The 288358-nt window shown below is 38.5% G+C and overlaps 2 protein-coding genes and 1 pseudogene across 6 annotated transcripts; 2 read left to right on the top strand and 1 right to left on the bottom strand.

Annotated features, from left to right (window-relative positions):
* Positions 1-18202: 18202 nt before the first annotated feature.
* On the top strand, positions 18203-47445 carry FAM221A (family with sequence similarity 221 member A). 5 transcript variants are annotated; one of them, XM_004461359.4, is made up of 7 exons: positions 18204-18350; positions 22168-22341; positions 26066-26256; positions 28300-28506; positions 38637-38744; positions 41100-41182; positions 46460-47445. In XM_004461359.4, exons 1-7 carry the CDS (start codon positions 18286-18288, stop codon positions 46526-46528), a joined length of 897 nt encoding a protein of 298 aa, XP_004461416.1. In that variant the 5' UTR covers positions 18204-18285; the 3' UTR covers positions 46529-47445. The 5 variants fall into 5 exon arrangements, with proteins under 5 accessions (XP_071071219.1, XP_004461416.1, XP_023445400.1 ...); XM_023589631.3 differs by lacking the exon at positions 18204-18350 and adding an exon at positions 19057-19325; XM_071215118.1 differs by lacking the exon at positions 22168-22341 and having other exon boundaries at positions 18203-18350.
* A 21847-nt stretch (positions 47446-69292) lies between these two features.
* Positions 69293-199578, top strand: STK31 (serine/threonine kinase 31). The gene is made up of 24 exons (XM_058296877.2): positions 69293-69402; positions 70941-70987; positions 71072-71124; positions 87476-87574; positions 106071-106145; positions 107568-107726; positions 111593-111951; positions 113036-113210; positions 135306-135421; positions 136722-136881; positions 138556-138678; positions 140330-140509; positions 141988-142104; positions 143017-143136; positions 144137-144268; positions 145662-145763; positions 147043-147123; positions 150965-151090; positions 159322-159447; positions 159611-159697; positions 160365-160514; positions 162785-162907; positions 176671-176739; positions 198592-199578. The coding sequence occupies exons 1-24, from the start codon at positions 69353-69355 to the stop codon at positions 198820-198822; spliced, it is 3060 nt and encodes a 1019-aa protein (XP_058152860.1). The 5' UTR covers positions 69293-69352; the 3' UTR covers positions 198823-199578.
* A 57726-nt stretch (positions 199579-257304) lies between these two features.
* LOC101416304 (transcription initiation factor TFIID subunit 9B pseudogene) lies at positions 257305-258045 on the bottom strand (annotated as a pseudogene).
* Positions 258046-288358: the final 30313 nt, after the last annotated feature.

The raw sequence follows: 288358 nt of genomic DNA, 5'->3' as shown, positions 1-288358 counted from the left end.
ATCTGTGTTTCTTTTTGTTGTGTCATCTTGTTGTGTCAGGTCTCCGTGTGTGTGGCACCATTCCTGGGCAGGCTGCACTTTCTTTCGCGCTGGGCGGCTCTCCTTATGGGGCGCACTCCTTGCATGTGGGGCTCCCCTACGCGGGGTACACCGCTGCGTGGCAGGGCACTCCCTGTGCACATCAGCACTGTGCATGGGCCATCTGCACACGGGTCAAGGAGGCCCGGGGTTTGAACCGCGGACCTCCCATGTGGTAGGCGGATGCCCTAACCACTGGACCAAGTCTGCTTCCCCCTTCTTATTTCTTTCTGGATATGTTTTTCACACATTTCCCTTTTGGTTACCATAGGGCTAAAATTTACCTTCCTAAGTATATTACAATCATAATTGATTTGATACCAACTTGACTTTAATTGCACACACATACACTGTCCTTAAACACCTCTGTTCCCACAACATTTTTGTACTTGTTACAAATTGTATCTTTGTATGTCATGTGTCCAAATCATATATTTACCATTACTTTATATGCATTTGTATTTTAGCACCTGTAAGAAGTAAGAAGTATGGTTCCATACCAAGAAATACAATATAATAATAATAGTACTGGCATTTATAACTAGCCATAAGGTAACCTTTACCCATGGTCTTCATTTCTTTATATTGTTTTGAACCACTGTCTAGTGTCGTTTCCTTTCAGTCGGAAGAAATCCCTTAGCATTGCTTGTAGAGCAGGTGTAGTTGTGATGAACTTCCTCAGCTTTTGTGTATCCTGGAATGTTTTCATCTGTCCCTCATTCTTTAAAAAAATTATTTATTTCTCTCCCCTCCTCCCAACCCCAGTTGTCTGTTCTCTGTGTCCATTTGCTGTGTGTTCTTCTTTTTGTACACTTCTGTTGTTGCCAGTGGCACAGGAATCTGTGTTTCTTTTTGTTGTTGTTGTTGTTGCATCATCTTGCTGCATCAGCTCTCCATGTGTGCAGCACCATTCCTGGGCAGGCTGCACTTTCTTTCGTGCTGGGTGGCTCTCCTTACGGGGTGCACTCCTTGCGCGTGGGGCTCCCCTACGAGGGACACCCCTGCGTGGCAGGGCACTCCTCACGTGCATCAGCACTGTGCATGGGCCAGCTCCACATGGGTCAAGGAGGCCCAGGGTTTGAACCGCGGACCTCCATGTGGTAGGTTGACGCCCTATCCCCTGGACCAACTCCACTTCTCTGTCCCTCATTTTTTAATGAAAGTGTTTCTAGATATCAAATTCTTGTTTGGCAATTGTTTTGTCTCAACACTTTAAGCACTTCAACTTAATGCCTTCTTGCCTTAATGGTTTCTGATGAGAAATCACTCAATCAATTGGTACTTCCTCATACATAATATGTTGCTTTTCTCTTGCAGCTTTCAGAACTCCGTCCTTGTCGCTTGCATTTGATAGTTTGGTCAGTATGTGTTAATGTGAATTTCTGTTCATGTTTATCCTGTTTGGTGCTCTCTGGGCTTCTTGTATGTGTATATTCATGTTTTTTTGTGAAGTTCAGGAATTTTTTCATTCTTTCTTATAATATTCCTTCTGCTCTTTTCTATCTTTTCCTTAGGAACTTCTATAATGTGTATAGTGGTTTGCTCGATGGTATCCTAGAAGTCTCTTAGGTTTTTTTGCTTTTTAGATTCATTTTTCTTTTTGCCCCTCAGCCTGACTCATTTCAATCATCTTGTCTTGTAATTCACTGATTCTTTCTTTTTCCAGCTCTACTCTGCTATCGAAACCCTACTGGGAATTTTTCATTTAAGTTATTGCGATCTTCAATTCTAGTAGTTCTCTTTGGATCCTTATTAAAATTTCTGTCATTTTATTGAGATTTTTATACTGCTTATTCATTGTTTTTCTGATATCTTTCTTTCTTTCTCTGTACTTTGCTTCATTTCCTTGAGTATATTGAGGCTCATTTTTTAAAAAGTCTGTATCTGATATGTTCACAGTGTGGTCTTCTTCCTTGATGTCTTCTGTATTTTTATTCTTTTCCTTTGGATGGACCAACATTTCCTGTTTCTTTCTTTTCCTTGTAACCTTTTGTTTCAGACTCAGTTTTTAAAAATATTAACTCTGGGATTTATTCCCTCAAATGTCTGTTTCTCCAATTTGTATCCAGGTAGTGATATGACAGACATCTCTATATATTTTTAAGATTTATTTTATTATTTATTTCTCTCCCCACCTCCCCTATTGTCTGCTTTCTGTGTCCATTCACTGTATTTTTGTGTGTCCGCTTGCATTCTTGGCAGCACTGGGAATCTGTGTCTCTTTTTGTTGCATCATCTTGCTGTGTCAGCTCTCCGTGTGTGTGGCACCACTCCTGGGCAGGCTATGCTTTTCTCGCATGGATCAGCTCAATGTGGGGTGCACTCTTTGCATGTGGGGCTCCCCTATGTGGGGGACACCCCTCCGTGGCACGGCACTCCTTGCGCTCAGCAGCGCTGCACATGGGCCAGCTCACCACACTGGCCAGGAGGCCCTGGGTTTGAACCCTGGACCTCCCATATGGTAGGGGACGCTATCGGTTGAACCATGTCCACTTCCCCAGATACTTTCTTGAGTGTCAGGAGCTAAAAACCCCAGCAGACCTAAATAAAAAACACCTTTCATTGTGTTTGTCAATTGGGTTTGCACTGCCTCCTTCAGAGTTCATTCCTTATATGTGGAAGTTCAACTCAAGATGAATGCGAAGTACAGGGTCCAGGCGGTCTTCTCTGAACCTGTGTCTTGTCCTGTGCGCGTGCTTGCTGCTGGCCTTAGGAGTTCCCTATTACCCTGTTTACAGGAGCTTGAGTGCCCCCTCTACTTCCCAGCACACAGAACCTCTCCCTCTCCCATGTGCTCTACTGCAGGACTTACCGCAAGCAAGCCTTTTCCTCACCCTGCCCTACTCTATTGTCTCTTACAAAGCTTTCTCTGTCTCAAGCTCTTATTGCCTGGAGGGCAAATACTGAGAGGGGGCCTGCCAGAAATGAGTTTCTCAGTTCAGTCTTTCCCAACCTGAGCTAAGTCAGAGACCCACAAAAGCAGCATCAGCCCTCTGGAAACTGCCTTGGGGAGTGGATGAGCCAGGCATCAGGAAGCATACCAAGAGCTTCCTGCCTCCCCAAAGTTGTGTTTTCTTGACTTAGTACCTGCCCAGCAAATGTCGCCCTTCAACTGTTCTCTGCAGCTCTGAGGAAGCACACTGTCTTTAGGTCTGTGCTGCCACCTTTGTCCAGACCAGCAGCCCGGGCAATCTGAAGGAGCTAATTAAAAGCAGTAATGGATTGACAAACCCCTCTCCTCCTTCCATTGCCAGATACTGGGGAATTGGTTTTTTATGTCTGTCCCTGGCATGAACAATTGCTGCCAAGGGCTGGACCCCACTGCTGCCTGCTGTGAGGGTGGGGGATAGGCAACTGTAATCACCATGCTGAAAGAGCCATTCACTGAAATTTACCAGCTTCTTCCTCCCACTTTTCCCTGGATGCTGCACAGCGCTCTACTGAACTCTGAAGTTTTGAGACAGTTGATTCAGACAGTTCCTGCCAGTTTAATAGTTGTCCTGTTGGAGGGACTGATTCCTGGAGATTCCTACTCCAGTTTCTTCATACAATTCCCTGTCCTTCATTTTCGAAGGCTAATTTTGCTGGATATAGAAGTCTAGGTTTGGTGTTTTTTTTTCTTTCAACACTTTATTTCATTCTACTCTGTTCTTGCTTGCATGATTTCTGGTTAGAAGGCTGATGTAATTCCTCTCCTTGTTTCTGGATAGGCAATCTTTTTATTCTTTGGCTTCTTTCAAGATTATTCCTTTGTCTTGCAGTTAAAATATGATATGCCTAAGTACTATTTTGTGTGTGTGTGTGTGTGTGTTTTCTGCTTGGTGTTCTCTGGGTTTCTTAGATCTGTGGTTTTGTGACTGTGGTAAGTTGAATATGTCCCCCAATTTAGACATATTCTTGATCTCATTCTATGTCCCTGTTGGTGTGACCCATTGTAAATAGGGTGGGTCTTAGCCAGTTACTGGAAATTGCAGAAGCTATAAAGGAGAGAACATCACCAAGTGACATGTAGCAGAATTGCAAACCAAGTAACCCCATGGACTATGGCAAAAAAAGCATCAGAATGCTACTGACCACTGAAGGAAACAAACCCTCTAGCCTCTGAAACCATGAGGCAATAAATTCCTGTTGTTGAACCAACCATTGTGTGGTATTGTCATAATAGCTCTGGCAAACTAAGACAGTGTATTACATTAATTTGGGGAAATTATCAGCTGTTATTACTTCAAATAGTTCTCTTTTTTTCCTTTTCTCTTTCTTCTATCATATTCTATTACACATATAGCTCTTCCCATTGTTCATAGTTCTTGGATAGTCTTTCTTTTTCCTTATTTTTTCTTTACATTTCAGTTTCCAATGTTTCCACTGTCATACCTTAAGGCTCACTGATTCTTTTCTTAGTCATGTTCAGTCTACTGTTGAGCCCATTAAAGGCATTCTTCCTTTCTGTTAAAGTGTTTATTATTTCCAGCATTTCCTTTTGATTCTTTCTTATAGTTTCCATCTGTCTGGTTACATTATCTTTCTATTCTTGCATGTTGTACACTTTTTCCATTATCCCCCTTAGCATATTAATCATAGTTATCTGGGGGCTAATGTTTGGGGGAGGGGTCCCAATTGTTTGCTGTTCTGATTACCCAACCCATCAATTCCCTGGAGAGGACGCAGTGCTAAGGCCCCTTGAGAATATCTGAGGCTTTTCCTTGATCTCGGATATAGCCATTTGATATGGTTATGAATTCCAAAATAGATATTTGGTTATGTTTGTAATCTGGTCTGTACCTGGGTGTGATCGAGTTATGATTGGGGCTTTGTGATTGGGCCATGTCATTATGGCATTGCGTCTCCACCCCTTGGCAGGTGGGGACTCACAGATGAAAGGCATGGCAAAGAACAGAGTTGAGGGTTCTTAATGTTGGAGTTTTGATGTCGGAGTTTGATGCTGAAGTCTTAAGCTGGCGCCCTGGGAAGTAAACTCACAGAGGAGAGAGAAGCAAGCCCCAGGATTAGAGGAACTGAGCCAGGAGAAGAACACAGAGGAACAGAGATGGCTTCTTAGATACAGCGCAAGCCCTGGGGAGAGAGACAGAGCCATTCATCTGATAGTCTACAGCTGACCTTGTGGAGAAAACAGAGGAGCTGAGCCCAGAGGAACCCAGGAAGCCTGAACCCTCACAGACATCAGCAGCCATCTTGCTCCAACACATGGAAATAGACTTTGCTGAGGGAAGTGACTTACGCTTTATGGCCTGGTATTTGTAAGCTCCTACCCCAATTAAATACCCTTTATAAAAACCAACCAATTTCTGGTATTCTACATCAGTACCCCTTTGGCTGACTAATACACCTGACATCAAGGAAAATTCTCAGTTTCTTCTCGTCACTCCGTGGTGCTGGTGGTGTGGGGTGGTCTTTCTCTCAGAGGATTCCAGGTAGGGTTTCATGGTCATGTGTTTCATGACCATAGTTTTCTGCCGGATCTCAGATTTGTCTTTTCATTTGCTAAACTAGCCTGCCTCAACCCCCCTTCAGAGGGCTTATACCCTTATTCTTAAGGGGACGCTGAAGGATGCTGGTCATTCTTCTGTATTACTTCCTACTGGATAGGGTCAGGAGGCCCTACCTGACAAGGTGTGAAACCGTCCTGCTACTCTGTCGCAGTTGGGGGAAGATGAATCTGGCACCATGGGTGGAGCTGGATGAAATCCCCATGTGGCTAACAAGTTGTTGATTCTGGAAGAAACAAACTGAATTAGAATCTTGAAGATATAGGGTCCCACTAAAGGATACAGGACCACAAGAGTAGGAAAGGCCAGGTGCCTCTAAAGGTTGTATCTTTCCAAATTTGGTGGGCTTTATTTTGCAGTGTTAAATGCTGCTTAGGACAGTTTCAGAGAGAATTACATAAAGAAAACATACCTTTTAAAAGAAAAGACATGTTCCTCCCTGTGCTGCTGTTAGCATGTTAAGTGCCCTGGATTTTGCAGCACCACAGCAGTGAGATAGTCCATTTGCTGTCTTAGAGCTTCCAAGGCATGGCTAGTCTGTTTTATGCTGTTAGTTAGCTCTAGGGAGTGATTGTAATAGATAACGGGTTTGGTGTAAAATTGCCAATCCCTGTTTTCCATGGTGGTGGTTATGCCTAAGACAGCTAAGAGGGGGATGAGAAGAGACATTTCCCTTTTAGTTATTGTATAGGGAGAAACTACAGGAAATGAAAACAGACAAGGTTTCTAAAGGGGTATGTGCCTTGCCCTCCCCCTAGCAATATGTGTTTGGGCTAGAGTTAGAGGCAACAGCTGGCTTTGACACAAACACTACCTAGCCTTGTCTCTTGCAGAGGTATTTCAGGCCATCCAATGACTGGTGCTTGTACATCCCATTCCGGTGCTTCTGGTGAGCTGGGACTTCAAGTGCACCCAGCTGACAATTCCTTTAACTTTAATAGCTGTGGTAATGATCAGAACCACAGAGTAAGGTTCCTTCCATTTAGGCTTCAATTGTGAGTGAGGCTTGTTCTCCTGCCAGGTTTTGGTCAGAACCTGGTTTCTAGGTCCCCGGTGAGGAAAGGTTACCCATAGACCATCTTGAAGGGGCTAGGCTGAAGTGGGTCCTAGCCACCTTGTTTGCTGTTTCCCTTCTGGTGGGAAAACACTTAGGCCTGGCAGGATGGCATGTGGGTCTGTCAGTCCTCCCCAGGGTATGAATGGGACGGGTTCTGGAATAAAGGCTAGGAAGGAGACCTAGGCTAAGCACGTTCATTAACTACTTAGAAAATGAAGTTTACCAGGACATTTAACACGTTTAATATCCCTCTGCATATGATCTGGAATAGAAAAGATATCATGACAATCATCAGGCATATAGGTACAGTACTTAATACTAATCAATTCACTAACAATGCATAAGTTTCTCTTTGAGCTGCAATTAATATATCTAAGCTCCAGGTTTGCAATGCCATACACGTTATCTCTCCATGGGAGCAGGCCATGCCAATTGTGTTTAAGTTCTACTCACATCACTCTGGTAATCGTTGTTCCATTTGGTATGCCCTTCCACAACCAGCATGCTGCACACCATTGACCCTAGAGAGAAGATAGGAAGGTGGACGCCAGTATTTCACCAGCTGCTACAAAGCACACCTTGGCACTATGAAACAGAGCCCTTCTGTGGGCAATGTCCATTGTATATCTGGCCATATCGAGTCATCGCTGACTGCTGAAAGAGTCTGAAACTGCAATGTACTCTCCATCCACCTCAGGAGTATAACCAGAGATGCAGTAGATAATAGTTGATAACCAGAGATGTAGTAGATTTCACCCCTTAAACAGCTGGCTTATTAAGGACTCATCACCACAGGGCCACACCCTGGGCCCTAAGGCCACAGCAACAATATAAGGCACAACAAAATATAACTAAGAAAGTTACAAAACCAATGCTGATGAACACAACCCATTGCCAAGTGGATCCCAGATGTTCCCATTCACACTTTTACAGGGTCATCTGCCATGTATTGTATGTTTAGGACCTTGTGGTCCATTTCTTGCAAGGCTGAATACACAGATTTTTTTATTATCAGGTATAGATATACAACACTGAACATATATGAGAGCACTTGTGCCCCCCGTGCGGTTGTAATTAAATCTAAAACCATCTATTTTGTAGAACCACCTTTTGCATTTGTGTGGTTTCATCCATCATTAAAGTTAATGCATGTTCAGATTGATTGAATGCCTGTGCAGATACTTCAGGCCCTTGGACCTTTGCTTTGTTCACTGCCCAACCCCATGTTGTCACCCTATCACATAGGGGCTGCTTCCAAATCTGAAAGAGAATCAGAGGTTAGCATGATATCATCAATATAATGAAATAGATGAAGAGAGGATTTATGCATCCAAGTAGGGAGGTCCTGTGCAATCAAACCATGACATGTGGTTGGGCTGTGAATACACCCTTGAGGAAGCACCACTGGCATCTTTCCCACTTAGAGGCAAATTGTTCTTGACTCTCTGGTGCAATATCTACAGAGAAAAAAGCATTAGCCAAATCCACCACATAATGATATTGTCCTAACACATGTGATCGCTGATCCATGATCTCAGTCAGTGATGGGGCTGCTGCATGTAAAGGTGGAGTCACTTTATTCAGTTCACAGTAATCTACTTTCATGCGCTGCATTCCGTCAAGTTTCCGGACAGGTCACACGGGGGAGTTAAAAGGACTGTGGTTTGGCTGTATAATTCCTGCTTGACCCAATAAGGCAACAGTTTGGCTTATTTCATCATGTCCTCTGGTAGATGGCATTGCCTCGCAGTGACTACATGCGGAGGGCAGGGATGGACGACTGGAGAATGGTGCAGAGGCCCACACAACCACACGTCCCCGCAAGCGGAACTCTCCTTGTGTGGTTGCAAGAGTCAGTCCAGGAAGAAGGCCCATACCTAGAATATACTCTGGAATTGCAGAAATGTACCCTGAACAGGCCCGTGGGGGCAATTGTCCAATGCCTAACACCACAGAAGTTTACCACACTCGGATCGACTGTACCCCATAACTGTCAATCCACGACAGGTGTCCCCAAGGTGGTCTGGATTGCTGTAAGCCAAAGTGCAATCAGCCTTCTGTATCCACTAGGGCCAAAATTCTTTGCACATTACGGGAAGACCAATAAATTGCTAACTCTGTATGCTGCCTCTGGTCTTCCAACCCCCTAATCGGGTTCCTTGGCCCACTTGTCAGTCTTCATAAACGTCATCCTCTGGTTCTGCCCATAAAACATCTTGTAAACGGAGAGGAGGCCTGTTTAGTGGAGGCAAGGTTCTGTGTACTGCTGTTCCGATGCCAGCTCCTTCCGAGGGCTGGTAGTGTTGTAGAATTTGAGAGAAGTTCAATTATTTGAGTATAGAGAGGTCAGGACTCAGGAATGATTTTGAGAAGGAAAAATGGTTTATTGACGGCCGGCGGGACTCGGGAGCTTTCTGTTTGAATCCCGAGCCCTGAACAAGATTTTCAAACATCTTTTATACAGAGAGGAAAGGCCAAATGATCCCTTTGTTTCAGTTCTCAATAGGCTTCAATTAGCATATATATCTTCCACATTTTAGGTAAGCTTTTAGCATGGGCTCCAGATATTCTAGATAAGCTTTTAGCATATTTGGTTTTTGCATTTCCCCTAAATACTTAAAGTTTATAGCCCTTGCATTGTTAAACTGTTTCCTGGGACTGGAGCCGCTGCCACTGTCCCTAAGGGCAGGACTGCAGCCTCTTACCGTTCCACACCCACAAGTCAAACAACTTAGTTATCTCTGAAGAGACAAAGAGCCTCCCACCCATAGCCCACATCAGTAGCACCTCTTTCAGCTGCTGATCTATCTTATCTGGAGCCACACAGGCAGCAAGGAGGTCTGCCCACATCTGCTGTCCAGACACTTTCAGCCCCCAGGGACTTGGGCCCCCTGGCCCGAGTGGGGCCCATCCCTTGCCCCCGCATATGCCCCGCTCCTTGTGCTGCTCGAGAAGGGAGAGGGGCCTTTTGGCGTATGGGCTTTACTCCAGGTCCCACTTTCTGAGCTCCACACCTCCTTGTGGGGCTAGCTAGGGTCGTGGTTACTTCATAGATGTTATGATCCACCTATAGGGCTAAGAAGGCTGCTAAGGAACCAACCGAAAGTGCTTGGAGGAGCTGTGGCCAGAATCAAGTCCTTCATACGGGTGGGAAAGAGTTCACTGTCTGGGCCTGTATAATTTGCCTGGAACATCATTTGGTGCATTCCCATCACACACACAATCTGAACCAGGTCCATATAAGTGGCCCGTTCACTTACAGTCTCAGGGAGCTCCCCGGCATTGTGCCACATCACTTGACACAGTCATCCGCCGGTTTATAAGGGAGTAATCACCCTATAGGTTAAGCTGTCAGCACAACTGAATACACTGCTGCAACGAAGGGTGGGCGGTGATAGAGCTCAACTGCTGCATCTCACCAACTAGACAGGGAGATGCTGTCAGCGCCGTTATCCCAAAGGCAACCAAGCGGGTACAGCCTCAGGCTACGCCTGACCAAACTGCTTAGCCAGATCGCTCAGCCCTTCAGGAGTATGTGGCGGATACGTAGTTTGTTGGACCTGGGGAGCCCCCGCCGCTTCTCTGTCCAGTGCAAGTGGTGGATTATGCTCAATGGATAACTAAAAGAAGGCATTGAACAGGGCTGTAATCCATAGTTTAGACTCACCAATATCTGTTTCTCCTGACTGGCTCGCCACATATATGTTGCTGAATTTCCTCTAGGTTCTTGGCTATGTTACATAAAAGAACATGCTGGTTTAGTTAGACCAGTAGTTTATTAAGGAAATGAGAGAAGAGAATAGAATGGGAGAAAATAACAGATTATGGGTTCCCAGGTATACTTGCATGCTGTCCAGGTAGAAAGAGGAAAAAAAAAAAGGTCGATTTAACTGCTGCACCCTTTGAGAATATCTGGGGCTTTTCCTTGATCCCAGATATCAAGGACAATTCTTGTGGGTTCTTTCAGCTACTTTCTGTTGGGAGGGGGCGTCTTTCTCACAGAGGATATCCAGGGGGGATTGCTGAGATCAGCTCAGCGATAGGTTTACTCCAAGGGAAGGTAATGCAGAACTCTACAAAATAAAAGGATAGAGAGAGAGACTCAAAGAGAGGAGATAAAGATGGGACCAATGGACTCACAGCTTTTGGAACTGAGAGCCTCAAAACCTAGTTTCCACCTCCTATTTATTGCAAACTACCAAGCAGCTGTTTGCTATTCGAACTGCAACATCATCTACAATAACAGGGAACAACTGCAACATCTAAAAACTGCAACGTCTACAATAGAACAGGTGTAACATATACAATAAGGAATGGGTAAGCCAGTTTCCCACAACATGGGATTCCATGGCCATGTGTTTCACAGCCACTGTTTTTTCTGCCAGGTCCCAGATTCATCTTTTCATTCCCTAAACAAGTCTGCCTCACTGTCAGTCAGAGAAGAGCCGGAAGCCAGAAGTCAGTAGGAACTGAAAGAGCAGGCGAAAGGAGAGATCACCATGTGATGGGAGGCAGAGATGCAAGCCAAAGAATCTTAAGAACTGTGGCATGCCAGCACCAGAATACTACAGAATTTGTGGGAAAAGCAAGATCTTGCTGATACCTTTTCTTTGGACTTCTAGTCTTCCAAACCAAGAGCCAATAAAATCCAGTTATTCAGCCATTGTGTGGTATTTGTCATAGGAGTGCGGCAAGTTGATACAAAGGTATTGAATTTTATTAACTCTGTATGCATCTATTGAAATGATGATATGGGTTTTCTTCTCTATTCTGCTAGTGTGCTGAATTGTGTTCATTGATTTTCAAACATTAAGCTAACCTTCGTTTCTGAGATAAACCCAACTCAGTTGTAATATATTTTTGTTTTTATATATTACTGGATTGAATTTGCTCCTGTTTTGTTTTAGGGTTTTAAAAAAAAAATCTATATGCATGAGAAAAATTGTTCTGTTATTGAGGTAGGGAAAGAGGTAGGAAAAGGGAGATAACTTGATGACAGAAGAGGAGCAATGGAAAAATTACCATCAGAAAATACCTAACTGCAGGGGAGAAACACCTGCCCAAGGCCTTGTGCATCTGCCCAAGGAAGAGGGAGGAGGAAAAAGCCTTAAACCTTTATAAGACGACTCTCCAAAGCACATTAGGTGTGACTCGTGTGACTCAGAGGAGCACACCCGCACTCCAGTCTTGAGTGTGTACTTTCACTTTACATTAAATTCTCTTGCTCCTATGTGACTAGCCCTTGAATTATTTCTTGCGACTGTGTCAAGAACCCTCTACCCTTACCATTGACATCATTTTTCTTACTTATATGGTTTTCTTAAGTTTTTGTAGTGGATTTATTCTGGTCTCACGAAACAACCTGAGAAGTATTCCCTCTCTGTTCTCTTTAAGAGTATGTGTAGAATTCATCTTATTTCTTCCTTAATTTGGAAGACACTGCTAGTGAAGCAATATGTCATGGAGATTTCTTTCGGGGAATTATTTAATTATGGGTTCACATTCTTTAATAGCCATAGGACTATTTAGATTTTCTTTTGTGTGTGTGTGTTAGTTTTGGTGAGTTTTTTCTCTAAATTTGACTTGTTCATCTAAAGTTTTAAGTTTATTGGCATAGAGTTGTTCAAACTATGCTTATTGTCTTTTTAACATCTACTGTACAATTTGTAACATGTTTCCTTTCATTTTTTTTTAGTTTTTGCTTTGCTTTTCTATTCTTCTAAGATAACAGGTTCCTTATTTCCATATCAGAACTCACTGGAATTGCCTTTAACACCCATATTTCTACTAACAGTCTCTTCAAGGCAATCTGGGCATTTTCTAGCACATACCTCAAAATTCTTCCAGTGTCTACTTGTTACCCAAAAATTCAGAAGCCACTTCCATGTTTTTTGGTATTTGTTACAGCAGCTCCCCACTTACCAATACCAAAATCTATATTCATTTCTTAGAGCTGATATAAGAAATTGTCACAAACTGGGTGGCTTCAAACAAGAGAAACGTATTCTTTCACAGTTTTGGAGACTAGAAGTCTGAAATCAAGGTGTTGACAGTCATCCTACTCCTGGACCTTCTAGAGGATGATCCCTCCTTTGCCTCTTTAGCTTCTGGTAGTCTCAGGCATTCCTTGACTTTTCTGTGTCTCTGTTTCCAAATTTCCCTCTTCTTATAAGGGCACCAGTCATAATGAATGAGGGGCCACCCTAATTTACTATGATCTCATCTTAAATAACTATATTTGAAAAGACCCTATTTCTAAATAAGGTCACATTCTTAGATTCTGGGGGTTAGGACTTGAACAACACACAATACCGTGTAAGGTAATATATTCACAGCTTCAGGGATGAGGACCTGCCCATCTTGGGAGACGTTATTCAGCTTACCACTGAGGGTAAATCCAGTTCCTGCTCCTCCTGGATTTAGTGGATTTTCTACTTCCAGCTTCTCCTGGCTGGAAGTAGAAATCCTCTTTTTCAAACCTGCCAGTCTTTTTGAAACTGTGCATTTTTTCTCATGCTTTAGATTCTTTCAAAAGTAATATTTACATATTACATATAACTACATATTTCATAGTCTCCATTTAATAAAATTATATTTCATAGAGTTCTCAGTGGTTTGAACCTTCTGTTTGTTGTGGGTACTGATATTCTTTATGACAGGTTGTTTCTTATTATTGTTTTTTTTTTTAAAGATTTATTTATTTCTCTCCTCTTCCCCCCACCCCAGTTGTCTGTTCTCTGTGTCTGTTTGCTGCGTCTCCTTTGTCCGCTTCTGTTGTTGTCAGCAGCACGGGAATCTGTGTTTCTTTTGGTTGCATCATCTTGCTGTATCAGTTCTCTGTGTGTGCAGTGCCATTCCTAGGCAGGCTGCACTTTCTTTTGTGCTGGGCGGCTCTCCTTATGGGGCGCGCTCCTTGCGCGTGGGGCTCCCCAGCACGGGGACACCCCTGTGTGGCAGGGCACTCCTCGCGCGCATCAGCACTGCGCATGGGCCAGCTCCACACGGGTCAAGGAGGCCCGGGGTTTGAACCTTGGATCTCCCATGTGGTAGACGGACGCCCTAACCACTGGGCCAAGACCGCCGCCCTTATTATTGTTTTGTAATTTTGGATTATGAGCTCAGTGGGGCTTTTGTAGTGGGCCTATGTTGAGGGTATCTCCTTGATAGCAATTTCGGGTTTGCAATCTGCTAGGTGTGATGGGGTTTTATTAGCCCAGGGCTGATTTTCATTTTTCACCTTGGAAATGACAAGATCAGGGAGTTGTTGTAAATTTAAACCATATGAAGGAAGGATCATGTTTATAAAATGTAAGGGTAGACTTTCCCCCCCAATCTGTGGTCTAGGCTTAGACAAACCAGCTTTCATTTATTTATTTTTACTTTTTTTATTAGAAAAGTTGTAGGATTACAGAAAAATCATGAGGAAAGTACAGAGTTCTATATGCCTCACTCACATACACAATTTTTCTATTAATAGTTTGCATTAGTGTGGTACTTTTGTTATAATTGTTGGAATGATATTATTATGATTATACTATTAACTGTAGTCCATAGTTTACATTAGGGTTCACTGTTTGTATTTTACAGTTCTATGTTTGTTTATTTTATTCTGATAACATATATACAACTTTCAAATAGGCGATTCAGTGGTGTTAATTGCATTCACAATGTTGTGTTAGCATCACTACTATACATTACTAAAACTTTTCCATCACCAAACAGAAATTTTGTAACAATTTAACATTAATTCCCCTCTCCCTATCTCTACCCTAGCCGCTGGTAACCTGTATTCTAGTTTCTGACTCTATTAATTTACATATTCTAATTATTTCATATGAGTGAGGTAATACAATATTTGCCCTTTTGTATCTGGCTTATTTCACTCATTATGTCTTAAACGGTCACCATGTAGCATATACCAGACCTTCATTCCTTTTTACAGCTGAAAATTATTCCATTGTGTATATATATCACATTTTGTTTATCCACTCATCTGTTGATGGACACTTGGGTTGCTTTAAACTAGCTTTCTTATTTCATCTTCTGTTGCCAAATTGTAAGAAATCACCATATTAGCATTATTTTCCTGGTTCATATTATGAAAAATTTCAACCATACATTAAAGTTTATAGTATAAACTTTATTTTATATATATATATATATATAGTCCTATATTCAGCAACAATTAACCCATTTGTTGCTTGACATCAGGACTCCCGACCCCTGAATACTTCAGCACACATCTTCTGAGTATAGAACATTCAAGGATGCGAGTCTAGTAAGAGACCCTCTTCACATTAAGTGGGGACCCTGTGGCAAACTAGGATAGCAAGCAAAGATGTTAAGCAGTTAATTGGGTGGCCTGAGGAAGACCCTGTAGGTTGGCTTACCAAACACACATTTCTAAACCTCTTTTTGCTCACTTTCATTATAGAGTTTGGAAAACCTAAGTACTGTACTTGTTTTCCTAGCCTCCTTTATACCTAAGAGTGGCCATGTAACACAGCATAATCAATGACACATGACTGAAAAATCTCTTGTGGGGGGGTCTTAGTTTGCTAGGGCTGCTATAACAAATACCACACAGTAGCTGGCTCTAACATGTTATATAAAATAAAATGGCTGCCTGCATTGGGCATTGCTGGGAGAAGATCACTTTTAGAGAAGGGTTTTCCCAGAAGACAAAAACAATTGACCTATAGGGATTTTCTGGAAAAATGGAACTTACCCTACAGGGTTGCTGATAAGCAACACATGGTGATAAAACCAGTTTCAGTCCAATAGAGATAGTTTATTAGACTGGACAAGCCTGCTATACTAATCAATGTATATCTGCTCTGCATTTTGCAAGACCCCTTATGAAAACGTAACCAATGTCAGCCAACCAGAACATTTTCTCATTTGCTTCCACATTTACCCTATATGAACTTCTCTTTCCACTCCCTTGGCAGAGCTCCCCTATACTTCCTCAGTGGGATGCTGCCCCATTCATGAATCACGAGATAAAGCTGTGAAATCCTAAGTTGCATGAAAAGTTTTTCTTTTATTAGATACCAGGAATTTCTTGTCTCATGGTTTGGAAGGTTAGAAGTCCAAAATCAAGGTCTTATCAGACCATGCTTTCTCCTGGAGTTTGTATCTTTCTGGTGCTGGTTTGCTGCAATTTTTGAGGTTCCTTGGCTTGCATCTCTCCTTCCATCACATGGTGATTTACCTCCAGTCTTCTCCTGTGGCTTTCTCCAACTGAGTGCATCTGAATTTCCTGGGCCTTATAAGGATTAAGGCCCACTCTGATTCAATATGGCCTCATCTAAATAGGATCTTTGAAAATCCAATTCACAAATGAGTCCACACCTTAACCAATGATAATGTCTTCAAAGGTCCTATTTACAAATGGGTTGACACCCACAGATACCGATTAAGACTTGAACATGTCTTTCTAGGAAAACTGATGTTCATTCTCCTTTTTCCCTTTCTCCTTTCTTGAATTATATAAGATTTTTGGAGCTATGATGCTCTTAGAACCTCGGGGAAAATTCCTTGAACCAATGCCAGCAACCACCTATCCCCACACTTAAGAGTCACAAAAAATAAACTTACATTTAATTAAGCCACTGTTAGTTGGATTATTCTGTTGTTTATAGAAGAAAGCATTCCTAACATACACTGCAAAATGCCGATAATACATATAAGGTTTTAAGAGAACTAAATAGGTTTGTAAAATGCCTAACACTTGCCTAGACAATATTTATGTCTTTGTTTACCTTACTTCCTAGATCTATTTGGCTACTTTTTGGGAGGAATTATAGTTCCATTATACCTTTTTATTAAAGCATGAGTCAGAACCACACACAATATTCCAATTAGCAAAAGTATCAGTTTTATTTGAGGTTAGGATAACATTTTCTGCTTTGCTCTATATGCTACCATTTGTCATGCACAATATTTTTGTTGACTGCATTGGCCAGAAGAGATTATTGCTCCAATATCTTGCTGGAAGAGTTTGCAATTAGTCTAAGCCTATTTAAATTATTTTCCGTTAGATTCCTTAAAATTGTGCTGGCCTACACAGATATTTTTCTGCCACTTTTCCATAGGTCACATAGCTGGTACTTTCTATTTATCTTTGTTTCTTTAGCTTCTGCCTGAAAGCAGGGCTAGCCACACATAGATAAAAAATGGCAGCAGCAGCCACCAATGGGTGATTTGAGGGAGATGGCCTCTCTCCAGAAATATCAACTCCATTTCAGGATCACTCATATATCTGACTTTTGAAAGTTTTTAACCTTAAAAAGTCTTTACAAAATACTTATATGCCTGGGAGGCTTCAAACCTTATTAGCTAATGGTTATGTTATGAATTGACACTTTGATGGAGAATAATTAAGAAAAAGTAGAGAGGAAGTTAAAGTGGGAAGGGGAGTGCCTGAGCAGGAGGACCAACTTTAGAAGAGAAAAGGGAGGTGTGGAGGGGGTGAGAGGCACCTAAACAATTTGTCAACCTAATAGTTTGCTTTTTGAACCTGAAATAATCAGGAAAGTATTTTTCAAATAAAGTATAAAGTTCAGTATAAAGTCTACTGAAGTTCATAGAATTAGTTTTCTTATTGTTTGCTGATGCTCCTTCCCAGGTAATTTATAGTGGGCACTTATCCTGATGGCCAGGGAGCCTCACTGTTTAACGACTCCCTTAGTCATGATGGATTTTCCACCTCTTTTCCTAAACCAAATTATGGCCAAATTATCATGGAAATTCAATTTTGAAATAGATTTTGTGGAGAATCTGTCTAAAGCCTTAAAGTCTAATGAAATTGTTTGTGTTTGTTTCCCCTTAAATATGTTATTCTCTTCCTTTGAAGAACATGATGCTGTGTGACACACCTAGACGCAGAAACCCAGGACTGTGAATTTTATATCAGCCTTTAAAACCGCAAATTTGAAAACGTGGCTGGCGATTATGGGGAGGCGGGCTCCAAACTAATCAGAACCTTCTCATAAAACACAGTTCAAGAGATGGACTAAGTGAAAAGCGCTCTGCAAATAATTCATTTCCTCTGCTTCCATATTACATGCAACGCATTGTACTCACTTGTCACTACTTTACAAGGAGACTTACAGCTCAGGGAAAAGGAAAGACAACAGAGGCAAGGTCTGTGGAGGGCGACAAGCAGTAGCACCCCGTACGAGTCGGGGCTGTGCTTTGGGGACAAAGGGTTCTCCTGTCGGTGCCTGGGCTGACTGGTAGAAGCGCGCGCGCCCCGCGCCGTCACCGCCTGCCGCCGCCCAGTATTCCGGGCGGGCCAATTGGGAGGCGGCGGGAGGAGGCGCGGTCGGGCCAGGAGGGGGAGCGGCCCCAGAGAGGCGGCGCGATGCGGACGGGCGGAGGCGGGGCCTCGGGGTGGAGGCGGGGCCCAGAAGGGAGGCGGGGCCCAGAAGGGAGGCGGGGTCTCGGGGGAGGAGGTGCGGCCCAGAAGGGAGGCGAGGTGCCCCGGCAGTAAAGAGGCGCGGCCTGGGCGGGAGGAGGGCGTCCAGCGCGCGGGGAGGAGCGGGCGGCAGGGGCGACAGGGTCGGGGCAGGGCGCTGCTCGCGCTGGGGGGCGGGCTCAGGCGCGGCGGTGCGGGAGCCGTGTGCCTCCCGGCGGGCCATGGAGCGGCTGACGTTACCTGCCGGCGGGGCAGCGGCAGTCGACGAGTACCTGGAGTACCGGAGGTGAGGCTGCGGTGGTTCCGGGCCTGCATCCCGCGCCCCGGCGGCTCCCGGCGGCTGGGCCGCCTCGCCATGGCCTGGTCCCTGTCCCCGGTGGTTGTGGGGGGACTGGTGGCGCTGACAGGGGACCCGGCGGACGAGGGCTGGAGCTCGCGGAATCCGCTCTCGGGCTCTTGGTAGAAGCTTAAGATTAATTTTACGTTTCGTCTCTGTAGTTAAATATTGCAGGGACACTTAGTTTTATTCAATAATAAGTCTTATTCGAAGCCATATAAGAAGTCCCTCCCCCTTCCACGATGGAGTATCAGCTCTAGATTTATGCAAAGGGATAATTATTTTTTTCTAAATGGCTATTTAAGGCTTACACGTGGAATGCTCAGCGCCCACGAAAGTTTGCTAGTTAATAAAGTAATAGGATACGTTGTGAACTCTCCAACGTTTTCCAAACCCCGAGGTGCTGCTTTCAGGAAAACGACGCCAACAGGTGTAGTTTCCCGTGGCTCTGGGGACACGCCACTCCTGAAACTGGAAAGGTAGCTTCCCCTTTGCCGGCTTTGGGCACAGTTTATCGCCCTGGGCCTGAGCCCTGACAAAGATTGATTCACCTGAGGCGACTTATTTTCTTTTTCGATCTCTTAAGAGAGGTTTTTCAAAGTTCAGAAACTGGGCTAATGGGAATTAGTGGAGAGGGAGTGCCCGAGCGTGCTGGGCTGAGAGCGGGAGGATGTGTGTGCACAGGCGGGAGGTGGGACAGTCTCGCTTTCCGCCTGGAAAACCACAGCAAGAGGGGCGGCGCTGCTTAGACTTGGCTGTCCCGCCGGGCGGACGGGCTCCCCAGCTGGCTGCCCTCCCTCTGACTGCCCGCCGGTGTAGTTTTGGGAAACAGCCAGAACTGCCTGGAAATTGTGAGCCGGAAAAGGGAGGCGTGAGTGTGAACAGCTTCACAGATTATACCGTCCACTGTTCAGGTGGATCCAGGTAACCCGGAAGTACAGGGCCGGGGAACAGCTTCCACCCAGCCCTCACTCTGGGAGAACCTTTCTTTTAGACTCCAGGTTTTTTTTTTTTTTTCCTGGGCCCTGGTGGTGATTGATAACTTAGATATTTAGATTTGTGAATTGTGACCTTCTGTTATAGTCTCTTGTCTGTCAGGGACAATGTTAGCTGAGGGGCTGGGGGAGGGGGTGGGGAGGTATTTTTGCAGGCATAAATAACATGGAATTTTACTATGAAAGAGATGGTCAGGTTTTTTACTGACATCAGGATTTGGAAAAGGTGAGGGAAAATAGGGCTCGAGTGCCAGATATGAAAGGACGGGTAAAGTTTCAGAAGGGCGAGCCTAGGGGGAAAACAATCTTCCTTTCCTCAGTGTCTGTCCTGATTTGGTCTTGCCTGTGTACTTCGGTGGGAGGCACTTGGGCCGGGAAGGTGCTCAAAAGTGTCCCAAGCATGGGGGTGGGGAGTAGGCATCGCCTGGCAGCTAGTTAGAAATGCAGACTCTGGCCCACCCAGGACTGATTAATCTGAATCTGCAGTTTAACAAGATCCCTAGGGGATTCTGTAATCACAATAGAGTTTGTGCTGCACTGATTTAGAACAACACAAATGTGGTATCATCTTTCTTTAAAGATTTATCTTGGATTCTTGGTAGAAATAAAGTGAAATAGTCTAAAACATCTCAGAATAAAATGCCCTTTGGTATTTACTATTGTGTGTCTATATTGTTTAGGTAAGGAAGAAGGTTGTCATGATTTCGTAGTTTCTGAATTTGATTTTATTTTCTCTCTCAGCTAAAGGCTTAGATGTATGAAAAAAAAGTATGGATTGCACAAAACATTAAGTATTATCCTGAAAATGAAATATTTTTGACCTTTAAAGACGAATATTTTCAAGGAGAAATTTCTTCAATTTTGAATAACTTCTTTTGTTTCCTTTCTTCCAGGGAGGTCAACTCTTAATTTTTTTTTTCATAGAAATAATTGTGGCTTAATTTTTTTCCCATAAAGTTTTGGGTTCTACTGGAAATTTAAAAAATGGTGAAACTGACTACCAACACACAGATGTGGGTTTGGGCTTGTTCAGACTCAAGAATGTTTTTAGGTCCCTGGGTTTGGGGTCGGGTGTGAGCATTACTTGTGTTGGCTGCTGCATTGCTATTTCTTTGTAGGCTTTTTTTAGCATGTTTTTTTAAATTTCAAGATAGGTCAATATACTTTAATGTACAAAAACTTCATTGATATGGATTCAGATGCCATATTGCAACTAACCTTTAAAAAACTGCTTGTCCTCCGGTTTTGGGTGTAGCAAAGAAGAATATCACAATATCTGAAAAGGCTCTTAAAACACTTTCTTTTCAAACTATATATCTCTATGAGGCCAGATATTCTTCATATACTTGAGCCAAAATAACATTACAATAGTTTGAATGCTGAAGCAAAAATGAAAGTACAGCAGTCCTCTATTAAGGCAGACATGAAAAAGATTTGCAACAATATAAAACAATGCCACCTTTAAAACTAAATTATTTTTGTTTTGAAAAAATAATTTTCCTACAAATGCTATTTGTTAACATGTAAAATATATATTATTTTTTCAATAAATTAATAAATAAGAATTTGTCTTGATTTCTAATAAGGTAATGTCCTGAGCATGGCGAGGAGCTAAGTAAAATGTCACCCCCTCCGCTTCCCAAATGATCGGGATAGTCAGGTCAAAGGAAGAGAGGGGAGGTCTTTCATAATGCATGTCTGTGTGCAGATGGGGAAGGCACTTGAGCGGCAGCAGGACTTCTAAAGAATGCAGTGGTATAGGATTTACTGATTTGTCACCAGGTGACAGCCAGTTCCCAAGGCTTGCCATGTAACTATTTGGGAAGGGAATGTTGCTGCGACTGGAAGGGGAAAGAACTGGAAGGGATGGGGGAGAAAAACAGAAAGTCATATATGCCACAGGTAAATATTGATAGATATGCCCCATCAGTAAAAGCTCTTTGGGGTAACCAGATCCTGAGATCAAACAGCTTGAGAATTATTGCCTTATAGTATATTTCTTATAGCACTTGGTATTGTTAATATTTTTGGTATTATTTTTAAATTGAGGAAAATGTTAGAACTTTTAGCATTTTAGGCTCTAGCTTTTTATGAGAAGGATGAGCATGTGAGCCTCAAAATCAAAAGAGAAATCGAAATGAACAGCCATAATTCTTTGCCATATTCCGTTGGTAAATACCCCATCAGTAAAATAAGATGTTCTGCATTGATATATTTTTTTAAAGATTTATTTCTCTCCCTCTCCCCCCCTGCCATTGTCTGCTCTCTGTGTCCATTCGCTGTGTGTTCTTCTGTGTCCCCTTGCATTCTTGTCAGCAGCACTAGGAATCTGTGTTTCTTTTTTGTTGCGTCATCTTGCTGCGTCAGTTCTCCGTGTGTGTGATGCTACTCCTGGGCAGGCTGTGCTTTTTTCATGCGGGGTGGCTCTCCTTGCAGGACTCACTCTTTGCGCATGGGGCTTCCCTATGTGGGGGACATCCCTGCATGGCATGGCACTCCTTGTGTGCATCAGCGCTGCGTGTGGGCCAGCTCACCACACGGGTCAGGAGGCCCTGGACCTCCTATATGGTAAGTGGACGCTCTATCAGTTGAGCCAAATCCGCTTTCTAATCTTCTTTCATATGTGAATCAATAATTTCATTACCTTTGTTTGTAATTTGGCCATTAACATGTGCTTAAAGTAAAAGATGAAAGTTGAATCAGCCTTTTTTAGTTTAGTATTTTTAATCTGGAAAATAAATAATGCTTATGGAAAGTATTTTTTGTTGTAGAATTGTTGGTGAGGATGATGGAGGGAGACTTTTTACCCCTGAAGAATATGAAGAATATAAAAGAAAAGTTTTGCCTATACGCTTACAGAATAGATTATATGTGAGCTGGCGATCACCAGCTGGAATGGACTGTAAACTTGTGGGCCCAGAGACCCTGTGTTTTTGTACACATAGGTAAGATATTTATTGCTAAGTTTTCTTATGACTAGAAACTTTTAAATTATACCAAGAGAGTAGATGTAGCTCAAGTGGTTGAGTGCCTACTTCCTCTGTCTGAGGTCCTGGGTTTGATCCCCCAAACCTAAAAACAAACAAAAAAACAACTGTCATTGGGAAGCAGATGTAACTCAGTGGTTGAGGACCTGCTTCCCAGGTACAGGGTCCTGGGTTCAGTTCTCAGTACCTCCTGAAAAAACCCCAAAAAAACAAAAAACCCATACCAGAGTATATCTTCCTTCAGTAATAGCTCTATTTGTGATGATGATTGGAAACATTTAGAGATAGGCCTTTAATATACTAGCAATTATGTAAAGGTTTTTGTTTTACTATAATGTAAAAATTTCTGTCACATCATTTTAGGACTCATCATGGAGGCTATTGCCTTAAGCAACTCTTCTCTTGCCATTGGTTAAAAAAAAAAAAGTCAGTGGTGCCCCTGGTGGCTTTGCCAGGGGTCCTTGAGGTAGGCGAGGGAGCAGAATCTACCTCTATGCCCACTGGGCAAGGCAGAAGACAGAGCCTCAGACTGCAGGACTGCTTTAACAGTGGCATGAGTTGACCACTGTTCTTATGCTACCCCATCACAAATAGAAGCATTTCTCCTCAAATTTATTAATATTCCTTTATGTTTAAGAAACAGATGAGTGGATTCCTTGCTTTAAATATCAGAAACACAGGCCCACTGCTTTTTATTGCAAGTGGTCATGTTCCAAGAAAAGCACATGAAGGACACGTGCGTACATAAATTTCCATTCGTTGGTTTGTGTTGCTTATATGCGAGGCTTGCGTTTTGCAGGTGCTCTTTTGAATACCACTGCTGCCACAGGTCAACAGTTGTAAAGCTCACAATGACCAAGTTGGTTCATGGAAAAGTCACTGACCCTTTTATATGTTTTCAGGTAGCAACAATGTTTTCAGGAACTATTGAAGGGGACCGTTTCCTTCTGAAAGCCTATATCAGTTTCTGGTGCTCTTTTTCAAGAGACTCCTTGTTCAGTTGCCATTTATAAACTTGAAATTCTCCTAAGGTTGTTAGGCAATTGCTAGGATGAGTGATGTATATAGGTTGACTTTAAACTCAAGTTAGCTAAAAACACTGCTAAAACACTAGAGGAATGGAGGGTGAGGGATGTGTTGACATCTTTCAGAATTTAAGAAGAGTTTGATAAATTAATGGTCGTTTTATAACTTACTCTCATATGAATTTAGTGCCAGTTTCTTATCTATGTTTAATTTTTACAGCATGTAATTGATCCTCAAAGTTGACCCAATTCAACTTTTATCAATTAATCGTTATTTAGTGAACCATTAATCAGTGAGCTCTCTTTCCAGTCTTCTTCCATTAGAAAAGTGATACATGCTAATAAGGAAAATTGGAAATATATAAAAAAGTAGAAAGATGACTTACCAGCTGAGTGAGTCTTCTTAAAAGCCAGTTGATTTTAATATATTTGCAAATTTTTTGTGTAGTTTATTTAGTTGTTGATTATGTATGTGTATATAGAGTATTGAAGCTTTTTTCATGACAATCACAGAAACATATTTCCATATTGCTATGTAGGAATCATAAACAATTAAGAAAATTTAATACCTGTCCAACACTCCAGTTAGTCCAGTTGTGTTCAGCATGTGTTCCCAGGAGCTGTCAGGGAGCCTCGGGAGCCCAAGCAGCAGGCCAGGTTGAAGAGCAGGTTAGGGGAAGGGGGAATTTCAATTTCTACTCTTTCTCTTTCTTTACTCATTTCTCCTTTTATCTATTTTATATATTATGGTTCTATAAAATATTTTATTTGAAAAAAGGGTTTGCAAACTGTTGTCTTAGTAATTTACTTATCCATTCTCTTATTAGCACTTTATTTTTGTATAAATATTTGCTATTTTAGTACTATTGATAATACTATTTTTATGCACAAAGTTTTTTCCTAAACATAGAATTATTTCCTTAGAGTATATTCCTTAAATATGAACTTTCTAGATCAAAGGATGGAAGTTTCTTAAAACATTGAGTATTTTCTTTTTTTTTTTTTTTTTGCTACACTCTTGTCAGCAGTGTGAATTACACAGACGTTTTAAAAAATATACTTTTTGTTAGAGCAGTAATTCTAATATTCTAAGTTATAATTCTAGGTTTACAGAAAAGTCATGTGCGAAGTACAGAGTTCCCATAAACCCTACCCTCCACACACATTTTTCCCTATTATTGACATTTTGCATTAATGTGGTGCCTTCTGTTATAATGATAAACAAATATTATAACTATAATAACTATAATCTGTAGTTTACAATAGGGCTTACTTTTTAGTGTTGAAATGCTGTATGGATTTTCAACATTTTTATTTTGGTAATATATGTACAACCTAAATTTCCCATTTTAACTACTTTCAAATATACAGTTCACTGGCGCTAATCGTGTTCACAGTGTTGTGCTGTCATAAGCAACATCCATTATCAAGACTTTTCTATCATCCTGAACAGAAACTCTATACCAATTGATCATTAACTCCCCATTCCCCACTCTACCTCTTCCCCCGGTAACCTCTATTCTAGTTTCTTACTTTATTAATTTACATATCCTAATTATTTCATATAAATGAGATCACACAATATTTGTCCTTTTGTGTCCAGCTTATTTCACTCAACATGATGTCTTCAAGGTTCATCCATGTTGTCACATGTAGTATATTAGAACTTCATTCCTTTTTAAGTCTGAATAATATTCCATCGTTTGTATATACCACATTTTGTTTATCCATTCAATGGTTGATGGACACTTGGGTTGCTTACACCTTTTGGCAATTGTGAATAAAGCTGCTATGAACATTGGTGTGCAACTATCTGTTTGAGTTCCTGCTTGCTGGGTTAAATGGTAATTCTATACTTAAGTTTCTGAGGAACCAGCAGTTTTCCATAGCTACTGCACCATTTTACATTCCCAACAATGGACGAGTATTTTTATTTTTCCTTTCTAACACCTGTTATTTTCTGAAATATGTATAGTTTTAAAAAACTTTGCTCTTTTTTGCTAAGTGAAAAATGGTTTTCTCATTATTACTTCAATTTGCATTTCTTAGATTAATATCGAGAATAATAAACTTACTTGTATTTAACTGAGTATCACCTTATGAGAAAGAAGTGGGTTATTTTAAAAAATAGTGCTTTAACAGTGTTGGCTTTTAATAAGTGTTGATTTATTTTGAAGTTAAAAATTAAATTATAGATTGTATTATTACATGTTTATTGAACTTTTCCATTTTCAATAACAAACCTATGAAAAAAATTTAAGTAATGCTCTTTGATAAAAAGAATTTTTAAAAGAATGTTTTGTTTTAAAAAAAACCCATGTTTTTCATACTCCTGAGTTGTACTTCTATTTTAAAGAATCTGTAGTGCTAAGTATTTTAAGGAAATGATATATTTAATTGTATAATGCTGTGAAAATTCCTCTTAACTAACTAAAAATAAATATATAAAAGAATGAAGATTTTTTCTGATCAAAACAATGAAGCTGACAGAAATACTGCATATAGGTGGGCTTCTTTTTGTCTTACTAAAAAGAACAATAAAACAATAAAAAAGAATCACATTTGGTTTTGAGAACTCATATTTGTATTAAGGCAATAGAAATTGTAATTTTTGGCAATCCCTGCCTTATGTGTATATTTCTTTTTTTTTTTTTTAGGTATAAACAACATAAAACTGACTTTGAAACGATTCCACAGCAGCGGCCCATTCCTCTGCCTTGCCAAGTGACTGGCTGCTTGTGTAGGGGCTATCTTTATGTCCCTTTGAATGGTTCGCAGACCATACGCTGCAGGTGCAAGCACTTTGCTGATCAGCACAGTGCTGCACCTGGCTTTATATGCAATGCATGTGAGTTGCAATATTAACAAACACACAGGCACAGGCTTTTTTCTTCTTTATTTAATATTTAATATTCCTTCGTACCAGTTTGAGTCAGTTATAGAGTCAATATTAAAATAAAAATTCAATGGATAGTCTAAAGCTTAATTTTTTTTTTTTGAAAAACACAGTTATTCGTATTCCATGCAATTGTAACCTCAAATCGCATATAATTCAAATAATGTTAATAAAAGTAATAGATTTGGAATAAACTAAACTCTATATAAACATTTTTAAAAAGTATTTTATAGGTGGAAAAAATTTAAGACTTGATGGTAGATAATGTTTTGCCTAAAAATAGGCTAATAAGACAAGCAAAATGTATCATGAGAATTTTAACACTTTATATATTTTAGCACCCTCACCTCTACACAGGCAATCCCAACTCCCATCCTATATGCCCTGTTGTTTGATCATTATTTTGAAAACTTTGTGAAATAGGTAGCATATTAGTCTGATAGTTTTTCTTCAGAAGATAGTCATTCCTGTGTTTTCTAGTTCTTTGAGTTGAGAACTTGTGATGAAATATGTAATAACACTTTTTTTTGGACATTAACTGGCTTTTAATGCCCTTGACATTGGTGCAGCAGAGCTGGGGACTTGCACAACCAATTACCAGAAGGAGCCCAGGAGCTGGAACCCTGTTTGAGAACATTTGCCCTTTAATTTTCATTTAAAATCAGTTTCTTTAAATACTTTAGTTACAGGTTCTGAATAGTGCAGACAGAATAGTAGATGCTGCAGGCAGTTAGTATTGGCTTCCATCCTCTTTCCTCCCCTCACCCACCCCCATCCCCAGGCCCTGCTTCTTAGCTCAAGATACAAGTGGACATTTTGCATTAAATAAATGACCCCTTGGTGTCAAGTGTCAGCAGCTTCAGGCCTGGACATAATAGGATACAAAGCAAAGAAGCCACTAGCTTTTCCTGACAGAATTGGAGCATTTAACTATCCTCCAAGGAATTCCGATGATTGTGCGGAGACCCAATGGGCGGTACCTTAGAGATGATATCAACCACTTCAGCACTGTGTGTAATAAGATACTTTGAATGACAGTGGCAAGAATAAATGTGCTCACTGGTTAAGTATGGATGTAGTTGGATGAAAGTTCTTACATAAACTTGCTTCCCATAGATAATTGTCAGAAGTGTGAGTGGGTCAAGATTTTGTCAGTAAATTCTCTATTCTGGCCCTCTTTCTCATATGACTTAAACAACTTTATGTAATTCACATAACTATAATTTACTCATTTAAAATGCACAATTTAATAACTTTTAATATATTCACAGGATTGTACAACCAGTACCACAATTTTAGACCATTTTATCACCCCAAAAATGAAACCCCATACCCATTAGCAGTCACTCCTAATTCTTCTCTCCTCCAGCCCCTCCTACCACAATCAACTTTCTGTCTCTGTGGATTTGCCTATTCTGGACATCTCATATAAGTGGAATCTTACAATATGTCATTTTTTGTGACTCTCTTTTTTCACTTAGCATAATGTTCTCAAGATTTATCCATGTTGTAGCATGTATCAGTACTTCTACCCTTTTTATTGATGAACAGTTTTCCATTGCATGATTTCTCCCTCTATGGGTTTGCCTTCCAGTATGGCTTCTTTGAGGACTTAATCCATGGGGAGGACCCGCATGGAGGTTTTCACTTTGTCTCTTGTCCTGGTCCTTCCTGTGCCTGCCATACCTGCTTCTAAAGCAGTATTTGAGGAATGGGCCTACATTTCCAAGAGTCTGTCCAGTGTTTAGCCCACCTTCTCTTTAGTCCTAGTTGTTTTTCCAAAATATTTCTTTCTGCTACTTGGCCCCTTTATCACTTTAAAGTCCTTCAGAGGTGAGAGTGGTGGCTAGGAGTGAGTATAGGGTCTGGAGGTAAGAGTTATATAGGACAGGGCATGAGTGACCCTTCAGGTGACTTTGGCCAAGCTAGTAACTCTTTAGGGCAGACAGCTCTGTATCTGTATTTTTAAAAAGTTAACTCTGTATCCTGATTCAGGTTCCAAGTGCTCAGGGTTCCATAGTTGCTTTACTTGTGCTTGTGGTCAGCCTGCATATGCCCATGAGACAGTAGTGGAAACTAAGCAAGAAAGACTGGCTCAGGGAAAACCAGTGGGACAAGATGTTCCTTATGCAGCAATGGGAGGATTAACTGGCTTCAGCTCACTGGCAGAAGGCTACATGCGATTAGACGACAGTGGAATTGGTAAGTGACCATATGTGAAATGAGAGCTTGTCATACTGTTTTTGTATGCTAACAATGTTGCAGGCTTATATTTGTTTAGCACTTTATATGTTTAATGTTTACTCAGAAAACATTTTTTTCGTTTGATTTTTATTTAAAAAAAGGTATTTATAGTATTAAGTACTATTATATATGTATATACTATAATATATTGTCATTATAAAAGATTGAGAAAACATAAGGGAAAAGATAACTCTTACCCCAAAACTTCTACCCAATCTCAGCCCACAACGCCATTGTAATAGCTGAATAATACTTCTTATATATGATGCAATACAGTTTATCTGTTAAACTATTGTATGCAATTGTTGCTATTAGTAACCATCTCACTTTGTTATCATATGGATGTATGTTCATGTATCTATATGCAGGTGGGTATGTACACATGTAATCATACCCATACATGCATATATATGCAAATGTGTACATATGTCTGTACATGCACGTGTGCATACATATATCTGCTTACATCTTTTAAGTAATGTAGGGGAAAGTTTCATAGGATATATCTCAAATGATTGAAAGTAGCTGAATCCTTTGGAGTGTTGAGTGGGAATGGGGAGAGGAATATATTCCCTATTGACTTTTAATGTTTTTACAAGTATGTATTACTTTTATTTTTTGTTAGTATTACATAAATATATATGAATTTTTTTTATTGTAAAAGATTATAGGGATAAAGTATAAGACCTCTTAAAACATTTTTTCCTACCCCAAAGGATAATTTGCTCTCATCAATTGATATGTGTTTTTTCCTTTTTTAACATAAATTTTTATTGTGTATGTATTTACTTAGAAAAATTTTGAAGACCTATTCTGTCAGGACACATAAGTCTACATTTAAAAAATATTTTACTGTGATAACATATATAATTTAAGATTTGTCATTTTAACCATTTTTAAGTGTACAATTCAGTGGCATTAATTATATTCCCAATGTTGTGCTGCTATCACCACATCCATTACCAAAACTTTTTCATTACCCCAAATAGAAAATCTATTCCCATTAAGCAATAAGTCTCATTCTTCCCTTCCCCCTGGGCCCTGGTAACCTCTAATCTACTTTCCATCTCTATGAATTTACTATTCTAGATATTTCATGTAAGTAGAATCATACAATATTTGTCCTTTTGTGTCTGGTTTATTTCATTAGCTTCTTTTTTTTTTTTTTTTTTTTTTTTTTGAGGTACTGGAGCCAGGGATTGAACCTGAACCTGGGACCTCATATGTGGGAAGCTGGTGCTCAACCACTAAGCTACATCGACTCCCCTGAGTTGGTTTTTTCCATTTGTTTGCTTGTTGTTGTTGTTTTTAGGAGGCATCAGAAACTGAACCTTGCACCTCCCATGTGGGAAGCAGGCATTCAACTGCTTGAGCCATATCCGCTCCAATTTTTAAAAATAATTCCCCTAAAGAACACTTCCTTTATTAACAAAAGTAATTGTCAGCAGTTTCTTTTTTAAACCTCTGAAAATATTTTAAAGCTATTCTAAAATTTAAATTCCTATTTTAAAAAATTAAGCTAAAAATTCTTGCCATGTTGCTGGCATACCATTGCTGTCTCTGTGGTTTTCGAGCTCTGTGAGAAGAGCCTGTCCATAAGCTTCATACATTTTAACAATCTGTTCCAGTTCTTTTATGAAGAGCAATTTTTAGCATTCCCTGGTATATATCCAGGTCAGCCAGCTGGAAGAGTTCCCACTTCAGATTGAGGTCATATTTCACAGAGGCTGGAGATAAACCAAGCCAGGAATTTCTGCAGTGTGATATGGATTTGCAGGTACCAGAAGGGACTGATTTTTTTCTGTTTGTTGTGACTGGAACGGGACAGGAGGGGGTCGATCATATCGAGGTGCACTCGGTGCACAGGGATGCCTGTGCTGAGCCTTCTTATTTATGTGATCTACATAATAGTCTCCAAATTCTGATGACTAAACTTGCCAGATAAATGAAGGTATGAGATTCTGTAACAGAAGCAACTTCTCCTTCTTCACCTGTTTCCCCTGCACCTCTGCTGGCTTGGCACTTCGTTTTTGATTTTCTTTTGGGACAGCATCATTCTAGATGAAGCCCGAGGCTGAGCCAAGCAAGCTCCCTATAGCTCCCCACTGAATCCTGGCCGTCGGGCGTCGGCCCAAGGTCTCTTCTCTCCCAAGGAGCTGCTGCCACCACCACCTCTCCACCTCCCGGGTTGCCACAGGGATAGCACTGAATAGGCCAGCTGCCACTCAGCCACATATCAGCTCCTTTCTGGGCATCCTGTGAGGAAAGACCAGGCAAGCCGGGCCAGGACTATGGTCCACCATGGCTGCCAAATCACCGCTACCGCTACTGCTACTGCTGCCACCGCTGCCTACATCCATGAACTTTCGTCATAACGTTTTCACAGTTTTTATATGGTGTGAGATATCTTTCTTTCACTTGTAGCCATCCAGTTTTCCAGGATGATTTGGTAAAGAGATTATTCATTCCCCATTGATTGGTCTTGTGGAAAATCAATTATTTGGTTCTGGAAAGATGGATTTGTTTCCAGACTACTTCATTCTTTTTTAACTGCTGTGTAGTATTCTACATTAAAGATGTATTAGTTTAACTTTCATTTTTCATGGTGTTTAGGTTGTATTTCCCTTTCTTTTTGGACCATTATAAACAGTCCTGCCAAGAAAATCCTTCAACTTGCCTCCTTATATCCTTAGTGAATTTGTCTCTAAGGTACATATAGAGCAGTGGAATTATTAGTATTTTAGTTTGCTAAAAGGTGCTGTAAACAATATGCCAGAAATAGGTTGGATTTCATAATAGGAATTTATTAGGTTAAAAGCTTATAGTTCTCAAAAAAAAAAATTAAATAAAAATAAAAAAGCTTACAATTCTGAGGCTGTGATAGTATCCAAATCAAGGCATCATCAGGGGATCCTTTTCTAGAGCTGCGAGCTGACAAATGGCAGCCTTGCTTATCTCTCTCCTCTCCCCGGGGCCTTATTGCTTTCAGCTTCTGGCTAAAGTGGCTTCTCAGCTTCTGGTTCGTAGGTCCTTCTCTCTTAGCTTGTAGGTTCTTTTCTGTCTCTGCAGTTTTCTTTTTGCATCTACGGCTTTTTATTTCTCTATTTCAGGGGTTCTTAACCTGGGGTCGATGGACCCCCAAGGGGTATGTGGAAATATTTCAGGGGGTCTGTGAACTTGAATTGAAAATTCAAAAAAACATTGGCTAGTCATGAAACTATCTGCTGCTACATTGTGAGAAGGGGTCTGTGGTTTTCACCTGACTGGCAAAGGGGTCTATGGAACAAAAAAGGATAAACCCTGCTGTATTTATAGAAGGATAGCCAGTAAGAGGATTAAGACCCACCCTGGGTCATGCCCTACTGAAGTGATCTAATCAAAGGAAGGTCCCTTAAGGAATCTAATCAAAAGATCCCATCTACAATAGCTTTATACACAAAGGAATGGATTAGCTTTATAACAGGATTTTCTGGGGGCTACTAAAACTTCAAACTGCCACAGTTGGGTTGAAGTATGTGCACATTTAAAGTTTTAGTACATTTTGCCTAATTGCCCTCCCCAAATACTTTACTCGTTTATACCCCTTTCAGTTTGTTTTAGTTTACCTGTTTCGTCACATTTATGCTAATCCTTTATATAACCAAACTATTTTTTTTGCCAATCTGATGTATGAAAAATGTTATCATTGTTTCAAAGTTTGCCCGATTTCCCTGGTTATTATTGCGATGAGGGTCTTTACAGGGTCTTTACATGTTTATTGTCATTTCTCCTTCTGTGCATTGCCTGTCCATACCCTTTGTCCTTCCTTCCCTTCCCTCTTCCCTTTTCTTCCCTCTTTCTTTCTTCCTTTCCTTTCCTTTTTCCTTCTTTCCTTCCTTCCTTCTTTCTTCTTTCTTTTCTTTCAATTTATTTTATCTATTTCTCCCCACTCCCTTGTTGTTTGCACTTGCTGTGTCTGTTTGTTTTCCTTGTTTCTTTACGAGGCTCTGGGAACCAAACCTAGGACCTCTGAAATGGAGGGAGGCTCCTAATTGCTTAAGCCACCTCAACGCCTTGTTTTGTTCTCTCATTATGTTTTTCTTCTTGTGTCTCTTGTTGCATTATCTTGTCACATCCGCTCGCCATGCTTGCATGTCGCATCAACTTGCTGTCTTGCTTGTCCTCATTAGGAGGCACTGGGAACCTCTGCTCCCTGCTTTTTTGTGGCTCTCATTATGTTTGCTTTTTTCTTCTTGTGTCTCTTGTTGTGTCATCTTGTCATGCCTACCTGTCATGCCAACTCACCGTCTCCTTTAGGAGGCCCTGGAAAGTCTTTTATATACTCTGCATACTAACCCTTTGTTATTTATTTTAGAGATATTTTCTCCCAATTTTTTACTTGTCTTTTAATCTTTTTTTTTTTTTTAACAAGTTTTAAAGTTTGGAAACTGGCCTTCCCTGCTACAATTTTATAAGTATATTCTCCTTCATTTTCTTTTATTATTTTTAATATATGTTTTTAATTAGAGAACTTGTGAACTTACCAAACAATCATGCATAATGTGCAGAATTCCCATATATTACCCTCCACCATACCTTACATTGTTGTGAAACATTTGTTACAGATTATGAAAGAACATCATCAAACTATTACCACTAACTGTAGTTCATAGCTTACATTTGGTATATTTTTTCATACATCCTCTTTATTAAAACATGTATTAGTATTATAAATTTGTTATTCATGGAGAACACTCTTATATTTGTACTGTTACTCATAGGTCATCTTCTACCACATGGTTCACTGTGTTATACAGTCCATACCTTGTACAGTCTATCCAAAGTGTACACTCAGTGGCTCTCACTTTTATCGCAGAGTTGTACAGTCATCACCTAAGTAAATTTTTGAATGTTTTCTTTAGTCCAAAAGAAAAAAATAACATACCCCCTTATTTATGACCCTTAGCATTGATGAAGTACCTTCCTTGATATTGGTGGAAGAATATTAACAATATTGCTGTTAACTATAGTCCTTGATTTACATTAATTGTATTTTTCCCATGTATCACTATATTCTTACCACCTTTAATAGTGACGTACACTTTTAGTTCATAAAAAAACATTGTTGTTTTTTCTATTAAGCACAATCCTTATCCACCTCTGGGTTCACTATGTGATTCAGTTCCTAGCATATACATTTTATGTCCCTGAATTTCTCCTTTCAGCCACAATCCCATTTATAAACCATCTGTATTAGTTATACTCACTATAATGAGTTAACCATCAACTCTATCCATTTTCACACTTTTATAGTCAAGCTGATTAAAAATTCTACATACATTAAGTATCAGTACCCCTTCTCAACCTGTAGCAGTTGATATTATTTTTGAATTCCAAAAAGAAAGCTTATGCTTGTAAACTAATTATTCCTCTGGGTGTGATAGCCTTTGATTGTATTAGATTCAGCTGAGATGTCTTTAAGTTATCTTAAGATTTGGGCTTTGATTAGACCATGTCAGTGTAGAATGTAACTCAGTTTGAGCCCTCACCCCCTTCGTGGGCTATAAATGGACACTGAATCAAGGAGACACACACAAGTAGATACACAGGATAAGATTATACAGAGGAAGAGAGAGACCGCTCCATAGACTTGGCAGAGGCCCTGGGAAGAGAGATGAGTCATTCGCCTAGTGGTTTACAGCTGACATTGTGACTTGACCAGTGCAGCTGAACCTGGAAGGAAAGAGGCTTGGGAAGACAGACGAGCCTTGTGCCAGCCTACAACTGAGATTGGAAGAAGCTGGACCCATGGAATCTTAAGGGGGAGAGGAAGGCTGAACCCTAGCTGATGTCGCCTGCCATCTTGCTTCAACACGTGGCAACAGAGTTTGATAAGGAAGTACACCTGAGTTGGATTCTTTAAGGCCTTATAACTATAAGCTTTTACCCCAAATACATACCCTTTATAAAAGCTAACAGATTTCTGGTGTATTGCATCAGCATCCCTTTGGCTGAGTAATACACAGCCCTCTTCCTATCTGCTGTTAACCTACACTTAGGTTTAACTCCATGTGTTTAGTTCATATTAGTGACATCATATAATATTTGTCCTTTTGTGTCTGGCTTATTTCTCTATTTTAATACTTAAATGTTTTGTTTTTATGTTTTGCTTTTTCATATATCTAGAATTTATTTTTTGTGAAAGTATGTGGTGTATGTATTTAACTTCAGTTTTGTTCAAATCGATGGCCAATTGTTCAAACATCAGTCTTTCCGAAATGATTTGAAATCTCACCATTATCATATTCTTTCCTATTATCTATTTTGTGCCATTGGCCTATTTGTCTGTATGGTGCCAGTAGTACACAGTTTTAATTATAGCTTCATAGTGTGTTTTGATATCTGGTATAGTAACTTCCTCCTCTTTGTTTTCTTTTTCAAACATTGGCTTGATATTTTTGTGCATTTTATCTCTAGTAATTTTACAACTAGCCTCTTAAACTCCATCAACTAATCTTTTTGTGATTCTCATGAACAAATGATTATTTTGGGTTCATGCAATGGTTACAGAAAACCAAATTAACGTGGCAAAAGATGACGATGATGATGATGCATTGTTCCAACTCCTTTACATATGCCATTTAATCCTCACAACAACTGTTAGGTAGGTATGGTTATCCCATTTTACAGATGAGGAAAATCAGCACAGAGAAGGAAAGCAACTTGCCCTACATTATTCAACTAGTAAGTGGTAGGGTTGGGTTCAACCCAGAGATTGTTCTGGGCTGCTTGGTTTATTGTTGTCATTTCTGTGCAATTACCATATTGTTTTCATTAGTATAACTTTATAATAAATTACTCTTTGTAAATTTATTTTGTTACTTCAGAGTTTTTCTGATGTATAAATTCTTTCAAAACTTGGCATCATTGTGTGTGGTTGCAAAAACATTCTGTGATTGTAATTGAGATCACATTGAATGTGTAATAAAGGAAGGATTGATATTTTTATAGAATTGACACTTCATTTATTTGCCCTCTTTTAAGTTGAGTTCTGAAGTTATCTTCATAAGAGCTCTGCATGACTCTTTTTTTTTTTTTTTTTTTTTTTTTTGAGGTACTGGGATCGGGGATTGAACCAGGGATCTCATGTGTGGGAGGCTGGTGCTCAACCATGGAGCCACATTGGCTCCTCTATGTTGGCTCCCTCATCTGTTTGGTTGTTGTTTGCTCATTTTCTATAGGGAGTACTGGGAACCAAACCAGGGACCTCCCTTGTGGGAGGCAGGTACTCAACTGCTTGAGCCACATCAGTTCCCTTCCTAAGTTTTAGTTATTTCATCTTATTTTTTGGTAACCTTCATACATGAGATTTTTTTCTTCCATTATATATCTTAACTGGTTATTTGTTTATAGAAAAGCAGCTATTTTATGCTGTTTTTTAAACTTTTTATTGTAGAAATATATATATATACACAAACAACTCAAATTTCCCATTTTAGCCACTTTCAAGTAAGTGCAATTCAGTAATATTGATTATATTCACAATATTGTGCTACCATCACCAATATCCATTACTCTAATTTTTCATCATATGCTGCTGTTATCTTTAATCTCAGTATTTAACAATTTTTCAGTTGAATTTTTTAAAAAATTTAAAAGCTTTTTTTATCCCCCACCAAGGTGGCTCCCTTGTCTGTCTGCTCATTGTCCGCTCATCTTCCTAAGGAGGCACTGGGATCCCCATGTAGGAGGCAAGTGCCCAACTGCTTGAGCCACTTCCACTCATGGCTTGTTGTGGCTGTTGTGGCACGTCTTCTTTAGGAAGGTGCTGGGACGCAAACCTGGGACCTCCGTGTGGGAGGCAGGCGCCTAATTGCTTGAACCACATCAGTTGAATTTTGCGAATAAATTTTTTTTAAGATTTATTTTATTTAGTCCTCTCCCCTTCCCCCCTGTTGTCTGCTGCGTCCATTTGCTGTATGTTCTTCTGTGTCCGCTGGCATTATCCTGTGGCACTGGGAAACTGCATCTCTTTTTTGTTGCATCATCTTGTTGTGTCAGCTCTCCATGTGTACAGTGCCACTCTTGGGTGGGCTGTGCTTTTTTCACGCAGGGTAGCTCTTGTGGGGCACACTCTTTGCACATGTGGGGCCCCTACATAGGGACGCTTGTGTGGCATGGCACTCCTCACGTGCGGCAGCAGCACTGCACGTGGGCCAGCTCACCACACAGGTCAGGAGGCCCCGGGGATCGAACCCTGGACCCTCCATATGGTAGATGGATGCTCTGTCAGTTGAGCTACGTCCGCTTCCCCTGCAAATACTTCTTAAAACATTTGCATTAGTATGGTACCTTTGTTAAAAATTGATGAAAGAATATTATTATAATTGCTATAGTCTATAGTTTACATTAGGAGTCACTCTACATTGTATAGTTCTATGGTTGTTTTTTTTTTTCTGGTAACACATATAGACTACCTAAAATTTCCCATTTTATCCACTTTCAGATATACAATTCAGTGGTGTTCATTACATTCACAGTGTTGTGCCACCATTACCAAAACGTTTCCATCACCCCAAACAGAAACTCCATAACAATTAAGCATTAACTCCCCATTCCCCACTACTACCTGGCCACTGGTTACCTAATTCTACTTTCTAACTCTATGAATTTGCATATTCTGTTTTTGCAAATAATTTAATTGGAAGAGTCTAGCTTTATTGTGGAACCATTCAGCAAAATGCAACTTAGAAGTCTGATTTTATCTTAGAGTTTAAATAAACTTGTTAATATGTGTTTGATGAAAATTATAAAAAATACTGAGAAAAAATTATGAAGCCATCTTGTAAGATTAAATGATTTAAACCTAGCATCACACATTTTTGCATTTTTGAGGCAAATTGCAGAAATAAAATAAACCAATATGTTGTTTATCGTTAATTTATAATGGGGCTAAAATTATATCCAACTTGTGAGGTCCAGCTAATGATATAAAACTTATTCTTTTGATAAATATGTGTGTATGTTTCAAACACTGGTATGGGAATATCAAACTTTGTTGTTTGGCTTTTGGGAATAATTAATTTAAAATATTAAGTAATTTAAAAAATATGTTCTTAATAAGAATGCAGCAAATGAAAAATGTATAAACAGCTAAAAATAATGGATCTGGCTATTAGGATATACTTTAATGTTTTTAAAAAATATAATTGGGAGAAAATACTAACCATTTTATACAAAACAAGATAAAGATTGATTTTAATTAGATTAGAATATGTAGTTCATGAAATTACTTGTTAAATAGTTTTAACTACTTATTTTATAGTACATACAGAATTTGAAAGAAATCACCTCACATATTTATCTGCTGTTTTAGCTAATTATCTTGAAAAATGTGTTGATCCCTGAAAATATTCTCAAATGAATAGGAATAACTGAGCAACTGTCCCATAGTATTCACATTATAAGATAAGACTTAGTTAAACCAAACAGGATTCAGAGTTAATTTCCTCCCCTCTACCTGTGGTATGGGGTGGCCATGGGGGATGTGGGCGGTGGTGATTTGTAAAGAAGATAGAGCAATTATAGATTTTCTCTGCAGCTTCCTTTTTGGTATAAAAGCCAATGTATTAGCAGTTGGTCTTTGTAGTTTATGGTTTAGAGTTGTGGATGCACCCTCATTCATTTGAAGGAATTTTTTTCCTTTATTTTTCATACTTTTGGGTGTTTTTTAGATAGTTTCCTAGTAAGCAAAGAGTAAAAATACATCCTACCCTCTTCAATTAGAGGTTCCTTATCTCGTATACTACTTTTGATGGTTACGTGACTATATTAAGTTTTGTATATCTTTTCTGATGTATAGTTACATTCGTGCATAATATATTTTTCTGTGAAAAAGTATGAGACATGTACTGAGAAATTAAAAAATACTTTTAACCTTTTGCTTTTATATGGCAAATTAAATTCCAAGTAAGAATTTCTCTTTTGCAAAATGGATTTTTCTAATAATTCTGCTGAGGTTCTAATGTATTTCATATTAGAAATAATAATTTGATAGTATCCTTACAAATAGAGATTGAATTTCAATGCTTCATATGTTTTGTTCTCAGGTACACCTTCAGTTGAATTTTTAGACTCTCCAGTTACAGCCATGGACCACCCATTCCTAAAAGCATTTCAGGCATCACCTAGTTCTTCTCAAGCAAAACTAACAGATGGTAATGAACTTAAACTGAGGAAATATTTTTGAATATAGAAAATAAGAATATGGCACTTTGATTCATTTTTCTAGGCATCTCTCTTCCCTTCCAATATCACCTCAATTTGATTTCAAGTGAATCATGATCATTTTACTTTTGTATTTATTTTATATTGGCCAGGAACTAAAAAAAAGTAAGCAACTTCATTTTGTATTGGGGAAAAATAACTAAATTTGAGAATTATGACTGTAGGGCCTGGATTTTAAATTCCTTTTGGGTTCTGCCAAACAGCATGCAATCTGGTATAGTCAAAAGTCAGCAAGATTTGATTATTTATTACGAGCGCACAGACTTCAGTTTTCAGCAGTAGTACTCTGTTTCCTTTACTGAAACAAAAAGAGTGAAAACTTTCAAGGCGTTTGTGTGACTTATTAGGTATTTAATATTTAAAAAATATTTTAAAATTATAATTGATTTTTATTTGCATTTTTATTTATCCTGACTTTTTTTCACAAGGGATTTTATTTTGTAAGGCTACTTACAAAAACAAGATACAATGAAGTAATTAGAAAATATAGATAGAAGTAAGTAATCAAAACTAAGAAAGAGGACACAATTGTGCCACCCTTCAGGGTTGCTATAATTGCTGCATTAAGGTTCAGTTTTGATGGAGTGTAGTCAAGGCACAAAAGAAGGTGTTATCAGGTTAATTTTCATTATTAAAAAGGAGGAAGCATGAGTTCCTCAGTGTTAATGAAAGTTATACCAATGCTGGATTTTTTTTAGGAGGTGCCAGGGATTGAACCTGGAATCTCATACATGGGAAGCAGGCACTCAACCACTGAGCTACATCTGCCCCCAGTGAGAGTTGCTATTTTTCGTTTGTTTGTTTTTTTAGGAAGTACCAGGGATTGAACCAGGGACCTTGTACATGGGGAGCAGGTGCTCAACCATTTGAGCTACATCTATTCCCACATTGCTGGATTTTAAAGAAGTTTGTATAGTGACCCTCAGTGATGCAGTGGCCAGTGTCCTCAAAACCTTTTCCCTCCCAGCAAATGCAGAATATGGTTGGCTCATTTCTGATAACCACCTTTGATAAAGCCAAATGCACCTCAATAAAGGAGAGCCTGCCTTTGTTTAAATGGCACAATATGATCCAGGGATAGACCCCAAATTTCTGAAACAATGTATGGATAGCACATCTTCTAAGCAATTTTTCTTATTTTATCTTTAACAACAATGCTTTTATTAGAGATAGTTGACAGTATGATTATACTTTGTAGTGATTGTGTGGAGTTCAATGATTTTGTGTTGCTGGCTGAGAATTAATCCATATGCTTTAGAAACAGAACAGGTGGTGAGGTTGATAATCTGTTTTGGAAATGAAGAGATCCAACCAAGACGTTCATCTACAAAGAAGGTGAACATTTCCTTCCACAGAAGTGGGCTCTTGGAGTACATACAAAGAAAACCAGATTTCTCCTCCTGAAGCAATTTTAAATTCCTTCCAGCCCATAAACTATTGCTTGTTTGGTTTTATAAAGCCAATATCATAAAAAGTGGCTAAAATGATTTTAGTTTTGAAAAATTTCAAAGCAGGTAATATCATCATTTATGGTTGTCTATACAAAGCCTCAATAATTACTTTTGTGCATTATCTGATACAGAGTAACATGGATTTCTAGTTTATATATACAATAAAAGTAGTTGATGGGAAACGGACTTTGGCCCAGTGGTTAGGGCGTCCGTCTACCATATGGGAGGTCCGCGGTTCAAACCCCGGGCCTCCTTGACCCGTGTGGAGCTGGCCATGCGCAGTGCTGATGCGCGCAAGGAGTGCCGTGCCACGCAAGGGTGTCCCCCGCGTGGGGGAGCCCCACGCGCAAGGAGTGCCTCCGTGAGGAGAGCCGCCCAGCGTGAAAAGAAAGAGCAGCCTGCCCAGGAATGGCGCCGCCCACACTTCCTGTGCCGCTGACGACAACAGAAGCGGACAAAGAAACAAGACGCAGCAAATAGACACCAAGAACAAACAACCAGGGGAGGGGGGGAAATTAAATAAATAAATAAATCTTTAAAAAAAAAAAAAAAAAGTAGTTGAACAAAACTAAATATACCCTTATATGAAATAGCCATATGGTGTTATTTAATATGAACCAATTGAATATTTGGAGAATGTTTGCCAATGAAAATTATCTTTGTCTTATACTATTGTTTCTAAAAAAGAATTAGGTAATAGGACCAATTATCCATTGAGGCCATTTCTGATTTAAAAAATAAAACATCATCTGGTAGGGGGAAAGTTTTTTCTGTTTTTTATTGCAGGGGAATTCATAACTACATATATTACTTGGGTGTTTTTTTCCTTATTAGTAGGTACAAGTACTCAAGTTTCTTCCTTAAGGAGAGCTGAAGAGGATGATATGGCTTTCTTTGAAAGACGATACCAGGAAAGGGTAGGTCTTTGAGGAAATCCGCTTCTGTTAAGGATTTTTTTGCAACAAAGACAATGTAGAATGATTATATATTGATTGTGATTGGTAAGAATAATTTATAGTCTTTACTTATAGCTGGTGCTGGACCTTGAGGCTTGTTTGCAACAATTCAGACAAAAACAGAACTAATGAATAATATATATAATACACTGGTTAATACATAAGGTGATATAGATTGACTAAATATACAAATAAATATGTCAATAATAAACAACCATTGGCAGATTTGTGAATTATATGTATTTTAAATTCTTACTATATAGTGTTTTTTTTTCTAGGGGTTTTTTTAGGTACTTACAGACTTTAGGTACATATAGACTATAGTTAAAGTTACCTAGTTGCCTAAATAAGAAAGCAAATAAATAAATAATAGCAAAAGAAACTGAACAGTAAATAGAAATATATTTTAACAATTTCCAGGGCTCAGTAACCACAGTATTGATGTGTTCACTGTTTTCAGAAATGATATTTATAGTCTGATACTAACGTTGGTGTTATACTCAACTTTGTATTTTTCCCAGTATGTAGTGCAGTTTCTTGTACATAATAAGTTTCCCATAGATATTTGTGGAAAATTGAAAACGATTAACACAAATATGGTTGATGTTCATGTCATGCATGCCAAATAACTTGTGCTTTTGCGTGATGGCGAGTTCATGCCTAAGGAGGGCTCCTTTCATATTATTTGAAGTTCCATGGCAGTATTCACGTTTTAGAGTTTTGTTTTTGTTTTTGCTAGATGAAAGAATATTGGTTTGATGAGGTCTGGGGGATGGTATTCCAGCCATCTGGCATATTCCCCAAAGTGCTTTCCTAAGAAAATGCTTTTTGGGCATTTATTATCTCTCTAACTAGGTAATAAGCTTCATGAAAGTAAAGACACTCTTCACTTTTTGTTGTATCCTCTGTGATTCTTAGATGAAAGTTAAGTAACTGTTGAGTTACTGAAGGTATGGAAAAGGAGATTATTAAATAAATTCCAAGAGTAGAGGAAGTGAGTAGGAGACAAATTAGCATGGTTGCCCTGATGAGTTTTGAAGTAGAGTGGGTGAGCCTGGGATGTGATTTAAGGCAGTAATATCTAACAGAACTTTCTGTAATGGTGGAAATGTTCTGTATATGTGCTGTAGCCATTTGCCATAGGTGAATATTTAAGTTTACATTTAAAGAAATTAAGATTAACAATTATTTCCTTAGTCACACTAGGCATATTTCAAGTTCTCAGTAGTAACATAAGGCTAGTGTCTATCTTATTGGACAGCTATCTTCTAAACATTTCTATATTTGGAGGAAGTTCTTTTGGAATGCTCTTGTGTAAGGGATGTCAGGGAATGAGGTAGAATGGTCAGAGTGATGAAAGAAAAGGCAAAAACTGCCTCCTCATCAAGGATCAAGGATAATTTAATCAAATCAATCCCCATTCCTGAAACATGGTCATTCACAGCTGAATTTTAATTTTTCCTCACAGATTTATGGCAAACTGTGTTCCACCTCTCTCCCTTTCTCCCTCCCTCCTCCAGAAGCCTGGGTAGTATAGACTGTCTTGAAAACATGCCAGTGGAGTTTATTAGTGGAAAGAGAATGGAAGGAGTTCTTATCTGTGAATATTTTGGCAGGACATCCCTGGTTATTTTAGTTTGCCAAAGGGCAGCCGATGCAAAGTACCAGAAATCTGTTGGCTTTTATAATGGAGAATTATTTGTGGTAAAAGCTTACAGTTCCAAGGCCATGAAAAGGCCAACTCAGGGCACCGTAGGATATGCTTCCTCTCCAAAGTCAGCTGCCACATGTTGAAGTAAGAAGGCGGGCAATGTTTGCCCAGTCTCTGCCTTCCTTTCCGGGCTTCCTCTCTCAGGCTCAGCCCTTCTGCTTTCTTCCCTGTTTCAGCTGCAAACTGGCATAGGGCTTGTCTCTCTTCAGGCCTCCTCTTATCATTGTAGGCTGGTCCACTGTCTTCCCAAGTTCAGCTGTGAGCTATCAGGCATATAGCAGGGCTAGTCTCCTCTTAGGCTGCTCTGTAGGCCCAGTCTCTTACAGGCTCTGTACTTAAGCAGTCTTCTCTCTCACACTGCAGAATCAGATATGACAGTTTCCTTTTTTTTTTTTTTTTCCTGTCTCTGTCCGTGTGAGTCCATTTATATCAGACTCAGCAGAGGGGTGTCGACTCAACCTGTAGTCATGCCTCCCTGATGTAGTCCAATCCAAAGCCCTAAAGTGATCTTATCAAGTGATCTAATCAAAGCCCCCTCAGCTGAATTTAATGCATTCAAAGATTGTCAATCCAGGAGAGTAGATTAGTTTGCAAACATAATCTTTCTCTTTTTTGGCATTCATAAAGTAATCTCAGACCATCCAGATGGTTTACTATAAATAAACCTGAAATTTATGGATTTATGAGATGTAGCTTATAAATTCTCCAGCCTATGATTAATGGAGTGTGAAAACCCAAAAGCCCCAAATCTAAACGACCTCCTCAGAGCTGATATGTACCATATACATTATTAGTCCTTGTCTGTTACTCCAAAACGAAGGTGTGGACCACTGAGGGAAAAGGAACAAGTTGGAAGCTGTATCTGGTTCCTGGGGTTCAGGACCCCTCTGGAGAGGAATGCTGCATCTGTGTCTGTTTCTTTGTCTATATCCTTTGCTAATCATTAGCAACATTTGGTGTGGGCAAGAATCTAGTATGAGCCTACCATGAATCTGCATTGATAATACAAGTCTTTGTGGTCACATTGTTTACCAACTAATTTTTTGTATTAAGAGTTGCTTCTTTTTTTAATACCAGATCAAATTATTTTCTTCAAATTGTGGGTGATTCTTGGTATCATTTCCCCAAGAAAAAATAATTTTATTCAGCAAACAGTTATAAAAGGTCTACTAAGTGCAAGGCACTGTGTTAGTGCTAGGAAATTTAAAAATTTAAAAATGAAGAAAATGAAGGTGTTTATCATTAGCCATAGGAATCTAGATTAATGTATTTGCTAAGTTCTATTTCCAATGCATAAATACTGTTTTTGTTTTTGTTTGTTGTTTAGCATCTTTACTTCTTTTTTTTTTTTAATGCTACTCCAATTCTAGCACTTTACCTTAAATGTGAGGGGAAAGGGAACTAGCATTTATGGAGTGCTTATTAAGTGCCTAGATCTTAGGCACCTTGAGGACAACCCTGAGGAATAGCTATTACTATTACCTTTTTTTAAAAGATTCATTTCTTTACCCTCCTCAGTCCCCCCATTCTCTGCTCTCTGTCCATTTGCTGTGTGTTCTTCAGTGTCTGCTTGTATTCTCATTAGGCGGCTCCGGGAACTGATCCTGGGACATCCCGGAGTGGGAGGGAGGCGATTACTCTCTTGCGCTACCTCAACTCCCTGTTCTGCTGTGTCTTCTTATTTTCCCTCCTCTGTGTGTCTTGTTGCATCATCTTGCTGCGCCAGCTCTCAATGTCAGCTGGCACTCTTGCGCGGGGTGGCTTTCCCACTCTGGTTGGTGTTTTAGCCAAAGGGTGCTGATGTAAAATACCAGAAATCGGTTGGTTTTTATACAGGGTATTTATTTGGGGTAGGAGCTTATAGATACCAGGCCATAAAGCATAAATTCCTTCCCTCACCAAAGTCTGTTTTCACATGTTGGAGCAAGATGGCTGCTGACGGCTGTGAGGGTTAGGCTTTCTGAGTTTCTCCTTTCCTGGGGATGGCTTCTCTTTCCTCTGTGTGCTTCCTTCCTGGGGTTCCAGCTTAATATTTCAGCATCAAACTTCAACATCAAAACTCCAACATTAAGAACCCTCAACTCTGTCCTTTGCCATGCCTTTTATCTGTGAGTCCCCACCTGCCAAGGGGTGAGGACTCAATGCCCTAATGACGTGGCCCAATTAAAGCCCTAATGATAATCATGCCCAGGTACAGACCAGAATACAAACATAATCCAGTATCTATTTTTGGAATTCATTAACTATATCAAACTGCTACAGGTGGCATCCCCACACAGGGTGGCGCTCCTGCATGGGGAGGTATTCCCCCATGGGCCTGTACTCCACGTGGGCCAGCTCGCTGCATGGGCCAGCTTGCCCTCACCAGGAAGCCCTGGGCTTCAAACCCTGGACCTCCTGTACGGTAGACGGGAGCCCAATTGGTTGAGCCACGCCCGTTTCCCTGACCTTTTTAAAAGTATGAAAATGGTTGGTTCAACAACTTGCCCAAATGGTTAATAAATAGTAGAGGTTGGATTCAAAGCCTAGTCATTGAACTCCAAAGTCTTGACCTTAGCATACATAGTCTGTTCTTTGGAGGTCCTTCAGGTGACCTGCTAACTAATACAGGATGCAAGAGTGATATGAGTATATGTTTTCTGAATGAGGTTCCCAACTGACACAAAGAGGAGAGAGATGGGAGAAATGAGGAAGAGACAGAGGTGGGACTAATCTGATTTTATTAGTGGAAATTTATTATTTGCCATTTGATGGGATTGGGTAAATTGGTTTTACTGGGTTCCTTGATATTATTTCCTGTCACCTTAGAAGGAAGGAGAATCTATCCATCCGCCATACCCCTTGTTTTCTTTCCCTTTCTTTCCCATCACTCTAGGGAGTGATGCTGCCTCTGGGAATTTGTGTGCATGTGAGTGGTAGAAAGTAAGAGGCAGGTGGGCTTTTTGTACACTGGGATTTTTTTCAGATGGGAAGCGTCTATATGTGTCTAAAAAATTAGAAGGCCACTGCTTAGTGTATGTGTGCTTATTCTTGGCTTCAACTGCAAAGAAGAGGGACGAGGCTTTTAGGAGGATACCTGTGGGATATAGAAACTAGAATTATAGGAAACCATCCTTAAAGCAGTCCATATTCCAGAGATTTTCCAGCCAGATTAGTCATGTTCTATAATCCTATAGTGAAATGTGCTTAGACTGGATATAAGGTTAGTTGTTTAATCATTTTTCTCTAAATTTTAGTGTCAATTGAAATTAATTTCTTCATTTTTCCCTAAAGCAATATTCATTTATATGTTATTTTTCTTAAAACTTTTCTGTTAAGTTGAAATCAAACCAAATTTAAAATACGTAATGTATTCCTTTAGCACTCAGATTTTGGCTTTAATATTTAACAGCTTAATATTTACATTAACTGCTAAATAACTGCGAACTTGCTATGATACATAAGACATGAATCTAAAAAAGATATGTGTAACTTTTTTTCCTTAGGAAATGTTTTATAAATTCTTAATCAATATTTTAAATTTATAGGCAAAAATGGAAAAGACTGCTAAGAAGAAAGGAAAAGCACCACTGCCGTCAGCTACAAAACCTTCCTGAAAATTACTGGGGAAATTAAAGTCATCATCCAAATATATCCTTTACATGTTTATTTAAATGTAATAATATAGTTTATTTTCTTTCAGTTTACTTTTTTACTGTTTAAACTGTCTTTTTTGTATGCTTCCTTAATTTATTTAAATGAGTGAAAATACATTACTTGTGTCAAAATTCATGATTTATTGCTTTGTATTTTTTTTCTCATAACAAATGAGGTTATTTTCATATGATTCAAATGCTGAAATACTGTGAATATTTTTTGTCTATCATAATTAGTTTTTTCAGGCTATTTTAAAAATTAAAGATTTGTTCCTGCCAATACATATTAACCAAGGCTTGTAGTTCATTCAGGATTTTGAATAAATATAGAAGAGCCACTTTGTCATTCAAAATAGTAAGTTAGGGAAGCGGACTTGGCCCAGTGGCTAGGGCATCCGTCTACCACATCGGAGGTCAGCGGTTCAAACCCCAGGCCTCCTTGACCTGTGTGGAACTGGCCCATGTGCAGTGCTGATGCATGCAAGGAGTGCCGTGCCACGCAGGGGTGTCCCCCGCGTAGGGGAGCCCCACGCACTAGGAGTGCACCCTGTAAGGAGAGCTGCCCAGAGCACAAGAAAATGCAGCCTGCCCAAGAATGGTGCCGCACACACGGAGCGCTGACACAGCAAGATGACGCAACAAAAAGAAACACAGATTCCCGGTGCTGCCGATAAGGATAGAAGTGGTCACAGAAGAACACACAGCGAGTGGACACAGAGAGCAGACAAGTCGGGGCAGGGGGGTAGGGGAGAGAAATAAGTAGAAAATAAATCTTAAAAAAAAACACAAAATATTAAGAATCTTTAATTTTCTTTTCAAATATTTTAATGTGATTTATGTTTTTAAATAAAAACTATGATAAAAACATGATCATTTTATTAATATTGTGTTATTGTCTTAGTTTGCCACAGGGCTGCTGATGCAAAGTATCAGAAATGTGTTGGCTTTTATAATGGGGATTTTATGCAGGAGTAAAAGTTTCTAGTTCTTCTGAGGCTGTGAAATGTCCAAATCAAGGCATCAGCAGAGATGCTTTCTCAGAGGTCCTGCCATGTAGGTAAGATGGTGGCTGATCTCTGCAGTGGTCCCTGCCTGCCCCTCCAGAATCTACCCATCTCCCGATCTCAGCTATGGGCAGCAAGGCAGTGGGCTTGTCTCTTACCAGGCCTCCTCTCTTTCTCACCTGCTCCGCTTTCTTCCCAAGTTGAGTTGTGAGCTATCAGGCATATGGCTCGTCTCTTCAACCTTGAGCTACACCATGGGCCCAGCCTCTTGGGGTCTTTGTGCTTACACTTTGGCTTTTAGGGATCTTCAAGTTCTCCTTTCACATTGCAGGGTCAAAAATAACAAAGCCCCCTTTTCCTATGTGTGTGTCTCTCTTTCTGTCTCCATTTATATCAATTCCAGTAAGAGTGCAGAGACTCAACCTGAGTCATGCCTTACTGTGTAGTAAAATCAAAAGGGTCTCATCCCAACAGTGATGGATTAGTTCAAAAACATAATCTTGCTTTTTTTGATATTCATAAAAGAAATTAAAGCTGTCACAGTTATCTACTGATTTTTAAGTTCTGTTGGTAATTATGCATTGTATATAACCAGTCTAGACACCTCTTGCGTGCCATTTCAAGTCCTCTTGTCCCGTCTCTTACTCTGTTATTGCTGTGAAACACGTCCAAGCAGGCTTCAGACAACGTCAAATGGGAGCCACTTGATCACACCTTGCCTTGGGCCCATGTCACAGCTCTCTTCTTTTTTTCCTCAGGGATCCTGACACCATGACTTGAAATATCCACGTGAACCCCTCTGTATCATACATACATACATAGATGTGCAGCCCCAAGGTGTAGGGAACTGAAGACTTTGGGGAAACCCTTCGCCATTAGGGGATAGAAGCCGATGAATACACACTCCCTCTTCCATCTGCTGGGAAAAGAATTCTGAGATGGATTTCATAAGTGTCCTAGAAAACCCTGTGGGATTGAGCACCAGTCACGCATAGCAGTGATTAACTCAATTATACATCCTTTGTTATCTTGCTCTTTTTCCCTGTTCCACTCTGCATTAGTCAGCATTCTCTAAGGAAATAGAACAGACAAAATATATCTATAATATTAAGAGATTTTATAAAATTGTCTCATGAAACTGTGAGGATTCACTGGTCCAAATTCCATAGGGTAGGCTGCAAGCTGGGAACTCCAATGAAGGTTTTTGCTGTTCTCTGGGAGAAGCTGGATAGCTGAAATAGATATGGAAATTCTATTTTTTGACTGCTGAAACCATAACTTCTCCTTTTAAGGCTTTCATCTGATTGGATGAGACAACTTTCATTGCTGAAAGCAATCTCCTCAGTTGATTGTGGATGTAATCAGCCACAGATGCAATGAACTTACTGATGATGTAAGCTCCATGAAATGTCCTCACAGTAACAAATAGGCTAGTGCTTGCTTGACATAACAACTGGGCACTATTACCTAGCCAAGTTGACACCTGAACCTAACCATCACAGTCTACCCCTTGTCAACTTGGCAGCCACACACATCACCTTAATCATACTTAACCTCTAAATGAAAAGAATGACAAATAAAGACAAAAAAAAAAAAAAAGAATGACATAGTTTTGCCTAAAAATTCTCAACTGTCCTGTGTACAACTGGAAATGCACTAAATCTTGCCAAAATAGGGTACAAGTCCTTATGTAATATTCACTCTTAAACCTGATATCCTATAACAAATACTTAGACATGAAACTAATACAATTTATGAAAAGGGGATAAGATAGGGAAGAAAACAAAGATATTTGTTTTGTGTACATGTACAAACATTTAAAACAAAAGAAATCTTCATTACAGTCCTTGTTTGTCACTGGTCCTGTGGTTGTAGTTTGTATTTATCACTACCTTCTTCCACTACCCATCTCATGTTCCTTTACCCTCAGCAGGCACCTCAGCTGATCCTGGTTTTTTGCCTGGTGGGGTGACCCAAACTTTCATTCCTGAAGTTTCTGGGCCATCAGTAGTCCTGCCTGGATTAGGTTGTTGCAGTTTTCCTTTGATATTAATCACAGGGCATGGCAGTACTAGGAGATGCCCTAGGGCAGGGGTTCTTAACCTTTTTGTTCCACGGGCTCCTTTGCCATTCAGGGGAAAATCATGGACCCTTTACTAAGTCTACACTATAGTGTGTATTATTTAATAAATATATCACACCTGCACCAACATGTCCCCATAAGAATGATATTTTTAAAAAAACTTAAATTGAAGCTCATGGACCACTTTTTAAAAACCCCTACCCTAAGGGATCTCCTGTATTCCAGGCAAACACTTCTTCACCTCCATTGTGTAGTTGCAATCCTATTTCTCCTTGATGGTAAGGATCAATCACCCCAGCCATTACAGTAATTTCCCTTCTCTGCTTCTCAGGCATGAGGAGCCCAAAGTAGCCAAGTGGCTCTCTTAACTTCAAGTTCCATGGAATCATTGTTGTGTCTCATGGTGGAAGCACTTCTCCTTTGGAAGACCTGTAGACCAGCAGCACTTAAGATTGCAGGGTTAGGAAGCAAAAATTTTTCCAGTAGATCACTGGGGTAATAGTGAGTGGTACCCCTTCCATTTCCACCATTTGGTTCCTGGACCCATGAATCCTGACTATAGAAGAAACAGCACCATAGAGTGGACACTGATTTAGAGCATACACAGCCTCCTGGAGAAAATTGCCCCAGCCCTACAAGGTATTGCCACCTTGTTGGCCCCATAATTGAGTCTTCAAAAGGCCATTCCACTGTTCTATCAATCCAGCTGCTTCAGGATGATGGGAAACATGTTAAGACCAGTGAATTCCATGAATATGAGCCCATACCCACACTTCATTTGCATGAAGTGAATTCCTTAATCAGAAGCAATTCTGTGTGGAATAATAGGATGATGGAGAACACATTCTGTAAGTCCATAGATGGTAGTTTTGGAAGAAACATTGCATGCAGAGAAGGCAAACCCATATCTAGAGTATGTGTCTATTCCTGTTAGAACAAATTACTGACCTTTCCATGAAGGAAGTGGTCCAGTGTAGTCAACCTGCCACCAACTTATGCAGGCTGATTACCTTGGGGAATGGTGCCATATTGGGGACTGAGTGTAGGTCTCTGCTCTAGCCAGGTTGGGGTTGGTGAGGGGAAGTCCATGCTTCTGAGCCCATGTAGAACTTCTATACCTACCACCATGGCCACTTTTTTCTTGAGTCCATTGAGTAATGACAGAAGTGGTTGGGTAAAGAGGTTGACTTATCCACAGAATGAGTTATCCACTTAGTTACTAAAATCTTTCTCTGAAGTCACCCTCTGGTGAACGTTCATGTGGGACACAAATACTTCATGTTTCTTTGCTCACTCAGATCTATCCACATGCCTCTTCTCCAGACCTCTTTGTCACCAATTTTCCAATCATGTTTCTTCCAAGTCCTCGGCCATCCAGTCAGACCTTTGGTGACAACCCATGAATCTGTGTACAGACATGCCTCCAACCATTACTTCTTTCAAGCAAAATGAACAATCAGAAGCACTGCTAGAAGTTCTGCCCACTGGGAGAATTTACTGTCACTACTGTCCTTCAGGGATATCCCAGAAAGAGGTTGTAGTGCTGCAGCTGTCCACTTTCAGGTGGAACTTCCATATCGTGCAGAACCATCTGTAAACCAGGCCTGAGTTTTCCTCAGTCAACTGATGATAAGGAACTCACCAAGAAGCTGTGGGCTGCAGAAGAAAAGGTAATGTGGCAGGAGTGGGGGCCATGGGTATTTGGGTCATTTCCTCATGTAATTTGTGCCCTGAGGACCCACTTGAGCCCTAGCTTGTATATACCATTTCCATTTTATGATTTCCATTTATGATGAAGTGTTGCTGTACACACCCAGCTTTATAGCTTGGTGGGCCAGAAATCCAACTCATGATAGGCAACTCAGTTTTCATGGTAACTTGATGGCCCATGGTTAAGCCTGTGGTCTTTACTGAGCCCTAGTAGCAGGCCAGAAGCTGCTTCTCAAAAGGAGAGCATTATCTGTAGAGTATTGCAGGGCTTTGCTCCAAAACTCTAAGGGTCTGCATTACAATTCTATAGGGGCCTGCCGGAGGTTCCAGATAGCATCTCTATTTGCCACTGACACTTCAGCATCATTGGATCTGCTAGATCATATGGCTCAAGTGGTAGTGCAACTTGCACAGCAGTCTGGCCCTGCTGCAGAGCCTCCTCTTGTTCAGGTCCCCATTCAAAACTAGCAGCTTTCTGGTCATTCAGTAAATGGGCCAGAGTAGCACACCCAAATAAGGAATGTGTTGTCTCTAAAATCCAAAGAGGGCAACTAAGCATTGTGCCTCTTTTTTGGTTGTAGGAAGGGCCAGATCCAACAGTTTATCCTTCAGTTTAGTAAGGATAACTTGACCTGCCCTATGCCACTGGACACCTGGAAACTTCACTGAAGTGAAAGTCCCCTGTATTTTTCATTTTCAAAAAACTTTATTGAATATATCACTCATACATATACATACATAAATGTATTAGTCAGCCAAAGGGGTGCTGATGCCAAATACCAGAAATGGATTTGTTTCTATAAAGGGTATTTATTTGGGGTAGGAGCTTCCAGATACCAGGCCATAAAGCATAAGTTATTTCCCTCATCAAAGTTTATTTCCACGTTGTGGAGTAAGATGGCTGGCAATGTCTGCCAGAGTTTCTCTCTTTCCAGGTCTTGCTTCTCTCTGTGCTCAGTGCCTCTTTTCTCTATAAGGTCAGCTGTAGACTATCAGGTGAATGGTTCTGTCTCTCTCCCCAGGGTTTCTGCTGTGTCTAAGGAGCTGTCTCTAATCCTCTGTGTTCTTTTCCTGGCTCAGGTCCTCTCTTCCAGGGCTTGCTTCTCTTTCCTCTGTGTGCTTACTTCCTGGGGCTCCAGCTTAAGACTCCAGCCTCAAACTCCAAATCAAAACTCCAACATCAAAATGCCTCCATCTCTGTCCCTTGCCATACCTTTTATCTGTGAGTCCCCACCCCTTGGTGGGTGGGGCCTCAACACCCTACTGACATCATGCAATCAAAGTCCTAATCATAATTTAATCGTTCCCAGGTACATACCAGTTTACAAACATAATCCAATATCTATTTTTGGAATTCATAACTATATCAAACTGCTACAATAAACAATAAGTGTATAGTAATCGTTGTGAATTTACAAAACAAACATACATAACATCATGCAGGGCTCCCACAGCTCACCCTACCACCAATACTTTGCATTGTTATGAAACATTTTAAATTAATGATTAAAGAGCATCCTCAAAATATTACTACTAACTAAAGTATCTTACATTTGGTGTATTTTCCCCCCAACTCACCCTATTAACATTTATACAAGAACATATATAAACAAACAGTAAGTGTGTAGTAGAAGTTGTGAACTTACAAAGCAAACATGAGTAACATCATACAGGGGCCCCATACATCACCCCACCACCAACACTTTGCATTATTGTGAGACATTTTTTATAAATTATGAAAGAATATTGTAAAACTCTTACCACCAACTATAGTCCTTATCTTATAACTGGTGTAATTCTCCCCCAACCAACCCTATTATTATTTGTTAAATATATTTTTATGACTGAAATTCTAATCTTAGAAAACAGTCAGGCACATGTGCAGAATTCCCATACAATGTCCCTCTATCAACATACCACACCATGGTGGAACATTTGTTACAGATTATGAGACTATTTCCAGGTCCATAGTGTACATTTGGCACATTTTTTCTATACTGTCTGTATTAGTCAGCCAAAGGGGTACTGATGCAAAATACCAGAAATTGGTTGGTTTTTATAAAGAGTATTTATTTGGAGTAGGAGCTTCCAGATACCAGTCCATAAAGCGTAAGTTACTTTCCTCACCAAAGTCTATTTTCACATGTTGGAGCAAGATGTCTGCTGATGTCTGTGAGGGTTCAGGCTTTCTGGGTTCCTCTGGGCTCAGCTTCTCTGTTTTCTCCACAAGGCAGCTGTAGACTATGAGGCTCTCTAGACTTTGCCTGTCTTCACAAGGTCAGCTGTAGACTTATCAGGTGTACAGATCTGTCTCTCTCCCTGGGTTTTCTGCCGTGTCTAAGAAGCCATTTCTATTCCTCTGTGTTCTTCTCTTGGCTCAGGCCCTTTCTTCCCAGGGTTTCAGCTCAAGACTCCAGCATCAAATTCCAAATCAAAACTCCAACATCAAAATGCCTCCCACTCTGTCCCTGCCATACATTTTATCTGTGAGTCCCCGACTCAGGTGGGGACTCAAAGCCCTAATGACATGGCCCAATCAAAGCCCTAATCATAACTTAATCACACCCAGGTACAAACCAGATTACAAACATAATCCATTATCTATTTTTGGAATTCATAACTATGTCACACTGCTACATTCCCCCATTATCAATACAGTACATCTTTGGCATAGATGCATGAATACTACATTATTACTGTTAACCACAGTCCATTGGTCACTCCAGTTGTATTTTTCCCATGCTCCTTCACATTCCTACCATCCTGCAATAGTGATGAACATCTGCTCTAGCTCACAAAGGACACTTTTGCATCTGTACCATCAACCACAATTCTCATCCACCTCTCGGTTTACTGTGTTATTAAGTCCCTAGATTATTCTCTAGCTTTCTTTCAATTAGATTACTAGACTACTCTTTTCAGCCACATTCTGATTTATAAACCAGGTGTTACTCACTAATAATATATTACCATCAACTCTACACATTTCCACACTTTTACAGAAAAGTTAATTAAAACTTCTACATACATTAAATATCAGTAGGCCATCTCAGTCGTCCTCTTATCTCCTTTAAGAATCCATTGCCTACCACCTGGTCTTGAAAATGTTTTCCTACATTTTCTTCTAGAAGCTTTATGGTTCTTGCTTTTATATTTAGGAGACTTTTGTTCATTTTGAGTTAATTTTTGTATAAGATGTGAGATATGGATCCTCTTTCCTTTTGGTTATGGATTTCCTGTTCTTCCAGCACCACTTGTTGAATGGACTATTCTGCCCAAGCTGGGTGGATTTGACAGGCTTGTCAAAAATCATTTGACCATAGATGTGAGGGTCTGTTTCTGAACCATCAGTTCGGTTCCATTGGTACGTGTCTGTCTTTATGCCAGTACCATGCTGATTTTAACACTGCAGCTAGGTAATACGATTTAAAGTCTGGAAGTGAGAGTCCTCCAACTTTGCATTTACTTTTTAAGATGTTTCTGGCTATTCAGGACCCCTACCATTCCAAATAAATTTGATAATTATGTTTTCCATTTATTTAAAAAATGCTGGTGGAATTTTTAGCAGGATTGCATTGAATCTGTGTATCAATTTGAGTAGAATTGACATCTTAATGATATTTAGTCTTTCAATCCATGAACATGGAATGTTCTTCCAATTATTTAGGCCTTTTTTGATTTCTTTTAACAATGAGTTGTAGTTTTCTTAATACATGTGCCTTACATTGTTGGTTAAGTTTACTCCTGAATATTTGGATTTTATCTATCATATTATATTTTCACCACTCTTTTTGACACTTTTAGTTACTTTTATTGATATAATCTTCAGTTCTAGACTCTCTTCCACATCTCTCACTCCTGCCTTTTCTTTTCAGGCTGTAGCACAGCCTTTGGTATTTCCTGCAAAGCTGCTCTCTTGGTTACCAACTCTCTCAGTTTCAGCTTATCTGTGAATATTCTAAATTCACCCTCATTTAAAAAAAAAATTATGTCTGCTCTCTGTGTCCATTCGCTGTGTGTTCTTCTGTGACCGCTTCTATCCTTATCAGTGGCACCGGAAATCCGTGTTTCTTTTTGTTCTGTCATCTTGCTGTGTCAGCTCTTCCTGTGTGTGGTGCCATTCTTGGGCAGGCTGCATTTTCTTGCACACTGGGTAGCTTTCCTTATGGAGCGCACTCCTTGCGCATGGGACTCCTGTACGTGGGGGACACCCCTGCGTGGCAAGGCAGTCCTTGCGTGCATCAGCACTGCTTATGGGCCAGCTCCATAAAGGTCAAGGAGGCAGACACCCTATCCATGTGGTAAGCAGACGCCCTATCCATTGGGCCAAGTCCACTTCCCCCTTCAGGGATTCTTGTCCCTCTAATTGAGAACTCAGCAGGACTCCCCAGGATGGGAGTTTAATATTTTCTTGTTTATTGTGTGGGTCTGCATCCGCTGAGATAACATAGTATGACAAGATGAACACACATAGTCCATAGAAGCCTGTCCCAGGTGTGCCCTATCCTGTATACATCCCACATCACCTAATACCTTACATCAGTATCCCTCCCCTGCCATATTTGGCAAATAAACAATCCCGACACTGAAGTTTTAACCACAGATCTGCAAATTCCCAGAGTTCCCTGAACCTCCTCCTAGTTCCATGGATCGTCCAACCCAACCTGCCCTGCCCTACTCCCATCACAGACCAGCACCACAGAACCCAATCACATCACTGCACCACTGTCATGCCCATCAAGTGCCTAACCACACCTTTCCACCTTATCATAGATTTTGCCCATATGGGCATCAGCTCTCCACCCTCTACTCCCTTTATGTCACCTCTAAACCTATCTTCTAGACTCTAGCTCTGTGAGTCTGCTCAGCTTGCTTAAGTCATATCAGTGAGATCATGTAATATTTGTCCTTCAGTGCCTGGCTTACTTCATTCAAAATAAGGTCTTCAAGATTCATCCATGTTATCCCTTGTGTTAATACTGCATTCCTTCTTACAGCTGATAATATTCCATTGTATGCATATACCACAGTTTGCTTATCCATTCATCTGTTGATGGGCATTTGGGTTGCTTCCAACTTTTGGCAATAGTGAATAATGCCTCTGTGAATATTGGTATGCATATATCTGTTCGTTTCCCTGCTTTCAATTCTTCTGGGTATTTACTCAGCAGTGGGATTGCTGGATCATATGGCATTTCTATAGCTAGCTTCCTGAGGAACTGCCAAACTGTCCTCCACATTGGTGGCACCATTCTACATTCCTACCAGCAGTGGATAAGTTTCCTCTTTCCTCTGCATTCTCTCCAGCACTTGTAGTCCTCTGTTTCTTTAATAGCCACCAGTGTAATAGGTATAAGATGATACCTCATTGTAGTTTTGATTTTTGTTTCCCTAATAGCTAGTGACGTTGAGCATCTTTTCATGTGCCTTTAACCATTTGTATTTCTTCTTTGGAGAAGTGTCATTTCAAATCTCTTGCCCATTAAAAATATTTTTTTGGATTTATTTTTTTTTAATGGTCTCTTTTTTTTTTTAAAGATACACATAGATCACAAAAAATGTTACATTAAAAAATATGAGGTTCCCATATAGTCCTCCCACCCCCCACTCCTCCCACATCAACAACCTCTTTCATCATTGTGGCACATTCATTGCATTTGGAAATACATTTTGGAGCACTGCTGCACCGCATGGATTATAGTTTACATTGTAGTTTATATTCTCCCTCAGTCCATTCAGTGGTTATGGCAGGATATATAATGTCCAGTATCTGTCTCTACAATATAATTTAGGACAATTCCAAGTCCAGAAAATTCCCCCACATCACATTTCTTCTTCCTTCTCCCTGCCCTCAGCAACTACTGTGGCCACTGTCTCCACATCAATGATATAATTTCTTCCATTGCTAGAGTCACAACAGTTCTATAGTAGAATACCAGTAAGTCCATTCTAAACCATATTTTATTCCTCCATCCTGTGGACCCTGGGATGGCAATGTCCACTCCATCTCTAAATCAAGAAGGGGTTTAGATCCCTATGGCTGATGGATGTGATTCTCCTGCTTGCAATTGTAGGCACCCTCAGTTCCCTGGTCTGGTGGTTGACTATCTTTATCTCACTGTTAGCTGACCCGGGTAAGTCTAATGAACTGGAGAGTTGGTGTTGCAAATGTGCTGAGGCTCAGCACCCAGTTGGCACATGGCTAGTCCAGAGAGTTAAGTCTCCTGAGTATACACCGACCCCAGGACCAACCACAGGTTCAGTAAAAGTGACAGTAGAGGCATATGTAGAAAGGTCATATCTGAGTCCAACTCCATCACACTCAGGAACACCAATTCCAAAGTAGGACCCACCAACAAGGCACTGAACTCCAGAGCCATCTGCCATGACCGTAGAACCTGTGTGTCTCTGTAGTCCTCAGGAGCACTAGTACCTGGGGCTGTATCTACTTTGGCTGTCTTTGGGATCCTGCTGAGGTGTTCATAAGCATAACCCCTCTGATGACCTCCCAACTAATTTTGAAATCTCTTAGCCATATTAACTGATTTGTGTTTACCATTTCCCCCTTTTATTCAAGATCTTTTTCTAGTTGCATCACTAGCTGGTGATTGGTAGTAATCCCTTGGTGCCAGGATGCTCATCCCTGGGAGTCATGTCCACACTGGGGGCGTATGCTGAGTTTGGCTTAGTGAATGGCCACATTTGAGCAACATGGAGGCTCTCAGGAGGTAATTCTTAGGCACCCTGCAGCTCTAGGCCTAGTTGAAATTTCAAACACACAGGCTCATAAGCATAGTTATCAGTATCAAGGGCTCATCATTGGACCATCCTTCTTCACTGGTCTTTGCAGTTACACTTGGGGGGGATTGTTGCTGTTCCATTGCGGAATGTGACAGAGCTCCCTTGGCTAGGAACTCAGTACTCCTTCAGTTGTCACTGTAACTCTACATACTATGATAATACCCAACGAATATCCAAACATTTTTATGTACCCTATATACATACCCTGGAGAACTCCTTCCCAATCATGTGTCCCCCATCAATAACACCCCACACCAGTGTTCCTCCCCTGCCTTGGTTGAACCCCTCTGTGATCCAAAACTTCTTCAAAAATCAAGCCTAATATATTGCCAAATTCAATTAGTAGGAAAATGAAATAGTAATGATTGGATTAAAGATTAGAAATAGAATATATACTAATTTAGAAAAACTAAAATAAAGTAAAAAATAAATTGGGCCATTAAAAAAATAAATATCATAAAACTTTGTTTTTGATGTTTTACCTTTCATCATTGTAATAGGTGTTGCCCTGTATGTACAGTGGCAAGGCAATCTCTTTCATTCCTTCTTCAGTGTCAACATCCTTTTTTTAAAAAAAATTTTAATTTCATCTTCAAAAAAGTTTTAGATCATGGTAAATTCACATATACAATGTAGGGGACTCCCATATATCCAATATCAAACTCTTTTCCCCCTTGCCCAGCAATGATCTTTTTTATATGTTCATGTTATATTTGCTACAGCTGATGCACAGATATTGAAACATAGCTACTAACCATGATTCCAGTTTGGTTTACATTAAGGTTTATATTTTAGACTATAGTTTTCTAAATTTTTAGGTACATTATGGTTTACATTATGGTTTACATTTTAGACTATGCCCTTTTATAAATTTTTGGTGAAATTTAACATGTCCTATATCCATCATTGCACAGTCTTGTGGAACACATCCATTGCCCCCCAGTTACCCCTGCTTCCATCTATTCTATTTTTCTCTCCCACTCTCCTCAGGGCCCACGGTGACAACCAAGCCTCACTGCTTGAAGGACAAGATTCATAGATACTTGCAACAATGCTGAGGACTTGACACACTAGACTGTCCTCCCCCATTGGAAGCCACCAATGATCTTGAGAGACACCCTTCCCTTTGTTTGAGATTAGGTGCCCCCAGGATGGGTGTACACCTTTCCACTCATTGTATGGGTCTTCACCCAATGATGTAACACACTATGACAAGATGAGTACTCACACACTCCCTAGAAGCCTGCCCCTGTGCCAGATGCCCCCGTTAAGCACCTTAAACAAGTAACCCTTCCTTATTATATTTTCTAAAGACTTTTCTCAACATTAGAGTTTCAACCACATACCCGACAATCTCCCATGTTCCTCTACACCCCCAACCCTCCTCCCAATTCCTTGGAACATCTGACCCATTCTCACAACCCTAGCCCTCCTGAAGCCTACAAAACCCCACCCAATAGTATCCCTATGCCCTCATCTTATCTCTTCCTTGCACAACTAGTTACCTCCACTTAATCATAGATTTTGCCTGTGTAGGCATCAGCTTACAACCTTCCCCTATCTGCCAGTTTCCTGTAAAACTACCATCCAGTCTCTAGCTCTCTGAGACAGATTGATTTGCTTAATTCATATCAGAGAGGTCATGTAGTATTTGTCCTTCAATGCCTGGCTTGCTTCACTCAACATAAGGTCCTTGAGATTCATCCATGTTACTCCATGTGTTAGTACTGTATTCCTTCTTACAGCTGAGTAGTATTCCATTATATGTATAAACCACATTTTGTTTATCCATTCATCTGTTGATGGGCATTTGGATTGATTCCAACTTTTTGCAATAGTGAATAATGCTGCTATGCACATTGATGTGTATATATCGGTTTGTGTCCTTGTTTTCAGTTCTTCTGGATATAAACCCAGCAGTGGAATTGCTGGCTCATACGGCAAATCTATAGTTAGTTTTTTGTTTTTTTTTTAAAGATTTATTTTTATTTATTTAATTCCCCTCCCCTCCCCCCGTTGTCTGTTTTCTGTGTCTTTTTGCTGCGTCTTGTTTCTTAGTCCGCTTCTGTTGTCGTCAGCGGCACGGGAAGTGTGGGCAGCGCCATTCCTCGGCAGGCTGCTCCCTCCTTCGCGCTGGGCGGCTCTCCTTATGGGTGCACTCCTTGCGCGTGGGGCTCCCCTACGCGGGGGACACCCCTGTGTGGCACGGCACTCCTTGCGCGCATCAGCACTGTGCATGGGCCAGCTCCACACGGGTCAAGGAGGCCCGGGGCTTGAACCGCGGACCTCCCATGTGGTAGACGGACGCCCTAACCACTGGGCCAAAGTCCGTTTCCCAGAACTCTTGATTCTATTCCATTGGTCAGTATGTCTATCCTTGTGCCAATACCATGCAGTTTTGACCACTGTAGCTTCGTGTATGTTTTAAAGTCAGGTAGTGTGATTTCTCCAATTTATTTTTTCTTTTTCAGTATGTCTTTGGCTGTTCAAGGTCCCTTGCCCTTCCAAATAAATTTTACAGTTTGCTTTTCCAATTCAGTAAAAAATGTTGTAATTTTTATTGGGATTGCATTAAATCTGTAAGTCAATTTGAGTAGGACAGACATCTTAATGATGTTTAGTTTTCCAATCCATGAACAGGGAATATTCTTCCATTTATTTAGGTCTTTCATTTCCTTTAAAAATGTTGTGTAGTTTTCTGTGTACAAGTCCTTTACATCTTTAGTTAAGTTTATTCCTTGGTATTTTATACTTTTAGTTGCTATTATTGTAAATGGAATTTTTTTCTTGATTTCCCCCTCAGTTAACTTATTATTGGTGAATGGAAATGCTACTGATTTTTGCATGTTGATCTTATATCCTACCACTTTACTAAACTCATTTTTCAGGTCTAGCAGCTTTGTTGTAGATTTATCAAGGCTTTCTATGTATAGGATCATATCATGTGCAAATAGTGAAACTTTTACCTCTTCCTTTTCAATTTGGATGCCTGTTATATCTTTTTCTTGCCTAAGTGCTTGAGCAAGGACTTCTAACACAGTGTTAAATAAGAGAGGTGATGTGGGCATCCTTATCTTGTTCCAAATCTTAGAGGGAAAGCTTTTAGCATTTCACCATTGACTATGATGTTACCTGTGGGTTTTTCATGTTAAGGAAGTTTCCTTCTATTCCTTTGTTTTGAAGTGTTTTTATCAGGAAATGGTGCTGTATTTTGTCAAATCCTTTTTCTGCATCAATAGAGATGATCATGTTATTTTTCTCTTTTGTTCTGTTAATGTGGTGTATTACATTGATTGATTTTCTTATGTTGAACCATCCTTGGATACCAGGGATGAAACCCACTTGGTCATGATGTATAATTCATTTGATGTGTTGTTGGATATGGTTAGCAAGTATTTTGTTGAGGATTTTGGCATTTAGGCTCATTAGTGTGATTAGTCTGTAGTTTTCCTTTCTTGTGGCATGTATATGTGGCTTTGGTATTAGAGAGATCTTGGCATCATGAGTTAGGCAATGTTCCTTCCACCTCTATTTTTTGGAAGAGTTTAAGCAGAATTGGTTTTAGTTCCTTCCATAATAATTGGTAGAATTCACTTGTGAAGCCATCTGGTCCTGGGCTCTTCATAGCTGGGAGGTTTTCGATGCCTCATTCAATCTCATTACTTGCAATTTGTCCATTGAGTTGATCAATATCTTCTTTCCTCAATGTAGGCTGCTTGTGTGTTTCTAGAAATTTGTCCATTTCATCTAAGTTATCCACTGTGTTGGTATACAATTTTCCAAAGATTCCTCTTATGATACTCTTTATTTCTGTGGGAAGAGTGGTGACACCCCCTTTCTTGATTCTTATTTTGTGTGTTTACATCTTTTCTCTTTTTCCTTTGTTAGTCTAGCTCAAAGTTTGTCATTTTTTAAAATCTTCTCAAAGAATGAGCTTTTAATTTTGTTAATTTTTTCTAGAGCTTTCTTATTTTCAACTTCATTTAGCTTTGCTCTAATATTTGTTATTTCCTTTTTTCTACTTGCTATGGGGTTAGTTGTTCTTTTTCTAATTCCTCCAGATATGCAGATAGGTCTTTGATTTTAGAACTCTTCTTTTTTATTATAGGCATTTATGGCTATAAGTTTCCCTCCTGGTACTGGTTTTGCTGCAACCATAAGTTTTGTTACATAGTGTTGTCATTATCATTCATTTCAAGGTAGTACTGATTTCTTTTGCAATTTCCTCCTTGTCCCACTGATTGTCTAAGAGTGTACAGTTTAACTTCCATATCTTTGTGCTTAATCTACTTCTCTGCCCTTTACTGATTGTCAGCTTTATTCCATTGTGGTCAGAGAAATTACTTAGTATAATTTCAAATTCAAATTCTTTCTGAATTCACTGAGAGCTCTTCTGTGGCCTAGTATGTGGTCTATCTTGGAGAATGATCCATGTGCACACAAGAAGAGTGTATATCCTGCTGTATTTGGGTGTAATGTTCTGTATATGTCTCTTAGGTCTTCATCCTCTAATGTATTATTCAAGGTCTCTGTTTCTTTATTGATCCTCTGTTGAGAAGTTCTGTTTATTGGTGACAATGATGTATTCAAGTCCCCCATTGTAATTGTGGAGGCATCTATTTTTCCACTTAAGTTTCTCCAATGTTTGCCTCATGTATTTTGAGGCACCCTGGTTAGGTGCATAAATGTTTGTGATGGTTCTTTTTTCTTGATAGATTACTCCTTTTATTAAAATATGGTGTCCTTTTTTGTCTCTTATAATAGTTTTGCATTTAAAGCCTATTTTATCCAATATTAGTATAGCTATGCCAGCCCTTTTTTAGTTATTATTTGCATGTAAAATCATTTTTCAACTATCTGCTTTGAACCTTCTTGCATCTGTGTGTCTAAAGTGAGTTTCTTGTAGACAGCATATAGATGGGTCATATTTTCTTATCCATTCTGCCGATCTGTGTGTCTTGAGTGGAGAGTTTAATCCATTAACATTCAATGTCATTATCGTCAAGGCATTGTTTACATTAACCATATTTTCTATAGATTTATATATGTCTATGTTGTTTTTATTTCTCTTTTTAGTTTTTAGTTATTCTTACCATTAATCTTCCTTCCTACACTCTCTGCCAATCCTCCCCCTTCTGTTATTTTCCTTTTAACCTGCGGAACTCCCTTTAGTATTTCTTGAAGGTCAGGTTTCTTGTTAACAAACTGTCTTAATTTCTCTTTATCTGTTAATATTTTGAACTCTCCTTCATTTTTGAATACCAGCTTTGCTGGGTACAGAATTCTTGGCTGATAGTTTTTTCTTTTAGCACCTTAAGTATGTCATACCACTGTGGTCTTGCTTCCATGGTTTCAGATGAGAATTGGCATTTAATCTTATCAAGCTTCACTTGTACGTGTATCTTTTTTCTCTTGCTGCTTTCAATATTCTCTCTTGGTCTTGAGCATTGGACAATTTAATAAGTATATGTCTTGGGGAAAGTCTGTTAGGATTTCTGCTGTTTGGAATGTGCTGCACTTCCTGGACATGTATGTCCATGTCCCTCAAGAGAGTTGGGACATTTTTAGCCATTATCTTCTCCAACTCCTTCTGCCCTCTTTCCATTCTCTTCTCCCTCTCGGATGCCTATGTGTATGTTTGTGTGTTTTATGTTGTCATTCAAATCCCTGAGCCCATGCTGGATTTTTAAAATCTTTTTATCTATCTGTTATACTATCTGTCTAATTTCAGATGTACTGTCTTTAATGTAACTGATTCTTTCATTCAAATCTGCTATGTGTTTCCACTCTATTTTTTATTTCTTAAATTGTGCCACTCATCACCATCAGATCTGTTATATTTTCATGTATGTTTGCAATTTCTTCAGTATGTTCCTCCAGTGTCTTAATATCCTTTATCTCTTCCTTCACTTCACTAAATTGATTCATGATATTTGTTTGGGCATCCTTGATTAGTTGTTCCATGTTCTGCATCTCCTGTTTTCTTAGTTTGTTCATTAGACTGGACCATGTCTTCATGTTTCTTAATATGGCTTGTAATTTTTTGTTGGTGTCTAGGCATCTGTTTATCTTAATAGGCTTATTTGGTTGGTTAACCTCTACTTTTGGACTTTATTTGTGTGTGTGTGTAGGGTAATTTTCCTTTTTGACAATTATTTCCTCTCATTCTATATCCTAGTAATTTCTGTGTTCCCTCGAGAAAAAATTTAGGGCCAGAGAAAAGGAAAGAGATAAGAAGATAAAAAGAATAATAGTGATAAAAATAAAAATGTGGAAGAGGAACCATAAAAGAGCTAGGAAAATAAAAAAAACAATACAAGTAAAATATCATTTAAAAAAAGGAATAAGAATAAAAAAGGTGGAATAGAAAAAAATGAAACAAGAAACAAAATAAACAATAAAATACAATGAATGAAAAGGCTGGAAAGATGAAAAGAGAAGGAAAAAGAAAAAAGAAAAAAGAGAGAGAAAAGGAAAAAAATGAAGACCAAACAAGAAGAGGTGGAATGAAATAAAAGCAACAGAAGACAGGGGATAGGAAAATGAAGGGAAAAAAGGAAATAAAGTAGGTAGAAAAAAAAAAAAAGGAAAAATAGGAAACAAAGAAAGGGAAAAGGCAACAAACAAGAAACAAAACAACAACAAAAAATACAACCCAGGAAAAAGAGCCTTCTGAGACCCCTAGGGAAGTTCTCAGGCTGTTGGTGCTTACCAATCACTCTGTAACCTTCCCTCCACATTAATTTATTTAGTTAATAAAATGAAGAAGAGAAAAGGAGGAGGAGGAGGAGAGGGAAGGGGAGGGGGAGGAGGAGGAGGGGGAGGAGGAAGGAGAAAAAGAACCAATAAAAAAATAACAGATCCAAAGAAACCTAAAATTAAAAAAAACCTCAGTCAATACATTCCCTGGTGTTGGCTGGGTGCCTGATAACCCAGTGGGTTACTCTCTGAGTTCCTTCTCTTGGGAGGTACCAGGAATCAAACCAGGGACCTTTTATATACAAAGTAGGAATTCCTACACTGAACTACATTCCCTCCACAGGTGAAGTAGGCTTCTGAAAGCTTTTCTGGTTCTTCCTACCCCCTTTCCCTCAGTCACCTTGGGTTTCTAACAGTTTGCCTGAGCTGGGCTTGGTAGGTGCCTGTGTCTGTCCCTTCACTGACCTAGTTTCTCTCTCTCCCAGGGCAGGTGGGTGTGACAGCCTGCCTGATCAGAACCCCCTCTCCTTTCCCTGGGGCCACTTCAGTGCTGACTGGGGTCCCCTTTGAGATGCAAAGAGGGCTAAGCTGTCCAAACTCACCAAAAAGAAACCACTCTGCACCTTCTGCCAGACCCCTCTTCTTCCCAGGTAATGCCCCTCCCACTCAGTCGGTTGCAGTGAGCCAGGTGTTTTACCAAGGCTATTTGCCTTGAGGGTGGGGTATATGGTATGTGTGCCGTTTCCAGTCCCAGGGACGTTTCTAGTCACAGGGATGAGTAACTCATGGTTTTCCTTTGGACTCTTTATCTCTTTGTCCTGCTCACTCCTGGATGATGCGCAGCACTTTCCTGTTCTGTAGAACCCCAGAGCAGCTCCCTGGGAGAGGACTTTGCCCTTTCTTGGTTGCTTTTTGTAAGACAGTTGAGCTTTGCCTACCTACTTTGAGGCCATCTTCTTGGAAGTCTCGACTATTTTTATTACTACTTTGTCAGCTGTTCATTGTGGTAGCCACACCAACATTGTCTTAGGTGATTAAATGATGCCATTTGGCTTCTGTCACTTTGAGTGCCTATCATACCCAATATGTTTAAGGATCCCAGTTTAGTGACAGCATTTCCCATGATAATATCTGAACCACAGAGAAGAGCAACCACAGAACTCTTCAGGGAAGATGCAGTTAGTCTCACAAATTTATTCCTCACAGTTCTAGTGAAAGGTGTGTCCTCTGGACATTCCTGGGGTGGGTGAGCATTCTTAAATGATAGATCCACTCTAGCATTCCAGTCTCTCTAAGTCTTTGGATCCCCTCATCTATATTATACCATGGCAGTTCTTACATTTTGACCTCAGGTAATGTTAATCATCTTTTGGTCCATGTTTTAGCCAGTCACCCAAAGAAACTGTTAGAACACTTTTTAACCTCTCAGGCTACGACACTGAATCCAGAATCTCAGCTTAGAGGGCCCATATCAATAAATTCAACCTGATCAAACTTTATATTCCTTCCACCATTATTCCATACTCTTAATATCCATTGCCACACATATTCCCCTGATTTCTATCTATATAAATTGGAAAATTCATGCAGTTTTTTTGGAGTGTAGTGTAATTCCTCATGGGGCATGCTTTGTACTTCGCCTTTGGGGACTTGTTTTGACTTTAGTTATAGGTCTGGAAGAGAAAAGGGGTGGTGGGGGTGGGTAAGGAGAAGCATTCGAAGTGTTTTGCAAACCAATTACTTCAGGGCATTCCATTGCAGTTTTCATCTTGTGAAACAGGATTAGTCTCTTCTGGTGGAGGTTGGATGACAGATTCCATAGGGCATACTGGAAATTGGGAAACTACACGACAGATTAGATGTCAGGAAGCTGTTTCCTCAGGGCAAGCTGGAGGTTAGGTGGCTGTTTCCTCAGGGCAGACCATTACTGTTTTATCTAGCAAAGACACAGCAGATTTTAGTGTTTCCCCGTTCCCACTGCCATCACTATGGACTCATATATTCCCATTCCAATTTTCAGGGGTCCATTCCTTTCCAATCAATGTCCACACTTTAACAGCCAACACCCTGCAAGGTAGAGAACTTTCCATTGTAACTGTTACTTGCACAATTAAACTTTGGGTTTTGTTTTCAGATATCTCATGTTTGTGGTTACACAAAACAAAATTTTCATTCAGGGCACATAGAAACTAGCATATCCTTCAGGCAGTAGTGCTTACATTGCAAATTTAAAACCTGTAGGTTATCCCTTTCTTTTATAACTGTATCCAGTGTATTTAGGAACAACCAGCCAACATCATTATACTTTTTAACCCCATATAACTCTCTTAAGGTGTTAAAACACTCTCATCCAGAGCCTTGCATCTTATAAGCATGTGAATAGCCATATTCAGTGGTGATATTTTGTGATTTCTATTGCCAACTCATGTCACAGACTATCAGTGGCATCTTGATTATAGTCTTCAGTGCCTATGAATCTAATCAAAGTAGCAAGACAATTGCAAAAACTCCACAACCAATTCAGAAATTAGTGGAAAGAAAGCAAATAGATCAATGTAATAGAATAGAGAATCCAGAAATAGACATGCAATATATAAGGTCAGTTGATCTTTGACAACAGTGCAAAGGTAATTCTGTGGAGAAAAGATACTGTTTTCAAGAAATGGTGCTGGAAAAATTGGATATGCATGTACAAAAAAAAAAGAAGTTGATACATGCCTTGCACCTTATATAAAAGCTAATTAAAAAAGATTTATAGACCTAAATGTAAAGACTAAACTTGCGAAACTTTTAGAAGAAAATATAGGAGAGAAATTTTGTGAACTGAGTTAACCAGAGATTTCTTAGATAAGACACAAAAGCATGATCCATGAAAGAATAGATAAATTGGACTTCATAAAAATTAAAACTTCTATTCTTTGAATACTCTATTTAGAGAATGAGGGGACAAGAGCAAACTGGGAGAAAATATTTGCAACTCTGAAGGAGTTATATCCACAATATATAAAGAATTTTTGAAACTCATAAGAAAACCAATAATCCAGAAAAATATGGGAAATGTTTTGAAAAGACACTTCACCAAAGAAGATATATGGACAGAAAATAAACATAAGAAAAGTCATTCAACATTATTAGTCAGTAGGGAAATGCAAATTAAAGCCACAAGATATCAGTACATACACGTCTAAAATTAAACATACAGACCATACCAAATGATGGCAAGGGTATGGAGGAATGAAGACTCTCGAACATGGCTGGTGGAAATATAAAAAGGCCACAAATACTTGGTAAAACTTTTGGCAGTTCCTTAAATAGTTAAATATACATCTAGTATACAACCCAGCGATTCCACTCCTAAGTATTTACTGAAAAGAAATGAAAGCTTATGTCCATGCAAGGCTAGTGCATGACGTTCATAACAGCTTCACTTGAAATAATTCCAAACTGGAAACAACCCAAATGCCAATTAAAGGTAGATAAAATGTGGTATATGCATACAATGGAACAATACTAGCAAAAAACCCCACAATTTGCTATTGATACATGTGACAAAATGGATGAATCCCAAAATAATTATGCCGAGTGAAGGAAGTTAGGCAACCCCCAACCACAGAAGTACATACTGCACGATTCTCTTAATATCAAATTTTAGAAAATGCAAACTCATGGATAGCGACAGAATACAGACCAGTGGTTACTGTAGGGGGTGTGGTGCGGGTGAGCCAGGTATACAAAGGAGCATTAGGAAACATTTCAGGGTGACAGATATGTTTATCTTTTGTAGGATGACATCACCACTGTATACATTAGCTCTTATCAAACTGTTCACTTTAAATGTGGGCAATTTTTTTTTGGCGATAATTTCCTTTTTGTTCTGCAATATTTGCCACAAAGTGTAATATCTGCATATAGCTGGACAGCTAAGATACATTAATTTCCCGCCCCTCCCCCACCATCGTGAAAAAGTTATGATGCTAGAGATAGATGGTGATGCTAGAGTTGGGTTGGGAAATGGTTGTAACGCTACTAATTTTCTGAAACACCCGATCATTTACGGAAAGTCTTTTTATTCATTCCATGTTGTAAAAGAAGGTTGGAGTTCTTCTCAGTTGGCTGCTTTACAATTTAAGTCAAAGTGAACAAATTAGCTAAGACCGTGAAATCTACTCTGCTGCCTTAAGCCATCTTTGGAAGCCCTGTAAAAGGAATGAACCCACCAAGGTAGAGGGGATCCAAGTCTCCAGGAGCCGAGAGCGCAGCCTCCGTGCACTGCTTCACGCCCCGCCCCGCCCCGCGCAACTCGCGTCGCCACGTGAGCTCGGGTATTGGCCCCCGCCAAACCCTGGTGATGGCGCAGGGACTTGTGCGCAAGCGCAGCGTGGGACACTATCGACCCGAAACGCCGAGGCCCTCGCGGTAAGACTCTGCACGTGCGCGACAGCAAGTTGAGGTCGAGCGCGGTGGCGGGCAGAGGCTTGAGGGCCCAGCATGTGGGGCCGGGGTCGCTTCTCTAGAGCGTCTGTGGCGGAAAGTGTGAGGTCAGTAGTAGTGTGATTGGTAACTGCGATGGTGGCTGCTTCAAATGGCCGACTTTTCATCGCTGGTTAAGGTGTAGGTCACGAAGTACCGGGCGAGGCCCATTACCTGGCCTTCTTGCGTCCTTAAGCTTTCCGCCGCTGCCGAGGCTGATAGGCTTCCGGAGTTTTGAGCGTGGTGCTCGGAGGTGAAACCGGCTTGTAGATAACAAGGGTCTGAGTGTTACCTGCCAAGACAGGAACACACAGGCCCAACCTGAAGTGGAGTTCTTCTTCCTCTTCCTCTCTCGCAAATTTGGGTGCCATTTAACTTAAAAAGCCCCTCATTAAACGTGTCAAGGAAGTAACTCCTTGTACCCACTCAGTAATTACAAATTCCTGTCATGAAGTGGAGTTTTGGAGCAATAGGAAGGGCCATTTGGTAATCCAGGCTTGCAGAAAGTGGGTACAGCATCAGTTCTTTAATCATCATTGCATCAATGTTATTTTTCTCCATTTTGAATTAAGATTTCCAAACTAATCTATTCTAGAAATAGCTTCTTAGAGGGGTGTGGAAGGATTTCCAAAATAAATATTTTCTTTTTACTAAATTTAAGACTTAATGGCTTCCAGAGAAATATATTGTCACCCTGAACAGATTCCAAACTCAGTTTTACAAGCTTTTTGTTCAACTCACTTTAAAAATTCTTTTTAATTTATTTTTTGACCCGTATAAGTAGAAGAGTTCCTGTTTTCAACATGTTTTGGTGTTAAATGCATTTTAAAAGAATATTTTTAAGTTGCAGTAATATCAGAAGACTGAAGTTTTATGAACGTTTTGGTTCTGTGACATAGTTAATAACTTCTCTTTCTGTAGTGAGAGCATTTGAGTGCTTAGAAAACGTTTAAAGGTCTATGTTTTCACTTTACTCCACAGAATTAACATTTTTTGAGTATTTGTATTAAGAACAAAATTATGAAGTAACTGACCTCTTTTGAAATATTTTTCAGTTGGTACATTTGTAATTATTATTATTTAATGAAAATTATTTTTGAAATTCAGTTAATTTTGGTGTCTTTAATCCCAGGATATCTTCAAAAAGTAGTAACCACTGTGCCTTTGGAATAAAATTAGTTACCAATATGAAGTATATGTTCTATTTTTGTAGTATTTCTCTGTTTAAATTGTGGACATCCTACTCTTGTTTGGGAAGACATCAATTTTTTAAAAACAATGTGTACATTGTTCTGAAGTATTAGTTTATATAAGTAATCAAAATGTGCTGAGCTATATCCAGTGTAAATGTGTAAAAATTTGGCTAAAGAGATAATTTTAATGGTAGAGATTATATATGATGAAATTGCAAACTATAATATACTCAATAAAATGAATAAAATAATGATAGAAAAAGCATCTTTGACGGTTTTAACATCGAGTTTGAGTTTTGGTAACTTTATTCAGAACAAAACATACTTGTAAGAATTTTAACATTACATGGCTTAGTTTTTATTCACTGTTATTGGACCGATTATTATAACCTAATTCAAGGTTATTGTTCTAGTTTTTCAGGAATTGTGAAAATGGATGAAGATGAACATTACAATAAAGGTACGGAGGACATTATTTTAGTGTGTAAGAGCTAGATGATATTGATTAATTTCTAATGTTCTTTGCATTGTCTTTTGGCTTTAGTTGAAGATGTGGTTGGAAGTCATGTAGAGGATGCAGTAACGTTTTGGGCACAGGTAAATAGCAGCCTGATTGATTTTTTCCTCCCGTCCCTCACTGATCCATGTCTTTCCCAACAAAAGCAAAAATTAAAATTCCAGGAATGTATTTATATTGTCATTCTCAATTCTAATTTTTATCAAACCTTTTTTTGCAAATTTAGAAGACAGCTGCAGCTGGGACTATACCTGAATTATGAGTAGTATGTTTATAACACACCAAGTGAAAAAAAAAATCAGTAATGTAATGATTGTGATTTCAGAATTACCCTCAGTAATTTAGGCTGCATAAATTGCTGGAGTCTGAGAGACTGTTATATTTGTGACGTGATGGCCCCATCTAGGGGACATTTATAAGATTGTTTCTTGAAAGATTTAAGTTTACATCTACCATTTTTTCTATTAGCTTAATTTTTTTCCTGTTTTTTTTTTTTTTAATATTTTAAACTTTTTATTTAGAAATAATTTCAAACTTATAGGACAGCTGCAAAAGTAATACAAACCCCATACAAATAAATCCAGCATACCACAACCCTCCCAGATACCCAGATATACCATTTTAATGTTTTGCCACCTTTGTCTGTTCTTCCTCCCTTCCTCCCCCTCTCTGTTTATGATTTGAACGTTTGCGAGCAGGTTTTGCACATCATACTCCTTGAACACATACTTCCAAACAAGGATCTTCACTTATGTAATCGCCTTAAAAATGTAGTTATCAAGTTCAAGAAATTTAACATTGATAGAAGGCTTGCATTCTACATTACAGTTTTTCTTATGTCTCAATAATGTCCTTTTTTAAAGTATTATTTTTTGACTAGAGAAGTTGTAGGTTTACAGAAAAGTCATGTAAAAAATAAAACATTCTCATATACCCCCCATTGTTGACACTTTGCGTTAGTGTGGTACCTTTGTTACAACTGATGAAAGACTATTAAAATAGCACTATTAACTATAGTCCATAGTTTACATTAGGTGCGTTTTTTGCCATATACCACCCTATTATTAACACCTTGTGTTAGTGTCATACATTTGTTTTAATTCATAAAGAATGTTCTTGTACTTGTACTATTACCTCTAGTCTATTGTTTACAAAAGGTTCACTGTGTTTTACAGTCCCATGGTTTATCTTCTAATTTTCATTCTAGTGATAAACACAAACTAAAACTTCTCCTTTCAACCACATTTACATGCATAATTCAGCGCTGTTAATTACAGTCACTATACTGTGCTACCATCACCACTATCCATTTCTGAACCTTTGCAATCAACCTAAATAGAAATTCTCCCCATTCTCTGTCTCCTAATCTATCCTCTGGTGACCTATATTCTAGATTCTAACTCTGTGAGTTTGCTTATTATAATTGGTTCCTATCAGTGAAATCTCACTGATTGTCCTTTTGTGTCTGGCTTCACATACAGTAAAGTCCTCAAGGTTCACCCATGTCACATGCATCAGGACTTCATTCCTTTTTACAGTTGAATGATAATTCCAACCTGTGTATATACCATATTTTGTTTTTCCATTCATCAGTTGCTGGACACTTGTGTTATCTCCATTTTTTGGCAATTGTGAGTAATGCCGCTGTGAACATTGGTGTACAAATATGTGTTCGAGTCCCTGCTTTCAGTCCTTCTGGGTATTTACCTAGTAGTGGGATTGCCTGGTCATATGGTAATTCTGTATTTTGCTTCCTAACTGCTAAACTGTGGCTGCCCCATTTTACATTCCCACCAGCAATGAATGAGTGTTTTTTTATTTCTCCACATTTGTGATTTTTAGCTTTTTTAGTAGTAGCCATTCTAGTGGGTATGAAATAATATCTCATTATGGTTTTGATTTGCTTTTCCCTAAAAGCTAGTGATGTTGAACATCTGTTCATGTGATATTTGCCATTTGTATATCCTCCTTGGAGAAATACCTATTTAAGTCTTTTGCCCATTTTTGAATTGGGTTGTCTTTTTATTGTTGAGTTGTAGGATTTCTTTATGTATTATGGATATTAAACCGTTATCAGATCTATGGTTTCTAAATATATTTTTTAAAGTTATAAAAATATTTTATATGTTTATTCTTTTAGCAAATCAATTTTATTGATACATATTAATAAAGCATAAACCCATCCAAAGTGTACAATCAGTGGTGTTTGGGATACTCACATAGTTATGCATTCATCACTTCAGTTGTTAGTAGAGCATTTTCATTATTCCAATAATAATAAGAAAAAACAAAAAAAACCCCAGACAAATAAGAGAAAACTGCATTGCCTCTCAGTCTTTCTAAGCTTCTTCTGACATACATAGCTACTAATCTGTCTAGATTATTTGTATTTATATTTTGTTAAAACAGTCTTATATGTGCAGTATTACCCATATTCGTATTTCACATCAGTTTTCCCTATGCTGTATGTTTTTAGCTTTCCTTCTAGTTATATGCATGTTCTTAGACATTCCCTTTCATCCTGTCATATAATATCCCTGCTAGTTAAAAACACATGATGTGCTCTCACCATTTCCATTCATTTCCAAAGATTTACAAACAACCTTTTTTAACAATTCTGCACAGATTAACTCTCAGCTTTCCATTCTCTACTCTCATTCTATTTTTTGGAGACCTATATTCTAATTATTAACTCCTTGAGTACACACAATATATTTAGTTCATAATAGTGCAGCCATATGGTATTTGTCCTTTTGTGTCTGGTTTGTTTCACTCAACATGTTGTCCTCCAGGTTCATCCATGTTGTCCTATGCTTCACGACTTCATTTCTTCTAGCTGTGTAATACTCCATCATGTGCATACACCACAATTGTTCATTTGTCGGTTGATGGACACCTGGGCTGTCTTCTTCTTTGCTATGAATATGAACTACGGTTTACAAATGTCTGTTCATGTCACTGCTCTCAGTTCTTCTGGTTATATTCCTAGTAGTAGTATTTCTCAATCACATGGCAAGTGTATATTCAACTTGCTTAGGAACTGCCAAACAGTCCTCCATAGTGGCTGTACCATTCTACATTCCCACCAACAGTGAATAAGCATTCCTATCTCCACATCCTCTCCAAAACTTTTTTCCCAGCTTTTTAATAGTGGCCTTTCTCATAGATGTGAAATGATATCTGATTGTAGTTTTGATTTGCATTTCCCTAATGTTGAACAATTTTTCATATATTTTTTTTTTGCCATTTTTATTTCTTCTTTGGACAATTATATATTCAAGTCTTTTGCTCATTTTTTAATCAGGTAGTTGTCTTTTTATTGAGTTGTAGTATCTTTTTTTCTTTTAGAAGGTACCAGGGATTAAATAGGGCCTTTGTATGTAGAAAGCAGGCACTCAACCACTGAGCTACAATTGCTCCCCAGTATCTTTTTTTTTTAATCATGTACCAGGGCTGGGGATTGAGCCCAGGACCTTGTATATGGGAAGCCAGTGCACAACCAGAGAGTCTTGTTGGCCCCTATAAGCCAAGTTTCCTTTTGTTTGTTTCTCTGTCTTTTTTCAGAAGGCACTGGGAAACAAACCCAGGACCTCCCACATGAGAGGCAGGCACTCAACTGTGTGAGCCACATGCGCTCCCTCCCCTTCTCATTTCTTATTTATTTGCTACTTCTCTCTGTTTTTCTTTGATGGTCTAGCTAAGGGTTCGTCAATTTCGTTGATCTTCTCAAAGACAACTTTTGTTGATTCTATTGTATTTTTATTCTCAATTTCATTTAATTCTGCTCTGATCTTTACTATTTTTTCCCTTTGGCTTGGTTTGGGATTAGTTTGCTGTTATTTTCTAGTTCCTTCATGAGCATGGTTAGATCTTCACTTTAGCTCTTATTTCTTTTTAATGTAATCATTGAGAGCTGTAAATTTCTCCTTCCATACTGCCTTTGTAGTATCTTATAGAAAGTTTATTTTTTTAAATTAATCCCCCCCCCAGTTGTCTGCTCTCTGTGTCCATTTGCTGTGTGTTCTTCTGTGACTGCTTCTGTCCTTATCAGCGGCACCGGGAATCTGTGTTTCTATTTGGTGCGTCTTCAGCTCTCCCTGTGTGTGTCGCCATTCTTGGGCAGGCTGCACTTTCTTTTGCACTGGGTGGCTCTCCTTACAGGGTGAACGCCTTGCACGTGGGGCTGCCCTATGCGGGGGACACCCCTGTGTGGCAGGGCACTCCTTGTGTGTGCATCAGCACTGAGCATGGGCCAGCTCCACATGGGTCAAGGAGGCCCGGGGTTTGAACCACGGACCTCCCATGTGGTAGGTGGATGCCCTATCCATTGGGCCAAGTCTGCTTCCCTCATAGAAAGTTTTGATATGTTGTGTTCATATTTTCATTCATCTCAAGATATTTACTAAATTCTCTTGCAGTTTCTTCTTTGACCCACTTATTATTTAAGATTGTGTTTGTTTAATGTCCATATATTTATGAAATTTACCTTTTGCTGTCCATTATTGATTTCCAGCTTCATTCTGTTATGATCAGAGAATGTGTCTTATATAAATTCAGTCTTTTTAAATTTGTTGAGACCTGTCTTGTGACCCCACATATGGCCTATCCTGGAGAAGAATCCATGAGTCCTTGAAAAGAATGTATAGCCTATTGTTTTGGGGTGTAATGCTCTATAAATATCTGTTAGGTCTAGTTTATCATATTATTCAAGCTCTCTGTTTATCTCTGTTCAGATGTCCTCTCCAATGCTGAGAACAGTGTATTGAAGTCTTCAACTGTTATTGTAGAGACATCTATTTCCCCCTTCAGTTTTGCCAGTATGTTCCTCATGTATACTGGGACACCTAGGTTAGGTGTCCATAAAAATTGTGTGTGTGTGTGTATTTTTTAGGAGGTACTGAAGATTGAACTCAGGACCTCATATGTACATGGGAAGCAGGCACGCAACCACTAAGCTATATTACTCCCAAATGAGAGTTGTGTTTTTCGTTTGTTTATTTGTTTTTAGGAGGTATTGGGGATCGAACCTGGGACCTCATACATAGGAAGTAGGTGCTCAACCACTTGAGCTACATCCACCCCCCTGTAAATATTTATTATAGTTATTTCTCTTTGGTACTTGCCCCTTTTATTAAGATGTAATGACCTTCTTGATCCCTTATAGCAGTTTTGAATTTAAAATCTATTTTGTCTGATATTAGTCTTGCTGCTCCAGCTCTTATTTATTTAACAAATCTGTTTTATTGATATATATTAATAAAGCACACAGTTCATCCAAAGTGTACAATTAGTGGTATTTGGTATAATCACTTATTTGTGCATTCATCACTTAAATCATTAATAAAGCATTTTCCTTATTTCAATAATATAAACAAAGACCAGACAAACAAAATATTCCTCACCTCTCAATCTCTGTTTCCCCTGCTTTACATAGCTGCTATTTCTGACTATTCTTACACAATTATTTATTAAGCAGTTTTTATTGAGATAAATTCACATACTATATGCTCTATCCAAACTGTATAATCAATGGCTTTTTTTTTAAGCTGTTAAAAAGTCCTTTATTATAAAATTGTTGAATAAAATAGAAAAATAGAAAGAAATAACAAATTTTAGAAGAGTGCAAGATCAGGTTAAATTTAATATAATCAATTGTAAAAAATAGCATAGCTATAAACATTTATAAATATAAGTAATAATTCATATATATAAATTGATTATAACAGAATTCTAATTTTTATATTTCAGCTGTATTAGACATGATAATCTCTAAGAATGAAAGAAATTATTGGTTTAGTTATTTAATTTTCATTTAGGCCATAATTTTTTCTAGATAATCAAATTCCTATTTGGGAATTCTTCACATCTTATTAGAAGGAATTACAGCAAAGAACAGTTTGCCAACTCATAATTTTGTAAGGTGGAAAATCTAGTTCAACAGTAGTCATACTAAATCATTATTGATCCAGTTAGATCATTTTAAAGAGTATGACTAATAAAGGGTTAAAGAAAAATGAAGTCTTCAAAATACCTCTTCTCCAGTCCTCCTCAATTAAAAGCAAGTGTTTTGTATGAAAAAAATTACAGAATAATGAATACAGGAACGATTTGCCAGTGCACTAATTATTATTCATATAATATTGTTATTTTACATTTAACTAGCTCTTTTTTGTTTATTCTTTTCGTGGAATGTCATTTTCCAACCTTTCACTTTCAACATTGTTTCCTTACATCTGAGGTGAGTCTCTTGTAGATAGCATATAGATCATTCCTAATTTTTTATCCATTCTATGAGTCTGTGTCTTTTGATTGGTGAGTTCAAACCATTAACTTTTTAAAATTTCTCTCCCCTTCCTCCTCCCTCTCCCCCAGTTGTCTGTTCTCTGTGTCTATTTGCTGCATATTCTTCTTTGTCCGCTTCTGTTGTCAGCAGCACGGGAATCTGTATCTCTGTTTGTTGCATCATCTTGCTGTGTCAGCTCTCTGTGTGTGCTGCGCCATTCCTGGGCAGGCTGAACTTTCTTTCATGCTGGGTGGCTCTCCTTATGGCTACCCTACGTGGGGACACCCCCGCGTGGCAGGGCACTCCTTGTGTGCATCAGCACTGTGCGTGGGCCAGCTCCCACGGGTCAAGGAGGCCCGGGGTTTGAACTGCAGACTTCCCATGTGGTGGACGGACTCCCTAACCACTTGGCCAATTCTTCTTCCCCAAACCATTAACTTTCGATGTTATTACTGTAAAGGCATTACTTACTTCATCCATTTTATCCTTTGGCTTTCTGTTGTCATATCAAATGTCTTCTGTCATTTTACCCTTCTTTATAATCTTCATTTCTACAATCTTCTCCAAGTCTCTTACCCTTTCTTTTTTTAAAAGATTTACTTACTCACTTTGTTTTTCTTTATTTATCCCTTTACCCATCAGATGGTTTTCTTGTCTGTCCGTTCATTGTTTGCTTGCCTTCTCCAGGAGGTACTGGAAACCAAGCCCAGGATTGCCCACATGAGAGCGAGTGTCCAACTGCCTGAGCCACATCTGCTCCTTATAGGCTGCAGTGTCTGCTGCCTTGTGGCTTGCATCTAGTTTGTGGCAGGGGTGGCATCTAGTTCATTGCAGTGTCTAACTCATTGCAGTGGGGGTGCTATCTGCTCATCTTCTTTAAGGAGGCACCGGGACCTGAGCCTGGGACCTCCCATATGGTGGGCGGGCACCCAACTGGTGAGCCACATCCACTTCCCTTATTCTTAATTTTTCCTTTTAGGCAGCAGCACTCCCTTTAGTATCTCCTTCCGCTTTCTTTGTGTGTAGTTTGCTGGTTTTTTCCCCTAATTTCCCTAGGAATGCATTTATGTCTTTGATTTTTGCACTTCATTAATATAAGCATTTATAGCTACAAACAAGACTACCTTTGCTTCATCCCATCAGTTTTGATATGTTGTGTTCTCATTTTCATTTATCTCAAGATATTTACTGATGCTCCTTGTAATTTCTTCATGGATCCATTGATTCTTTAAAGTGTGTTATTTAACTTCCGTATATTTGTGACTTTCTAGTTCTCTGCCTTTTATTGATTTCCATATTCATTCCATTGTGGTTAGAGAAGATAGTTTGTATAGTTTCAGTCTTTTTAAATTTTTGAGACTTGTTCTGCCAACCAACTTGTGGTCTCTCCTAAAGAATGATCCATTTGCACTTGAGAAGAATGTATAACTTGCTGTTTTGGGGTCTAGTGTTCTATTTATATCTGTTGAATCTAGTTCATTTATCCTATTATTCAAATTCTCTGTTTCCTTATTGATCTTCTGTCTTTATGTTTTACTTATTGATGAGACTGGTGTATTGAAGTCTCCAGCTATTATTGTAGATGTGTTTATTTCTCCCTTGATTTTTTTTTTTTTTTGAGGTGCTGGGATTTGAACACGAGACTGTGTATGTGGGAAGCTGGCTCAACCACTGAGCCACATCAGCTCCATTGAATTGGCTTTTTTTTGTTTGTTTATCTTTTCTTTATTTTCCTTTCCAGGAGGCACTGGGAACCAAACCCCGGGACTCCCCATGTGGGAAGCATGTGCTCAACTGTTGAGCCACATCTGCTCCCCTCCCTTCAGCTTTGCTAGTGTTTGCCCTATATATTTTGGGGCACATAGTTAGATACATAAATAATTATGGTTGTTAATTCTTCTTGGTTGACTGACCCTTTTATTAATATTTAGTGCTTTCTTTGTGTCTTGTAACAGCTTTTGACTTAAAATCTTTTTGTCTGATATTAATATATCTGGCTATCCCAGCACTTTTTTGGTTACCATTTGCAGGGTATGTCTTTTTCCTTCCTTTCACTTTCAACCTCTTTGTGTCTTTGGATCAAAGGTGATTCTCTTGTAAACAACATGTAGTTGAATTGTGCTTTTTTATCCACTCTGCCGATTTGTCTTTTTTTTTTTTTATTAAGCAAATATTTATTTATAAGGGGAGTGAGCAATAAAATAGATTAGACAAATATAGCATTTCTTAACTCTTTTTTTTTTATTTTTTATATTCCCACAATGGAATTTTTTTTTTTTATTGACTTTGTAATAATATTACATTAAAAATATATATGTGAGGTCCCATTCAACCCCACCCCCCCACCCCCCCTCTCTCCCCCCAACAACACTCGTTCCCATCATCATGACACATCCATTGGATTTGGTAAGTACATCTTTGGGCACCTCTGCACCTCATAGACAATGGTTCACATCATGGCCCATACTCTCCTCCATTCCATCCAGTGGGCCCTGTGAGGATTTACAATGTCCGGTGATTACCTCTGAAGCACCATCCAGGGCAGCTCCATGTCCCAAAGACACCTCCACCTCTCATCTCTTCCTGCCTTTCCCCATGCCCATCGTCCACCATGTCCACTTTTCCCAATCCAATGCCACCTCTTCTATGTGGACATTGGATTGGTTGTGTCCATTGCACCTCTATGTCAAGAGGAGGCTCAGATTCCACTTGGATGCTGGATGCAATCCTCCCATTTTCAGTTGTAATCACTCTAGGCTCCATGGTGTGGTGGTTGTCCTTCTTCAACTCCATCTTAGCTGAATGTGGTAAGTCCAATAGATCAGATTGTAGGTGCTGGAGTCTGTTGAGGCTCAGGACCTGGCTATCACATTGTCAGTCCAGAGATTCAAATCCCCTAAATATATCTTAAACCCCAACATTAACTGCACCTCCAGCACATTAGCATGAAAGTCTTATGAAGGGAGATCCCATCTGAGTCCAGATTCATCACACATAAACACCAGCTCCAAAGAAGGGCCATCTGACATGGCAGTGAACCCTATCTGCCATGACCGTAGAACCCGTGGGTCCCTTTAGCCCTCAAAGGAACCAATATCTGGGGGTTGTATGTGCTTTATCTGTCTCTCTGACTCTGCTCAGTTGTGCATGAGGGCAATCCTTCTGCCAGCCTCCAGACTCTTTTTTAGAAACTCGTAGCCATATAAACTCATTTCTCCTTTTCATTTCCCCCTTACTTTAGGTCAAACAGCATTTTAAAGTCATGATATTTTATGTAGACGTGGATATTCTGCTGATCCGCATTGAACCTTCCATATAAGGTCATTTTCCAGTTGCATCATCAGTTGGTAGTTGATAGTGGTCCCTCGTTGCCAGGGAGGCTCATCCCCGGGTGTCATGTCCCACGCTGGGGGGAAGGCATTGCATTTACATGCTGAGTTTGGCTTCGAGACTGGCCACATTTGAGTAACATGAAGGCTGACAGGAGGAAATTCCCAGGCACAATGTTGCTCTAGGCCTTGTTCTTATTTTAGGTTTATCAGCTCACAAGCATAGTCATTAGCATCAGGGGCTCACTGTTGAACCCTCACTCCCTCCCGGTCCCTGCCACTGTACCTGGGAGACTGTCGCTGCTCCCCTAGGGACCACGACAGAGCACCACTGGCCAGGAACCCAGTACCCCCCCTACTGTGGTTTTTAATTGTTGCCACTATGAGTATATCCAAACATTACCATGCACCCTGGACATATGTTCTGTACAGCTCCCTGTCAGCCATATATCACCTGTCATTGGTATCCCATACCAGTATTCCTCCATTGCCATTGTTGAAACACTCTGTGATCCAGAACTCCCCGAAATTTGAAGCCCAATATAATGTCATGGTCCCTTACTAGGGAATGGCATATAGCGATGGGTTTAAAGGGTAGATAAAGAACTTGGATAAAGTTAGATAAAGAACTTAGATAAAGAATGTTGACTTGAAAAAATTCCACATCCTATCTTTTTCTTCCCCCCCCCCCTAATTATTCAGCTTTTCTTCACAGGAGTCCTAGACCACAGCAATGTATATATATAATATACAGCACTCCCACACATCCACCAGAAAACCTTTTCCCTTCCACAGTGATACTCTTACGCCCTATTCATATCATATTTACTCGATTTGTCTTTTGATTGGAGAGTTTAATCCATTAATGTTCTTTGTTGTTACTTCAGTCATTGTCCTTTGGTTTTTATGTCATATATTGTTTGTGTATATATATATATATTTTTAAAGATTTATTTATTTCTCTCCCCTTCCCCCCCACCCTGGTTGTCTGTTCTCTGTGTCTATTTGCTGCGTCTTCCTATGTCATATATTTTTTGTCTCTTTTTTTCTTTTTTGTTGTCTCCTTTTGTGTATAGTTAATCTTTTGTGATGTATCTGACTTATCCCTTTCTCATTTCTATTTCTGTATATTTTAAAAATTCTTTGTGGTTAACCAGTGGTTTATATTACATTACCTGTATCTATAACCTAATAATTTGAGAAGATACCATCTTAGTCTCAATAGTATGCATGTTTTCTGCTTCCATATCCCTCTGTTTCTCCACTTTATGTTGATTTTTCTCCCACATTATCTCTTTATACTTTGCATGTCCATTATCAGGAAATATGACTTTTTCTTGTTCAATTGTATTTTGACTCTTAGGGAATTAAAGAGTGGAATTATATATTGAGAATACAGTACTACTGAGTTTTACATTTACCTTTTTAGTTACCTTTACTAAAGATCTTCACTTCATTCTACTCCTAACCTCTTTCTCCTGTATTTTTATTTTTACATTCAACCTGAAGAACTACCTTTAGGAATTCTTGTAGGGTGGCTTTTTTATTAACAAACTCTCTGTTTCTGTATATCTGTGAATTTTATAATATCTCCCTCATTTTGAAGGATAGTTTGACAGAAAGGAATTTTTTACTGGAAGTTTTTCTCTTTCAGTATCTTAAATATATGCCTTCTTGCCTCCATGGTTTCTGATGAGAAATTGGCACTTAGTGTTGAGGATCCCTTCTATGTGACGAATTGCTTTTCTCTCGCTCCTTTCAGAATTCTGTGTTTACTTTTGGCCTTTGACATTCTGATTAGTATTTTTTGGAGCAGGTCTGTTACTGTTTATTCTGTTTGGAGTATGTTGGGCTTCTTTGACATGTGTTTTTATGTCTTTCATTAGAGTTGGGAAAATTTTGGCCATTAAATATTTTTTCTCTCCCCTTTCCCTTCCGTTTTCCTTCTGGGACCTACATGATGCATATGTTTGCATGCTACATGCTGTTATTCATGTCCCTGAGATTCTGCTGAGTTTTTTCTATCATTTTCTCTATCTGTTCTTGTGACTGTATAAATTTGATTGTCTTGTCTTCTAGATCATGGATTCTTTCTTTTGCCTGTTCAAATCTGTTGATGCATACCTCTATTGTATTTTTAATCTCCATTATTGTGCCTTTTATCCCCATAATTTCTGTTATGGTTTTTTTTTAAACTTTCAAATTTCTCCTTATGCTCATACATTGTCTTCTTAACATCCTTTAGCTCTATATCCACCATTAGTTCATTTCTATCCATATTTTCCTTTATCTCCTTGAATTGATTTAGGTGGTTTGTTTGAAGTTCTGTGATTGGTTGTTCCAAATTCTGTTGTCTCCTGTGAAGTTTTAACTGAACCATATCTTCCTCTTCTTAATATGGCTTGTAATTATTTGCTGATGTTTGGGCATATGATTATTTTGATGTATTAACCATGAAGGTCTGTTTCTCCCTCTTGTCTAGGGTTTTAGTGTTGGCTGGCTTTGTGTTAAGGCTTTGTGAGAGTTTGAAGCGTTTTTAAAAATAAAATAAAAAAAAAAGATTTATTTATTTACTTATTTCTCTCCCCTTCTCCCCACTCCCCCGGTTGTCTGTTCTCTGTGTCTATTTGCTTTGTCTTCTTTGTCTGCTTTTGTTGTTGTCAGCAGCACGGGAATCTGTATTTCTTTTTGTTGCGTCATCTTGTTGTGTCAGTTCTCCATGTGTGCGGCACCATTCCTGGGCAGGCTGTACTTTGTTTCGCGCTGGGTGGCTCTCCTTATGGGGCGCGCTTCTTGCGCGTGGGGCTCCCCAGCACGGGGACACCCCAGTGTGGCAGGGCACTCCTCGCGCGCATCAGCACTGCGCATGGGCCAGCTCCACACGGGTCACGGAGGCCCGGGGTTTGAACCGCAGACCTCCCATGTGGTAGGCGGACGCCCTAACCACTGGCCCAAGTCCGCCGCCTGAAGCTTTTTGATTGAATCCCAGAAATGACCATGTTCTTGGAGTTAATCTATTCCTGTGGGTTTGGAAACCTTTGATTGAATTTAATTCCTTTGGGGGCCTTTAATTGGAGTACTTCAGTGACAAAGGGTGGGTCTGGGCCCTTTTCCTGGAATCCTATATAAATGGGGGAAGCATGAAGAGACAGAACGAGCTGCTGTTTTTACCTTGCCATGTGAGAGAGGACTCCAAGATTGCTTACAGCTGCAGAAAGAGAAACCACGGGAGGCTGAGAGATAGGTCAGAGGCTGGAAATAGCAGAGCAACTGAAGCAAAGCAAAGAAGGCTGGGAGTTGAGCCATATACCTGATTGCTCACAGCTGAACTGGGGAAAAAGTGAGCTTGGAGGAGACAGCAGGGACTGGCTGCCATTTTGCCTTGCCATGTGGCAGGAGTCCAGTATTGCCAGCAGCTGACCTTTGGTGAGCCAGCATCTCTGATGATGCCTTGATTTGGATGTTTTCACAGCCTTGAAATTGTAAGATTTTACCCTACTAAATTTCCATTATAAAGGTCAACCCATTTCTGGTATTTTGCATTGACAGACTCTTCTTTGACACTTGTTCCAACTTAATCTCAACCTTTAGAATATCCTGTGTTTAACTGTACAAATTTTCTCAGCTCTTCTTCATTTGTTTCTTGCCCTGGATATGCACTACACTTTTTAAGATTACCCTTTTGTCTGTCCTTGTATCATCTCCAGGAGAAAGCTTCCTTTCTTCTCTCCATTCTCTGTGAATCTTCATCTGTTCTGCTTGTTTTTGTCTAGAATTTTCTCCTTAACTCCTATGATTTGCTTAAGTTTTCTCTCTCATTCACTGTCCCTTTTTCCTTAGACTCTTCTGTTTTGGGAGCTGTCCTGTCTTACAGCAGTCCAAATCCCTGCTCCCTCCTCTCCCCAATACATTTGTGAGGCTTTTTTGCTTCTGGTTTCTTCCCCATTAAGTTATCCTGCCCTGTGGAGCCAGATGGATTCAATCCAGAAAGTTCCATTTTGTGTTTAGGTGGTCTCCAAACAGAGATTGGATTCAGTGTGTGCACCTCTTGCCAACAGTTATGCCATTGTCTCTTTTTACCCTAGGGACACTTTGGTATGTGGCATTCCTCAGCAGCTTGTGTTCCACCTTGGGTCTCTGTAGATTTGTGTCACTATGACTGGATATGTGTGTGATTCTAACTTGCTGCTTTGAGTCGCTCTCTTGCCTGCATTTGTGGCAGGAGGGACCGATGCCGTGCTGCCTCTTTGACTCTCAAGCTTTGTGGATCAAGTGAGGGGTGGAGCTCCAGACTGGTGGGTCTGAGATGCAAATCTCTTATCTGATTTTGGTGTTTTATTTTATTTTTCTTTGATTTAGTGTTTATGGCATCCTTCCACAGTCTCTGTCTTACTCCAGAGTACAAGCAAGTGGGATTTGTCCTTTTGTTAGTTGATTCTGAGGGTAGAATATTTCCGGGGATGTCTTACATCCCCAGGTTGATGATGTAATAACTCTTATATGTTCTTGTTTTATGCCCATTTTCTCTATTAATAGCAACTCTGTCACAGTGTTCCAGATTGGGTGATAAATTATATGTTTTAAGATCATTATTTATTATCTTGAATAAGATTTGAATAAGATTTTCTAGACCAGTGCTGTTGCATAGAAATATAATATGTGTCATATAAATAATTTAAAGTTATTTTCTACTTAATGAAAGTAGAAAAAAGTAGAAAGATACAGATGAGATTAATGTTAAGAATATATTTTAATTCAATATATTCAAAATATTATAATTTCAGTATGCAATCAGCATAAAAATATTAACAAGATATTTTACTTCTTTTTTTCACACTGTCTTTGAAATACAGTGTGTACTTTAGACCTACAGCACATATCAAACCAGACTTGCTGCATTTCAAGTTTGGCAATTTTATTGGTCAGCACAGAGCACAGCTCTTGACTTTGATTTTGATTCATATGTGAAGTTGTTGATTGAATTTATAGCTATGATTTAAACCAAGAGTTGGTAAACTATTTCTGTAAAGGGTCAGATGTAAAGGACTTTGTGGGCTGTATGTTCCCTTTGCAAGTACTCAACTCTGGAAACTCTGCATTGTGTGTGGAAAAGCAGTCATGGATAATACTTTTTCACAATTTCTTTTTAATCATTATAGATAATCTTGTTCTTTCTAGCCTACCTGAAGATTTTGTTGGTATATTTTTAGAATATATATATAACTTTTTACTTTGAAATGATTTTAGACTTATAGTTACAAAATTAGAACAGAGGATTTCCATGTATTCTTCAGCCAGTTTCCCTTAATGCTAACATCTTTTTTTTTTTTTTTTTTTTTTATTTTATTTTTTTTAATTTTTTTATTTTTTATTGACTTTGTAATAATATTACATTAAAAATATATATGTGAGGTCCCATTCAACCCCACCCCTCCACCCCCCCTCTCCCCCCCCCCCAACAACACTCGTTCCCATCATCATGACACATCCATTGGATTTGGTAAGTACATCTTTGGGCACCTCTGCACCTCATATACATTGGTTCACATCATGGCCCATACTCTCCTCTATTCCATCATGTAGGCCCTGTGAGGATTTACAATGTCCGGTGATTACCTCTGATTAATGCTAACATCTTATATAACCATCCACAGTTACCAAAATCAGGAAATTAACATTGGCACAGTGCTTTTGACTAAATGTAATCGGATTTCATTAGGTTTTTCATTGTCTTTTTTTTTCTGTTTCAGGATCCTAAATTGTTCCAGCTTAGAACATTAGTAGGTCCTCCAGGGTTGGCTCTTGTGTCCTTTAAACATGCCCCCATTCTTTTTTTGAGCAGTTCTTTACTGTCCGTTACCACGAGTTGTTCCAGGATCATCTTTCATTTCTGTATCCCAATCTTGGAATCAACAAGTCTCTAAGGAATTCTGGTTATTTTTATTGGAGAATGGTGTTTAGGAACCACTGTCTATGTACAAAGTGTACTTACTGCTACGGGAGTGTCATTGCTTCTAGTCCCTCTTAGCCGACAGAGCTAGAAAATATATGTATGTAACCCATACGTATCCACTTGTAAATTTACGACTTTTTGTCTCTGTTTCTTTGTCTCTCTATACATAAATGTATGTATTCACACATGCACACACATACACACACACACTGAATTCGTACCAATAACTTCCAATTCTAATCTAATACCACAAGGCTCATTCTAGCCTGCCTGCTTGCTATTGTCCCTTCTCCCCCTCCCTCCTTCCCTTTATTATGACAGTGAGAAACTATGCTCTTATTATCTACAGTATATTAACTTTTTTGTTAAATCCTAATATATGCTTAAAGTAGTTTCAAGATTGCTAACACTTTCCCCAGTGGGAAACAGATTTACTAACTAGATTAAAGTATTTATGTACAGAGGAATATACATATTTGGTAGTGTTTTTACATGTTTCCTTTTAAATTTACACAACAAATATGGGAGGAGGCCCATATCAGTTAACCAAAATATACCACTTATTTTAGTTTCTTGGAATTTGTTCTATGGTAAAATCTAGAGATAATTACTGTTTAAAGTTACTTCTCCATATGACTTAATAATATTTTGTGTCTTGGTTCAAATTTTAAGTAAGTTGAATTCATTGGGAAGTAACCTTTTATAGCCTATATAGAACTCATTTGAATTATGAAAGAATATTGACATGAGAACTTGACTTAGTTTCTAATATTCCAATATCTTTTATGTATTATACTTGATTGTATAACCCTGTCAAATAATATTTCACTGAATTTTAATTTTATACTGTATCTTTTCTTCCTTAGAGTATCAGTAGAAATAAAGATATTATGAAGATTGGATGCTCACTTTCTGAAGTTTGTCCCCATGCCAACTCAGTTTTTGGGAATCTTGATCCAAAAAAGGTGAGTTATATATTTTTTCATGTAATTATGCCCAGCCCTCCTGTTAGCGTTATTCTTTGTGTGGGAATATCACATTTCCATATGTCTTAAATTTAATAGATTTTTAAACTTCTAGTATATTTGAAAGTTAGAGGCATATTTTTAATATTTTATAAATGGCAGTTTTAGTAAATCTATTCATTCAAAATTATTGTCTGCTATGTAATAGACACATGTGTTAAGCATTGCATATAGAATGGTAAACAAAATAGTTAGAATCCTTGTATCAATCAAATTTCTATGTATCTATCTGTGTATCAATCAAATTTCTGAATACTGGAGTATTGGCTGTATACATCATGCTTCTTGACCACTTCTTACTGCCATGTACTTTTCCTATGAACAAGGATATTCACTTATGTAAGCACCTTAAGTGCTGCTATCAAGTTAAAGAAATATAACACTGACATAAAGCTTACAGTCTAGATTCCAATTTTTCGTATGTCCTAAAAATATCCTTTTGAGCCTTTTTTTCCTCCCTTACTACATCCTATCCAGGATCATTGTTTTAGTTTGTTAAAGGCTGCTAAGCAATATACCAGAAATGGGTAGGCTTTTGAATGGGAATTTATTAACTTATGAGCTTACAGTTCTGAGGCTGTGAAAATGTCCAAATCCAGGCATCATCAGAGATGCTTTCTTCCTGAGTTGCAGTTGTGCGTGATCAGGCATGTAGGGGCATCTGCTCCTCTCTCCCCTCTCCTCTGGGCCATTCAGCTTCTGGCTGAAGTGACTTCCCCTTAGCTTCTGGGTTTCTCTTTTTTCTGCATCTGTGATTTTTTATTCCTTCATTTATAAAGGACTCCAGTAAGAGGATTAAGATCCATCCTTGGTCACACAATCTAATCAAAGGCTCTTAATTGAAATGATTTAATAAAAAATTTCCACCTATAATAGGTTTACATGCACAGGAATGGATTAGCTTTAAGAACAGGATTTTCTGGGGTCCACAAAAGCTTCAGACTGCCACATTCATGTATTGCATTTCATTGCTATTGTCTCTATAGTTGCTCCTTCTTTTTTTATTGTGCGAACATATATACAACATAAACTTTCCCGTCTTAACCACTCCCAAGCATACCTGTCGGGGATTACTCACATTCACAATGTAAGGTGTACCTTATCACCTTCCATTTCTAAACCTTTCCTATCTCCCCATATAGAAACTCTAAACCCATTATGCGTTAAATCCCCATTTCCACTCCCTCCAAGCCCCTAGAAACCTGTATTCTCATTCTGTTGCTATGAGCTTGCATATTCTTTGATATTTTCTTTGTGGTTACCATGGCGCATAAATTTATCATTTTATATCTGTAATAATTTCATTTGCTTTGATACCAACTTAACTTTTAACACTCTACACAAACTATATTCCTATACCTCTTTGTCCCTCCCCACTTTATATAGTTCTTTTCACCAAATACATGTTTATACATTATGAATCCAAAACCACTTATTTATCAATGTTTTATGCATTTGCCCTTTAGATACTGTAGGAAGTATAAGGTGGAGTTACAAATAAAAAATACAGTAGTACCGGTATTTATATTTGCCCAAATCATTGTCTTTACCAGACATGTTTATTTCTTCATGTCGCTTCAGTCCGTTATCTAGTGACTTTTCTTTCCAACTTGCAGAGCTCCCATTAGCTTCTCTTGTGGAGCCTGTCTAGTGTGACAAACTCTCTTTGTTTTTTTTATCTGGGAATGTCTTAAGCCCACTTTCATTTTGAAAGACAGTTTTGCTGGATATAGAATTCTTGGCTGGCAGGTTTTTGCATTCAGCACTCTAAAAGTGTCATCCCTCTGCCTTTTTGTCTCCATGATTTCCAAAGAGAAATCAAAACTAATCTTATTGCGGCTCCATTGTACATGACTTGTTGCTTTTCCCTGTGGCTTTCAGAATGTTCTCTTTATCTTTGGCATCTGGCTGTTTGATTATAATATGCCATAGCATGGGTCTATTTGGGTTTATCCTGTTTGGAGTTTGTTCAGTGTTTTGGATATATATATTCATGTCATTTGTTATATTTAGGAAAGTTTTCAACCATTATTTCTTTGAATGTTTTCTCTGTCCCTTTTACTCTTCTTTTGGGACTCCAACAATGCCTATATTGGTATACTTGATGGTATCCTACATGTTCCTCAGGATACTCTGTTCACTTTTCGTTCTTCTTTCTGCTACTCAGACTGAGTTCAGTTGTCTGTCTTCAAGTTCACTGATTATTTCTTTTTTTTTGCCAGCTCCTATCTGCTGTTGAACCTCTTTAGAGAATTTCAATTTTCTTCAACTGTGATCCTTAGCTCTCTTTGATTTCTTTTTATAGTTTCCATCTCTCTTGTGTTCATTTCTTGTTTTACTGATTTCCTTTAGCTTTTTGTCAATGTTTTCCTTTTGCTCTTTGTGTATGTGTAGGACCATTTTAAAAAAGTCTTTGGTATGTCCCAGGTGCAGCCTTCCTTGCTGATGGTTTATAATGCTGGTATCTCCTTTGCCTGGGTCATGGCTTCCTGTTTCTTTGTATGCTTTGTAATATTTTGCTGAAGCCTGGGCATTTTGTTAACACTGTAATTTGTACTCTGAGATATCTGTTTGTATCCAGCTAAGTGTTAATGACAGAGCATTCCTAGAATGCCAGGGGGGAAAAAAAAAGAAAAAAAAAAAGAAAATGCCTCTTTGAGTCCTTGCAGATTGACCTGTGAGAGTTCTCTCCCTCAGGGCTTTTCATACAGTGAGCATAGAGAACAGCTCCAGGTCAAAACGTAGAGGACTCCATGATCCTTTCTGTGCATGGGTCTTATCTTTGGCATGCACATTTGTTCATCAGAATTTCCCTGTTTATACTTACTCGGTTGCCCCTCTCCCCTCAGGAGCAGTTTCCTAATGGTCCAGGTACTGTACTATATGCCCTACAGCCAGCAATCCCTTCCCCCAGGCAGCAACAACTTCACTTCTCTCTCACATTCTGTAGGAGAGCTCTGTTAACTACGTTCAACATGCAGGGTGAGTTCTGGTACAGTAAGCCTGTCATGAGTATTCTGATTCAGTCCCTCAGGCTGCCACTAGTCAGATTGTATAAGACATCCATGATCCCAGTGTGTGCATGAGGGTTATTATGCCATTCCCTCTGGAATTGGAAACAGGGAGCCAGGCCCCACACCAGGCTGGGGAGGAGATAGGGAAGGGGTCAGCCAGGGCACCATGAGATCCTATTGCTTTTTCTTTATTTGGTGCTTGTCCTATTTCTACAAATATTTGAGTGTTCTTGGAACTTTGAGAAAGATGTTTCCACCAGTTTTTCCTGCTTGTTCAAAGCTTCTGTTGGGGGATGGAGCCCTAAAATATCTTACTCTATCATCTTGATCTGGACAGAGCTTCTCCTGTTTTCTTTTCCCTGTAAGAAGCTTTATTTATTTATTTTTAACCTTTCATGGTTTACCTCCAGTAAAGTTTTGTTTTATGATATAAAGGTTTCATTAAATTTTTTTTTTGTATGGATATCCAGTTATGGCAGCACATAGAAAAGACTGAATTCTAGAGGCACCTTTGTTTTATGTCAAGTAACTGTATGTGAGTGTTGATCATCTTTTTCAGAATAATAACTGTCTGTAATCTTGGCTACATCAATTTTTCTTCCAAGAATATACTTTTTGGGCAATCTTATAAGTGCATGTAAGTTCAGACATATTCTTTGTAGCATTATTTATAATAGGCAAAACTGGAGATTAACTAAATGTCCTTCATTTAGTAGTAGTAGTTAAAATACCTAGAATTTATTGATTCTTACCTTTTGCCAGACAATGTTCTAAGCACTTTACATTTTACTAATTTCTTTAATCCTCATAACAATGTTATGAGGCAGATGTTATTATTGCGTACTTTTCTTTTGGAAATTGAGGCACAGCTAGGGTAACTTTGTGAAAGTTACCAGCAGTTACCAGCCTATGGTGAAGCAAGTATTCAAACTCAGGCCTCACAGAGTCTGCCTCCTTAACATTTACCCTATATTGGTGTACTTAATAAATTATAGTTGACTAGCCTTTTTTTTAGGGCAGGTACTAGGGTGAAGCAAAAACAACATTTAAAGAGGCATTCAGTCCTACACTCATGCAAGTGTAGGGTTGGTACATGAGAGTGATGTCTCCTTAATTTTGTACCCTGGGTACCTCTTGCCTCACCTTACTCCTGAACGCGACTATTTGAATGTGTGAAGTAAGTGTATGTATGCTGTCACGGAATGTGGTGCAAAACAGTATATGAAAAATGAGCCCATATGTGTAAATAAAAAAGAAAGTATATATGTATATTTTAGTATATACTTAAAATTGATAGAAGTGTAAAATTATTTCCAGGAGTTGCATGTTGAAGGGAGTTGGGAAGAATGTCTTACTCTTGACCTCTTTTGGTATGCTTTGAATTTTTTTTGAAACAAATTTTATTGATACATATTAATAAAGCATACATTTTATCTAAAGTGTACAAACAGTGGTATTTGGTATAATCATATAGTTGTGTATTCATCATTTCAATCATTATTAGAGCATTTTCATTATTTCAACAACAATAATAATAAAATAACAGACAAAAACTCATCACCTCTCAATCTTTCTATGCATCCCCTGGTGAACATAGCTGCTATTTCTGGCTATTATTTTTTTTTATTTGCTTATTTATTTTAAAGCTTTTTTATTGAGATATATTCACATACCATACATTCTATCCAAAGTATATAATCAATGGCTTTTAATATAATCACAATGTTGTACATTCACCACCACAAAAAATTAAAACAGTTTCATTACTCCAAAAGGAAAAAGTTGGGAGGTCCGTGGTTCAAACCCTGGGCCCTGTTGACCCATGTGAAGCTGGCCCATGCGCAGTACTGATGTGCGCAAGGAGTGCCCTGCCATGCAGGGGTGTCCCTGCGTCGGGGAGCCCCATGCACAAGGAGTGCGCCCTGTAAGGAGAGCCGCCCAGTGCAAAAGAAAGTGCAGCCTGCCCAGGAATGGCGCCGCATACAGAGAGCTGACACAACAAGACAACGCAACAAAAAGATACACAGGTTCCCGTGCCGCTGACAACAACAGAAGCGGACAAAGAAGACGACGCAGCAAATAGACACAGAGAACAGACAACTGGGAGGGGTGGTGGTGGGAATAAATAAATAAATCTTAAAAAGAAACCAAAAAAAAAAAAAAAGGAAAAAGTCCACATGCTTAGTAGTCACCTTTCAATCCTTTGATCCTTCCCCAGCTCTACATAACCACTAATCTAATGTTATAAATTTATATTTACATTTTATATAAATGGAATCATGCAATATGTAGTACTTTGTGTCTGGTTTATTTCACTTAGCATAATTTTTTTGTCTAACATTTTGTGATGTGAACATAATTTCATTTTCAAAGAAAAAGTCTTATATCTGCAATGTTACCTATCATATTTCACATGAGGTTTTACTATATGCTCTACAATCCTATATTACGTTTTCACACTTTCCTTTTAGTAATTTACATGACCTTAGACTTTTCCTTTCTTTTGTTTTTTAAAGATTCCTTCCTTCCTTCCTTTCTCCCCTCCCCCCCACCCCGCCGTTATCTGCCCTCTGTGTCCATTCGCTTTATGTTCTTCTGTGACTGCTTCTGTCCTTATCAGAGGCACTGGGAATCTGTGTTTCTTTTTTTATTGTTGTGTTATCTTGTTGTGTCAGCTCTCTGCGTGTGTGGTGCCCTTCTTGGTCATGCTGCACTTTCTTTCGCGCTGGGCGGCTCTCCTTATGGGGTGCACTCCTTGCGTGCAGGGCTCCCCTACGCGGGGAACACCCCTGTGTGGCAGGGCACTCCTTGCACGCATCAGCACTGCGCGTGGACCAGCTCCACACGGGTCAAGGAGGCCTGGGGTTTGAACTGTGGACCTCCCATGTGGTAGACAGATGCCCTAACCACTGGGCCAAGTCTGCTTCCTGGTTCATATCTTAGACTGTACACTTTTCTAAATTTTTAGTTACATTATGGTTTACATTTTAGACTATAAACTTCTATAAACTTTTGGTGAAATTTGACATGACTTATATCCATCATTGCACAATCTCATGGAGCAGTTCCAATGCCCCTCGGTTACCCCCTCTTCCATCCTGTTCTTCTCTCCTGCTCCTCTCAGGGCCCACAGTGACAACCAAGCTTCACTGCTTGAAGGACAAGATTCATAGATACTTACAATAGTGCTGAGGGCTTGACACTGTAGTCTGTCCTCCCTCATTGGGAGCCACCCATGCTCTTGAGAGACACCCTCTCCTCAGTTTGAGAACACCAGGCCTCCCCAGAATGGGGGTTCAACATTTTCCCACTCAATGTATGATTCTCAGCCCACTGATATAAAACACTATGACAAGATGAGCACTCACTCCCTAGAAGCCTGCCTCAGGTGCACCCTGTGCCAGGTGCCCCCTGTCAAACACCTTAAACAAGTAACCCTTCCTTATTTTCTGAAGAGTTTTCTCAACTTTATAGTTTCAGCCACATACCTGACAATCTCCCATGTTCACCTGCGCCCCCAAACCCTCCCCCCAATTCCATGGACCATCTAACCCATCCCCCCCACCCTAACCCCACTCAAGCCTGCAAAGCCCCACCCAGTAGTATCCCTATCCCCTCCATATTATCCCTTCAGTGAACAACTACTTATCTCTATTGTAGATTTCCCTCATTTAGGCAACAGCTCATAATCTTCCTCTATCCCCTATTTCCTGTATCTAGCTCTCTGAGACAGCTTGATTTGTTTAGTTCATATCAGAGAAGTCATGTAGTATTTGTCCTTCAATGCCTGGCTTGCTTCAGTCAACATAAGGTCCTCAAGATTCATCCATGTTATCCCATGTGTTAGTACTGTATTTTTTCTTAAAGGTGAGTAGTATTGCATTGTATGTATAAACCACATTTGTTTATCCATTCCTCTGTTGATGGGCATTTGGGTTGATTCCAGCTTTTGGCAATGGTGAATAATGCCACTATGAACATTGGTGTGCATTTATCAGTTCATGTCCTTGTTTTCAGTTCTTCTGGGTGTATACCCTGCAGTGGAATTGCTGGGTCATATGGCAAATCTATAGCTAGTTTTTTGAGGAACCACCAAAATGTCCTCCAGAATGGCTGGATCCTTCTACATTCTTCCACCAGTGGGTGAGGGTTCCCATTGCTCCACATCCTCTCCAACACTTGCAGTCCTCTTTTTTTTTATTTAATAGCCGCCAGTCTAATGGGTATAAGATGGTAGTATCTCATTGTAGTTTTGATTTGCCATCCCCTAATAGCTAGTGATGTTGATCATCTTTTCATGTGCTTTTTAGCCATTTTTATTTCTTCTTTGGAGAAGCGTCTGTTCAAATCTCTTGCCCATTTTTTAAATGGGTTGTTTGTCTTTTTATTCTGGGATATAGGATTTCTTTATATATGCTGAATATTAGGCTCCTACCAGATATATGGTTATCAAATATTTTCTCTCATTGGGTAGGCTGTCTTTTCATTTTCTTGATAAACTTCTCTGAGGTGCAAAAGGCTTAATTTTGAGGAGGTCTCATTTATTTATTATTTCTTTCACTGCTCGTCCTTTGGGTGTGAAGTTCATAAAGCCATTTCCCATTACAGGGTCCTGTAGATGCTTCCGTAAATTGCTTTCCAAGGTCTTTATGGTCTTGGCTCTTATATTTAGATCTTTGGTCCATCTTGAGTTGATTTTTGGGTAAGGTGTGAAATGGTAATCCTCTCTCATTCTTTTGTATAAGGATATCCAGTTCTCCAAGCCCCATTTGTTGAAGAGGCCATTCTGTCCCAGTTGAGTGGGCTTTGTGGCCCTGTTGAATGTCATTTCACTGTAAATGTGAGGATCTGTATCTGAACTCTCAGTTCAGTTCCATTAGTCATTGTGTCTGTTCTTGTGCCAGTACCATGCTCTTTGGACTGCTATAGCTTTGTAGTATGTTTTAAAGTCAGGTAGTGTGATTCCTCTGATTTCATTTTTCTTTTTCAATATTTTTTGGCTATTCTGGGCCTCTCTGCCTTCCAAATTTCAGATTTAGTTTTTCCATTTCAGTAAAGAAAGCTGTTTTTTTTTTTTTTTTAAATTGGGATTGCATTAAATCTGTAGATCAGTTTCGGTAATAACAGACTTTTTAATGATATTTAGTCTTCCTATCCATGAACAGGGAATATTCTTCCATTTATTTAAGTCCTCTTAGATTTCCCTTAACAGTGCTGTGTAGTTTTCTGTGTATAAGTCTTTTACATCTTTAGTTAAATTTATTCCTAGGTATTTGATTTTTTAATTTAATATTGTAAATGGTAATTTTTTTCTAGATTTCCTCCTTGGATTGCTCATTATTGGTGTACAGAAATGCTACCGATTTTTGCACATTGATCCTATAACTTGCGACTTTATTGAACTGATTTATAAGCTGTAGAAGATTTGTTGTAGATTTCTCAGGGCTTTCTATTTATTGGACCATATCATCTGCAAATAGTGAAATTTTGACTTCTTCCTTCCCAATTTGGATGCCTTTTATATCTGTTTCTTGCCTCAGTGCTCGAGCAAGTACTTCTAACACAATGTTAAATAGGAGTGGTGATAGTGGGCATCCTTGTCTCGTTCCTGATCTTAGAGGCAAGGATTTTAGGATTTCACCATTGTAAATGATATTAGTGCTGGGTTTTTCATATATACCTTTGATCATGTTCAGAATGTTTCCTTCTATTCCTGTCTTTTGCAGCATTTTTATCAGGAAAGGGAGCTGTATTTTGTCAAATGCTTTTTCTGCATATATAGATATAATGATGTGATTTTTTTTCTTTGATCTGTTTATGTGGTGTATTACATTGATTTTCTTATGTTCAACCATCTTTGCATACCAGGGATGAAACCCATTTGGTCATGGTTTATAATTCATTTGATGTGTTGTTGAATATGGTTAGCAAGTATTTTGTTGAGGATTTTAGCATCTAGGTTCCTCAGAGTTTGGTCTGTAATTTTCCTTTCTTGTGTTTTCTTTGTTTGGCTTTGGTATTATGGTAATGTTGGCATTATAGAATGAGTTAGGCAATGTTCCTTCTGTTTCGATTTTTTGGAAGAGTTTAAGCAAGATTGGTGTTAGTTCTTTCTGTAATGTTTGATAGAATTCACCTGTGAATCCTTCTGGCCCAGGGCTCTTCTTAGTTGGTTGGTTTTTCATGACTGTTTTTATCTCTTGTGATTGATTTGTTGAGATCATCAGTTTCTTCTTCATCAATGTAGGCTGCTTATATGTTTCTAGGAATTTCTCCGTTTCCTGTAAATTGTCCTCCTTCTTGGCATGTGGTTTTTCAAAGTATCCTCTTATGATAGTCTTCATTTTTATGGGGTTGATGGTGGTATCCCTTTTCTCATTTCTTATTTTGTGTATTTGCATCTTCTCTTTTTTTTCTTTATTGGTATAGCTAAGGATTTAAGTTTTATTCATCTTCTCAAAGAACCAGCTCTTCGTTTTATTTTTTCTAGTGCTTTCTTATTTTCTTTTTCATTTAATTCTGTTCTGATCTTTGTTCTTTCTTTTTCCTTTGGGGTTGGTTTGTTGTTTTTTTACTAATTCTTCCATGTGTTCAGTTAGGTCTTCGATTTTAGTTCTTCTTTTTTGATGTATGAATTTATGGCTATGAATTTCCCTCTCAGTACAGCTTTTGCTGCATCCCATAAGTTTTCATAGGTTGTATTGTCATTTCATTAATTTCAAGGTAGTTACTGATTTCTTTTGAGATTTTCTCCTTGACCCACAGTTTGTCTAAGAGTGTGTTGCTTAACTTCCTTATCTTGGTGCCTAATCTGAGTGTGATGGTTAGGCTATTGTGTCAACTTGGTCAGGTAATTGTGCCCAGTTGTTTGGTCAAGGAAGCACTGGGCTAACTGTAATATGACTGCATTTATGGACTTTAGTCACCATTGTCTTTACTGCAGTGGTAAATCATAGATAGCTGGTTATAATTATATCAGTCAGGGAGATTGCCATCAGCAGTGAGTCGTGCTTAACCCAATCAGTTGAATCCCTTAAAAGGGGAAGTGATTCCAGCATTAAGAGAGAATTTCCCAGCTTGTCTTTAGACAGCCAACATCTCCCAGAACTTATCAAGAATCTTTATTGGACTTTCATTGGAGCTCCTGGTTGCAGTCTGCCTGCAGAACCTGGACTTGTGCATCCCCGTGGCTGCATGAGAGACTCTGATAAATCTCTATCGACAGATATCCCTTGTTGATTCTGTTTCCCTAGAGAACCCTGACTAATACACTGGGTCTGGCCCTTGCAGATTTCTAGCTTCATTCCACTGTGGTCAGAGAAATTATTTTGTATGATTTCAATCTTTCTGAATTCATTGTGACTTTCTCTGTGACCTAGTATGTGGTCTGTCTTGGAGAATGATCCATGTGATCCATGTGTACTTGAGAAGGATGCATATCCTGCTGTATTTGGGTGTAGTATTCTGTGTATGTCTACTAGATCCAGATATTCTAATATATTATTCAAAGTCTTTGTTTCTTTATTGATTGTCTGTTGAGATGTTTTGTCTAATGGTGATAAATGGTGTACTAAAGTCCCCCACTCTAATTGTAGAGGCATCTATTCCTTCACTTAGTTTTTCCAGTGTTTGCCTCACATATTTGAGGCACCCTGGTTAGATGCATAAAAGTTTATGATTGTTCTTTCTTCTTGAAAGATTACCTCTTTTACTAATATGTAGTGTTCATCTTTGTCTCTCAAAATAATTTTGCATTTAAAGTCTATTTTGTCTGATATTAGTATAGCTACTCCTGCCCTTTTTTTTGGTTATTGTTTGCTTGTAAGATTGTTTTCCAGCCATTCACTTTCAATCTCCTTGAATCCCTCAGTCTAATATGGGTTTCTTGTAGACAGCATATAGATAGGTCATATTTCCTTATCCATTCTGCCAATCTCTGTCTCTTGAAGGGTGAGTTTAATCCGTTAACATTCAGTGTTATTACTTTTGAGGAATTACTTACATTAGCCATATTTTCTTTGGATTTGTGTATGTCATGTTGTTTTTATTTCTCTTTTTGTCTGTTTAATTGTTCTTACACTCTCCTCCAACTCTTGTCTTTCCTGTTTTTTTCTTTCTTCCCACAGAACTCCCTTTAGCATTTTTTGAAGGGCAGGTTTCTTATTGACTTACTCTCTTAGCTTCTGTTTATCTGTGAATATATTGAACTCTCTGTTATATTTGAATTCTAGCTTTGCCAGATAGAGTATTTTTGGCTGGAAATTTTTTCTTTTAGTGCCTCCATGGTTTCAGATGAGAAGTCAGCATTCAATCTTATTGCACTTCCCTTGTATGTGATGGTTCTTTTTTCTCTTGTTGCCTTCATTATTTTCTCTTTGTCTTGTAAATTGGGCAATTTGAGAAGTATATGTCTTGTGGTAAGTCTTTTGGGATTTATACTGCTTTAGATGCTCTGCATTTCCTGGACATGTACATCTGTGTCCTTCAATATGTTTGGGAAATTTTCAGTCATTATTTCCTCCAACACCCCTTCTGTCCCCTTTCCTTTCTCTTCTGGGAAGCTTATAATATGTATGCTTTTGTGTTTTGTGTTCAAATCCCTAAGTCCCTGCTAGATTTTTTCTGTCTTTTTCTCTATCAATTCTATAATCTCTTTGATTTCAGATGTACTGTCTTCCACATCACTAATTCTTTTCTCTGCTTCTAATCTGCTGGTATTTGCTGAGAGTGTATTTTTGATTTCTTGGATTGTGCCATTCATTACCATCGTATCTGCTATCTTTTTTAGTGTGTTCACAATTTTTTCAGTATGCTCTCCAAGTGTTTTCCTAATTTTTAAAAAATTTATTTCTCTCCCCATTCCCCCAACCCCCATGTGGCAGGTCTCTGTGTCCACTCACTGTGTGTTCTTTTGTAACCACTTCTGTCCTTATCAGTGGCACGGGGAATTTGTATTTCTTTTTGTTGCACCATCTTGTTGTGTCAGCTCTCTGTGTGTGCGGCGCCATTCTTGACCAGGCTGCACTTTCTTTTGCGCTGGGTGGCTCTCCTTATGGGGTGCACTCTTTGTGCGTGGGGCTCCCCTACGTGGGGGACACCCCTGCGTGGCATGGCACATCTTGCACACATCAGCACTGCACATGGGTCACCTCCACACAGGACAAGGAGACCTGGGGTTTGAACCACAGACCTCCCATGTGGTAAGTGGATGCCCTATCCATTGGGCCAAGTCCACTTCTCCCCTTAATTTTTTTAATCTCTTCCTTCACTTCATTGAGTTGGCCCATGATATTTTTTGAAGAGCTTTGATTAGTTGCTTGATTTTCTGCTCCTCTTCCTGGTTTTTAATTAGTTCATTGGATTGGGCCATGTCTTCCTGATTGTTGGTTTGGTTTGTAATTTTTTGTTGTTGTCTGGTCATCGTTTTATCTTGGTGAGTTTGTTCAACTGATTATCTTCTCCCTGTAGTCTCAGGTTTTTTATTTGCTGCTTTTATGTGTGTGTTAATTTTTTTCTTTGACACTTTGTTGTTCTTATTCTATTACCTTGTTGTTGTCTAAGTTACCTTGAAGAGAAAAGATTAGGGCCAGGGAAAGCAAAAAAGGTAAGAAAAGAAAAAGTATAATAGTAGTATTGATAGTAAATGTTAGTAGAAGAACTGTATAAGACCTAGGAGAATAAATATTAAACTCATGTAGGCAGTGTAGAGTTATAGGAATAAGAAAGTGGAGTACCTACAGTGAAATGGGGAACTGAATATGGAGAAGAATATAGTATGAATTAAAAGGCTGGGAAATGGACTTAGCCCAGTGGTTAGGGCATCCGTCTACCACATGGGAGGTCCGTAGTTCAAACCCTGGGCCTCCTTGACCCATGTGGAGCTGGCCCATGCGCAGTGCTGATGTGTGCAAGGAGTGCCGTGCCATGTAGGGGTGTCCTCGCGCTGGGGAGCCCCGTGAGCAAGGAGTGTGCTCTGTAAGGAGAGCCGCCCAGTGTGAAAGAAAGTGCAGCCTGCCCAGAAATGGTGCCGCATACACGGAGAGCTGACACAGCAAGATGATGCAACAAACAGAGATAGATACAGATTCCTGTGCTGCTAACAGCAAGAGAAGCGGACAAAGAAGACGCAGCAAATAGACACAGAGAACAGACAACCAGGGTGGGAGGGAGAAGGGGAGAGAAATAAATAAATCTTTAAAAAAAAAAAAAGGCTAGCATGATCAGGAGAGAGGGAAAGAGAAAAGAAAGGACAATAACAAAAGAGTCAATGAAAGAAAATAGAATAAAAGTGTTAAAAATAAAAAGCCCCCGGAAAAATTGGGGGTGAACGAATAGAGGGAATGTAAGAGCAACAACAGAAAGTGGAATGCAGAAAGATGTAGGAAGGAAAAGAGATAGTGTTGGTAGCCAAAATCAGTACACACAGAAAAGAGGAGGTTGAGGATGAGGAACACAGCAAACAATAAACAATCAGGCAGCACCTAATTGATAAAAGGAAAAAAAAAAAAAAGAAAGAAAGAAAAAAAAGAGGTGGGAGGATAAAGAAGAAGGAAAACAAGATAATAAGAAAAAAACATAAGCCCTCAAACAAGGATCAAAGTATCAGGTAATATCCCAGTGGGTCACTACTTTAAGAGGGGCTGTGAACTGAACCAGAGACCTTGCACATTCAAGGCTGAAACTCTTCCCTTGAACCAAACCCTTCTTCAGGGTCAACCTGCTCATTGAAAATAAAGTCCCCTGAAAGGGGGACTCTTTGCAGGATAGACTCTTTGCAATTGAATCAATTGATTAGGAATCTGTCCTTCCCCCTTTCTCCCTTTCTCACTTCCCTCTCTCTCAGGGCAGCAGGAAGCCCGTGTGAGAGCTCCCCTCTGTAATTCAAATGGGGACTTGATGAACCAAATCAGCACGGAAAATAATGATTCTCAGTCTCCCTGAGAGAGAGCACCCACACCTTGCTGAGAATCCTAAATATGCTCTTAGAAGCCTGCACCTCCTACTGTCTCCTTCTGTTAGGTGGGTTGTACAGGATTAGTTAATTGCCTGACTCCACCTTCTCCCAGAAGTAACCCACAGAGGTTAGGTAAATCAGGCTTCCTCAGCAGATTCGCCTCTCCCCTCTTCCTGGTTTCTCTTCAAGCCAGCTGGTATGCTCCTCAAAGCCCAAAAAGGGGGGTCCAGACAAATGAAACCACACTCATAACACTCCTCTCCACCCTTCACCAGAATCCTCCCACTCTCGGAGTTTTTCTCCTCCAGCTGTGTGATGGGTGAGGTTCAGGGACAGCCGAGGCTACTTGCCTGGGGGAGGGGTAGAAACCCATGGTTTTACCTTGAGCTATCACTCTTCTTGTTGCGCTTTCTCCAGATTGATGTCCAGCAGCCTCCTGCTTTGTGGGTTCCCAAAACAGCTCACACAGGCAGGATTTTGTCCCCACTCAGCCTTTTTTGGTAGGAGCGATGATATTGGTGCTCTTACTCTGATGATATTGGGCCATCTTGTCCTGCCTCCAATGTGTTTTTAATTTCATTTTTTGCACCTTTCATTCCCGTAAGATATGCTATTTTTCTATGTATGCTTTCAAATTCTTTTTATTCATCCAGTATCTTAATATCCTTAATCTCTTTAGCCATCTCATTGAATTTATTAAGGAGATTTGTTTGAACATCTATGATTAGTTGTCTCAACTCCTTTGTCATCTGAAGGCTTATCTTGTTCCTTTAACTGGGCCATAGCTTCCTCTTTCTTGGTATGGATTGTAATTTTTTGTTTGTTGACATCTTTTTTTTTTATTCGTTTTTTAAAAAAATATTACATTAAAAAAATATGAGGTCCCATTCAACCCCACCGCCCCCACCCCCCACTCCCCCCACAGCAGCACTCTCTCCCATCATCATGACACATCCATTGCACCTGGTAAGTACATCTCTGGGCATCGCTGCACCCCATAGTCAATGGTCCACATCATAGCCCACACTCTCCCACGTTCCATCCAGTGGGCCCTGGGGGATCTACAATGTCCCGTAGTTGTCCGTGAAGCACCACCCAGGACAACTCCAAGTCCCGAAAACACCTCCGCATCTCATCTCTTCCTCCCATTCCCCGCACCCAGCAGCCACCATGGCCATCCTTCCCACACCAATGCCACATTTTCTCTGTGGACATTGGATTGGTTGTGTCCATTGCACATCTATGTCAAGTGGGGGCTTAGATTCCACATGGATACTAGATGCAATCCTCCTGCTTTCAGTTGTAGGCACTCTAGGCTCCATGGTGTGGTGGTTGACCTTCTTCAACTCCATGTTAGCTGAGTGGAGTAAGTCCAATAAATCAGAGTGTAGGAGCTGAAGTCTGTTGAGGCTCAGTACCTGTATCATATTGTCAGTCCAGAGATTCAAATCCCCTAAATATATCTTAAACCCCAGCACCAACTACAATTCCACTAAAGTAGCATGAAAGTCTTGTGAAAAGAGATCCCATCTGAGTCCAGTTCCATCACGCAGAAACACCAGCTCCAAAGAAGCTGACATGGCAGTGAACCCCATCTGCCATGACCATGGAACCTGTGGGTCTCTTTATCCCTCAAAAGAACCAATACCTGGGGTTGTATCTACTTTATCTGTCTCTTAGACTCTGCTCAGTTGTGCATAAGGGCAATCCTTCTGACAACCTCCAGACTCTTTTTTAGAGACTTGTAGCCATATAAACTCATTTCTGCTTTCCATTTCCCCCTTACATTAGGTCAAACAGCATTTTAAAGTCATGTTATTATATGTAGACAGGGATATTCTACTGATCCGCATTGAACATTTATTTTTATTTATTTATTTTTTTTAAAGATTTATTTATTTTTATTTAATTTCCCCCCCTCCCCTGGTTGTCTGTTCTTGGTGTCTGTTTGCTGCGTCTTGTTTCTTTGTCCGCTTCTGTTGTCGTCAGCGGCACAGGAAGTGTGGGCGGCGCCATTCCTGGGCAGGCTGCTCTTTCTTTTCACGCTGGGTGGCTCTCCTCACGGGCGCACTCCTTGCGCGTGGGGCTGCCCCACGCGGGGGACACCCTTGCGTGGCACGACACTCCTTGCGTGCATCAGCACTGCGCATGGCCAGCTCCACACGGGTCAAGGAGGCCCGGGGTTTGAACCGCGGACCTCCCATATGGTAGACGGACGCCCTAACCACTGGGCCAAAGTCCGTTTCCCCGCATTGAACATTTAATTCAAGGTCATTTTCTAGTTGAATCTTCAGCTGGTATTTGGTAGTGATCCCTTGGTGCCAGGGAGGCTCATCCCCGGGTGTCATGTCCCACGCTGGGGGGAATGCACTGCATCTACATGCTGAGTTTGACTTCAAGACTGGCCACATTTGAGTAACATGAAGGCTGTCAGGAGGAAACTCCCAGGTACAATGCTGCTCTAGGCCTTTTTCTTATTGCAGGCGTATAGACTCACAAGCATAGTCATTAGTATCAGGAGCCCACTGTTGACCCTCATTCCTTCCTGGTTCTTACCGTTGCACCTGGGGGACTGCCGTAGCTCCCCTAGGGACCACGACAGAGCCCCCCTGGCCAGGAACCCAGAACCCCCCCAGCTGTTGTTTTTAATTGTTTCCACTATGAGCATATCTAAGCATTACCATGCACCCTGGACATATGCCCTGTATAACTCCCTGTCAACCATATATAGCCTGTCAATATGTTTGTTGGCATCTTGACATCTGGCTTACTAGATTCTGTGTGCAGTTTCTCTCTTTAGTCTACGGCTTTCTTGCCCTTTCTCCCTTGCTGGTTGTGTAGTAGGAGCCAAGGATGTAGTTGGAGCTGTTAAGCTGTGGAGGCTCAAGCTGCCCATATTGCCCAAGGGCCAGATGAAGCGTCTCCTTTCTCCTTTGCCAGGGGTTGGGACAGAACCACAGCCATGTGTAATAATCCAAGTGGTGCAGGCCTAGACTGTAGTTTCCCTGAGAGACTGATGAAGCTTCATGCCCCTTCCTCCCCTGCCTGGGGCAGGGATGAGCTGCAGGTGTAGGCAGCAGTCTATGTCATGTGGATCCAAAATGACTGCAGTTAGCCCTGATAACTTTCCGACTCTAGTCTGTGCCTGCTGAATATACCTGCAATTACTCGGAGAGGCTGGTGCAGGGGCTGTCAGCCTCCTCCCTGGTAGAGTTGGGGCTGAAACCTAGGCTAGGGCTGCAGTCCAATTTGGGTGAAAGAAGCTGGTCTCTACCATCACTGTGATTTTCAGTCAGCCTGGCATCCCCTCATGTCAGGGGCGAAGTCAAAATGACAGCTACCAGCCCTCCTCTGACCCGGAAAGGCCCAAACCTCAGCCATTCCTAGGATTATGCTCCAGCCAGCCAAACCCACCAATCAATAGCTAAAGTTGGCTGTCAACTGTCTCTCCATCCCATGTTTTTGTAAAACAGAGCTTCCGACTCTAGCCACAGAATTGCTCTGAAGTGACTTGTGCCACTGGAGTAGAATAATCACCAGTGTGGCCTGTATTTCCTGAAGAGATGAGTGCAGGTCCCCCCAGGTTCTTCCCTGCCGGAGGTGAGACTGGGGCTTTGGCTAGAGCTGAAGTCTGATCTGGATGGAAAGAAGCCATTCCCCACCATCACTGTGATTTTCAGTCTGCCCTGCTTTCCCTCATGTCAAGGATGGAGTTAAAATGGTGGCTACCTGCCTCTTTCTGACTTGGACAGGTTCAAATTTTAGCTGCTCTTGGGATTATATGTTAGCCAGCCACGCTTACTAATCAGTAGCTGAAGTTGGTGTCCAACCATGTCCTCCCCGTTTTTGGAAGTGGAGCCTCCAATTCCAGCAGTGGAATAGCTCCCGAGGAGGTTTGTGCCGCCAGTGGAGGATGGGCACTGGCCTCCAGGACATGGAGTGCTCTACTCATGAATCTTCCTTCCCTTCAGATGGGCATTCTCCTCCTTACATTCTTTCAAGGATGTTGCAGGATGCTCTTTTGGTCTCCTGGAACCCCCAGACAGGTGCTTTAGGTAGCTCTGGGTGTTTGCTAACTGCCCTGTAGGACGAGCCGACTCTAGGAGCTCCTTACTCTGCCGCCATCTTACTGGTTGTCCTTGTGTGTATCTTTTTTAAAGTTTTTTCCCTTCTTTCTATCTTTTTTTTTTTTGAACAGACAAAATAGTGTAATGGGCTCTGAAGTCAGATTCACTTGACTGAGTTCGAATCTTGGTTCTGCTTCTAGCTTATGGGTTTGGGCATATAATGGTGAAAATATGGTACCTGCTTCATAGGGTTGTTGTGAGCATTAAATAAGTTATTTTATATAAAGTGCTTATTGACACATATAGTAAGTACTTAATGCTAACCATTATTCTGATCTACATAGCATGCTTCATTTCATTAAAATACTAATACTTTTGCTTTTTTTTTTTTCTCTTTGTAGGTTTATGGTGGATTATTTTCTGAAGATAAATGTTGGTACAGGTGCAAAGTACTGAAAATCATCAATGATGAAAAGGCAGGAAACTAGTGTTCTTTTGCCTTGTGGAATACATTTTCTGGTCCCAAAACTTGATACTTATTTTGTCCTTTATTGCCTATTCATAGTAGTAATAAGATCTGGTTCAGTGAACTTGAAAATTACTTAAAACATACTGTTCCCCCTAGTCAACACAATATAATTAATTGCTTTAAAAATTCAGATTCAGGAATAGTCTTTTCTTCTGAATATACATTGTAATATAATCACCCTAGTTGGTCCAAGAATAAATTAAATAATTTATGGATTATCTTTGGTGACTTGTTAGTTTTTTGTAGTTCTGAAAAATGTTTGGTTCTTACTAATAAGTAATTTTTAAAAGTTCATTCCATTAAAATTAGTAAGTAGGGAAAGAACATTTAATTGATTCTGATTTTAATTTAGTCGATATGAATATTGTTAATAATGAAGATTGGTTTGCCATGTTCTTATGCCTGGGTTAAATGTGATGAATTATCTTTGTATTTGGCTATTTTGTTTCTTACTTGTGAACTTGTGGGAGATACTAAAGAGAATATGGAGATATAGGATTTTGAATAACACTTTGGTAGCAGATGTGCATTGCAGACTGTTAAAAGCATCTCTGTAGACTGTCTTGTAGTGTTTTTTTCTATGTCTGCTTTCCTGGATAAAATATTTTATATTTTATAATTTATATTTTATCATAGTATGTTTATGCTATAAGTATTTTTCTTGGTGTAATAAGGAAAAACAGTTTGAGTATTGCTCTGAACAATCTAGTTTTTTTTTTAATATCATGACTTAATCTTTTATCTTAGTGAAATAGACCTTTCTAATAGAACTATTCCTTATAATTTGACAACTTGAGATGCAGTATTCTATTTGTTTTTGGGTCAGCATTAGCTTTTTTGAGTTAAGGGGCAAGACGACTTTTGACTTTGTAATAAACTGTTTTATATATTTATATTTCTTAAAATAGATATTGGAGTTGGAGAAATGGGTGAATTTGAGTTGTTTTCAAGGTCTGTTAGTTAGAATGGGTTCAATTTTGTCAAAGGAAGTTTGCTAATTTTGCCTCTTTTTTAGATGTTGTTTCCAACTTTAACTTGAGTGTTGATGGATTTTAACATTAGGAGAGATAGGAGAGGGCCATAAGTTTCATGGGTTCATGCTTATTTAATTTACCAATTATTAAAGAAAATCCATAATGAGAAATGGTACTAATGGAATTTGACTATTTCCAAATTATTATCTCATAGACTGTAGTCTTTCTTTGTTTTGAGGGTATTGTTAGAGCTCTGTTTCTGAATGCATTTTGTCATTTTGAGGAAAATGCCATCTTGATTTACAGATAATTAACAGAAAGCAGCAAATTGGTGGTTTCTTTGAATATATTTAATCTAAGTTCAATATTAGTATTTGCCTTTCATCTTTTTCCAGTGTCTGGTGAGATACATTGACTATGGAAATACCGAAATTTTAAATCGCTCTGATATAGTTGAGATTCCTTTGGATCTGCAGTTTTCCAGTGTTGCTAAAAAGTACAGACTTTGGGGACTACAAATTCCTTCTGGCCAGGAAGTTACCCAGTTTGATCAGGCAAGTTACAGAATTTAAATATTTTTATTAATGAAAGTAAAACTATGAGCTTGACACAAAAGTTACTCCTTTTATTTAATTTAAAGTCTATATATGAATATGAATCATAGGATAATTCAAAAGATGTTACCTAATATATTTGTGTTCATATTTGCTAGGAGAGGTTCTGGAACAAATAAGGGTGATATATATTTAGTGAATAGATTGAGATAGTTTCTTCTAATGTGAAAGCTAAAAAGGAGAGTTTCTTTTATGATAGAGAAAACAGTGAATACAATTATTCTATTTTCTTTTGCTTTTGGGAAATATTTATTAAATGAAAGCTCCAGTCATAAATAATCACAAATTCCGAATTAGTGGAGTTGTAATTAATTGGATTTAATAATTTTGCTAGAGACTCACACTGTTTAATGTAGTAATTGGCAGTGACGTCCTTTTAATCTAGATTCTAGTTTATATTCATTTCCATTAAAGTTTGGGTTAACCTAACCCTGGAAAAATCCTGTTAAATCTACTGTGCAATAATGATAGTTCTTTTGGTGGGTGGTAATGCTGTAACTGTTATGTTGTTATATTGTAACTGGACTGGTAGTTGCTTTACTTAGAAGCTCTAGGTAACTAATGTGCAAAATTATTTAATCAGTGTTATAAGGAACAGTAAATTCAGAAACTCTGCATTTGCCTCTTATTTTTGAGAATCTTGTAGGTGTGTTACAGGTCTTGTAGGATTCATTTTGTCTCTATAAGCTATTTATAAGAAACATTTCTATATACTGAACTCAGATTTTTACATGTAAGCATAGTTTATGTATGATTGTAAAACTACAATTAAAAAAATAGCGTAATTTCTTTATTGTTATTTTCCCACCACAACCATGAATACCACGAGGGTCCAGTCTTCATTCCTTATCCCCTTTCAGTGCCTTACCCTTCCAGCTTTGCCTCTTGGGGTGGGGGAGACGTCAGGACCAGGTTCGTACCCACGTGGGCTGCAGCCCTTCCGTGGTGTACTCCAGTGAACATTGTGGAATCTGAGCTCAGCTTCTGGAGCTGCAGACATTCTCCTGGCCTTGGTTTCCCTGTTAGCAAGCCTGTGATTAGGGATGGCAGGGAAAACATCCCTTGCCCAGGGAAACTCATAAGTTGTACCAGAAGAGAAACCAACTTAGGATGAGGCTGTCACGTTCCAAGGGTGCTGGCCCACGTGTCGAAGATGCTCTTGTTGAGTGGCATGCCCTGAAAGAGGGCACCTAGATTCCAGAGCAGCCCTGGGGGCATATGGGTTTCTGAGGCCACTCCTGCGTAGGACTGGCTTGGTTGTGGCTCAGCACTCAGGGCCGGAGAAGGGTGGTAGTGGACTAAGGGCCTTACCACATTGTGGATATAGATGGGAAGTAGGAGGTGGGCAGCTGCCTCGAAAGCCTCTCAGTATAATGCGTGTCTTTCTAAATTTTAGGCCTTAAAAATTTATAAAGCTTGTGTTTTTGTTAACTTTAAGTACCTTGTCAGTTTGGGCTGTGGATTAAAAAAATATTTTTTACCTTTTTTTCTATGTATTTAGGGATGGTTAGTGAACCTTTAGCATATATAATTTGAATCTCTTCCTCTGTTCCTTCAGATACCTCTTTTTCAGCCCAGGGGTTTTTAACCTGGGTTAAATTGTATCACAGTGTAATCGTTTTCTTTATATGTATTTTATTTTATTTTTTAAAAAAGATTTATTTATTTATTTTATTTCCCCCCCTCCCCTGGTTGTCTGTTCTTGGTGTCTATTTGCTGCGTCTTGTTTCTTTGTCCGCTTCTGTTGTCGTCAGCGGCACGGGAAGTGTGGGCGGCGCCATTCCTGGGCAGGCTGCTCTTTCTTTTCACGCTGGGCGGCTTTCCTCACGGGCGCACACCTTGCGCGTGGGGCTCCCCCACGCGGGGGACACCCTTGTGTGGCACGGCACTCCTTGCGCGCATCAGCACTGCGCATGGCCAGCTCCACACGGGTCAAGGAGGCCCGGGGTTTGAACCGCGGACCTCCCATATGGTAGACGGACACCCTAACCACTGGGCCAAAGTCCGTTTCCCTATATGTATTTTATTTTCTGTATTTAAACACACTATTCTTAGAAGGAGTCCAAAAGATTATCAAGACTGACAAAGGAACCCATGACACAAAGAACCTTACATAGATCTCACGTCTACCCTCTCTATTGCCATATAGTTAAAAAAAGAGATAGAAAACAGAAAATAATTTCTCCCTACCAATATTATTTCATTTCTTCTCTTTTTAATGTAGCCAACTTGCATTTTCTAGTTTTTATTAGTAGTTTGATCTTTATACTATTGATATGATTTGCTTTTGTTAGTCACATTCATCTAGTAGTAATCTAGCTGAAATTAAAGCTTTTTCCTCTAAGAGAGATATTGTCCATTGAGTTAATATACCATCATTATTCCAAGGAAGATATGAACCAGTAAATTTGAACTTTATGTGTTATGAATAATGATCATTTTCACTGATAGTACAAGATGAAATAAAGAAAGGAACTTAGGGAAATCTGAGAATAGAAGAATACTTTTCAAATTAGACCATATCAAAGTAATTTTAGGAATTACAGTTTTCTAGAGCACTAGTTAAGCTCTTATTAAAATTAAGTTCCCAGGGAGCGGATATAGCCCAGTGGTTGAGCACCTGCCTTCCATGTTATGAGGTCCTGGGTTCAATTCCTTGTACCGCCTTAAAAAAATTAAGTTCCACAATACCTTTCAAACCCAAATATGTTTTTTTTTTTTTTTTTTTTTTTAAAGATTTATTTATTTATTTAATTCCCCCCCCCTCCCCTGGTTGTCTGTTCTTGGTGTCTGTTTGCTGCGTCTTGTTTCTTTGTCCGCTTCTGTTGTCGTCAGCGGCACGGGAAGTGTGGGCGGCGCCATTCCTGGGCAGGCTGCTCTTTTCACGCTGGGCGGCTCTCCTCACGGGCGCACTCCTTTGCGCGTGGGGCTCCCGCACGCGGGGGACACCCTTGCGTGGCACGGCACTCCTTGCGCGCATCAGCACTGCGCATGGCCAGCTCCACACGGGTCAAGGAGGCCCGGGGTTTGAACCGCGGACCTCCCATGTGGTAGACGGACGCCCTAACCACTGGGCCAAAGTCCGTTTCCCCCAAATATGTTTTGAGTATATCTTTGCTCAGTGCTGTGCTTGGAAAATCATGACTTAAAAAGTTAGAAAGCAACTAATTTCTCATATGGCTTCTCATATGCCAGTTGTGCAAGTATCCTCCTCATCAAACATAATTCTATTTGAGAATTTTGAGTTTAGGAATTTCTAATAATGCACATCACTTAATTTCAGTTTGCTGATGTTTTGTGCTTATGCTTTGAGTTCCCAATTTTGCTTCTGATTTTGCTTTACTTTAAAACCATACTACCTGGTTTTGTCTTAAAAATATTCTCAAAGTTTTGTTGAAATTGAGCACCTTTTCTATATATAAGAAATTAATTCTTATGCCCTTGAAGCTCCTCAGTCACCGTTGTATTTAGTTGGGTCCAAAATGGTCTTTACAAGCACAGTCTGCTGGATTTAAAGATTTTATATTGCGATATTTAATTAGTACACATTTAAAAATTTATAAATATGGCTACCTATACAGGTGTTAGCTGTACTTCTGGTAAGGAAACTTTTACAAGTGTGTAATTGGAATACATTCAGACAGATGCGAAAGGATATTTGCATATAGACAACAGCAAGATAAGGCTACTTTTATGGAGATTTCAGCATGAAGAAATATCCTTGCAAAAAAAATGCATGGAAGTAAAGTAATGAAGAAAACTTTGTCAGTGTAGTTGATTTATGTCTTTTCTCCTGTCTTTCATAGGGCAGAACCTTTTTGGGGAGCTTGATTTTTGAAAAGGAAATAAAAATGAGAATTAAAGCAACCTATCAAGATGGAACAGTTATTGCTCAGGCTGAGTATGGCAGTGTGGATATAGGGGAAGAGGTGGCTAAGAATGGATTTGCAGAAAAATGCAAACTGGCTTCCAGTACTGATGTCTGTGAAGAAAAAAAATCAGATCCTGGTCAGCTTGCCCTCAGGAACCTCAAAAGTCCCATTCCCTCGTGGGGGCACAGATCAAACCAGTCAACCTTTAACAGGCCAAAGGGGCGCTTAAGTGGGAGGCTGACTCTTGACTTGAAGAATGAAACTAATGCAGGAAATCATGTGACATTTCCAAAGTAAGATTGTGGTGAAGTTTTTAGTTTTAACTAATTTCTGATTCATGGTAGAGGTCTTTGTCTCAGTAGATGTTAAGGTTTATACTTTTTAGTCCTTAACTGAGTAATTTTGAGGGATTATACTGATTTATTCTTTGTATTTTTCTCAAACATGCATTTCTCCCTAGCAGGAGTATTTTCAGTAAAACCATTTTGAAAGAAAAATCATTCCTAAATTATTTAAAATTCATGTTTTTTAAAAACTGTTTCATTTTGAAATAAGCATTTAGTTGCATACAATTATTTAATGTATATAATTTTAAATATATTTTTCATTTAAAAATTTTATTGAAGTATATCATTCCTATATGAAGATACATAATCATGCCAGCTCTTATAAACATCAAAAATTAAAATCTCCTAAATTTTGAATTATTCAGGCAGAATCAGAATTTTAAATATTCTTTGAAGTTTTTCCTGTGCGTAAGAATATTTTTAATGAGCTTTTTTAATGCGTTTTCTTTTTAACAGAATGGCTGTTCTTATGAAAACTTATTTTAATGGAATTTGATTATTCTAAAAGAAGTTCACTTTTTAGATTATTTTGAATTATTAACATGAAATAGAAAGCCAGATTTAATGTTTAGATGAAACAAAACATTCACATACTTCTGTATTTTAAGCCATGTCATGATACCATGTCTTGGGTGACATAGCTGTTTTTTGGGATCTTAACAGTGCTTTAGGAACCAAACTGCAAAACAGGGTGGGTGGGGGTGAGTGGGTGGGGAAGAGGGATGGGAAGAAACTTATACAGAAATTTGTTTTTACTGTATTTGTTGGCGTTAGTAGTGCTATGAGGAAGTAGGAATGTATTTTTTTTTAAGAGAGGCATTGTTTTTGAAGGATGACTTCAATTATAAAATCTGGTTTGCATTAAATTATTTATTAATGTTGAACTAGATCAAGGTTTTAGATTAGTTTTGAAAATTAACTCTAAGATATATTGTAGTATAAAAAACCCAAGATAATTTAGTTTAGATATCTGATCTCTGTCAGCCTTACACAGGTTGTTTTTAAAAATGAGTAAATTTGTTTTTAATAGGGAAAGTTTGGCTGTTGGTGACTTTAATTTAGGGTCTAATGTCAGCCTGGCAAAAATTAAGCAGGACCAGAAACTGATTGAAGAGAATGAAAAGCTTAAAACAGAGAAGGAAGTTCTTCTTGAAAATTATAAAGCATTAGAATTGAAAATAGAACAGACTGCCCAGGAGCTGCAGGTATGTGTAATTGTGTAAGGTAAAGAATGCCCAATTGGGAAATTTCTTGACTCACTTGCTCTTATTTTTTTGTTTATTTAATTTTCTGTCACTCTTCCCTTACCCCCTTTTCTATTCCCCTGCTTATATTTATTTATAGATACTTAAAAAAAAAACTAAACTACTCGGTTTTAGATTTCATTGGTGGTTTGTAAGATTTGTTGTTTACATTTTCTTTTTTTTAACCTTTGACTTTGGAAATCTTCAAACATTCAGAAAAGGAGAGGGTATTGAATGAGTAACTATGTATCCATCACCCAATTTTTACAATTATCAAATATGTGGCCAATTTTTTATTTTCTCAGTTATTTTAAAACAAATCTCATTTATAATATTTCACAGTAAATAGCTTAGTATGTATCTCTAATAGAAAAGGATTTGTCAGTGTTCCTATGTCCCATATTATCCCGTGAATGTTCCTTTGCGGTTTACAGTTGGTCTTCAAATCAGGATCCCATTTAGGCCCATACAGTGCATTTTGGTTGATTTATCTCTCAAGTTGGTTTATCTCTTGAGTCACAGTATCTGCATCTTTGTATTGCTTAATAGATTTCCTTATCTCCATGTATTTCCTTTTATGGTAATTAGAGCTCATGCTTTTCTCAGGTTCGGGTTTTTTTTTTTTCAATAATGCAGTATAGATGGTATTGTCAGAAGACAATATCTCAGTCTCTCTTTGTGATTTTTAAGACTGATTTCAGGTGTTATTAGTTGGACTCATACATTATAAAGTTTTCATGAACCTTGGTAGCAGCCATTGATGATTTGATATTGATTTTAGAAGCCACTGATGATTGTTATCTATAACTTTTTTCATCGGGCTGTATTTATTAGCTGGAAATTTTTAATTATCTGGTCACAATTAAGTATGGTTTGTTCAGAAATGCAGGATAAATGTTTGACTCTTACCCTTTATGTAACGATTTTTAGAATAATAAGTTTATTCCCAAAATTATCCAGCCATTGGCCAGAGAGGGTTATTATTTTTTCTCCTTAAGTATCGTTATGAACTAATGCATTTTAAATATATTGAAAGTGTTTTAACCCACTGCAGCCATTATTATTATTATTATTATTATTATTATTAGAACAAATCAATTTTATTGCTCCATTATTTTTTTTGATGCTCAGATAATCCCATTTTGACCTTTGGCAGCTCTTTAAGTTGACTACTGTGTTTTTTTTTTTTTTTCTTTTCTCCCTACTGTGTCTGTTGGTATAATAGCTTATCTGCTTTCTGGTATAACAGGATGTTATATGCTCATCTTGCACATTTTCTGTTCTGGTCCTTGGAGACTAGCATCTGGGTGCTAGGCATGTACATAGATACTAATTAAGTCATTGCTTTTAGGCTTATAGAATTTCTAGTAGAGTAAGGAAATATAGTTTTATTTTTCTAATAGTATTTTATTGAGGTATAATTTACATGCAGTAAAAATGCATAAATCTTGTGTGAAGCTCAATAAATTTTGACAAATGTGTACACTCTTTTAACCATTATCCTTATCAAGATTGGGATGACATACAGGATTGGATTGTAAAATTAGATTTACATAAATCAAAGATCTTACCCAGTGTCAAGTATTGCCAATAATTTCAAGGATACATGCACTCAAGGGTGGACCCCAGGTTCTGTCTTCCCACACTGGGCATTGTATTAGCCAAAGGGGTGCTGATACAAAATACTAGAAATTGGTTGGTTTTTATAAAGAGTATTTATTTGGTTAGGAGCTTACAGATACCAGACCATAAAGCATAAGTTGCTTCCCTCACCAAAGTCTATTTTCACGTGTTGGAGCAATATGGCTGCCAACGTCTGAGAGGGTTCAGGCTTCCTGGGTTCCTCTGGGTTCAGCTCCTCTGTTTTTTCCACAAGATCAGCTGTAAATTATCGGGGAAACAGCTGTTTCTCTCCCTGGGGTTCCAGCTTCCGCATCAAACTCCAACAGCAAAACTCCAACGTTAAAAGTCCTTAACTCTATCCTTTCCCACGCCTTTTATCTGTGAGTCCCCACCCACCAAAGGGTGGAACTCAATGCCCTACTGGCATGAGAGGTTTACATAATTTACTTAATCAAGTAAACCTATGAATCCAATATAATCTAATATGCCTAGAGGAACAGATCAGTTTACACAAATATAATCCAATTTTCTTTTTGGAATTCGTGAATAATATTAAACTGCTACAGACATGTACCTCTGGTTCAGAATAATAGATGAAGTGTCCATGAAGTTTTCAGGATTCCACACACTCCATTTTTTTTTTTTTTTTAAGATTTTATTTTATTTATTTCTTCTTTTTTTTTAAATTTTTTTATTTATTGACTTTGTAATAATATTACATTAAAAATATATATGTGAGGTCCCATTCAACCCCACCCCCCCACCCCCCCTCTCCCCCCCCAACAACACTCGTTCCCATCATCATGACACATCCATTGGATTTGGTAAGTACATCTTTGGGCACCTCTGCACCTCATAGACAATGGTCCACATCATGGCCCATACTCTCCTCCATTCCATCCAGTGGGCCCTGTGAGGATTTACGATGTCCGGTGATTACCTCTGAGGCGCCATCCAGGGCAGCTCCATGTCCCAAATACGCCTCCACCTCTCATCTCTTCCTGCCTTTCCCCATACCCATCGTCCACCATGTCCACTTTTCCCAATCCAATGCCACCTCTTCTATGTGGACATTGGATTGGTTGTGTCCATTGCACCTCTATGTCAAGAGGAGGCTCAGATTCCACATGGATGCTGGCTGCCATCCTCCCATTTTCAGTTGTAATCACTCTAGGCTCCATGGTGTGCACACACTCCATTTTTGAAGCATCTCCATTTTATAGTCCACAGAGTTTTGTAGCTCTTGTGATGTTCTCCAGAGTACACTGTCATGAATCCATAAATACTGGGTTCTTTTCACTGTAAGTAATCCTTTAGTCAGGGATATCCTGCTAAGGGCATTTCAGAGATAAGGTCTCTTCCTTTTAGCTAATAATCTGTTATACCTACAGGTCTAGTTGACAAGGAGAATAGATTAGTCACCTGTCTTTTATTCTTTTGCTTAGGAGACTATTCCCCTTCCCCATTCTGCTAAGTGAGTAAATGGATTACAGGCCATCCTGCTTTGTGTCTCAAAGATATAGAACATTTCCTTTAGCCCTAGAAATTTTTTTGATATTCCTTTCCACCCAGTCCTACCTATCCTCCCGTCCCCCTGGGGAAGTACTATTCTGATTTATTTATTTTAGTTTTCCTTGAACTGTATTTCATATAAATGGAATCATACAATATATACTCTTGTGTCTGACTTTATTGGCTTAACATAATGTCTGTGACATTTACCTGTGTTTTACATATTAGTAGTTCTTTTTTATTGCTGAATGGTATTTCATATATCTTCTTTTATTTAGGTCTTTGGTCTTTTTCATTTATGTTTTATAGTTTTAAACATATAGATCTTGTATAAGTTTTGTTAGATTTCTACCTAAATATTTCATTATTTAGAAGTATTAAAAATGTTTTTTTTCCCCCCAATTTTGGTTTCCATTTTTGTTTATAGATCTTGTATTTTGTTACCTTGCCAAACTCACTTAAGCTTAAGAGTTTCTTTGCATATTCCTTGGGATTTTCTATGTTATTAGTCATGTTATCTGCAAATGGGAATAACTGTATTTTTTCTTTTCACCCTGCCTCTTACTTCTTTTATTCTGCTTTATTTCAATAACTAGGATTCCCAGTCCAATGATCCTTCAAGTTAAGGTCTGTCTGCAGAATGTCCCATCTGTACTTGGAAGAAAGTGTGTAATCTGCTCTTATTCACTAGTGTTCTATAAAGATCAATTATATTCTGTTGGTTGATGGGATTTTTAGTGTGTTACATCCTTGCTGACTTTTTTTTTTTTTTTTTTTTTAAAGATTTATTTATTTCTCTCCCCTTTCCCTCCACCTCCCTGCCCCGGTTGTCTGTTCTCTGTGTCTGTTTACTGTGTTGTCGTCTTTGTCCACTTCTGTTGCTGTCAGCAGCATGAGAATTTGTGTTTCTTTTTGTTGCGTCATCTTGTTGTGTCAGCTCTCCATGTGTGCAGCGCCATTCTTGGGCAGGCTGCACTTTTTTTTCGCGCTGGGCGGCTCTCCTTATGGGGCACATTCCTTGTGCGTGGGGCTCCCCTATGTGGGGGACACCCGTGTGTGGCACGGCACTCCTTGTGCACATCAGCACTGCTCATGGGCCAGCTCCACACGGGTCAAGGAGGCCTGGGATTTGAACTGCGGACCTCCCATGTGGTAGACGGACGCCCTAACCACTGGGCCAAGTCTGCTTCCCCTTGCTGACTTTTTGTTTAGTGGTTCCGTTAGTTTTTGAGAGAGTGTTGTTGAACTGTCCGATTTGTTTATTTCACCTTTAAATTCTGTCAGTTTTTGCATCATATATTTTATAGCTCTGTTGCTTAGTGCATATACATTTAAAATTCTTAACATATTCTTGGTAAATTGACCCTTTTATTATTATGTGATGTACTTTTTTGTTCCTGAAAATTTTCCATTCTTTTACTTTTTTTTTTTTTAAGGTTTATTTATTTATTCCCCACCCCCTTTGTGGCTTGCTTGCTTGCTCTCTGCTCTCTGTGTACGTTTGCTGCGTGTTCTTCTGTGTCTGCTTATCTCCCTTTGTTGCATCATCTTTCTGCTCCAGCTTTCCTTGGGCATGGACCACCAACTCTCTACAGGTACGGGCCATCATCACTCTGTGGGCATGGGCCAGCTTGCCTTCACAAGGAGGCCCTGGGACACAAACCCAGGGCCTCCCATATGGTAGACAGGAGCCCAGTGGATTGAGCCACAGCCGCTTCCCTCCATTCTTTTACTTTTAACTTACCTATATTGTTATGTTTGAAATAGTTTACTTGTAGACAGTGCTCAGATGGGCAATATTGTTGTTAAAAATCCATTCTCACATATCTGCCTTTTAATTGGTGGTTTGTTTTTTTTTTTGAGTTACCGGAGACAGGGATTGAACCTGGAACCTCATGTGGGAAACCAGGGTTCAACCACTGAGCCACATCAGCTCCTTAATTGGTGTTTTTAAACTATTTGCATTTAATGTAATTATTTTATGTTTTTGTTTTATTATTTGTTTTTGTCTCTGCTCTTTACTATTTCTTGTCTTCATTTTGGTTATTTGAACTTCTTTTTAGTATTTCATTTTAATTTATTAATTTAATTTATCAATTTATCTATTGTGTTTTTGACTATCTTTTTGTTATATTTTTAATGATTGCTCTAATTACAATATACAAGCATACAAGCATACCTTTTCACAGTATACTTAGTCAATATTTTACTGTTTCATAAAAAATGTAGGAATGTTTCCACCATATAGATTTTTAAATTCCTTCCTCACAGTGCATCTATATACATTGAAAAGCCCATCTGACATTGATACTGTTTTGTAAATATTATTTCCTAGTTGTTTGTTCCTAGTATGTAGACATATAATTGATATCTTTGTTGACCTGTAACTATGACCTTGTTATATTCATTTATTTCTAGTACTTTTCAGAAACCTTAATGAAATTTTACCTCTTTTCCAAATTTTTGCCTTTTGTATGTATATTTTTATTGCCAGTGCACTGTCTAGGATCTTCAATACAGTGCTGAGTAGAAGTGGTAGAAATGGACTTCCTTGCCTTAATTCTAGTCTTAGGGGAATTTCAACAATGATGTTAGCTGTAGGTGTTTTTGAAATAATTTTTTTTGTGGTAATATATATTATATAAAATTTTCCACTTTAACCATTTTTACATATACAATTACAAGGCATTGATTCCATTCACATTGATATACAGTCATCACCATTACCTAGCTTCAAAATTTTTATAACCCAAAACAAAAACACTGTACCCATTACGCAGTAACTTTCTGTTTACCCATCTCCTTAGCCTCTAGTAACCTCTAATCTACTTTCTGTCTTTATGAATTTACAAGGTTTAGATATTTTATAAAGTAGAGTCATACAACATTTGTTTTTTGTGTCTGGCTTATTTTACTTAGCATAATTGTCTTAGTTTGCCCATCTGCTATGACAAATACCACAAAATGGGTTGACTGAAACAATAGGAATTTATTGTCTCTTAGTTTTAGAGGCTGGAATGCTTGCTTTTTCCTGGGTTCGGTAGTGTTTTGGTGCAGGATTGCTACAATACTTGGGGTTCCTTGGCTTAAATTTCTGCCTTATATCACATATCCATTTCCTTTCCTTTCTCCCTGCTCTTGTGGTTTCTGATGATATCCAGCTTCTGGCTTTTTCCTGTGGCTTTGTCTTTATAAGGCCTCCAGTAATTCAGAAAAAGGCCCACTGTCTTTCAGTTGTACCACACCTTAACTAAATGTACCATCTTTAAGAGATCCTATTTATCGTGGGTTCATATGCACAGGAATGTGGATTGAGACTAAGAACATGTCTTTGCCTTTGCTACAGAAATATTACAATCTTGTTAATTATAGTCTTTAAGTTAATTAGTTGTATTTGTAAAGGCAAAGAAGGTATTATATCAATGCTTAAGATGAAAAACAAGAATATGGGATTTAGTTTTATTCGATATGAATGAGATCAAGCATTTTAATTTTCTTTATTAACATGGAGACCTTGGTCATATCATTTAATTAATCTGGGCTCATTTATTCATATTTTAGAGAAACAATTGTTTACTTTTAGGATTAAATAAAATAAATATGCCTGGACAGGATTTTTTGAAGTTGGGAAAAAAAAGACTAAGAAATGCCTAAATTGGGGTACATAATGCTGTTTACCTTACTAATATTTTCAAGGTTTATTTATGTCATAACATCTGTGAGAACTTTGTTTCTTTTTCTGGTTGAATAATAGTCCATTATAAGTATATACCCCCTTTTTTGTGTCCATTCATTTCTTGATGGACACTTGGGTTGTTTCCATCTTGGGGCTATTGTGAATAATTCTGCAGACATTGGTATACAATTACCTGTTTTAGTCCCTGATTCCAGGGTGTATACCTAGAAGTAGAATTGCTGGGTCATATGGTAATTCTGTGTTTAACTTTTTGAAGAACTATCAAACTGTTTCCCATCAGCAACGCATGAGAGTTCCAGTTTCTCTACGTTCTCACCGATGTTTATTTTCCTTAAAAATTTTTTTTTTTTTTAGTATAGCCATCTTATTTAGTATGAAGTATTGGTACCAGGACCAGGGATTTAACAATTGAACCAGGGACCTTGTATGTGGGAAGCTAGGGCTTGACTACTGAGCCACGTTGGCTTCCCTGAGTTGGCTTTTTTCATTTGTTTGATTATTGTTTGTTTGTTTTTTTGTTTTTAGAAGGCACCGGGGACCTGCCATGTAGGGAGCAGGTGCTCAAACTCTCGAGCCACATCCACCACCACCCCTGCCCAGTTTTGATTTGCATTTCTCTAATGACTAATGTTAAGCATCTTTTCATGTGCTTTTTCGGATAAATATCTATTCAAGTCCTTGGGCCACTTTTTAATTGGATTGTTTGACTTTTATTGTTGAATTTTAGAAGTTTTTTATATATTCTCTATCCGTCCTTATCACATATATGATTCACAAATATATTCTCCCATTTTCTAGGCTGTCTTTTCACTCTCTTGATGGTGACCTTTGAGGCACAAATGCTTTTAATTTTAATGATGTTCAATTCATATCTTGTTGCTCATGGTTTTGGTATCATACTTTAGAAACCATTGCCAAATTCAAGGTTTTGAATATAAAAAACACCACTGGGATGCTGATATGGTTTACATTGAATCTTTGTATTGCTTTGGGGACTATTTTCATCTTGACTATATTAAATCTTCCAGCCCATGAATATGGGCTGTCTCTCTGTTTAAGTCTTCTTTAATTTCTTTTAGCAATGTTTTTGTAGTTTTCAGTGTAGAAGACTTTCACCTCCTTGGCTAAATTTATACCTAGGTATTTTATTGCTTTTGATGCTTTTGTAAAATGAATTGTTAATTTCCTTTCCATATTGTTCATTTCTAGTGTTTAAAAATACACCTGATTTTTATGTGTTGATTTCGTATCTGCAGCTTTGCAGAATTCATTTATTAGCCCTAACATTTTTTTGTGGAATCCTTAGGGTTTTCTTTATATAAGGTATATCATCTGCAAATATTTTACTTCTTTTCTTTCCAAATTGCATGCCTTTTATTTCTTTCTCTTGCTTAATTGCTCTGGTTAGAACTTCCAATATTATGTTGAATAGAAGTGGTGAGAGCAGAGTGACATTATCAACATGGTGATGTAAGGTATACCTTGGAAAAGTCTTCCCTCAGAATCAACTAATAAAAGGACAAATCCTACTTGCTAAAACTCTGGAGGGTGACAGAAACTGGAGAAGTGCTGCAAAAGTCCTGAATTGAAGAAAAAGAAGAGTAATCTCCAAGAGCAGGTAGGAGATTTTCTTCTTGGAGCCACCAGTCTGGACCCCTCCCCTTCCTCAGTCCTGTGAAACTTGGGAGTCCTGCAGAAGCAGTGTGGCCTGGTCCCTCCTTCCCTGTATGCAGCATATAGAGCCACTCACACAAGTGGAATCCCATTCATATGCACGCACAGGGATCCAAGTCTGCAGAGGTTGGAGCACAAGCTGCTGAGGAGTACCACACACAGAAGGGCCCATAGGGAAAAATAGAGACTGTGGGAGAACTGTTGGTAAGAGGTGTGCTCACTCAATCCAGTCACTGTTTAATAAATCACTTAAACATAAACTTTTCTGGATTTACTTACCTTTCAAGCATATAGGTCCCTGGATGCGGGGTGTGGATAACCTAATTGGAAGAAACCCAGAGGCAGAAAATCTGCACAGAAAAAAAAAAGGGAGAGGACTGAGATGCTGAAAGACAGGACAGATCCCAGATTTGAGAAGTGTAAGGAATGAGGCACTGAGTGAGGGGGAGAATTTAAACAAGTCATGGGAGTAGGACAAATAATTGTGCACAAAAACCACACTGAACAGATCAAGAATTCTGGAGAAGGAACAGAGGAAAGGAAGCTTTCTCTTGGAGGTAAAACAGTTGCACAACACTGCAGTCTTAAAAATTGCAATGCATATTCAGAGCAAGAAACAAGTGAAGAAAAGCTGAGAAAATATCTAAACAGTTAAGCATGGGCTGCTCTAGAAGTCCAGAATAAGTTGGATAAAGCATTAAAGAGGAGGCTTAACACAAAGTCAACCAACAATAAAATCCTAGACAAGAGGGAGAAATGGACTTCAGAATGAATACATCAAAATAACCCACATGGAAGGTCCTGGATTTGGTTCCTGGTGGCTCCTAACGAAAACAAACAACGAGAGGACAGTGAACAAAAACAATGAGCAGATGAGCAAAAATGACAAGCAGACAATGAGTAAAGTACAAGCAAACAACAAACAAAGCAACAAGTAAAAAAACGAGCAAGTGGACAAGGGAGCCAACTCGGGAACTGATGTGGCCCAGCGGTTGAGCACTGGCCTCGCATATGAGGTTTCAGGTTCAATATACAGTCCTGGTACCTCAAAAAAAAAAATCAGATGCCCAAACATCAGCAGAAAATTACAAGCCATACTAAGGAACAGGAATGTATGGCTCTGTCAAGGAAAGAAAACATCACAGGAGAGACAGAATTTGGAACAACTAGTCAAAGAAGTTCAATCAAACCTCCTAAATCAATTCAAGGAAATAAAGGAAAGATGGATCAAAATGATCTAATGGTGGATATAGAGCTAAGGATAATAAGAAGACAATGTGTGAGCGTAAAGAGGAATTTGAAAGTTTAAAAAGAAGCATAACGGGGAGTAGATGTGGTTCAAGTAATTGGGTGCCTACCTACAACATTGGAGGTCCCAGGTTAGTTCCCAGTACCTCCTAAAGAAGACCAACAGGCACTGCAATGAGCAGATGCTACAGTCAGAGGATGCTGCAACCAGCAGGTGCTGCAATGAACAGGTGCTGCAACCGCTGCAGCCAGGAGATGATGTAACCAGCAGGGTGTGGAAGTGGCTTAAGCAGTTGGGCACTTGCCTCCCACAGGGAGGTCCTGGGTTGGTTGCTGGTACCTCCTAAAGAAGAGCAGGCAATGAGCAGAAGAAGGAGCCATCTTGGGGTGGGGGATTAAAAAAAAAGAAGCATAACAGAAACAGAGGGGATGAAAGGCACAATAATGGAGATTAAAAATACAACAGAGACATGCATCAGCAGATTTGAACAAGCAAAAAAAGAATCAGTGATCTAAAAGACAAGACAATCAATTTTATACAGTCAAAAGAACAGAGGAAAAAAATAGAAAAAATTCAGCAGAATCTCAGGGACTTGAATAATAGCATGAAGCATGCAAACATATGCATCATGCATGTCCCAGAAGGAGAAGAGAAGGGAAAGGAGGCAGAAAGAATATTTAAGGAAAGAGTGGCCAAGGATTTCCAAATGCTTATGAAAGACATTAATACATATAACCAAGAAGTGCAACGTATCCCAAAGAGAATAAATCTGAATAGACCTCTTCTGAGACAGATCCTGTTCAGAATATCACATGCTAAAGATAGAAATCTCAGAGCAGCAAGAGAATAGCAGTCCATCACGTACAAGGGATGTTCAGTAAGAATTCGTTTGGATTTCTCATCAGAAACCATGGAGACAAGAAGGCAGTGGTATGACGCATTTAAGATACTGAAACAGAAAAACTGCCAGCCAAGAATTATTTATCTGGCAAAATTATCCTACAATAATGAAGGTGAGTTTAAAATATTCACAGATAAACAGAAACTAAGAGTTCATAAGAATCAGTTCTGCAGGAAACACTAAAGGGAGTTCTGTAGTATGTTTGTATTTATACTTTGTAAAAACAGTCTTATATATGCAATATCACACATACTAGAGAAAAGGAAACAGAATAGCAGCTATGTATTTGAAGGGGAAGCATAGATAGATTGGAGGTGATGAGTTTTGTTTGTTTATTATTTTTGGAATAATGAAAATGCTCTAACAACAATTGAAGTGATAAATGCACAAATATGTGATCATACTGAATACCATTGATTGTACACTTTGGATGGATTTATGCTTTATTAACATGTATCAATAAAATTGATTTGTCTAAAAAATGAGATGGTCAAAATATTAAAATTGAAATATATTTTGGAAAAGCTCAGTTTCAATAAATTCACGAAATTAATATTCAAACAAACAAACAAATAAATAAAGGGAATTCTGCAGCCAAGAGAGAAAAGACTGGACAGAGAGACTTGAAAGTGAGTGTAGAAATGAAGAATATCAGAAAAAGTAACCACAAGGATAAAAAGACAAAAATAAGATATGACATATGAAAGCAAAAAGATAAAATGGTTGAAGTAGGTAATGCCTATATAGTACTACCATCAAATGTTAATAGATTAAACTCCCCAATCAAAAGACACAGGCTGACAAAATGGACAAAAAAAAAATGAGCCATCCATATGTTCTCCACAAGAGACTAACCTTAGACCCAAGGATACAAATAAGCTGAAAGTAAAAGGTTGGAAAAAGATATTTCATGTAAACAGTAACCAAAAAGAGCAAGAGTGGCTGTACAATATCAGACAAAACATACTTTAAGTGCAAAAAGTTTATAGGAGATGCAGAAGGCCATTATGTATTAATAAATAAAAATGGTGACCCACCAAGAAGAAATAATATCTGTGCAGCTAACCAGAGTTCCCAAAATTTCTGGCAAAATGGAAGGGAGAAATAGATATCACTACAGTAATAGTTGGAGACTTCAATATACTACTCACATTAATAGAACTAAATAGAGGATCAACAAGGAAACAGAGAACTTTACCAGTATGATAAATGAGCTAAACCTAACAGTTATATAAACATTGTACCCCAAATCTGCAGGTTATACATTCTTCTGAAGTACAGATGGATCTTTTTCCAGGTTGGACCACATGTTGGGTCAGAAAACAGGTCTCAATAAATTGAAAAAGACTGAAATTATACAAAGCACCTTCTCTGATCTATGGAATGAAGCTGGAAATCAGTATTAGGCAGGAAAGGGGAAAATTCACCAGTATAATGAGGCTAAACAACACACTTGAGCAGTCAGTGCCTTAAAGAAGAACTGGCTAAAAAAATTAGTATCTTGAGATGAGGGAAAATAAGAACACAGCTTATCAAAACTTATGGGGGCTATAGGATGATATAGGGCCGAAGCTGGCCTCATTCTAGCTGCACCACTGTGTTGAGGTGGAGTAAGATGAGGCCTGTGGCTCTGGCTCAAGTGTCAGCAGGGGCAGCAGTTAGACAGCAGTTGAAGCATGCTGCGATAGCTGCCTGCCATTATCACAAGCCACTGCCGCCATATCAGGAACATTTTCCAGTTCCAGTCTATCATCCAGCCCCTAGCCAGACTTTTTGCAATACAGCTGATTGAAGAGGAACAAATTAGGCTAGCTCAAAGAATAGGCCTTATAAAGCCTAAAGGCATTTATGAACCTGGAATAGATGTATCAGAAAAAATATACAGGAGGATGTGATCTGTATGATGGACTGTTTTTTTTTTAAGCAAATTAATTTTATTGGTACATATTAATAGAGCATACAATTCATTCACAGTGTACAGTGGTGTTTGGTATACTCACATAGTTGATTGAAGTGGTGAATGGACTTTATTTAGGGGACCCCATTCGATTTCTGCTGTGCATGCACGTCTGTCACCTGGACTGTATAGATTACTGGTTGATGAGACCTTCACGTGTTCCTCCTGCATGGAACCAGTTGATGCAGCATTGCTTTTGTCCTGGAGACTAACTGAGCCAGGGTCTCTCGTCTGACATTTCAGGTGAACCATCATTTTTGGTGGCTTTGATCTTTTGTTAGTGAGCCCAAAGAGCCGGGGTTTAGGAAGTAAGATCATGCACAGAATATTCTAAAAATTACTGAGCACTGCAGATGCTGAGGGTAAGTATGTGATATTTTAGAATTAGGGGGGAAAGTAGGATGGTATTTTTAGGTAAATACTTAACCCAGTATTTAAAAAATATAACTGTATTTAGATCTTGTTACTGCTCCACTACATAAAAATTGTGTAAATGGTTAGAGCAGCTGTATTGTTTAAAATGTGTCTGTTGAAGATTTAATTAGGAAAAAGGTAGTGGTTATTTTTTTTTTAAATGAAACAACTCTTCTCTCCCCTACCCCAATTATTTTCTGAAGTTATTGGCATTTGGGTCAAGGTTTTTTAAAAAACTACATTTTATAACACTAACACACAAAAAAAGTAGTTTTAAGCTTATTTGCACAGTTCTTTTTTTTCCCATTGGAAATGAAATCTTTTGTCTTAGGTATTTTAAAATAGTGTATTATCATCATTGGGCCTGGCTGTATGTTTGAAGACCAGTTTATTTATAACCTATTTAAAGTGCTTTATTCTGTTTAAAATTAGGAAATGCAGAATTCAAAGTGATCTCCTAACTAGTAAAGTGAAATACTTTATCCCTATTCTATGAAAAGTAAGTTAAGGTGTCAAGAAACCAATAGTAGTAAAGTGGAGTTTAAATTACCCTTTCCTATGTGTTTTATCTGTTTATTTTGGTTGTTAATATATTGATAATTAAAAGTCAAAGTAAATTTTAAATGTTAAGATTTCTGATTTATTAGCTTGAATTACGTCACCATGTAATGTAAAAATTATAGTGGTGTGTGGTAAAACTTAGAGAGGAAAATTGTTGCTCATTTGTAACAATTTTGATTTATTCTTTTCCCAATGTCTTCCCTCCCTCTTGTTTTGACCCATAGCAAAAGGATGGCTGCACCTCTCATTACCATAGTACTGAGGTTACTGAAGTTATAAAACACATCTCAATCTCTGTTTCTTGGAAAGGTATCTGTTAAGTTCTGGTAGCTGACTGAAAGACAAATGTATTAGTACATAGGCAAAGAGAATTAAGATCAGCGTATTTCATATTTTGCACACAAATTCAGAGTTTGTATAACCACATGACTTCATAATAGTTGTGATCTCAACAAAGAAGGAATTCTAGGACCTTTATCTTTTTCTTGGAGTTAATGTAAGAATACTCTGAAACTCTTACCTTTTGAAGTATTTTTTGATAGAGATGGTCTAGTAAAGATGTAGTAGTAATATTTTATCTATTTAGCATGTGTTTATTTTTCCTTATGTTCTCTCAAAGATAACTTATTTGTTCAGCTCAGTGATACTACAGCTGGAAAAAAAGCATTTGTTTGCAAAATGAGAAGCAGTCTTAACCTAACAAAGAAATCAGAAATGTATCTTTTTGATTATTTTATATTGAGTTGAATATTTGACTCAACACTTTTCTACATACAAAATACAAATATCTTGAAGGTTCTTCATAACTGCATTATAAATACTTCCTAAAGACCTGGCTTTTGACTGTAGTATCATATGTTGGTTAATTTCTTTATGAGCTTCATAATGGAATGACTTAAAGATGAAATTGAGAAAAGTTGAAAGAAATTAGATATTCATGTTGTTAAATTGTTACATATCTTGCTTAAGTTTTGTTCATTAATTTCTATCCATGCAATTACATTAAGCAAATTTAGATGAAAAAAAAAACTCCTGGGATATAGCAAGGGCAGTGCTGAGAGGAAAGTTTGTAGCCCTAAATGCCTATATTAAAAGGAAAGAAAGAGGGAGTGGATATAGCTCAGTGGTTGAGTGCCTACTTTGCCTGTATGATGACCTGGGTTCAATCTCCAGAACTTCTAAAAAAAAAAAAAAGGAAAAAAGCTAAAAATCAGTAACCCAGCTGAACACCTGGAAGAGCTAGCAAAACAACAGCAAACTATGGCAAGTGGACTTGGCCCAGTGGTTAGGGCATCTGTCTACCACATGGGAGGGCCACGGTTCAAACCCCAGGCCTCCTTGACCTGTGTGGAGCTGGCCCATGCGCAGTGCTGATGTGTGCAAGGAGTGCCGTGCCACGCAGGAGTGTCCCCCACATAGGGGAGCCCCACGCGCAAGGAGTGTGCCCTGTAAAGAGAACTGCCCAGCGCAAAAAAGTTCAGCCTGCCCAAGAATGGTGTCACACACATGGAGAGCTGACGCAACAGAAAGAAACAGATTCCCGTGCTGCTCACAACAACAGAAGTGGACAAAAGAAGAACATGCAGCAAATGAACATAGAGAACAGACAACTGGGGCAGGGAGTGCGGAAGGGGAGAGAAACAAAAAATAAATCTTAAAAAAAAAAAGAACAAACTAATTCCAAAGCAAAGAGAAGGAAAGAAGAAAAGAGTAAGGTTGAAATAAATGAAATTGAGAACAGCAACAACAAAATAGAACAAATCAACAGCTGATTCTTTGAGAAGATCAATGAAATTGACAAACCCTTGGGTAGACTAACAAAGAAAAAGGGAAGGTGCAAATGCATTAGGAATAAGAGTAGGTGCATTACTACAATGTCATGGAAATTAAAAAAAAAGCGTCTTAAGAGGATATTATGGGGAAGCGGACTTGGCCCAGTGGTTAGGGCATCGTCCACCACATGGGAGGTCTGCGGTTCAAACCCTGGGCCTTGACCCGTGTGGAGCTGGCCCATGCGCAGTGCTGATGTGCGCAAGGAGTGCCGTGCCACACGGGGGTGTCCCCCGCGTAGGGGAGCCCCACGCGCAAGGAGTGCGCCCCGTAAGGAGAGCCGCCCAGCGCGAAAATGCATCCTGCCCAGGAATGGCACCACACACACAGCTGACACAACAAGATGATGCAACAGAAAGAAACACAGATTCTCATGCTGCTGACAACAACAGAAGTGGACAAAGACGACAACACAGTAAACAGACACAGAGAACAGACAACCGGGGCAGGGAGGTGGAGGGAAAGGGGAGAGAAATAAATAAAGTAAATCTTTAAAAAAAAGAAAAGAGGATATTATGAAAAACTGTATGCCTACAACTTAGCCTGGATGAAATGCACAAATTTCTAGAATTGCATGAACAACCTACATTGACTATGGAAGAAATACAGGACTTCAGCAAACCAATCATAAATGAGGATATTGAATCGGCATCAAAAATTTCCCTTACCAAAAATTCCAGGACCAGATGGATTCACAGGTATATTCTGCTAAAACATTTTGAGAAGAATTAATACTAGTCCTTTTCAAACTCTTCTAAGACTGAAGAGCAAGGAAAATTATCTCCCTCATTTTTGAAGGACAGTTCTACTGGTTAAAAATTTTTTGGCTGCAGCACTCACTTCAGGGTCTCTTATAAATCTGATCTTTTGGTAAAATAATCTTAGTTTTGTCTGTGAAGACTTTAAAATCATCCTCATTTTTGAAGGACAGGTGCTGAATAGAGAATTCTTGGCTGGCAGTTTTTCTCTTTCAGTACCTTAAGTATATCATACCACTGCCTTCTCTGCCTCCATGGTTTCTGATGAAAAATTGGTGCTTAGCCTTGTTGGGCATCCTTGTATGTTATGAACCACTTTTCTGTTCCTGCTTTCAGGATTTTTTTCTTTACCTTCGGTATTTGATATTCAGATTAGTATGTGTCTCGGAGAAGGTCTATTAGAGTTTATTCTGTTTGAAGTACATTGGGCTTCTTGAACATTGTCTTAGTTTGCCATAGTGCTGCCGATGCAAAGTACCAGAAATAGGTTGGCATTTAAAAGGAGAATTTTATTTGGGGTAAACGCTTAGCATTCAGAGGCTGCGAAATGTCCAAATCAAGGCACCGTCAGAGATACTTTTTACCAAAATCAGCTACTGGTGATCCTGGCATCCTGACACGTGGCGAGGCAAGATAGTGGCTGATCCCTGCCAAGATCCCTGTCTTCCCTTCCAGAATCTACCATCTCTGGGAGCTCGGCCGTGGGTGATCAGGCATATGGCTCATCTCTTCTGCCTTGAGCTGCTCCATGGGCCCAGCCTCTTGGGGGCTTCCTTCTTCAGCCACAGCTGCTAGTATCCTCAAGTCCTCGCTCAGATAGAAGGGTCAAAAATGGCAGCTCCCTTTCTCTGTGTCTTCTTTCTTCCTGTGTTTCCATTTTTATAAGACTTCAGTAAGAGAGCAGAGACCCAACCTGAGTCATACCTTACTGATATTCAATCAGAAGGGAAGGGGTGCACCTAGGGCATACCTCTGTGGAATATGTATGTATTCATATGGTCATGGGGTGTTGGTAGATGGAGACCCACAGAATAACCAAGAGAATATTGAATTACCATCCTGGGGAGTCCTGCTACATTCTCTCATAGAGTGGCAAGAATCTCTAGAGTACACGGGCAGTGCCTAGTAAAGGAGGACAGACCAGTATTCCAGGCCCTTGATATTGATGCTTGTACTTATGAACCCTGTTCCTATGAAATTGAAACTTAGCCTAGTAATATATATTGCCTAAGAGTTACTTTCTGACAGCCTCGTTGTAGAAATATGGCCTCTCTCTAAGCCAAACTCAGCATATAAGTTCACTACCTTCCTCCTGACATGGACATGACTCCTGGGGATGACCCTCCTTGGTACTGAGGAATTATTACCAAACGCCAACTAGTGGTGCATTTGAAAAAAGTCCTAGATCAAAAGGGGGAAATATTAAATGCAGATGAGTTTTTATGGCTTAGAGATTTTAAAGTGAGTCAGGACATTATTCCAGAGGTTATACTTTAGGCATATCTCAGGAGGATCTCACTGACTGCCACAGTAAATAGTGCCTCAAACAGTGCCTCAAAAGACATATAGACACTATAGACAGGGCAGACAATCCTAGGAACTTGGCACCCTGTTGGTGGGCTTTACCTTGGAATTATGTGATAATCTATCTCCCCAATGTATCAGAATTAGACTCATTTATAATTTTCTTACATGGTTTTTCTGCCCCATTTATTTTAACTTGTAATTAGCACTATACCCATTAAATATACGTCTCAGAGACTTAAATCTTTGGTCTGTTCTTTGGACTTGCCCAGGATAGCTAACAAAATGATGATGATGGGCAATGCCCATCCTTCAAAACAGTATCTACAACTGCAAACAAGACAGTTCCATCCACCTGCCCCTTGGAATCTAAATTCACTCTCATTGGAAACAGAGCAGGCATTGCTATCCTGAAATCCCCAAGATTGAGGCATGAAAAAACATAAGGGGGAATGCAAATCTGGACTTACTATACTAGTAATGGAATTTGTAACACTGATATAAAGACAGTGGTCACCAGAGGTTCTGAGGTGAAGGAGGGGAATAATAGGTGTAACATGGGGCATTTTTGGGACATTGAAGTTGTTCTACATGGTATTGCAATGATAGATACAAGCTGTTACACATTTTTGTCAAAGCCTATAAAATTGTGCGGCACAAAGTATAAACCGTAATGTAAACTATAGACCATGCTTAGTTGCAAATGCTTCAATATGTGCTCCTCATTTGTAATAAATGTACAACTCTAGTGAAAAGTGTTTTTAATGGGGAGAAGTGTGGGAGAGGGATGGAGTGGGGTATATGGAAATTCGCTATATTTTTGATGTAACATTTATGTAATCCAAAGCTCCTTTAAAAGTAATTATTTTTAATAAAAAACAATGTTATTGGAAACTGGAGGAAAAGTAATCCTTGTTATAAAATGGCAGAAAAATTGAAGTTACTGTGTTCTGATGTGAATTGATGGAGGCAGATTTTGTAAATAATAAGCTTAAAACACTTAAGAGGGGAGTGGATGTGGCTCAAGTAGTTGAGCTCCCATCTTCCACATGGGAGTTCCCGGTTTCAATTCCTGGTGCCTCCTGAAAAAACAAAAACAACAAGCAAAACAAAACAAAACAAAACAAAAAACAACCCAGGGAAGCCAGTGTAGCTCAGTGGTTGAGTGCTGGTTTCCCACATACAAGGTCCTGGGTTCAATCCCTAGCCCTTGGTACCTCAAAACAAACAAACCAAAAAACCAACCACTTAAAAAAACCATACAATCTAGTTAAGTGATCTAATCAAAGTCCCTTAACTGAATCTGATGCAATCACAGGGTCTCACATCCACAGAAATGGATTAGTTAAAAATCATCTTTTTTTTTTAATCACCAAATTTAAACTGTCAAAAACAGGTATATTTATGTCTTGCATAAGATTGGGGAAGTTTTTGGCATTATTTCCCAAATATTCTTTCTGCCCTTTTTTCCTGCTCTTCTCCTTTTGGAACTCCATGACATGTATGTTTGTGTTTCATGCTGTCCTCAAATCTGACAGGGATGCTGGTCAGTTTTTCCTATTCTTTTGTCTATTTTTAATTTTGACTGTATGATTTCAATTGTTCTGTCTTCTAGTTTGCAGATTCTTTCTCTGCCTGTTCAAACTTGTGTTTTATGTCTCTACTATATTTTAATGCCTACTATTTAGTGTCTTTAATCATCATGCTTTGTTAGGTTTCTTGTTATATTTTCAGATTCTTGTTTAGCTCACACAGTATCTTCTTAATATACTTTTTTTCTTCATGCATCTTTTCCTTTCATCTCCTTGAATTTATTTAGGATATTTGTTTGAACTTCTTTGATTAGTTCTAAATTATGTGTCTGCCCTGAAGTTTTAATTTGTTTCCTTGACTAAGCCATATCTTCTTCTATCTTAGTATGGTTTATAAGCTTTTGCTGATATTTGGGCATCTGATTATTTTGATATGATAATTATGAAAATTAGTTTCTCCCTCTTGTCCAGGGTTTTATTGATTATGGACTCTGTGTTAAGGCTCTGCCTTGATGCTTGGTCCAACTTATTCTTGACCTTTAGAATAGACTGTTTTAATTGTTCAGGTTTTCTCAGTCTTCCTCATCAATTTTTTGCCCTGGATATATGCTGCAATTTTTAAGATTGTAGTTTTTTTACAATTGTTTCGCCTTCAGGAGAAAACTTCCTTTCCTCTTTTCTTTCCCTGGGTACTTGAGCTGTTCTGTTTGTTTTTTGTGTACAATTATCTGCCCTACTTCTATGATTTGTTTCACTTCTCTCCCTCATTCTGAGTCCCTTTTTCCTTTCACTTTTCAAATGTGGGATCTGTCTGGTCTTAACAGCTGTTCAGTCCTCCCATGCCCCCTTTATTGTTTTTCTCTGAGGCTTTTGTGCATCTGATTAGTGTGTCCCACCCCTGGGAGTGGTCTTTATTTTCCCTTGGGGTACTTTGGTTTTTGACACTCCTGCCACTTATATTCTGCCCTACGTCTCTGCAGGTTTGGGTTCCTGTGCCTGGATATGTGTGTGGTTCTAACTTGCTGCCAGGAGATGTTCTGTGGTCTGCATCTTTGTGAGGACAGGCGTGGTCTGGGCTGCCTCTGTGCAACTCGCAAGTTGTGGGAAACCAAATGAGAGAAAGGGGTCTTGTGTGGGTCTGGAATGCAATTCTCCTGCCTGATTTTGGTGTTTCTTTTCTTTTTCTTTGATTTAGCATGTGTGGAATCACTCCAGTCTCCATCATATTCCAGAGATCCAAACAAGTGGGATTTGTCCTTTTATTAGTTGGTTCTGAGGGCAGTCTTTTCCAGGGGATGTCTTACATGCCATGTGATGACCCCACTCCCTTTTACTTTTATCTGTCTCTTTTTAAGCAGCATTAGTTGTGTCTAGGTATTTTCAGTTTTTTATTCTCTTGTCTTTTATTGGATGTTTAATTTATTTTCCCTTAATGTAACTGTTGTTATGGCTGGGGGCTTAAGCCTGCCATCCTTTCTATTTGTCTGTTTGATTTTTTATCTCTTTTATAAACTGTGCTTATTATTCATCATCTGATTTCTAGCTTTTTAAAAATAAGTGAATTAATAAGTCCAAGACATTTGATAAAAAAATCTGAGTGCAAAATTCTTTTAGATTTAAATAACTCTTTCCCTAATACTCTCCCTGCCCCCTGCCCTAATGGCTTTCTCTTGTCTATTTGTTCGTTGTTTTTGCTCTATTTTTTTTTTCTTAGGAGGCCTGGGAAACTGAACCCAGGACCTCCCATGTAGGAGGCAGGAACTCAGCCAATTGAGCCATATCCACTCCCTGCTCATTTGTTTTTTGCTCGATATGTGCTCCTTTTCTCATTGTTTGTCTTCTTTAAGAGGCACCAGGAACCAAACCTGGGACCTCTCATGTGGGAGGTGGGTGCTCAACTGCTTGAACCACATCTGCTCCCTCTCTCTCAGTATTTTATATTTCTCGTTTAAGTTCATTAACAACTTTTACTAACAGATTGCTTTATGGAGTCTTCAAAGCATTCAATATAGTTTTCAAAGTTACACTCTTTATTTTCCCACTCCTATTTCTTAAATTTATTTAATTTTTGAGTAATTTCATGAACCATAATTTATGTAGACAGGTTTAGGAAGAAACATAACTAATTCTTCATTATCATGCTACTCAGCAAAAAGGGAATGAGCATATCTAAACATATCCTATTACCAAACATTTAGTTTTCTTTAGACTTTTTTTTTCTGTAGGAGTAGAAAATATGACGACTGGAGAGCATGTTGTTTAAATATTGAATGAAATTTTGACCTTTATGTAATAGCTCATTCATAGCATAATTGAATAAAATTGCCAGGTTTTTGTATATATTACTGGTTCTATACATTATTTTGGATAATCATGGTGAACTTGTATTTGGGATACCACTCAGAAGCAGGGAGTTTAATTTACCTTGGGTCAGGGAAATGGTATTTCTGTTTCTTTTGTAGTGCAGAATGACCTGCGTCTCCTTCAGAAAACACACTGTCGTTAATGATTATTTGAGGACTGTGATGTTACGGGATCCTTTATTTCTTTTTTAAAAAATATAAGTATAAACGTTATGTGAAATTTTGTTTCTATTTGGCTTTTTGTTAGGATGAAATATGAAAGCATAATCTGTGTGATGACATAGGACTGGAACAAATTATCTTTTTCAGATCCTAACTAACAGGGAAATCAATGTTTGTTATTCTGTGGCCTGTTTTTTTAAAATCTTCAGAGTTTTGTCTAATTATGTCTAACGTCATCTAAATAATAGCAGAAATAGTTTCCTGACTGGGTCTCACTAGAATGTGCTTGTTTGTTTCAGCAAGAGAAAGCAACTACCATGGATTTGACTAAAAGTTTAGAAAGTACTCTCAAGACTCGTGTAGGTACGAGAATAAAAAATCTGGCTGCTAAGGTTGAAATATTGAAAGAAGTTAGGTATGTAGGAGAATATTTTTAAAAAGTATAATTAAAAATAATTGCTTATTAGTTGATATTTTGTTTAATTTGTATTCCCACCATTTTCGCATTGAAAATTTTTTTTGTGTCATTGAAATTTAATCTTTGTGTTTTTATTAATTTAAAATAAGAAACTAAAAATAGTTATTTCTGAAACAAATTTTATAGTGTTTTCAGTGTTCTGTTACTACTTGGAAGCTATAGTGTTCTAGGATCATTTGAAAGTGTTCTAGGGTCATTTTGAAGGTGAAATTAAAAAAACAACAGTACAACTTCTAAGTGGTAGTATAATGGGGAATTACCATGTCCATTTTGTTTCTCTTGGGGTGATTTTCAGGATTAGACTGAAACTAAAGATTTTCAATATAATTACTTCATTATATTTTGTATAAAGAATGAATGTGTTATTTGGAAAGTGGTTCTCATAAAGTCAGAAGAAAAGAAATTGATTACCAAGTCATGTACAGAGTTTATTTAATACTTTCTCAAAGTCTCTATTTGAATTATTTAGATATCTTGCTTTATTGTTGGTTGGGCTAATTTGTCATCCTTTTCTACTGTAAGTATAAAATAACTCTTAAAACAGTCAAATTTTCTTTTTGTGCTATACACAGAACCCAGACTAGTAATTCATTTTTTCATGTACTTGGAAACATTGAAAGGTATTTCCCTGAATGAATCTTGTATATTAGTCTTTTGTCTTATGCAAATTTATATTCTCTAGTATAAATATATCAATTACAGTTTCTTAAGAGTTTAATTTGGCCCCTCCAGAGCCTAATAAACTTTTAGGACACTACCAGAAATCAAGTGGCTACATTGGCAAAGCTTTGAGTAAGACTTTGGACCAAAATTATCCCATGTATTTTAATCCATGTTTGAGGAAAGAATGTGCTCTTAGAATGGCAGTGGTCTCCTTGGAAGCTAAAAAACAGAATATGGATGGGTCTTGTTGGTTTTTCTAGTTAGTATGACTTTTGGTTGCAAATACGGTTTTCTTGTTAGAGTGTTAAGGACTATGAACCTAAATTTTTTTACAAAGTACTTATAAATCTTATTGTAGACCAGAAATTTAAGGTCCACTTGATGTTGTTTAAAAATTTGCAGGCTTTTTTGGTTGTTCTTTTATATAAAGTTTTAAAATGTATCTTTTCATACCTGATGTTGTAAATAGTAACTTTAGATCATAACATTTTAAGTGTAAACTTTTCTGACATAAATTTTCAAATTTTTCCTGTATTTGTCTTTTTCTTTTTGCTGTTTTTATCTTTTTAAATAGGTGTATGAACATCAGTGTTCGTTTTGGAGATGATCTTTCAGAAGCTGTACAAATGCTGGATGAAGAGTGCTTTACTACCCCAACTTCATTGAATGAACTAGATACAATTTGGGCAGATTACAGTCTTGCTCAGGAGAAGATTCAAACGTGTCAAAATGTGGTGGGTTGAGGAATTTTCCCTATTATAGTTTTCATCTGTGGAATATAGGGAGATATTGATTGTCTTTTGAGAAAGTAGGGGAATTACAGATACTGTAATGATACCCTTTTTGCATGAAATCGTTAATTTTTTATATTATTTTAAACTTATATCATTTAATTCCTTTACTGCCTTCTAAGAAAGGTAGGATAGATAAATGGAGATTGTAGATAAAGGATGGACAAAATCTTTTCTCCTTTTGCATGAGAATTTGATTTCTGGTAGCTCCTTAGCTCTGTTCCTTTGGTAATCTGGGAGGGAAAATGAAGCTGCCATTTTTTTTTCTGTCTTTATTTTTTTAATATTACATAAAAAAAATATGAGGTCCTCATATATCCCCCACCCCCCTCACTCCACTCCTCTTCCCCTAACAACAATCTCCTCCATCATCATGAGACATTCATTGCATTTGGTGAATACATCTCTGAGCACCGCTGCACCTCATGGTCAATGGTCCACATCATAGCCCACACTCTCCCACAGTCCACCCAGTGGGCCATGGGAGGACATACAGTGTCTGGAAACTGTCCCTGCAGCACCACCCAGGACAACTCCAAGTCCTGAAAACGCCCCCACATCTCATCTCTTCCTCCCACTCCCTACCCCCAGCAGCCACCATGGCCATGTTCTCCACACCAATGCCACATTTTCTTCGATTACTAATCACAGTAGTTCATGATTAGAATATCAGTAAGTCCACTCTAATCCATACTCTATTCCTCCATCCTGTGGACTTTGGAATGGTTGTGTTCACTCCACATCTATATCAAGAGGGGGCTTATTTATTTCCCTTATTGTGCTTCATTTGGACTTTAGAATTGTAACTTTTGCTTATGTATTTTGTACAGTTCCTTGACATGGTTGTCATGTGTTTGTTTCTTTTTAAGAAATAAGTCAATTTTACTAGAGGTTCTTTAGTTTTTTAGTTATGAAATACCCTAATTGAGCCTAAGTAAGAAAGAATATCCTACAGTTCAAGCTTTTAAGTGTATGCGTAAGACATTATTATTGGTGGTAGAGGCACAAATGTGTTTAAGCCATAATCCTATCTCTATCTTTTTTGGTTGCTGGATGAATTTATAAGTAGATAATTTCAGTGTAGTGTGGAAAGTACTATAATAGAGATAATGCATAAGGTTCTTGAATATCTCACATCTAGGTATTTCCAAACACAGCACTTTGGGAGAATTGGAGTTCTTATCCTGGTGGAGTTTAACTGAATCTGCAAGGATGAGTAGAGAAGAAGAAGGAGTTGAAGTTGGGATGGAAGTAGGAGAAAGGCAGTGTATAATTAATAATAGGAAGTTGTTTATTTTCACAGGAGAAACAACAATTTCATTGTTAAAGAAATAATGGGGAATAAGTAATAAAACAGAAAAAAGAAGTAATGTGGAAAAAAAGATTAGTAGAGCAGAATTGTTGAACTCAAATGTTCTTATTTTTAATTAAGAGAAAGGAAGCTGCATCATTTGTTGATCTAAGAAGAGAGATGCTTGTTCTAAATGATACTATTTTGGAGAATGTAATGTTGAACTTTACTTATTTTAGGAGATCATGTTTTTTTCATCATATAGGTCAATGTATAAAAAACACCTGATGTATTAATGATGGAAATTCTTTCTCTCCTTTCTCCAGAATGAAGGGAATATTTTGATTGCCAAAAGAAATGAAGTGCAACAGAAGCTGTACACAGCAGTAGAAGTTTTTATTCTGGAAGTTGATGAGTTAGCTCTTAATAAACGTTTGAGAACATTAAAGGTTGAAATTTTAAAATGTGTTAAGTATAATCTAAAAATAGAAGCTTAGCCGCAGCAAATAGACACCAAGAACAGACAACCAGGGGAGGGGGGGAAATTAAATAAATAAATAAATCTTTTAAAAAAAAAAAAAAAAAAAAAAAAGAAGCTTAGTATTTGACAGGTGAAATTAGCCTTTTTTTCTTGAGGCTTCCTGCAAGAAAAAAATTAGTGATAGCACTAATAGCTACAAAAGTTTGTTTTTTCATCTTTGCTGTATTCTAATCTTTTTAACAGGATTAAAATATTATATTAATATACTTAATGTGTTTATTTATATGGATGTATTTATTCTGAAAATAAGGTAAAATGGCCAGATACACCAGGCTTTCTAGACATGCATTAATTGGGGAAACTCATGAAAATAGGAGCAGTAGCAGGCATATGAGACTTTGTGGCTCATTGCATTCTAGCAGAAAATCTAGTAAGGCCACAAGTCCGAGTTAGGAAGAAGAACCCTGATCCTTGAGTTATAGGGCTTTTTAAAAAATATATTTTTAAAATTAATTTTTTAATTTTTAATTTAATTTAATTTTTTACCTTTTTTCCCCCAAAGTATACAATCAGTGATATTTGGTATAATCACATTGTGGTGCATAAAATTAAATCATTATTAGAGCATTTTCATTATTCTAATAATAGTAAAAAGACAAAAACTCATCACTGCTCAGTCTCTCTGTGCTTCCCCTTCTGTACATAGCTGCTATTCTGTTTCTGTCTCTTTAGTTTATTTGAATTTATATTTTGTATAGATGGTGCAAGCAATATGTAGTGCTTTGTGTCTAGTTTCTTTTCCCTCTTTTTTTTTACCCTTTCTGGAAGATTAATAATATACTGTCCATAGTGTGTGAGAAGACACAAGCTATGAATAAGGACATGCCCTTTGACAGCACTACCCACTGTTGCTTTCCTGCCCAATATGAGGGAGAAAGAAAAGCATATGAAGAAAGCTCTTTCCCACAGAAATCTGTTTATGATAGAGATCTCTGACTTGCAGTGGCTATATTCGGTGCTAAGAACCAACCATCCTCTGTCTTTTCAAGGGTTTTTCAGAGTGTCGGTGATAAAATTTCTGGGCCCTATAAATTTTCCTCTTGCCTCTATACCTTTTATAGGGATTGATCCTGGAGAGAGCCAGGAGGCTGTATTGATTTCTTATCTTTTTTCTTCTAGTCTTTTTATTTTGCTTTTAAATACCCATGAATGTTCGGTGTCTTTTCTTAGTTGAATTATGTTGTATATTTTGGTGTGTAGTTTGTTTATACTTACCAGTAAGTCTTGAGAACTTCCATGTCAAGATAAACAGTAGTGATTCTTATTTAAAATTAGGGAAAAGAGGATAATTTCTACTTAATTAAAAACTTAAATATATAAAGCTTTTTACTTACAACCTTAATTTAATTAACATACTTTCACTTCTTTAGTTCAAATAAAGTATTCCTAAGGTATGTTTATGTTGTTTTCATCTATAATAATTCTAAGTTTTATTTATAAATTTTCAAGGATGGGGACTCACCTAACTGCTTTTGTGTCTTTTGGATCCTCACAAAATGCTTGAATGATAATATGTAGTTAATAAACGTTTTCGGAAATGGAACTATATCTCTCTGCAGGATTTGTCCGCCTCCTTAGAAACAGTGTATGGACAGGCCGAAGAAGGGACAGATTCTGAAGAAATACTTAAGAAATTTCATGAGTGGAAGTGTGGTAAAAGAGAGGAATTCCATAATGTTAGAAGTGAAACAGAGACTTCTCTACAGCGTCTTGTAGGATGGTTCCACAGCACCTTAAAGGTAATAAGAGCTTTGTCCAGTGGTACTTATAGCTGTTTTCCTTTTTTGGTTTCCAAATGTAATTTATTTATTTTCTTAGAGAGAGCGAGGGAGAGCAAGAGAGCATGCATGCATGGGCATGGGTTTGGGATGGGGGAGTGAGTGATTTACATTTCTATTTTTTAGGACATATATGAAAACAACCTTAGTCAGACTGTAGGTATTAGATAATATCACTGGAGTTTATTATTACTGTAGTGCATGTTTTACAGAAATAATATAGAGATAAGGTTGTAAGTGTATATACATCTGGTTTAGAGAGTAGTAGAGTATTCATGTTTATTTTGGTTTCTTTTTCAGTTATAGATACATAAATTAAAATTCAGTGGCAAAAACTATAAACAAAAAAATCCAGTGGCTAATTCTTAAAATATTTCATTAATTCTTTGACAGTGTTTAAGTCTTTTAAGTTTTAGATATCTTAAAGACATTAAAATATATAAAATAAATGGTAACATTAGTCTTAGTTGATATTATATATTAGAAAAGATGTTTTTTATATCATTCTTTTTAGTTCTTGTTTATTATGAATAAAACACCATGCAATTTTCCAAAAGACTTGGGGGCATTTGGTTTTGCATAATGTATTCAGTACCCTAATTGAATTTTGACCTAATTTTGTTGTTGATTCTTTGTTCTTCCACCAGCTTTATAACTTACTCAGTTGCTGATTATATTATGTTATAAAACTGCGTTACTGATCATACTTTTGTTTCTTTTCAGGTTAATTATCAAGTTGTGGCTACTTTTCCTTTTCTGTCCATTTCCATGTCTATCTCCTTTATCCAGATTCTCATAACCCCAAGCTTGAATCTGAAATCAAAGTGACTGTTTGTGACCCTTATGTTCTATGTCTTGTATTTCGGGTCTCTGATTTTATTTAATACCTTATAAAATCTATTTCCTGATAGAAAATACCCTTGTTTTTCCTAATGAGATGGAAGCCATTCTGGATTTACTCTTTAATTTTATTCCCCACATTCCTAAATACTAGGTCAATCAGTAAACACTAGAAATAATCATATCCCTTCCTTGTTCAAGAGCTAAAATTGTCTTTCTACCACCTATCAGATCTAAACTTGCTTCCTGAGCATTCATATTCTTTACCAGCTTTATTATTCTCAAAAAAACACAGCTTTTTGGTCTCATACCTGTTTTTTTCTCATATTTTTCCTCTCAATTGTCCTTTTATGTCTCTTAAGCATGAATTACTTTTCAAAATATGTGTTTTCTTTAGATGTGTGCTATATGTAAATCACTTCTTTTCAGGTGTGTAAGTTTTATGGAGGTAGGTACTTTATCTTTCTCCTGTATCCTTATTTCCTCCACATTTCCCAGTAAATAGACTAATGCTCTGCTCCCAGCTTTAAAGGATACGTTGCATGTAAATTTAAGTAATTGTGATACTTCGTTTTTTTTTTTTTTTTTTTGTAAATAAGGTGTTTGATCTAACTGGGGAAGATTCACTGACTTCTGAAGACACAATTGATAATGTTGATGAAATCCTAGAGAAGGCTGAGTCAAGTGTCTGCAAAGAGCTGGAGATATCTCTGATTGTGAGTATTTATCTTCTTTATTGTTGCTTCCTTTGAAGCAATATGGTTTTTCTTGCTAGTTAGAAAATATTGACTGATCTTAGCATTCCTCTTAAAGGCCTTTTTGAAATAGTAACTCTGTCAAGTTACAATGCAATTCTTACTCTTCCATTTTGATTGTAATAGGATATTTCACACTAAAAAATACTTGATGTTTAATTCTAAGGAAACACCTTTCAGTCCTTAAACTGAGTTTATGAAAACTTAAAATCTAGGAGTGGTCTGAAAGTGAACACCTAAGTCTGATTAGTATAGTCCCCTTTCTCTATTATCTATATCCTGTACTGCTGTGTCAAGTTAAAAGTTAGGGTAGTTTGTCAAAGAGTATTTTGTAATGTTAACATTGTTCATTGGAACTCTGTCCCAATTTATTCAGGCTGCTTTTCAAATTCTCACTGGTTATGTTTTTCATTTTACTTGTTTCTTTTTACTTTTTGCAATTTTATTCATATTGACACTTAGAAAATACATTATGCACTACTATATTTCCCTATTTGTTAAATATTCCCAATTTAGATGTTTTAGTCAGATTTGACTGTAGAAGTGGTTACTAATAGATGTTTTCTAAAAATAATTTTAATTGTTGAAGTTTTATTTATTGTTTTGTTCTTATATTTAACACATTAGTATCCCTGATTTCCTTTAACCCTTTACTCTAGACATCTTCAAGAATGGAAGTAAAATTTCCCATATGAACATCCTTGACAACAGTCTTTCTTCTGTCTAGGAAAAGATTTGTGCTTAAGAGCTAATTTGAACTGGATAGAGAAATTTGTCAAAGGCATCATCTCTGAAGTTTATCTGTTGTTATTGAAGGCTTAGGTATTTTGGATAAGCTTTTATGTATAAGTCCATGTATGTGATTTCGTTTAGGAGCAAGGTGATGCAGACAAGGAGATCATTTTAAATATGCATAGTCAAGTACTGCAAAAGATTCGTTCAGAGGAAAGGCTGATTGCCACAGTACTATCCAAGTACAAGGACAGTGTTAAGGTTGGGTTACGCTTTCTCTTATTGGTTTTATGGATTGATGTTTTGCATTTTTTATTGCATTAACTTTCTCAAGTAGTTTAATACCCGGAATGTAGGTAACTTATTTATTATTGCTAGGAAAACAGTATAGCTGTTGTTAGTGATTTGTGGTTAAATTGACCAATTAGTAGAGATGTTGATATAAGTATATTGAGTTTTATGAGTAATCTGAAATTCTTTGATATTCTTAAGTACTTTAAAACATAACCTTTTTTTCTTTCTACAAGGTAACTGTAGAAAATTCCCTTTATTAGTCTAATCCCTTAGCCTAAGAGTTAGTTACTATTATTTAAGTATTTCCTTTTTGAATGATTTTATGTATACATATATATTACATGTGTTGCACTGTTTTGTAAACTACTTAAAATATTTTCTTCACTTAATGGTATAAAATGAACATTTTCCCATATGATTCTTCTATAATATAATGTCATTTGGAGTGGCTAAATCGCCATCCTTGCATGGCTGCACACATAATTTAACCTTTCATCTGGTTGGATGTTAAGGTCACTTCCAATTTTTTTCTATCATAAATAGAATTTATGTAATGTTTGTACATAATTTTTTATGTGTATTTCATCAGGATAGATTCCAGATTTGTAATTGCTCAGTTAAAAGGAATGAACATTCTTAAAACTTGATACATATTGTGAAACTGCTTTTGGCAAGATAATTTCAATTTACATTCTCACTAACAATTCCTATTTACATCCCTACCACTATACTTCTGAGCTTGAATTATTTATTTTATCTTTGTTACTTTGACTGCTGGAGCTGTTACTCTTCTATACAATAACTGGATAATTAAGAAATCAGTTTGAAGAATTTGTAGAATCAGTATTTTAATCTGAACTCAGTAGATATTAGTTGAATCATAATAGAGAAATAACAAATGATCAGGAAGTGACTCTTCAGTATTGTTGCCTGATGTGTTTGAAACTACAGTGACTCTTTCTCTCAGTTTAAGAAGCAGATTACTGAATGGTTAAATAAGAGCCCCAGTGTGGATCACTTGCTGACCATTAAGAAGACCCTGAAAGGCTTAAAGGCTCAACTGAGATGGAAATTGGTTGAAAAGAATAATTTGGAAGAAGTAAGGAAATAGTTGCTTATTACTGAGTCCTCTGTATCCCTTACTTGGGTTCTTCTTTGTAAAAGTAAGCATGAATACACTTTCCGCCCTCCCCCTGCCCCACCTGAGGTACTGGGCCCAGGGATTGAACCCAGGACCTCATATGTGGGAAGTTGGCACTCAACCACTGAGCTATACCAGTTCCCCAAATATGATTTTAAAAATAAGAGAACCATTATTCATTCATTTTATATACTTTATCTTTTTATGTGTTTGTAAATAAACTTGTGATTACATTAATAGTGTAAACATTTTCCTGTGTTATTAAATTTTCTTTAAAATAATTTTAAATGGCATTCTTGGGTTTTTAGTAATATGGGCATGTTAGAATAATTTCTAAAACTCTTTTGGCCTGGATTATTATATTTATTATAATATAAGCCTGTAACATACAAGATGATGGAGTGATGGCCCCCAAAGGTAGAATTTTGTCATACTGTATTTTTAAGACCGTGTGCCTTTTGTTAACTCTCTTTTTATGGCTGGACATAATTTTTTCTTACATGTTTTAAGTTGTTTTTATTTGATATTAGAACTGGATGAATTAGGACTCTGTAATCTGGACTAACTTCCTTCCTTAGACTTGAAAGTTACTAAACTGGCAATTTCATGTGTTCCTCTGAGGATTCAATTTAAATACAAAAGGGAGCTATGTCTTAATTCAACTTGAATTATCTCCCTTCTTCAGTTAGTGAGCTAGACAGTTAAGATGAGAATCCCACCAAAAATCACTTAAGTGGGATGGGATAGTGATTGCTCCAGAACTAATTTAATAACTTAAGGTTTTTCCAGTTTTATCTTACTCTGGGCTGTGGGGAATTGGGTCTTTTTTAGTTTAACTTTTCAACTTTGGTGAAATGTATCTGACTTTTAAGTATATGTACCTTTTAAGGCAGCTTACCTATTGTCATTGGAATTTTAGGAAGTCTTGGTGATATCTACAGTGCCTTTCCTTTAGTAGACATGCCACACATTTACTTTTTTTTTTTAACCAAATCTCATGTAGAAAACAATTTCAGGGAATTTAATTATCTTCTTGTTTCTATTCTTCCATTTACTTTATGATGGCGGTTGGTCATCTTTATCTTGGAGAAAATCTATTGGAAAAGCTAATGCAGTTGATATTGTGTCTTTATTTTTATAATTCCTTTTTGTAGGTTTTGGGAAAGTCAGTGTTAGAATAACTAATCTATATTAATTCAACAAGTGTTATGAGGATATATTATATGCTGGGTACTGAGCATACATAGACGTCAGACAGAACAATTTGCTAGAGAAGTTGCATAAATTCTTACTAGGAAATTTTGTTTGAGTTTAATAAGCTTATAAAATCATTTTTTCTTTCTGATTAAAGTCTGATGATCATGATGGATCTGAAATTGAGAAAATGAAACAAGAAATAACTGAGTTGCGCAATAGCGTCTTTAAGGAAATTTATCATGAGCAGGAGGAATATGTAAGTATTTTATTCTTTGAAGTTTTGAATTACTTTTTATTCTATAAATTGAATTCAGTACCAATTTTATAAAGTAGACTATAATCACAAGGCTAGAGATGTTATACTGGCATAGTAATAGCTATATGAATTTAGAAATTAATCTCTGATGACAAAATAATTCATGACCATTGTACTAAATTTTGAAATTATAGAAAGAAATTATAGGAGAAAAAACATCACCTCTAACTTTCCTTCTCAATGGTAACAGCGTAATTGCTTTTGACGTACTTCCTTTTAATCTTTCTGCTTGTATTTAGAAAAATTGAGATTATAGCACAAATACACTTTTACATATTGCTTTTTTCTGTTTAATATTCTGTTTAATATTCCTTTATCAAGTCCTAGATAAATATCATTTTAGGATAATGCTACAATGAAAATATTAATGGGGCATGATAAATTAAAGACTATAACAAAATAAAATGCCTGGTTTTTGGGGGAAGTTCTATCTTAAGTCTTCATTTTGCCATGAAGTTTGTGACCTTGGAAGAATCAGTTAGTGTATTTTCTCTCTAAAATTGGAAAGAATATTATATTTTATGTCCTGGGAATGTTATCGGAAAGATTTTAGTTAAAAAACAGTACTTTGCAAATAAAAATTCTATGAAAATATGAATTTTAGGTGTTTGGATTTAACAAATTCATCTATGTGTAACTTATTATTTACCTATGAACCCTGGATAAAATACTTATCTCCCAGTGATGTAACAAGTTCCTAGAAGGCTTGTTTAATAAACAGGTAATAAATGACTTTTCTTTTGCAAGGACCCTTAATTTTTACTTTACCATAAAGTAACTCTTACAGAGCTATATACTTATTTTTGTCTCAAGGTTTTGTATGATTTATTTCATCCTAAATGGAGTAACAGCCAATAAACGGCTGCTGTGTTCTTAGTATTTCAGAAACAATGACAGTTTTATGATTCAAATTGTTATGTATTATCACACTTTATCATTTTACTTTGGAAGTAAGCTATAGACCTTAGCTTTAAGCATGATTTTGTGTTTATATACATATGCAAAGCTAAAGTTGGAAATTAAGTTTTTTCTGTTAAGGTGGTAGTTTTGATCCTCGCAGTCACTTGAGGTTTTCATTTGATATTTTTTGAAGTAGAAGGCAAAATTCAGTGAATAGGTATTTTATTAGATAAAAGGCAGATGCCTATATGTTATTTTTTCCTCTCACAATTTAATATATATTGATCTTCAATAAAAACATATTTATTTTTTAACTTAGGAGAAACTGCATAGCTTGGTACAGAAATGGTTTCCTGAGCTGCCTCTGCTTCATCCTAAAATAGGATTACTTAAATTTATGGTAAGTTGTGGTTCCACTGAGAATTACTACTCTGTAGAGAGTGTTGAAAAGTGACAGTGTTAAAATTGTGTGTCAGTGTATATAATATCCTTACTATAAAAATGTTCCTTAGGTATAATTTTCTCATTATTATTGGAACTTTTCCTCAAGACTGTCTTTGATCGTGGCATAGTTCATATTTTTATTTTTATACTACTTTGCATGTTTTCCTATGTTTTCTCCTTCCTTCCTCCCTGTTCAGTATATAAGCCTGGCACTTATTTGAATCATAGATGTTTATTTTTTATATGTATACACACATATATATATAATACAACAATTCTTTATCATTCCAGTGGTCAAAGGCATATAACATTTCAAACTAAATACATTTGTATCTTACTTTGACCTTTTTGAACATGCCATTAGAGAGTGATGCAATAGTGACTATTGCTGTTTTTTGCTTTGTTTTGTTCTTTTCATTAAAAATTTATTGAAGTATATCATTCATAGGTGAACATACATAAGCAATAAGTGTGTAGTAAAAGTTGTGAACTTATAAAACAAATATGCATAACATCATACAGGGCTCCCACACATCACCTCACCATCATTACCTACCATTACCTTGCATTGCTTTGAAACATTTGTAGCAAGTTATGAAAAAACAATGTCCAAGTGTTTCTACTTTTTTCTTTATTTTTAAAGAAGTTTTAGATTACAGAATAGTTAGCTCTAAGGGATTTCCATGTACCCCATCCCCTCTTTCTCTTACATTTCCCCCTGTAGGAAATTTCCATATACATTGTACTACACTAAAAAATTAACTAGTGTTTAGTACATTTGTTACAATTGATGAACAAATATTGAAACATTGCTATTAACGATTGTCTGTAGTTTACATTATGGTTCACACTTTGCACCATACAATTTTATAGGTTTTGACAAGATGTGTAATGGTCTGTATCTGTCATTGCAATATCATGCAGAACAATTCCAATGTCCCCCAAAATATGCCATGTTACACATATTCTTCCCTCTCCCTCCCTGCAGAACCTCTGTTGACTACCATCTTTCTATCAGTGTTATAGGTTCTTCCATTACTAGAATAATAATGTCTATTTTGATCCACAGTTGCATTCCCCCCTTATGTTTTTTGATTCCTTAATCTTGAGGATTTTGGGATGGTGATACCCACTCTGCTTCCAATTGAGAGGGAGCTTAGATCCCATGGAGCAGGTGGATAGAACTGTCTTGCTTGCATTTGTAGATACTCTGTTTTTTGGGATGGGTGTTGTGCATCATTGTCATTTTGTTAGTTACCCTGGGTGATTCTGATGAACCTAGAGAGTAGATGTTGGCTGCATTCTGCTGAGATTCAGAGTTCTGCCAGCATGTGAAGAGACTGAAGATTTCAATCTCTGGGACATATTTAATGGGTATAGTGCTAATTATAGTTCAAATAAATGGGGCAGAAAAATCATGTGTAGGAAAATTACTATAGTTATTAACATATTTGAATCATAGTTGTTTACTTTTTGAAGTGATAAGTAAGTGATATGTGATAAGTAAAGCATTTTTAACTGCTGTGCCATGAGTTAGTATAAAAGCAGGATAGTGCTATCCATGAGGAATTCAAGCAGAATATATTTTACAAGTTTAAGTAGGCTGCAAGAAAATTCTAGAAAAGTTGGCTAAGGTGAAATTGTTGAGGTAGGAATATTTTTCTAGAGAGCAGACAGGTTTCAAAGGCTGGGAGATCAGTGTTTTAGAGGGACAATATAGAGCAAGATTGGTGAATTCTGGCTCTCAGGGAACAATTTTTTAGATCTGTGTTTTATATTGTTGGGTAGGGATGAGGGAATAGATAAATATTAAGACTGTCATTAAGTCCACAATAACAGCTAAAATATAGTACAGAAAGGGATAGTCATGTAGATATGTAAATTTATTCTCATAAATATGTAAGATTAAAGTCCCTTAAATTAACTAACAGCTGTAAAATATTTCAAGAGTAGACTTTAATGTAATGTAGATTTTTTCTTGGGAGTTATTTCATTCTGGCTTTAGAGACTGTGGCAGTTTGATATGGTTATGAATTCCAAAATAGATATTGGATTATGTTTGTAATCTGGTCTGTACCTGGGCATGATTAAGTTATGATTAGGGCTTTGATTGGGCCATGTCATTAGGGCATTGAGTTCCCACCCACCAAGGCATGCCACAGATAAAAGGCATGACAAAGGACAGAGCTGAGGGTTTCTGATATTGGAGTTTGATGCTGAAGTCTTAAGCTGGAGCCCCAGAAAGTAAGTATGCAGAGGAAGGAGAAGTAAACCCCAGGAAGAGAGGACCTGAGTCAGGAGAAGAACACTGAGGAATAGAGACAGCTCCTTAGACACGTGAGAAATCCCAGGGAGAGAGACAGAGCCATTCACCTGATAGTCTACAGCTGACCTTGTGGAGAAAACAGAGGAGCTGAGCCCAGAGGAACCCAGGAAGCCTGAACCCTCACAGACATTGGCAGTCATCTTGCTCCAACATGTGAAAATAGACTTTGGTGAGGAAAGTAACTTATGCTTTATGGCCTAGTGTCTGGAAGCTCCTACCCCAAATAAATACCTTTATAAAAACCAACCAATTTTTGGTATTTTGCATCAGCGCCCCTTTGGCTGACTAATACAGAGACTATCATTTCAGATGGGTGATTGAATATATAGTTCCATAGGGGACTTGAAAAAAATTTTTTTTTTTTAGTATGCCAAATACTTTATTGTGAAGATTACAGAAAGCTTGAATTATGACTGTGGAATCCTGTAATAATATTAAGATGTTTAACTATGAAGTATGTTTAGGAATCATTCTCTGGGTTGATTATATATTGTGGATTACTTAATTATACTGACAATACTTTAAAAAAATGTAACAATAATCCTGCAACCCTTTTTATTAAAACTGGCTCACATTAAAACTTAGCTTGGGGAAGCGGATATGGCTTAAGGGATTGGGCTCCAACCTACCACATGGGAGTTCCATGGTTTGGTTCCCCGTGCCTCCTAAAGAAGACCATGGGCTGATGTGACGGGCAGGTGTGGCAGGCTGACACAACAAGATGACTCAGCAAGAGACACAAGAAGAAAAACATAATGAGAGACACATCAAAGCAGGGAACAGAGGTGGTTTAAGCGGTTAGGCACCTCCCTCCCACATCGGAGGTCCTGGGTATGGTTCCTGGTGCCTCCTAAAGAAACAAAGAAGAGGAACAGACACAGCAAGTGCAAAACAATGAGGGGGTGGGGAGAGATAAATCTTAAAAAAAAACTTAGCTTGATTTAACATGTTGAGTACTATGTTTTAGTGAAAAATTATTGCTTTAACAGGCAGCAGAAATATCTAAGGGAATTAAGATACATGAAGGTCACTTATTTTCACTTTTGAGGTCCCTACTTAAAGCAGAGGCAGAAGTGTTAAAATTACTTCACAGTAGTAATAATTTTTAGGTTTCTTACTCCCACCCTACAACTACCTTTTTATTTGTCATTTTAATATTTTTAGGAAACATATGAGGTTTTTCAAGTAAACTTCAGGGTTCCTTGGAAAGCATGTCTGGTTAGTCAGAGCTGTTCTCCAGAATCTGTTCTAGAACTGTAGCAGTGATCAAATGTATGGTGTTTACACTTTCAGTGGGAGGGGTTCAAGAGCTAGGAACTAGAAAAAATAAAAAACTTTAAAAATTGTGATTTTATTGCTTTCTTCAGTAGGGTTGATGTCCAATCCCTCTAATAGCATGTAACTAATTATGCTGATTTAAAAGTGCTGGGGTTGTTTGGATTCGTCAACTGTTATAAAAACTTGTGCCTAGAACTCTGGTGGTCTTCTTACTATGAGCTTGGAGCGGGATCTTCTGGATGCTGAGCCTATGAAGGAACTCAGCAGCAAGCGTCCTTTGGTATGTTCTGAAGTTAATGGGCAAATGATTCTTTTAAAGGTAAGTTTACATTCTTTTAACTTGTGGGAGATTAAACAGTTTGCCTCATTTTCCTAAGTAAAATGTATTTAATAGCTGTATTTGCTTTCGTTTTTAGGGTAAACATTCTAACCAATAGCTTTTCCCCCCACAGACATGTATCTTTTTAAATTTCTGTCTCCTTTTGTTCTACTATATGTAGAATTATAAGCTGGTTTATTGGCTGGTTTACTTTTTCTGGTATGACTATTTAAAAAAAACTTATTATGGCAACATGTGTATAACAGAATTTCCATTTTAACCACTTTTCATGTGCACACTTCAGAGATTTTTGTTTTTGGTAAAATTTCAAGTAAAATTGTGTTTTTGGCTTTTTTTTTTTTTTTTTTGGTAAGATTAACTTGTCTGGGGACAGTGAACTTGAATAACTGCATGCCAGTGTTAGGTCAGAGCCAACTAGTAGACTGTGGGCTGCAGTTGCCATAATCCTACGTAATGCCCATTCCCCCCCACCCCCACTGTCTTGTTTGCCTGGGCCCATGGGCATCTTGAGTTTCCCATCCCCAATCTGAAAATCAGTCTTCCCAAAACTCTCTTCTTTGAGCATGGAGTCAAAGAATTGAGGGGAGAGAAAGGGAAGTGTTGCCCAGAAAATCTCTTTAGGTTTCATTTAACTTTTTTTCCATTCCCACCCTTCTCCCCCTCAGGTAAATTAATTCAGACATGAGTATTACAAAGGGATTGGAGGCATACCAGCTTTGCTCTATGATTTATAAGTTAGGACAGTATATCTTGATCCTCATCATTTACAAAATACCATTGCGGGGGCCCTATCCCAGACCAATTGAATAAAAATCTCTGAGCATGGATCTTGGGCATCAGAACATTTAAAACTCCCTAAGTGATTCTTTTTTATTTTTTTTTCTTCCATTTTTCCTTTCTCTCTCTCTCTCTTTTTTTTTTTGCCTCATCTGGTGCTACCTGAGTTTGGCTGTGGTTTTTTTTTTAACAAATCGATTTCATTGATACATATTAATAAAGCATACAGTTCATCCAAAGTGTACAGTCAGTTGTATTTGGTATAATTACATAATTGTGCATTTAATACTTCAGTCATCAGAACATTTTCATTATTTCAGTAACAATAATAAAAACCAAACTAACTAGAAAATTCTTTACCCCTTGATCTCTTATTGCTTCTCATGCTGTATATAACTGCTATTTTTGGTTATTGCACAAGTATTTATGTATTAAGCTGTTTTATTGAGATATATTCATATACTATAAAATCTATCCAAAATGTATAATCAATGGCTTTTAGTATAATCACAATGTTGTGCATTCATCACTGCAAAAATTTTAGAACAATTTTATTACTCCAAATAGAAAAACTCTACACCCCTTAGCAGTCCTTCCCCAGACCTACATAACTACTGATCTTACTTCATCTTTATAAATTGATTTATATTTACATTTTATATAAAGGGAATCATACAATATGTAGTACTTTGTGTCTGGTTTCTTTCACTTAGTATAATGTGGTTTTTTTTGGTATATTAACATCTTGTAGTGTTAACATGTATTCGATCAATTTCAAAGAAAAAGTCTTATATATTCAGTTTTACCGTTTTCATATTTCATATGTGGTTTTACTCTGCTATACACGTCCATGTTACATTTTTTATCTTTCCTTTTAGTAATACACATGACCTTTGATTTTCCCTTTAAACCCCTTTCATACCCACATAATAGTACTGCTAGTTACAGACATTATGTTGGGCTTTCTCCTTTTCTATTCATTTCCAAAGATTAACAAATATCCTTTTTACCAGTTCTTCACAAGTAACCTACAGCTTTCCATTCTCTAACTTCATTTTATTTTCTGGTGACCCATATTCAAGTTAATAACTACATGGGTTTACACAATATATTTAGTTCATAGTAGCACAATCATGTTGTATTTGTTGTCCTTTTGTTTCTGGTTTGCTTGGCTCAAATAATGTCCTCCAGGTTCATCCATGTTGTCATATGATTTATGACTTACAGTTGCATAATATCCCATCATGTGTTTACAAATTGTGAATGGATATACAAATTGTGTATCCGTTGATACACCTGAGTTGTTTCCATTCTTTGGAAATAGTAATGCCACTATGAACATCAGTGTGCAGATGTCTGTTCTAGTCACTGCTCTCACTTCTTCTGGGTATACACCCAGTAGTGGTATTGCCAGGTCACATGCCAAGTCTATATTCAACTTTCTTAGGAACTGCCAAACAGTCCTCCACAGTGGCTGTACTGTTTTACATTCCCACCAATAGTGAATAAGGGTTCCTATATTTCCAGCATGTGTAGTTTCTCTTTTTAATAGTGGCTGTTCTATATAGGTGTGAAATGATATCTCACTGTAGTTTTGATTTGCATTTCCCTAATAGCTAGTGACATTGAACACTTTTTCATGTGTTTTTTTTCCATTTGTATTTCTTCTTTGGAGAAATGTCTTATTCAAGTCTTGCCCATTTTTAAATCAGGCCGTTTGTCTTTTTATTCTTGAGTTGTAGTATCTCCCTATATAACATTGATATTAAACCCTTATCAGATACGTGATTTCCAAATATTTTCTCCCATTGAGTTGGCTGCCTTTTCACCCTTTTGACAAAATCTTTTGAGCAGAAGTATTAATTTTGAGGAGGTCCCATTTATCTGTTTTTTCTTTTGTTGCTTGTGCTTTGATATAAGGTCTAAGAAACCAACACCTACCACAAGGCCTTTAAGATGTTTCCCTAAATTTTCTCCTAGTAGTTCTATGGTTCTGGCTTTTACATTTAGGTCTTTGATCCATTTGGATTTGATTCTTGTATGGGAAGTGAGATAGGGGCCCTCCTTCATTCTTTTGGTTATGGATATCCAGTTCTCCCAGCGCCATTTGTTGAAGAGGCTATTTTGTCCTGTTAACATGATTTTGGTAGATTTGTTGAAAACCAGTTAACTGTAAAGTTGAGGGTTTATTTCTGGATTACCAATTCTATTCCACTGATCTGTCTTTATGCCAATACCATGCTATTTTGACCACTGTAGCTTTGTAAAATATTTCAAGTTCAAGTAGTAAAATTCCTTCCATGTTGCTCTTATTTTTTAGAATGCTTTTGGCTATTCAGGTGTACTTTTCCTTACAAATGATTTGGTAATTGCCTCTTCTGTTTCTGTAAAGTAGGCTGTTGGAATTTTGGTTGGTATTGCCTTGAATCTGTAAATCAATTTGGGTAGGATTGACATCTTAATCATATTTAGTCTTCCAGTCCATGACCATGGAATATCTTTCCATTAGTTTAGATCTTTTTAAAAAATTTCTTTCAGCATTGTTTTGTAGTTTTCTGCATATAGGTCCTTTACTTCTTTGGTTAAATTGATTCCAGTGTATTTGAGTCTTTTTATTGCTATTATAAATGGAAATTTGCTCCTCATTCCATTTTGCTCCTCATTCCATTTTGCTCCTCATTTTCTCCTTGGATTGTTCATTATTAATGTAGAGAAACATTATTGTTTTTGCATGTTGATCTTATATCCTGCCACTTTGCTGAATTTTTTATTAGTTCAAGTCACTTTGTCATAGACATTTTAGAATTTTCTAAATATATGATCCTATCATCCGCAAATAGAGTTTTATTTCTCCTTTTCCTGTTTGGATGCCATTGAATTAATTAATTTATTTATTTATTTTCGTGTCTGGTTGCTCTAGGTAGAACTTCCAGTGCAGTGTTGAATAAGAATGATGACAATGGGTATCCTTATTTTATTCCTGATCTTGGAAAGCTTTCAACCTTTCCACATTGAATATGATATTGGCTGTAGGTTTTTCATACATGCCTTTATATATATATATATATGTATATATATATATATATATATTTTAGGGTCAAGCCATTTTATTGAGGGACTTGGAAAGCTTTCAGCCTTTCCACATTGAATATGATGTTGGCTGTGGGTTTTTCATACATGCCTAAATATATATATATATATTTTTTAGGGTCAAGCCATTTTACTGAGGGACTTCTAGGGGTCCAGGAAGGGGTGGGGACAAGGTCTGATGTCAGCAAACCTGCAGCTGCAGAAAGCCCTTCTATTATATTGAAGAATATTCCTTCTATTCCTATATTTCAAATTGTTTTTATCAAGAAAGGGTGCTAGATTTTGTTGAATGCGTTTTCTGCATTGATTGATATGGTCATGTGGTTTTTCCCTTTAATTTGTTAATGCCGTGTATTACGTCAGTTGATTTTCTTATGTTGAACCAGCCTTGCATACCAGGTAATTTGTTGAGAATTTTTGCATCTATGTTTATTGGAGGGATTGGTCTGTAATTTTCTTTTCTTGCAGTGTCTTTACTGGCTTTGGTATTAGGGCGATACTGGCTTCAAAAAATGTATTGGGTAATTTTCCCTCCTTTTATATTTCTTGGAAGAGTTTAAAAAGGATTGGTGTAATTCTTCTTGAAATGCTTAGTAGAACTCACCTGTGAAGCCATCTGGTCTGGACTTTCCTTTTTTGGGAGCTTTTTGGTGACTGATTCAATCTCTTTAAATGTGGCTGGTTTATTCTTTTTTGGAGTGTGAGTGTAGGTTTTTTTGTGCATTTCTAGGAATTTGTCCATTTCATCTAGGTTGTCTAGTTTGTTGGCATACAGTTTCTCATAATAACCTCATTATTTTTATTTCTGTGGGGTCAGTTGTAACTTCTCTCCTTTCATTTCTGATTTTGTTTATTTGCATCTTCTCTTTTTTTCTTTGTTAGTCTAGCTGGAAGATTTTCAATTTTATTGATCTTCTCAAAGTACCAGCTTTGATTTTGTTGATTTTCTCTATTCTTTTTTTTTGTTCTCAATTTCATTTATTTCTGATCTTATCTTTGTTATTTCTTTCCTTCTGCTTGCTTTGGGAATGGTTTCTGGTTCTTTTTTGTTTTTTTTCAGGTATTCAATTACATCTTTGATTTTAGCTTACCTTTTTAAATATAGGCATTTAGGGCTATATATTTCCCTCTCAGGACTGTCTTCACTGTACCCGTAAGTTTTGGTAAGTTGTGTTGTTGTTTTCATTTGTCTCAATATATTTACTAATTTCATTTACAATTTCCTCTTTGATCCACAGATTATTTAGGAGTATGTTGTTTAGCCTCTACACATTTGTGAATTTACCTTGTTTCTCTCTATTATTATTATTATTTTTGAAAAGATAAACCTTTATTTTTTTAAATTCATTTTTAAAAATATTACATTAAAAAAATATGAGGTCCCCATGTACCCCCCACCCCCCTATTCCTATCTATTATTGATTTCCATTTTCATTCCATTGTGATCTGAGAAGGTGCTTTATATTATTTTATTCATAAAAAGACTGAATCTGTAAATCAATTTATATTTATTGAGACTTGCATTGTGACCTAACGTGGTCTGTCCTGGAGAAAGAACCATGAGCATTTGAGAAGATTTTATAAACCACTGAATTTGGGTGCAACATTCTATATAGTTAGGTCTAACTAGTTTATCATATTGTTCAAGTTTTCTGTTTCCTTGTTGATCTTCTGTCTAGTTGTTCTGTCTAATGATGTGTGTTAAAGTCTGCAACTATTTTAGAGATGTCTAATTCTGCCTTCAGTTTTGCCAACATTTGCCTCATGAATTTTTGGGCACCCTGGTTAGGTCCATAGATATTTATGACTATTATATCTTCCTGGTGGATTGTCCCTTTTATTAATATATATTGGCCTTCTGTATCTCTTATAACTTTTTTTGCATTTAATGTCTATTTTTTTCACCAATATTTGTATAGCTACTCTTGTTCTTTTTTGGTTACTGTTTTCATGGAGTATCTTTTTCCAACATTTCACTTTCAGCTGGTTTGTATCTTTGGGTCTAAGGAGTCTCCTGTAGGTGGCATATGGATGTCTCATGTTTTTTTTTAATCCATTCTGCTGGGCTTTATCTTTTGATTTGGGAGTTTAATCCATTCATATTCAATGATATTACTGTGAATGCATTATTTACTTCCACCATTTTATTCTTTAGTTTTTGTATGTCAAATCTTAATTCGCCTTTATTTTACTCTTTCGATTATCCTTTCTGCTATTCTTTCTTCTATCCTCTTCCTCCAAGCCCCTCTCTCCTGTCTTTTTCTTTCCTGCAAAGGTGGGTTCTTGTTTATGAATGTTCTTATTTTCTGTTTGTGTTTGTGAATATTTTAAAGTCACCTTCATATTTGAAGGGCAGTTTTGCTAGATAAAGAATTCTTGGCTGGCAGTTTTTCTCTTTCAGTATCCTAATTGTATCATACCACTGTTTTCTCACCTCCATGGTTTCAGATGAGAAATCTGCACTAAGTCTTACTGGGTATCCCTTGTATGTGATGGTTTGCTTTTCCCTTGCTGTTCTCAGATTTTGTCTTTATCTTTGATGTTTGACATTCTGAGTAGTATATGTCTTGAAGTAGGTGTATTCACATTCTGATTGGGGTATATTGGACTATTTGGACATGTAAGTTCATTTCTTTCATGAGAGTTGGGAAATTTTCAGCTATTATTTCCTCAAATACCCTTTCTGCCCCTTTTCCCTTTTCTTCTCCTTCTGGACCTGCCATGACACATGTGTTGTTGTGTTTTGTGCTGTTTTCTTAGTGTAGCTCATAGGAATCTGATTAAGATGGTGAATTTACTCAGATCTTCAATTTCTCTCTTTAACAGGGGCGAGTGACAGGAGTCTGTGTGTTATAACTGTTCTTTGATTCTTGGTTCATCCTGTTCTGGTCTTTAGGATTGTCCCCATTAATTGTTCAAATTCTGGCCTCTGCACCCTGTAATGTGTTGCAGACCTGCTTCCCAGGGCCTTGGGGAGGGAGGTTGTAAAGGCCAGAAAAAGCCTCTCATTTATTTTTAATTTCCTCACCTGCACTTCCTTCTGCCAACAGATGTTGCTCTTTGGCAGCCTTCTCAGTTCAGTGCCTGGTTGGAGTGTATTTACTGCAACAGAGACCAGATCAATGAGACAGATTCCTGCCTGGAGGCTTAGAGCCTCATATTTCAAACTTTCTTTGCTGGCACCCTTCTTCTTTTTCCATTAGGAAATAATTTCACTCCCCACTGTGTCAACAATCAGCCCTGCTGTGAGGGAGATTGAGAGAATGAGGAGATCTCTTTAGTCCTGGATCTCTTTAGTTCCAAGCTGGCTTCCAAGGCAAACAATGGTGCAGCCCCACCTGGCCTGGAAGGACTGCTGGGACACAGCAGGCCAAACTTGTGGGTCAAAAGCCTTAGGCTCTGTCCCTCTTTCTCCCGTTTCCTGGATAGGTGGATCTCTGGGGCCATCTTTGTCTGTAGCCACCATCCCTGAAGCCTGAGAATTCAAAAGTGTCTAAAGGGTGGGGGAGGGTGCCCACAGCTGTATTTGCAGCTTTAACCCATAGTTTTGCTGTCGAGATTCTTTTCCTTTGCCCCCATCTCTTCAGGGCTGTGTCCAACCTTTCCCTGGTATCATAAAACCTAGAAGATTTTTTTCCCAGACCATTTCTGCCTGTACTCTGGCTATTTTTCTGGGAGAGAAGAAAATCCCATATCTTTCTGGTCTGCCATCTTCCCAGAAGCCTACATGATTCTGATGTGCAGCCAGGTTTGAGAATTTCTGGGGTTAGCCATCCCCTGCTCCCCTTATTGTACAGTCCTATGTTTTCTCTTTTAACTTTTATTCTAACACGTCTGAGACTTAAAATTTCCCCTTTTAATTACATTCACACATGTAATTCAGTACTGTTAATTACAATCAAAATGTGCTAGCATCACCACCAAATAAATAGCTTTTTAAAGTTCTGGCTTTTCTTAATTTTCTCTTTCACATATCAGTTCCTTTGTCAACTGTCTTCTACTCCTTAATTTCCTTTCTTTATTGAGGTGGGAAACTGTTAATAATGAATACGGGATAATTCATTTGGCTTTAGTGGCTATACTTACTAGAATGTTTAATAAGGTAAAATTTTTCTTTACTTTCTAATTTATAGCATTTAAAGCAGATAGAAGAGATACTTCTAAAATTCAAAAATAAAATTAGATGTAATTTAGCTTATATGAAGTTAAATGTAGCTTAGCTTATATTGTTAGATGTAATTTAGCTTATATAAAATAATTTAGTATGCTTAAGTTGTAATTATATATAATTAGATTGGAATTTTTTATCTTGAAATTACCTATGCCTCTTCTTTTGGTACAAGGGCTATTCAGTGGATGTTGACACAGAAGCCAGGGTGATTCAGAGAGCAGCTGCTTATCACAGAGCTTGGAGAGAAGATAAAGAAGAGTCTGGGTTACTACCATTGATATTCTTATTTTTATGCAAGGTAAAGTTCTTTTTTTAATCACTTGCCAGAAACATTTTATTTAGAGTAAGTTTTAGCACCAAGTTTTAGTGCAGTAACTAAACAGTATCTTATAGAATCATTATATACTAAATGAATTTTTCACTTTCAGTCACATTCTATATTGATCTCTTTTGCTTCTTAGTCTGATCCTATGGCTTATCTGATGGTCCCATATTATCCTAGGGCAAACCTGAGTGCTATTCAAGCCAGTATACCTTTAACTTCAGAAGTAAGTAAAAAACACTATTTTCGTGAATGTATTAAATTAGAAAATAAAATCTAATATTAATTGTGAGCTTACTATACAGGCTATAAGCTTTAAAATATTTTTGACTTGCATTATCCTATTTAATGGCCAGATCAATCCTGTGACAGAGTTATTCCATTTTACAGATTAGAATAATGAAGCTTAGAGGACATTCAGACTTGCACGGAGACCCTCAGCCAGAAGCAGAGTTGGAACTAGAATTTAGATTTCTCTGGTTCCAAAGGCCATATTTATAAATATTAAGCTCTGCTGTTTATATATTGTCTGGTTACCTGGTGCTTAAGTGGCAGCTTTAGTTTTTACCTTTGTAAATTTAGAATTAGTAATAGAAATAAAAGAGGCCTGATTCTTCCTAACTATAGTAACATTACTTCAGTCGTTTTTCTAGATAATGTACATGACCATTATTTTTCAATTTAAGTCTTCTTAGAAATAGTAGAATATAAATATGATAGCATTAGTTGCATAATCAGGGCTTCATCTGGCCTTTACTTATTTTTCTTATTAAAAGTTCGTTTGTGGAGGACGCTTTACTCACTTGTGCAACAGGGTTTTAATTAGAGAGAAAGTTCACGTATTAGCATCATTTGCTTATTTCCTATTTTCTTTTGTGTGTACTGACCTATAGGAGACCTTAAAGGTCATGAAAGGTGTTGCCCAGGGACTGCATACATTACATAAGGCTGACATAATTCATGGATCACTTCATCAGAACAATGTATTTGCTTTAAATCGTGAACAAGGAATTGTTGGAGATTTTGACTTCACCAAATCTGTGGTAAAATATTGTGGTTTTACAAATAGGTTTTAGACTTCATTTAGTATTGTTAGGCACTTACACATGATAAGTATAGGTAGAAGTATAAGTGTAATCTGTTATAGGGTTTTTGCCTTCAGTTAAGGTGTGTCATGTGGTATAAGCAATTACCTGATATCAGCTAGATGCTGCAATAAGAGTTTCTAAATTTTTCCAGTGTATGTTTTAAAATAGTTAAATCTGAGAAGCTAACCTAGCATTATATTCAATGGCATGTCAACATTAATAATTAATTAATTGTTTTGCATCATCAAGAAATTTTTAGGAAATATCCAAGTAAAACTATGTAGCTGTTTCTAACCCTCCTCTACTGATGCCCCCTAAAATGGATTAAATTGAGAAATACATACTTTGCTATTATTTGCTTAATGATGGGCACTTAGTGTTGAGTGCTGGTTAAATTAAAATGGCTCTTAATGTGGTGCCATTACCTCAGAACTGGCAGTTTGTAGAACTAGCAAAGATCAGACAATTAAAGAACATGTGATTTATTTTTTAATATTGTGGTTTTTATTAAATACCACAGCAGAATATTATTTCATTGTATGGGTATACCACATTTTCTTTATTCATTAGTTGATAGACCTAAAGTGCAACCAAAAGTTGTGCTTTTTGTTTATCATGAATAATATTTCCAGGAGCATTCATGTACAGGCTTTTGTCTGGACATACATTTTCATTTTTCTTGGATATATACCTGTGAGTGGAATTTCTAGGTCTTACAGTAATTCTGTGTTTCACTTTTTGAGGAACTGCCAAACTGCTTTCTTAAAGATGGTGTACCATTTTATATTCCCTTCAGCAATATTATTAGGATTCCAATTTTTCCACATCCTGGCTAACACTTGTTCTTGTCTGAGCAATTCCCTTTTCACTAAGATATGTCATAATACTTTATACTTTGGTCATCTCTAAGTCATTGGGTAATGTCACCTATGTATATAAAATCACATGGTTTTCATTATGGCAGCTTAAAAAGGTGAGAAAATTAAAATGTAAGACCATGATCAAATATTGGGTCATGCAGGATTTATATGAAGAGTAGATTTGCTATAATTTTTATTTTTATCATATTACTTTATCTGAAAATTAAGGTGACATTCTAAGCAATGTAACTAAAATATGAGTTTTAAAAGGTCCTTAACTTCTAGGAATCCTGGTTAGTTTACCTTTTGGCAATACCATTTTCACAGCTACACATATCATTACTACTCCAAGCATTATTATACCTCCTTTGTGCTGGTTTGTCAGTTCTTATCCCCCAAATTGTTTTACTCTTCAATTAAAAGTATTTATCTGAAATACTGATTAAACTCATCTTTTGCTCAGTTTTTCATACCACTTTCAGATTGAAGAATTAATAAGGAAGAGAAAGTTGAAAAGTAGTCTGTAATCTTGATAGTTGCTTTTCAAACTTTAAAGTGCATATAAGTCATCTGGGGATCTTGTTAAAATACAAATTTTTATTCAGCATTTCTGGGATAAAGATTTTGCATTTCTAAGAAGCTCCCATGTGAATCTCATGCTGCTGGTCTGTGGACCACATTTTAAGACAAGAGTCAAGGTGGAAAATAGATAGTTCAACAGTTACTAATATGTTCTGTGTGCTCAGCATTGTGCTAATTGCCTTTTTTTTACAATAACTCTGTAAGATAGATATATTATTTCCATTTTACAAATTAATTTAGGCTCAAAAAGGTTAAAACCTAAGCTCACAGAGCAAGTAAGTAGGGGAGTGGGAATTACAGCCTAGTTCTGTCTGAATCTAGGGTTCATATTCTTGTTACTGATGATTCTTTTTCACACTAGAAATGGTATGCTCAGAACAGGGTCAATAAGGAAGGGCAGTACTTTGTAGAATTTCTGTTTTTTAAATTATTTAATCTTTTGAAATTTTATCACTCAGAATTAGAGAGTAGTACAGCTGTTTGCCCTTAGGAACTTTTTTTAAAAAAAAATGAGTACCAATAACTTAGTCAAATAATCAGTTGTTCTTAGTTGTGAATCTACCCCAGTCTACAGTGTGAATATAACAAAAGCCTCAATATTAATTTCATGAGATGTTACTTAAGAGCAATTTAGAATAGCAGAAATTTAGTTACAAATGTTTGAATGCGAGGGAATAAAATATTTTGAAATGAACTTTTTTTTTTTGATTGAATGCAGAATACTTCACAGAAAGCAAACTCAACTATGTTACCTCTAAAATGTTTAGCATACTGTTTTTGTAGAATCAGCGCACCTCAGTGAACATGATGGTTGGTGACTTGAGTTTGACATCACCTGAATTGAAAATGGGAAAATCTGCTTCTCCAAGTTCAGACTTGTATGCTTATGGCTGCCTTTTATTATGGGTATGTTATTTTTAAAACTCGAAGTAGATCAAAAATACATATTTTGGTATGTAAAATGATGATTAAAGTGGTTTTCCTTTGGTTGATTTGTAGTCGAAAATTACGATTTCTGTTAAGTTTTTTTTTGGTGGGGAGGGGAGAAGAAATGAGCCACACATATAATCAACAAAAGATTGATTATCTAGAACATATAATAAACTCAAAATCCATAAGAACAAAGACAAACAGCTCAGTAGAAAAATGGGCAAAACTGAACAAACATTTTATAGAAGAAATATGAATGGGCCATATAAATATGAATAGATGATTAATCTCATTTGCAATTAATGAGAACAAATTGAAACCACTGTGAGATTCCATTTTATTCACCAGATTGGCCAAATTGATAATTCCAAATATTGATGACAGTGTAGAGCTGGGTTCCACAGATAAGGCCCTCAGCCAAATATGACACTTGTCTGTTTTAAAAATAATTTTTAAAATAATTTTTAATTGTGGTAAAATATACGTAACTAAAAATTGTTTTAACCATTTTTAGAGAATAATTCTTTAACATTAAATAAATTGACAGCACTGTGTAATTTTTATCACTTACCTATTTCTAGACTATTTTCATTGTCCCAAACCAAAACTTATACTCAGCAATAAATTCCCATTCCTCCACTTCTTTGACCCCTGGTAACCACTATTATACTTTCTGTCTCTTTGAATTTGCTTATTCTAAAGAATGCACATGAAATGCACAATATTTGTCCTTTGTATCTGACTTACTTCACTCGACATGATGTCTTCAAGGTCATACATGTATTAGAATGTTTTGATGCTTCACTTCTTTGTATGGCTTAATAATAAGTACATACCATGTTTTGTTTATTCATCTGTTGATGGGCACTTGGGTTGTGTCCATTTTTTGGCTAATATATATAATGCTGCTTTGAACACTGGTGTATAAATATCTGTCTGTGTTCTGCTTGCAGTTGTTTTGGGTATATACCTACGAGTGGAATTGCAATTCTATACTTATATTTCTGAGAAACTGCCAAACTGTTTTCTATTGTGGTTGCACCATTAATATTCCCACCAACAATGTACAAGGGTTACTATTTCTTTTCATCCTCACCAGTATTAGTTATTGTCTTTTTAAAAAAATAATACACATTCTGGTTGGTGTGAAACGTTATCTCATTGTGGGTTTTATATATATATATATATTAGCAAAGTTGTTTACTTAAAAAACAATCATGCACAATGTGCGGAATTCCCATACAATACTCCTTGACCAGCATATTACATTGTTGTGGAACATTTGTTATAGATTATGAGGGAACATCATCAGACTGTTACCATAACAGTGGTTTATAGCATACATCTGGTATATTTTTTCCATACCCGTTCTTTGACATTGATGCAAGACTCTTACAATACTGCTGTTAATTATAGTTCATAAGTCACATTAATTGTATTTTTCCATGCATCTCTGTATTCTTAACACCTTGTAATAGTGATGTACATTTGTTTTAGAAGAACATACTTGTATTTGTACTATTAACCACAATCCTTATCCACCTCTGGGCTCACTATGCTATTCAGTCCCTAGATTATTCTCTAGCTTTCTTTCAGTTGACATTGACATCCTTAGACATCCCTTTTGAGTCACAATCCCATTTATAAACCAGCCATGTTAGTTATACTCACTGTGTGTTACTATCAACTCTATCCATTTCCAAAGTTTCACAGTCAAGCTAATTAAAAATTCTACATACATTAAGCATCAGTACCCCTTCTCAACCTTTCTCCTATCTCCTAGAAACTATACTCTAGGTTTAAACTCTGTATGTTTAGTCTTCATATTTAGTTCATATTAGTGAGACCATACAATATTTGTCCTTTTGTCTGGATTACTTCACTCAGCATAATGTCTTCAAAGATCATCCATGTTATCATGTGTTCCAATTTCATTTCTTCTTACTGCAGCCTAGTATTCTATCATATGTATTTATACCACATCTTGTTTATCCATTCATTGGTTAATGGGGACTTGGGTTTTCATCTTTTGGCAGTTATGAATAATACTGGTATGAACATTGGTGTGCAAATGTTTGCTTCACTGTTTTCAGTTCTTCTGGATGTATTCCTAGTAGAGAGATTGCCAGATCACATGACAGTTCTATATTTAGCTTCCTGAGGAACTGCCAAACTGTCTTCAAAGAGGCTACACCATTTTACATTCCCACCAACAGTGAAGGAGTGGTCCTATTTCTCCACATCCTCTCCAGCACTTACTGATTTCTGTTTTTGTTTTTGTTTTTAAATAATGGCAATTCTATGAGGTGTGAGATGAAATCTCATTGAAGCGTTAATTTGCATTTCCCTAATAGCTAGTGATAGTGAACATTTTTTTCATGTGGTATTTCGACATTTGTATTTCCTCTTTGGAGAATGTCTAAGGCTTTTGCCCATTTTTAAATTGGATTGCTTGCTCTTTTGTTTTTGAGTTGTATGATCTCTTTATATAATATGGAAATCAAACCCTTATCGCATATGTGGTTTCCAAATATATTCTCTCATTGACGGGCTTCCCTTTTCACCTTTTTGACAAAGACCTTTGAAGCATAAAAGTGTGTGTTTGAGGAGGTCCCATTTATCCATGTTTTCTTTTGTATAAGGTGTGGGTAGTCATTTTCTTTCCTTTGGCTGTGGATATCCAGTTTTCCCATCACCGTTTTTTTTTTCCAATTCAGTATGTTTTATTTTTTATTTTTATTTATTCATTTTTTAAAAATATTACATTAAAAAAATATGAGGTCCCATTCAACCTCACCGCCCCCACCCTACCACTCCCCCCACAGCAACACTCTCTCCCATCATCATGACACATCCATTGCATTTGGTAAGTACATCTCTGGGCATCGCTGCACCTCATGGTCAGTGGTCCACATCATAGCCCATACTCTCCCACGTTCCATCCAGTGGGCCCTGGGGGGATCTACAATGTCCCGTAATTGTCCGTGAAGCACCACCCAGGATGACTCCAAGTCCCGAAAACGCCTCCACATCTCATCTCTTCCTCCCATTCCCCGCACCCAGCAGCCACCATGGCCACTTTTCCCACACCAATGCCACATTTTCTCTGTGGACCTTGGATTGGTTGTGTCCATTGCACATCTATGTCAAGAGGGGACTTAGATTCCACACCATTTGTTGAATAGACTGTTCTACCCCAGCTGGGTGGGTTTGACAGCCAAACCCCATAGATGTGAGGGTCTGTTTCTATAACGACAGTTTGGTTCCATTGATCATTGTGCCTGTTTTTATGCCAGTCCCATGATATTTTTACCACTGTAGGTAGATAATATGATTTAATGTCCAGAAGTGCGAGTCCTCCAACTTGCTTCTTTTTTTTTGAAGATATTCCTGGCTATTCAGGGCCCCTTACCTTTCCAAATAAATTTGGTAATTGTGTTTTCTCTTTCTTTAAAATAGGCTGGTGGAATTTATATCAGGATTGCATTGAATCTGTATACCATTTGGGTACAGTTGACATATTAACAATCTTTAAGTCTTCCAATCCATGAACATGGACTATTCTTCCATTTTTTTAGCTCTTCTTTGATTTCTTTTATCAATGCATGATAGTTTTCTGAATACAAGTGCTTTACATTCTTGGTTAAGTTTATTCCTAAATATTTGATTCTTTGACTGGCTATTGTCAATGGAATTTTTTTCCTGACTTCCTCCTTCATTTCTTTTATATATAGAAATGCTAGTGATTTTTGCATATTAATCTTGTATCCTGTCACTCTGCTGAATTCGCTTATTAGGTCTCTTAGCTTTGTTGTAGATTTTTCAGAATTTTCAAGGTATAGGATCATGTCATCTATGAATAGCATAAGTTTTACTTCTTCCTTTCCAATTTGTACACCTTTTATTTCTTTTTGTTGCCTGATTTCTCTAGCTAGAACCTCTAGCTCTATATTGAACACAGTGTTGACAGTGGGCATCCTTGTCTTGTTCCCAGTTTCAGTGGGAAAACTTTCAGTCTTTCACCATTGAGTGCAATGTTAGCTGTGGATTTTTCATATATGGCCTTTATCATGTTGAGAAAGTTTCCTTCAATTTCTATCTTTTGGAGTATTTTTATTGAGAAAGGTTGCTGTCTTTTGTCAAATCCCTTTTCTGTGTTGAGGTGATAATGTGATTTTTCTTCTTTGATTTATTAATGTGTATTATGCTGATTAATTTTCTTGTGTTGAACCACGTTTGCATGCCTGGGATAAAACTCACTTGATAATGATGAATAATTCTTTTACTGTGTTATCAAATATGATTAGTATTTTCACTTCTGTATTCATTAGGGAAATGGGTCTGTAATTTTCTTTTTTCGTATTATCTTTAGCTGGCTTGGTCTTAAGGTGATATGGCTTCATAGAATGAGCTTGGTAGCATTCCTTTCAGTTCAATTTTTTGGAAGAGTTTGAGTAAGATTGGTATTAATCTTTTTTGAATGCTTGGTAGAATTCATCTGTGAAACCTTCTCGTCCAGGGCTTTTCATTTTGGGTAGTTGTTTGATGATTGTTTCAATCTCTGTGCTTGTGATTGTTTGTTGAGGTCTTCTATTTCTTCTAGTGTCAGTTCAGGTTGTTCATATATTCCTAGGAATTTTTCTGTTTCATCCACATTGTTTAGTTTGTTGGCATACAGTTGTTCATAGTATCTGCTTATGATTTCTTTTCTTTTCTTTTTTTTTTTAAAGAAAATAACCTGGGATCTTGTATGCTCAGTCACTGAGCTACACCCACTCCTTGATTTCTTTTATTTCTGTGGGGTCAGTAGTAATGTCCCTGTTTTCATTTCTGATTTTATTTATTGGCATATTCTCTTTTTTTCTTTATCAGTCTGGCTAAGGATTTGTCAGTGTTTTGATCCTCTCCAAGAACCAACTTTTGGTTTTGTTATTTCTCTTTCTTGTTTTTCTGTTCTCAGTTTCATTTATTTCTGCTCTGATCTTCGTTACTTCTTTCCTTCTGCTTGCTTTGGGCATAGTTTTATGTGTTTTTTGTTTGTTTTTTTCCTAGTTCCTTCAGCTGTGTAGTTAGGAATTTAATTTTAGCACTTTCTTCTTTTTTAATGTAAGCATTGAGGGCTATAATTTCCCTGTCAGCACTGTCTATGCTGCATCCCATAGGTTCTGATATGTTGTGTTCTAGTTTTCATTCATCTCGAGATTTTTTTTTATTTTGCTTGCAATTTCTTCTTTGACCCACTGATTATTTACTAGTGTGTTGTTTAATCTCCATATATTTGTGAATTTTTCCTTTTTCTCCCTGTTGTTGATTTCCAGCTTTATTACATTATGATCAGAGAAAGTGTTTTATATGATTTTGATTTTTAAAAAATACTGAGATCTGCTTTGATGCCAATATATGCTCTATCCTAGAAAAAGGTCCAGGAGCACTTGAGAAGAATATATATCCTGCTGTTTTGGGGTGCAAGATTCTGTGTATGTCTATTAGATTTAGTTCGTTTATCATATTATTCAATCTCTCTGTTCCTTTATTGATCTTCTGCCCAGATGATCTATCCAGTGATGAGAGTGGTGTATTAAAGTCTCCAACTATCATTTTATTAATTTATTTTTTAAGATTTATTATTTTATTTTATTTTTTAAAATTTATTTTTCTCCCCTCCCCCCCAGTTGTCTGCTCTTTGTGTCCATTCACTGTGTGTTCTTCTGTGTCTACTTGTATTCTTGTCAGCGGCTCAGGGAATCTTTGTCTTTTTTTGTTGTGTCCTCTTGCTGCGTCAGCTCTCTGTGTGTGCAGGGCAATTCCTGGGCAGGCTATACTTTTTTCATGCTGGGTGGCTCTCCTTACAGGGCATACCCCTTGCGTGTGGGGCTCTGCTATGTGGAGGACACCCCTGTGTGGCATGGCACTCCTTGTGCACATCAGCACCGCTGTGGGCAAGGTCTTCACACAGGTCAAGATTCCCTGGGTTTGAACCCTAGACCTCCCATGTGGTAGGCAGACACTCTATCCGTTGAGCCAAATCTGCTTCCCACAACTATCATTTTAGAGACATCTATTTCTCCCTTCAGTTTTGCCAGTGTTTGCCTCATGTAATTTGGGGTATCCTTTTTGGTGCATATGCATTTTTGACAGTTACTTCCTCCTGGTGAGTTGCCCCTTTTATTAGTATATAATTACCGCCCTTGTCTCTAATAACAGCTTTGCTTTTAAAGTCTATTTCATCCGATGTAAGTATAACTAGTCGAGCTTTTCTTTGTTACTGCATGTGCGTCATATCTTTTTCTGGCCTTTCCCTTTCAATCTATTTGTATTCTTGTGTCTAAGGTGATTATTTTGTAGACAGAATATAAATGGCTTATATTTTCTTATCTTCTCTGCCAGTCGGTGTCTTTTAATTGGGGAGTTTAAGCTATTAATATTCAGTATTACTACTGTAAAGGCAGTTCTTCACCCATTTTGATCTTTGGGTTTTATCTGTCATATCTTGTTTTCAGCATTCCTTTTACACTTTTAGTTACTTTTACTGATAAGATCTGTTTCTAGACTCTCTTCCAAGCCTATCATGTCTTGTCTTTTTAGGGTGTAGCACTTTCTTTAGAATTCAAGCAAAGCTGGACTCTTCGTTGCAGATTCTCTCAGTTTCCATTTATCTGTGACTATTCTAAACTCACCCTTATTTTGAAAGACAGTCTTGCTGGATATAAGATTCTTGGCTGGCAGTTTTTCTCTTTAAGTATCTTAAATATATCATACCACTGCCTTCTTGCTTCCATGGTTTCTGATGAGAAATCAACACTTAATCTTATTGGGCATTCCATATATGTGTGAATTTCTTTTTTCTCTGGATTCTGTCTTTGTCTTTGACATTTGACATTCTGAGTAGTTTGTATCTTGGAGTAGATATATTCAGATTTATTCAGATATGAGCACAATGTCCTTCAGTAGGGTTGGGGAAGTTTCTACCATTATTTCTTTAAGTATTCCTTCTGCCCCTTTTCCTTTTCTTCTCCTTCTGGGAGGCCCATGATGTGTATCTTTGTACATCTCTTGCTGTTATTTAGTTCCCTAAACAATTTTTTCCATTTCTTTATCTGTTCTTTTTTATATTCACTTTCAGAGGCCCTATCTTCAAGCTTATTGATCCTTTCAAATCTGCTTTTATATGCCTCCAGTGTATTTTAAGTTTAATTTACTTTGCCTTTTGTTCCCAGAAGATCTGCTTTATTTCTCTGTTTTCCTTCAAATTCTTCTTTGTGCTCATCCAGTGTCTTCTTGATATCCTTAATCTCTTAAGCCATCTTGTTGAATTTATAAGGAGATTTTTTCCGAACATCTATGATTAGTTGTCTCACCTCCTTTATATCATCTGGAGACTTAGTTTGGTCCTCTGACTGGGCTGTATCTCCCTTTTCCTTGGTATGGATTGTAATTTTTTGTTGGTGTCCCAGTATTTATTCTTAGCCCCTTTTCTCTCTTAAGTCTAGGGCTTTCTGTTTGACTGACTTTGTGCTATAACCTATCTTTGATACTTGGGTCAACTTAATTTGGAACTTTAAAATAGCTCATGTTTAGCCAATCTGTATTTTTTCAGCTCTTTTTCATCTGTTTCTTGTAGTAATCTAAGGCATATAAGCCAAGATTGTCTGTAGTTGCCCAGAACAACTGATGAAGCTCCATGCCTTTCCTCCCCTTCCTGGGGTAGGGATGGAGGCACAGATGTGGGCAGCAAACTAAGCCATGTTAGTCAAAACTAACCACAGTTGCTCAGGTAGACTGATGAAGCACTGGCAGCCCTTCCTCCCCTTTTGGGTGGGGATGTTGCTTCCCATATGCCCAGCAATCTAGTCTCTGCAGGCTGAAAGGCACTGCAGTTGCCCAGAGAGGGTGAGGGAGCATTGTCCTTCTTCCTTCTCTGTAAAGGGTAGGGATGGAGCCATAGATGTGTCCAGTAACCTAAATCTATATAGGGCAAAGCACCTGGAGTTGTCCTGAGAGGGTGAGGGGGCACTGTCCCTCCTCCTCCTCTGTCAGAGCTGGTGATATAGCCACAGATGTGTCCAATAATCTAGTTGATGTGGGCCAAGAGCAGCTGCATTTGCCCAGAAAGATTGAGGGAGCATTGTCCCTTCTGCCCTGTTAGGGGCAGGTTTAGAACTGCTGGAGTGCCGAGCACTCAAATCCGTGCAGGCCAAAAGTGCCTGCAGTTAGTTGCCTAGAGAGGTTGAGGAAACACCACCCCCCTCCTATCTAATTGGGGTGGAGATGTATCCCAGGATTGCCTACCAATCTAGTCCGTGTTGGTCAAAAACAACTGTAGTTGCCCGGAGAGGCTGTTGCATGTTCTCCCAACTTCCTCCCTGTCAGAGGTGGGGCTGGAGCCTAGGCTAGCGTTGCAATCTGACCTGGGTGGAAAGAAGCTGGTCCTTACCTTCACTGTGATTTTCAGACATCCTTGCTTCTCCTCATGCCAGGGGTGGAGTTAAAATGGAGGCTGCTTGCTCCTTTCTGTCTTGGACAGGTTCAAACTTTAGCTGTTCTTAGGATTGGACTTTAGCCAGTCAAATTTACGAATGAGTAGCTGATATCAGTGCCTGACCAGCTCTTCCGTCCCCATTTTTGGGAAGTGGAGCTTCTAGCTTCAGCTAGAGAATTGCTTCTGAGGTGGCTTGCTCTGTCAGCGGAGGATAGTAGGCACTGGCCTCCACGGCATAGAGTGCTCTGCTTACGAATCGACTGCAGATGGGTAGTTTGCTCCTTCCGTTCCTCCAAGGATGTTGCAGGATACTGTTCTGGTCTCCTGGGCTCCCCAAACAGGTGATTTAGATAGCTCTGTCCGATTTTTATTTATTTTTTTAATTTTTAAATTTTTTGTCTGTGTTTTTTTAATGTTACAGTAAAAAAATATGAGGTCCCCATATTCCCCCCTCCCCCCCTCACCCCACTCCTCCCATACCAACAACCTCCTCCATCATCATGGGACATTTATTGCACTTGGTGAATACATCTCTGAGTATCGCTGCACCACATGGTCAATGGTCCACATTATAGTTTACACTATCTCCCAGTCGACCCAGTGGACCATGGGAGGACATACAATGTCCAGTAACTGTCCCTGCAGTACCACCCAGGACAACTCCAAGTCCTGAAAGTGCCCCACATCACATCTCTTCTTCCCACTCCCTACCCTCAGCAGCTACCGTGGCCACTTTCTCCACGTCAGCTCTAGTGCCCCTCCCCCTGAGTCTCCCGGCAGACCACCATGGGGTTCAGGCCCTGGCTAGCTCACTGGTGACAGAAAAGGACATAAAAGTCCTCTTCCCCAAGAACAGGAGTGGACATGACTGATCACTAATCACAGCTTTTGACTACCAAATTTGCATCTCTGGGGGACTGGCTCTGAGTAAAGCTACTGTTACTAATCATTAGTAGTTCCAGAATAGAATATCAGTAAGTCTACTCTAATCCATACTCTATTCCTCCATTCTGTGGACCCTGGGATGGTTATGTGCACTCCACCTGTATATTGAGAGGGTGCTTAGTTTCTACTGGGATGATGGATGCAATTCTCCTGCTTGCAGTGGTAGGCACTCTTGGCAACCTGGTGTTTGACCTTCTTCACCTTCCTGTTAGCTGGCTGGGGTAAGTCCAATAAACCAGAGGTTAGGAGTTGCAAGTCTATTGAGGCTTAGTTGACATCCAGACACCTCCTGCCCTGCAAGCCCCTAAAACAGCCTGCTCCGGCAGAACTCTGACCCTACTCAGCCACTTCTTTGCAGGAGAAATTATGAGGTGCACTCAGATGCCATCTTTTCCCGCCTTCTCTGGCTGATTATTAACTGCTCTAATGGATGAGCTAGCTCTTGGAGCTCCTTACTCTGCTGCCATTTTGCCCCCTCTTTTACCCTGTATAGTTTTTTATACTCCTTTTGTTGTCTAAAGCTGCTTTGCCTGGAGTTCCAGTTCGGGGAGGAGGAGCACATCAGAGCAGACTTCCCAACTCAGTCTTTCTTAGCTGAAACTGGCCTTGGATTCCCAAAGGGGGGGCGCACAGACTGTCTCAGTAGTGTATTGGGGAGGGGATTAGGATGAAAGCCAAGAAATTCTCCCATGTTTTCGAAAAGTTCAGCTTTCCTGTTCTTTCCAGAAATGCAGCCCTTCAGTTAACTGTCCCCTGCAGTCTGAGGAATCATAACATTTTTAAGTCTCCATGGCCGTTGTCCTTTTCTGGGGAGGGTGAAACAATGGCTACCCACCGCCTTTGTCCAGGGGAGGTTGAAACAGTAGCTTTACTCAGAGCCAGTCCCCCAGAGATGCAAATTTGGTAGTCAAAAGCTGTGATTAGTGATCAGTCATGTCCACTCCTGTTCTTGGGGAAGAGGACTTTTATGTCCTTTTCTGTCACCAGTGAGCTAGCCAGGGCCTGAACCCCATGGTGGTCTGCCGGGAGACTCAGGGGGAGGGGCACTAGAGCTGCAACTTGGAGAGCAATTTGCTGTTTTTTACTGTAGTTTCACCATCTTCCTCTGCTCTTCCTTGGGAGCTGTATGATGTTCTTTTGACCTCCAGAGTTTCCAAATAGTTGTTTCAGACAGTTCCTTCCTGTTTAATAGTTACTTTGGTGGAAGGACTGATTCCCAGAGCTCACTACTCCACCATCTTCCAACAATCCTCCACCTGCTCCAAGCCAGTTTTGTTTAATTGTTTCTTATACTGCTTTACTGCTTTAGCTGTCTGCACGGTGCTTCTCTGTATTCAGGACATATTTTAGGAGATCAGACAAGTTGCTTGTTTTAGTGTTTAGGCTCTGTATTAGTTAGCTGAAGGGGTGCTGAATACAAAATACCAGAAATATGTTGGCTTTATAAAAGGGTATTTATTTGGGGTAGACGCTTACAGTTACCAGGCCATAAAGTGTAAGTTATTTCCCTTAGCAAAATCTTTTGCCATGTGTTGGAGCAAAATGGCTGCTGACATCTGCAAGGGTTCAGCCTCCCTCTTCCTCTTAAGGCTTTGTGGTCCCAGCTTCTTCCAATATTAGCTGTAGGCTGGGATAAGTCTAGTGTCTCTCCGAGGGCTCATTTCTTTCTGGGCTAAGCTGCTCTGCTGTCTCCATAAGACAGCTGTAAACTACCAGGCAAATGGCTCATCTTTCTTCCAATGGCCTCTGCCATGTCTGTTGGAGCCTTCGTGTATCTGCTTCTCTGTGTATTTACTTCCTGGGGTTCCAGCATCCAAAAACTCGTACTCACTCCTCTGCCATGTGGTTGGGGACTCAGCGTCCCTAATGTCCTACTGATATGGCCCAATCAAAGCCTTAATCCTTACTTAATCAAGTAAAAGTGAAACCTCTGAACCCAATACAGTATAATATGCCCAGAGGAAAAGACCAGTTTACAGATATAATCCGATATCTGTTTTTGGAATTCATAAACAATGCCAAACTCCTACAGGCTCCCTCCATATAGATTGGCACTGACACACAGGTACTCCATTATGTGCACAGGGGTTGCTCTGCTCCCTTTGGAACAGGGCCAGGGGCCCACAGTGTGAGTACTGGCTGACTGCAGTGCACCGGGAATGGATTGGGGGAGGGGATAACAAGGACACAAGTTTTCCCTACCATTTTTCAGGCTGCTTTTCCTTGATTCAGCATTTGCCCAGTTACTGCAACCCTCTCACTATTTTCCAGAATTTGGAGGCAGTTAGCTATGCCAGTTTGGTAGTTGGCCAAAGATTCTGTGGGGGGGCAACATCCTGGCACCCTGGAGCATCTTATGCTACCATCTTGCTTGACTGGAAGTCCTCATGTGTGAAAACTAATGGCAATCTAATTTTCAGAGCCTTTGTGGTCTACTTTGATTTGCATGCCTCTGAGGTTCCCATTTGTCCCTGCTGGTGCTGCTTGTAGCAGTGAAAAGGGCTTCCCCACACTGAGTTTCCTGGAGTTTCTAAATATGGGAATGGAGTCTCTGGCCTGTGGAAGTTTCCCAGGATGAATGTTTGTGGCAGGTAACCCTCCTTCCTGTGGCAGATGGAGAGCACTTCGAGGCTGGCTGCTTGCTATGGCTGGATCCCTCTACCTGTGGGGGTTAGAATGTATCTCCTGGGCCATCTGCTTGTTGTGGTGTGATTCCTCTTATTGTTACCCCTTGGCCTCATGGTGTTTCTGGGTGGCAGAAGGAAGTCTCAGTCCTGGTGAGGATGGAGAGTATTTTCTCTGGCTGCTTATTGTCAGCATGGTTTCTAATTGATCCCTTTTGGCATTTCTCTGGGTTCACCTGGTGCTGTTAGTGGCGGTCTTGTTAAATTCAGAGAAGGAATGACCCTATCAGGGCCACTTCCTTTTGCTAACTTGGTGATCAGCAACACTGGGTTTGGGTGCCTTCCTTTTTGGTTGGGGGAGGGAGGAGTGTATTCAGACATACTGTCACTATGTTCTGCCTCTAGTCCTGGGGTCTCTAACCAGTTTACCTACCTTTTTTAATCTTTTAGAGTTCTTCTTTGGTTGTCTTTTGTCTTATTTCCAGGTTTTATAGTTGCACTTAGTGGAGAGGAAAAATACGGGACCTAAAATCCTTCTTTTCACTTTTTAATCACATTGTGTGGACCTTATGTGGATCTTGATTCAAATAAACTATAAGCAATTAAGATATTTATAAGGTGATTAGAAATTTGAACACCATATATTTGATATTAAAAACTTAATAAAAATTTTTTACTATGATAATATTGTGATTGTGTAAAATTTTAAAGGTACATACTAAATATTTATGAAATTATGAGAGTATAGGATTTGCTTAAAAAATAACATAGATGGATTTCTGCATAGGACCAAAGTGGTCATTTGTTGATGTGACCATGGGGTTCAAGATATCTTTGTGTATGTAAGAAATTCTCTATATTTTATAGTTTTTAAGTTTAGCATGCATTTAATGACCACACATTGGCTTATTGGGTTGAGAGGAAACTTTCCTCATTTGTTTACTTTGTACCTATTTTATGAGTATTGGTGAAGCCAACATGATGTAGGCTACTAAGTTTTTTTTTAAAGATTTATTTATTTCCCTCCCTTCCCCCCCCCCCCCCGCCACTGCCAGTGTCTGCTCTCTGTGTCCATTTGCTGTGTGTTCTTTTGTGTCTACTTGCATTATTGTCAAGTGGTACTGGGAATCTGTGTCTCTTCTTGTTGTGTCATCTTTCTGCATTAGCTCTTTGAGTGTGCGGTACCACTCCTGGGTAGGCTGCACTTTTCATGTGGGGCCGCTCTCCATGTGGGTTGCACTCCTTGTGCCTGGGGCACCCCCAAGCAGGGGCACCCCCGCGTGGCACAGCATTAGTTGTGTGTGGCAGCACTGCTCGTGGTCCAGCTCGCCGTACAGGCCAGGAGGCCCTGGGCATTGAACCCCGGACCCGTTATAGTGTAGGCAGACACTCTGTCAGTTAAGCCACATCTGCTTCCTGGCTACCAAGTTTTAATATGTTTATTTGTAAGGTGAAGAAGTATTAATGTGCTATAGTACATGCATAACTCTGGTTGATACTTTAGGAATCATTTGGTTGCTTGTGAATAAGTGGTTATTATGAATGTTTTTAAGTTCTGCAGGAGTTAAAGTACTTTGTTTAAGCAAGCTAGTTTCTACTCACTGGGATCTGAAGAAGTTCAGATTTGACTTTCCAATAGGATCAGTATTTTGCTACATTGGGAATTTATTCATTCCAACTTTATTTTACAGCTTTCTGTCCAAAATCAGAATATTGAGACAAATGAAGATGGAATTCCAAAAATGGATCGGTTTCATCTGGTATGTGACCTTTTTGTCATTTTACTAGCTTTTGTAATATTTGGAATATATGTGCTGCAGTAATGTAAATTCTTAAATATTTAATTGAAACTATTGTCCCATTTTTTTTAGGAATCCAAAGTAGCATTCACAATAAAGAAGTATTAGAGAAAAAAAATTTAGTAGTGTATTTACAGCACTGCCAGATAATTAATTTAATATTGCTGGATTGTGTGTTCATCCTACGGATTATATAAGTAATCTGAGTAATAACTAAGGAAAAATATTCTTTATTCCAAGGTCGTCTTATATTCAAATTAATGTGAAGATGCCTGGTTTTACCATAACTTGTTTTTTTATGGTACCTTGCTGTATCTTTTCTTTGTCATTCATCTATGCCATTCAAATTGCTTTGTCATTCATATATGTGTGCAGCCAACATGTTTTGAGTACCTATTCTGGACCAGGAATTGAACCAGGTACTGGAGATAAAAGGATAGATAATGTACAGTTGCAGCAGGAAGAAATTAACAATTTAGAAGTATAAAGGAGTAAACAACCAATATTCATAAATAAAATATTAAAGGACTACTTTGGAGGAAGGTAATTTTTAGTTCTGCAGAGAGAAGAGGAGGGAAGAAGTAGGTCTAAAATGCCACCAAGGAGTTATTTGAGGACAGTCTCCAAGACTGAATTGAGAGTTTGTGAGAGGGGCAATGAGGGAATGGACTTTCCAGGTAAAGACAATAGCCTGAACATGAAAATAGGTAATTCTTTTAGAAATGAATAGTCTAGTATAACTAGATATTAAGCGACCAAATATGGCAGGAAATGAGTCTATGGAAGCATAACAACCAGGCTTTAAAAGTTCTCATGCCAAATTTGATAGCTTGGGCTACCATGAAGGAACATGTATAATTTCGTTTAACTCTATTATCTAACTTATTTGCTACTGAAATATGTTGTCTTAGTAGTATCTACTAATATCCCATGAAATTAGTTTTAAAAAACATACATTAGAAATGATATTTAGGAGCTTTGCCTGTACTTCTTGAGTAGTAGTGAAAATGTATTTGAGACAACTTTTGGGGGATTCTGAAACTTTACATTATACTTTCTGGGCATCTCTGTAGAATAGGATTACAAAGAACTTTGAAAAGCCTATGACATTTGTTGCTATTAGATGGACAAATACTAGTAATGCTACATCAGAGGTTATAGCTCCACTCAAAGTAAACACCTGGAATCCCTGCTCTTTCAGGTTTAATAGAAAAATTAACTTATAACAAATTACCTTGAAATTTAGTGACTTAAAACAGCACACATTTATTACCACATGGTCTTGTGAGTCAGAAATCTGGGCATGGCTTATCTGGGTCCTCTAATTCAGGGTCTCTTATAGGCTGCAATTAAGCTTTGGCTAGACTGTAGTCATCTGAAGACTGAAGTGGGAAAAGATCTGCTTCCAAGCTCCCATGATTGCTGGCAGAATTCAGTCCCTTGTGGGTTGTTGGTTTGAGGGCCTCATTTCCTGGTCAATTGTTGATTAGAGGTTGCCCTCAATTCTTTGCCTTATTCCCAAATTGTCAACTCGTTTTTATCAAAGCGTGTAAACTGAAAAAGGCAGTGGAGAAAGTCTGTTGGCTAGTTAGGATCACCATTTTTCGTAACCAAGTCAGGAAAGCAGTGTCGCATTAGCTTTACTGTATTCTGTTTGTTAGAAGCAATTCACTAGATTCAGCCCACATTCAAGAAAGGATTACAGGAAAGTGGATGTGGCTCAAGGTATTGGGCTCCCGTCTACCACACGGAAGGTCCGTGGTTTGGTTCCCAGTGCCTCTTAAGAAGTGAGCTAGTACAACAGGCATGCATGGCAAACTGACACAAGATGGCACAACAAGAGATACAAGAAGAAAATCATAGTGAGAGATACAACAAAAAGCAGGGAACAGAGGTTCCTGGTGCTTCCTAAAAGAGAGGACTAGCAGGACAGTGAGCTGGCGTGATGGGTAGGCATAGCGAGCTGACGTGACAAGATGATGCAATAAGAGACACAGGAGGAAAAGCATATCGAGAGACACAACAGAGCAGGGAATGGAGGTGGCCTAAGTGATTAGACACCTCCCTCCCACATCAGAGGTCCTGGGTTCAGTTCCTGTTGCCTCCTAAAGAAACGAAGAAGATAAACAGATACAGCAAGTGGAAACAATGAGGGTGTGGGGAGAGAGAAATAAATAAAAGAAAAGAAGAAAAAAAAGAAGGGTTTTGCAAACCAGAAGGTTGGGAATCATTGGGAGCCATCTTAGAAATCTGTTTACCATGGAGTGTATTTGACAGCCGTTTGCTAGGTTACTTGTGCTCATCAATTACAAGAATTCCTGTCTTGTATAGAATTTGCTTGTATGACCTGAGGCTCCCATTAGTTCTGGGAATAGTTATTTTTACCTCCACTTTGCTATCATTCATTGTTATCAAACAAGTTAGGACACTGTAATCTAGACATCACAGGAACCATACCACAGGGGGAAAGGGATATAAATTCATGGAATCATGTAATTGAAAGAGTTGTTAGAGGATAATTAATTTATAGCCCCTGTCTCTCTGAAGAATTTCTTCAATAATATCCCTAACAGAGGGCTTCCAACCTCTAGTTAAGTACAGGATAGTCTGTTTCACTATTGTACAACTTCGTGTTTTGTTTTAAGATTAATTCCTTCAAATTGATACCATGGGTAATGATATAAAATTCAAAAGTTATAAAAGGAAGCACATAATGTAAAACAATGTCCTTGCTAATGTGTCCTTCAACTCCCTAGTTAACCTTCCCCACAAACATCACTGTTATTTCTAGTTTCTTATGACTCTTTCCAGAAAAGTCTGTTGTGTATCAATCCCTTTAAAAACACTCTAGATTCATTACATTTTTAAAAATTTAAAATGATTATATTGTTTTGTAAGCTCAGTGAAGGCAGGGACTTTGTGTTATGCATCACTGTCTCTTCAGTGTCAGCAGCAGTGCCTGATACAAAGAACATGTTTAATTATTTATATGAATAAATGAATGAATCTTGTTTCATTATATTATTTCTAGTGAGTGTTCTTCAGCTGCCATTTCTTTGTTTTGCTTTTTCCCCCTATTTTCCCCTATATATTTAAGCCCTCTGGAATTCACTTTTGCATGATATGAATTAAGATTGTAATTTTATCTTTTTATATATGGATAAGTGACCAAGCACCATTTATTGAATAGTTAAGTAATCTTTCCCCACTGATTAATAATGCCACTTCTGTTCTATGCCAAGTTTTTATATACGCCTGGATTTGTTTTGCATTGTATCCTGTTCTGATATTTTATTGATCCCATTGTTAGTACTACACTTCTTTAAATACTATACCTTCATAAAGGGCTTTTGCTTTCTTCCCCTACATTTTTCTTCAATATTGTCTTGACTCTTTTTGGCACTTTATTCTTCCATATGAATTTTGCCACCAACTTGAGTTCTCCGAAAAACATTGTCGAGACTTTGTTTAGAATTATGTTGAATTTATAGGTTAATTTGAGGGAGAATTATTATCTTAATTATACACTATTTTTTTGTGGTCAGGAAAATAACTATTTATTTGAGACTTTAGTTTTTAAATTTACTTCTTAATTTATTGCATGGATCCTGAGATAGATTTTATTATTTCTTAAAATAATTCTGTATCTTTGGAATTGGATGTGGCTCTCATCAAAGACTTTTTATCATTTGACTGTAGTTTAATTGGCATTGGCAATAGTTTAATTTCCTTCAAAATTGCTTCAAAATTGAATGTGTCTTAAATTCAGTGAAATATCTTATGTCTTTCAATAAAGTTTTATAATATTCTTTTTAAAGATCTTATACATTTTTTGGGTAGTTTTATTCCAAGATATTTTATGTTTTTGTTGCTATTATAAATGGTGTTTTTAACAGTTGCTTTTCCTAATTGTTTGTAGATGGTATATAAACAATATTAACTTTCGTGTATTGATCTTGTATTTAGGAACTTTGCTGAGCTCTCTAATTCTGTTGTTGTGTCTGTAGTATATTTTAGATTTTTTTTTTTTGGTGTAAGTACTCCTGTCTATGAATGACAATTTGATTCTTCCTTTTCAATCTTTTAAAAAAATTTCATTTTCTTTTCTTATTTTACTGGCTAGAACCTCCAGTGTATTTTTGAATGGAAGTTATGATAGTAATCTTTGTCTTGTACTTAACTTTTAAAAGAATGTTTCCATTGTTTCACTGTCAACCAAGATTTTTGCTTTTGGTTGGGTATTTTTAAATTTTATGATCTAGTTAATGAAATTACTGTCTTGTCTTAGTTTCCCAAGAATTTTAAAATCAAGAATGGGTGTTGAATTTTATCAAATACTTTTCTTTCCTCCCTACTTCCTGCTTTCTTTCCTTTCCTTGGCCTCTTTCTATGGAATGGTAGTATGGCTTTCCTTTTATTCTGTTAATGTGGTAGAGCATTAACAGTAATGCCTACCTTGTTTATTGCCTATTATTATTTTAAATACACTTCTGGATTCAGTTTGTTAATATTTAGGATTTTACTCTGCATCCCTGAGGAAGCCTTGTCTTTAAATCTCTACCACCTCTGCCCTTGTCCATTGAGGATTGTAACAGTGACTGCTACTGCCTTTGTCCATGGTGGGTTGAAATAATAGCTGCCCTCAGAGCTGGGACCCAGGGATCCAAATTTGCTAATCAAAAGCCATGATCAGTGATTGGCCATGCACACCCCTGATCTTGGAGAAGAGGCTTTTTATGTCCCTTTCTGTCAGTGGTAGCTAGTCAGGGACTAGACCCCCACTATGACCTGCCATGAGAGTGGGGTAGATGGGCACCAGTAGCCACTGTGCAGGAAGAATAATTTATATTTGTTTATCATTCTCTCTGTCCCACTCCTCCCTGGATGCTGTACAGTGTTCTTCTGGCCTCTGGAGTTTGAAAATTCCATATAGTTCTTTCAGACAGTTCCTACATGTTTAGTAGTTGTTTTGTTGGAAGCACTGAGTCCTGGATCTGCCTACTCCACCATCTTCCCCATGAAGTAAATCAGTTTAAAGTATATCTTTTATAGTTTTGTCTTTTTTTTTTTTTTTTTTTAATACTTAGTTTTGTCATTGATGGTCTTTTGGTTGTAAAATTTCTTGGTATTTATCAGAAAATATTTATTTGCCATATGCTTCTAGCATTGTGCTGGACTGAGAAGTTAAAAATTCTACATATCAAATGTGTAGGTTTCAGTGAAAGCTATCAGTAAAGAGAAATTAAATTCTAATATTAGGCAGGAATAATGACTGAAAGTAAATGAGCAGATTGTCTTGAGAAATTGGGAAATGAACAAGAATATACCTACAAAGTAACAGAAAAATCGATAAGGGAAATTGATGGAATGGAAATCTGAAATATAAAGAGAATATAAAGACAAAAATTATTTCAAGAGACCGACAAACCACTGTTAAGATTGGTCAAAAAGAAAATAAGATATTTAAATAAACAATATTATACATTAAAAAATGAGTTACACACCCTCCACTGCCTCATTTCTCTGTGAATAGATTTAGCCTATCTACACTATCGCCTTTCCCCTACAACTTGATATCCTCCACCATCTGCTATCTCTCCTATATTCCATCTCCCTTTCTTTGATCCACAAAGTGTCTAACTCTTAATTTCTAATACCTTTGTTTAGTTTTCCATTTGGTATTCGTCCCTGAAACTATTACCTTTCTTTTCTCTTTCCCTCTCTCACGAAAACAATAGCCTCTTAGTACGTACCACATTCCTCCCATATTCAGTCATCTACCTCATTATAGGTACTTTCCTACTACTATAACTCTACACAATTTACATGATCTAACCTCCATCCTCCCAGAACTCATGTTGTTGCTTTGTAAACATATATCACCAATACTACTTCACACTTTTTCCTTCCTTACACAATTGACTTTCCCCAGCACTAATACTTTCCTTTAAAGTGAGCTTAACTAGCAATAAGAAATTGGAATAAGAAGAACAAAGTGACAAAGAGAAGATATAACACTTATGCAAAAACAACAGCTAATTAATCTCCAAGACTAGACAAAGAAGCTAAGGAACTGATTAAACCCGTCAAGAAAAAATGTTGACAAGACAGCAACAAAAATCTACAAACCAAACCAGTAATCAGGAAAACATGGCTGAATCCAATCAACAAACTGAAAATCAGGAAGGGGAGCAGGACTTCGCACAAGCAATGAAAGATCTCAGAACATTTATCACCGACAAATTTGATGAAGTAATGAAAGAGGTTAACAGCGTGAAGACAACACTTGGAGGGGAAATTGCAGACATGCGTAAAAAAATAACAGATATGATGGAAATGAACACCACAATTCAAGAAATCAAAAATACACTTGCAGCAAATATCAGCAGACTAGAAGAGGCAGAGCAGAGAATTAGTGATGTGGAAGACAGTGCATTGGAAATCAAACAGATAGTAGAAGTGGTCAATAAAAAGGTAGAAAAAATCCAGATAGGACTTAGGGACCTGAATGATAACGCAAAACGCTCAAACATACGTATTATAGGCATTCCAGAAGGAGAAGAGAAGGGAAAGGGGTCAGAAGGAGTGTTGCAGGAAATAATGAATGAAAACTTCCCAAATCTACTGAAAGAGACAGATGTACATATCCAAGAAGCACAGCGCACTCCACTGGTCATAAACCCCAACAGGCCCACCCCAAGACATATACTTGTCAAATTATCCAATGCTCAAGACAAAGAAAAAATTCTAAAAGCAGCAAGAGAAAAGAAAACCATCACATACAAGGGAAACTCCATAAGATTAAGTGCTGATTTCTCATCTGAAACGATGGAGGCAAGAAGGCAGTGGTATGATATAGTCAAGGTACTAAAGGAAAAAAATCTCCAACCAAGAATACTCTATCCAGCTAAACTAGCATTCAAAAATGATGGAGAGTTCAAAATATTCACAGATAAACAGAAACTGAAAGAGTATATCAACAAGAAACCTCCCCTTCAAGAAATTCTTAAGGGAATTCTGCAGGAAGAAAGGAAAAAACAGGACAGTCAGAGATGGAGGAGAGTGTAAAAGCAACAAGAAAGACAAAAATAGAAGGGAAAAATAAAATAATACAAACAAAATATAACAAACACAAATCCAAACAAAATATGGCTACCATAAATAACTCTCTAAACGTAATAACACTGAATGTCAACGGATTAAACTCACCTATCAAAAGATTCAGACTGGGACACTGGATAAGGAAATACGACCCATCTATATGCTGCCTACAAGAGACACATCTTAGACCCAGAGACTCATGGAGGTTGAAAGTGAATGGCTGGAAAACAATCATACAAGCAAACAACAACCAAAAAAAGGCAGGAGTAGCTATATTAATATCAGACAAAATAGACTTTAAATGCGAAACAATTGTGAGAGACAAAGAAGGATACTATATTTTAGTGAAAGGGACAATGTGTCAAGAAGATCGAACAATCATAAATATTTATGCTCCTAACAAGGGCGCCTCTAAATATGTGAGGCAAACGCTGGAAAAACTAAGTGAAAGAATAGATGCATCTACAATTATAGTGGGGGATTTTAATACACCACTATCAACTCTGGACAGAACATCTCAAAAGAGAATCACTAAAGAAAAAAAAATTTGAACAGTATATTAGAAGAGCTGGATCTAATAGACATATATAGATCACTACACCCAAACACAGCAGGATATACATTTTTCTCAAGCGCACACGGAACATTCTCCAAGATTGACCATATGCTAGGCCACAAAGAAAGGCTTAATGAATTCAGAAAGATCGAAATCATACAAAACAATATCTCTGACCACAGTGGAGTCAAGCTGGAAATTTGCAAGGGACAGAGACCCAGACTTCACACGACAATTTGGAAATTAAACAGCACACTCTTAGAAAAACAGTGGGTCAAAGAGGAAATCTCAAAAGAAATCAATGACTACCTTGAAACAAATGATAATGGTAACACAACATACCAAAATTTATGGGATGCAGCAAAAGCGGTACTGAGAGGGAAATTTATAGCCATAAATTCATATATCAAAAAAGAAGAAAGAGCAGAAATTGAAGAATTAACTGCACATTTGAAGGAATTAGAAAAACAACAACAAAGTAACCCAACAGGAAGAAGAAGGAAGGAAATAACAAAGATAAGAGCAGAACTAAATGAAATAGAAAATAAGAAAGCACTTGAAAAAATAAACAAGACCAAGAGCTGGTTTTTTGAGAAGATCAACAAAATTGACAAACCTTTAGCGAGACTAACAAAGAAAAAAAGAGAAAAGATGCAAATACACAAAATAAGAAATGAGAAAGGTGATATCACCACTGACCCCACAGAAATAAAGACTATCATAAGAGGATACTTTGAAAAACTATATTCCAACAAAAATGACAATTTAGAGGAAATGGACAAATTCCTAGAAATACATAAGCAGCCCATACTGACGAAAGAAGAAATTGATGATCTTAACAAACCAGTCACAAGCAAAGAGATAGAATCAGTCATTAAAAATCTCCCAACTAAGAAGAGCCCAGGGCCAGACGGCTTCACAGGTGAATTCTACAAAACATTCCGGAAAGAACTAACACCAATCCTGTTGAAACTATTCCAAAAAATCGAAACAGAAGGAACACTGCCTAATTCCTTCTATGATGCCAACATTACCCTAGTACCAAAGCCAAACAAAGACACCACAAGAAAGGAAAATTACAGACCAATTTCTCTAATGAACCTAGACGCAAAAATACTTAACAAAATACTTGCTAATCGTATTCAACAACACATTAAACGAATTATACACCATGACCAAGTGGGATTTATCCCAGGTATGCAAGGATGGTTCAACATAAGAAAATCAATCAATGTAATACACCATATAAACAGATTGAGAGAAAAAAACCACATGATTATATCTATAGATACAGAAAAGGCATTTGACAAAATACAGCACCCCTTCCTGATAAAAACACTCCAAAAGATTGGAATACAAGGAAACTTTTTGAACATGATAAAGAGTATATATGAAAAACCTAAAGCCAACATTGTTTACAATGGCGAAGTCCTGAAATCCTTCCCTCTAAAATCAGGAACAAGACAAGGATGCCCATTGTCTCCGCTCCTATTTAACATTGTCTTGGAAGTACTGGCTCGAGCACTGAGACAAGAACCAGATATAAAAGGCATTCAAATTGGAAGGGAAGAAGTCAAAATTTCATTATTTGCAGATGACATGATCCTATATATAGAAAACCCTGAGAGATCTTCAACAAAGCTCCTAGAACTCATAAATGAGTTTAGCAAAGTCGCAGGTTATAAGATCAATGCGCAAAAATCAGTAGCATTTCTATACACCAATAATGAGCAAGATCAGGAGGAAATCAAGAAACAAATACCATTCACAATAGTAAATAAAAAAATCAAATACTTAGGAATAAATTTAACTAAAGAGGTAAAAAACTTATACATCGAGAACTATACAAGATTGTTCAAGGAAATCAAAGAAGACCTAAATAAATGGAAGAATATTCCCTGTTCATGGATAGGAAGACTGAATATTATTAAGATGTCTATCCTACCAAAACTGATCTACACATTCAATGCAATCCCAGTAAAAATCAACACAGCCTTCTTTAAGGAACTAGAAAAACTAACTATGAAATTTATTTGGAATAAAAAGAGGCCCCGAATAGCCAAAGACATATTGAAAAAGAAAAACGAAATAGGAGGAATCACACTTCCTGACTTCAAAACATACTACAAAGCTACAGTAGTGAAAACAGCATGGTACTGGCATAAGGAGAGACACACAGACCAATGGAATCGAATTGAAAGTTCAGATATAGAACCTCATGTATATAGCCATATAATATTCGATAAAGCCACCAAACCCTCTCAACTGGGAGAGAATGGCCTATTCAACAAATGGTGCCTGGAGAACTGGATAGCCATATGTAGAAGAATGAAAGAGGATTACCATCTCACACCTTATACAAAGATCAACTCTAGATGGATCAAAGACCTAAATATAAGAGCCAAGACCATAAAGACCTTAGAAAGCAGTGTAGGGAAACATCTACAGGACCTTGTAATAGGAAATGGCTTCATGAATATCACACCAAAAGCACGAGCAGCAAAAGAACAAATAGATAAATGAGACTACCTCAAAATTAAAGCCTTCTGCACCTCAAAGGAGTTTGTCAAGAAAGTAAAAAGGGAACCCACACAATGGGAGAAAATATTTGGCAACCATATATCTGATAAGAGACTTATAACTTGCATATATAAAGAACTCATAGATCTCGAAAACAAAAAGATAAACAACCCATTTAAAAAATGGGAAAAAGATTTAAACAGACACTTCTCCAAAGAAGAAATACAAATGGCTAAAAAGCACATGAAAAAATGCTCCAAATCCCTAGCTATCAGGGAAATGCAAATCAAAACTACAATGAGATACCATCTTACTCCCATAAGATTGGCAGCCATGAAAAAAACAGTAGAATACAAATGCTGGAGAGGATGTGAAGAAAGGGGAACACTCATCCATTGCTGGTGGGAATGCAGAAGGATCCAACCATTCTGGAGGACAGTTTGGCAGTTTCTCAAAAAATTATCCATAGATTTGCCATATGACCCAGCAATACCACTGCTGGGTATATACCCATCAGATCTGAAAACAAGGACACAAACCGATATATGTACACCAATGTTCATAGCAGCATTGTTCACCATCGCCAAAAGTTGGAATCAATCCAAAAGTCCATCAGCAGATGAGTGGATCAATAAAATGTGGTATATACACACAATGGAATACTACTCAGCTGTAAGAACCAATACACTACAATCGCACGTGATAACATGGATGAACCTTGAGAATCTTATGTTAAGTGAAGCAACCCAGGCATTGAAGGACAAATACTATATGACCTCAATGATATAAAATAAGTTAACTGCCTCAGAGAGCTAGAGTCTGGAAAAGTGGCTTACTAGAAATCGGGGGGTGGAGGAAGGATGTGAGTTAATGTCTGTAGGGGTGGAATCTGTGATGAGCTGGGGGTAAGTATGAGCACAAAGAAGGGACAAAATGGGGGCAAGGGGTTACCTTCGGGTGGGGTTTTCTGGGTTTGAGGGGGGCTGGGGATGGGAAGAGGGGTAATATGGTCCAAGAAATAGGTGGGAGGGAGGGGCAACATACAAACATGGGAGAGTGCCAGAAGTTCGTTGAGAACTAAATGTTGAGTAAAACGTATCAAAGTATAAATAGGAGGGTCACCTGGTTAGAACGCTCAGGGGGTATGGTCTGATGCGGGACGGACTCCGGAGGGAATAGCTGAAGGCTCATTTTGCCAAGGTGGGTTCTACCATTGGGTGGGGTGGACCCATATCCTGGGGAAGACTAATGCCGTCGAATAGAGAGAACTGTATCTCTCGTGAGAAAGAACGGCTCCCAGGGCATTAGATTGGCAGGCGTTGTGGGCCCTAAGGGGAGGGGAAAATGGACGTGCAATGGATAGAACAAAGGTAAATAAGGGGGCAAAAGAGGAGTTATGTGAGAGTACACGAGGATGAATATAAAACAGCTAATATTACACCAAAAACATATAGGGGAGGACAGACTAATAATGAAAATCATAAGACAAAACATAGGATAACTAAAAAATTTAGAAAACTGTACAACCTAAAGTATGGACCACATAGTAAGCACAAATGTTACCTTGTTTGAAAACTATAGTTTCGGAATCTGTACATCAGTTTCAGGAAATATGATATGAATAAGTTAAAAGATTATTGCTGTGGAAGGGAAAAGGTTTTATGGTGGATCTGGGGAAATACTGTATATTGTATATATGAATTTTGGTGATCTAAGACTCTTCTGAAGCTGACATTATGTTGGGATTCACTTTACGGGAAGTTTTGGATCACAGAGTGGTTCAACAATGGCAGCGGAGGAATACTGATATGGGATGTTATTGACAGGATATATATGGTTGACAGGGAGTTATACAGGGCATATGCCCAGGGTATATGGTAATGTCTATATATACTCATAGTGGAAACAATTAAAAACAACAGCTGGGGGGGTACTGGGCTCCTGGCCGGGGGGTCACTGTTGTGGGCCCTGGGAGAGCAGCAGCAATCCTCCAGGTGCAACGGCAAGAACCAGGAAGGAAGGAGGGCCCAACAGTGGGCTCTTGATACTAATGGCTACACTTTTGAGCCTATGCACCTGCAATAAGAACAAGGCCTAGAGTAGCATTGTGCCTGGGGGTTTCCTCCTGACAGCCTTCATGTTACTCAAATGTGGCCACTCTCACAGCCAAACTCAGCGTGTAGATGTGATGCATTCCCCCCAGCGTGGGACACGACACCCGGGGATGAGCCTCCCTGGCACCGAGGGATCACTACCACATACCAGCTGAAGAAGCAACTAGAAAATGACCTTGAATTAAAGATTCAATGCGGAACAGCAGAATATACCTGTCTACATATAATAACATGACTTCGGGAAGCGGTTTGACCTAATGTAAGGGGGAAATGGAAAGGAGAAATGAGATTATAAGGCTGTGAGTCTCTAAAAAAGAGTCTGGAGGTTGTCAGAAGGAATACCCCTATGTACAACTGAACAGAGTCTAAGAGACAGATAAGGTAGATACAACCCCAGGTATTGGTTCTTTTGAGGGATAAAGAGACCCACGGGTTCTATGGTCATGGCAGAAGGGGTTCACTGCCATGACAGATGGCCCTTCTTTGGAGCTGGTGTTTCTGCGTAATGGAAATGGACTCAGAGGGGATCTCTTTTCACAAGACTTGCATGCTACTTTATTGGAATTGTAGTTGGTGCTGAGTTTAAGATATATGTAGGGGATTTGAATCTCTGGACTGATAATATGACACCCAGGCCCAGAGCCTCAACAGACTTCAGCTCCTACACTTTGACTTATTGGACTTACTCCACTCAGCTAACATGGAGTTGAAGAAGGTCAACCACCACAACATGGAGCCTAGAGTGTCTACAACTAGAAGCGGGAAGAGTGCATCCAGTACCCATGTGGAATCTAAGCCCTCACTTGACATAGGTGTGCAATGGACACAACCAATCCAATGTCCACAGAGGAAATGTGAAATGGGTGTGGGAACGGTAGCCATGGGGGCTGCTGGGTGTGGGGAACGGGAGGAAGAGATGAGATGTGGAGGCGTTTTCGGGACGTGGAGTTGTCCTGGATAGTGCTTCACGGACAATTACGGGACACTGTAGATCCCCCCAGGGCCCACTGGATGGAACGTGAGAGAGTCTGGGCTATGATGTGGACCATTGACTATGGGGTGCAGTGATGCTCAGAGATGAACTTACCAGGTGCAATGGATGTATCACGATGATGGGAGAGAGTGTTGCTGTGGGGGGAGTGGGGGGCGGGGGCGGTGGGGTTGAATGGGACCTCATATATTTTTTTAATGTAATTAAAAAAATAATAATAAATAAATATTTAAAAAATAAAAAAAAACAAACAAAACAAAACAAAAATAAAAAATGAGTTACAACTACTAATGCATCAAAGGGTAAAAAATATCCTAAGAAAATATTAGTAATTATATGCCAATAAACTGGAAAACTTGGACAAAATATATAAATTGAGAAAAATAGAAGTTGTGACCAAGGTGTCCTGAAAAGAAATCAAAAGCCTACAAAGCCCTGTAATCATCAAAGAAATTGAATCTCAAAATCTTCACACAAAAAATGTGCAGACCCAGTTGGTTATAATCTTGATAAACCAGATTGTTTTCATGAGAATTGAAAATTATTGGTCAGTGTTTCTCATGAAGTAGATGTGAAAGTCCTAAATAAACATTAGTAAATTGACTCTACCACTGTACAAAAATGTAATACTCTGTGAGCAATTTTGTTTTTCCCCAGAAAGTCACAGGTGATTTAATGTTTAAAATTATTTAATATAATTCATGACATGAACAGATTAAAGTAGAAAAATATCACCATCTCAGTAGATGCAAAAAACCCCAAACTGGAAAAAAAACTCTTACTCATGAGTTAAAGAACAAAAGCTTTTAAAGAAATTTTGGGTAAAGGTAAATTTCCCTTACTATAGAGAGGAGAGCTATAAAACCTTTACAATACATAATTCTTAACAGAGAAATACTAGGTGGACATCTTTTAAAATCAGGAAGAAAACCAAAACCATATCCTCACTATTACCATGTTGTTCATCATTTTTTGGCAGTGCTAGCAACAGTAATAAGATAAGAAAATAAATTGAAGTTTTAAATATTATGAAGAAGGAAACCAAACAATTATTATGCATAATTATTGTGACTCATATGGATATGATTGTAAACATAGAAAATGTATGAGCAATTTATTAGAACTGATAACATTTAGTAAAGTGACTGTAAGTAGAACATCTTTTATTTCTGTATGTCAGCAATGAACAGAAAATAATAAAAATAAAAGACAACATTTCTAAAACAATGAAAACTTTTAAGGTACCTTGGAACAAATATAAAGGCAAGAATATATGCAGATACTTACAAATCTTTATTGAGAAGCACAAAAGAAATGAAAAGAAATAGATGCCTCAGTATTGAGACTCCATATCATAAATCAAAATAAAATTGAGTTATGCATTTAATGAAATTTGAAGTAAAATCTTGCCAGAGTTCCCCAGGGAACTTGCCAAGTTTTTAAAAAATTTATAAGGAAAAGCATCCCGTAAGGAGCAAAGTAATCCCAGTGCACGGACTGAGGTGCCTGTATATCTATGCCAATTTTATATTTTCTTTGTATTTTCAATAAAATCCTAGCAACTCAAATCCAAAGAACATTAAAAGAATTATACATCATGATCAAGTCGGATTTATCTTAGGTATGCAAGGGTGGTTTGACATGAAAATCAGTTAAAGCATTGCACTGCATTAATAGAACAAAGGAAAAAGCACATGTTATAATCTCAATTGATAGCAAAAAGGCATTTGACAAACTCCAGCATCCCTGTGGATAAAAACCATTGGAAAACTAGGAATATAAGGAAACGTCCCCAATATGATAAAGGCCATATATGAAAAACCCATCTGTAACATCATACTTAGTGATGAAAATCTGAAAGTTTTCCCTGTAATACCAGAAACAAGACAAGGATGCCATTGTTATTCAACATTGTACTGGAAGCTATAGCCTTAGCAGTTAGGCAAGAAAAAGAAATATAAGGCATCCAAATTGGAAAGGAGGAGGTAAAATCATTCTCTCCCCAAACACTGAGGTGAAGGTTCCAACATCTTAAGCATTGGGTTGACACCCAGGCTCTTGACTCCACCCTTGTCAAGCATTAGGGTGGCAGACAGCCCTTCCACAAGCCCCTAGTCATCTAAGAAAACTGGGGTGGTAACATTCTTCCTGAAAACTGTGATGGAAGGCCTGCCTTCTCCAAGTACTGGAGCATACGCATCTTTTCCGCACATGTAGGTGAGTTTGCTCTCTTGGCCTGAGAAGATGTTTTCAGTCCACACATCAGCTTCACTCGTCCTGACCTCAAAATGATTTTTTCCCTCAGTCTGTCCTTTTAGTCCAGGCTGACAGTGGTTCCAAACACACACATCTTGAAAAAACTTGCATGTTTTGCAGGTAGTACACAGGGGTACAAACCATCAGACAAAAGAAATTTCCACAAATCCTTTTTTTAAAGTAACTGCATTTCTAGTTCAAATTTGCACTGAGATGGCTGGCTGGTTCCATGTTCAGTTAAACTCTTACATGGGACACTCTTTTCTGGGGACTCATTTTCCAGAAGCTCAGAATTTTCCAAACCATCAGTTTCTGGTTTGTTTGTGCTCAGAAGTTTAGGATTCAGCTTATCCCTCTCTCTTGCATTCTACTATAAGCTGCAAGGAGAAGCCAGCTGCATTTTCCACATTTAGTTTGGAAATCTCCACAGCTGAATGCCCAACCTTGTCAATTTCAAGGTCTGCCTTCCATCGGACATTAGAACTCAATTTTGCTAAGTTCTCTGCCACTTTAAAACAAAGGTCAACTTTCTTTCAGTTTGCATTGACACATATATAATTTCTGTCTGTGGTCTTATCAGAAGTACCTTTAGCATCCATACTTATACCAACAGTCTATTCGAGGCATTCTAGGCCTTTTCTATCAAGCAAGTCACAATTCTTCCCATCTCCTCTCTAAACCTTTTTTTTATTTTTTATTTTATTTTTTTTAACATTTTGGTATTTGACATAGTAACACCCTACTCTTCTGCTATCAAATTCTGTTTTAGTTGCTAGGTTGCTAAAAGCAGATACCATGAAATGCATTGGTTTTAACAATGGGAATTTATTTGCTTACACATTTACAGTTTTGAGGCCATGAAACTGTCCAAATCAAGGGATCATCAAGGTGATGCTTTCTTCCCAAAGACTGGCTGCCAGTGATCCTTTACTCCTCTGTCACATGGGAGGGCGCATGGCAGCATCTGCTGGTCTCTCCCTTCTCTTCCAGGTTTCATTGCTTCCATGCTCTCTCTCTCTATTCATCTGGTTTATAAGGGACTCCAGTAAGAAGATTAAGACCCACACTGGGCCATGCCTTAACTGAAGTAACTGCATGCAAACCTACTTAAAATAGGTTTACACTCAAAGGAACAGGTTAGCTTTAAAACATGATTTTCTTGGGTACGTTCAGTTCCAAACCAGCACAGTAGCTATAACTGAAGGATTTTTTTACATAACATTATCATGTCTTGCACAATAAACAGTAATTGTTTAATGTCATGTTTAAATTTCTCTAATCTTCTCAAATGTATTTTTATATAGTTGCTTATTTCCAATCAGGATCTCAAAAGGTCATTTATTGGGTTAGGATATCTTTTAAGTCTTTTTTTTTAAAGATTTCTTTATTTTTATTTATTTCTCACCCCTCCCCTAACCCCCACCCCACCCCCGTTGTCTGCTCTCTGTGTCCATTCGCTGCATGATCTTCTTTGTCCGCTTCTGTTGTTGTCAGCAGCATAGGAATCTGTGTTTCTTTTTGTTGCATCATCTTGTGTGTCGGCTCTCCGTGTGTGCGGTGCCATTCTTGGGCAGGCTGAACTTTCTTTCGCGCTGGGCGGCTCTCCTTACAGGGCGCATTCCTTGCGTGTGGGGCTCCCCTACGTGGGGGGCACCCCTGCGTAGCATGGCACTCCTTGCGCACATCAGCACTTTGCGTGGGCCAGCTGCACGTGGGTCAAGGAGGCTGGGAGTTTGAACTGGGGACCTCCCATGTGGTAGACAGACGCCCTAACCACTGGGCCAAGTCTGCTTCCCTTTTAAGTCTCTTTTGATCTATTAGGGTTCCCCCTTACTTTTCTCCTTTCCCCCATACCATATATTTGATAATGGAATTGTTTCATTTTCCACATTTTTGGATTTGGCTGATTGCATCATTGGCATTATTTCATGTTTTTTTCCCCCAATTTTAAACAAACTGGTAGTAAAAGAGGTTTGATTAAATTCAGGTTCATTTTTTGCAGCAAATATATTTCATTGATGGTGCTTTGTACATTCTGTTGCAGCACATGGAGTGTCTCTAAGATTGATCAGTAGGATCAGGTGTTGTCAGCCTAATCTGTCCATTATTTTTTCCACCTACTAGTTCTAGCATCAGATAATTATTATAGTCTAGATAGATCTCTTTTTTATTGCAAAATAGTGATTTTACAGTTTTTATTGCATAAGTGTTTATTAACTGGAATCCTTCAACTATTGGTTACCCTAACATACAGTTCATTCAGGAAATGCAGAGTAAATGTTTGATTCTTTTCCTTTATTTACCAATTTCATGAATTATGAGTTGTTGTTAGCAACCTCCATAAAGGATCAGTGAGATTTTTGTTTTTGTTTTAAATACTGTCATTATGAAGTCATGAGTTTAAACGTATTTGATGTATCTCAATTCACTGCAGTCATTATTTTTGCTCAGAATTTTGCTAATTTTGTGAGAATCACATTCAAGATTGTTTCTGTGACCTTCTGATATGAACCTAGTAGTCTTTTATAACTTTCCTTCTGCATGATAAGGTGTCTCTGGCTCAGCTTGTACATTCCTTGTCCAGACCTATAACCAGCCATTTCTTCGAGGAACACTGGTTCCTTTTACCAGGAAATTTAGAGACAAAAATATGGGTGCTAAGAATGCATAGGGTCTTTTCAGTAAGAAATGCATCTTTTGGGAAAATTTAAAATAATCCTGACTTCATTCAGGTATTTCTGCATCAAATGAAAGGTTATAGGCTTTTTAATTAATTTGTACATTTTGTATTTGAATCTTCTCTTCCTGTTATACTAAAAGTCTTAATTCCTAAGATAGTAACACGATTACGTAATTGCTTTGTCTCACAATAAATAAAATAGCAGAGGATACTGACTATTACAAATGTGGTTACTGGATGCAGTTTAACATTGCTTTGAAGGTCCTTCATTTTGATCTTAGGGTATATCCTGTTAAAGCTGAATCCCAATAAGGTTGTACAATTAAAATACTGTTTCAAAGTCACTTGAAATAATTATTTTCTATATGGTTATGTCACCTGATTTTATGGTTAAATTCATTTGTTTCAACTTATTATTTTTTTACTTTTAAAGACTGCTTTTCTGTTTTTTTCCTTAATTGTGTTTTGTAATTTTGTAAAATTTTATAACTTGCAAGTGGGAAAAGCTGACCTATGTTTTACTGGTTGTTTTAGTTTGCTACAGGGCGGCTAAGGGGAAATACCAGAAATGGGTTGGCTTTTAAAATGGGAATTTATTTGGGGTAGAATCTTATAGTTCTGAGGCTATGAAAATGTCCACATCAAGGCATCATCAGAAATGCTGTCTTACCAATGGTTGGACGCTGGATCCTGGATTCCTACCATGTGGCAAGGCAAAATGGAGGGTCTGCCAGTCTCTCTGTCTTCTTCAGGCTCATCTTCTCTTTCATCTTCAAGCTGCTTCATGGTTCTAATATCTTGGGGGGCCTCATTGCTTCAGCTTCTCTGCTGATTCCAGCCTCCTGTGTCTCTCTCTGCTTCTTAGGGTTTCTCTGTATTTCTGCAGCTGTAGGTGATCCGGAATCCTCTTTCATATGGCAGGGTAAAAGCTTAAAGTTCTCTTTCTCTGTGTGTTTCTGTTTTGAGTTTTCAGCTTCTATAAGACTCCCAACAAGAAGGCCAAGACCCAACCTGAGTTACACCTCATTGATGTAGTCCAGTTAAAGGCCCTAAAGTGATCTAATCAAAATCAATCTGATCACAAGGTCCCATTAACTGAATCTAATATAATCAAAGGGTCCCATACCCACAGGGATGGATTAGTTCCAAGACAAGATCTTTTCTGTAATTCACAAAATCTTCAAACTGTCATGCTTGTACTTGTATGATTTAATTTTTTACATTTAGACTTTTGATCCATTTGGAACTATCCTGGTGTTTGGTGTGTAGAATAGATCCAGTTTTTTCTTTTCCACTGTGTATCCAGTTATCTCAACAAGTCTTACTAAAAGAGTTATTTCCCACTGCACTTGAAATGCCACCTTTTTCATATGCTAAGTTTTCATTTGTGCGGGGAAGGGATATAGTTAAGAGTTTTGTTGTTGTTTTGTTTTTTAAAAATTTCCCCCCTTTTTCTCTCCCTCCCCCCACCCTGCTGTTTTTGCTGTCTGTGTCCATTTGCTGTGTGCTCTACTGTATCTGTCTTTTTATTCTTCTCATTTCTCTCCTCTGGGATTCACTGGTATTCGATCCTGGGGACTTCTGATGTGGAGAGAGTTTACCTGTCACTTGTGCCACCTTAGTTCCTGGTTTCTGCTGTGCTTCATCTTGACTCTACCCTTCATCTCTCCTTTGTTCTGTTGTCATCTTGCTGCATGACTCACTTGCATGGGCACTGGTTCACTGCATGAGCACTTGGTTCACTGCATGGGCACTTGGCTCACTACATGGGCACTTGGCTCGCTGTGTGGGCACTAGCTTGTTGTGCGGGCACTCATGTGGGTACTCAACTCACACACAGCCATGCTTCCTCTTTTTCTTTTTTACCAGGATGCCCCAGGGATCTAACCTGGGTCCTCCCATATGGTAGGCAGAAGCCCTATCACTTGAGTCACATCTGCTTCCCAGTTAGAGTTTTTATATTTTGTTTCATTGGTTTGTTACTCAAAAAACCAGTGCCACACGTGTTTTGTTGTTTTTGTTTTAAATTTTAGAGGTTTGATAATATCTTAATTCTTAGTAAGGCAAGTTCCTTCCTCATTGCTATTTTTTTTTTACTCAGAGCTCTTTGACTATTTTTATTATTCCTGTAAAAGACCTTCTATAATCAACTTGTCTAGTCTTGAAGATTAAATACTGTTTTTATTGGAATCACTGATTTTTTTTATCCCCCCCTTGTGGCTTTATTTTTTGCATGCTGTCTGCTCTCTGTGTCCATTCATTGTGCATTCTTCTGTGTCTGTATTTATTTTTATTCCCCTGCCCCACGGCTTGCTTGCTGTTTGCACTCTGTGTCCATTCGCTGCACACTCTTCTACATTTTTGCTTGTCTCCCTTTTGGTTGCATCACCTTGATGAGTCAGCTCTCCATGGCGCTTGTGGGCCAGGAGGCACTCTGCAGCGCTGGCAGGCTGGCAGCTCTCTGCAGCGTGTGGGCGAGCCTGCTTTCACAAGGAGGCCCCAGGATGTGAACCCAGAGCCTCCCATATGGTAGACAGGAGCCCAACTGATTGAGCCACAGCCACTTCCCCTCACTGACTCTTCATAAATTTACTTAGGGAAAATGACACATTTATGAAATGGGTCTTTTTGTCTAAGAACATGATAGAATTTTCTACTTGTTCTAAATCTACTTTTTTGTTTTTCAAGAGCATGCGTTATTTTTAATCTTTGGGGTTTTGGTTCTTTTAGTGAATTTTATATCTGATGATGGCACTGGCAGTGTCATTAAATATGTTTGAAAATATACTATGCAGAGGGTAGTGTGGTTCTTGACACTCATCCATTTAGCAAATATTTATTGAATGTCTACTGTATGGCAGATACTGCAAGTTCCTGAGAATGAAGTTATAAACTAAAATTTCTGATGTTAAGAATCTTAGAATATAATGGAGGACACTGGCAGTATATGGGTGGTTTTTATTCAGTGTGGTGCGTCTCTGATTGGAATAATCAAAGGGGACAAATGCAAGGTGTATCAAGTTGTCTTAGGAGGTGGAAATATTGGAACAGCTACATCTTAGGATTGTTTACATGTGTTAATACAGTCAATATGGTTAGAAATAGGGGAATATAATAAATTCTGGCTCCTATAATGATGATGATAATGGTAGTGATGGTAGAAGGCTTTTCAGAGGAGATCACTGTAGGACTCAGACCAGAAACAATTGACCAGGTGAAGAAAGTATACCATTCCAGGCAGAGGCGCATCAGTGTGAAATTTCCACAGTGCAAAATTCTCACAATTGTCACATAAATGAGGGAAAAAGAGAAGTAGTAAATGTCCTTTATTGGAAATTCAGTTGTTTTTGAGAGTATATGACCGTGATTCTTTTTCCTTTTACATTTTGCTCTTGTAATTCAATTCCATTGTTTTATTATTGGAGGTGTCCCTTTTCAATAAAGTCATTGAATTCTGTAGAAGTCTTAAAAAATTTAAATAGAAAATTGATTTTAGTTGTGTATCACATACTAAAAGTGTTTTTTATTGGATCTTCCTTCATTACAGTTTGTTTATTTTATTTTTGTTTTTTTAAACATCTGTTTTTCTTTGCAGGATGATAATGTCAAATCCCTCCTCTTTAGCTTGATCTATTGTAGAAGTTCAATGACTGCTGGACAGGTTTTGAATGCTGAATGTTTCTTGCTTCCAAAGGGAAAATCAATCCCAAGCCCAGGAAAAGAGGCTCAAAGTACTGAATATGAAGAAGAAAATGAATTAAAGATGGAGAACTTGGATAAATATAACGAAAAGACAAAAAATGGCAAAGCCAACTTTGATTGTTAGATTAGTGTTCTATCTTTTGATGTTAAAGATGTTTCTTTTAAAAACTTTGGTTTGGCTAAATGAACAAAAAAAGAGATCTGGAAGTGTTCTGGAACCAGATGGGTTGTGTCTTAGGTATTCAGGTTGTAAAAAATAAAGGCTGTTTGGCTATGCAAAAAATTACATGCTTTGACATTTAGTTTAACTTGGAGGTGGTAAGGAAGGATTTTCTGTATGTAGTTACTTTTGGGAATTGCATATTTAGATTGTGATATTTGTAACAAAAAAAGTTAGATTTATGGACAATACTTATACAGATTTTTTAGTATGCTGATCAGATATTGATGAAAGGTGATAACTTTTGTTCAACAAATGTTTGTTTGGCACCTGCATCATACTCAATTCTGAGAATATAAAGATAAAGGAAACATGGTCTTTGTGTTTATGAAGCCCATATTCTACTGAGAAATTTGGAGATAGAAACAAATCATCACAATACAATGTGGTGTATTCATTGACTACTCTGGACAAGGCTTTATGGAGGGGTACCTAACCCAGCCTATGGAGAGAGGACTATCAGGGAAAGCTTTCTGGAGGAGGTGGCATCGTGGGTTAAACAAAGGAGGGGAAGAGTGTCCTAGCTAGCAGAAAAATCACTAAGAAAGCACTGACTCAGAGTTTGGTGTTTTTAGAAGCATGTGATGAGGCAGAGATTAGTAAGATAGATGAAGAATGCTGTGTATGAAAAAATAAAATTCTTGAACTTTTTTTTTTAAAGATTTATTTATTTCTCTCCCCTCCCCCCCAGTCCCCCCATTGTCTGCTCTCTGTGTCCATTTGCTGCGTGAGTGTTCTTCTTTGTCCGCTTCTGTTGTTGTCAGCGGTACAGGAATCTGTGTTTCTTTTTGTTGCATCATTTTGTTGTATCAGCTCTCCATGTGGGTGGCACCATTCTTAGGCAGGCTGCACTTTCTGACGTGTTGGGCAGCTCTCTTTATGGGGCGCACTCCTTGCGTGTGGGGCTCCCCTACATGGGAGACACCCCTGCGTGGCACGGCACTCCTTGTGTGCATCAGTACTGCTCATGGGCCAGCTCCACACAGGTCGGGGAGGCCTGGGGTTTGAACCATGGACCTCCCACGTGGTAGATGGACGCCCTATCCATTGGGCCAAGTCCGCTTCCCAAAATTCTTGAACTTAATAGGTTTATAGGAGATGTGGCTTCACTGAAGAATTTTAAGTAATTTTAGCCCCCTCAAAATCCATCTTCTGCTTTACCACCAGAATGCTAGATTTGAGGACAGAAGATAGACTGGTTGGAAGGTTATTATAATAAAGTAAGTGAGAGATGATGAAAGCAAGATCTTAGGGAAGGAGAAATAGAGCTGAAACATCTCGAACAAATTTAAGGAATTATTAGGAGACAAAATCAGTTGGATTTAATGATTGAAGTGTATGTAGGTTGAAGTAGTTACCTACTCAGTATCCAGTCTTCCTTATTTTCTTCGTAATAGATTCCCACTTTTATTTGGGGTAGCAGTTTATTTAGCTAAAAGACTAAATTTCCCATTTTCACTGCTAGTTGAAGCCTTTTGACTCAGTACTTACAAATAAGGCTCCCTTTGCCCTTACCCTTTTTCTATTGCCCAGAAACTAACATGATGGCTAAAATTTCAGCAGCCACCTTGGACTATGAGATGACTTTGAGGATAAACTAGGATAATTGAGCAGCAGGTTGGGAGGAGCCTGTGTCCCTAATCATTTTGGGTCCTCTGTAATAGCATTAAGATTTCATGTTATATGAGAAATTATCATCCTGAAACTTGTTAGGTATGCAGATTTTTTTACCTCCAGACCTACTAAATCAGAATCTCTTGGGGTGGAGCCTGGCAATTGTGTTTTAACAATCCCTTGAAATCATTCTGATTTATACTAAATTGAGAGACATTGCCATGTGTTTAAGCCATTTTTTCTTTTTGGGTTTTCTTTTTTTATAGTAGAACTTAATTTTAGTTGATTCAGTAGTAAAGACACAGCAGTTAGGCTTAAACCAAACTTGTAAAATTAAAGAGAGCAAAAGATCATTTTGTTTACACTCACTATTTTAAATAACAAATTAAACCAATATTTCCCAAAGTGTGTTCTACTGAACACTATTCTCGAGGTGCTCAGCACAAAAAATAGTTCTGTCCTTAGTTGTTTGAGAAATAATGAATGCTAAATTGGAGATTTATTGTGCATGTTAGATAACATAGATTCTAAAACATACTATAAAAAAGAAACCTCTTTAGTTTTATTTAACCAGGTTGTTTACCAAGATTGACAGATCTACTTTTTCACATAATATGTGGCAACTTCTCTTTTGTGAAACTAGAGTGAGGAACAGATTTTATAGAATGCTAAGTTAGATAGTACTTAAATTTCTTGTTTGAAAATGTCCAATATTCCATTTAATAAGTGGTAAAAAAAAAACCCCCAAATTCCTAAGTATCTGTTCAGTGCCACAAGTGTCTCGAAGTCTGTCTGTGTCTAAGTGTAAAAACAATACAGAAGCAAACAAAATGTGTTCACCGTCCTCTAGGCATTCTGCAGATGATATGGAATGTAATAAGCTATCAGAAGAGCAACAATATATCTCACCACAAAGAAGAGAAAGGGAAGATAGGAATGATGAGGATAAGAAATAAACATTTGATTCACTTTGGAGCAGCAGTAGGATTCTGCTTGTTTGGAACTGGAAGAAGGGCATTCCAAGGCCAAAGAAAATAAGGAAGCTCAAAGGGTTTGTCTGGGAAAGGACAATTGCCTGAATGAGGGGAATTGAGAAATAGGCTGAAAATATATTTTGGGAAAAGATCTTAGAGGGCTTTAAGTTACTTTGTAAGAGGTGGGAATTAAAAAGGGATAAACAGATGACCCACATAGTCCTGTTTGTTTTAGAATAAAATAGCTAACCAGAGAGGATGATTTGGTCAGGGAAAGATTGGATGTAAGGAAAAAGTTGAGAATGGTATGTTTCACTGGAGTAATTATGCAGGGAAAATGTCATGTTTTAGATGAGGGTATCAAAAAGGAGAGAATTAGGATATAAGCTGTTCCTGTGAAGAAATTTATGGAAAGCCTCTTGTCCATTCCATAGCATCAGCCCTAAGTAATTTGAGCTTGTATTTCATTGTCATCATTTGTTCTATTTCTCCTTAGCATCTCTCACTAACTTAGCAAATGACATGATTTACTACTTGTTAATGTTGGTATAACTATATCATCCCCTAGTAAAACTACATGCAGAAGCTCTTCTAGAATGATGGAGTAAGGATGTCTGAAAATCCACTCTTCCATAAAAGCAATAAGAACATTGGCAAAACATGGTCAAAATCAGCTTTTTCTAAACTCTGGAAATTAACCAAAGGCTTGCAACAATCAGAGGAGTGTTTATTAAAGAGGAGCAGCTGAATCTTGGTCAGAACAGCAAGCTTTGCTGTCTTAACTTGCCCTATGCCCATTGCTTTATTCAGCTCTGTGATAGCTTTGTAAACCTCTCCACCACATTAGCCGTGAAAACCAGTGTCTGACAGCCATTGGAGAGGGCAGAATGCGTTTGGAGTGCCTGTCACTTCTTGACTTGACTCATAGCCCTTGGAGAAACCCCATTCACAGGCTTGTATTTACTTGACCTGGCTTAGAGCTTGCTCAGTGGGAAAATCTTTTCACCAGGGTTTTGTTGAAAACAGTCCTGGCAGTTGTTTAACGTAGCAACTGCCTGTGGCAGTACTAGTGGGAGTAAGCAATTTAATAGGAAATTCCAGGGATTGAGATGTCCACATGGGACATTGCAAAACTCTAATTCCTGGGGATTTAGAAGGCCATGCACATGTGCAGGGCTGTGTACATACCCAGAAAGACTTGAGAAGGCCCTAATATCTCTATCTGACCTTGAGGTACTGGGAAAACAAGAAGTAAAGGCTGAGACAGAGTTGTAAACTGCCAGACCGTTGAAGGTTTAAGGAAATGCCTGTCCAATCATTATCTCACCACTGAGCTAAACTGCACATAACCAGGAATACAAATATTACAGAATTATGGAAAGTCACTAAACAAATATCAACAATGTACAGCAATAATTGCAAACCTTGGGGAGGAAGGGGGAAATCTAATTTTCAGAGTTGCCATATTATTTAAAGTGTCCAGTTAAGAAATTATGAAACATGCAAAGAAACAGAAAAATATGGCCCATACATAGGAAAAAGCAGTCAGTCAATACTGTTCCTATGGAAGTCTAGATGTTGGACTTAGAGTTACTAGGAGCTGGACTGGCTAAACTAATATTAGATAATTATTACTAAAGACGAGCATTTTATAATGATAAAAGGGTTGATTCATCAGGAAAACATGGTAATAAACATACATGTACCTAAGAACAGAACCCTAGAAGACATGAGGTAACAAATGGACAGAACTGAAGGGAGAAATTTACAATTCAGCCATAATTGGAAGCTTCAGTACCCCACTTTTAATATTAGATTGATCAGCAAGGAATTAGAAGACTTGAATAACCTTATAAGTTATCTGTAGAACACTCTACCCAACAATGGAAGAATGCACATTCTTCTTAAGTGTACATGGGCAAGTTTCCATCTAATATGTAAAGAGCTTAGAAACTGGCACAACAGAAAAGCTGAACAAACTAAAAATCAACAACTCTTCTTAGATCTATCAGAGAATTGAGGTCACAGGGCAAATGAATATCCCCCAAATTGCAGGGATGGAGAGTTACAGAGAATCACAGTTTAGTGGGAAAAGGAGCTGCTGCTGGAGCCAGGACCCTGTAGGGGCTCTTAAGAGGCAGTTAACTAGGGAAGCGGATTTGGCTCAACGGATAGAGCAACCGCCTACCACATGGGACGTCCAGGGTTCAAATCCAGGGCCTCCTGACCTGTGTGACGAGCTGGCCCACGCACAGTGCTGAGCAAGGAGTGCCCTGCTGCACAGGGGTGTCCCCCGCATAGGGGAGCCCCACGCACAAGGTGTGTGCCCTGCAAGGAGAGCTGCCCAGCGCAAAAAAAAAAAAGCACAGCCTTCCCAGGGTGGTGGTGCACACATGGAGAGCTGACACAGCAAGATGACACACCAGAAAGAGATGGATTCCTGGTGCTGCTGACAACATAAGCGGACACAGAAGAACACACAGCGAATGGGCACAGAGAGCAGACAATTGGGGGGTCAGGGAAGGGGAGAAATAAATAAAAAATCTAAAAAAAAAGAGGCAGTTAACTGTTGGTGACAGAATAGACTCCTTTGAGAGGTAACTACTAGATGCCAGGCTTAGGGAGACCCCCACACTTACATAAGTTTTACCACCAGGATTCCTAACCACATTTCAGTGTGAAAAATTTGAGAAAAATCCTCTCAGTCTTCTGCCTGGGGGAGGAGAAAAGTAAGCATTTTGAAATAAGCCCACTGCATCCTGTTCTCCTTAACAAAGGCCTGCCCACAGAAAACTGCTCTAATAGAAACTAACGGACTTGGGTTTTACCAAAGCCTAAATGAACTGGGAGAAAGGCATTACCCAACTCCAGTCCCTTCTATCCTTCAATATGAGGGAAGGGAAATACCCAACTCTAAGTTCCTCTTGCTTTCCTGTCACACCTGAGGCAGGGGGGAAGGGAACTGAGAAGCACAGCCCAGGAACATAGCCCAGCGAGAAACAGGCTCACTAAAAGAATGAGACCTAATCTTAGAATTAAAGAATGCTAATGAAAGAACTGCCCCTCCCATTTTTAAAACCGTAATGAAAATAAATTTCATAGTAACCTTTTGAAAGCCTCTGATTTCAATGCAAGACCTCTTCTTTTTTCTTTCTTCTTTTTCATCAGAGACAAAGTCCACACTCCCCTCCCCCCCCCCCCCCCCCATGGACATCTGGTCTACCTGGTCTTTAGGTCACCTGAGACAAAGTCCGTGCTTCCCCTGCAAGACTTCTTCTTTAAAGAAGAAATATAATGGTTCACAGTTCATGTCTATCAAACCTCATGCCTGTTAGAGAACACACTGTTTCCATTTCCTTTTCCTCAAGTTTGTTCAATCATCTGCCATCCTCCATTGGCCCGTATGTTTCAGGAACCAGCCCCAAGAGGTCTTTGGTTGGAACCCGTAATGGTGGTGAGACCATTTCCTTTGCTTTGGACATGGATGTGTTTTGCAATTCTGGTCAATGAGAAGGTGAGAGTCGAGTACTACTGTGTGCAAAGTGTGGAATGAGAATGTAGCTTTGGGGAAGTGTTTTCTTTCTTTTTTATTTTAAAGACCAAATCATGTTTCTGTGGGCATTGTCATGGTTGGATATTATGCTTGGAATGTGGCAGCTGTCTTACTGTTATGAGAAGAACTAGCCTGAAGACCTTGCTGAAACAGGAAGAATGGCAAAACAGAAACTGGAAAAACCTGGATCCTTAAAAGACGTCATTGAACCTCTGAATTAACTAACCTTGTAGCTGCCCTATCTCTGGTCTTCTTAGCCTGTGAAATATATTTCTTTCTTGTTTAAAAAAAGACAAAGGGATGGAGAAAGATATTCCATATTAACACTAATCAAAACAAAGATGGAGTAGCTTATTAATTTCATATAAAACAGACTTCAGGGAAAGGTAGATTATCAGGGATAAAAGGGCACTATTTAATGCTAAAATGTCAATTCAAGAAGACATAATGTCGCAATTTGAAGCTGGGTGGACGCCAGAAGATCATGTCCTTAGAGCTAATCCATTCCAGTGTATGTAAACCTGTTGTTGACGGGACTTTTTGCTTAGATTCAATCAAGGTACCCTCCTTTTGATTAGATTCCTTCAGTAGAGCATGGCCGTACTGGTGTGTCTTAATACTCTTACTGGGGTCCTTTTTAAAGGGAGAAGTATGCAGATCACACAGAAAAAAAGCTGCAGAGATAGAGAAATCCCAAGAGTCTGAGCGAGAGTTCCAGGAGTCTGGAAGCTGATCAGAGAACAGAGGCCCAGCAAGAGGCCCCTGAGAGACTGAGAGAGATGGGGATAGGAGGAGAGGGGAGAGAGGAGTATATGCCTGATCACCCATAAGCTGAACTTGGGGACAGAGTGATCCTGAAGAAGGCAGAGCTAAGCAGAGTGGCCATTGTACCTTGCCACATAAGGAGTCCAGGATTGCCAGCAGCTGAACTTTGATGAGACAGCATCTCTGATGATGCCTTGATTTGGACATTTTCATAGACCCTGGAACTCATAAATGATTATCATAAGGTTGCAAGACACAAGGTTAATATACAAAAGTTAAGGTTAATATATGCCATCAGTGAACAGTTGGAACTTAAAAAACAAAACAGCATTGACAAAGCACTTTCATAAATGAAAAACTTAGATGTAAATCTAAAAAAATGTATAAAATATATATGAGAAAACAAACTGATGGAAGAAATCAAAGATTTAAATAAATGGAGATATATACCATACTCATGGTTAGGAAGACTCATTATTATTAAGAGGTTAATTATTCCCAACATGATCTATAGATTCAACACAATCCCTTTCAAAATCCCGACAAATTATTTTGTGGATATCAACAAACTGGTTTTAAAGTTTAAAGTTTTAAAGTTTAAACTCAAAATAGTCAACACAATATTGGAGAAGAATATAGTTGGAGAACTGACACTGCCTGAATTCAAGATTTACTATAAAGCGGACTTGGCCCAGTGGTTAGGGCATCCATCTACCACATGAGAGGTCCGCGGTTCAAACCCCGGCCCTCCTTGACCCATGTGGAGCTGGCCCATGCGCAGTGCTGATGCACGCGAGAAGTGCCCTGCCATGCAGGGCTGTCCCCACCTAGGGGAGACCCACGCGCAAGGAGTGTGTCCAGTAAGGAGAGCTGTCCAACATGAAAGAAAGTGCAGCCTGCCCAGAAACGGCGCTGCACACACGGAGACACAAGATGACGCAACAAAAAGAAACACAGATTCCCGTGCCGCTGACAACAGAAGCGGACAAAGAAGACGAAGCGAGTAGACACAGAGAACAGACAACTGGGGTAGGGGGGGAAGGGGAGAGAAATTAATCTTAAAAAAAAAAAGATATACTATAAAGGTACATTGATCAAAAACAGTGTGGTATTGGCAAAAGAATAAACAAATAGATCAATGGAACAGAATAGAAAGCTCAGAAATAGATCCACACAAATATCATTAACTGAGCTTTGTCAAAGGAGCAGAGGCAATTCAATAGAAAAAAGATAATCTTTTAAACAAATGGTTTGTTTAAAACTGGCACAACTGGCATCCACATGCAAGAAAGTGAATCTAGATGCAGAAATTATACCTTTCACAAAAATTAACTCAATGTGACATAGACATAATGTAAAATGCAACACCATAAAACTTCTACAAGATAACAGGAGAAAATCTGGGTTACATTGGATTTGCTGATGACTTTTTATATACAACACTAAAACATGGTCCCTGAAAGAAAAAATTGCTACGTTAGATTACATCAAGTGCATATGGAACATTTTCCAGCATGGACCATATGTGAGGTCATAAAACAAGCCTCTATAAATTTAAAAGGGTTAATAATCATAGAAGATAGGTTCTCCAACTATAAGGAATGAAGCTAGAAATCAATAAGGAAATTTGGGGAATTTACAAACAGGGAAATTAAACACACTCCTCAGTAAACAATGGGTCAAAGGAAAAATTAAAATATTTTGAGATGTATGTAAATGAAAACACTATACTTAAGGTTGCAACTAAAACAGTACTAATGGGATATAGCTGTAAATGCCTTTATTAAGAAGGAAGATCTCATATCCGCAGTAATCTAACCTTCCATCTTAAGAAATGAAAAAAAAAAAAAAAGAAAAACCAAAACAAACAGAAGGAAAATTATAAATATGAGAATAAAAGATAGAAAGAATAGAAAAACAGTAGAGAAAATCAATGAAACCAAAAGTTGATTCTTTGAAAACAAAAGTGAGAAACCTTTTGCTAGGCTGATCAGAGAAAAAGAGAGTCAAAATACTAAAATCAGGAATGAAAGAGGGACTATCCTACTGACCTTACAGAACTAAAGGATTATTAGAATATAGTATGAACAACTAATTCATACTATTCAACTAAAAATGGCAACAAATTACAACATAGATGAAATTGACAAATTCCTAGAAATAAACCAGTGAAACTGAGTCGAGAAAAAATAGAGATTCTGAATAGGTCTATAATAAAGAAATTAAATGTCTTATTAGGAAAACTCCAGGCCCAGATAATGTGTCTGGTATATTCTACCAAATATTTAAAGAAGAATTAATAACTACCTCATAAACTCTTCTAGAAAATAGAAGAGGATAGAACACTTACCAACTTATTCTATGAGACAATTTTACCCCAATACGAAAACCAGACCAAGATATCACATGAAAAAAAAAAAAAAAACCCTACAGATCAATAGCCACTATGAATATAAATGAAAAAATGTAAAAACAATATCAACATATGGAATCTGGCAATAAATAAAAACATAAACACCGTGGCCAAGTGGGATTTATCCCAGGTACTATATAAATGGGCAAAAGGATGACCCCTGTGTATTGGCCCTTAGGTTGGTTACTTCTTCACTGCAGGCTGGGATCATTGGCCCAAAGTCTGCCAGTTCTAGGTTCAAAGTTTTCACATCTGATTGCTTTAAATATAGCTCAGGGAAGCATATTGCCTGCCTACTTTGCATATCCCATGAAACTGCACCCAACATCTACTAACTATAGATAAGACAAACCTTATAGCTATAAAAAATCCCAGGGAGCAAATGTAGGATCAAACGGTTGAGCTCATGCCTTCCACATGGGCGGTCCTGGTGCCTCCTGAAAAAAACAAACAAACCAGAAACAACAAGCAAAACAAATGAAAAACCAACCCAGAGAGGCCAATGTGGTTCAGTGGTTGAGTGCCAGCTTCCCCCTTGTGAGGTCCTGGGTTCAATCCCCGGCTCCCTGGTACCTGAAAAACAAAAGCCCAAATTGCTGCTGCCCTTCAGAGCTCTCTGATCCAGAGAACCCAGAGACATTCCTCCTTGCTGCTGAGAGAACATTCCCTAGACACAAAAAACCCTTGTTTTGAGTCTCCTCTTGCCCCTGGGAATTCCCTTGCCCTCTTACCCTTTTAGAAGTGACCTTTTTCTTTTGTCCAAATAAAGCTTGTTGTGTGCTACTGCCAACTCCTGGTCTGGTCTTTTCCTTCTTCAAACCCTAAATCCTCAATCTGACCACACTAGGAATACAAGGCTGGTTTTTTTGAAAACCAATCAATGTAATACACTATATTAATGGAAAAAGAGACAAACCCCATGATCATCTCAAAAGATGCAGAAAAAGCATTTGACAAAGCTCCAAACACTTTCAGGATAAAAACATTCAACAAACTAGGAATAGAAAGGAATTTTCTTAACCTGATAAATGGCATTTATTAAAAACTCACAGCTAGTATCATACTTAATGGTAAATGACGGAATGCTTTTTCCTAATATCAGAACCAGACAAGGATTTCCACTCCTGCCACTTATATTCAACATTGTACTGTGAATTTTCTCCGGAATAATTAGACAAGAAAAAGAAATAAAAGACATCCAGATTGGATAGGAAATAAAGCCATCTGTTGTCTAAATTACATCATCTTTTATGTAAAAAAGCTTAAGGAATCCATTAAAAACCTTTTAGAGCTTAACAAGTTATCATCAAGTTGACAGGATACAAGATCAGTATACAAAACTCAGTTGCATTTCTTTATACCTGAAATGAACAATCTGAAAAGAAAATAAAATTTTGTTTTACAGTAGCATAAAAAAGAATCTAATACATAGGAATAAATGTAACAAGTGTAAGACTTGTGCCCTGGAATGTATAAAACATGACTGAAAGAAAATGAAGAAGATCTAAGTAAATTGAAAGACATCCCACATTTATTATGAATTGAGAGACTTAATACTGTTAAGATGGTAATAGTCCCCAGTCACCTAGGTATGAACAATCCATATAAAAATCCCAGATATTCTGTTTTTACAGAAAACTGTATCTTTTTACAGAAATTGAGAAGCTGATTGTGACAATTTGAGATTAGTTTTGTGAATCACCAAAAGAGAAAAGATTGTTTGTAAACTAATCTGTTCCTCTGGGTGTGATACCCTTTGATTGTATTAAATTTAGTGAGGGCCCTCTGATTAAGTTTACTTGATAAAATCAATTTAGGGCTTCTGGTTGGGCTACATCAGTAAGGCTCCCTTGGTGGGCCAATATAAACTCCCTCAAGAAGACACACAGGAAGAGAAAGCGCTGTCATTTTTAATCCCGGGGTCCTGAGGAGAAACGAGCCATTTGCCTGTTAGTTTGCAGCTGACCTTGGGAAGAGAATCTAGACTGATAACAGAAGGCCCAGAAAGAAAGGAGCCCTATTCCAGGAAAGAGAGGAAGCCCTGAGAGACAAACCCTATGCTCTCCTGCAGCTGAGAGAGAGGAAGCCCAGAGGGGAAGGCTGAACCCTCAGATAAGTGACCATCTTGCTTCAACACGTGGCAGTTGACTGGTGAGAAATCAACCTTGAGTTGGACATTTTAGGGCCTTGTAACTGTAAGCTTTTACCCTAGATAAATACCCTTTACAAAAGCCAACAGATCTCTGGTACTTTGTATCCATACCCCTTTGGCTAATATACGATCCTAAAGTTTACATGGAAAGTCAATGGATTTTAGTCAAAATGATCCTGAAAAAGACAATGTTAGAACTCACATTTCCCAATTTCAAAACTTACTTCCAAGTGACAATAATCAGAACAATGTAGTACTGACATGAAGGTATACACACAGAGCCATGGACTAGAATTGAACGTCCAGAAAGAAATCCATACATATATGATCAGTTGACTTCAGTAGATACCAGGACCATTCAATGAGGAAAAAAACCTCTTTTCAGCAAATGGCAGTGGGAAAACTGGATATGAAATTAGACCTCTATTTCATACCATATATGAAAATTAACTCAAAATAGTTCATCGACCTAAATGTAAAAGCTACAACTATAAAACTCTTAGAAAAAAAGCCATAAATCTCTGTGACCTTGGATTAGGCAAAGTGTTCTTAGATATGATGTCAAAAGCACAAAAGCAAAAAGAAAAATGGGATTAACTGGGCATTATCAAATTATAAATTTAAGTGCTTCGAAACACACTATCAAGAATGTGAAAGGACAACCCACACATGGGAGAAACAGATTATGTATCTGTTAAAGGATTCGGATCTAGTATATATAAATAACTCTAGCAATTCGATAATCAACAGACAACCTAACTAAAAAATGGACAAAGCCTCAGAGCAGATGTTGCTCCAGAGAAGATTTACATATGGCCAATAACCACATGAAAAGATGTTCAATATCATAAGCCATTAGGGAAATGCAAATCAAAACCATAATGAGATACCATTTCATACCTACTAGGATGACTATAATAAAAAAGACAGTAACAAATGGTATTAAAGATGTGAAGAAATTGAAACTCACATATATTGCTTGGTGTGAATTTAAAATTTTGCAGCGACTTTGGAAAGTAGTTTGACAATTCCTTAAACTGTTAAACATTGAGTTACCATATGACCCAGAAATTCCACTCCTGAGTATATACCCAAGAGACATGAAAATATATGTCCACACAAAAATCATATATACAAACATTCATAACTCCGTTTTTATAATAGCCTAAGCATGGAAACAACCCAAATGCATAGCAACTGGTGAATGAATAAATGAAATGTGGTATATTCACACAGTGAAGTGTTATTTGGCATTAAAAAAGAATGAAGTACTGATACATGTTACGACATCAATGGATCTTGAAAACATGCCAAGAGAAAGAAGCCAGTTACAAAAGACTGCATATTGTAAGATTCCGTTTATATGCCTTTCCATATCTGACCATTATGGGATGTCTATAGTAGATAAATATGTAGAGACAAAAAGATTAATGGTTTCCTGGTGCTAGGAGTTTGGGAGAGGGGATGGAAATGACTGCTAATAGTTATGAGATTTATTGTTGGTGTGATGAAAATGTTCTGGAATTAGTATTGATAGTTTCACAATTCTAAATATACTAAAAATCACTGAAATGTACATTTTCAAAAGGGTGAATTGTATGTATTTCAAAAGGATGATACAAAAGAAAAGCCTACATGCATGTGTTCATTAATTCAGTAAATATTTTGAGTATCTCCTGATTATCAGGCGTTGTCTGTTGCTCCTTTATCTTAATCCCAGTGTATGTGACTCACAAAAAGTCTTTTCTTTTGGTCTGTGATTTTCAAACCTAAATCTGCATTAGAGTTACCTGGATATCTCATTTAAAATGCAGTTTCCCAGTGTCTGTACCCAGAGATTCTGCCTCAGTACATCAGAGATGGGGCTTGATAATCTACATTTGTAGCAAGTAACCCTAAGTATCTCTGATGCAGCTAATCTGGGGTTCCACATTTAGATGGACTATTCTGAGAGACTGTATCTTCAATTATATGTCATTGTTTTTGTTTATTCTGCCTTTATATCCTTAAAGAGACCTTCACTGTGATATTAAATGTACATGGGTTATAATAAACCATATTTTAGAATGTCATATTTATGGAGAGAGTATATGTCTTAGCTCTGAATGGATTGAAGGAATCATAAAGGATAAAATAGTCAGATTGGAATATATGAAAAAACACAATGAAAACTAAGGGATGACAGCTGACTGGACAATTTTGCATGAACTTTAGGAGACAAAGGGTTAATGGTTATAACATATAAATTGGTTGTTCAAATTTACAAGAAAAACTCCTCTGTGGTCTAAAACTTCTTTAAAAATGAAGCCTATTATATTGCAGTGTTCAATTAATAGGAAAATGAAATAGTAATGATAGGTTTAAAGATTAGAAATAGAATACATACTAATTTTGAAAAACTAAAATAAAGTGAAAATATATTGGGTATTAAAAAATGAAAAATTTCATAAAACTTTGTTTTTGACATTTTGACTTTCATCACTGTAATAGATGTTGCCCTGAATGTATAGTGGCAAGGCAATCTCCTTCATTTCTTCCTCAGTTTCTACATTCTTTATTTTTTTTTCTAATTTTTGTCTTCGAAGAAGTTTTAGATCACAGTACAGTCACATATACAATATAGGGAACTTCCATATATCCAACATCAAACCGTTTTCCCCCTTCCCCAGCAATGATCTTTTTACATGTTTATGTTATATTTCTGCAGCTGATGTACAGACATTGAAACATAGCTATCAAACATGGTTCCATTTTGGTTTACTGAAGGAAGTAATGACTTATTGGCTGAAGAAAATACGACTTGATGTAACCTATGTAACCTAGGAAACAGAACAAGAAAGGAATGTTCTTTGTTGAAACTCCCTTGGTCAACAGGCCAGTTTAGTAGGAGAAAAAAGTCACTTTGAATAGTTAAAAGATAAACGGCCTATCCCTGTTTCTAATGATAAGATAACAAAGATAAATCTCTATGGGCTTTTAGTATACAGACTTGCTCTGTAAATAGGTAGTTGAATAGAAATAAACTTGTCTGTGGGCAAGGACCTGCAGATCCCCTGACCCCTTCTCCCTTGTCCTTCATCCCTGATACCCTTCCGGTTGTTTGCAACATCTGGTGCCCAACGTGGGGCCCGAAGAAGCGCTCTTTTCTACAGTATCAAGGAACCAGCCGAAAGGACTCTCGCGAGGGTCACGAGCATCTTCCCCTAAGTTTTTGACTCAAGTCTTATGGTAAGTAACATTTCTGTGGATCATCAGGGTAATGGGTAGTCAAACAGGATGACTGGAAGAATATTCTCAGGTTTTGAAAACTTTAGTGAAAACCACTGGGGTGCCTGTTAAAACTTTGGAATTGCTTGAGCTTTTTGCCTTAGTTCAAAAACATTGTTATTTGTTTCAACCACAGGGACGAAATATCATAAATTTGAAACAATGGAAATTAGTTATGAAGGCGCTTTGTTGAGCTTCTCAGAATGGCAAGATCATTCCTTTGTCTGTTTGGGCTTTATGTCATCAGATTGCTGCCACACTAGATCCTTTGCAATCGGAAGACAAGGAGATGATAATTATGTTGAATTCATAGCTTGTTTATCCAACATTGTGCAAAAAACTGTTGACATTTCTGAAGCAGGAGATTTGATCCTCTTAACATTGGCCTTTGATAATGCAAATAATGAATGCAAAAAGGCTCTTAGACCACTTAAGGTGGCAGGAGGATCAGTGCAAGATTATATCAAAGTTTGTTAGGACATAGGTTCCATTACACACCAGATTGGCGGTATTAGCTATGAGAGGTAATCAGAGACCCCACGCTGGAAAGGGAAATTGTTTTAAATGTGAGAAATCTGATCATTTTCAAAAGGATTGCAGAGCATATTTTGCTCAACCGCAAAAGAGTGGTGGGAGAAATACCCCCTCCAAAGTATGTCCCATGTATCAGAAAGGTTTTCATTGGGCTAATGAATGTAAATCTAAATTTCATAAAAATGGCTCTCCCATTTCGTCATCAGGAAACCTCTTTGTGGGTCTAGTTCAAGGCCCTCAGACAAACAAACAATATGAGCCTATGAGAAAAATACCCAGTCAGCAATGGCAAGCAGCAAGCATCCCAGTTTCCGAACTAAGAGCAGCTACTCGAGGGAGTGCTGCTGTTGATTTACCTTCTACAGAAACTAAGCTTATTTCTCCTGCTATGGGTATGCAAACTATACTTATGGGCATAAAAGGCCCATTACCTCCTGAAACTGTTGGCTTAATTGTAGGAAGGAGTAGTTTAACTATGAAAGGATTGCTAGTACAAATTGGCATTATAGATAGTGATTATAAGGAAGAAATTAAGGTTATGGTGCAAGCTGTTAGTTAAGTACAAGTTACTTTGGGGCAATGCATAGCTCAATTACTACTCCTGCCCTATCACAAACCATTAACTCTCCCTTTTGATAGAAGTGGGGGATTTGGGTCTATGGGGAATGAAATTTATTGGCAGACTTTTGTAGGCGATGATTGGTCTGAAGTTACTATTAATGGAAAAGTGTTTTGGGGACTAACAGACACAGGAGTTGATGTGCCCATCATTGCTAAATGATATTGGCCTCAATCATTACAAAAGGTCCCAAAAGTCTTTACTGGCATTGGATCTATGACAGATATTTATCAAAGTACCTCTGTTTTTGATGTATTAGGACCTGATGGGCAAAAATCTACACTACAACCTTATGTGGCTGATGTAGAACTTAATCTGTGGGGCCAGAATTTGCTTAGTCAATGGGGAGCATTTTTACATACTCCTATGCTTTCAGAGCAAGCTAAAACTATTTACATGGATATAAAGTATAACAATATCAGAAAGAAAAATGAATGTCAAGGATTAGGTTTCCAAATCCCTTCTGAATCCATAAGGACAAATTTCATGTAGGGGCCATTGTAACAAAGGGCATTACTATTCCCACAACTTGGCTTACAAATATACCAGTTTGGGTTGATCAGTGGCCCCTCCTTTGGTAAAACGTAATGCCCTTCACACCCTTGTTCAAGAGTAATTATCCCAAGGGCATGTTGAACCAGCACAAAGCCCTTGGAATTCACCAGTATTTGTAATAAGAAATCTGGCAAATGGCGACGCTCACGGGTCTTAGAGGTGTTAATAAAGTTATGAGCCCTGTGGGGTCACTACAACCAGGGGTTCCACAGCCCTCTATGATTCCTGAGAATTGGTCTTTGATTATTAAAAATTGAAAGATTGTTTCTTTACTATTCCTCTGCATCCTTCTGATAAAGAAAAGTTAACTTTTTCTGTTCCTGCTGTAAATAATCAAGTCCCTATGCAGAAATATCAGTGGTGTGTGTTGCCTCAAGGCACGATGAACAGTCCTACCATGTATCAATTATTCGTTCATCAACCCTTACAGGTGCTCAGAGAAAAGTTTCCAAAAGCCGTGATTATCTATTATACGGATGATATATTATTTGCACATTCTTCAGATGACAAGTTACAGCAATTGTTTCAGTATGCTGAAAAGGTGCTTCCTGAGTTTGGGTTACAGACTGCCCCTGAGAAAGTTCAGCAGAACCCCCCTTATTGTTTTCTAGGTATGCAATTGGCAAATGGATGTATATACCCACAAAAGATACAACTAAGAACAGATAAATTAAATACTTTAAATGATTTTCAGAAACTTTTAGGGGACATTAACTGGATTCAATCTACTCTGGGAATCCCTAACTATATGTTGCCGCACTTATTCCAAACTTTGGAAGGGGACTCTGACCTCTTGAGCCCAAGGAAATTGTCCTTAGAGGCAAGGAGGAATCAGCTCTCATTGAAGAGCAAGTTTCCCAAGGACAATTAACTCAAATAGATCCTGATAAAACAGATTTGGTTATCTTTCCCACCCTACAATCTCCAACTGCCTTATTTTGGCAAGATGGCATTTTAGAATGCCTATTTATTCCTAATAATAAACAAAAAAGATTGCGAACATATTTACAGAAACTTATTTCTATCGGTGCTAAAGGTCAATTATGGCTCATGCAACTTAAAGGGATTGATCCTGATCATGTAATATGCAGCCTCTCTACTGATGAAATTAAACATCTTTATGCTACAAATACACAATTGCAAATTGCTATTAGCAGTTTTCAGGGAATTATTGATATCCATTATCCTGCCTCTAAGCTATTAACATTTTTATGAAGAACAACTTGGATTTTACCAAAAATAGTTAAATCCTTTCCAATAGAAAATGCACTTACTGTTTTCACAGACGGTAGTAGCAATGGTTAAGCAGTTTTATGTCACTCCCCCTACAGAAAAGGTTTGGCAAGCACCACATACTTCTGCACAATGTACAGAATTATCAGCTGTTCTTATGGTCCTGCAAAGTTTTAAAGAGCTTTTTAATATTGTTTCTGGTTCAGAATATGTTTGTTTAACTGTTACTCAAATTGAAACTGCTAATATCTCTGTAACCGATGAACTTTCTCAAATATTCCTGCAACAGCAGGCACTCATTCATCAACGAGTAAATTCTTTGTATATTACCCATATTCGATCACATTCTGCTTTACCTGGACCCTTCTCTGCACGTAATGCACAGGCTGATGTTCTGGTAGGGTCTGTACAGGATGCTGCCAATATCATGCTCCTACTCATCTCAACACTAAGGGATTGCGACATAAATTTCCATCTTTAGCAAAACTGCAAGTGCAAGCTATTGTAAATAATTGTTCTACTTGTGGCCCTCTTGTGTCAGCACCATTTGCTAAAGGCACTAATCCTCAAGGGTTGGTTCCAAGTCAGATCTGGCAGATGGATGTCACGCATGTACCATCTTTTGGTAAATTGCAATATGTTCATGTTTGTATTGATACTTATTCTCATTTTCTCTGGGCAACAGCACATAGTGGGGAAAGATTTTTGTCATGTTCGTTCACATTTGTGGTCTGCCTTTGCAGTCGTGGGATGCCCTGTACAAATTAAAACTGATAATGGTCCAGCTTATTCTGGTAAACAATGTGCAAAATTTTGTTCTCAATATTCCATTGTTCATATCACAGGAATTCCTTATAATCCTACAGGCCAAGCCATAGTTGAATGATTGCATCGTACTCTTAAACAAATGCTGTTAAAACTAAAAGAGGGAGATGACGGTATCATAGTATCAAGGACTAACTGACAAAGCCTTTATTTACTTTAAATTTTCTTAATGTGTATGATTCCATCATACCAGCTGAATAGCATTATGCTTTAAATAAAGAAAAGGTTTTATCTGGCCAAGCTGAATATCAGCCAGTATACTGGAAAGATTTTTTGACTAACACTTGGTATGAAAGGAAAGTTACATTATGGCGGTGAGGATATGCTCTTGTAATTACAGGAGATGGAGAACAAATTCGGTTACTGGCACGGTGGGTTAAAGCACAGGACAGAGAATAAGACATTCCTCCTTGATGATTTTTCACCTCTTCTTGACAACACCAATGATTCTGGATAATGTAGCTGAAAACCACACTTATTGGGCATATATACCCAATCCACCATTATTGGGAGCTTTAACATGGGCAGACACCCCATTTCCAGTATATTTTAAAATAAAACTTATATGTTCCCAGGACCTATAGATCATTGATCACCTTTGAAACCTGAGGAAGAAGGAAGAATTATAGTAAATTTAACCCTTCCTTTTGATGATCGTCCTTTATGTATAGGAAAAGAGCTTCCTTGTATGAGAATACAGAATCACACTGTGATCATTACTAAAGTCAATGGTACCAAATTGTTTATTACTGTATTTCCATCCTGTAATAGTTCTGTGGCCATGTTACAAAATTATAGTTGTCCACCATAAGAAAAAGGTGATGAAGAAAGATGGCAAGATTGCCATAAGGGAAGAGGAGTTGTCGCTTTTAATGATTCCTATGGAATAGTATGGGACAGTGCCCCTATGGGGTATCCCACTAATAATAGTGGCAGCTTTACATGGTATGGAATGAACAACAGTCAGTTTAGTGCTAGTGGACAACATCCTTTTCCATAGTCCATGAATGAAAAAACTATATTTACTAATAGTTCAATTATTTGGAAAAATAAAGGAAGGTAGTTACCTTCCTCATGGACTCATAGTACACAAATTGTTCAAAGAAATTTGTGGAAAGTATTTTTTGGACTGGCCCCCACTTATGTTTGTTTAGGAAATAAGAACGACACTGGACAATACCTTTATTTTAATCAAACATATCATTTTAAGACATGTATATGAGATTCCTACATTTTGGTGACAGGAAAATTAGAAATTGGAAATCAAACCCTGTTTTTTAAAAACTGTACACTATATACTTGTATTTCTGAGAACATTTTACAGAAAGATGAAACTATCATGGTCGCTTGGAGAAGAAAAGGAGTAAGGGTTCCAGTGCGGATGCCCCAGATATGGCAGTCATCACTTGAAAGTCAGTTGCTGTTGCATCTTGCACAAGCTACATAAAATGAGCAAAGTGATTAATAGGACTGATTATTGCTGGACTATTAGGACTAATTGGAATAATAATAGCCGCTGCCACAGCTGCTGTTGCATTGCATGAAACAGTTCAGACACAGCAATATGTACATGATTGGCATAAAAACGCCAGTGACTTATGGTATAGTCAAGAGCATATTGATGAGCAGCTCAATAATAGAGTTAATGATTTAGAATCTGCTGTATTGCATATTGGAGATCAATTGCACAATCTAAACTTGTTGAGAGGACTTAAGTGTGATTGGAGTGAAAGTACCTTCTGTATTACACCACTTGTATATAATTCCTCAGAGATAGAATGGGAAAAGATAAAAAATCATTTATTGGGCCACAAAACAAGTATTTCATTAGAAATTGTTGAATTGTAAAAGAAATTATTAGAATTGTCTCAAAATCAAATTCATGTAGCCACTGATAAAGATGTTTTTCTGATTTAATTTCTCATGTTACAAAGCTTAATCCTGTACATTGGTGGAAAGCACAGCATTTTGTATCATCCTTAGGAATAGGGATGACTGTTTTAGTAATATTGCTTATTACAATGGCCTGTTTTAAACGAAATGTTACACAGCAGTTACAGAGCGCTGACCAACTAGGATGAGCCAACAACCTTGTTCTTGCATGAGCATTGCAAAACACCCTTTAAATGTTGTGCCAGAAGAGCTTGGCTGGTAGTCAATGATGGGTAAGACCCTTAAATTGTGATATGGGTGACCTAAGACAGGCACAGTCACCCTGGCACAGAAACAAAAAGGGGGAGATGAAGGAAGTAATGACTTGCTGGCAAAAGAAAATAAGACATGATGTAACCTAGGAAACAGAACAAGAAAGAAATGTTCTTTGTTGAGACTCCCTTGGTCAACAGGCCAGTTTAGTAGAAAGAAAAAAAGTCACTTTGAACAGTTAAAAGATAAACAGCCTATCCCTTTTTCTAATGATAAGATAACAAAGATAAATCTCTATGGGCTTTTAGCATACAGACTTGCTCTATGAATAGGTAGCTGAATAGAAATAAACTTGTCTATAGGCATTGACTTGCAGATCCCCTGACCCCTTCTCCCTTGTCCTTCATCTCTGATACCCTTCGGGTTGGTTGCAACAGTTTACATTATGTTTTATATTTTAGACTGTACAATTTTCTAAAATTTTAGTTAGATTGTGGTTTACATTATGGTTTACATTTTAGCCTATAGACTTTTATACATTTTTCGTGAAATTTAACATGTCCTATATCCATAATTGCATGATTTTTTTTTTAAGGTGGTAGATTTTTTTTCATTTTTTTAATTGATTTTGTAAAAATATTACACTAAAAAAACAATATGAGGTCCCATTCAACCCCACCACCCCCACTCCACCACTCCCCCCCCAGCAACACTCACTCCCATCATCATGATACATCCATTGCATTTGGTAAGTACATCTCTGGGAATCTCTGCACCTCATGGTCAATGGTCCATGTCATGGCCCATACTCTCCCACATTCCATCCAGTGGGCCCTGGGAGGATTTACAATGTCCAGTGATTGCCCCTGCAGCACCATCCAGGGCAACTCTAAGTCCCAAAGGCGCCTCCACATCTCATCTCTTCCTGTCATTCCCCATACCCATATTAGCCACCATGTCACTTTTTCCACTCCACTCCAATGCCACCTTTTCTCTGTGAACCTTGGATTGGTTGTGTCCATGGCATCTCTATGTCAAGAGGAGGCTCAGATTCCACATGGATACGGGATGCAATCCTCTTGCTTTCAGTTGTAGGCACTCTAGGCTCCATGGTGTGGTGGTTGTTCTTCTTCAACTCCATCTTAGCTGAGTGAGGTGAGTCCAATAAATCAGATTGTAGGAGCTGAAGTCTGTTGAGGCTCAGGGCCTGGCTATCATATTGTCAGTCCAGAGATTCAAATCCCCTAAATATATCTTAAACCCCAACACCAACTACAATTCCAGTAAAGTAGCATGAAAGTCTTATGAAAAGAGATTCCATCTGAGTCCAGTTTCATCATGCAGAAACACCAGCTCCAAAGAAGGGCCATCTGACATGGCAGTGAACCCCATCTGCCATGATCATAGAGTCCGTGGGTCTCTTTAGCCCTCAAAGGAACCAATACCTGGGGTTGTATCTACTTTATCTGTCTCTTAGATTCTGCTCAGTTGTGCATAAGGGCAATCCTTCTGACAGCCTCCAGACTCTTTTTTAGAGACTCGTAGCCATATAAACTCATTTCTGCTTTCCATTTCCCCCTTACATTAGGTCAAACAGCATTTTAAAGTCATGTTATTATATGTAGCCAGGGATATTCTGCCAATCCGCATTGAACCTTTAATTCAAGGTCATTTTCTAGTTGCATCTTCAGTTGGTATTTGGTAGTGATCCCTCGGTGCCAGGGAGGCTCATCCCTGGATGTCATGTCCCACGCTGGGGGGAAGGCATTGCATTTACATGCTGAGTTTGGCTTCGAGACTGGCCACATTTGAGTAACATAAAGGCTGTCAGGAGGAAATTCCCAGGCACAGTGCTGCTCTATGCCTTGTTCTTATTTCAGGCATATAGGCTCACAAGCATAGTCATTAGTATCATGCTCTCACTGTTGGGCCCTCATTCCTTCCTGGTCCTTACTGTTGCACCTGGGGGACTGCCACTGCTCCCCTACCCCCGGCCAGGAACCCAGTACCCCCCCCCAGCTGTAGTTTTTAATTGTTGCCACTATGAGTATATCCAAACATTACCATGCACCCTGGACATATGCCCTGTATAGCTCCCTGTCAGCTATATATCACCTGTCAATAGTATCCTATACCAGTATTCCTCCGCTGCCATTGTTGAACCACTCTGTGATCCAAAACTTCCTGAAAATTGAAGCCCAATATAATGTAAGGATCCCTTACTAGTAAAATGGCATAGAGCGATGGGTTTAAAGGTTAGATATAGAATAAGTGTTGACTTGGAAAAATTCTACATCCTATCTTTTTCTTTTTTTTTTTCCCCCTAATTATTGAACTTCTCTTCACAAGAGCCCTAGACCACAGTAATTCATATATACAATATGCAATACTCCCACACATCCACCGTAAAACCTTTTCCCTTCCACAGCGATATTCTTATACCTTATTCATATCATATTTACTTACAGTGATGTAGAGACTCTGTGACAATAGCTTTCAAACAAGATGACATCTGTGCTTACATTGTGGTCCATACTTTAGGATATACAGTTTTCTAAATTTTTAGTTATCCTGTGTTTTACATTATGGTTTACATTATTAGTCTGTTGTCCCCTATATGTTTATGGTGTAATAGTACATGTTTTATATCCATCCTTGTGTACTCTCGTGAAAGTCCTCTCTTATCCCACATTTACTTTGGTTCCACACATTTAACATCCATTTTCCCATCCCCTTGGTGCTCACAGTGACAGCCAACCTCCGTTTCCTGAGGAGCCACGTCCAGAGATACTTGCAACAGTGTTCAGGGCCTAACTTGCTCAACTGCCCCAATGCCCTGGGAGCCACTCTTTCTCTCGAGAGATACAGTTCCCTCTATTTGATGGCATTAGTCCTCCCCAGGATGTGGGTCCACCCCCACTCTCACTACTTGGGTCTCTATCCAATGGTACCACCCACTCTGGCAAAATGAGCATTCAGACATTCCCCAGGGGCCCGTCCCGCATCAGACCATCCCCTCCGAGCATCGTAAATAGGTAACCCTCTTAATTATATTTTGATACGATTATCTCAGCATTTAACTCTCAACCAACACCTGACACTCTCCTATGTTCGTATGCTCCCCCTCCCTCCCCCCACTTTTTGGGCAAGATTACCCATCCGCCCGTCCCCAGCCCCCCTCAAACCCACAAAGCCCCCCTCAAAGGCAACCCCTTGCCCCCATTTTATCTCTTCTTTGTGCTCATACTTACCGCCAGCTCATCATAAATTCCACCCCTGCAGACTTCGGCTCACATCCTTCCTCCACCCCCTGATTTCCTGTAAGCCTATCGTTCAGTCTCTAGCTCTCTGAGGCAGCTTTCTTATTTCATACCATTGAGGTCATGTAATGTTTGTCCTTCAATGCCTGGGTTGCTTCAAGGTTCTCAAGATTCATCCATGTTATCACGTGTGTTTGTAGTGTATTTGTTCTTATAGCCGAGTAGTATTCCATTGTGTGTATATATCACATTTTGTTGATCCACTCATCTGTTGATGGGCATTTGGGTTGATTCCAACTTTTGGCGATAGTGAACAATGCTGCTATGAACATTGGTGTACATATATCGGTTTGTGTCATTGTTTTCAGTTCTGCTGGGTATATACCCAGCAGTGGTATTGCTGGGTCATATGGCAAATCTATGGTTAGTTTTTTGAGAAACCGCCAAACTGTCCTCCAGAATGGTTGGATTCTTCTGCATTCCCACCAGCAGTGGATGAGTGTTCCCCTTTCTTCACATCCTCTCCAGCATTTGTATTCTTCTGTTTTTTTTCATAGCTGCCAATCTTATGGGAGTAAGATGGTATCTCATTGTAGTTTTGATTTGCATTTCCCTGATAGCTAGAGATTTGGAGCATTTTTTCATGTGCTTTTTAGCCATTTGTATTTCTTCTTTGGAGAAGTGTCTGTTTAAATCTTTTTCCCATTTTTTAAATGGGTTGTTTATCTTTTTATTTTCAAGATATAGGAGTTCTTTATATATGCAAGTTATAAGTTTCTTATCAGATATATGGTTGCCAAATATTTTCTCCCATTGTGTGGGCTCCATTTTTACTTTCTTGACAAACTCCTTTGAGGTGCAGAAGGCTTTAATTTTGAGAAAGTCCCATTTATCTATTAGTTCTTTTGCTGCTCGTGCTTTTGGTGTGATATTCATGAAGCCATTTCCTATTACAAGGTCCTGTAGATGTTTCCCTACACTACTTTCCAAGGTTTTTATGGTCTTGGCTCTTATATTTAGGTCTTTGATCCATCTTGAGTTGATCTTTGTATAAGGTGTGAGATGGTAATCCTCTTTCATTCTTCTATATATGGCTATCCAGTTCTCCAGGCACCATTTGTTGAATAGGCCAGTTGAGAGGGTTTGGTGGCTTTATCGAATATTATATGGCTATATATGTGAGGTTCTATATCAGAGCTTTCAATTCGATTCCATTGGTCTGTGTGTCTCTCCTTATGCCAATACCATGCTGTTTTCACTACTGTAGCTTTGTAGTATGTTTTGAAGTCAGGTAGTGTGATTCCTCCAATTTCGTTTTTCTTTTTCAATATGTCTTTGGCTATTCGGGGCCTCTTTCCTTTCCAAATAAATTTCATAGTTTTCCTAGTTCCGTAAAGAAGGCTGTGTTGATTTTTATTGGGATTGCATTGAATGTGTAGATCAGTTTTGGTAGGATAGACATCTTAATAATATTCAGTCTTCCTATCCATGAACAAGGAATATTCTTCCATTTATTTAGGTCTTCTTTGATTTTCTTGAACAGTCTTGTATAGTTCTCGGTGTATAAGTTTTTTACCTCTTTAGTTAAATTTATTCCTAAGTATTTGATTTTTTTCTTTACTATTGTGAATGGTATTTGTTTCTTGATTTCCTCCTAATCCTGCTCATTATTGGTGTAAAGAAATGCTACTGATTTTTGCGCATTGATCTTATAACCTGCGACTTTACTAAACTCATTTATGAGTTCTAGAGCTTTGTTGTAGATCTCTCAGGGTTTTCTATGTACAGGATCATGTCATCTGCAAGTAATGAAATTTTGACTTCTTCCTTTCCAATTTGAATGCCTTTTATATCTGGTTCTTGCCTCAGTGCTCGAGCAAGTACTTCTAAGACAATGTTAAATAGGAGCGGAGACAATGGGCATCCTTGTCTTGTTCCTGAGTTTAGAGGGAAGGATTTTAGGATTTTTCCATTGTAAACAATGTTGGCTGTAGGTTTTTCATATATACTCTCTATCATGTTCAAAAAATTTCCTTGTATTCCGATCTTTTGGAGTGTTTTTATCAGGAAAGGGTGCTGTATTTTGTCAAATGCTTTTTCTGCATCTATAGATATAATCATGTGATTTTTTTCCTTCGATCTGTTTATATGGTGTATTACGTTGAATGATTTTCTTATGTTGAACCATCCTTGCATACCTGGAATAAATCCCACTTGGTCGTGGTGTATAATTCATTTAATGTGTTGTTGAATACGATTAGCAAGTATTTTGTTAAGTATTTTTGCATCTAGGTTCATTAGAGAAATCGGTCTGTAATTTTCCTTTCTTGTGGTGTCTTTGTTTGGCTTTGGTACTAGAGTAATGTTGGCATCATAGAAGGAGTTCGGCAATGTTCCTTCCGTTTTGATTTTTTGGAATAGTTTCAGCAGGATTGGTGTTAGTTCTTTCCGGAATGTTTTGTAGAATTCACCTGTGAAGCCGTCTGGCCCTGGGCTCTTCTTAGTTGGGAGATTTTAATGACTGATTCTATCTCTCTGCTTGTGATTAGTGTGTTAAGATCATCAATTTCTTCTATCATCAATATGGGTTGCTTATGTGTTTCTAGGAATTTGTCCATTTCCTCTAAATTGTCATTTTTGTTGGAATATAGTTTTTCAAAGTATCCTCTTATGATAGTCTTTATTTCTGTGGGGTCAGTGGTGATATCGCCTTTCTCATTTCTTATTTTGTGTATTTGCATCTTCTCTCTTTTTTTCTTTGTTAGTCTTGCTAAAGGTTTGTCAATTTTGTTGATCTAAAAAAACCAGCTCTTGGTCTTGTTTATCTTTTCAAGTGCTTTCTTATTTTCTATTTCATTTAGTTCTGCTCTTATCTTTGTTATTTCCTTCCTTCTTCTTCCTGTTGGGTTACTTTGTTGTTGTTTTTCTAATTCCTTCAAATGTGCAGTTAGTTCTTCAATTTTTGCTCTTTCTTCTTTTTTTTTTTAAAGATTTTATTTATTTATTTATTTATTTATTTAATTCCCCCTCCTCCCCCAATTGTCTGTTCTCGGTGTCTATTTTGCTGCGTCTTGTTTCTTTGTCCGCTTCTGTTGTCGTCAGCGGCACGGGAAGTGTGGGCGGCGCCATTCCTGGGCAGGCTGCACTTTCTTTTCACGCTGGGCAGCTTTCCTCACGGGCGCACTCCTTGCGCATGGGGCTCCCCCTCGCGGGGGACACCCTTGCGTGGCGCGGCACTCCTTGCGCGCATCAGCACTGCGCATGGCCAGCTCCACACGGAGTCAAGGAGGCCCGGGGTTTGAACCGCGGACCTCCCATATGGTAGACGGACGCCCTAACCACTGGGCCAAAGCCCGTTTCCCCTCTTTCTTCTTTTTTGATATATGAATTTATGGCTATAAATTTCCCTGTCAGTACTGGTTTTGCTGCATCCCATAAATTTTGGTATGTTGTGTTATCATTATCATTTGTTTCAAGGTAGTCATTGATTTCTTTTGAGATTTCCTCTTTGACACACTGTTTTTCTAAGAGTGTGCTGTTTAATTTCCAAATCATGGTGTGATATCTGGGCCTCTGTCCCTTGCAAATTTCCAGCTTCACTCCACTGTGGTCAGAGATATTGTTTTGTATGATTTCAATCTTTCTGAATTCATTCAGCCTTTCTTTGTGGCCTAGCATATGGTCTATCTTGGAGAATGATCCATGTGCGCTTGAGAAAAATGTATATCCTGCTGTGTTTGGGTGTAATGATCTATATATGTCTATTAGATCCAGCTCCTCTAATATACTGTTCAAATGTTTTGTTTCTTTAGTGATTCTCTTTTGAGATGTTCTGTCCAGAGTTGATAGTGGTGTATTGAAATCCCCCACTCTAATTGTAGATGCATCTATTGTTTCACTTAGTTTTTCCAGTGTTTGCCTCTCGTATTTGGAGGCGCCCTTGTTAGGAGCATAAATATTTATGATGGTTCGATTTTCTTGACAGATTTTCCCTTTCACTAAAATGTAGTATCCTTCTTTGTCTCTCACAATTGTTTCACATTTAAAGTCTATTTTGTCTGATATTAATATAGCTACTCCTGCCTTTTTTTTGGTTATTGTTTGCTTGTATGATTGTTTTCCAGCCATTCACTTTCAATCTCCATGCATCTCTGGGTCTAAGATGTGTCTCTTGTAGACAGCATACGGGTGGGTCATATTTCCTTATCCAATGTCCCAGTCTGAATCTTTTGATAGGTGAGTTTAATCCGTTGACATTCAGTGTTATTACTTTCAAGGAATTGTTTGTGTTAGCCAAATTTGATTGTACTTGTGTTTGTCATGTTTTGTATTTTTTTTTCCTTCTATTTTTGTCTTTTTTTGTTGCTCTTATACTCTCCTCCAACTCTGCCTGTCCTGTTTTTTCCTTTCTTCCTGCAGAACTCCCTTTAGAATTTCTTGAAGGGGAGTTTTCTTGTTGGTATACTCTTTCAGTTTCTGTTTATCTGCGAATATTTTGAACTCTCCATCATGTTTGAATGCTAGTTTAGCTGGATAGAGTATTCCTGGTTGGAAATTTTTTTCCTTTAGTACCTTGACTATATCATACCACTGCCTTCTTGCCTACATGGTTTCAGATGAGAAATCAACACTTAATCTTATGGATCTTCCCTTGTATGTGATGGTTTTCTTTTCTCTTGCTGCATTTAGGATTTTCTCTTTGTCTTGAGCATTTGATAATTTGACAAGTATATGTCTTGGGGTGGGCCTGTTGGGGTTTATGACTAGTGGAGTGCGCTGTGCTTCTTGGATATGTACATCTGTCTCTTTCAGTAGATTTGGGAAGTTTTCAGCCATTATTTCCTGCAACATTCCTTCTGACCCCTTTCCCTTCTCTTCTCCTTCTGGAATGCCTATAATATGTATGTTTGAGCATTTTGCATTGTCATTCAGGTCCCTGAGTCCTAGCTGGATTTTTTTCTATCTTTTTATCGACCCCTTCCACTATCTGTTTGATTTCTGATGTACTGTCTTCCACGTCACTAATTCTCTGCTCTGCCTCTTCTAGTCTGCTGATATTGGCTGCAAGTGTATTTTTGATTTCTTGAACTGTGGTGTTCATTCCCATCATATCTGTTATCTTTTTGCGTATGTCTGCAAATTCCCCTCCAAGTGTTGTCTTCATGTTGTTAACCTCTTTCATTACTTCATCAAATTTGTTGGTCATAAATGTTCTGAGATCTTTCATTGCTTGTGCAAAGTTCTGCTCCCCTTCCTGATTTTTAGTTTGTTGATTGGATTCAGCCATGTTTTCCCGATTACTGGTTTGATTTGTAGTTTTTTGTTGCTGTCTGGTCATCATTTTATCTTGAGAGGTTTATTCAGTTCCTTAGCTTCTTTGTCTACTCTTGGAGATTAGTTAGCTGTTGTTTTTGCGTAGTGTTATATCTTCTCTTTGTCACTTTGTTCTTTTATTCTAATTTCTTGTTGCTGGTTAAGTTCACTTTAGAGGAAAGTGTTAGTGCCGGGGAAAGGCAATTGGGTAAGCAAGGAAAAAGTATAAAGTAGTATTGGTGATATATATTAACAAAGGAAGAATATGAGATCTGGGAGGATGGAGGTTAGATTCGTGTAAATTGTGTAGAGTTATAGCAGTAGGTAGAGTACCTATTATGAGGTAGATGACTGAATATGGGAGGAATATGGTATGCGCTAAAAAGCTATTGTTTTCGTGAGAGAGGGAAAGAAAAAAGAAAGGTAATAGTTTCAAGAGTGGATAACAGACAGAAAACAAAACAGAGGTATTAGAAATTAAGAGTTAGACACTTTGTGGATCAAAGAAAGGGAGGTAGGAGGTGGAATATAGGAGAGACAGTAGGTAATGGCAGATATCAAGATGTAGGGAAGAGGGGATAGTGTTGGTAGCCTAAATCAGTTCACACAGAAATGAGGCAGTGGAGGATGAGAAAACCCAGCAAATGTGAGGTGTTCCCTGCAGCACTTATTGTATAATTGAGTTAAAATAAAAATTGCATGATCTTATGAAACACTTTCATTGCCCCCTAAAAACTCCTGCTTCCATCTATTCTATTCCTCTTTCCCCCTCCCCTCCGGGCCCACAGTGACAACCAAGCTTCATTGCCTGAAGGACCAGATTCACAGATACTTGCAACAATGCTGAGGGCTTGACATACTAGACTGTCCTCCCCTACTGGGAGCCACCAGTTCTCTCGAGAGACATTTCCCTTTGAGAACATCAGGTCTCCCCAGGTTGTGGGTACACCTTCCCACTCATTGTATGGGTCTCCACCCAATGATATAACACACCATGACAAGAGGAGCACTCACACACTCTCTAGAAGCCTGCCCCTGTGCCAGCTGCTCATCCTTAAGTACTTTAAACATGTTATCCTTCCTTATTATATTTTCTAAAGAGTTTTCTCAACATTATAGTTTTGACTGTGGCAGGGGAGGAATGTTGGTGTGGGGTGTTATTGACAGGGGACACATGATTGGGAGGGAGTTCTTCAGGGCATGTATATGGGGTATATAAAAATGTACAGATATTCATTGGGTATTCTCATAGTAATTACAGTTACAAATGACAACTGAGGGAGTGCTGAGTTCCTAGCCAGGGGAGCTCTGTCTCATTCCCCAATGGAACAGCAACAGTCCCCCAAATGCAAGGGCAAAGACCAGTGAAGAAGGATGGTCCAATGATGAGCCCTTGATACTGATGACTATGCTTATTAGCCTATGTGCCTGAAATTTCAACTAGGTCTAGAGCTGCAGGGTGCTTAAGAGTTACCTCCTGAGAGCCTCCATGTTGCTCAAATGTGGCCACTCTCTAAGTTAAACTCAGCATGTAAATGCATTATCTCCCCCTCAGTGTGGGACATGTTTCTCCTGGGGATGAGCCTTCCTGGTGCCAAGGGATTACTACCAATCACTAACTGGTGATGCAACTAGAAAAAGACCTTGAATAAAAGCAGGAAATGGTTAAGACAAATGAGTTTATGTGGCTAAGAGTCTTCAAAAAAGAGTTGGGAGGTCATCAGAGGGGTCACACTTATGCATGCCTCAGCAGGATCCCAAAGACAGCCAAAGTAGATACAACCCCGGGTATTCGTGCTCCTGAGGGTTACAGAGACACACAGGTTCTATGGTCATGGCAGTTGGCTCTGGAGTTCAGTGCCTTGTCAGTGGGCCTTGCTTTGGAATTTGTGCTCCTGAGTGTGATGGAGTTGGACTCAGATGTGACCTTTCCACACATGCCTCTTCTGTCATTTTTACTGAACCTGTGATTGGTGCTGGGGTTGGTGTATACCCAGGGGACTTGAATCTCTGGACTGTCCATGTGTCAACTGGGCCCTGAGCCTCAGCAGAATTGCAACTCCTGCTTCTGGTGTGTTGGACTTATCCAGGTCAGCTAATAGGGAGGTGAAGATGGTCAACAACCACAACAGGGACCTGAGAGTGCCTACAACTCCAAGCAGGAGAATCACATCCATCAACCATGTGGGATCTAAGCCCCCTCTTGATATAGAAGTGGAGTGGACATCATCATTCCAGGGTCCACAGGATAGAGGAATAAAATATGGTTTAGTGTGGACTTACTGTATTCTACTATAGAGCTATTGTCACTAGTAATGGAAGAAACTGTAGCACTGTTGTGGAGAAAATGGCCATGGTAGTTGCTGAGGGCAGGGAGAGGGAAGGAGTGTTGTGATGTGGGGGCATTTTCAAGGCTTGGAGTTATCCTAAATGATATTGCAGGGACAGATGCTTGACATTATATATCCTGCCATAACCCACTGATTGTATTGGGGGAGAGTGCAAACTACAATGTAAACTTTTATCCATGTGGTGCAGCAGTGCTCCAAAATGTATTCACCAAATGCAATGAATGTGCCACAACAATGAAAGAGGTTGTTGATGTGGGAGGAGTGTGTGTGGGGTGTAGAGTTGGGTATGTGGGAACCTCTTACGTTTTTTAATGTAGCATTTTTTGTGATTTTATGTATCTTCAAAAAAATACAATAAAAAAATAAATGCTCAGTTAAAACATTTACAAAAAAAAATTGATACCAGTAGATAAATGTGGAAATAAATATGTAAACAATTTCAAAAGTAAAAAAAATGCAGATTAACCTTTGGATAATGTTTTCATGCCTAGTAAAGTAACAAAATTTAAAAATACCTAGGTCCAATGATGTTGGTTAAATTAGTGCAGTTATTTATTCATGAGAGCAATGTGAACTGGGTAGAACGCTATTTGGTCATATGTCAGGTGAGCTATAAAAATGCTTATGTCCTTTAATCCCAATGATATCAGACTTAGAAACATGATTCAACAGAAACAAAAATACACACATGTAAATTTTCATTTGTCAATTTAATAAATATGGAACAGGTAAATTGTTTCATAAAGCATGATACAGCACTGTGATAGACTGTTAGCATGGACTATGAAGATACAATATTGTGCTCATATATAAGCCATTCCCCAAAAGGTGTTTATAAAAATATGGGTGGAGTACTGGAAAGTTTTTTTCAATGTTCTATTATGAATATTTTCAAACATACAGCAAAGTTAAAAGAATTTTACAGTGAATGCCCATTTTCCATTGCTTAAATTCTGCTGTTAACATGTTATGATACTTTATCATACAACTAAATACCTAATCTTCTTATACTTGTTTTTCATTAGAATTTAAAAAAAATTTTCCCTAGCTATAAAGTAATAATGTGTGGTTGTCCTGGGAGATGCTTATTTTGTATTAGTAGAGATAAGATTAACTTCAGTTAAATGGTTCAGAAAAAAGTTTCTTGTAAGTTTGTATATGGCCACCAGGTGTCGCTCTAGACCCATAGTATTCTGGGATCAGCATCTGCAGGGAAAGTTTTGTAAGGTCACTTTTGAATGAAATCAAACCTGTTTAGTTTACTTGGATGAAGACGCAGAACACTTATCCTTCATTAAGCACTAAAGTAATTAAATAATTGATGCATAATCTATAACTGGTTCTTCAAAGGATGAAAATTACTTCATTTAGATTATATATTTTCTTTATAAATTTTATTTTTAGGGCATTTTCAAGCATACAGAAAAATTACATAGAAAATGCAGCGAGTTCCCATTTACTGCGATGCCCTGCAACAGACACATATAGTTTCCTCTATTATTAACATCTTGCATTAAAGTGGTACATTTGTTACAATTGACAAACCAACACTGATAGTAACTTTAGTTAGTAACTAAAGTCCATAGTTTACATTAAGGTTCACTCTGTGTACAGTTCTATGATTTTGGCAAACGGGCAATGTCATGTATCCACTCTTACCAGTATTACAGAAAAGCCCTGTGCTCACCTCTTCACCCCTTCTCTCCACCCCATTCCCAATAGTTTTTAAAACTACTGATCTTTTTTACTGCCTTATGTTTTCTTTATTGTTCAAAAAGTCTTTGGTGCAGTTTCTCTTACCTGGAACATGATTTTCTGAGTCCATGGGCTACAGATTGAAAGTTTTATAGTAGAAAACAAATATTTTTATGTTAGGAACTGTTTGAAATTATAATTTTAGGAAAGTTTAGATTAGTCACGAAAATATGAATATTCAGATTTTTTGTGCTATGAAAACCCACTGCAGCTTTAATTTTTATTTTGTATGATTATTTGAGTAATATTTCTATATTTTCTAATATAAACTTCATAAAGTTTGGGACTGTATCTAGTACAATGCCAGGCATTCAATAAATACTTGTTGAAGGAATAAATGGAAAGAATGATTTGTAACTTTTACTGAAGCTATTTTGTAACAATTGGTAAATTTACTTTTTAAGAAGAGTGCTTGTTCTGTCTTTATTTTCTTTTAATATCAAGGATCAACTTTAAGTATACTTAATAGTTTAAAAACAGTGCCAGATGAAAATATTTTTTCTGTTTTTAGTTGTGAAAAAGAATATAGTTATATTTTTAGCACAATTACAAGACCTATGATATGCTTCCACCATTTCTGTTAATCCCCAAACATTTACAAGTAACTTTTTAGCAATTCTGCATAGATTAAACCTCAGCCTTCCATTCTGTAACCACATTCCATTCTCTGGGGCCTTATATTTTAGCTATTAACTCCATGAGTTTACTAATTATATTTAGTTCATAATAGCGAAATCATACAATATATGTCCCTCTGTGCCTGGTTTGCTTCACTCAACATAATATCCTTCAGGTGAATCCAAGTTGTCATATACTTATGACTTCATTTCTTCTTATAGTTGAATAATATTCCATCATCTGTATACACCATGGTTTGTTTATCCATTCTTCAGTTGATGCTTGGGTTGCTTCCATCTTTTGGCAATTTGTGGAGACTATTGCTGTGAACATCAGTGTGCAGATGTCTGTTCATGTCCTTGCTCTCAGTTCTGGGTATATGACTAGTAGTGGGTATATGACTAGTAGCTAGGTCACATGACAGATCTACATCTAAGTTCCTGAGGGACAACCAAACAGACTTCCACAGTGGCTGTTCCATTCTACATTCCCACCAACAGTGAATAAGTGTTCCTATTTACACATCCTTTTTAACACTTGTAGTTTTCTGTTTTTTTTTTTTTTTAATAGTCTAGTGGCCATTTTAATAGGTGTGAGATTATATCTCATTGTAGCTTTGATTTGCATTTCCCTAATAGTGAGGTTGAGCATTTTTTCATGTGTTTTTATTTCACCATTTGTATTTCATCTTTAGAAAAATGTCTATTCAGGTCTTTTACCAAATTTTTAATCAGGTCATTTGTCTTTTTATTGTTGAGTTGTAGGATCTCTTTATATATCATGGATATTAGATCCTTGTCGAATGTGTGATTTCCAAATATTTTCTCACATTGAGTAGGCTGCCTTTTTACCCTCTTCACAAAGTCCTTTGAGGTGCAGAAGTGTTTAATGTTGAGGAGGTCCCATTTATCTATTATTTCTTTTGTTGCTCATGCTTTGGGTGTAAAGTTTAAGAGATCCCCACTAACTACAAGATCTTGAAGATGTTTCCCTACATTGTTCTCTAGGAGTTTTTTGATCCTGGATTTTATGTTTAGATCTTTGATCCATTTTGAGTTGATTCTTTTATAGGGAGTGAGATAGGGGTCCTCTTTCATTCTTTTGGTATGGATATCTAGTTCTCCCAGCATCATTTGTTGGAGAAAAAAGGACTTGGTAGGCTTATCAAGAATCAGTTGACCATAGAGGTGAGCGTCTATTTCTGAACTCTCAATTCAATTCCATTGATCAATGTGTCTATCTTTATGCCAATATCATGCTGTTTTGATTACTGTAGCTTTATAATATACCTCAAGGTCAGGAAGTGTGAGCCCTCCAATTTTGCTCTTGTGTTTTAGGATGTTTTTGGCTATTTGGGTCCCCTTTCCATTCCAAATAAATTTGGTAACTGACTTTGCTATTTCTGTAAAGTAGGCTGTTGGAATTTTGATTGGGGTTGTGTTGAATCTATACGCCAGTTTGGATAAACTTGACAGAATGTCCTTCTATTTGTTTAGGTCTTCTTTGATTTCTTTCAGCAGTATTTTGTAGTTTTCACACCTTTTACATGGTTACATGGTTAAAGTAATTTCTAGATATTTGAGTCTTTTGTTGCTGTATTAGTCAACCAAAGGGGAGCTGATGCAATGTACCAGAACTCTGTTGGCTTTTATAAAGGTTATTTATTTGGGGTAGAAGCTTACAGTCACAAGGCCCTAAAAAGTTCAATTAATAAGATGCACTTTCTATTGCCAAAGTCTGTTGCCATGTGTTGGCGCAAGATGGCAGGTGAGGTCAGCCTTCCTTTTCCCTTTTAAGGCTCCATGGATCCAGATTTTTCCAGTCTCAGCTGCAGGCTGGTGAAACACTCACCTATCTTCCTGGAACTAGTTTCTTTCTGGGCTCAGCTGCTCTATACACTTCACAAAGTCAGCTGTAAACTATCGGGAATATCTCATCTTTCCCTGGGCTTCAGCATCAAAACCAAGTTCTATCCTCTATGTTCTTCTCTGTGTGTCTACTTCTGTGTGAAAGTCTGTTTTATCAGCCCACTGAGGGCATGGGGACTCAACGCTGAGTTGCACTCTAATGACATGGTTGATTCAAAGCCCTAATCTTAACATAATTTAATCAGATATCTCAGCTGAATCTAATATAATCAAAAGGTTATCATGCCCAAAGGAACAGCCCAGTTTACAAACATAATCTCTCTTTTTGGAATTCATAAATATTATCAAACTGCCATAGTTGCTATTGTAAATGGATTTTTCTCTTGATTTTCTCCTTAGCTTGTTCAAAACTAGTGTATAGAAACACTACTGAATTTTGTGTGTTGATCTTCTATCCTGCCACTTTGCTGAATTCATTTACTAGCTCTAACAGCTTTGTTGTAGATATTTTGGAATTTTCTAAATATAGGATCATGTCATCTATGAATCGTGAGAGTTTTACTTCCTCTTTTCCAATTTGGATGCCTTCTATTTATTTTTTATCCTTATTGCTCTAGCTGGAACTTCTAGCACAATGTTGAATAGCAGCAGTGACAGTGGACATCCCTGTCTTGTTCCTGATCTTAGAGGGAAGGTTTCAACCTCTCCCCACTGAGTATGATGTTGGCTGTGGGATTTTCATATATGCCCTTTATTACATTGAGGAACTTTCCTTCTACTCCTATCTTTCAAAGTGCTTTTATCAGGAAAGGATACTGAATTTTGTCAAATGCCTTTTCTTCATCACTAGCGACGATCTTGTGGTTTTTTTCCTTTGCTTTGTTAATGTGGTATATTATATTGATTTTCTTATGTTGAATCACCCTTGCATACTATGAATAAAACCCATAATTCTTTTTTTTTGTATAATATTTTTTCATTTTTTTAAAAAGAATCTTTAAATTACTTAAATGTTACATCAAAAATATAGGTGCTAATTCTCTTAATATGCTGTTGGATTCAATTTGCAAGTATCCTTTTGAGAATTTTTCATCATGTTCATTAGAGAGATTGGTCTGTAATTTTCTTTTCTTGTAGTGTCTTTATCTGGCTTTGGTATTAGGGTGATATTGACTTCATAAAATGTGTTGGGTAATTTTCCCTCCTTTTCAATTTTTTGGAAGAGTTTAAATAGGATTGGTATTAATTCTTCTCGAAATATTTGGTAGAATTCATCTGTGAAGCCATCTAGTCCTGGACTTTTCTTTGTTGGAAGATTTTTGATTACCAATTCAATCTCTTTACTTGTAATTGGTTTATTAAGTTCCCGTATTTCGTGTAGCGTCATTGTAGGTTGTTTGTGCAGTTCTATGTATTTTTCCATTTCATCTAATTGGGGTATGGTGTGCTTCTTGGACATGTAAGTTCATTTCTTTCATGAGAGTTGGGAAATTTTCAGTTATGATTTCTTCAAATACTCTTTTCTGCCCCTTTTCCCTTCTCTTCTCCTTCTGGAGCTCCCATGACACGTATGTTGTTGTGTTTTGTGTTGTTATTCAACTCTCTGAGCCCCTGCTCAATATTTTCCATTCTTTTCTCTCTGTTCTTTTCTAACTTCAATTTTAGCTGTTTTGTCTTTGGTTTCACTTATTCTTTCTTCTTTTTGAGTTTGCTGTTGTATACCTGAAATGTGTTTTTGATCTCACCAATTGTGTCTTTCATTCCCATGAGCTCTGTTACTTCTCTCTTCAGGATTTCAAATTCTTCTTTGTGCTTGCTCAATGTCTTCTTGATGTCATTTATCTCTTTGACCATATTGTCTTTCAACTCATTAATTTGATTTTGGAAATTTGTGTGAATCTCACTGATTAGTTCTCTCAAATTCTGCCTCTCTTCTGGGGCTTTGATATATTCCTTTTCTTGGGCCATGTCTTCTATTTTTGTATGGCATGTGATTTTTTGCTGATATCTATGCATGTAAGATATAGTTTACTCAGATGCTCAATTTCTATCTCTTTTTTGGGGTTTATTGGCAGGAGGCTGTGTGTTACCACTACTCTTTGATTTTTGGTTTGACCTGGATTGTTGGGATTGTCTTGCTACTTGCTCAAAACTGGGCATTGGACCCAGTAATTGACTGTAGAGACACTTCCTAGGGCCTTGGGGAGGGAAGCTATAGCACCTGGAAAAACCCTCTCCTACTTATTTTCAGTTTTCTTGCATGCACTTCCTTGGTCTGCCAGCAGATGGTGGTCTTTGGCAGATCTCAGTTCATTGCCTGCCTGTATTTGTTACAACACAGACCTGATCAATGTTATAGAGCTTCCTGTCTGGAGGCTATGAGCCTTGTAATTCAAACTTTCTCTGAGACAGTTCTCTAGCGTTTTCTGGCAGCCCCCTCCCTTTTCCTGGGTTGGAAAAGTCCTCAACAATCAGTCCCTGTTAGTAGAGGAGGAGATTGGGAGGGTTGTGTATCTTTAGCTTGCTGGCTCCCAAGGCCTGATGGGCTCCTGGGACCCAGCAGACCAAATCTGTGAGTCAAAAGCTGAGTCAGCCTTAGGCTGTGTCCCCCTCTCTCTTCTTTCCTTGGGCATCCTCAATAATTAGTCCCAGCTAGAAGAGAGGGAGGTTGAGAGGATTGGATTTCTCCAGTCCTTCCTGGGCTCCCAGGGCAAACCAGCGTGTGGCCCCACCTGACCTGGAAGGGCTCATGGGACTCAACAGACCAAATTTGTGGGTCAGAAGCTGAGTCAGCCTTAGGCTGTATCCCTCTCTCCCCTTTCCTGGGGTGGTGGAGCCCTGGAGCACTGTTTGTCTGTAGTCACAGGCTCAGAGGCCTGAGAATTCTCAAGTGTCTTTACTGTGGGGGAGGGTGCCGGCAACAGCAGCTGCTGGTTTCAGCTCACAGTTCTGTTACAGTGATTTCCCTCCTTTGTCCCTCTCTCCTCTGGGCAGTGTCCACCCTTCACCTGGTGTCCTAAACCCTGGAAGATTTTTTCTACACTGTTTCAGCCTGTCCTCTAGCTATTTTTCTGGAGGGAAAAAGAGTCCCATGTCTTTCTAGTCTGCCATCTTCCTGGAAGTCCTCTCCATTTTATCTAGATTATCTAATTTGTTGGCATACAGTTCCTCATAATACCCTCTTATGATCCTTTTAATTTCTGTGGGGTCAGTCATAATGTCTCCCATTTCATTTCTGGTTTTATTTATTTGCAGCTTCTCTTTTTTTCTTTGTTAGTCTTCCTAAGGATTTGCTGATTTTTATTGATCTTCTCAAAGAACCAGCTTTTGTTGATTTTCTCTATTTTTTTTCTCAATTCCATTTATTTCTGCTCTAATCATTGCTATTTCTTTCTTTCTGTTTGCTTTTGATTTGTTTACTGTTCTTTTTCTAGTTTCTCTAGGTGTTCATTTAGGTTTTTGATTTTAGATCTTTCTTTCTTTTTTTTTTTTTTTAAAGATTTATTTATTTATTTAATTCCTTCCCCCCCCCCCCCCCCCGTTTGTCTGTTCTTGGTGTCTGTTTGCTGCGTCTTGTTTCTTTGTCCGCTTCTGTTGTCGTCAGCGACACGGGAAGTGTGGGCGGCGCCATTCCTGGGCAGGCTGCTCTTTCTTTTCACGCTGGGCGGCTCTCCTCACAGGCGCACTCCTTGTGCGTGGGGCTCCCCCACGAGGGGGACACCCTTGCGTGGCACGGCACTCCTTGCGCGCATCAGCACTGCGCATGGCCAGCTCCACACGGGTCAAGGAGGCCGGGGTTTGAACCGCCGACCTCCCATATGGTAGACGGACGCCCTAACCACTGGGCCAAAGTCCGTTTCCCTAGATCTTTCTTTTTAATATAGGCATTTAGGGCTATAAATTTCCATCTTAGGACTGCCTTCACTTTATCCCATAAGTTTTGATAAGTTTCATTCTTTTTTTCATTCCTCTCGAGGTATCTACTAATTTCTCTTGCAATTTCTTCTTTGACCCACTGATTGTTTTGGAGTGTATTGTTTAGCCTCCATGTATTTGCAAAAATTCCCCTTTCCTGTTTGTTATTGATTTCCAACTTCACTACATTATGATCAGAGAAGAGTTTTGTATGATTTCAGTCTTCTTAAATTTATTGAGAAGTGTTTTGTGGCCCAACATGTGGTTTATCCTGGAGAAGGCTCCATGAGCACTTGAGAAGAATATATAACCTACTGATTTGAGGTGCAATGTTCTGTATGTCTGTCAGGTCCAGCTCATTTATAGTATTGTTCAAGTTCTGTTTCCCTGCTGATTTTCTGTTGAGTTCTATCTTTTGATGTGAGTGGCATGTAGATGTCTCCAACTATTATTTTAGAGACATCTATTTCTTTCTTCAGTTTTGCCAGTGTTTGCCTTAAGTATTTCGGGGCACTCTGGTTAGGTGCATTGATATTTATGACTGTTACTCCTTCCTGGTGGATTGCCCCTTTTATTAATATATAATGGCCTTCTGTATCTCATCACTTTTTTTTTGCATTTAAAGTCTGTTTTGTCTGACACAGTATAGCTACCCCTGCTCTCTTTTGGTTACTTTTCGAGTGAAGTATCTTTTTCCAACCTTTCACTTTCAGTCTATTGGCATCCTTGGGTCTAAGGTGAGTCTCCTGCAGGCAGCATATGGATGGCTCATGTTTTCTTATCCATTCTGTCAGCTTAGGTCTTTTAACTGGGGAGTTTAATCCATTAGCATGCAATGTTATTGCTGTAAAGGCATTACTTCAAACATTTTATCCTTTGGGTTTACATGTCATATCTTATTTTTGTCTGTCCTTTTACCATTTTGTTTACTCTTTCTGATAGTCTTCACTTCCACACTCTCCTCCAAGTCTCTCTGTCTTTTCTTGTCATTTTTGGCTGCAAAACTCCTTTTAGTGTTTCCTGCACAGCTGGATTTTTGTTTATATACTCTCTTAGTTTCTGTTTATCTGTGCATATTTTAAACTCACCATCATATTTGTAGGGCAGTTTTGTCAGATAAAGAATTCTCGGCTGGCAATTTTTCTCTTTCAGTACCTTAATTGTATCACACCACTGTCTTCTTTCTTTCTGAAGAGAAATCCGCACTGTCTAACGGGCGTCCCTTGTATGTGATGTTTTGCTTCTCCCTTTCTGCTTTCAGAATTTTCTCTTTATCTTTGGATTTGGCATTCTGAATATTATGTGTGTTGGAGTAGATCTGTTTGGATTTGTTCTAACTGGAGTAGGCTGTGCTTTCTAGATACGAGTATTCATGTCATTCATGAGAATTGGGAAATTTTCAGTCATTATTTCCTCAAATACATTTTCTGCCCCCTTTTCCTGCTTTTTCCCTTCTGAAACTCCCATAACACGTGCTGGTATGCTTCATGCTATCGTTCAACTCTCTGAGCCCCTGCTCAATTTTTTCCATTCTTTTCTGTCTCTGTTCTTCTCTCTGTTCAATTTCAGCTGTTCTGTCCTCTGCATCACTGATTCTTTGTCCATAGTTTCAGATCTGCTGTTGTATGCCTCTCTTGTATTTTAATCTCACATATTATGCCTTTTGTTCCCATAAGTTCTATTATTTTTCTATTGAAAGTTTCAAATTTTTATTTGTTCTCATCCAGTGTCTTCTTAATGTCTTTTATTTCTTTAACCATGTTGTCCTTCAACTCCATGATTTGATTTAGGAGATTTGTATGAACCTCACTGATTAGTTGTTTCAAGTCCTGTGTCTTAACTGGAGCTGCAATTTTTACCTTTGCCTGAGTCATATTCTTATTTTTCTTAGTGTGGCTTCTAATTTTTTCTGATTTTCTTGGTACCTGATGCTGCTGAATTACTCTGATGCTCAGTTTCCCTCTCTTGCCTACGGATTTACTGTTAAGTAGCTGTGTGCTACCACTGTTCTTTGACCTTGATTTAACTTGTTCTAGATATTTAGGATTGCCCCTGTTTAGCTGCTCAAACCAGGACTAAGGACCTAGTAACGGGGTACAGGCCACTTTCCAAGGACCTGGGAGAGGGGGCAGTAAACACACCTGATTGCCTCTTATTTATTATTTCCCCTTTCTTTTTGTGCACTTTTTATTTTTAAAGATTTATTTTTAATTTATTTCTCTCCTCTTCCCCCCCTCCTCCCCGGCCAGGTATCTGTTCTCTGTGTCCATTTTGCTGCATGTTCTTGTTCTGGTCTGCTTCTGTTGTTGTCAGCGGCATGGGAATCTGTGTTTCTTTTTGTTGCATCATCTTGTGTGTCAGCTCTCCGTGTGTGTGGTGCCATTCCTGGGCAGGCTGCATTTTCTTTCGTGCTGGGCAGCTCTCCTTACGGGGCGCACTCCTTGCACGTGGGGCTCCCCTACACGGGGGACAGCCCTGCGTGGCACGGCACTCCTTGAGTGCATCAGCAGTGCACATTGGCCAGCTCCACACGGGTCAAGGAGGCCCGGGGTTTGAACCGCGGACCTCCCATGTGGTAGATGGATGCCCTAACCACTGGGCCAAGACCGCTTCCCTTTTTTGTGCACTTTTATGGTCTGCCAGCAGATGGAACTCTTTGGTAGACCTCTAAGCTCTGGTGCCAGGAGCTAGCAGGTAATGCGTTCACTTTAACCCCACCTGGGTAGGTGGTGCAGAAGCAATGTCCTCAGGGTGGGCCAAGCCTCACAAACTAACTTTCTCAGAAGCTGTTCTCTTCTCTAGGCCAGCCGTACCCTCCCTCCCTCTCAAGATGATTTGCCTTTTCAAACACACTCCCAGGGCAATAGGGAGGGTGTTTGAGAAGGCAAATCATCTTTCCTCCCTAAGGGCTCTCAGGGCAAACACGGCAAACACCTGGCTTGGAAGTGTGTGGCCCCTCTGGATTTGCTATAGGCTTGGGGAAGAGGACCCCTGTAACCCTCTCAGTCCACAGCCATCTGCCAATGGCCCAAGGACCCACTGCTGTTTACTTGAAGGTGGGGGAATGGGTGCCAGTAGCTTCCGCTACAGCTTTACGCATGGATTTTTTCCAGCCAGCTCAGAATCCTTTCCTTCATCCCTCTCACTTCTGGGTGGGGTTTAGCCTTCTGCTGGTGTCCTAAGCTCCAGAACAGTCAAGTTTAGTTATTTTTGAAGCAAAAGTGAGCCTGATTATGTTGAAGCCCATTTTACTTAAAAAAACTTTTTTCTTTTCTTCTTCCATTTAAAGGAATCTTTAGTTTCTCTCTGCATTAAGATGTTATCAATGATCAGTTTGTTTCTACTTCTCAGAGAATAAAATAATGAAGGCAAAAATCTAATAGGATGGCTAAGTAGATTAAACTGTCTACTGGAATAGCTAGGGAGAAGCATTTCAGATTTAAAATATTTTTTTAAATGAAAATACTTGATAAGCTGTACATAAAACACAGTAGCGCTTTTGTTTTTTGTGTTTTTTTTTTTCCTTAAAATGAAGCTACTCAGAGTAAAAGGACTTGGGAGACTTTCAGTGTAAGTTGAGGTGTCAGGCTTTTGAATTTCTAAGATGGTAGAAATATTCATTAAAGGAGCAGATAGGAAGTATGGACAAATATTAGAGTCATTGATTTTAAAAGGACTCATTTTACAGAAAAGGGAAGATCTATGGAAACAAGATAGCAAAATTACTTAGTTTGAGAATTAAGTGGTTGTCATACTGTTTTTGTTTTTTCATTGTATTCTGTTTTCACATGTATTCTTTCGAATGGTACTTATTCTTACTGAGAGGAAGAGCCTTTTTTGATATTGTAAAGAGCTGGGACTTCAGGCATGGGACTTGGCCCAGTGGTTAGGGCGTCCTTCTACTACATGGGAGGTCTGTAGTTCAAACCCTGAGCCTCCTTGACCTGTGTGGAGCTGGCCCATGTGCAGTGCTGATGCACTCAAGGAGTGCCCTGCCACACAGGGGTGTCCCCCGCGTAGGGGAGCCCCACGCGCAAGGAGTGTGCCCCGTAAGGAGAGCCGCCCAGCACGAAAGAAAATGCAGCCTGCCCAGGAATGGCACCACACACACGGAGAGCTGACACACAAGATGATGCAACAAAAAGAAACACAGATTCCCGTGCCACTGACAACAACAGAAGCAGACAAAGAAGATGCAGCAAATAGACACAGAGAACAGACAACCGGTGTCGGGGAGGGAAGGGGAGAGAAATAAATTAATAAATCTTTAAAAAAAAAGAGCTGGGACTTCAAAGATCTTTAAGGTCTTTTCATTTCCTTGAAAGTCAAGTGATTATGTATCATTGATGAGTCAAGTGATTGTGTATCATTGTGTTTCTCATTGTGTATCTCCTCCTGTCCTTTGCTTCATCTTCCCTCTTCCCTTCTTTCACCCCTTCTTCCTCTTTCCCCTCTTCTCATGCCTCTCTCCTTTCTCCTCACTGCTTCCCTTTTTTCTGCCACTACTAGAAAGAAAATTAGTTATTGCTGGTTATAATAGATATTCTGGGAAGATAAAATATTTCTTGAAAAACCCCTAGTAAGGTGCAGACTTAGACTGTTACCATTATGTTTTTATAATTGCCCCCAAATATTATGCAGATTAATGTTCTGATGTTTATTTGCTTTTCCTTGAATGTCATGATGCATTTAAAAAAATCTAGTATCAGCTCCATTTATGGCCATCAACTGCTAACTGGAAATTATAATTACTATGACAAACTGTATATGAAAGGTGTAAGCATAATTTTGATCATAATTACTGTACTTGTCTGAGTCATGGCTTGCATCATCTTCTGCAATCCAATTTATGATTCAGAAAATATTTTTCCATTATGTCCTTTTCAACCCCCACATAAGCATCAGCCATAGCAGATATGTATGTGATGACAATTTTGCTTTACTAGGAAAACTTGGATAATTTCTTCTGGCCTACTCTAAAAGTTTTTGGAAGCTTTTTCTTTTTTAAGCATATAATAAATTTTATGCTGCACTAAATGATCACTATTTTTATGTGTGCTGTAGTATGTTCAGAGTTATGCTTATGAGTTATTTTACAAGTTACATTTTACTAATTAATGTGCTTGACAAAGTTATTTCATTTTTTTTTTGTAATTTGAGAAGGGATATGACTTTTGATAACACATAACTGTAGCACATTCAGAGTGAAAACTCTGAGCCAGGGAGTAAGCCATAGCTAAGTTTAATATAAGTTTAAGAAAACCGCCAGCCCCTGCCTGGTACAACAGTTGATTTTAAAATGTGCTTCATCAGTTTTTTGTGCTGTTTTCAATTCTCACTTCCTTATGTTAAATATTTCTGAAGTTTGAAAATATATTGTTATATATAATTAAAGGCTGTGTAGAATCAATTACCACAGCATGGGTGTGTGCATGTATGTGTGTGCGTGTGTATGTGTGTGGCAGGAATCCACTGTGTGCTAGGCATTTTGCCTACATTATCTTATTCAGAGCAATCCTATAATACAAGCATTATTCCTCTTTTACAGAGGAAGAAGGAAACTGAAGCATGAAAGGCTTAAGTTCTTGCTAGGGATCATATTTATCTTAATTGAAACTAAGCATAAGATGCTAGCATGGATGCTGAAGACACTAAGAAACCTAAATCTTTGTCCTAGAAAGTCCAGTATGGTTGTGAAGACAAGGCGCATCTGTGAAAAAATAAATCAGACAAGAATTACTTGCTAAGTGCCATTAGGCAACAACTGGGTCTCCTAGCAAAAGTGAATAGATCTTAGGGGCAGCAAAGTTACCTAAGGCTCTGTATCCAAGTAGCAGAGTCCAAAATGAAGTGCAACTCAGCTATTTTTGTGGGAGTCTATTTACTGCCCTTACATTCTTGAAAGGCTTAAAATGTAAATGATTTCTCCTATTTTCTTAAAGTGGCATGAAAGGATAGCTTCTGTATAGGAAATAAAATGTTCTTATCTTAGATACTAAGTCATATTTGACTTTGATATATGAGAAGATTCTCAATGTGTTATTTTCAAGGGTAAATGTCATTTTCTTGATTTCTTGAGTGAGTGGCAGAATGATGCATTATATATGTAAAGAAATGAATTTTAATTTCTGTGCACATTTAATTTTTTTAAATCAAGGTATTCTATGTAGAAAATGTAGTCCATTTGTCATTGAGGCTTTTTTTTTCAAGTCTAAGCCATTGCCAAGATGATCTATGTAGAGCAAATAAATAATTTTAATATGGAATATTAATGATCAGTTCTGGGTTAAGACATTAAAGTGAGCTAATTGTAACTTTTACTTTCATGCTGAATTTCTTTGATGCACAAAAGTTTTTAATTTTGATGAAATATCAGTTTTCATTGTTGCTTATGATTCTAATGTAAAGTCTAGGAATCCATGCCTTGTACAAGGTCCTGGTGATCTTTTCCTATGATTCCTTCTGTGAGTTTTATAATTTTAGTTCTTTTTTTTTTTTTTTTTTTTTTTTTAAAGATTTATTTATTTATTTAATTTCCCCCCCTCCCCTGGTTGTCTGTTCTTGGTGTCTATTTGCTGCGTCTTGTTTCTTTGTCCGCTTCTGTTGTCGTCAGCGGCACGGGAAGTGTGGGCGGCGCCATTCCTGGGCAGGCTGCTCTTTCTTTTCACGCTGGGCGGCTTTCCTCACGGGCGCACTCCTTGCGCGTGGGGCTCCCCCACGCGGGGGACACCCTTGCGTGGCACGGCACTCCTTGCGCGCATCAGCACTGCGCATGGCCAGCTCCACACGGGTCAAGGAGGCCCGGGGTTTGAACCGCGGACCTCCCATGTGGTAGACGGACGCCCTAACCACTGGGCCAAAGTCCGTTTCCCTAATTTTAGTTCTTATACTTAGGTTGTTGATCCATTTGGAGTTATTTTTTCCATATGGCATGAGGTAGTGGTCCACTTTCATTCTTTTACATGTGGCTATCCAGTTTTCCCAGCACATTTGTCAAAGAGACTGTTCTTTCCCTATTGAGTGGATATGACACCCTTGTCAAAAATCGATTGGCAGAAACAGATGTGACTCAAGCAGTTAAGTGTCTGCTTCCCACATGAGAGGTCCCGGTTTGGTTCCCAGTGCCTCTTTAAAAACAAACAACAAGCCAACAAACGAATAAACCAACTCAGGGGAGCCGATGTGGCTCAGTGGCTGAGCACCAGCTTCCCACATACAAGGTCCTGAGCTCAATCCCTGGCCCCAGAACCTCAAAAAAAAAATCATTTGGCCATAGATGTGGGAGTTTATTTCTGAACCATTCCATTGGTCTGTCCTTGTGCCAGTGTCACACTTTTTGATTACTCCAGTTTTTTAATAGTAAAAGGACAACTTGTACAGTGGGAGAATATATTTGAAACCACACATTCCATAAAGGTTTAATATCCAGAATAGATAAAGAAATCCTACAACTCAACAACAAAAAGGCAAAAATCCCAATTAAAAGTTAGGAAAAATACTTGAATAGACATTTCTCCAAAGAAGACATAGGAATTGCCAAGCATATGAAAAGATGATTAACATCATTAACCATTAGGGACATTCAAATCAAAACCACAATGAGATACCACTTCACACCCACTAGGACAGCTATTATTAAAAAGGGAAATTGGATATGGCTCAACCAATTGGGCCCCCATCTATCATATAGGAGGTCCAGTGTTCAATGCCCAGGGCCTCCTGGTGAGGGCAAGCTGGCCCACGCGGCAAACTGGGCCACGCGGAGTGCCAGCCCTTACAGGAATGTGGCCCCACGCAGGACAGCTGCCCTGGGAATGCGTGGGAATGCCGCCTCATGTGCAGGAAAAGCCACCCTGGGCAGGAGTGCCAGCTGATGCAGAGAGCTGGCAAGATGACACAAGAGACACAGAGGAGAGAAAATATGAACACATAGCAGAACAGGGGAGCTGAGGTGGTGCAAGAGAGTAACCACCTCTCTCCCACTCTGGAAGTTCCCAGGATCAGTTCCCAGAGCCGCCTAATGAAAATACAAGGAGACACAGAAGAGACGAGCCTTATGCCAGTCTATAGCTGAGACCAGAAGAAGCTGGGACCATGGAGCCTTAAGAGGAAAGAAGGAAGGCTGAACCCTCACAGACACAAATGATTTTGCATGAGCTAGAACCTCTTATGGTACCTTGAGCTGGACTCTTTACAGCCTTGTGACTGTAAACTTCTACCCCAAATAAACACCCTTTATAAAAGCTAAAAGAATTCTGGTCCTTTGTATCAGCACCCCCTTTGGCTGACTAATACACTCAAAAAATATACAGAACAGGTCTGGTTATATTTGTGAAAGTTTTGCAGTCTTTCCCAATAAAATTTTTAGATGAGTATAAATGGAAATTAGGGAAAGGTATTTAGGAATGTAGCCACACTGCGAAACCTAAAGAGAGAACGCCTAATTGCAAATCACATCACATAAATTTACTTTCCTTCTTGGCCTTCTGGAGGAAGGAGAACCATTAGCATCTGCTTTGAGGTTTGATCCCATCTCATATCCTCAGCAACAAGCTAGAAAAAGGATCTGGATTATACTAATAGGACGGTTCAAGCAGTAGTGATCAAACACGTGCTAGAAAGGAAAACACTTGCTCTATAGTGGTTTTGCCTTGGTCCAGTGTAAGTATACTTGTCAAGGCAGATTTTAATAAGCTAGCACATCTTCTGTGTTAAATTTAGAACTCTGGAATTGGGTGGAATTATCAACTTGGAATAAAAGACTGAAACTGATTGTAACTGACTACTTGTCAAAAGCAACGTAAACTCAACAAGCATAAAAAGCAAGGGAAAAAACTAAACTATTGTATATAGAGAAGAACAGCAAATATAACCTTCAGGTTAAAGTGAAACAGCATCAGGCATGTAGAGCATGTTTTAAAAATAGGAAAATGATACTCAACTGTATTATCAGGAATGATACTGTGAAAATTCCAGTTTCAGCTTTTTTAATTTAAGAGGAGTGGGGAGACACTTAAGCCTATAGGGGGTACAGGAAATGATGGGACTAGAGAGGGTGTTGAGAGGAGGTGGGAAGGTAGGAATGACCAAAAAATAAATACATTAAAAAATGAATTTAGAATTCCTCTAAATCCATTTCTTTCACAATATTTCCTAAATTGGGAGATTTTGTCAAAGAATTTAGTGACAATAAAAATGAATACCTTACAAAGAAAGTAAGTGTGGATTAGAAATTACGCTGTTTGGCACTCCGCTCTTGCCTCTGGACCCATTCCTGCCCTCTGTGTACTGCTCTCGCCATTTTTCTTCTGCCGTGTGACTACGCAAGTAAAACCTGGGCATTTATAACCTATAATGGGGAATTGTAGTGTGTAAATCAGCCCTCTTTATTCCTTTTCACCCTCTTCCTCTCTACCTGGGGCCCCTGATCTGTTATTTTCTCCCATTTCTCTTCCCTCCCTACCTGAATATATTACTGACCGAAATAAAAAAAAAAAAAAAAAAGAAATTATGCTGTTTAAGATTAATCAGAGGGGGAGGCAAGATGGCGGCTGAGTGAACTTCCTGGTTACTAGCTCCTGGGGGGAATCGGCTGGGAGGCGTCGGAGACTCTTTGGGACCGGCTGTTTCGGGATTTTTCCTGGTCCGGAGGTGTCTGGACATCGATTTGGAGGGAAGGTAACAGAGAGGATCCATCTGTGAAATATACACGGAGATCCCAGCTACGTGTGGAGGACTCCCTCCTTGGGTAGGCGGAGCCGAGGCAGCTAGCACCGCGGCGGGTGGCGGCCGGGAGAGCCGAGCCGCGCTGTGCCGCGGCGGGCGGCGGGCGAAGGAGACAAGCCCAGCCAAGCCTAGCCGTGCCGCGGCGGGCGGCGGGCGGGAGAGCCGAGTCCGGCCGAGCCCGGCTGAGCCGCAGAGGGCGGGGGGGCCGAGCCCAGCCACGGCGCGCCGGGCGGCGGGCGGGAAAGCCGAGCTCAGCCGAGCCCAGCCGAGCCGCGGCGGGCGGCGGGCGGGGGACCGGAGCCCAGCTGAGCCCAGCCGAGCCTGGCGGCGGGGTTTCTGTTCTTTGTTTTTTTTATTTTTTTTATTTTTTTTTTAATTTTTATTTATTTTTGTTGTTGTTCTTGTTGTTCTTTTTCTTTTTTTTCAATCCTCTCTTTCTTGTCCCCAATATTCTTCTTATACTATTTTACCTTAACAATACAATAGGTCCTACAGGAAATACCTCACATTTGCTGGGTTTCCTCACCCTCCACTGCCTCATTTCTCTGTGAATAGATTTAGCCTATCTACACTATCCCCTTTCCCCTACAACTTGATATCCTCCACCATCTGCTATCTCTCCTATATTCCATCTCCCTTTCTTTGATCCACAAAGTGTCTAACTCTTAATTTCTAATACCTTTGTTTAGTTTTCCATTTGGTATTCGTCCCTGAAACTATTACCTTTCTTTTCTCTTTCCCTCTCTCACGAAAACAATAGCCTCTTAGTACGTACCACATTCCTCCCATATTCAGTCGTCTACCTCATTATAGGTACTTTCCTACTACTATAACTCTACACAATTTACATGATCTAACCTCCATCCTCCCAGAACTCATATTGTTGCTTTGTAAACATATATCACCAATACTACTTCACACTTTTTCCTTCCTTACACAATTGACTTTCCCCAGCACTAATACTTTCCTTTAAAGTGAGCTTAACTAGCAATAAGAAATTGGAATAAGAAGAACAAAGTGACAAAGAGAAGATATAACACTTACGCAAAAACAACAGCTAATTAATCTCCAAGACTAGACAAAGAAGCTAAGGAACTGATTAAACCCGTCAAGAAAAAATGTTGACAAGACAGCAACAAAAATCTACAAACCAAACCAGTAATCAGGAAAACATGGCTGAATCCAATCAACAAACTGAAAATCAGGAAGGGGAGCAGGACTTCGCACAAGCAATGAAAGATCTCAGAACACTTATCACCGACAAATTTGATGAAGTAATGAAAGAGGTTAACAGCGTGAAGACAACACTTGGAGGGGAAATTGCAGACATGCGTAAAAAAATAACAGATATGATGGAAATGAACACCACAATTCAAGAAATCAAAAATACACTTGCAGCAAATATCAGCAGACTAGAAGAGGCAGAGCAGAGAATTAGTGATGTGGAAGACAGTGCACTGGAAATCAAACAGATAGTAAAAGTGGTCAATAAGAAGGTAGAAAAAATCCAGATAGGACTTAGGGACCTGAATGATAACGCAAAACGCTCAAACATACGTATTATAGGCATTCCAGAAGGAGAAGAGCAGGGAAAGGGGTCAGAAGGACTGTTGCAGGAAATAATGAATGAAAACTTCCCAAATCTACTGAAAGAGACAGATGTACATATCCAAGAAGCACAGCGCACTCCACTGGTCATAAACCCCAACAGGCCCACCCCAAGACATATACTTGTCAAATTATCCAATGCTCAAGACAAAGAAAAAATTCTAAAAGCAGCAAGAGAAAAGAAAACCATCACATACAAGGGAAACTCCATAAGATTAAGTGCTGATTTCTCATCTGAAACGATGGAGGCAAGAAGGCAGTGGTATGATATAGTCAAGGTACTAAAGGAAAAAAATCTCCAACCAAGAATACTCTATCCAGCTAAACTAGCATTCAAAAATGATGGAGAGTTCAAAATATTCACAGATAAACAGAAACTGAAAGAGTATATCAACAAGAAACCTCCCCTTCAAGAAATTCTTAAGGGAATTCTGCAGGAAGAAAGGAAAAAACAGGACAGTCAGAGATGGAGGAGAGTGTAAAAGCAACAAGAAAGACAAAAATAGAAGGGAAAAATAAAATAATACAAACAAAATATAACAAACACAAATCCAACCAAAATATGGCTACCATAAATAACTCTCTAAACGTAATAACACTGAATGTCAACGGATTAAACTCACCTATCAAAAGATTCAGACTGGGACACTGGATAAGGAAATACGACCCATCTATATGCTGCCTACAAGAGACACATCTTAGACCCAGAGACTCATGGAGGTTGAAAGTGAATGGCTGGAAAACAATCATACAAGCAAACAACAACCAAAAAAAGGCAGGAGTAGCTATATTAATATCAGACAAAATAGACTTTAAATGCAAAACAATTGTGAGAGACAAAGAAGGATACTATATTTTAGTGAAAGGGACAATGTGTCAAGAAGATCGAACAATCATAAATATTTATGCTCCTAACAAGGGCGCCTCTAAATATGTGAGGCAAACGCTGGAAAAACTAAGTGAAAGAATAGATGCATCTACAATTATAGTGGGGGATTTTAATACACCGCTATCAACTCTGGACAGAACATCTCAAAAGAGAATCACTAAAGAAACAAAACATTTGAACAGTATATTAGAAGAGCTGGATCTAATAGACATATATAGATCACTACACCCAAACACAGCAGGATATACATTTTTCTCAAGCACACATGGAACATTCTCCAAGATTGACCATATGCTAGGCCACAAAGAAAGGCTTAATGAATTCAGAAAGATCGAAATCATACAAAACAATATCTCTGACCACAGTGGAGTCAAGCTGGAAATTTGCAAGGGACAGAGACCCAGACTTCACACGACAATTTGGAAATTAAACAGCACACTCTTAGAAAAACAGTGGGTCAAAGAGGAAATCTCAAAAGAAATCAATGACTACCTTGAAACAAATGATAATGATAACACAACATACCAAAATTTATGGGATGCAGCAAAAGCGGTACTGAGAGGGAAATTTATAGCCATAAATTCATATATCAAAAAAGAAGAAAGAGCAGAAATTGAAGAATTAACTGCACATTTGAAGGAATTAGAAAAACAACAACAAAGTAACCCAACAGGAAGAAGAAGGAAGGAAATAACAAAGATAAGAGCAGAACTAAATGAAATAGAAAATAAGAAAGCACTTGAAAAAATAAACAAGACCAAGAGCTGGTTTTTTGAGAAGATCAACAAAATTGACAAACCTTTAGCGAGACTAACAAAGAAAAAAAGAGAAAAGATGCAAATACACAAAATAAGAAATGAGAAAGGTGATATCACCACTGACCCCACAGAAATAAAGACTATCATAAGAGGATACTTTGAAAAACTATATTCCAACAAAAATGACAATTTAGAGGAAATGGACAAATTCCTAGAAATACATAAGCAGCCCATACTGACGAAAGAAGAAATTGATGATCTTAACAAACCAATCACAAGCAAAGAGATAGAATCAGTCATTAAAAATCTCCCAACTAAGAAGAGCCCAGGGCCAGACGGCTTCACAGGTGAATTCTACAAAACATTCCGGAAAGAACTAACACCAATCCTGTTGAAACTATTCCAAAAAATCGAAACAGAAGGAACACTGCCTAATTCCTTCTATGATGCCAACATTACCCTAGTACCAAAGCCAAACAAAGACACCACAAGAAAGGAAAATTACAGACCAATTTCTCTAATGAACCTAGACGCAAAAATACTTAACAAAATACTTGCTAATCGTATTCAACAACACATTAAACGAATTATACACCATGACCAAGTGGGATTTATCCCAGGTATGCAAGGATGGTTCAACATAAGAAAATCAATCAATGTAATACACCATATAAACAGATTGAGAGAAAAAAACCACATGATTATATCTATAGATGCAGAAAAGGCATTTGACAAAATACAGCACCCCTTCCTGATAAAAACACTCCAAAAGATCGGAATACAAGGAAACTTTTTGAACATGATAAAGAGTATATATGAAAAACCTAAAGCCAACATTGTTTACAATGGCGAAGTCCTGAAATCCTTCCCTCTAAAATCAGGAACAAGACAAGGATGCCCATTGTCTCCGCTCCTATTTAACATTGTCTTCGAAGTACTTGCTCGAGCACTGAGACAAGAACCAGATATAAAAGGCATTCAAATTGGAAGGGAAGAAGTCAAAATTTCATTATTTGCAGATGACATGATCCTATATATAGAAAACCCTGAGAGATCTTCAACAAAGCTCCTAGAACTCATAAATGAGTTTAGCAAAGTCGCAGGTTATAAGATCAATGCGCAAAAATCAGTAGCATTTCTATACACCAATAATGAGCAAGATCAGGAGGAAATCAAGAAACAAATACCATTCACAATAGTAAATAAAAAAATCAAATACTTAGGAATAAATTTAACTAAAGAGGTAAAAAACTTATACATCGAGAACTATACAAGATTGTTCAAGGAAATCAAAGAAGACCTAAATAAATGGAAGAATATTCCCTGTTCATGGATAGGAAGACTGAATATTATTAAGATGTCTATCCTACCAAAACTGATCTACACATTCAATGCAATCCCAGTAAAAATCAACACAGCCTTCTTTAAGGAACTAGAAAAACTAACTATGAAATTTATTTGGAATAGAAAGAGGCCCCGAATAGCCAAAGACATGTTGAAAAAGAAAAACGAAATAGGAGGAATCACACTTCCTGACTTCAAAACATACTACAAAGCTACAGTAGTGAAAACAGCATGGTACTGGCATAAGGAGAGACACACAGACCAATGGAATCGAATTGAAAGTTCAGATATAGAACCTCATGTATATAGCCATATAATATTCGATAAAGCCACCAAACCCTCTCAACTGGGAGAGAATGGCCTATTCAACAAATGGTGCCTGGAGAACTGGATAGCCATATGTAGAAGAATGAAAGAGGATTACCATCTCACACCTTATACAAAGATCAACTCAAGATGGATCAAAGACCTAAATATAAGAGCCAAGACCATAAAGACCTTAGAAAGCAGTGTAGGGAAACATCTACAGGACCTTGTAATAGGAAATGGCTTCATGAATATCACACCAAAAGCACGAGCAGCAAAAGAACAAATAGATAAATGGGACTACCTCAAAATTAAAGCCTTCTGCACCTCAAAGGAGTTTGTCAAGAAAGTAAAAAGGGAACCCACACAATGGGAGAAAATATTTGGCAACCATATATCTGATAAGAGACTTATAACTTGCATATATAAAGAACTCATATATCTCGAAAACAAAAAGATAAACAACCCATTTAAAAAATGGGAAAAAGATTTAAACAGACACTTCTCCAAAGAAGAAATACAAATGGCTAAAAAGCACATGAAAAAATGCTCCAAATCCCTAGCTATAAGGGAAATGCAAATCAAAACTACAATGAGATACCATCTTACTCCCATAAGATTGGCAGCCATGAAAAAAACAGTAGAATACAAATGCTGGAGAGGATGTGAAGAAAGGGGAACACTCATCCATTGCTGGTGGGAATGCAGAAGGAGCCAACCATTCTGGAGGACAGTTTGGCAGTTTCTCAAAAAATTATCCATAGATTTGCCATATGACCCAGCAATACCACTGCTGGGTATATACCCATCAGATCTGAAAACAAGGACACAAACCGATATATGTACACCAATGTTCATAGCAGCATTGTTCACCATCGCCAAAAGTTGGAATCAATCCAAAAGTCCATCAGCAGATGAGTGGATCAATAAAATGTGGTATATACACACAATGGAATACTACTCAGCTGTAAGAACCAATACACTACAATCGCACGTGATAACATGGATGAACCTTGAGAATCTTATGTTAAGTGAAGCAACCCAGGCATTGAAGGACAAATACTATATGACCTCAATGATATGAAATAAGTTAACTGCCTCAGAGAGCTAGAGTCTGGAAAAGTGGCTTACTAGAAATCGGGGGGTGGAGGAAGGATGTGAGTTAATGTCTGTAGGGGTGGAATCTGTGATGAGCTGGGGGTAAGTATGAGCACAAAGAAGGGACAAAATGGGGGCAAGGGGTTACCTTCGGGTGGGGTTTTCTGGGTTTGAGGGGGGCTGGGGATGGGAAGAGGGGTAATATGGTCCAAGAAATAGGTGGGAGGGAGGGGCAACATACAAACATGGGAGAGTGCCAGAAGTTCGTTGAGAACTAAATGTTGAGTAAAACGTATCAAAGTATAAATAGGAGGGTCACCTGGTTAGGACGCTCAGGGGGTATGGTCTGATGCGGGACGGACTCCGGAGGGAATAGCTGAAGGCTCATTTTGCCAAGGTGGGTTCTACCATTGGGTGGGGTGGACCCATATCCTGGGGAAGACTAATGCCGTCGAATAGAGAGAACTGTATCTCTCGTGAGAAAGGACGGCTCCCAGGGCATTAGATTGGCAGGCGTTGTGGGCCCTAAGGGGAGGGGAAAATGGACGTGCAATGGATAGAACAAAGGTAAATAAGGGGGCAAAAGAGGAGTTATGTGAGAGTACACGAGGATGAATATAAAACAGCTAATATTACACCAAAAACATATAGGGGACGACAGACTAATAATGAAAATCATAAGACAAAACATAGGATAACTAAAAAATTTAGAAAACTGTACAACCTAAAGTATGGACCACATAGTAAGCACAAATGTTACCTTGTTTGAAAACTATAGTTTCGGAATCTGTACATCAGTTTCAGGAAATATGATATGAATAAGTTAAAAGATTATTGCTGTGGAAGGGAAAAGGTTTTATGGTGGATCTGGGGAAATACTGTATATTGTATATATGAATTTTGGTGATCTAAGACTCTTCTGAAGCTGACATTATGTTGGGATTCACTTTACGGGAAGTTTTGGATCACAGAGTGGTTCAACAATGGCAGCGGAGGAATACTGATATGGGATGTTATTGACAGGATATATATGGTTGACAGGGAGTTATACAGGGCATATGCCCAGGGTATATGGTAATGTCTATATATACTCATAGTGGAAACAATTAAAAACAACAGCTGGGGGGGTACTGGGCTCCTGGCCGGGGGCTCACTGTTGTGGGCCCTGGGAGAGCAGTGGCAATCCTCCAGGTGCAACGGCAAGAACCAGGAAGGAAGGAGGGCCCAACAGTGGGCTCTTGATACTAATGGCTACACTTTTGAGCCTATGCACCTGCAATAAGAACAAGGCCTAGAGTAGCATTGTGCCTGGGGGTTTCCTCCTGACAGCCTGCATGTTACTCAAATGTGGCCACTCTCACAGCCAAACTCAGCGTGTAGATGTGATGCATTCCCCCCAGCATGGGACACGACACCCGGGGATGAGCCTCCCTGGCACCGAGGGATCACTACCACATACCAGCTGAAGAAGCAACTAGAAAATGACCTTGAATTAAAGATTCAATGCGGAACAGCAGAATATACCTGTCTACATATAATAACATGACTTCGGGAAGCGGTTTGACCTAATGTAAGGGGGAAATGGAAAGGAGAAATGAGATTATAAGGCTGTGAATCTCTAAAAAAGAGTCTGGAGGTTGTCAGAAGGAATACCCCTATGTACAACTGAACAGAGTCTAAGAGACAGATAAGGTAGATACAACCCCAGGTATTGGTTCTTTTGAGGGATAAAGAGACCCACGGGTTCTATGGTCATGGCAGAAGGGGTTCACTGCCATGACAGATGGCCCTTCTTTGGAGCTGGTGTTTCTGCGTGAAGGAAATGGACTCAGAGGGGATCTCTTTTCACAAGACTTGCATGCTACTTTATTGGAATTGTAGTTGGTGCTGAGTTTAAGATATATGTAGGGGATTTGAATCTCTGGACTGATAATATGACACCCAGGCCCAGAGCCTCAACAGACTTCAGCTCCTACACTTTGACTTATTGGACTTACTCCACTCAGCTAACATGGAGTTGAAGAAGGTCAACCACCACAACATGGAGCCTAGAGTGTCTACAACTAGAAGCGGGAAGAGTGCATCCAGTACCCATGTTGAATCTAAGCCCTCACTTGACATAGGTGTGCAATGGACACAACCAATCCAATGTCCACAGAGGAAATGTGAAATGGGTGTGGGAACGGTAGCCATGGGGGCTGCTGGGTGTGGGGAACGGGAGGAAGAGATGAGATGTGGAGGCGTTTTCGGGATGTGGAGTTGTCCTGGATAGTGCTTCACGGACAATTACGGGACACTGTAGATCCCCCCAGGGCCCACTGGATGGAACGTGAGAGAGTCTGGGCTATGATGTGGACCATTGACTATGGGGTGCAGTGATGCTCAGAGATGAACTTACCAGGTGCAATAGATGTATCACGATGATGGGAGAGAGTGTTGCTGTGGGGGGAGTGGGGGGCGGGGGTGGTGGGGTTGAATGGGACCTCATATATATTTTTTAATGTAATTAAAAAATAATAATAATAAATAAATATTTAAAAAAAAATAAAATAAAATGAAACTAAAAAAAAAAAAAAAAAAAAAAAAAAAGATTAATCACTGGCCCTACTGTAGAAACTGAGACCTAGGTCCTGCTTTTAGTGATACATGCAGAAAACTGCTTCCAAAAGTAGAATTTGCCTTTGTAGGACTTGACATTACTGAAACTCTTAAGAAACAATTATTTACCTTTTTGTACTTTAAAGCCTAATGCAAAAACATTTCTACTCTTACTAATGAAATCTAATAGCTTTAACTAAAGTGAAGAATATTGCAGCTACATTTAAGTTTTCTAATAGTCAACTTGAAAAGATCTAGAAGTTCTAGTTCAATATACTGGGCTCAAAACCAACTAAGCTTTTGAAATGCATCAAGGTTAGATTACATTCCTTACATATTATTATTGTCATCATCTTCCTCATGTTTACTCTTCAGTGGGTTTGATTCATTGGCCACTTTCTCTGATGAAACCATGTTGTTGGAAATATGAGTACTTTTGGGTCCAATCATTGACGGATTAATCAGAACATTTGTAACTGCAGTTGTTTCAGGAACTGGTTTGGCAGGTGTGGACTGAGAACGTGGAATCTGCACCATAAATCTTTGGTTTATCACTGACACTGGAGTTGTAACTGTATTTGGGATAGATACTGTTTGTGGGGCCACTACAGTAAGAGTGGGTAAGTCTGCTACTAAAAGCACCAACACTTAACTGTGGAACTAGTCTTCTTTGCTTAGGTCCCTTTTTAATCAGGGCTTCATCCAATAGTTTGGAGCTGTTAAGCAGTCCAGGTCCTGCAAATGACTTAATCAATGGTAAAGGGGTTTGATTTTTCTGCCTTGTAATATCCAGTAAAAAAATCTCTGGGAGAAGGAGAGGTGTAAAAGATTGGCCAGCAGGATACTGGATTGCCAGTTTCAGATCATCTCTATCAACAGTAGGTTTCTTACCATGGCTTGAATAAATTTTTGAATCATCCAGAATTGTAGTCACATATCAGAAAGCAAATTCCAACATTTGATTTATAACCTTGGTTCATACTCTGTAATTTCCATATCCTTCAGGGACTGTGCCATCACCAAGGCATCTCTCAGAGCATTCTTGGGAGCCACCATCTTGCTCAGCTTCATGTTATCCAGCACTCTGCATCCAGTGATAGAGGGCAGCTGGTGGGCCCCTCACCCAGGCGCCACCCCTCAGCAGGATCATCTGTAATGGTACTTGTAGCAGTTTGGTATGGTTATGAATTCCAAAAATAGATATTGGATTATGTTTGTAATCTGGTCTGTACCTGGGCATGATTGACTTTGATTAGGGCTTTGATTGGGCCACATCATTAAGGAATTGAGTCCCCACCCACCAAGGGGTGGTGACTTACAGATAAAAGGCATGGCAAAGGGCAGAGTTGAGGGTTCTTCATGTTGGAGTTTGATGCTGAAGTCTTAAGCTGGAGTTCCAGGGAGAGAGAGACAGAGCCATTTGCCTAATGGTCTATAGCTGACCTTGTGGAGAAAACAGAGGCCCTGAGCCCAGAGGAACTCAGGAAGCCTGAACCATCACAGACTTTGACAGTGATCTTGCTCTAACAAATGGAAATAGACTTTGGTGAGGGAAGTAATTTATGCTTTAAGGCCTGGTACACCAAGGAGAAGAAACCGTCATCTTAAGAATGACTCTCAGACTGAAATACTGAAATCAAATGGAGGATGCCCTGCAGGTTTACTGAGCTGTAGAGGACTCATGTTTCCCTCCCAGATTCTCCTTATTGTAATGAAAATGTTTATCGTTTGTCTGTCCATTTGTGTATTGGAAACAGATAAATTGTTTTGTAAGTTTCAGAGGTTTATAGCAGACAGGACTTTGTGTCAAGACTAAATGTATTTCTTTAAATTGATTGTGATATGATTTAGTACTTGCATTGTTACTGATTTAAGGTTTTTTTTTTTTGAATATTGTAATGTCCTTTTGGAATTCAGAGGGTGGAGTGTAGCAGTTTGATATGGTTATGAATTCCAAAAATAGATGTTGGATTATGTTTGTAATCTGGTCTGTACCTGGGCATGATTGAGTTATGATTATGGCTTTGATTGGGCCATGTCATTAGGGCATTGAGTCCCCGCCCCTTGGTGGGTGGTGACTCACAGATAAAAGGCATAGCAAAGGGCAGAGTTGAGGGTTCTTAATGTTGGAGTTTGATGCTGAAGTCTTAAGCTAGAGTCCCGGGGAGAGAGAGACAGCAAGAGACAGGTTGTTTACAGCTGACCTTGTGGAGAGAGGCAAAGCCTAGAGAGCCTCTAGTCTACAGCTGACTTTGTGGAGAAAACAGAGGAGCTGAGCCCAGAGGAACTCAGGAAGCCTGAACCCTCACAGATGTCGACAGTGATCTTGCTCTAACAAATGGAAATAGACTTTGGTGAGGGAAGTAACTTATGCTTTATGGCCTGGTAACTGTACGCTCCTACCCCAAATAAATATCCTTTATAAAAACCAACCAATTTCTGGTATTTTGCATCAGCACGCCTTTGGATGACTAATACAGTAGTCCACCCAGGCCACCTTCTTGATCTTTGGTCAGCTGTTGGAATTTTGATTGAGAGTGCATTGAATCTTTAATATACTTTGGGTAGAATTGACTGCTTAACAATAGTTAGTCTTCCTATTCATGAAATGGAATGTCATTCCATTTAGACTTAATTTCTTTCCAATGTTGTATAGTTTTCTGTGTAACATTCCTTTAGACAGGAACTTATTGGCTAAATTTATTCCTAGATATTTTACTCACTTTTGTAAATGTAATTTTTAAAAAATTTCATTTTCAGGTCATTCATTACTAGTGTATAGAAACAACACTGAGTTGTATATGTTGACCTTATACCCATCTCACTACTTTGCTGAATTTGTTTGTTAGCTCTATTAACTTTGTTGTGGATTATAAATTTTTTTTTTCTCTATGTAGGCTCATGGCATAGAAAATTAGAAATAGTTTAATGTCATTCTTTCCTATTTGGATTATTTCTATTTCTTTTTCTTCCCTAATTGCTCTGACTGTAACTCTTAGGACTATGTTGAATAGTAGGGGATCCTTGTCTTGTTCCTGATCTTAGGGGGAAAGCTTGCAGTCTTTCACCTTGGGTATGATGCTAGCTGTGGGTTTTCATATATCTTTGTTATGTTAAGGAAGTTTCCATCTATTCGTAGTTTTCTGAGTATTTTTTATCAAGGTGGGGTTCTGGACTTTGTCAAATGCCTTTTCTGCATCAATTGAGACAATCACATTGATTTTTCCCTGCATGCTATTAATGTGAGATATTGCATTAATTGACTATTTTATGTTGAACCACCCTTGCAAACCTGGGGTAATTCACATCTGATCATGCTGTATAATCCCTTTAATTTGCTGTTGGATTCAGTTTACTAGTATTTTGTTGAAGATTTTTGCATCTCTATTCATAACAGAAATGGTCTAATTTTCTTATCTTCTGGTATCTTTTTCTTGCTTTGGTATTAAAGGAATGTTAGGAAGTATCCCCTTCTCTTCAATTTTTTGGAGTAGTTTGAGCAGGATTGGTATTAATTCTTCTCAGAGTGTTGGTTAAATTCACCAATGAAGCTATCTGATCCTGGACTTTTCTTTGGGGGGAAGTTTTTGATTACTGATTCAATCTCTACTTGTGATTGGTGTGTTGAGATCTATTGTTTCTTGAGTCAGTGTAGGTAGTTTTTGTGTTTCTAGGAATTTTTCCATTTCATCTAGTTTATTTAACTTGTAAGTGTACAGTCCATAGTATCCTTTTATAATTAAAAAGAAATTCTTTGGGGTCAATAGTAACATCCCTCTTTATATTTCTGATTTAATTATTTATACCTCTCGTTATTTTCTTTTTCAGACTAGCTAAAAGTTTGTCAATTGTATTTATCCTCAATGAACCAACTTTTGGTTTTGTTAGTTTCTTTAATTTTCGATTTCATTTATCTCCACTGAAATTTTTGTAATTTCCATCCTTCTGCTTACTTTGCATTTAGTTTGCACTTCTTGTTCATATACTCCAGTTATGAGGTTAGGTCTCTGATTTGAGATCTTTCTTCTTTTTTAATGTAAGCATTTAGAACTATAAATTTCCCTCTCAGTACTGCCTTTGCTGCATCTCATAAGTTTTGGTATGTTGTGTTTTTGTTTTTATTCCCTTCAAGATATTTTCTAATTCCCTTATGAGTTCTTCTTTAACACATTGGTTATTTAAGAGTGTGTTGTTTAATTTCCACATATTGGTGAATTTCCCAATTCTCCCTTTGTTATTGATTTCCACCTTCATTCCTTGTGGTCAGAGATGATACATTGTATTATTTCATCTTTTTGAATTTACTGAGACTTGTTTTGTGGCCTAAATATGGTCTATCATGGACCAATGATCCTAGTGCACTAGAGAAGAATGTTTACTCTGCTGCTTTTGGGAGTAGTGTTCTACATATGTCTGTTAGGTCTAGTTGTCTTAGAATATCACTCAAATCTTCTGTTTCCTTATTGATCTTCTGTCTATATATTCTGTGCATTATTGAAAGTGGTTGTGTTAGTCTACCAAAGGGGTACTGATGCAAAGTACCAGAAATCTGTTGGCTTTTATAAAGGGTATTTATTTGGAGTAAAAGCGTACAGTTACAAGGCCCTAAAGAGTCCAAGTCAAGCTTGCTTTCTCACCAGTCAGTTGTCATGTGCTGAAGCAAGATGGCTGCTGATCTCTGCAAGGGTTCAGCCTTCCCCTCCGGGCTTCCTTTCTTTCAGCTGCAGGCTATCGTAGGGCTTGTCTCTCAGGGCTTCCTCTCTCTCCTGGCATAGGGCTTCTTTCTGGGCCTTCTGTATCAGTGTTGGCTCTCTTCCCAAGGTCAGCTGCAAACTAACAGGCAAATGGCTCGTTTCTCCTCGGGACCCCAGGATTAAAAATGACAGCACTTTCTCTCCCTGTGTGTCTTCTTGAGTGAGTTTATATTGGCCCACCAAGGGGGCAGAGAGTCAACTTGAGTTATGCCTTACTGATGTAGCCCAATCAGAAGCCCTAAATTGATTTTATCAAGTAAACTTAATCAGAGGCCCCTCACTGAATTTAATACAATCGAAGAGTATCACCCCAGAGGAACAGATTAGATTACAAACATAATCTTTCTGTTTTTGGGACTCATAAAATAATCTCAAACTGCCACAGTGGTGTATGAAAATATCCTACTATTAATGTAAAACTCTTTCTTTCTTCAAATCTCTCAATATTAGCAGCATATATTTGGGATTCTGGCATTATGTGCATAAATATTTATAATTGTTATGTCTTCTTGTTGAGTTGACCTCTTTATTACTTTATAGTGAACTTTGTCCCTCATAAGAATTTTTTACTTAAAGTCTATTTTATCTAAAATTAGTATAGCTACCTCAGCTCTCTTTTGGTTGGTATTTACACAGTATTTTTCCCCCACCCTCTCATTTTCAACTTATTTTTGTCTTTGATTTTAAGTTGTATCTCTTCAGCAGTGAGACAGGAGAGTTAATGCACTTACATTTAAAGTAACTACTTGCAGCAGACTTGGCCTAGTGGTTAGGGCGTCCGTCTACCACATGGGAGGTCTGCAGTTCAAACCCCGGGCCTCCTTGACCCGTGTGGAGCTGGCCCATGCGCAGTGCTGATGCACACAAGGAGTGCCCTGCCACGCAGGGGTGTCCCCCGCGTAAGGGAGCCCCACTTGCAAGGAGTGCCTCCCGTAAAGAGAGCTGCCCAGCGCGAAAGAAAGCGCGGCCTGCCTAGAAATGGTGCTGCACACACTCAAAGCTGACACAACAAGATGACGCAACAAAAAGAAACACAGATTCCCGTGCTGCCGACAACAGAAGCAGACAAAGAAGATGCAGCAAATAGACACAGAGAACAGACAACCAGGGTGGGGGTGGGGGGAAAGGGGAGAGAAATAAATTAATTAATTAATCAATCTTAAAAAAAAAAGAATTTCTAGGAAAACTACTGATAATGGAGGACTTTCTTCAGCCATTTTGCTATTTGATCTTTGTGAGTCTTATGTATATATTTTGTACCTCAATTCTTCCATTAATGCCTGTTTTCATATTTGTTTGATTTTTTTGTAGTGTACTATTTTGAGTCCCTTCTCATTTCCTTCTGTATATTTTTCATGTATTTTCTTTGTGGGTACTATGGAGCTTAAATTTAACCTTCTAAACCTTTAACAATCACATTTTATTTTATATCAACTTTACTTCAATAACACACATACAGTGTTCCTGTACCTCTCTCTCCCTTTACCTTTTTATTGTACTTTTACAAATTATATCTTTCTTCATTGTGTATCCCAAACCATAATCTTATCATTACCTTCTATGCTTTTGCATTTTGGAAACTGTAAGAAGTAAAAAATGGAGTTACATAGAAAAAACCATACAGTAGTATTTGCATTTATAATTACCTATATGGTTATACTTACTGGAGGTCTTTATTTCTTTATGTGCTTTGTTCCACTGTCTAGTGTCCTTTTCTTTCAGTCTGAAGAACTCCTTTAGCATTACTTGTAGGGTTGGTATAGTGGTGACTAATTCCCTCATTTTTTGTTTGTCTGGGAATGTCTTAAACTCCCCCTCATAATTGAAAGACAGCATTGCCAAATATAAAATTCTTGTTTGGCGATTGTTTTCCCTCAGTACTTTAAATATTTCCTCTCAAGCCTTTTTGCCTCCATGGTTTTTCATGAGGGATTGGCACTTAATCTTATTGGGACTTTCTTGTACCTAAGAAGTTGCTTTTCTCTTTCAGCTTTCAGAACTCTCCCATTATCCTTGGGATCAGACAGTTTGACTAATACATGTCTGGGCAGGGTTCTTTTCTAGTTTATTGAGTTTGGTTTCATTTAGCTATCTGAATATTATATTTGTGTCTTTCATTAAATTTGGGATATTTTCTGCCATTCTGCCATTATTTCTTTCTTTCTCTTTCTGCCTTCTTCCCCTTCTGTGACCCTTTAATGCTTTTATTGGTATGCTTGATAGTGTTCCACAGGTCTCTTAGGCTCTGTTCACTTTTTTCATTTATGCAATAACTAGGAATGGCATAGGAAAAATAGGATGAATAGTCACAAGGGCGTGTCATAGGACATGTGGTCCATTCCACCCACTGCAAATCCTTCTATTTTTTTTTAATTATTTATTTCTTTATTTTTTAATTACATTATGAAAAATATGAGGTCCCATTCAACCCCACCGCCCCCGCCCCCCACTCCCCCCACAGCAACACTCTCTCCCATCATCATGACACATCCATTGCACCTGGTAAGTTCATCTCTGAGCATCACTGCACCCCATAGTCAATGGTCCACATCATAGCCCAGACTCTCTCACGTTCCATCCAGTGGGCCCTGGGGGGATCTACAGTGTCCCGTAATTGTCCGTGAAGCACTATCCAGGACAACTCCACGTCCCGAAAACGCCTCCACATCTCATCTCTTCCTCCCGTTCCCCACACCCAGCAGCCATCATGGCTACCGTTCCCACACCCATTCCACATTTTCTCTGTGGACATTGGATTGGTTGTGTCCATTGCACATCTATGTCAAGTGAGGGCTTAGATTCCATATGGGTACTGGATGCACTCCTCCCGCTTCCAGTTGTAGACACTCTAGGCTCCATGTTGTGGTGGTTGACCTTCTTCAACTCCATGTTAGCTGAGTGGAGTAAGTCCAATAAATCAAAGTGTAGGAGCTGAAGTCTGTTGAGGCTCTGGGCCTGGGTGTCATATTATCAGTCCAGAGATTCAAATCCCCTACATATATCTTAAACCCAGCACCGACTACAATTCCAATAAAGTAGCATGCAAGTCTTGTGAAAAGAGATCCCCTCTGAGTCCAATTCCATCACGCAGAAACACCAGCTCCAAAGAGGGGCTATCTGTCATGGCAGTGAACCCCTTCTGCCATGACCATAGAACCCGTGGGTCTCTTTATCCCTCAAAAGAACCAATACTTGGGGTTGTATCTACCTTATCTGTCTCTTAGACTCTGTTCAGTTGTACATAGGGGTATTCCTTCTGACAACCTCCAGACTCTTTTTTAGAGACTCACAGCCTTATAATCTCATTTCTCCTTTCCATTTCCCCCTTACATTAGGTCAAACGGCTTCCCGAAGTCATGTCATTATATGTAGACAGGTATATTCTGCTGTTCCGCATTGAATCTTTAATTCAAGGTCATTTTCTAGTTGCTTCTTCAGCTGGTATGTGGTAGTGATCCCTTGGTGCCAGGGAGGCTCATCCCCAGGTGTCGTGTCCCACGCTGGGGGGAATGCATCACATCTACACGCTGAGTTTGGCTGTGAGAGTGGCCACATTTGAGTACCATGCAGGCTGTCAGGAGGAAACCCCCAGGCACAATGCTACTCTAGGCCTTGTTCTTATTGCAGGTGTATAGGCTCAAAAGTGTAGCCATTAGTATTCAAGAGCCCACTGTTGGGCCCTCCTTCCTTCCTGGTTCTTGCCGTTGCACCTGGAGGATTGCCACTGCTCTCCCAGGGCCCACAACAGTGACCCCCCGGCCAGGAGCCCAGTACCCCCCCAGCTGTTGTTTTTGTTTCCACTATGACTATATATAGACATTACCATATACCCTGGGCATATGCCCTGTATAACTCCCTGTCAACCATATATATCCTGTCAATAACATCCCATATCAGTATTCCTCCGCTGCCATTGTTGAACCACTCTGTGATCCAAAACTTCCCGTAAAGTGAATCCCAACATAATGTCAGCTTCAGAAGAGTCTTAGATCACCGAAATTCATATATACAATATACAGTATTTCCCCAGATCCACCATAAAACCTTTTCCCTTCCACAGCAATAATCTTTTAACTTATTCATATCATATTTCCTGAAACTGATGTACAGATTCCAATACTATAATTTTCAAACAAGGTGACATTTGTGCTTACTATGTGGTCCATATTTTAGGCTGTACAGTTTTCTAAATTTTTTAGTTATCCTATGTTTTGTCTTATGGTTTTCATTATTAGTCTGTCGTCCCCTATATGTTTTTGGTGTAATATTAGCTGTTTTATATTCATCCTCGTGTACTCTCACATAACTCCTCTTTTTCCCCCTTATTTACATTTGTTCCATACATTCCACATCCATTTTCCCCTCCCCTTAGGGCCCACAACGCCTGCCAATCTAATACCCTGGGAGCCGTCCTTTCTCACGAGAGATACAGTTCTCTCTATTCGACGGCATTAGTCTTCCCCAGGATATGGGTCCACCCCACCCAATGGTAGAACCCACCTTGGCAAAATGAGCCTTCAGCTATTCCCTCCGGAGTCCGTCACGCATCAGACCATACCCCCTGAGCATCCTAACCAGGTAACCCTCCTACTTATACTTTGATATGTTTTACTCAACATTTAGTTCTCAACGAACTTCTGACACTCTCCCATATTCGTATGTTGCCCCTCCCTCCCACCTATTTCTTGGACAATATTACCCCTCTTCACATCCGCAGCCCCCCTCAAACCCAGAAAACCCCATCTGAAGGTAACCCCTTGCCCCCATTTTGTCCCTTCTTTGTGCTCATACTTACCGCCAGCTCATCACAGATTCCACCCCTGCAGACATTAACTCACATCCTTCCTCCACCCCCCGATTTCCTGTAAGCCACTTTTCCAGACTCTAGCTCTCTGAGGCAGTTAACTTATTTCATATCATTGAGGTCATATAGTATTTGTCCTTCAATGCCTGAGTTGCTTCACTCAACATAAGGTTCTCAAGGTTCATCCATGTTATCACGTGCGATTGTAGTGTATTGGTTCTTACAGCTGAGTAGTATTCCATTGTGTGTATATACCACATTTTATTGATCCACTCATCTGTTGATGGACATTTGGATTGATTCCAACTTTTGGCGATAGTGAACAATGCTGCTATGAACATTGGTGTACATATATCGGTTTGTGTCCTTGTTTTCAGATCTGATGGGTATATACCCAGCAGTGGTATTGCTGGGTCATATGGCAAATCTATGGATAATTTTTTGAGAAACCGCCAAACTGTCTTCCAGAATGGTTGGATCCTTCTGCATTCCCACCAGCAATGGATGAGTTTTCCCCTTTCTTCACATCCTCTCCAGCATTTGTATTCTACTGTTTTTTTCATGGCTGCCAATCTTATGGGAGTAAGATGGTATCTCATTGTAGTTTTGATTTGCATTTCCCTGATTGCTAGAGATTTGGAGCATTTTTTCATGTGCTTTCTAGCCATTTGTATTTCTTCTTTGGAGAAGTGTCTGTTTAAGTCTTTTTCCCATTTTTTAAATGGGTTGTTTATCTTTTTGTTTTCAAGATATATGAGTTCTTTATATATGCAAGTTATAAGTCTCTTATCAGATATATGGTTGCCAAATATTTTCTCCCATTGTGTGGGTTCCCTTTTTACTTTCTTGACAAACTCCTTTGAGGTGCAGAAGGCTTTAATTTTGAGGTAGTCCCATTTATCTATTTGTTCTTTTGCTGCTCGTGCTTTTGGTGTGATATTCATGAAGCCATTTCCTATTACAAGGTCCTGTAGATGTTTCCCTACACTGCTTTCTAAGGTCTTTATGGTCTTGGCTCTTATATTTAGGTCTTTGATCCATCTTGAGTTGATCTTTGTATAAGGTGTGAGATGGTAATCCTCTTTCATTCTTCTACATATGGCTATCCAGTTCTCCAGGCACCATTTGTTGAATAGGCCATTCTCTCCCAGTTGAGAGGGTTTGGTGGCTTTATCGAATATTATATGGCTATATACATGAGGTTCTATATCTGAACTTTCAATTCGATTCCATTGGTCTGTGTGTCTCTCCTTATGCCAGTACCATGCTGTTTTCACTACTGTAGCTTTGTAGTATGTTTTGAAGTCAGGAAGTGTGATTCCTCCTATTTCGTTTTTCTTTTTCAATATGTCTTTGGCTATTCGGGGCCTCTTTCTATTCCAAATAAATTTCATAGTTAGTTTTTCTAGTTCCTTAAAGAAGGCTGTGTTGATTTTTACTGGGATTGCATTGAATGTGTAGATCAGTTTTGGTAGGATAGACATCTTAATAATATTCAGTCTTCCTATCCATGAACAGGGAATATTCTTCCATTTATTTAGGTCTTCTTTGATTTCCTTGAACAATCTTGTATAGTTCTCGATGTATAAGTTTTTTACCTCTTTAGTTAAATTTATTCCTAAGTATTTGATTTTTTTATTTACTATTGTGAATGGTATTTGTTTCTTGATTTCCTCCTGATCTTGCTCATTATTGGTGTATAGAAATGCTACTGATTTTTGCGCATTGATCTTATAACCTGCGACTTTACTAAACTCATTTATGAGTTCTAGGAGCTTTGTTGTAGATCTCTCAGGGTTTTCTATATATAGGATCATGTCATCTGCAAATAATGAAATTTTGACTTCTTCCCTTCCAATTTGAATGCCTTTTATATCTGGTTCTTGTCTCAGTGCTCGAGCAAGTACTTCCAAGACAATGTTAAATAGGAGCGGAGACAATGGGCATCCTTGTCTTGTTCCTGAGTTTAGAGGGAAGGATTTCAGGATTTTGCCATTATAAACAATGTTGGCTTTCGGTTTTTCATATATACTCTTTATCATGTTCAAAAAGTTTCCTTGTATTCCGATCTTTTGGAGTGTTTTTATCAGGAAGGGGTGCTGTATTTTGTCAAATGCCTTTTCTGCATCTATAGATATAATCATGTGGTTTTTTTCTCTCAATCTGTTTATATGGTGTATTACATTGATTGATTTTCTTATGTTGAACCATCCTTGCATACCTGGAATAAATCCCACTTGGTCTTGGTGTACAATTTGTTTAATGTGTTGTTGAATATGATTAGCAAGTATTTTGTTAAGTATTTTTGCGTCTAGGTTCATTAGAGAAATTGGTCTGTAATTTTCCTTTCTGTGGTGTCTTTGTTTGGCTTTGGTATTAGGGTAATGTTGGCATCATAGAAGGAATTAGGCAGTGTTCCTTCTGTTTTGATTTTTTGGAATAGTTTCAACAGGATTGGTGTTAGTTCTTTCCGGAATGTTTTGTAGAATTCACCTGTGAAGCCATCTGGCCCTGGGCTCTTCTTAGTTGGGAGATTTTTAATGACTGATTCTATCTCTTTGCTTGTGATTGGTTTGTTAAGATCATCAATTTCTTCTTTCGTCAGTATGGGCTGCTTATGTGTTTCTAGGAATTTGTCCATTTCCTCTAACTTGTCATTTTTGTTGGAATATAGTTTTTCAAAGTATCCTCTTATGATAGTCTTTATTTCTGTGGGGTCAGTGGTGATATCACCTTTCTCATTTCTTATTTTGTGTATTTGCATCTTTTCTCTTTTTTTCTTTGTTAGTCTCGCTAAAGGTTTGTCAATTTTGTTGATCTTCTCAAAAAACCAGCTCTTGGTCTTGTTTATTTTTTCAAGTGCTTTCTTATTTTCTATTTCATTTAGTTCTGCTCTTATCTTTGTTATTTCCTTCCTTCTTCTTCCTGTTGGGTTACTTTGTTGTTGTTTTTCTAATTCCGTCAAAAGTGCAGTTAGTTCTCCAATTTTTGCTCTTTCTTCTTTTTTGATATATGAATTTATGGCTATAAATTTCCCTCTCAGTACCGCTTTTGCTGCATCCCATAAATTTTGGTATGTTGTGTTATCATTATCATTTGTTTCAAGGTAGTCATTGATTTCTTTTGAGATTTCCTCTTTGACCCACTGTTTTTCTAAGAGTGTGCTGTTTAATTTCCAAATTGTCGTGTGAAGTCTGGGTCTCTGTCCCTTGCAAATTTCCAGCTTGACTCCACTGTGGTCAGAGATATTGTTTTGTATGATTTCGATCTTTCTGAATTCATTAAGCCTTTCTTTGTGGCCTAGCATATGGTCAATCTTGGAGAATGTTCCATGTGCGCTTGAGAAAAATGTATATCCTGCTGTGTTTGGGTGTAGTGATCTATATATGTCTATTAGATCCAGCTCTTCTAATATACTGTTCAAATGTTTTGTTTCTTTAGTGATTCTCTTTTGAGATGTTCTGTCCAGAGTTGATAGTGGTGTATTAAAATCCCCCACTATAATTGTAGATGCATCTATTCTTTCACTTAGTTTTTCCAGCGTTTGCCTCACATATTTAGAGGCGCCCTTGTTAGGAGCATAAATATTTATGATTGTTCTATCTTCTTGACAGATTTTCCCTTTCACTAAAATATAGTATCCTTCTTTGTCTCTCACAATTGTTTCACATTTAAAGTCTATTTTGTCTGATATTAATATAGCTACTCCTGCCTTTTTTTGGTTGTTGTTTGCTTGTATGATTGTTTTCCAGCCATTCACTTTCAACCTCCATGAGTCTCTGGGTCTAAGATGTGTCTCTTGTAGGCAGCATATAGATGGGTCGTATTTCCTTATCCAGTGTCCCAGTCTGAATCTTTTGATAGGTGAGTTTAGTCCGTTGACTTTCAGTGTTATTACGTTTAGAGAGTTATTTATGGTAGCCATATTTTGGTTGGATTTGTATTTGTTATATTTTGTTTGTATTATTTTATTTTCCCCTTCTATTTTTGTCTTTCTTGTTGCTTTTACACTCTCCTCCATCTCTGACTGTCCTGTTTTTTCCTTTCTTCCTGCAGAACTCCCTTAAGAATTTCTTGAAGGGGAGGTTTCTTGTTGATATACTCTTTCAGTTTCTGTTTATCTGTGAATATTTTGAACTCTCCATCATTTTTGAATGCTAGTTTAGCTGGATAGAGTATTCTTGGTTGGAGATTTTTTTCCTTTAGTACCTTGACTATATCATACCACTGCCTTCTTGCCTCCATCGTTTCAGATGAGAAATCAGCACTTAATCTTATGGAGTTTCCCTTGTATGTGATGGTTTTCTTTTCTCTTGCTGCTTTTAGAATTTTTTCTTTGTCTTGAGCATTGGATAATTTGACAAGTATATGTCTTGGGGTGGGCCTGTTGGGGTTTATGACCAGTGGAGTGCGCTGTGCTTCTTGGATATGTACATCTGTCTCTTTCAGTAGATTTGGGAAGTTTTCATTCATTATTTCCTGCAACAGTCCTTCTGACCCCTTTCCCTTCTCTTCTCCTTCTGGAATGCCTATAATACGTATGTTTGAGCGTTTTGCGTTATCATTCAGGTCCCTAAGTCCTATCTGGATTTTTTCTACCTTTTTATTGACCACTTCTACTATCTGTTTGATTTCCAATGCACTATCTTCCACATCACTAATTCTCTGCTCTGCCTCTTCTAGTCTGCTGATATTTGCTGCAAGTGTATTTTTGATTTCTTGAATTGTGGTGTTCATTTCCATCATATCTTTTATTTTTTTGTGCATGTCTTCAATTTCCCCTTCAAGTGTTGTCTTCATGCTGTTAACCTCTTTCATTACTTCATCAAATTTGTCGGTGATAAATGATCTGAGACCTTTCATTGCTTGTGCGAAGTCCTGCCCCCCTTCCTGATTGGATTCAGCCATGTTTTCCTGATTACTGGTTTGGTTTGTAGATTTTTGTTGCTGTCTTGTCAACATTTTTTCTTGACGGGTTTAATCAGTTCCTTAGCTTCTTTGTCTAGTCTTGGAGATTAATTAGCTGTTGTTTTTGCGGAAGTGTTATATCTTCTCTTTGTCACTTTGTTCTTCTTATTCCAATTTCTTATTGCTAGTTAAGCTCACTTTAAAGGAAAGTATTAGTGCTGGGGAAAGGCAATTGTGTAAGGGAGGAAAAAGTGTGAAGTAGTATTGGTGATATATGTTAACAAAGCAACAATATGAGTTCTGGGAGGATGGAGGTTAGATCATGTAAATTGTGTAGAGTTATAGTAGTAGGTAAGTACCTATAATAAGGTAGACGACTGAATATGGGAGGAATGTGGTACGTACTAAGAGGCTATTGTTTCCGTGAGAGGGGGAAAGAGAAAAGAAAGGTAATAGTTTCAGGGACGAATACCAGATGGAAAACTAAACAAAGGTAGTAGAAATTAAGAGTTAGATACTTTGCGGATCAAAGAAAGGGAGATGGAATATAGCAGAGATAGCAGATGGCGGAGGATATCAAGTTGTAGGGGAAAGGGGATAGTGTAGATAGGCTAAATCTATTCACAGAAAAATGAGGCAGTGGAGGGTGAGGAAACCCAGCAAATGTGAGGTATTTCCTGTAGGACCTATTGTATTGTTAAGATAAAATAGTATAAGAAGAATATTCGGGACAGGAAAGAGAGGATTAAAAAACAACAACAACAACAACAAAAATAAAATAAAATAAAACATAAAAAAAAAAAACAAAAAAACAAAAAAAAACAAAAAGCAAAGAACAGAAACCCCGCCGCCCGGCTTGGCTGGGCTCCGCTGGGCTCGGCTGGGCTCCGGTCCCCTGCCCTCCGCGGCTCGGCTGGGCTTGCCTGGGCTTGGCTAGGCTCGGCTGGGCTCGGGTCCCCCGCCCGTTGCGGCTGGGCTGGGCTCGGCTGGGCTCGGCTTTCCCACCCGCCGCCCGCCGCGGCGCAGCGCGGCTCGGCTCTCCTGCCCGGCGCGGCGCAGCTGGGCTCGGCCGAGCTCGTCTGGGCTGAGCTCCCTCGCCCGCCGTGGCTTGGCTGGGCTCGGCCGGCCCGGCTGGGCTCGGCTTCCCTGCCCGCCACCCTCCGCGGTGCAGCGCGACTCGGCTGTCCCGCTCGCCGCCCTCCGCGGCGCGGCTGGGCTCGACTGAGCTCGGCTGGGCTCGGCCCCCTCGCCCTCCGCGGCTCAGCTGGGCTCGGCCCGCCTCGGCTTCCCCGCCCGCCGCCCGCCGCAGCTCAGCTGGGCTCGGCTCCCTTGCCAGCCGCCCGCCGCGGCACAGCGCGGCTCTCCCGCCCGCCGCCCGCCGCCCGCCGCAGCTCGGCTGGGCTCGGCTCCCTTGTCCGCCACCCGCCGCGGCACAGTGCGGCTTGGCTCTCCCGCCCGCCGCCCACTGCGGCCCAGCTAGGCTGGGCTCGGCTCCCTTGCCCGCCGCCCGCCGCGGCGCAGCGTGGCTCGGCTCTCCTGCCCGCCGCCCACCGCGGCCCAGCTAGGCTGGGCTCGGCTCCTTTGCACGCCGCCCGCCGCGGCGCAGCGTGGCTCGGCTCTCCCGCCCGCCGCCCACCGCGGCGTGGCTCGGATCCCCCGCCCGCTGCCCACCGTGGCCCAGCTAGGCTACCCTGGCCGCCGCCCGCCGGGGCTCGGCGCGGTGCTAGCTGCCTCGGCTCTGCCTACCCAAGGAGGGAATCCTCCACACGTAGCTGGGATCTCCGTGTATATTTCACGGATGGATCCTCTCTGTTACCTTCCCTCCAAATCGATGTCTAAACACCTTGGGACCAGGAAAAATCCCGAAACAGCCCGGTCCCAAGGAGTCTCCAACGCCTCCCAGCCGATTCCCTCCAGGAGCTAGTAACCGGGAAGTTCACTCAGCCGCCATCTTGCCTCCTCCTTATCGGTGCAAATCCTTCTAGAAGGAGCTGTTTTTTAAATTGTGGGAAATGTAATCAAGTGGTCACAAGAAAACAAAATAAATTATTTAAACTGTAAAACATAAAGGCTATAATCATCAGAAAGTCTATGATTGAAAGATAGAGAATAACAGATGTTGGCAAGGATATGCAAATATTGGAACCCTTAAACACTGCTGGTGGGAATGTAAAATGGTACAGTTCCTAAGAAAGTTAAACATAGAGTTACCAAATGAACCAACAATTTCACTTCTAGATATATATACCAAGAGAAAAGAAAACCTATGTCTATGCAAACACATTACATGAATGTTTATAGCATTATTATTCAGAATAACTAAAAGGTGAAGAAAGGAAAACAACTCAAATGTCCACCAACTGAAGAATGGATAAACAAAATGTGGTCTATCAATACAATGAATACTATTGGCTATAAAAAGAAGTGAAGCATTGATACATGCTATGGTAGATGAATCTTAAAAACATTATGCTAAGTGGACATTATAAAGATAGAGTAGAGTAATAGTTGGCAGAGGCTGGGAGTAGTGGCAGTAAATGAGAAGTGACTGGTAATCAGTATGGTGCTTCTTTTGGCATGATGAAAATAAGTTTTAAGATTGATTGTGGTGATGGCTACATAACTCTGTGAATATACTAAAGATCTTGAATTGTATACTACTGGTGGGTGAATTTTATGGAATGTAAATTATAAATAAAGCTGTTAGAAGTAAGTCATGGTTCAACAATTTGAAAATATTCTTATTGTGATATAAAGTAATGTCAAAGAAGAAAACTGAGCATTGGGAGTAATTGGTCAAAGGTCACCAGTGGACCAAGCGAGGGAGAAATAGCTGTATGCTGGCTTGTGGTGGCTATTCAAGACCATAGACAGCAGCACACAGCTCACATCTCCCATCCCAATTTAAGTTGTATATGCTTAACACTGTGCAAATGCAAGAAGGTGAGAGGAAAAAGGAGTGTGTTCAAAGTTAATTTTCAGAAAAGAATAAAACCATTCCTCTCATGCAGATATACAAATAAGCATGTATAAAAGATTTCTTTAACTCATTCCTTAGGGAACTAGACTGATATTACAAACAGTTGAAAAGAGGATTGAAAGAATAGACAGAGTGTAAAATAGCCCAAAGACAATTAGCAGGACCAGAATCAGATAACCTGGCAAAGTATGCTCTATGCACAATAGCTCAACAGGGAAAGGCTAGTATCAGGTGTCCTGGAGAGGTGTCCACTGCCAATGCATAGTTTTCTGTTTAAACAGCTTGTTTTTCTCTAAAATTATTTGCCTCAAAGAGGTCATGGTGTGGGAGGAGGGTTAGGGTAGAACTAGGGTGAGAAGGACTGAGAGTAGAAAGGACAAAACTACCAACACTCTGTACTCAGAGCTGTCATCTGACAGCAATGATGGAGACATATACCAAAGATAAGAGAATGGGAAATTTGTTGTGACAGGAGGCAGTAGCTAGCAGAGTGGAAGGATACAAAAAAAGGAAGACAAGCGTCAAACTGGGGGAAAGGACAACTTAAATAGATGGATTGCATTACTGTGGAGAAAGTGGCCATGGTGGCTGCTGGGGGAGGGAGTAGGAGGAAGAGATGTGATGTGGGGGCATTTTTGGGGGTTGGAGTTGTCCTGGGTGCTGCTGCAGGGACAGTTACCAGACATTGTATGACCTCCCATGGCCCACTGGGTGGACTGTGGGAGAGTGTGGGCTATGGTGTGGACCATTGATCATGAGGTGCAGCGATGCTCAGAGATGTATTCACCAAATGCAATGAATGTCTCATGATGATGGAGGAGGTTGTTGTAATGGGGGGAGGGGTGGGGTGACAGGGTGGGGGGTATATGGGGACCTCATATTTTTTGAATGTAACATTAAAAAATTAAATAAAGACAAAAAATTAAATTAAAAAAACTAATTAAAAAAATAGATGGATTGACATATATTTGATCTCTGCTTTTAAAATGCAAGACCCAGGAAAGGTTATAGGGAGATGGCATCAGAGTAGGCAGGCAGGGCTAAACTGTTTCACAAAAATAATGGAGAGAGGGCCAAGGGACCTGCTTTGGGGGTCAGCAGACAAAGACAGTCTTACATAACTCCCATGAGGGTGAGGAACAGAGAGATGAAGAGTAGCAAACAACAAACATGAGTTACCAAACTTCCACAGCAGCCATGAAGGGCTCCCACCCTTGACCCCAACACATTAAGACAGGAAAGAAATCCCTGGCTCACTGCAGCTGACTGAGAGGGGAACAGATGTCTTCCTCCCTGTCAGCTGTTATAAGAGAAAAGAGAGGGAGGATTGGGGGACTTCTCTTTAGTGAGTTCAGCCAGCAGACCCTGTCTTGAATCTCAGTTCTGGCCAGACCAAAGCACCGGAAAGCAGAGACTGAAAGAAACACCTACATGGAAAGGTGCACCAATAAGTGCCATCTGCTGGCCGACTGGAAATTGAATGGAGAAAAACTGCTTTTAGGTCTTTCTTAACCTGAAGACCTGGGAGAAGGTCTGTGCCCTATCAGTGAGTCCCTGGTCCAATTTTTATTACTTAAGCAGGGAAATTTAAAGATTTAGAATAATTTGAATCAAATATCAAAGAAGAACTATGGAAAAACTAAACAATAGGCAAGAGAGTGAAATTGGTCATCCAATTAGATTTACCAACATATTCAGGTTCCTATTCATCAGGAAAAAATTACAAGCCATACAAGAAAACAGGAACAGATGACCCAGCCAAAGGAACAAGCCAAATACCCTAAAGAGATACAAGATTTAAGACAAGCAATGATAATCACACAAATCTCCTAAATCAATTCAAAGAATTGTAAGAGAACATGACTAAAGAGATAAAGGATATGAAGAAGACACTGGGTGAGAAGAAAGAACAATTTGAAAGCCTGCAAAGTAAAGTAACAGACCTTATGGGAATGAAAGACATGATGGATGAGATTAAAAATACACCAGAGGTACATAAGAGCAGATTTGAATTGCTTGAAGACAGAATTAGTGATTTTGAGGACAGAACATCTGAACTAGAAAAGACAAGAGTATGGAAAAATGGAACAGGCTCTCAGGGAATTGAATGACAACATGAAATGCACAAACATTTGCATTATTCATGTCCCAGAAAGAGAAAAGAATGGAAAAGGGGCAAAAAGAATATCTGAAATAATGACCGAAAATGTCCCAACTCTTATGAAGGGCATAAATATCAATATCCAAGAAGGACAACACATCCCAAACAGAATAAACCCATATAGATCTGCCCAAGACCTGCCGCAAGACATTATTCAGAATGACAAATATCAGTGATAAAGAGAGGATTCTGAAAGCAGCAAGAGAAAAGCAAAGCATCACATACAAGATAACCTCATAAGATTGCGTGCCGACCTCTCATCAGAAACCATAGATGGGAGAATAAGTACTATGATGTATTTAAGGTACTGAAAGAGAAAAATTGCCAGCCAAGAATTCTGTATCCATGAAAACTGAACTTCAACAATGAAGTGAAGTCAAAGTCTTCATAGATGAACAAAACTGATAGAGTATGTTACCAAAAGACCAGAATTACAAGAGATACTAAAGGGAGTACTGCAGCCTGAAAAGAAAAAACAGGTAAAAGACTTGGAGAAGAGTGTAGAAATCAAGATTGTTAGGAGGGATAAATTAAAGGGTAAAAAGACAGACACTAGTAAGATATGACAACAGAAAGCCAAAGGACAAAATGAATAAGTAATGCTGTAGCAGTTTGATATTATTGATGAATTCCAAAAAGAAATATTGGATTATGTTTGTAATCTGATCAGTACTTGGGCATGATTGAGTTATGATTAGGGTGTTGAGTCCCCACCCGGGGGGGACTCACAGATAAAAGGCATGGCGAAGAACAGAGTTGAGGGCTTTTAATGTCGGAGTTTTGATTTTGGAGTTTGATGCTGAAGACTTAAACTGGAGCCCCAGGAAGTCAGCATGCAGAGGAAAGAGAAGCCAGCCCCAGGAAGGAAGGAACATTGAACCCAGAGAAAAGCAAGCCCCAGGAACTTAGAAACCCAGGAAGCCTGAACACTTGCAGACATTGGCAGCCATCTTGCTCCAAGTAGACTTTGGTGAGGGAAGTAACTTATGCTTTATGGCCTGGTATCTGTAACCTCCTACCCCCCAAAATACCCTTTATAAAAACCAACCAATTTCTGGTATTTTGCATCAGCACCCCTTTGGCTGACTAATATAAATGCCTTTACAGTAATAACATTGAATGTTAATGGCTTGAACTGCTCAATCAAAAGACACAGACTGATAGAATGGATTAAAAAATATGAGCTGTCTACGTGCTGTCTACAAGAGACTCACCTCAGACATAAGGACACAACCAGGTTGAAAGTGAAACGTTAGAAAAAGGTATTCCATGCAAATGGTAAACAAAAAGAGCTGGAGTAGTGATACTAAATATTGGACAAAATAGATTTTAAATGCAAAAGTGTTATAAGGGATGGAGAAAGTCATTATATATTAATAAAAGGGGCAATTCACCAAGAAGTAATAACTATACTACATATCTATGCACCTAACCTGGGATATATGAGGCACACACTGGCAAAACTGAAGGGAGAAACAGATGTTCCTAAAATAATAGTTGGAGACTTCAATACACCACTCTCAGTATTGGATAGAACATCTGGACAGAGAATAAGTAAAGAAACAGAGAGCTTGAATTGTATCATAGATGAACTAGACCTAACAGACATCTATAGAACATTGCAACCCAAAACAGCAGGATACAATCACTCATGGATCCTTCTCCATGATAGACCATATGTTGGGTCACAAGACAAATCTCAATAAATTTAAAAAGACTGAAATTATACAAAACACTTCATCTGATCATAATGGAATTAAGCTGGAAATTAATACTGGATGGAAAAAGGGAAAATTCATAAATATATGGTGATTAAACAACACACTCTTAAATAATCAGTAGGTCAAAGAAGAATTGGAAGAGAATTCAACAAATATCTTGAGATGAAAGAAAATGAGAACACAACATATCAAAACCTATGGGATACCACAAAGGCAGTGCTGAGAGGGAAAATTATAGCCTTCAGTGCTTACATTAAGAAAGAAGAAAGAGCTAAAATTGAAGATCTAACTGCTCACCCAGAATTAGAAAAAGAATAGCAAACTAATCCTAAACCAAGCCAAAAAAAAAAAAAAAAAAAAAAGAAATAGTAAAGATCAGAGCAGAAATAAATGAAATCAAGAAAACAACAACAAAAAATGGAGAATCAACACAACCAAAAGTTGATTCTTTAAGAAGATCAACAAAATTGACAAACCCTTAGCTAAACTGACAAAGAAAAAAAGAGAGATCATGCAAATAAATAAAGTCAGAAATGAGAGAGGACATTACCACTGACCCCTCAGAAATAAGAGAGATTATGAGAGGATATTATGAACAACTGTATGCAAAAAAACTAGACAATGTAGATGAGATGGACAAATTCCTAGAATACACGAACCATCTACACTGACCATAGAAGAAATAGGAGACATCAAAAAACGAATCACAAGTAAAGAGATTGAAACAGTCATCAAAAATCTCCCAAAGCCAGATGACTTTACAGGTGAATTCTACCAGTCATTCAAAGAATATGTAATACCAATCTTGCTCAAGGTCTTCCAAAATATTGAATGCTACCAAACTTATTTTATGAAGCCAAAATCACCCTAATACCAAAACCAGATAAAAATACTATGATAAAAAAAAATGACAGACCAATATCTCTAAGGAATATAGATTCAAAAATCCTCAACAAAATATTTGCAAACAGCATCCGAAAGCACATTAAAAGAGTTATGCACAACAATCAAGTGGATTTTATCCCAGGTATGCAAGGGTGGTTCAACACAAGATTAGTGTAATAAACCACATTAATAAATTGAAAAAGAAAAATCACATGATCCTTTCGACTGATGCAGAAAAGGGTTTTGACAAAATACAGCACATTTTCTTGATTAAAAACACTCTTAAGAAAGGAATAGAAGGAAGCTTTCTCAATGGTAAAGTGCATATATGAAAAACCTACAGCTACCATAGTACTCAGTGGTGAAAGACTGAAGATCAGGAACAAGGCAAGGATGCCCCCTGTCATCACTGTTATTCAATATCATGCTAGAAGTTCTAGCTAGAGTAATTAGGCTAGATAAAGACATGAAAGGAACCTACAGAGGAAGAAGTAAAACTTCCACTATTCACTGATGATACAGTCCTAAATCTAGAAAATTCTGACAAATCCACAGCAAAGCTACTAGAACTAATATGAGTTCAGCAAAGTGACAGGATATAAGGTTAATATGCCCAAATCAATAGTGTCTCTGTACACTACTGATGTGCAATCTGAGGAGGAAATCGGGAAAAAAATTCCTTTTATAATAGCAACTAAAAGAATCAAATATTTAGGAATAATTTAGCCAAGGATATAAAGGACCTGTATTCAGATAACTACAAAACATTGCTAAAAAACCTGATGAAGACCTAAATAAATGAAATGACATCTGTGTCCATGGATTGGAAGACTAAATATCATTAAGATGTAAATTCTATCCAAATTGATTTACAGATTCAACACAATCCCAATAAAAACCCCAAACAGCCTTTTTTTTCAGAAATGGAAAAGCCAATTATCAAATTTATTTGGAAGGATAAGGGCCCCCAAATAGCCAAAAAAGAAGAACAATTGGGAAACGGACTTGGCCCAGTGGTTAGGGCGTCCGTCTAACACATGGGAGGTCCGCGGTTCAAACCCCGGGCCTCCTTGACCCGTGTGGAGCTGGCCCATGTGCAGTGCTGATGCACACAAGGAGTGCCCTGCCACGCAAGGGGTGTCCCTAGCGTAGGGGAGCCCCATGCACAAGGAGTGTGTCCCATAAGAAGAGCCGCCCAGCGTGAAAGAAAGTGCAACCTGCCCAGGAATGGCGCTGCCCACACTTCCCGTGCTGTTGACGACAACAGAAGCGGACAAAGAAACAAGATGCAGCAAATAGACACAGAGAACAGACAACCGGGGGGGGGTGGGGTGGGGGGGGAATTAAATAAAATAAATAAATATTTAAAAAAAAGAAAAAAAAAAAGAACAAAGTTGGAGGACTCTCATTCCTGGCTTTAAAGCATATTACTTAGCTACAGTGGTAAAAACAGCATGGTACTGGCATAAAGACAGACAATTGACCAATGGAACTGAATCGAGAACTCAGAAATTGACTCACATCTACAGTCAACAGATTTTTGACAAGACTGTCAAGCCCTCCCAGCTGGGCCAGAACAGACTATTCAACAAATGGTGCTGGGAAAACTGGATAGTCACATCCAAAAGAAAGAACGAGGACCCCTATCTCACACCTTAAACAAAAATTAACTTGAAATGGCTCAAGAACCTAAATATAAAGCAACAACCATAAACCTAGAAGAAAATATAGGAAAATATCTTAAAAATTTTGTGGTAGGTGGTGGTTTCTTAAACCTTACACCCGAAGCACAAGCAACAACAACAAAAAAATAGATAAATGGGACCTTTTCAAAATTAAACACCTTTCCAAGTCAAAGGACTTTGTCCAAAGGGTGAAAAGGCAACCAACTCAATGTGGGAAAATATTTGGCAATCACATATCTGATAAGAGTTCAATATCCATGATATGTAAAGAGATCATACAACTCAACAAGAAAAAGACAAACTAGCTGATTAAAAAATGGGCAAAAGACTTGAAAAGAAAATTGTCCAAAAAAGAAATACATATGATGAAGAAATACATGAAATAATGCTCAACATCACTAGCGATTAAGAAATGCAAATCAAAACTACAGTGAGATATCATTTCACACCTATTAGACTGGCCACTATTAAAAAGTTGGAAAACTGTAAATGTTGGAGAGGATGTGGAGAGATAGCAATGCTTATTCACTGGTCGTGGGAATATATTATAGAATGGTACAGCCACTGTGGAGGACTGTTTGGCAGTTCCTAAGGAAGTTGAATGTAGACTTGCCATGTGAGCCAGCAATACCACCACTAGGTATTAACACACCAATGTTCACAGCAGCATTGTTCATGATTGCCGCAAGTTAGAAAGAAACCAGGTGTCCATCAACTAATGAATGGATAAACAAATTGTGGTGTATACACAAGGTGGAATGTTATGCAGTGATAAGAAAAAATGAAGTTGTGAAGCACATGAAAACATGGATGAACCTGGAGGACATTATGTTGCATGAAGCAAGCCAGACACAAAAGGACAAATACTGTATGATTATGCTATTATGAACCAAATATATTATGTAAACTCATAGAGCTAATTATTAGAATATAGGGCACCAGAAAATAGAATGAGGATAGAGAATGGAAAGAGGGTTAATCTATGCAGAATGGTAAAAAGGTTATATGTAAATCTTCGGAAATGAATAGAAATGTTGAAAGCACATCACAGTGTTGCAGGTACCAGAGCTATTACGTGGGTATAATAGTGGTTGAAAGGGCAAGGCTATCATCATGTATATTACTAGAAGGAAAGCTAAAAAATGTAACGTGGGACTGTATAACATAGTAAAACCTCATGTAAAATATGAATATGGTTGATATTGCACATAACAGACTGTTTTTACAACATATAAATACAAATAAATTAGAGAGATGGAAACAGAATAGCAGCTATGTCCAGCAGGGGTAGTGTAGAGAGATTGAAAGGTGATGAGTTTTTGTTTATTATTATTGGAATAATGAAAATGTTCTAAAAATGATTACAGCAATGAATGTACAACTATGTGATTATACTAAATACCCGTGATTTGATACTCTGGATAGATTTATGCTTTATTAATATGTATCAATTATATTGATTTGTTAAAAAAACATGTGAAGCCTGGTTCCCAACTCCCATTCACGAAAGCCAGTAAGAGTTCCAATATCAGTCCTCATCTAGTCTTCCCCACGCCTCCTATTGGCTCATAAAGAACCCCAGAGCTTTTTTCTAGGACATCAAGAAAACAAGAAAGGAGTCTGTCTCAGAAAGACTCCAGGCTTGTCCCTCATGAGTGCCCACACTACTGCCTGAGCCTGGACCACCAGGGCTCTTTCTGCTTTCCTCAGTGCTCAGCTACAGGGATGTTGTGCTGGCACTCACTGTTCTAGCCTGCCAGTCTGGAGTGTTGAGAGGTTCTGTGTGCTCCAGAAATACTCTTCCCTCCCTAAAGATGGTGCTTTAATTTCCTGGGCTACTCCAAGCAAATACCATGAAATGGATTGGTTTAAACAATAGGAATATATTCGCTTTCCGTTTCAAGGCTGTGAAAACGTGCACATCAGGGCATCATCAGGGCGATGCTTTCTTCCTGAAGCCCGGCTGCTGGTGATCCTTGGCTCCTCTGCCAGGTGGCAAGGCTCATGGCAGCATCTCCTGGTCTCTTCCTTCTGTTCTGGGTTCCCTTTCAGCTTCTTGCGTCCTGTGACTTTCTTTCTCTCTCTGTCTTCATTCCACTTACATATGACTCCAGTAATAGGATTAAGTTCCATCTTGAATGAGGTGGGTCATACCTTAACTGAAGTAGCCTCATCAAAAGGTCCTACTTCAATGGGTGCACACCCACAGGAATGCATTAATTGTGGTGTTATGAAGGGAAACCAAATTCCATCTTAAATCATGTGTTCAATATTAAAAGGCCACCCTTTTTACTTATTAAAAAAAAAGCAAGGTCCAGTTGTTCAAGAAGTCCTTTAGAATCACTGATTTTCCGAGTGACTAATTTACCCTAATAGCCAATTTGCCAGTGTCACTATATCAAATGATTAATTTACCACATGATCAATTCACCAATTTGTTTCAGTTTTGCTATAACATTGAACGAATTGATATTCAGTGAATTCGTCTACAATCAGATTCTGATCTCCCAGGCAAATCAGTTTGCCAAAGTTGAGTTGCCTTTTGTAAACTGTAGCCTAGAAGCATTAATTTATGCTTTCATTCACTGACAATTTTTAAAGTACCTACTGTGTATCAGGTACTAATCTAGGAGCCAACCTACCCATAGCTCTGAGACAAAAACCAAGAAGGAAACACTTTCATGCCATTGCATCTGATACATAATTGACAAAGATGTCATATTTCCATAAAAGAAGAAAATTTCCACCAATTGTTAGGGAATTATAAGGACCTCCTTCAAATAGGAGTCAAAATAGACAGTAATAAGGCATGGGAATGTGGCGAAAAACCCAACAATTATATATGGAGCCTTTTCCTGTACTTGCATTGTGCTAGGTAGGCCTTTAAGGGGTAACAAAGGACCTACTAGAAGAACGTAAGGAATGAATAAGTTTGATTTTAAAAGTTAATGTGTAGGGAAGTTGCTTTCTGAGGTGCCGTGTGGGTTTGTGTGGTCTTTGTGAACTTACAGCGTGGTGAACCATGGCGAGGGTCAAAAACTGCAGAAGGTGAGGGTACAGCCCATCAACCGCATCTTCAGATACTTGCAAAATAGATCCCAGATTCAGGTGTGGCCCTCTGCACAAGCAAATATGTAGCTAGAGGGAAGTATTATTAGTTTTTTATTTTATTTATTCATTTAAAAAAAAATATTACATTAAAAAAATATGAGGTCCCCATTCACCCCCACCGCCGCCACCCTACCACTCCCCCCACAGTAACACTCTCCCCCATCATCATGACACATCCATTGCATCTGGTGAGTATATTATTATTATTTATTTTTTTAAAAAAAAGATTTATTTATTTATTTACTCCCCCCCCCCCCGTTGTCTGTTCTCTCTGTCTATTTGCCGCGTCTTGTTTCTTTTGTCCACTTCTGTTGTCAGTGGCACGGGAAGTGTGGGCAGCGCCATTCCTGGGCAGGCTGCACTTACTTTCGTGCTGGGCGGCTCTCCTTAAGGGCGCACTCCTTGCGCGTGGGGCTCCCCTACACGGGGGACACCCCTGTGTGGCATGGCACTCCTTGCGCGCATCAGCACTGCACATGGGCCAGCTCCACACGGGTCAAGGAGGCCCGGGGTTTGAACCGCGGACCTCCCATGTGGTAGACGGACGCCCTAACCACTGGGCCAAGTCCGTTTCCCTGGTGAGTATATTGTTAGTTTTGATGAGTATATGTGCCCCATATTAGATGATGCAGCAGGGATTCATTCTAAAACAAAGTCAAGAAAACAACTGGGTCAGGTCATGCTAAAAGGACATAATTTGCTCCTTATTATTCTGCTGCAAAGTGTTTCCAACTAGAAATTAAGGGACATTGTGGAGAACTCAATATATTTTTTTAGGTGTTCTTTGTAGGAAGTATAGTTCTAAAACATGGTTCATATTATTTTGATTACTCTTATTACAGGATCACGATGAATACTGTGGGGTTGTTTTTATTAAAAAAAAGTTAATGTGTAGCTTAATTGTTTGACACAGGCCGGCCACCCATTCTTCCCACAGAAATGATGTTTTGAACACGAGTTCGATTCCTGGGTTGCCTCACAGCAGTTTAACACACAAGGTAGCAGTGAGCATGGCAAGAGAGGCAGTGTGGTATTGTTTAAAAACTATGGACTTTGGAATCAGTGGGACCTGAGTTTGAGTAGTTGGGTAACCCTGGCAAAATTACTTATGTTCTCTGACCCTCATCTGTAACACAAGAATGTTTGGGGAGCGGATGTGTCTCAAGTGCTTGAGTGCCTGCTTTCCACATGGGAGGTCCTGGGTTTGCTTCCCAGTGCCTCCTGAAAAAAAAGAAAAAACAGCAAGGAAAACAAATGGAAAAAAACAACTCAGGGGAACCAGTGTGGCTCAGTAGTCGAGCACTAGCATCCCACATTTGAAGTCCTGGGTTCAATCCCTGGCCCACAGTAATTAAAAAAAAAAGTTTATCCCAAAGTGATTAGTGGTTAAATGAGATGATATGCCTTCTCAAGGCATTCCCTATCTTTTTATATGTAGACTTGAGATTGGTTTGTTGACGTCTTCTATTTCTTCCAGGGTCAGCGTAGGTGGTTTGTGTGTTTCTAGGAATTAGTCTATCTCCTCTACATTGTCTAATTTTTTGGCATACAGTTGTTCAGAGTATTCTCTCATGATCTCTCTTGTTTCTGTGGGGTCAGTGGTAATGTACCCCCTCTTATTTCTGATTTTATGTATTAGTGTCTTTTTTTTTCTTTGTTGGTCTAGCTAAGGGTTTGTCAATTTTGTTGATCTTCTTAAAGAACCAAATTTGGTCTTGTTGATTCTTTTTTTTTTTTTTCTCTCGATTTCATTTATTTCTGCCCTGATCTTTACATTTCTTTCCTTTGGCTTGGCTTGGACTAAGTTTGTTGTTCTTTTTCTAGTTCCTCCAGGTGTGCAGTTAGACCTTCAATTTTAACTCTTTCTTCTTTTTTAATATAAGCATTGAGGACTATAAATTTTCCTCTAAGTACTGCCTTTGTGGTGTCCCATTGGTTTTGATATGTTGTGTTCTCATTTTCATCATCTCAAGATATTTGCTGAATTCTCTTGCAATTTCTTCTTTGACTGACTGATTATTTAAGAGTGTGTTGTTTAATCTCATTATATGCATGAATTCTCCCTTTTTTCTGTTCATTATTGATTTCCAACTTGATTCTTTTTTTAAAGATTTATTTATTCATTCATTCATTTATTTATTTCTCTCCCTTCCCCCCCCCCCAGTTGTCTGTTCTCTGTATCTATTTTTGTGTCTATTTGCTGCATCTTCTTTGTCTGCTTCTGTTGTTGTCAGCGGCATGGGAATCTGTGTTTCTTTTTGTTGCGTCATCTTGTGTCAGCTCTCTGTGTGTGCGGCACCATTCCTGGGCAGGCTGCACTTTTTTTCACGCTGGGTGGCTCTCCTTACGGGAGGCACTCCTTGCGCATGGGGCTCCCCTACGCGGGGGACACCCCTGTGTGGCACGGCACTTGTTGCACACATCAGCACTGCGCATAGGACAGCTGCACACGGGTCAAGGAGGCCTGGGGTTTGAACTGTGGACCTCCCGTGTTGTAGACAGACGCACTAACCACTGGGCCAAGTCCGCCGCCCCAACTTCATTCTGATAGGATCAGAGGATGTGTTTTGTATAATTGCAATCTTTTTAAAATTATTGAGATTTGACTTGTGACCCAGCATATGGTCTATCCTGGAGAAGGATCCATGAGTATCGAAAAGAAAGTATATTCTGCTTTTTTGTTGCATTGTTCTATAGATAACTGTTAAGTCTAGTTCATTTATGATATTTTTCATGCTGTCTGTTTCTTTATTTATCTTCTGTCCAGATGTCCTGTCTAATAGTGAGGGTGGTGTATTGAAGTCTCCAACTATTATTGTAGAGATGTCTATTTCTCCCTTCAGTTTTGCCAGTGTGCACCTCAGGTATCTTGGGTCATTCAGATTAGGTGCATAGATATTTAGTATAGTCATTTTTTCTTGGTGAATTGCCCCTTTTATTAATATATAATGACCTTTTTCATCCCTTATAACAGTTTTGTTTTTGAAATCTATTTTGTCAGATGTTAGTGTTGCTACTCCACCTCTTTTGTGGTTACTATTTACATGTAATACCTTTTCCAACCTTTCACTTTTAATCTGGTTTTGTCCCATGTCTGAGGTGAGTCTCTTGTAGACAACACACAGACGGCTCATTTTTTTATTCATTGTATCAATCCATGTCTTTTGATTGGGAGTTCAGTCCATTAACATTCAATGTTACTACTGTAAAGGCATTACTTACTTTATCCATTTTGTCCTTCATCTCTCTGTTGTCATATCATTCTATTGTCTGCCTTCTTATCTTTTAGTTTTTCCTTACTAATAATCTTCATTTCTAAACTCTTCCCCAAATCTCTTGCCCCTGTTTTTTCCTTTTAGACTGCAGCACCCCCTTTAGTATCTCTTGTAATTCTGGTCTTTTGGTAACATTATCTATAAGTTTTTGTCTGGGAAGACTTTGAACTCATCCTCATTTTTGAAGGACAGTTTTGCCAGAATTCTAGGCTGGCAGATTTTCTCTTTCAGTACCTTAAATACATCATAGCACTTTCTTCTGGCCTCTGTGGTTTCTGATGAGAAGTTGGCACTCAGTCGTATTGAGGGTACCTTCTATTGAAGCTTTGCTTTTCTTTTGCTGATTTCAGAGTCCTCTCTTTATCTTTGATATTTGTCATTCTGAATAGTAGGTGTCTCAGGGTAGGTCTATTTGGATTTATTCTGTGTGCATTTTTCTTTTTGGATATTGATATTTATGTCCTTCATAAGCATTGGAAAGTTTTTGGTCATTATTTCCTCAAATATTCTTTCTGCCCCTTTTCCATTCTCCTCTCCTTCTGGGACACCAGGACGGATGTTGTGCATTTTGCACTGACATTCAATTCCCCGAGACTCTGTTCTGTTTTTTTTTCCCATTCTCTTCTTTTCAGTTCTCCTGTGTTTTCCAGTTCAGATATTCTGTCCTTGAAATCACTAATTCTGTATTCAAGCAATTCAGATCTGCTCTTATGTGCCTCTGATATATTTTTAATCTAATCCATCATGTCTTTCATTCCCATAAGGTCTGTTATTTTTCTTTGCATGCTTTCAAATTTTTCTTTATGCTCTTCCAATGTCTTCTTAATAGCCTTTATTTCTTTAGTCATATTTTCTTTAAATTCTTTGCAGTGATTTAGGAGAGTTGTGTGATTATCCTTGATTAATTGTTTTAAATCCTGTATCTCTTCAGGATATTTGGTTTGTTCTTTTGCCTGGGCCATCTCTTCCTGTTTCTTAGTATGGTTTGTAATTTTTTCCTAATGTCTAGACATCTGACTATGTTGGTGAATTTACTCTGATGTCCAATTTCTCTCTCTTGCCTTTTTTTTTCTTCACAGCTCTTCTTTGATATTCATTCC

Source organism: Dasypus novemcinctus, chromosome 5, assembly GCF_030445035.2.
Source record: "Dasypus novemcinctus isolate mDasNov1 chromosome 5, mDasNov1.1.hap2, whole genome shotgun sequence".
NCBI classification, from domain to species: Eukaryota; Metazoa; Chordata; class Mammalia; order Cingulata; family Dasypodidae; genus Dasypus; species Dasypus novemcinctus.
Note: the sequence above shows the minus strand (reverse complement) of the source record. Positions and strands in the feature narration are given on the sequence as shown.

Excerpts from the sequence above, each read along its gene's own strand:
- FAM221A (XM_023589631.3), top strand. The coding sequence starts at position 19,072 with ATGTGTGTGCACAGGCGGGAGGTGGGACAGTCTCGCTTTCCGCCTGGA. Across the intron at positions 19,326-22,167 it reads CACTGTTCAGGTGGATCCAG|AATTGTTGGTGAGGATGATG; the intron begins GTAACCCGGAAG and ends TTTTTGTTGTAG. Across the intron at positions 28,507-38,636 it reads ATTAGACGACAGTGGAATTG|GTACACCTTCAGTTGAATTT; the intron begins GTAAGTGACCAT and ends TTTTGTTCTCAG.
- STK31 (XM_058296877.2), top strand. The coding sequence starts at position 69,353 with ATGTGGGGCCGGGGTCGCTTCTCTAGAGCGTCTGTGGCGGAAAGTGTG. Across the intron at positions 69,403-70,940 it reads TCTGTGGCGGAAAGTGTGAG|TTTTTCAGGAATTGTGAAAA; the intron begins GTCAGTAGTAGT and ends TTATTGTTCTAG. Across the intron at positions 144,269-145,661 it reads AAAAGAATAATTTGGAAGAA|TCTGATGATCATGATGGATC; the intron begins GTAAGGAAATAG and ends TTCTGATTAAAG.